This window comes from Heptranchias perlo, chromosome 2, assembly GCF_035084215.1.
Source record: "Heptranchias perlo isolate sHepPer1 chromosome 2, sHepPer1.hap1, whole genome shotgun sequence".
In the NCBI taxonomy this organism is placed as follows: domain Eukaryota; kingdom Metazoa; phylum Chordata; class Chondrichthyes; order Hexanchiformes; family Hexanchidae; genus Heptranchias; species Heptranchias perlo.
The window spans coordinates 23,397,660-23,686,017 of record NC_090326.1 but is presented as its reverse complement, the minus strand read 5'-3'; the positions used below and the strand labels follow the sequence as shown (position 1 = coordinate 23,686,017).

Sequence of the window (288,358 nt, the reverse complement as noted above, 5' to 3'; positions counted from 1 at the left end):
AAGCGTAGACTGAGTAAGTGGTGGGGACTGTGTTTACATTTGTCTGGCTGTCAGAGCTCAGAAAGATTTAATATGCGCACATCAAAATAAATGGATCTGTGACAAAAGAGGAATGCCAGGATTGGCAGCTTGAGGCTGGGAACGCGGCCTTCTGTGATATGGCATGGTTGGGCACAGAAGGCGGCTGTGTGATTCCAAATCATTCTTGCCCAATAGAACAGAGTGTGCATGTCTAATCCATTAAAAAGCAAGTCGATGGGAATCTGCCTTTATTTCCCATCTTCCTTTTCTAATATTCATAATCTCTGACATACCTTTGTGATCTTATCTTCTCTCTGAAAATGTTACTTGTTTCTCCGAAAAAAAATAACCCTTGGTCTGCTCTCTGAACCAGCTTAGATACAAAATTTAGGACACAGATTTAAGATGATTGGCAAAAAGAACCAGAGTGGAGATGAGGAGAATTTTTTTTATGCAGCGAGTTGTTATAATCTGCTTGAAATGGGTGGTGGAAGCAGATTCAATAGTAACTTTCAAAAGGGAATTGGACATATACCTAAAAAGGAAAAATTTGCAGGGCTATGGGGAAAGAGCAGGGGAGTGATACTAATTGGACAGCCCTTTCAAAGAGCCAGCACAGGCACGAAGGACCGAATGGCCTCCTTCTGTACTGTGTGATTCTACGATTCAATTCTATGAAAGCAACATTTCCCTAGATTTGAGTGGAAGTGATGTTAAGAAAGAAAGCTGTTGTTATGGAATTTCTTTCTTTCTCTTTCTCTCCTCCTCTCTTGCTATTTTACTGTATTAACTCACATTGTCAAGACACTGTCTTATGACTGTATGCAGATGTTGATAGGATTTCCCTTACATGTAGAAACAATATGGGACTAAACAATCAGAGGCCCAGTCCGAGGCAGTCTCCATATAGGAACCTCAGGCCCTTAGGGCAGTTCTGTTCTGAGTTTTCATAATTTCATGTCCAAAAAAATAAATCTGAGGAAAACTTTTTAATCTAAACAAAGCATAAAACAGGCCATAACACCCAACAAATATCAATACAGTGGAACCTCGATTTTCTGCACTCTCATTATCCGCATTCTCGATTATTCACAATAATTTTCATGGATATTGGGAGACCAGCGAGAGTCGGAGCTGCCAGCATTTCCTTCAGATCACGGTCACTCTGGCAGCAAGATCAAGCTGCAGGCTCGGAGCTTCCCCGCCCCATCCCACCCCCACCCCAACCTCGGGCACGCACCCAAGATTCCAGCTGCTGACCCTAAAAAGAAAGATTTTGATTTATATAGAGCCTTTCGCAACCTCCGGACGTCCCAAAGCACTTTACAACCAATGAAGTATTCTTGAAGTGCAGACACTGTTGTAATGTAGGAAACCCAGCAGCCAATTTGCGCACAGCAAGATCTCACAAACAGCAATGTGATAGTGATCAGATAACCTGTTTTAGTAATGTTGATTGAGGGATAAATATTGGCCAGGATACCAGGGAGGACCCCCCTGCACTTCTTCGAATAGTGCCATGGGATCTTTGACGTCCACTCGAGAGGGCAGACGGGGCCTCAATTTAACGTCTCATCTGAAAGACGGCACCTCCGACAGTGCAGCACCCCCTTAGTACCACACTGAAGCGTTGGCCTAGATTACATGCTCAAGTTTCTGGAATGGGACTTGAACTCAGAGGCGAGAGTGCTACCCACTGAGCCACGGCTGACACCTGTCCTGAGGCCCTCTGCTGACTCCATCTCTGGGATCTTTGTAAGACAAGTAGGTGCAGTGGGCACTGGTGGATCCACTAAATTCCCACTAAATTCCCAAAAGCATATCTTTAATTCCGAGCACTCCAGAATAGTTTCTTGGGAGGAAAAAAGAGCAATAGCAACATCTGTCGTCCCCCTTGATAGTGGTAGTGAAAGCCTTGTAGCTTAATTTAAAGGGACACTGCCTCCACAAAATAAGGTGATCGGCGAACCCTTGTTTGAAGTATGCTTGCACGCGATGCGGCTGTGGTGAAAGTAGCTCACAGCTCTTCGAACTCACCGGAAGAATCGGCCGATGTTTTTTGTGAGAATGATGCCCCTCTAAAGCTCTGATGTTTCTTTGTTCTTGTTTTTGTTCTGATTTTTTTAAAAAAGTTGTATTCTTGAGTTTACATTCACACATATCTTATGAAACCATCGCACATTTTGGGTGTGGATTTTCGTCTTTCCCTCCACCCCTCCCCCCCCTCCATGAGCATCAGGCATCGTACAGACGGAGCGTATTAAGGAAAATATCACGCCTTGACAAAACTCACCAGATTTTCCTCCCAATTAATCTAAGTGGTTCCTCATTACCAGATCTTCCTTTCTGCGCTCTGCCCAGATGATGCTTACTGCCCAGGCGGTAAAAGTGAAAATCCACCCCTTCGATTATATGGGGCTCACTGGAGGAGACAGTGACACATTAAGGTTTTGTGGCACGGTTGTATGTTTAAGGGTTGAGGGAACTTGCTTGTTCTCCGTCTCTGGGCTTTGGTTCATTCAGAAAATACGGAGAGCTGTCTGTCCTCCTGGTGGTCACGTTGACTTGGGACATTGTCCTTGCCTGTCTTCTGTACGTTCTGGAAATCCCTCCCTAAACTTCTTCGCCTCTCTACCTCTCTTTCCTCCTTTAAGACGCTCCTTAATACCTACCTCTTTGCCCAAACTTTTGATCACCTGTCCTAATATCTCCTTATGTGGCTCGGTGTCAAATTTTGTTTAGTAACGCTCCTGTGAAGTGCCTTGGGACGTTTTGCTACATTAAAGGCGCTATAAAAATGCAAGTTGTAGTAGTAATGGTCTGTGGGTAAGCCGCTGTTACTGACCTGCACTCTCGTCCTTGGAGGTGCTTTGGCCGCTTTGAATGGGAGTTGACGTTGCTCTGAGTGAGCTGCCAACAAGGCAATCCAGACTGCTCTAGGGGGACGTCACTCTGTCGGGCTGGAATGTGCTGAAATTGTTGGTTCTCTCTAGAATAAACTGCAATGTCCCAAACTGCGTGATAGATGGATCATAGTGAACTGATGAGCAGCAATTCAACTGGACAAAATCGCAAGGGTAAATGGTTTTAGAAGGTCAGCAGAACTGAGGGATTGAATTGGTGCCTTATAATTACTGCTATTGGCGGCCGTGCCTTCAGCTACCTAGGCCCTAAGCTCTGGAATTCCCTCCCTAAACCTCTCCACCTCTCTATCTCTCTCTCCTCCTTTAAGACGCTCCTTAAAACTTATCTTTTTGACCAAGCTTTTGGTCACCTGTTCTAATATCCCCTTATGTGGCTCGGTGTCAAATTTTGTCTGATAATTGCTCCTGTGAAGCACCTTGGGATGTTTTACTACATTAAAGGCGCTATATAAATGCAAGTTGTTGTTGAATGGAGTATAGTAGTGTGTTATGGAATGGTCTTTTGCTTACATGGTGAGCTGGTGCTCTAACCTGGGCTGTCCAAGTAACTTCCCACAGAGGGAGGAAAAACCAGAGGGGCAAACGCTCTGTTTAATCCTGTGCTGTTCCGAGTGGCTGCCTTGGGAGCTGTATAACTAGAGGCTGGGACCAGTTTGCAAATCTACACATCCTCTACATCAGGGAAAAGCAGTGTAGTCAGAAAGTGAGAACAGGCTGCCACTCTACCTGCCCTCTCAGTCACGGAAAAGTCAGGAACTATTTTCAGTGAGGCTAGTATATTTGAAAGGTCATTCTAGATTATTATACGCAAACCACAATAGTCCAGTGTCATAACCACTACACAGAGAGCAGATGGGAGCAACAACAGGTCTAGTTTGCAGATTAAATATGCTAAATAATAGTACAATGGGGCAGGTTTAAGAATACCTGTGAACAGATATCCTTGAGAAGAGGGAAAGAGGTGAAAAGTGCCATATGATCTGCAAGTGTCAGATTGGTTGGGCTGCAAAAAGGTGTCAGAAAGACAAAGAGTGAATAGAATAATTGAATGGAACTTGCTCCTTAAAACCCACCTCGTTGACTAACCTTTTGGTCACCTGTCCTAGTGTCTCCTTCTTTGGCTCGGTGTCAATTTTTTCTGATTACGCTCCTGTAAAGCACCTTGGGCCATTTTACTATGTTGTTGTTGGATTACTACAAGTGTCAGTTGTGGCTCAGTGGGAAGCACTTTTGCCTCTGAGTTAGAAGGTTGTGGGCCCACTCCAGAGACTTGAGCACAAAATCGAGGCTGACACTCCCAGTGCAGTACTGAGGGAGTGCTGCAACGTCGGAGGTGCTGTCCTTTGGATGAGACATTAAACCGAGGCCCAGTCTGCCCTCTCAGGTGGATGTAAAAGATCCTGTGGCGCTATCCTGAAGAAAAGCAAGTGAGTTCGCACTGGTGTCCTGGCTAATATTTATCACTCAACCAACATCACTTGCTGTGCACAAATTGGCTACCGTGTTTCCTACATCACAACAGTGATTTACACTTCTAAAGGTAATTCATTGGCTGTTAGGAATTTGGGATGTCCTGACGTCATGAGAGGTGTTTTATTTCTTTCAAGTTTTTTCTTTCTTATTAATCTAATATCATAACCGCTGCACTGACTAAGACAGAGAGCAGAGGGGAGGACGGCAGGTCTAGTTTGCAGGTTAAATATGCGAAATACTGGGACAGTGAGGCAATTAATGGGTTTAATAACCTGCAAACGGATATTTTGAGAAGAGGGAAAGATGATATGCACGGGAGACAAAGAGTGAATAGATTAACTTCAAATCAGAGAGCAGCAAAGTGGAATGTGAATGGGAGAGGGACTGGCAGGAAATGGGGAAGGTTGCTAAGGTCCACGGCGGTTTAAGTCAATGTTCAGACCAGAGGGCTGCAGAGTGCCCAGGAGGAAGATGGAATCCTGTTCCTGGAGAACACTAAACACAAAACGGAATTTGCTCAGAATGCAGAAAAACGGGGCAGAAACCAAAGCAGATTAGTCACATCCAAGGGAACACAGTACAGTGAAAATAAAATGCCACATTGCCCAGGGATTTTTACTTAGCAGCTGTGTTAAATAACTATTAGCTTTCGGTTTGATGTTTCAGACAGTGCAACTCCCAACAGACAATAAAGTTAAGGAATCTGTTCTTAATGCCATTAATGTAATGAGTAACAGTTGATGTGGGATTAAAATGGGACAGTATGTTGTGATGTAATGGGAAATAGGAATGAGGCCTGTCTACATTCGCAAATGATGCGCTCAGCTCCTTTCTGCATCATGTAAATTAAAATAAACGTTTAAATTATAAAATTGTGATGCGACACTTTCATTGTACAGCAGACAAAAATAGCGGAGCCAAAAATCAGCAGACCTTCTGGCCCAATCCCAATGTAACTCTGGCAGCAGTGTGGTGGAAGGGCCCCAAATTAGACCAGGCCCAGATATCTCGTCTTTAAGTCAACCCTTTCTCTGCTGCTCTTTGTTTTTGTATCCTCAATTAGATACACAGAAATAAGAGATATAACCCTCCTTAACCACTCAGAATATAAATAAACAAGCAACAAAAAAATTTCTGATGCAAAGTTTCACTCGCATTCTCACAGCATGACCACTGTTCTCTATTTATCTCTCAACCAACATCACTAAAAACAGATGATCCGGTCATTATTAGCTCATTGCTGCTTGTGGGACCTCGCTGAGCACAAATTGTCTGCCGCGTTTCCTACATTACAACAGTGACTACACTTCAAAAGTTCTTCATTGGCTGTAAAGCGCTTTGGGACATCCTGAGGTCGTAAAAGGCGCTGTATAAATGCAAGTCTTTCTTTTTTTCTTTATACTTCTTCCGATGCTAACTCATTATTAGGGGGCCTGCTTCCTGTGGAGAGGTGGGAAGTGGGGGAGTTGGGAGTGATGGAGCCCATTTGATAAGACTGCTTGATTTTTGCTTTTACTGGAGGCAAGATGTTCTGTTCCTTGAGACTGACCACGTCCCATCAAGCACTGCAGTCAAGGAAAAGTGAAACTCTATAGGCAACAGCTGAAAGGCTTCAGAATTGTACTGGAACTAGAACCTGCAAAGAAAGGGGAGTGAAGTGGTGACCTTTTTATTTAAATTCATTCTTGGGATATGGGTGTTGCTGGCAAGGCCGGCATTTATTGCCCATCCCTCGTTGCCCTCGAGAAGGTGGGGGTGGGCCTTCTTCTCGAACCTTGCAGTCCGTGTGGTGAAGGTTCTCCCACAGTGCTGTTAGGTAGGGAGTTCTAGGATTTTTACCCAGCGACGATGAAGGAATGGCCGATATATGTCCAGGTCGGGATGGTGTGTGACTTGGAGCAGAACTTGATTGAATAACTTGATTGAATTTTTTGAGCAGGTAACAAGGAGGGTCAAGGAGGGTCGATGAGGGTAATGCATTTGATGTAGTCTACATGGGTTTTAGCAAGGCTATTGACAAGGTCCCACAAGGCAGACTGGTCAAAAAAGTAAATTCCATGGGATCCAAGGGAAAGTGGCTAGTTGGATCCAAAATTGGCTCAGTGGCAGGAAGCAAAGGGTAATTGTTGACAGGTGTTTTTGCGACTGGAAGGCTGTTTCCAGTGGGATCCCGCAAGCTCAGTACTAGGTCCCTTGCTTTTTGTGGTATATATTAATGATTTGGACTTGAATGTGGGGGGCTTGATCAAGAAGTTTGCAGATGATACAAAAATTGGCCTTGTGGTTGATAGTGAGGAGGAAAGCTGTAGACTGCAGGAAGATATCAATGGACTGGTCAGGTGGGCAGAAAAGTGGCAAATGCAATTCAATCCGGAGAAGTGTGAGGTAATGCATTTGGGGAGGGCAAACAAGGCAAGTGAGTACACAGTAAATGGGAGGATGCTGAGAGGTGTAGAGGAACAAAGAGACCTTGGAGTGGATGTCCATAGATCCCTGAAGGTAACAGGACATGTAGATACGGTGGTTAAAAAGGCATATGGGATACTTTATTTTATTAGCCAAGGCATAAAATATAAGAGCAGGGAGGTTATGCTAGAATTGTATAAAACACTGGTTAGCCCACAGCTTGAGTACTGTGTACAGTTCTGGTCACCACATTACAGGAAAGATGTGATTGCACTAGAGAGGGTACAGAGGAGATTTACGAGGATGTTGTCAGGGCTGGAGAATTTTAGCTATGAGAAAAGATTGGATAGGCTGGGGTTGTTTTCTTTGGAACAAAGGAGGCTGAGGGGAGATTTAATTGAGATATATAAAATTATGACGGGACTAGATAGAGTGGCTAGGGAGGACCTATTTCCCTTAGCAGAGAGATCAATAACCAAGGAGCATAGATTAAAAGTCATGGGTAGAAGGACTAGAGGGGAGCTGAGGAGAAATTTTTTCACCCAGAGGGTGGTGGGGGTCTGGAACTCACTGCCTGAAAGGGTGGTAGAGGCAGAAACCCTCAACTCATTTAAAAAATACTTGGATGTGCACCTGAAGTGCCGTCACCTACAGGGGTATGGACCAAGTGTTGGAAAGTGGGATTAATCTGGATAGCTTTTTTTTGGCCGGCATGGACACGATGGGTCGAATGGCCTCCTTCTATGCTGTAACTTTCTATGATTCTATGAACTTGGAGGTGATGGAGGTGGCAGGTTTGGGAGGTGCTGTCTATCGGTGTCTAAGCCGCTATGCAATCAGACCAGCTTAACTTCAACTATGAACCAAGTAGAAACTGTTTGGATCTGTTTGACTTCATTTAGAAAAATAAAGCGGCTTTCGTGGCGAGTGGTGTAACTTGGGCTGACTGCTAAGCTGCAATTGAGTCAGTGAACACTGCTAAGGGTTTCCAGCTTTCCTTGGATTTTACAGGGTTGGCAGGGATGCTAATTCTTGCGGTACCATTTCATATTTCTAGAAAAGTGCTTGCCAGCTTTATGCATTGAGGCAACAAGTGTATCTTTGTTCTCACACATGTCGACTTCCCTCTTGCCAAAACAATCAATGTCTGTTTGGCCGTGATTGACAGAAGAGACTGATGTTGCCAAGGCACAGAAATGCCAAAGTGTAACTGAGCCTATTGGGCTGTTCTGAAGCTCAACATTTCATTTGTGGACTGCGACACATTCACCTTTCCTGTCTCTCTACCATAACTACTCACCGTACGTTCAAGAAGACATAAGCAGCCTGTATCTCCTCGTAATCTCACACCTAGCATTGGACATTTAGCAAAAACGGCTGATACTGTGGGGACTTGTGAGTGTAAGGTGTTTACTTTGGCCGAGCATTGCCCACCAGCCTCGTAGAAGCAGGATTAATGGTTCTGTACGATCTCTTATATTAAAATAAAGACTTTTATATAATCTTGACGCGTTCCAGAAGAGATCGTATTTCTCCCTCGTGATTGTCAGGCAAAAGCAAACCAAATATTAAGATATAAATACTGGTAAAAGCTTCCACTAGCCAAGAGTCATTTTCAAACTCGTGATAGTTCAGTCTAGGTTAATTGTGATGGTGCTGGTGACATTTTATGCTATTGCATAATATCAATAAATGAATAGGCTCTTGTGGATCTCTGTTTAAATTATTTCCCTATTTTAATTAACCTAGTCTGCATAAATATTCATTATTCAATCATCATTTTTTAAGGATCAAAAGTGATAGATTAAAAAAATTAAATTAACCCTTTGAGTACTAAAAACAACAATTTCAGTGATTGCCCCACCCTAGTTGCCCTGAGACGTTGGGGGTCGATCTTCCCCTTGAACCACTCCAGTCCCTGTGGTGACATTGCTCCCCCCCGTCCTCCTCCCCTGTGCTGTTAGGTAGGTAATATTAAGATTTTGACCCAGCGATGAAGGAACGGCGATATATCTTCAAGTCAGGGTGGTGTGTCACTTGGAGCAGAACTTTGGTTTCAAAGCCTCCATAGCAGCAGTGGGAAGATTCCTGAGTGATTCTCCTGCTGCGGTTCTAGCCTATGTAATTGAGGTCTCCACTGTAGATGGCACCAGGGTTGCCGCATGCCGACTGGGAGTGCAGTCAATGACGCTAACTGTACTACCTTCCAATGCCAAGAATATGGAGGCCCGCCGTTTCACACGTGACTGGACTCTGAGGCCCCGATTTTAACGCCTCCCCCCTCCCCCATCCAGCAGGAATGGTGCGTGGGAGGGGTTTAAAGTTTTCCTCCCGGATTCAACCCGCTGCCATCCTGTGCCGTTTAAATCAGGCCGTCGGCGAGTCTCCCGCAAAAGGCAGGAGGGAGGCCTAGTTAACATTAAAAAGTCGCGGCCCGGTGAACGCCTTTGGCACCGCGACGTGGAGCGAACTGAACGTCTGGGGGAGTCTCGCGCTGTCGGCTGCCCGGCAGCACATCCAGGGTGGGAGGCACCGACTGGCCAAGGTAAGTATCAAAGATCGGCTCCTTTCAGAACTCCTTGTGGGCTAGGAGGAGCAGGAATGCTCCCAACAGGCACTTCAAGGAGTCCTTGGGTCTCTCCAGGCATGGCTGGAAACAGATTTTAATTGCTCCATCATTGGCGGCCATACCTTCAGCCTTCTAGGCCCCAAACTCTGGAATTCCCTCCCTAAACCTCTCTGCCTCTCTACCTCTCTCTCCTCCTTTAAGATGCTCCTTAAAACCTACCTCTTTGACCAAGCTTTTGGTCACCTGTCCTAATATCTCCGTATGTGGCTCGATATCAAATTTTGTTTGATTACGCTCCTGTGAAGCGCCTTGGGACATTTTACTACGTTAAAGGCGCTATATAAATGCAAGAAGTTGTTGTTGTGGTACAGGAGCAAACCTGAAGAGCTGTAGAACATTTTTCTTTTAGAATATGTGTTAAAAGGTAAGACTCTGAGCAAGTAATTCAAAGGGACTCAAGAGTATAGCGGAGGATGTGTTACCATCTGATAATAGCCTCCTATGAAAGGAGAAAGTTGGCAGACGCTATAAGCAGGTGTGTTTCCTTGCCCTTGAAATATAATGCATTGTGTAACTGAAATCCTTTTCCTCACATACAGTTCTATTTGTAGGATCTTTTCTTTGTTACACTCTATTCTTTAACTATAAAAACATGTGCTTTTTCCATAAACGACCCAATGGCTTTCCATTCCTCAGGAGGATTGAATTTATTTTCTCACTGTTCCCACTGTGACGCACTTTGTCAAGATGTATAAAGGGCTCTTGATCTAATGCCATGGTTAGGAAATATGTTTATACAAACAAAGGAACAGACTGCTTCGACACTTCACAACATACGCTGCTCTTGTTTTAAAGAGGAAGCACTTAGTTTGAAAGCTGAATTAGGCGTGTTGCAGAAATGCATTAAAAACCAAGCTGAGGAACGCACCCTTATTCCATCTCCCAGCCTTGTCATGCAATCTAAGGAAATTATTAAACTCTGCGAGTGCTGGAGGTGTGGCGGGGGTGGGGGTGGGGGGGCGGGCAGCAGAGTCTAGCTGCCTTGTGGTGAAGGGGAATGGGACCCAAATGCCAATGGTCCCTTTCAAACCATTAGGCCCCAATCCCCAAAAACCTTCCTGCCAATCAGTGTTCTCCCCAATCCATCCGCAGCCTCGTTTGCGTCTCAGTTAACCCCACCAGAATTTCCCCGTTGTCAGCAAGTTCCTGCCTTCATGTCCCTGCTTTAAAGCACTGAAGTGTAAATTTTCTGCTTCTTAAAATGAATGGTTGGAGAAATGGTGTGTGGGGCGGGCACAATTCCTGACATGCACGCCCAGCATGCACTAGGAGCGAATTGGCAAATTTAGTGCACGGTTAGTGAGTTTGACAACTTATTGGGCTAGAGATTGGTCCTCATTGTGCTCATTTTCCGGGCGGAAAACGAGAGCAAAAAGGACCAATTTGGGGGCACATTCTGCGTCTGTGTTATCGGCGGCACCATATTGGTAACCGTTGCTTTGCAGGCGTCCCGGGCGTCCGTTTAAAACAGGCCTTAGATCCCTGACATATGTAAATGAGGGGCCTAACGGCTGTTTTAGAGCCCGTCGCAGAAATTGGTTTCAATTTGAGCGGAACAGGAGCTGGGCCTGCTCCGCATGGGATTCTTAAGCACTCGGTGTGGCCTGAGGTAAGCTGTGCCCTCTCCCACCCCGAGCATTTCATATGATCTGAGCTTTTCATTTCTGTACATCCATTAGCCTGTTCTTCCCCATAACATTTGCCACAGAATCATTCAGGATCCGTTAGCCTATCGACATCCGCAGACAAATTGTTTCCGTACAAATGTGATATCCTCTGGGGAAGAAGAAAAAGAAAATCGGACTTTGTTTTCCTGCACTTAAATTCTGAATTTAGTAGTTCGGGGGCATGAATAGCTTGTATCTTGAACTGCGCTGACCCAAAGGAATAATGCAAACAACTAAAAGAATGCAACGTGACATGGTCAAGGAATTCCTATTCAGCTAAAATGAGCTTATTGCCTCCCAGTGTGTACAGTTCAGCTTCCTCTCACTCACATTAGCCCAGCAATTACTCACTGGGATCACAATATGAGCTCCTTCCTGTTTGTTTCTTAAAATACAGAAAATAACAAGCTGTTTTCCAGGGTCAAGTAACCTGTTTGGAATGCTGAGACAGACCTTAAATACTCAAAATGAGTTGTTAACTGATTGGTAACATCGATGTTACCATACAGCGTGTCTGTATAATTTGAATCTGTGGTTGGCGGGTTTAAATGCCCACAGTGGACGGGGTGCACCGTGTTGGCTGTCTCAAAGGAGGCTTTCGCTTGGAAACATACAGACCAGCTTGTTGCTACATCATTGTCGCTGTTACGACCCCACTGGGCCTCAGATTGCAGTAATTTTATGTTACGTCTTATCTTTCCATTGTACAATAACTTCCATTTATATAGCACCTTTAACGTAGTAAAACGTCCCAAACTGTTGGACTATAACCTGGTGTTGTAAGATTCCTTACATTTGTCCCAAGAGTTATCAGACAAAATTTGACACTGAGCCACATAAGGAGATATTAGGACAGGTGATCAAAAGCTTGGTCAAAGAGGTAGGTTTTAAGGAGTGTCTTAAAAGGAGGAGAGAGAGACGGAGAGGTTTAGGGAGGGAATTCCAGAACTTAGGGCATACAGTCGGCTGTTACTACATTAACTGTAACATTTGCCATCTTACAATATATAAAATGCTAGGCTCTCAAATATTGTTGGGCTCAGGCTGGAGCATAGCTTGAATTAAATACATGGGATACATGACGAGGAAGGGTGGGATTTGATTTATATCCCATGAGTGGGGCAGCAGCCTAGAGTTTTATAGTTTCTAGTCCATTTGCACTGCTTCCTTGGTGAAAGGATTGTTGACCTTTCCGGAAGCAGACCGTGCCCACTGCGATCTGCTGCAACACTCAAGGAGCTCGACGGCTGAATGGTGCTTTCTCCCACCCCAAGCATTTTGGCCCCTTTAAGTCTGTTTGCTTCCTGCAGAGTAATGTGGCCCTGGGGACTAACAGTGATTCCAGTGTGACGTCACTGAGGGTACCCTGGTACTGCACACGCACTTCAAATACACAGAACATGTTAGACTCAGGGCGAAGATCTGACGGGATTAAACAAATCATGTAATAGACTGCTTAGAATGTGGAACTCACTACCACAAAGAGTGGTTGAGGTGAATATCATAGATAAGGGGCAGCTGGATAAGTACATGAGGGAGAAATGAACAGAAGGATGTACTGATAGAGTTAGACGAAGTAGGGTGGGAGTAGGTTCGTGTTGAGCATCAACGAGTTGGGCCGAGTGGCCAGTTTCCGTGCTGTAAATTCTATGTAATTTTATGTAAAAATGACGATTTGGGTTAACACCTCCATTGAATTAGAAGACAAAAGGAACTTGATGCAAACACGTTAAGCATTTGGATGACAACGTCACACCATGTTAATTCATAAACTTATAGTTTCACCGCCTCTGTGTGTACTTTAATGAACAGCAACCAACCAGTCATGCAGGCTGTGAGAATGGCGACACAATAAAGTACTTTGGTGAAGTCAGAGGCCAAATGTACAGTATCATGCTTAGTTTTATTTTAATTTTTTTTTTTAGAAGTGCCTCTTTACGGCCTGTTTTTCTCCTTCCCCTCTTGGAGGTGCCGACACTCACTGGCATAAAACGATCGCAGCGGTGTGGAGCTATGCTCCAGATAACCCTCCCCGCCTCACCTATTGCTCGTATTCGAGCTGGGGTCCTGCCGTGATCCAGTTAACCCATCTCAGACCAGGGACTCCTCCCGAGAAGCGAGGCTCAACCATGCACCATGGGGTGTGTCCGACCATTGAGATATTGGGGATTGTACTCTGACTAGGGTTTTCCTCCTCTGTCCTCGCCAGCCCGCCACTCTCCCTCCCATCAAAGTGAATGGGCAGGCTGGCGAGTGGCACAGCAGGAAACACCCGCCTCAATGTTTATAAAAATACAAAATTAGAAGACTCGGGCTAAATCCTCCTCTGGATTTTGTTTTCCAGTAAGGTTCGGCTTAAAATTATTTTCGCCCCAATTGTCAATGGCTCTTATCTACTTTTAACGTGAGAAAGAAAAAGACTTGCATTTATATTACGCCTTTCACGTCCTGAGGACGCCCCAAAGCACTTCACAGCCAATTGAGTACTTTTGAAGTGTAGTCATTGTTGTAACATAGGAAACGTGGCAGCCAATTTGCACACAGCAAGCTCCCACAAACAGCAATGTGATAATGACCAGATATTCTGTTTTAGTGATGTTGGTTGAGGGATAAATATTGGCCAGGACACCAGGGAGAACTCCCCAGCTCTTTTTCGAAATAACGCCGTGGGATCTTTTACATCGACCTGAGTGGGCAGAAGAGGCCTTGATTTAACGTCTCATCTGAAAGGGTGATACTCTCATCTGCTGGCGGTCCCTAGAAGAGTAGCCTGGATTGATGTAATTCTGATTGACCCCCTTCATGTCAAACACCATGTCCTCTACTTAATGCCCAGTACCAAATCTGGCATGAGAAATTCAGTAGTGTGGGGAATTGTGGGCAGGAATCCTATTCTATTAAAGTTCACTAACTCCAGATAAACGTGGCGGGGCTGAAATTGGTCTGTGCCAGTAATGAATTGGAGCCTGTTTCACACCGTACGCAATTTCCACAGTGGAAAAGAAAATGGGACATGATATAAGACAGGCTGCCAATTCACTACGAGCTCATATCATGATACTGACGCAGACCAATTTCCCCTCCGATATGATCAGATTGACAGTCTCCTGCTTTCATGTATTGTTGCTACAGTGGTGCCTTTTTCCTTTTTTCATTCTGGTTCCCCGGATCCACTTCAAGATATAACACAAGTTGTCTTTAGCTCCAGTATTGAAGTCCACGCTGGATTAAATCAGCTTTTTGTTCTTTTCTAAACAAGTAGCTTCAATGGGGGTGCTGATGGTTACTTCAAAGCTCGCTCTTGCTTCTGCAACCAATCTTAACATCAATAAACTACAAATCCAAGGAATGCTGATATAATCATATAGTAGAAGTCCCAGGCCTGTAATCTTCTTGAATAAACCACCTACGCACATTACAGAGTCCAGCGATTGCCAGTCTGCCTGTAGTAAATCCATTACAATCATGTTGAGAGATGAATTGCTGAGGTCTTATTGACTGCGGTACTGAGGGAGTGCTACACTGTTGAAGGTGCCATCTTTCGGATGAGATGTTAAACCGAGGTCCCGTCTACCCTCTCAGTATTGGAAGAAGAGCAGGGAGAGTTTTCCTGGTGTCCTGACCAATATTTTTCCCTCAACCAACATCAGTAAAACAGATGATCTGGCCATTTATCACATTGCTGTTTGTGGGACCTTGCTGTGCGCAAATTGGCTGCCACGTTTCCTACATTACAACAGTGACTACTTCAAAATTACTTCAATGGCTGTAAAGGACTTTGGGGGCCTCCTGAGGTGGTGAAAGATGCTATATAAATGCAAGTCTTTCTTTGCATGATCAGTTGGATGAGTCGAAGAACAGAGCAAGCCAATCTTCTTCCCACTTTCCAACTAAGGGCCATCAGCTTTTGCTTTCTTACCCTGCTGCTATCATTCAGCTCCTTCATCACATCAGCCATCTGGGATTTCGAATGATGATCAAATAAATCTTAAGTCACAAAACAAAATTGTGGATTATCTTTTTCAATTTTACGTGCAAAGTTACTGTTGACAGCTGGAGTGAAGAACGTCATGGCAACCATAGTTACTGTTCTTTGTGGATGTTGTTTTAAGATTTTTAGTTAAAAAAGAGATGGAGCCAAAGATAAATGATTTCACATTTCAACATCCCCTTACATTGCAAGTGTAAGTGTTTTATCTGCATAACATTCTATTTAACTCACCTCAGACCTGCTTAGCTTTTTGTTTTATAAGAGTATTTTTTTATTGATGCATACCAAACATTTTTCAGGAAATTAAACCCCTCACCCCTGCTCACAAATGAAGAAAGACCACATGAATAAGATACATGAAGACTACCCCTTATCCAGTGGGTATCACTGCCTTAAGGAGAGAGAGGCGAAAAATTGGAACCCCACATTTAACCGTGTAATAGGTCTGAATGATTGTCACAGTTGGAAACATTTTGCTAAAAGCGATGTTTTGCTATCCTTGTTTAGTTCTTCACAGTGCTAATGTCACCTGTGAGCATGTATTGTACTGGAGGCAAGGCCATGCAGTAGTTTGTGGGACTTGCAGTACGATTATTTGGACTGCTAACTGTAAGAGGAAGGTGTGCCCAGGTAGAGGATGTTGATGAGGTGCAGCGAATGGGAAAGTTACTGGGACAATTGGAAGATGGGATTGGGAAAACTGTGGCAGATGGAGTTCAATGTGGGAAATTGTAAGGTCTTCCACTTTGGGCTTAAGAAAGATAGATCAGAGTATTTACTAAATGGCAAGACGATAGGAACTGTGAAGGGGCAGAGAGATTTGGGGTCCAAGTACAGAAATCACTAAAAGCTAGTGGACAGGTACAAAAAATAATTTAAAAGGCTAATGGAATGTTTGCCTTTATCTCCAGAGGGCTGGAAGTTATGTTACAGCTGTACAGAGCTCTGGTTAGACCCCAACTGTTGTACTGCATTCAGTTCTGGGAACCGCACCTCAGGAAGGATATATTGGCCCAGAATGATACCGGGGCTAAAAGGTTTAAATTATGAGGACAGGTTGCATAGACTAGGTTTGTATTCCCTTGAGTATAGAAGATTAATGGGTGAATCTAATTGAGGTGTTTAAGATGATTAAAGGATTTAATACGGTAGATAGAGAGAAACTATTTCCTCTGGTGGGGGAGTCCAGAAAAATGGGGCATAACCTTAAAATTAGAGCTAGGCCGTTCAGGAGTGATGTCAGGAAGCACTTCTTCGCTACTCAAGAAAGGAGGGAGAGAGGAAAACAAGGACCTACAGGTCAGTTAGTCTGACATCAGTCGTCGGGAAAATGCTGGAATCCATCATTAAGGAAGTGATATCAGGACACTTAGAAAATCATAATATGATTAGGCAGAGTCAACATGATTTTATAAAAGGGAAATCGTGTTTGACAAATTTATTAGAGTTTTTTGAGGATGTAACTAGCAGGGTAGATAAAGGGGAACCGGTGGATGTGGTATATTTGGATTTTCAAAAGGCATTCGATAAGGTGCCACATAAAAGGTTGTTATGCAAGATAAGGGCTCATGGGGTTGGGGGTAATATATTTGCATGGATAGAGGATTGGTTAACGGATAGAAAACAGAATAGGGATAAACGGGTCATTTTCAGGTTGGCAGGCTGTAATTAGTGGGGTGCTGCAAGGATCAGGGCTTGGGTCTCAGCTGTTTACAATCTATATTAATGACTTAGATGAAGAGACCGAGTGTAATGTATCCAAGTTTGCTGACGATACAAAGCTAGGTGGGAAAGTAAGCTGAGAGGAGGACACAAAGGGGGTGATTTTAAACCCCAAGAATGGGTGGTTGGGGACGGATGGGAGTTGAAAATAGTTGTCTTTTGGGTCGCGACCGCAACCCGGCATTATTTCCAGGTTTAACATTGGCACGTAAAAGTACAGGCTTCCCATTGGGAATGCAAAGTCCGAAAATTTTACGGTTGTGACCCAAAAAAATCCAACTATTTTCAACTCCCACCCGCCCCCAACCCACCCGTTCTTGGGGTTCAAAATCACCCCCAAAGAGTCTGCAAAGGGATATAGACAGGTTAAGTGAGTGGGCAAGGAGGTGCCAGATGGAAGTATAATGTGGGGAAATGTGAGATTATTCACTTTGGTAGGAAGAATAGAAAAACAGAATATTTTTTAAATGGTGAGAAAGTATTGAAAGTTAGCATTCAGAGAGACTTGGGTGTCCTCATACGAGAAACACAAAAAGTTAACATGCAGGTACAGCAAGCAATTAGGAAGGCAAATGGCATGTTGGTCTTTATTGCAAGAGGGTTGGAGTACAAGAGCAAGGAAGCCTTGCTACAATTGTACAGGGCTTTAGTGAGACTACAACTGGAGTACTGTGTACAGTTTTGGTCTCCTTATCCAAGGAAGGATATACTTGCCTTAGAGGCAATGCAATGAAGGTTCACTAGATTGATTCCTGGGATCAGAGGATTGTCCTATGAGGAGAGATTGAGTGGAATGGGCCTATACTCTCTGGGGTTTAGAAGAATGAGAGGTGATCTCATTGAAACATAAGATTCTGAGGGGGCTTGACAGGGTAGATGCTGAGAGATTGTTTCCCCTGGCTGGAGAGTCCAGAACTAGGGGCATAGTCTCAGGATAAGCGGTCGGCCATTTAAGACTGAGATGAGGAGGAATTTCTTCACTTAGAGGGTTGTGAATCTTTGGAATTCTCTACCCCAGAGGGCCTGTGGATGCTCAGTCATTGAATATATTCAAGGCTGAGATAAATAGATATTTGGATTCGAGGGGAATCAAGGGATTATGGGGATAGGGCGGGAAAGTGGAGTTGAGGTTGAAGATCAGCCATGATCTTATTGATTGGCGGAGCAGGCTTGAGGGGCCGTATGGCCTACTCCTCCTCCTATTTCTTATGTTATTCACACAAAAGGTAGTGGAAATCTGGAACTCTCTCCTCAAAATGCTGTTGAGGCGGTGGGGGGGGGGGGGGGGGGGGGTCAGTTGAAAATTTCCAAACTAAGATTGATAGATTTTGTGTTTTATATATGACACATACTGTTTTTTTTGGGAGGGGGAGGGGGTATACAGCGAGAGAGGTCAGCAATTGACACCATTGCTTTTGCTTTGGAAAAGAATATTCCTGGTGGAATGTACTTGATTCCTTTGGTTTGATTTGGAATGTAATCCATTTTTTTTCTAGTATGTGCTTGGTCAACACTTAATCAAACAGAAAGAGGAAACGTGAGTTTATAGTGAATCAGTCAAAAACCTTGCAGCAAGGACTTTGAGTAGGCGGTTAGAACAGGCATGAAGAATACTGTATTAATAGATGCATTCTACGTATAGGTTCTGTCTGCTCTTGCACTCCCCTGTACCATACGTTATAATTGAAATTTGCTACTCAGATCCCCCGTGGCATTGCTGAGGGGCACTAGCCAGAAGTGAAGGAAGAGGATCACGGGGTGGGGTGGGGGAACTCCAGGAAACAAACTGAACGGTGTAGAGCTTCTGCTAGTTGGCGCTGGTTTTATCAGCGCAATCCGGCCGAACTAACGCAAATGATCGAGGAAAACGCCCAGCGTAATTTGAGTTTGCGCTGGTTCAAAAATCATTGCACTGAAGCCGGCCCCGCTCACAAAATTAACCACGCTCTCTGGTCGAAATAACAAGGATGATGAGTTTCTGCCGATCTCGCCCGTTCAAGGAGGCTCTACAAATTGCATTCATTTTCTTAGGCGCATAGGCACTAATAGGCATGTTTTAACATATTATATATTTAAATTACTAAGAAACTGACTAGTGCACACCAATGAAACTAGTAAATGGTTCAGTATAGTTTTTTTAAGTCATTTTCAGTGATTTAAAATCAGGTTACTCCCAGGTGGACACTCTTTCTTAAATGCTTATTTTTTGTGATAAATCCATTTTCAGCTGCACCAGGTTACAGCTCATAAATACATCAAGGAATACTTTTTATTGCAAAAGAAAAAAAATAAACGATTACACTGCCGGATTGTGCTGGTTCATGGAAGATTTAACGTTTGTGATTGTGCAAATGCATTTTAGCAGAAAATCAAACTGTGACCTAACCGGTGCAATTTGTGCCCAATTACCGATTGTGCCCACACCGGAAACTCTACCCAGACATGTTTCTTGACATAGGCGGGAATGGCTGCAGGGGCAGCACTGTGCCTGATACTGGAGGCGGAGGCACACACTCACTCACGCAGAGAGACACACACACACTCATGCAGAGAGAGAGAGAGAGACACACACACGCAGACGCAGAGAGAGACACACGCAGACGCAGACAGAGACACACGCAGACAGAGACACACGCAGACATCACTTGGATGTGGTTATCCAATTTCTCTATTCAGCCATCCAGATAATTTCATTGACGCCAACCAAAACACCAAATGCTCCTTACCTGAAATACCTGTTCATGCTCTGGGTTTTTAATAGTAAAAAAAAACAGAGATACATCACATAGCACATATTTTAATTTGTATCTTTCTTTCTGTTCTCAATATATATGCAACACTACTTAGTGTGACTAAAAGACACTGATTAAATAAATATGTTTTAAAAAACTATGTTCTGCTTAAATAAACATATTAAATTCAGGACTTTTATTCAGAATCTCCCTCCAAACTTGGATAGTAGTATGATCCTTTCAGAACCCATGTCCTCCTATCCATCCAAATGCTTCTATTCAGCTGAGATTAATATGGGGGAGGGGGATGAGGAACAGAAAAAAAGTGAAAATGCTGTTTGAGGAGGGAGGATTATGACATTTGTATATATTTTTTAAACCTTATTATAACCTTAATTGGTACTCCATGCTTTTTGGCATACGTGCTTCTGTTGACTATATCGATGCAGTAGTTCTTGCCTGTCTTTCGATCACACAGACTCATAACTTACTCGGTGCGCATTGCAACATGCTAGAATTGTATGGTGTTCCAAATTCAATCTGACACGTATAAGAGAATTCTAAGACTTGGTGCACATCTGGGGAGAACATGTCAATAATATTGCATAACTTTTCAATGCATGTTGAAGGTGCAGCAGGGGTACCTTTGAAGTGATGTAAAATCCAGCTTGTAACTCAATGGTATAAATCTTTCCCACATCCCTACATTCAAGAAAGGAGGCTTGATTCAAGGAATTAGAGGCCAGTTAATCTAAATGCTAGCAGGGAAAAAGCTTCTGTGTATTTAATTTGATCCCATTACTATTCATCTAAAGAATGTAGAGCCATAAGGAGTAGTTAGCACAGATTAGAAGCAATTGATCATGTCTGACAAATTGGCTGGAATTCTTTGAGGGGGTAAACTAAATGAGAGAGCAAGGGCCATCCGGTGGATATCATTCACTTAGACTTTCAGCAGGCATTTCATAGAAGTCTGCATTGAAAGGAGATTAATGTTTTATGGAGTTAATCGTAAATTTGCTAGCTGCATTTCAAATTGGTTTTGGGAGTAGGAAGCAGAAGTTGATGATAAATGGAAAAGGTTCAGTCTTGGGAACAGTAATTAAATATTACATAGAATTTACAGCACAGAAACAGGCCATTTGGTCCAACTGGTCTATGCCTATGTTTATGCTCCACATGAGCCTCCTCCCTCCCTACTTCATCTAACCCCATCAGGATATCCTTCTATTCCTTTCTCCCTCATATACTTATCTAGCTTCCCCTTAAATGCATCTATGCTATTCACTTCAACTGCTCCTTGTGGTAGTGAGTTCCACATTCTAACCACCCTCTGGGTAAAGATGTTTCTCCTGAATTCCTTATTGGATTTATTAGTGACTATCTTATATTTTTGTGACCACTAGTTTTGGATTCACCCACAAGTGGAAAGATCCTCTCTACGTCTACCATATCAAACCTCTTCATAATTCCGAAGACCTCTATTAGGCTTACTATGAGCAGAGCTCTGCAGGAGTCTGACTGCAACCTCGCTAGTCAAGCTGTTCACCAGCAATATAGAGAAGGGTACTTTTCACAATATATTTCAAAGTGGCGCATCACACTTATAGAAACATAGAAAGGTTACAGTACAGAAAGTGGCCATTTGGCCCATCACGTCCATGCCGGCTCTTTGCAAGAGCAATCCAGCTAGTCCCACTCCACTGCCCTATCCCTGGAGCCCTGCAATTTTTTTTCTTTCAGTATGCTTATACAGTCATCCTTTTGAGGGCCATGATTAAATCTGCCTCCACCACCCCCTCAGGCAGTGAATTCCAGATCCTAACCACTCGCTGTGTAAAAAAGTTTTCCCTCATATCACCTTTGGTTCTCTTGTCAATCACTTTTAATCTATGCCCTCTGGTTCTTGACCCTTCCGCCAATGGGAACAGTTTCTCTCTATCTACTCTTTAAAGACCCTTCATGATTTTGAATACGTCTATCAAATCTCCTCTCAACCTTCTCTGTTCCAAGGAGAACAACCCCAGCTTCTCAAATCTATCCACGTAACTAAAGTCCCTCATCCCTGGAATCATTCTAGTAAATCTCTTCTGCACACTCTCTGAGGCCTTCACTTCTTTTCTAAAGTGCGGTGCCCAGAACTGGACACAATACTCCAGTTCTGGCCGAACCAGTGTTTTTTAAAGGTTCATCATAACTTCCTTACTTTTCTACTCTATGCCTCTATTATAAAGCCCAGGATCCCATATGCTTTTTTAACCTCTTTCTCAACCTGCCCTGCCATCTTCAACAATTTTTGTACATATACCCCCAGATCTCTCTGTTCCTGTACCCCTTTTTAGAATTGTGCCCTTTAGTTTATATTGCCTCTCCTCATTCTTCCGACCGAAATGCATTTTTCTGCGTTAAATTTCATCTGCCACGTGTCCGCCATGCCACCAGCCTGTCTATATCCTCTTGAAGTCTATCATTATCCTCCTCACTGTTCACTATCCTTCCAAGTTTTGCACCATCTGCAAATTTTGAAATTGTGCCCTGTACACCCAAGTCCAAGTCATTAATATATATCAAGAAAAGCAGTGTTCCTAGTACCGACCCCTGGGGAACACCACTGTACACCTCCCTCCAGTCTGAGAAACAATCGTTCACCACTACTCTCTGTTTCCTGTTACTTAGCCAATTTTGTATCCATGCTGCTACTGCCCCTTTGATTCCATGGGCTTCAATCTTGATGAAAGGGCTATTATGCAGCACTTTTTCAAGCGCCTTTTGAAAATCTGTATACACCACATCAACAGCATTGCCCTCATCTACCCTCTCTGTTACCTCATCAAAAAACTCTATCGAGTTAGTTAAACACGATTTGCCTTTAACAAATCCATGCTGGCTTTCCCTAATCAATCCACACTTGTCCAAGTGACTGCTAATTCTGTCCCAGATTACGGTTTCTAAAAGTTTCCCTACCACAGAAGTTAAATTGACTGGCCTATAGTTGCTGGGTTTATCCTTACACCTTTTTTTGAACAAGGGTGTAACATTCACAATTCTCCAGTCCTCTGGATCTAAGGATGTTTGGAATATGGTCAGTACCTCTGCAATTTCCACCCTTACTTCCCTCAGCAACCTAGGATGCATCCCATCCGGACAGGGTGACTTACCTACTTTAAGTACAGCCAGCCTTTCTAGTACCTCCTTTATCAATTTTTGGCCCATCCAGTATCTCATCTACATCTTCCTTTACTGAGACTCTGGCAGCATCTTCTTCCTTGGTAAAGACAGATGCAAAGTACTCATTTAGTACCTCGGCCATGCTCTCTACCTCCATGAGCCAATCTCCTTTTTGATGCCTGATCTTCTCCACCCCTCCTCTTATTACCTGTTTACTGTTTACATGCTCATAGAAGACTTGTGGATTCCCTTTTATGTTGTCCGCCAGTTTATTCTCACACTCTCTCTTTGTCCCTCTTATTTCCTTTTTCACTTTCCCTCTGAACTTTTTATATTCAGCCTGGTTCTCACTTGTATTATCAACCTAACATCTGTCATACACCCCCTTTTTCTGCTTCATCTTACTCTCTATCTCTTTTGTCATCCAGGGAACTCTGGCTTTAGTTGCCCTACCGTTCTCCCTCGTGGGAATGTATCTAGACTGTACTTGAACCATCTCCTCCTTAAAGGCTGCCCATTGTTCAATTACAGTTTTGCCTGCCAGTCTTTGATTCCAATTTACCCTGGCCAGATCTGTTCTCATCCCACTGAAATTGGCCCTCCTCCAATTGAGTATTTTTACTTTAGAGTAGTCCATGATCTTTTCCATAGCTATTTTAAACTGTATGATGCTATGATCACTGTTCCCTAAACATTCCCTCACTGACACTTTCTCCATTTGGCCCACCTCATTCCCCAGAACCAAATTGAGCAATGCCTCCTTCCTCGTTGGGCTGGAAACATACTGATCAAGAAAGTTCTCCTGAACACGCTTCAAAATTCCTCCTCCTCTTTGCTTCTTATATTATTACTATCCCAGTCTATATTAGGATAGTTAAAGTCCCCCGTTATCACTACTCTATGGCTTTTGCACCTCTCTGTAATTTCCCTGCAAATTTGTTCCTCTATATCCTTCCTACTAGTTGGTGGTCTATAGAATATACCCAGTAGTGTAATGGCACCTCTATTGTTCCTTAACACTAACCAAATAGATTCTGTTCGTGACCCCTCCAGGACATCCTCTCTCTCCAGCACTGCAATATTCTCCTTAATCAATACTGCCACCCCCACCCCCCCCCCCACTTTCTTCCCTTCCCTATCTTTCCTGAACACCTTGTATCCAGGAATATTTAGTACCCAATCCTGTCCTTTTTTGAAACTGGCCTCTGTTATCGCCATAACATAATATTCCAATGTGGCTAATTGTGTCTGCAGCTCACCAACCTTGTTTACCACACTTCGTGCGTTTACACACATGCACTGTAAACCTATTTTAGACTTTCTTGTACTCTCTCTTTGTCTGATCCCACCTAATACTGTGGCTGGAGTCATACCTAGCACAAAGGAAGATGGTAGTGGTTGTTGGAGGCCAATCATCTCAGCCTCAGGACATTGTTGCAGGAGTTCCTCAGGGCAGTGTCCTAGGCCCAACCATCTTCAGCTGCTTCATCAATGACCTGCCCTCCATCATAAGGTCAGAAATGGGGATGTTCGCTGATGATTGCACAGCGTTCAGTTCCATTCGCAACCCCTCAGATAATGAAGCAGTCCGAGCCCACATGCAGCAAGACCTGGACAACATCCAGGCTTGGGCTCATAAGTGGCAAGTAACATTTGCGCCAGACAAGTGCCAGGCAATGACCATCTCCAACAAGAGAGAGAGTCTAACCACCTCCCCTTGACATTCAACGGCATTACCATCACCGAATCCCCCACCATCAACATCCTGGGGGTCACCATTGACCAGAAACTTAACTGGACCAGCCATATAAATACTGTGGCTACAAGAGCAGGGCAGAGGCTGGGTATTCTGTGGCGAGTGACTCACCTCCTGACTCCACAAAGCCTTTCCACCATCTACAAGGCTCATGTCAGGAGTGTGATGGAATACTCTCCACTTGCCTGGATGAGTGCAGCTCCAACAACACTCGAAGCTCGACACCATCCAGGACAAAGCAGCCCGCTTGATTGGCACCCCATCCACCACCCTAAACATTCACTCCCTTCACCACCGGCGCACAGGGGCTGCAGTGTGTACCATCCACAGGATGCACTGCAGCAACTCGCCAAGGCTTCTTCGACAACACCTCCCAAACCCGTGACCTCTACCACCTAGAAGGACAAGAGCAGCAGGTACATGGGAACACCACCACCTGCACCTTCCCCTCCAAGTCACACACCATCCCAACTTGGAAATATATCGCCGTTCCTTCAAGGTCGCTGGGTCAAAATCCTGGAACTCCCTTCCTAACAGCACTGTGGGAGAATCTTCACCACACGGACTGCAGCGGTTCAAGGCGGCGGCTCACCATCACCTTCTCAAGGGCAATAAATGCCGGCCTCGCCAGCGATGCCCACATCCCATGAACGAATAATAAAAAAACATCTTTCTCTCGCAATCCTTTGTGCACCTTGTTTCTCCTTTCCAATGCTACATCCTGGTGCCCGTCCCCCTGCCAAATTAATTTAAACCCCCCCACAGCACTAGCGAACCTCCCCGTGAGGACATTGATCCCAGCTCCATTGAAGTGCAACCCGTCCGGCCTGTGCAGGTCCCACCTCCCAGGGCACTAGCACAGGGGAGATAGCATTTAAAAAGGAATCTGGGCAAAGTAAAGGGATCGACTAAGAATTGACAGATTGCTACAGTTTTAGGTTCTTTTGCACTATTTTCTCATCTAGCAGTTCTCCTGCAGAGTGTAATCTGCATTTTTTTTTACTCTCTGCCCAAGCAGATTGCATGGATCTTGAGATTACCCAATTATCCCATTTATGGCACTGCTACTGGATTAATACTATTCTTCTACACTGACATTGGATGGGTGGGAAATAAAGAACACTAGTCATTTGACAGGCTGAAACGACTAATTAAATTTAGGTGCAAATTCGTGTACGGTTATACAAACCTAGCTGTCAATTCATCCCATTACCTCAGGCTGAGCCCAATTCTTTGATCTGTGACAGGTTGGCGTGAGACCACCCAAACACAGTTGCCCCTTCCAGTAGACCCTGAAGATATCTTGTAGCCTGACTGTTTCGAACTGAAGTGTCAAATTGAGTAAGTTGAACGGAATGACAACTTAAGCAGTAAGGCGTCACAAATTGCTTCTGGGGAATAATGCGTGTGAAGTGACCCTTTTAACATGTTGACCTGCATATAACTTGCCTCTATCTTGCAGAAAATAGCTAGTCATGACTAATCTTACCCCTTTGTAACCTGTTTTGACACCCTTACATGCTGATTCTAGCCATACAAAATACAAGTTAAAAAATTCAACTCAAACAGTTCGTTTTTGTCACAGATGTACTAAAATTTCAAAGAAGAGCTGACCATCAAAAGTGATTTTTAAACAAAAGTAACTATAACAACAAAATTAAATTAATATAGCCTGATCAGGGAAAATCAAACAAACTATTCCATGTGGTGCTCATGAAAGGCATCCAATGAGACAGTACATGTTGGTGTTCAAAGGTCATACTTAAACCATCAACTATAGCAAACTATTATTCAAAACATAGGTAATCGTGCCTAGTGATCTCACACTGGAGTTGTAGACTGCACTTTTCAGATAGGTCCATTGGATTGTTTGATTGGACTAAGCCCAATGGATTGCATCAAATGCAAAGGGGAAGGACCACAAAATGCTCAGGAAGGTGTGGCCAACCCCAGGAAGGATTAAATTAAATTAAAATGGCAGGATGGAGGGAAATCAAAACAGAGACACCATATGGTGCCCACCAGTCTTGGAAAGCATCCAATGAATTAACATGCCAGACCTATGGATGGCACAATGTCCTCTTTTGAGACAGGCCACTGGGAATGTGGGAACAGATGAGCCCAATCAGGGTCAGAATCAAATGTCTCACCTTAAAGGGACAATACCACTATTCAGGGAGGGTCTGACCCACCCTGAATATTTTTTAAACAGTTAGGTCAAAGGCAGTTCGAGCAAAAATTCGGTGCACAGAAGGAAGGGCATTCAATGAACCAGCAAGTTGGTGCTCAAAGATCTACCAGGTGCAAACTATAGCTTGAAATGCAACATGAAAAGATCATAGTTGGAGATAGGCTGATTGGAATAAGGAGGAAGGCACACTATGGGTGTGATTACTCAACATTCCCTCAGAGCATCGAGTTAATGTGAAGCTGGTATTGACCAGATTCATCAGGTTCTGGAGTGCCCCTCAAGGGTATTTAATTAGAAAACTTGTTCAATTCCATAGGAGCCCACTTATTTTAATAGATTATAAGTCAATAACATTCCACCACTGATTGGAAATGGGAATCAGCTGTGTTGCAGGTATGTTTGAAGGAGGATTTCTCAAATCAGCCCAACATAAGTCAGCAACTGAAGCTGCCCCATAAAAATGTTTTACAAGTTATTGAACCTTACAGGGGCATTGAAGGACCATTTCAAGGATGGCAAGGAAATCCTTTGACTCCCTCAGAGCTTGAAAATTTTATCCAGCAAGAAATCAGCAAACCATACTTTGCAACCAAAGTCTTTCGGATGTTCCACAAGTATAACTTGTAAAACCCAAAAGCTCTGGGAAAAGGATCCGGGGATTTTTCATTAATTTTACTGGAACAGAAAGAGTCCCTAACATAAGGAGAGAACATACTTGCATTTACACAGTGTCTTTCATCTCTTCAGGATGTCCCAAAGTGCTTCACAGTCAATGAAGGATCTAGGAATTGAATTCACACATGGTGCCTGGCAATTATTTAATCTAATGCATATTTAGCATCCAGCAGTTTAGGGAGAGGTTGATATAATTAATGGTCTTCCACAGATTCTATTATAAAGAAAGACTTGCATTTATATAGAGCCTTCATGATGTCCCAAAGCACTTTGTAGCCAATGAAGTACTTTTGAAGTGTAGTCACTGTTGTAATGTAAGAAGTGCGGCAGCCAATTTACACACAGCAAGGTCCCACAAACAGCAGTGTGATAATGACCAGATAATCTGTTTTAGTGAAGGGTGCAGCATTCCCTCAGTACTGGCACTGGAGCGTCAGCCTAGATTGTGCTCAAAATTGGGACTCGAACCCACAACCTTCTGACTCAGAGGCGAGATCACTGAGCCATGGCTGACTCATATAGTGTCTTTCATCTCTACAGGATGTCCCCAAAGCACTTTACAGCCAATGAAGGATTTAGGAATTGAATTCACACATGGAGCCTGGCAATTATTTGATCTAATGCATATTTAGCATCCAGCAGAGTGGGGAGAGGTTGATTCAGTTAATGGTCTTCCACAGATTCTATTACATCTACAATGCAGTGGCTCAATTGGGCTACTTTGTAGAGAGTGTGTGTCCATTTTAACCCTGCATTGTATGTGAAGCAGGACTGTATGCTTTCAAATGTATCTAAAATACTGCACTCGAAAGTTTAAGCAATACATCTGGACTTGCCCTTTTAGGTCAGATAAAGATGACTGTTTCAGAAATCTGCAGTGTATTATCTATTTCCTGTCTATGCACATAATTGTACAGTAATTCATCCTTCTTCCAAAATATTTCAGACACATTTCTGATAAAATGATTCCCCTGTGCATAATGCAACAGGTTTCCCAGAATCAACACATTTCCAACATTGATAAGATAAGATAGGTTTTACACAGAAATTGAGAGATTTTGCAATATTGCTTTATTCTGATCCACATTTCCCCTCCCTTTCCATATTTCCTATGGGAGATATTTGATCCCCATGAGTTTCATTCAGCAGGAAGTGTTGGATAGTTTGGAACATTGTCTCCTCGAGCCTGTAGTACTTTCCATGGGTGGATTTTCTGCTAATGGCATAATGTAGCCCTGAAACGCTATTAGTGGGTTCCAGATGTACTGTTAGCAACAGTTTTCTGGGATTAGCTCATTTGCATACAACAACAACTTGCATTTATATAGCACGTTTAATGCAGCAAAACGTTCCAAGGTGCTTCACAGGAGTGATTATCAAACAAAATTTGCCATCGAACCACATAAGGAGATATTGGGACTGGTGACCAAAAGCTTGGTCAAAGAGATAGGTTTTAAGGAGCGTCTTAAAGAGGGAGAGAGAGATAGAGATGCGGAGAGATTTAGGGAGGTAATTCCAGAGTTTAGGGCCTAGGCAGCTGAAAGCATGGCCGCCAATGGTGCAACGACAGAAATGGAGGATGCACAAGAGGCCAGGGGGTTGTTGCTTCCGGTGAAGATTTGGACAGGTGTAGGGAGCACACGAATGGTGGGAGTAGAAAGCTGCATGTAAGTGAAATTTAAAGGGAAGGTGTCAATTAAAAGAGAGGGTCCAAATAGGGGGACAAAAATTCTGCAGGCCAGAAGGAGGTCATTTGGCCCATCGAGTCCGTGCCGGCTCTATGTAAGAGCGATTCAGCTAGTCCCACTCACTCGCCCTATCTCCGTAGCCCTGCAAACTTTTTCCTTTCAAGTACTTATCAGTTCCTTTTTGAAGGTCATGATTGAAACTGCCTCTACCATCCCCTCAGGCAGTGCATTCCAGATCTTAACCACTCGCTGTGTAAAAAGTTTTTCCTCATGTCACCTTTGGGTCTTTTGCCAATCACCTTAAATCTATGCCCTTTGGTTCTTGACCCGTCCACCAATGGGAACAGTTTTTTTTAAATTCATTCATGGGGTGTGGGCGTCGCTGGTGAGGCCAGCATTTATTGCCCATCCCTAATTGCCCATTGACCCTTGTCTAGACCCTTCATAATTTTGAATACCTCCATCAAATCTCCTCTCAACCCTCTCTGTTCCAAGGAGAACAACCTCAGTTTCTCCAGTCTATCCACGTAACTAAAGTCCCTCATCCCTGGAATCATTCTAGTAAATCTCTTCTGCACCTTCTCTAAGGCCTTCATATCTTTCCTAAAGTGCGGTGCCCAGAACTGGACACAATACTCCAGCTGTGGCCGAACCAGTGTTTTATAAAGTTCATCATGACTTCCTTATTTTTGTACTCTATGCCTCGATTTATAAAGCCCAGGATCCCGTATGCTTTTTTAAACCACTTTCTCAACCTGCCCTGTCACCTTCAACGATTTGTGTATATATACACCCAGATTTCTCTGTTCCTGTACCCCTTTTAGAATTGTGCACTTTAGTTTATATTGCCTCTCCTCATTCTTCCGACCGAAATGCATCACCTCACATTTTTCTGCGTTAAATTTCATCTGCCACATGTCCACCCAAGCCACCAGCCTGTCTCTATCCTCTTGAAGTCTATCACTATCCTTCTCACTGTTCACTACCCTTCCAATTTTTGTGTCATCTACAAATTTTGAAATTGTGCCCTGTACACCTAAGTCCAAGTCATTAATATATATCAAGAAAATCAGTGGTCCTAGTACCCCCCCCTGGGAAAAACAACCGTTCACTACTACTCTCTGTTTCCTGTTACTTAGCCAATTCTGTATCCTACTGCCCCTTTTATTCCATGGGCTTCAATCTTGATGACAAGCCTATTATGCAGCACTTTATCAAATGCCTTTTGAAAGTCCATATACACCACATCAACCGCATTGCCCTCATCTACCCTCTCTGTTACCTCATCAAAAAACTCTATCGAGTTAGTTAAACATGATTTGCCTTTGACCAATCCATGCTGGCTTTCCCTAATCAATTCACACTCGACCAAATGATTGCTAATTCTGTCCCGGATTATCATTTCTAAAAGTTTCTCCACCACCGAGGTTAAGCTGACTGGCCTATAGTTGCTGGGTTTATCCTTACACCCTTTTTTGAACAAGGGTGTAACATCTGCAATTCTCCAGTCCTCTGGCACCACCCCCGTATCTAAGGATGTTTGGAAGATTATGGCCAGTACCTCCGCAATTTCCACCCTTACTTCCCTCAGCAACCTAGGATGCATCCCATCCGGACCTGGTGACTTATCTACTTTAAGTACAGCTAGCCTTTTTAGTACCTCCACCCTATCACTTATTTGTCCATCCAGTATCTCAACTGCATCTTCCTTTACTGAGACTCTGGCAGCAACTTCTTCCTTGGTAAAAACAGATGCAAAGTACTCATTTAGTATCTCGGCTATGCTCTCTTCCTCCATGAGTAGATCTCCTTTTTTGGTCCCTAATCGGCCCCACCCCTCCTCTTACTACCCATTTACTCTTTACATGCCTGTAGAAGACTTTTGAATTCCCTTTTATATTGGCCGCCAGTCTATTCTCATACTCTCTCTTTGCCCCTCTTATTTCCTTTTTCACTTCCCCTCTGAACTTTCTATATTCAGCCTGGTTCTCACTGTGTTATCAACCTGACATCTGTCATACGTCCCCTTTTTCTGCTTCATCTTACTCTCTATCTCTTTTGTCATCCAGGGAGCTCTGGCTTTAGTTGCCCTACCTTTCTCCCTTGTGGGAATGTACCTAGACTCTACCCAAACTATCTCCTCTTTAAAGGCTGCCCATTGTTCAATTACAGTTTTGCCTGCAAATCTTTAATTCCAATTTACCCAGGCCAGATCTGTTCTCATTCCACTGAAATTGGCCCTTCTCCAATTGAGTATTTTTACTTGAGAGTGGTCAGAGTCCTTTTCCATAGCTATTCTAAACCTTATGATACTATGATCGCTGTTCACTAAATGCTCCCTCACTGACACCTGCTCCACTTGACCCACCTCATTCCCCAGAACCAAGTCCAGCAATGCCTCCTTCCTCATTGGGCCGGAAACGTACTGGTCAAGAAAGTTCTCCTGAACACATTTCAAAAATTCCTCCTGCTCTTTGCCCCTTATATTATTATCCCAGTCTATATTAGTGTAGTTGAAGTCCCCCATTATCACTACTCGATGCCTTTTGCACCTCTCTATAATTTCCCTGCAAATTTGCTCCGATATATCCTTCCCAATTGTTGGTGGCCTACTGAATACACCCAGTAATGTAATGGCACCTCAATTGTTTCTTAACTTTAAACAAATAGATTCTGTCCCCTCCAGGACATCCTCTCTCCCCATCACTGCAATATTCTTCTTAATCAATAACGCCACTATCCCCCCTCCTTTTTCTCCTTCCCTATCTTTCCAGAACACCGTATCCAGGAATATTTAGTACCCAATCCTGACCTTTCTCAAGCTAGGTCTCCGTTATCATCACATGTGCACTGTAAACATATCTTAGACTTTCTTGTACTCTCTCTTAGTCTGATCCCACCTAATACCGTACTATGTCTTATTCTAGTTCTATCTTTCTCTCCCAATCCTTTGTGCACCTCGTTTCTCCTTTCCATTCCTACATCCTGGTGCCCATCCCCCCGCCAAATTAGTCTAAACCCCACCCCTCCACCTCACAGCACTAGTGAACTTCCCGGTGAGGACATTGGTCCCAGCTCCGTTGAGGTGCAACCCGTCCGGCGTGTAGAGGTCCCACCTTCCTCAGAACTGGTCCCAATGCCTCAGGAATCTAAAGCCCTCCCTCCTGCACCATCTCTCCAGCCACGCATTCATCTGCTCTATTCTCCTATTTCGAAACTCGCGAGCGTGTGGCACCGGGAGTAATCTGGAGATTACTATCTTTGAGGTCCTGCCTCTAAATCTCTTTCCTTTTTTTATTATTCGTTCATGGGATGTGGGCGTCGCTGGTGAGGCTGGCATTTATTGCCCATCCCTAATTGCCCTTGAGAAGGTGGTGGTGAGCCGCCTTCTTGAACCGCTGCAGTCTGTGTGGTGACGGTTCTCCCACAGTGCTGTTAGGAAGGGAGTTCCAGGATTTTGACCCAGCGACGATGAAGGAATGGCGATATATTTCCAAGTCAGGATGGTGTGTGACTTGGAGGGGAACGTGCAGGTGGTGTTGGTCCCATGTGCCTGCTGCTCTTGTCCTTCTAGGAGGTAGAGGTCGCGGGTTTGGGAGGTGCTGTCGAATAAGCCTTGGCGAGTTGCTGCAGTGCATCCTGTGGATGGTACACACTGCAGCCACTGTGCGCCGGTGGTGAAGGGAGTGAATGTTTAGGGTGGTGGATGGGGTGCCAATCAAGCGGGCTGCTTTGTCCTGGATGGTGTCGAGCTTTTTGAGTATTGTTGGAGCTGCACTCATCCAAGCAAGTGGAGAGTATTCCATCACACTCCTGACTTGTGCCTTGTAGATGGTGGAAAGGCTTTGTGGAGTCAGAAGGTGAGTCACTCGCCACAGAATACCCAGCCTCTGACCTGCTCTTGTAGCCACAGTATTTATATGGCTGGTCCAGTTAAGTTTCCGGTCAATGGTGACCCCCAGGATGTTGATGGTAGGGGATTTGGCGATGGTAATGTCGTTGAATGTCAAGTGGAGGTGGTTAGAATCTCTCATGTTGGAGATGGTCATTGCCTGGCACTTGTCTGGTGCGAATGTTACTTGCCACTTATGAGCCCAAGCCTGGATGTTGTCCAGGTCTTGCTGCATGCGGGCTCGGACTGCTTCATTATTTGAGGGGTTGTGAATGGAATCATCGCTGTGCAATCATCAGCGAACATCCCCATTTCTGACCTCATGATGGAGGGAAGGTCATTGGTGAAGCAGCTGAAGATGGTTGGGCCTAGGACACTGCCCTGAGGAACTCCTGCAGCAATGCCCTGAGGCTGAGATGATTGGCCTCCAACAACCACTACCATCTTCCTTTGTGCTAGGTATGACTCCAGCCACTGGAGAATTTTCCCCCTGATTCCCATTGACTTCAATTTTACTAGGGCTCTTTGGTGCCACGTTCGGTCAAATGCTGCCTTGATGTCAAGGGCAGTCACTCTCACCTCACCTCTGGAATTCAGCTCTTTTGTCCACGTTTGGACCAAGGCTGTAATGAGGTCTGGAGCCGAGTGGTCCTGGCGGAACCCAAACTGAGCATCGGTGAGCAGGTTATTGATGAGTAAGTGCCGCTTGATAGCACTGTCGACGACACCTTCCATCACTTTGCTGATGATTGAGAGTAGACTGATGGGGCGGTAATTGGCCGGATTGGATTTGTCCTGCTTTTTGTGGACAGGACATACCTGGGCAATTTTCCACATTGTCGGGTAGATGCCAGTGTTGTAGCTGTACTGGAACAGCTTGGCTAGAGGCGCAGCTAGTTCTGAAGCACAATAGCTGGGATGTTTTCAGGACCCATAGCCTTTGCTGTATCCAGTGCACTCAGCCGTTTCTTGATATCACATGGAATGAATCGAATTGGCTGAAGACTGGCTTCTGTGGTGGTGGGGATATCAGGAGGAGGCCGAGATGGATCATCCACTCGGCACTTCTGGCTGAAGATGGTTGCAAACACTTCAGCCTTGTCTTTTGCACTCACGTGCTGGACTCCGCCATCATTGAGGATGGGGATGTTTACAGTGCCTCCTCCTCCCGTTAGTTGTTTAATTGTCCACCATCATTCACGACTGGATGTGACAGAACTGCAGAGCTTTGATTTGATCCGTTGGTTGTGGAATCACTTAGCTCTGTCTATAGCATGTTGCTTCTGCTGTTTAGCATGCATGTAGTCCTGAGTTGTAGCTTCACCAGTTTGGCACCTCATTTTTATGTATGCCTGGTGCTGCTCCTGGCATGCTCTTCTACACTCCTCATTGAACCAGGGTTGATCCCCGGCTTGTTGGTAATGGTAGAGTGAGGAATATGCCGGGCCATGAGGTTACAGATTGTGCTGGAATACAATTTTGCTGCTGCTGATGGCTCACAGCACCTCGTGGGTGCCCAGTTTTGAGCTGCTATATCTGTTCTGAATCTATCCCATTTAGCACGGTGGTAGTGCCACACAACACGTTGGATGGTGTCCTCAGTGCGAAGACGGGACTTTGACTCCACGAGGACTGTGCGGTGGTCACTCCTACCAATACTGTCATGGACAGATGCATTTGCGACAGTTAGATTGGTGAGGACGAGGTCAAGTAAGTTTTTCCCTCGTGTTGGTTCGTTCACCACCTGCCGCAGGCCCAATCTGGCAGCTCTGTCCTACAGAACTCGTCCAGCTCGGTCAGTAGTGGTGTTAGCGAGCCAGTCTTGGTGATGGACATTGAAGTCCCCCACCCAGAGTACATTCTGTGCCCTTGCTACCCTCAGTGCTTCCTCCAAGTGGTGCTCAACATGGAGGAGGACTGATTCATCAGCTGAGGGAGGGCGGTAGGTGGTAATCAACAGGAGGTTTCCTTGCCCATGTTTGACCTGATGCCATGAGATTTCATGGAGTCCAGAGTCAGTGTTGAGGACTCCCAGGGCCACTCCCTCCTGACTGTATATCACTGTACCGCCATCTCCGATGGGTCTGTCCTGCCGGTGGGACAAGACACAACCAGGGATGGTGATGGAAGAGTCTGGGACGTTGGCTGAAAGGTATGATTCTGTGAGTATGGTTATGTCAGGCTGTTGCTTGACTAGTCTGTGGGACAGCTCTCCCAATTTTGGCACAAGTCCCCAGATGTTAGTGAGGAGGACTTTGCAGGGTCGACTGGGCTTGGTTTGCCTTTGTCATGTCCGGTGCCTTGTGGTCTGATGCCGGGTGGTCCGTCTGGTTTTATTCTTATTATGACTTTTTTTAGCGAGATTTTACAACTGAGTGACTTTCTGGGCCATTTCAGAGGGCAATTAAGAATCAACCACATTGCTGTGGGTCTGGAGTCACATATAGGCCAGACCGGGTAAGGACGGCAGGTTTCCTCCCCTAAAAGGACATTAGTGAACCAGATGGGTTTTTACGACAATCCGGTAGTTTCATGGCCACTATTACTGATACTAGTATTTTAATTCCAGATTTTTATTTAATTAATTGAATTTAATTAATTGAATTTAAATCCCCCAGCTGCTGTGGCGGGATTTGAACTCATAACTCCAGATTATTAGTCCGGGCCTCTGGATTACTAGTCCAGTAACATAATCACTATCCTACCGTCCCCTTAAAATCTGCCTGTCGGACCTCATCCCTCTTTCTACCTATGTCGTTGGTACAGAAATGGACCACGACCTCTGGCTGTTCATCCTCCCCCTCCAGAATGTTCTGCAGCTGCTCAGTGACATCCTTGACCTGGCACCAAGGAGGCAACATACCATCCTGAAATCACCTCTGCGGCCGCAGAAACATCTGTCTGTTCCCCAACTATAGAATCCCCTGTCACTATTGCTCTCCTGACCTTTCTCTCCCCCCCCACCCCCCCCCCGTATAGCTGAGCCACCCATAGTGCTGTGGACTCGGGTCTGGCTGCACTCCGCAGAGGAACCCTCTCCCTCACCAGTATTCAGAACTGGTTAGAGAGTGAGATGCCCTCAGGGGACTCCTGCACTACCTGCCTGCTCCTCCTTGTCTGTCTGGCAGTCACCCAGTCCCTCTCTGCCTGCACTCTCAATCTGTGGGTTGACCACCTCCTGAAACGTGCTATCCACGTTGCTCTCAGCCTCACTGATGCACTGCAGTGATGCCAGCTGCTGCTCAAGCTCCGAAATCCAGAGCTCGAGCTCCTCCAGTTGATGACACTTCCTGCAACTATGGTTGTCCGGAACATGGGAAGGGTCCTGGAGTTCCCACATGGCACAGGATGTGTGTTCCACGGGACTGAACCCTGCCATGCCTCGGTTTATTAGATTATTAACTAAACTTAACAAAAATAAACTAAAGACTTAAAAAAAGCACACACCAGAAAAAGAAGTACTCACCAGCTACCAACCAATCAGCTCCTTCCTTTGTGCAGACATCACTTTTGACTTCCTTACTTTGCTCCCTTCGCCCTTTATTCTCTCCGACGCTCTGTTCCAAACTCCAACGAGATCCACTCTCCTTACCTCAGGGGCTCCATATGAGGCCTATACCCAGGGCCTCGCCCTTTATTCTCTCCGACGCTCCACCCCGAACTCCAACCAGGTCCACTCTCCTTACCTCAGGCGCTCCGATTGACTAGCTACAGGATGCACTGCAACAACTCACCGAGGCTTCTATCAGAGAACCCCCCAAACACGCTACCTCCACCATCTGGAAGGACAAGAGCAGCAGGTGCCTGGGAACACCATCACCTCCAAGATCCCCTCCAAGTCACACACCATCGTGAGTTGGACATATAATGCCCGTTCCTTCATCGTCGCTGGGTCAAAATCCTGGAACTCTCTACCTAGCAGCAGTGGGAGCATCTTCACCACATGGACTACCGCGGTACAAGAAGAAGGTGGCCCATCACCACTTTCTCAAGGACAACTAGGGATGGGCAATAAATGCTGGTATTGCCAATGACGTCCATGTCCTGAAGAATGACAAAAAATTAAGGTGATTCTGAAGGAGCATCCAGGAATCTAGTTAGTCACATATCCTAATGGTGCTATCAGGTCAGTTGGCCCATAGAAGAAGAGTCTCTGCATACATTGATCATCTGTCAAAGTGAGGTACGTTAATCTCTGTCTGCGGGTACTGGCGAGAGGGCACCTCTCGTGAAGCATGACCTGTTTGGCAACCCTTCGTTGGTCCACCTCTTCTTCCAATTACTTCAGGTAGGAGGATTCCCACAAGTACCAGTAATTGAACTGAGGGCTAAAAAACAAATAATTTCCAACAATTAACAAAAAGGCTCATGAAAAGCTAAGTGCTCGAAGGAAAGAAAGCAAAATTTAAAAAATAATATTGGTTCAGAAATTGCTGAAATGTATTCCCTAATGTTACTGTGTTAGCTGTGGATCAGTGGGTAGCACTCTTGCCTCTGAGTCAGAAGGTTGTCAGTTCAAGTCCCACTCCAGAGATTTGAGTACAAAATCTAGGCTACCGTTCCAGTACTGGTGGAGTGCTGCATTATCAGAGGTTCTGTCATTTTGGATGAGATGTTAAACCGAGGCCCTGTCTGCCCTCTTAGGTGGATGTAAAAGATCCCATGGCATTATTTCAAAGAAAAGTAGGGGAGTTCTCCCTGATGTCCTGGCCAATATTTATGCCTCAACCAACATCCACTAAAACACAGATTATCTGGTCATTATCTCGTTGCTGTCTGTGGGACCTTGCTGTGCACAAATTGGCTGCCGGGTTTCCTACATTACAACAGTGACCACATTTCAAAAGTACTTCATTGGCTGTAAAGCTCTTTGGGACGTCCTGAGGTTGTGAAAGGCAATGTATAAATTCAAGTCTTTCTTTTTTTTCATGTCAGTACTATATACTCATCAGTGTTTAGCAACCCTGAACGAATGGATATGGTTTATGACTGCCGAGCAACTGTGACCACTGGCTTAATTTACACCCGACTTCCTGCGTGTAAGAACATTGGAAAATGCAGGACATCCCCCCCCCCCCCCAACAATTAATATTTAAGTGAAGCGCCCGCCTGTTTGAGGTATGCTGAACCCACTATTCTTGAACATGATAGCCACTGCACAAAGTGGGTGCATTCCGGTGCAACCAGAAGTCCTGCCCATTTCCCACCACTTGATTTACACTGACAAAATGGTGCAGCCAAGGGTGGTAAATCCAAGCCAGGAACGAAGAGTCTCTGAACAGTCAAATGCTCGGATAGGTATTGGGAGTAAATTTTCCAGGGCACTTTGCTACCACACAGAGCGTGGATTGGAAAATTGGAGGGTGGGAGGGGGAAGTATTTGCTGATTTGCACTGGTTGGATGGAACATAGGAACAGGAGTAGGCCATTTAGCCCCTCGAGCCTGTTCCGCCATTCAATGAGATCATGGCTGATCTGTGACCTAACTCCATATACTCGCTTTAACCAAAAGGTATTAAGGGATTTGGGGCTAACAAAAATCTATCACTCTCAGATTTAAAATTAACAATTGAGCTAGCATCAACTGCCGTCTGCGGAAGAGTTTTCCAAACTTCTACCACCCTTTGCGTGTAGAAGCGTTTCCCAACTTCACTCCTGAAAGGCCCTGCCGGCAGCACAGGGCAGTGGAAAATCTCACCCATAACATTACCGTTACTCCACTTTTATATCTTGGCTCACGACACTTGGGTAGGAGTCAAGCAATTTGAGGTCAATTTAAATTAAAGTGCACAATGTATTTTTTTTTAAGATGATGAGGTGGGGAGGAATGAAACATTAATCACGCTGAAATAAAAAGAAAAAAATCCAGGGAACACTCAGTATATCAGGCAGCATCTGTGGAGAAAAATATAAAAAGGTCAGCTTAATGTTTCAGGTCTATGACCCTTCATCAGAACAGGGCACTCATTGATCTGGATAGGAATGAGTTTTATCATTAACTGTGTTCCTCCAATTCTGGTCTCTTGCACATCCCCAATTTCCTTCGCCCCACCATTGGCGGCCGTGCCTTCAGCTGCCTAGGCCCTAATCGCTGGAATTCCCTCCCTAAACCTCTTTGCATCTCTGCTTCACTCTCCTCCTTTAAGACGCTCATTAAAACCTCCCTCTTTGACCAAGCTTTTGGTCTCATGTCCTAATATCTCCTTATGTGGCTCGGTGTCAAATTCTGTCTGATTACACACCTGTGAAGCGCCTTGGGACGTTTTACTACATTAAAGGCGCTCTATAAATGCTCGTTGTTGTTGTAAATCAGGGAGGGATAGAGTGAGGACAGTTGATGTACAGTGATCTGGTGGAATGGCATACAGCTGAAATGGTAATGGTGGGGACATTGGGCATAAATGAAAGCAACAGTCAAATTCAGAGGAAGCTTTGCCACAGATCTGAAAACTGATTCTACCTTTCAAAAGAAATAGCTTAACAGAGGCCTCATTTTGAAAAACACAAACGATGATTACAATATAAACATCAGCAGTTTTATTACTGCCTCAGCTGAACTATATGAAAAGGGCTGCGAAGCAGAGTATTGAATTAGTAACGTAGTGTCTGTAGTAATTATAATGCTAGTGGAGTGAAGTCCTGCTAAATACATGATATGTCACCAAGGCATTTCATTCTTACATCAAAACTTCTACATCACTGGAGTGAAAGGAATTATACATTGAAGGGCATGTGCGCCCAGGCCAGGGGCATTCTGGGCGTGTGGGCCCAGGCCAGGGGCATTCTGGGCATGTGGGCCCAGGCCAGGGGCATTCTGGGCATGTGGGCCCAGGCCAGGGGCATTCTGGGCATGTGGGCTCAGGCCAGGGGCACTCTGGGCGTGTACGCCCAGGCCAGGGGCACCCAACCTTTTTCTGGGGTCGGCTGAGTCCTTGTGAACCGACTAGTGAATGAGCCTCCATCTGATGAAACTGCTTTGGAATCAGACAGAATCATAGACGTCATAGCAACAGAGGGAGGCCATTTGTTCCATCAGCAGCTCTGCCTGTGCTAGCTCTTCAATTAGATCTAACTAATCCTATTAATCACGATGAAACGCTGCCCAAGAATTTTCTCAATCTTTTTGGTGTTAAAACGGGATCTAGTAATGCTGTCCCTTTTCTAGCCGATTTGGGAGGATCTGCAACATAGCCCTGCACATGGTCGGGTGCATCTTCTGGTGTGGCCACCTCGTTTGTGCCCTTACAATATTGGGTGCAAGGGAGGTCCAGTGTCACTAAGGGGATCAGGAGGGGGTTGTGGGGGAAAAGGGCAATTAAAGTTTAAAAGGCTGGCTTCGGCAAGGCAATCAATTGCGCGACAAACGGTTGCCTCAGTGGAACTGGAAGGACCAGGAATTGAAAAGCACTTTAAAACTATTGCTCCTGGTCCCAAGGCCTCAGGTCAGATAGTCAGATAGCTGGAACCTCTTTGGTGTTTAGTGATCAGTATCATACCAAAGCATTGGGAGAATCCTGCTATAGAATTTTAATACTTTTCCCTTGACTAGACTAGTTTTTTTTTTCAGAAACAGCTCCACTGTTTTACAATATTGCAGTTGAGAGGAATGAGAACAGTTGACCTATTTTGGTCTTGTTGACCATCCTTCATTATGCAGAATGTTAGTCCAAAGGCTATAAAAAGTGGCTCTACTTGTTAGATAAAAATACAGCTGTATATTAGGGCTTACACTGGCATACTTAGACATGCACAGCATTGGAAGGGGGTGGGGCTGATGTGGCAGTCTCTGTCCTTCATCTCTGGAGTTGTGGGTTGAAATCCTGCATTGGAGAGGGGTGGGGTTTGGAAACAAAGGTCTCCTTTCACAAGCAGCTGTTGGCGTCCTCCACTGAAGTGAGGTCTGGCAAGATCAGCCAATGAATCTCCTATGGATTGTTAGTCATTGCAAGTTCAACTGAGGCAACGAAAACTCAAGTCACTTTTGTCCTTTTAATTATCGTAGGTGAAAGAAAACATTCATTCGCTTTCTTTGGGTTGGATAATAAGCAACATTGACCCAGATGTGAAAGGCAGAGCAGTGAATGTTGCTTTACCGAACTATACCAAGTAAACCGTTCATTGATTTTGACATGTCCACACAGCAACAATGAGAGAACCCTTTACCACCCTCCTTGCCTTGCACCATCATCCTTTGTCATTTAATCACTCCTGCCCTCCACACTATCACAGATCTTCCCCATTTGTTCTTTCCTCCCCCGCCCCCACTCTTCCCTGTTAACGTTTAACACCTTCCAGTTCTGATGAAAGGTCATTGACCTGAAACGTTAACTCGGTTTCTTTCTCCACAGATGCTGAGCATTTCCAGCATTTTCTGTTTTTATTTCTGATTTGCAGCATCTGCGAACAGTGAGAGGGCTTTAAGTTTCGACAAAGTTGCAGGTTTCCCTAGGGTACAAGGGGCAATGGACAGCCCTTGGCTTCTACCTCTTTACCCCCTGCACTTTCTCAATAGGAAAGGGTTTCATTCATTAAATATACAGGTGGTCTGCGATTAGTAGCACAGAATCATTCATGTCAACGTAAAATTTGCTGTCAGTTGTCACATGGTTAATAACACATGTCTGCATGGCCAGAGAAGAGTTATACAAATGCCCATAGGAGCACATGCATCACCATAGAGCACACTACTGACTTGTTCAAGAATAATTCCACTTTCTGAGCTGATCCCATATCCTCTCCATCACCAAGATCACCTACTTCCACCTCCGTATCATCGCAGGTCTCCGCCCCTGCCTCAGCTCATCTGCTGCTGAAACCCTCATCCATGCCTTTGTTTCCTCCATACTCAACTATTCCAATGCTCTCCTGGCCGGCCTCCCACTTTGCATCCCCTGTAACCTTGAGTTCATCCAAAACTCTGCTGCCCATATCCTAACTCGCACCAAGTCCCATTCACCCATCACCCCTGTATTCGCTGACCTACATTAGCTCCAGGTCCAGCAATGCCTCAATTTTAAAATTCTCATCCTGGTTTTCAAATCCCTCCATGGCCTCGCCCCTCCCCATCTCTGTAACCTCCTCCAGCTCTACAACCCTCCGAGATCTCTGCGCTCCTCCAACTCTGGCCTCTTGCGCATTTTCATCACTCCACTATTGGCGGCCGTGCCTTCAGCTGACTAGGCCAAAAGTTCTCAAATTCCCTCCCTAAATCTCTCCGTCTCTCCACCTCTCTCTCCTCCATTAAGATGCTCCTTAAAACCTACCTTTTTGACCAGGTTTTTGGTCACCGGACCTAATATCTCCTTATGTGGCTAGGTGTCAAAATTTTGTTTGATAATCGCTCCTGTGAAGCGTCCTGGGATATTTTACTATATTAAAGGGGCTATATAAATACAAGTTGTTGTTGTCTGAATTGTCCTGGAGGAGGTTTGCAATATAAACTTAATAATGGTATTGCTGCTGTGTTCTTGTGCCGTGCAGAAAGGCCTTCCAATGGATATCCCTGGGCAAGGCCAGAATGGGACCACACCATTTAGAGCAACATCAGCAGCTGGAGGAGGAAGCAGAAGAGAAGCCACGAGCAGGGTGGAGATAGATTGAGCAGCAGCTCATCGGAAACAGCTTATCCAGTCACTAAATGAAGAGAAACGCTTCTATTATGGTCTCAGAGTGCACCCTCCACCTTGCCCTCTCCCACAACCACCAATAGAAAGACTTGCATTTAAACAGCGCCTTTCTTGACCTCAGTACGTTCCAAATCGCTTCACAGCCAATTAAGTACTTTTGAACTGTAGTCACTGTAAGAAACACGGCAGCCAATCTGCGCACAGCAAGCTCCCACAAACAGCAATGTGATAATGACCAGATAACTTGTTTTTAGTGATGTTGGTTGAGGGATAAATATTGGCCAGGACACCAGGAGAACTCCCCTGCTCTTCTTCGAGTTGGTGCCATGGGATCTTTTATGCCCACCTGAGAGGGCAGACGGGGGCCTCGGTTTAACATCTCATCTGAAAGACGGCACCTCCGACAATTCCATACAATCCTGCTTTGGATCCCCATCACAGCCCTGACACTGAAAGACTCCCAGGGCACTTCTTCCATTACCCCAACTATGGACGGTTCCCATTATGACCGCAAGACTACTTATTAAAGCAGACTTTTAATGTTCAGTATCTTTCTTCTGAACACCATGCTCCTGTGTGCTGTCCTTCAGTCTATTCTCATGCCATGTCTAGGTTCTAACTGAGGGCCAGGGATGCCAGAGAGGCTTGGCTACACTCTGAGAATGTGACACCCTTGGGATTGCTATGGTCCAGGTTTCAAGGATTGTTGAGTCCCAGAAGAAGACTCCTCCTGTAGGCTCAGAAGATAATTCCTCCTCCACTGCTTGTGCCTGAGCAGCCTGGTCTTATCTCCTTCCACCTACATGGGCAGGCATTGGAAGTGACTGACTGCAGTGTGACAGGCAGATGTTTTAGCTGCACACTTTTCCCGTTCTGGTTGTGCCCATCATTGAATTACTACTCAATAAGGCAGACATTTTCCTGATTTGACACATGATGAGGCTTTGATGCCCATCAGACATCCCTCCAATCTCTGCAGTCTCAATACCTTCCAGATTCTTCTTCCCAAATAAATAACTTTCTCATATTTAATATGTTGCGGAAGGTCATATGTTGTACAATATATCCCATTCTGTTCTCTCGTGTTATGTGTCAGTTTTACTTTTAAAAATAGGAGCAGTGAAGACTGGGACAGGGTGATGTGGGCCAGGGGAATTCCTTCCTGCAGTACATTCTCTTGCCAATCGTGGCCTCTATAATATAATTTACATTAGCCTTTAATTTTCATTTTGACTGCCTTACTTGGTGTATCCTCACTGACCTTCCTCTGTGTTAGTACAGTGAGTTTTCCATTTATCTTTAACTACTCCAACTTCCCTTCGTGTCCATTTATGTCGCGTGCTGATACTTAACAGTCACACTTCCATCTTACTGTTGTTCTCTTCAAATTGCACACACCTTCTTCTAGACCTTCTGCCAGTTCCTCTACATATTTGACAGCGTTAATCCTTTCAGGGACAATTTACCTCACTTGTGCCTCCTTGATGTACTGGGGGCTGCCCTGAACCACCAAGTAAGCTGATGACAACGATCCATCACAGAGGCTGCCAGTATTTGTCCGGCCACTAGGTTAAGCCTTCCTCAATTCACATTAAACATTACGCCCAAATATTGTCACTCGACGGCTATACTAACGTACCAGCAGTAAGGTTCCTCGAGCTGCCTGAGAAGTGTTAAGGGATCATTATTGCAGGTGGATCATTTTCACATTAGTGCTAATGAAGTCGCTTTCTTCAGAACACTCTGTCATCTCGCGATTCGAAACTTCAATGGACGATGAGCATTCCTCCCTATTTCTTAAATAAGAGGAAAATATAGCCCCTTGCTTTGCTGAAAAGGTGTCACGAGAGCCAGATTAGATTTGAATCTTCATCACTTTAACTACAGCCTTCGGCAAAAGTAACGCAAAGAGCTTTTTGTTTTATTTTCCCAGTCACTCCTGCAGCCAATTTGCGCACAGTAAGGCCCCATGAACAGCAAAGTGATAATGACCAGATAATCTGTATTAGTGATAAATATTGGTCAGGACACTGTGGAGAATTCCTCTGTTACTTTTGGAAAGACGGGACTTCAGCTTGGGTCAGTTCCAGTGGCACCCGAGGCCCAGCACTACTTCACCCCAGAGACACCCGAGGCCCAGCACTACTTCACCCCAGAGACACCCGAGGCCCAGCACTACTTCACCCCAGAGACACCCGAGGCCCAGCACTACTTCACCCCAGAGACACCCGAGGCTCAGCACTACTTCACCCCAGAGACACCCGAGGCTCAGCACTACTTCACCCCAGAGACACCCGAGGCTCAGCATTACTTCACCCCAGAGACACCCGAGGCTCAGCACTACTTCACCCCAGAGACACCCGAGGCTCAGCACTACTTCACCCCAGAGACACCCGAGGCCCAGCACTACTTCACCCCAGAGACACCCGAGGCCCAGCACTACTTCACCCCAGAGACACCCGAGGCCCAGCACTACTTCACCCCAGAGACACCCGAGGCTCAGCACTACTTCACCCCAGAGACACCCGAGGCCCAGCACTACTTCACCCCAGAGACACCCGAGGCCCAGCACTACTTCACCCCAGAGACACCCGAGGCTCAGCACTACTTCACCCCAGAGACACCCGAGGCCCAGCACTACTTCACCCCAGAGGCCATTCTTCATATTCGAGCCTAGGCAGCAAGTATCAGCCGGCTACACTACTGCTGGGAGGCCACTATTAACTTATAACTGGTGTTTGAATGACACTATTAGCAGGAGTTGGCTGTGGCTCAGTTGGTAACGCTCTCTCACCTCCAAGTCAGAAGGTGTGGGCTTAAGCCCTAGTTTTGAGGCTTGAGCACATAAACCAGGCTGGCACTTTAGTGTAATACTGAGGCAGCTGTATTTTGGATGCGATGTTAAACCGAGGCTCAGTCTGCCCTCTCAGGTGGATGTAAAAGATCCCATGGCACTATTTCGAAAAAAAGCAGGGAGTCCCCAGTGTCCTGGCTGATATTTATCCTTCAACCAACACCTAAAACAGATGATCTCATCATTTATTTTATTGCTCTATGTGGGACCTTGCTGTGTGCAAAATTGGCTGCTGTGTTTCCTACATTACAACAGTGACTACACTTTAAAAGTACTTCATTGGCTGTAATGCGTTTTGGGACCTTGTGACATAGTGAAAGACACTATATAAATGTATGTCTTTTGTTAAATGCAGTTTCATGAACATCTGGGTGACTACATGCAAGATGTTCGCCTGCTGACAGGGGGGAGAAAACGAATCACAAATGTTTTCTGTCTTCATACAAGTTATGCTGTGATGATGCTGACATTTCTCAACTTTGACCTCCACGCACTGTCAAAATCTGTAACAGATGTTCTGTTGCAACAGAACATATTTGCTTAGCATTTCTGAGAATGCATTGTATTTCGTGATCATATAAAAAGTGACTGGCTATTGGGAAATTGTACAGGGGCTGGGTCGATCATGTAAGGTGTCGAGGATTTACATATATAAAGGCAGAGGGCACTTTCGCACCAAGCGGCAGGGCCTACTGGTTAAACTTGAATGAATCAGGGATCTTAAGGATTCCTAGTTGCACAGTGAGATATACAGACAAACAAATACCCTACACATGGTTAGCGAATACAATCCGAAGCTAATATTGATAGGATGTGTTACAGTTTGGGCTTTCTCCAACACCTCCTTCCTTGTGCCGATGGCTTGGAATGGTTTCCATAAATAGACTAAGTTTCTTCTAAACTGAAATCTGGGTCTTTATTCTCTGCTGGAGCAAGGTGGCATAGCCCAGATCTAGCAGTTAACCCCCATTGTGATACCGCCAGTAACTTTAAGGGGGGAGGGGGTTCTCCTGGTCTCCTGCCGTAACTTCGGTGGGAAATCGGCGAAAACCCCGGAGAAACGATGGAATCTCCTGTCATTCGGATAATGGAAAATATCACACTGCTAGACCACGTCATACAGAACACATCAAGTAAAATAATTCAGAGAAAGAAAAAAAAACAAGACTAGGCTGTATAGAGAATAATCAATAGCTGATATACAAACTAGGTAGAGTTTTAATAAGTCGATAGTTCGTCTACCTTCTCACAGCAAACTGGTGGAAAGACCACTGTGTCTGGTGGTACATACAGAAGTGTCACTTCAGCAACCCTCTCCACCTTTCTATCTGCATCAACACACAGAATAGAAACGGAAGAAAATGAGACATTTTCTATGTTCTAAGGATGCTTTTCTTTGTTTGGAAATGGACCACCCATCAAGCTTAATTACATTAAATATCAAATCTTGCCCCATGACAACGTCTCCAAGTCTAAACAACAATTTACAATGGATCCGCATTTGCTCATCAAATAAGAGAACACAACGCCCCATGTACATCCTTCAAGTTCACTTACAGACGCTGGAATATCCAACATTGCATTAACAGAATTGACATACTAGTTGGAAACAATCTCCCTGGGAGCATTTCCAATTCAAGGACTAGGGAAAAGCTCAAATCTAGTCTCAAACCATCACAGCAATGAGCATGAAACAGATACACCCCTTACTAGGTTAGAGTACTTTCACTATAACCATAGAGATCTTTAATCAGTTTCAAACCAGAGCACCAGTGGGGCCTATTGGCTTAATACTGGTACTGCTCCAACATCTTACACTTTGTTTATGTCAATAAATAATAAGGCTCCTAGCAACTAATTTCCCAGAAGGGGAAACAAAAGAGATAAGTCTGGAAATTATTTGAAAAATCTCATTCAAATGCCCTTAATCTCTGGACCTCATTGGTTAGTCACCAGAAACGCCCATTGATGTTTACCAGCAGAAGTTCCCTTGCCTGGGATGAGTGCTTCTTTGTGGAGAGCCTGGGAACTGTATTACAGGGAAACAGCATGTTAAAAGTTGTAACGGCAGGAGAAGGGAATCAGTTCCTGTAGGGGAGCAGCAGGTCACTTGAAGAGCCATTGCTGAATCTCATGCTCACCATGTCCTTGAACCACAAGCTGAAAGATATACATTTAGCAGATGAATCGTGACAGTTGTGAAGATGGCAAAGGTCATTTTTAACCTAACCTGCCTGGCGGGAAAATGATGGGATGGGATGGGATTGGCTGCCCTTTCTACATCCCGCCCGAATTATCAGATGATTTGAATTAAGTGACTTTGAATCATTCTTCCCTCCCCCTCTGCTATAACCATTTATACCTACTCTGGACCCGTCTTTTGTTTCTTTACTTGTCCCATTACCACCCCATTTTGCCTTGCACCATCATCCCCTTTGTCATTTAATCACTCCTGCCCTCCACCCTATCACAGACCTCTCCCTTTGCTCTATCTTGCACCCCCATTTCCCCCGGCTCTACACTTGCTTAAAAGCTGTTCATCTCTAACATCTTCCAGTTCTGATGTAAGGTCACAATTCAACCTCCAGCTTCTTTCAAAGACTTGTAGAGAAAGCAAAAGCCCCGATTTTAACTCAGGGCAAAAGTCAGGCAGGCAGGGGGCTAAGACGGGTGGCAAACCCTCCTTGACCACAACATCGTGAGGGCCGGGCGATTTTAACTCCCGGGCCTCAACTGCATGCCCCCGGTCAGTTGCCCGCCCGAAACCAACGGGAATGGAATGTTAGGGGGCAGGAGGCCGCTGGTGGGGACTGAAGGAATGGTCCCGGGCACTCGGGTAAATCACAGGAGGGGGTTTCTGGAGGGTCTCGCGATCGGGAATGGGGAGAGAGGATCGGGGGAACAGTTGGGGGTTGCCGAGGCAGTGGAAGCCTAAACTTTCCTGTGGGGCCCGTGCCCCTCCTGGCCCTACAAGGAAAGTAAAAAAAAAGTGAAAGCAACTTACCTCTTTGGCTTCTATCTGGCCCCGACTCTTCATTCTGCTAGATTCACCTCGCGGGGAAGCCACAATTGCTCCCCCACTCAGGCCATTGGTTAAAATAGGAGTCGGACCCCGATGATGTCATCAGACCTGCATACTTAAAGAAAGACCCATCCTGTTTTCAGTGGTTGTCCTTGTTACCTGCTCAGAAGGTAAGGTTAAAATTGAAGACTGCGAGAGGTAAGTCTCCCGGGCGATTTTGAATGTCGGCCCACCCACTTTCTGCCTGGCGGAGAGGGTTAAAATCACTCGTAAAGAAATTCTCAAATCCTGACAGGGTGAAGAGATGCACCATTCAACTCATATTGATGTACAAGTTACATGATGGGAAATTCTGCTGACTGCACATGCTCAGAATGCAGAGATATGGGATAAAGCTCACTGTTAACTGTTGTGAGGTAAAAATATCCAGTTGAAGCCCAGGCTTTTGCAGCAGGCTGAGGTCTTGAAGTAAAAGCTTTAATGAACGTGTTAAAAGACACAAAATGCAATTCAATTGCTAAATGTAATCATGTTATTGTAGGGTATGTAATTATTATTATTTTGTTTAAAACCTTATTATACATTATAAATTTCAGTTACTGAGAAAAAATGTTCTGTGGGTATGTGAGGCCAATCCTTGTATAGACCCTATGAGAATGATAGCACAAATCCTTCCCTCCATCTCCCAAACCAATAGGGGATGACCACTGAGCTGGAGTAATCTCATTTAACAGATTGCCAACCAATATGAACCCAATTTCCCATCCTCATTAGAGAATATATTGTTTAATTATAATATAATCTACATTTGCTACTGTGGCTCCAGCCTACAAATCGCCCTGATTATGGCAGAATTGTGCCAAGTGCTGTTTTCCTTGTGCTTCCCTGTATGTTTGCTGTCAGAATTGAGCCAACTTTGGAATTGTTCATAGAAGTGTCCCAGTTTGTGTCCAAACTATAGTTTACTCGTAATGTCCAGAGAGAAGCATGGCTGATATTCAACCCATTACATCACTGGTGGAAGAATCCATTGAGAACAGGGAGAGCCACACCATTGTGTCACTACAATTGAAACTATTATGTATTCATAATTTCCAAAGCAGATTCATTGAACAATCTGCCATTGGTAATATAGCCCAGTGATTAACTTTCAATTCTCTTAAACACTTCTAAAATATTATTACTGCATATTTAACAATAAATCTTGTCAGACAAGCGTCAAAAGAGAGGCAGTGTGTAAAGTTTAAGCATTGAGAAATAAACAACAATAACTTGCATTTATATAGTGCCTTTAACGTAGTAAAACTACATAGTAAAACATAGTAGAAGGAGACATTAGGACAGTTGACCAAACGTTTGGTCAAAGAGGTGGGTTTTAAGGAGGGTCTTAAAGGAGGAGAGATAGGCGGAGAGGTTTGGGGAGTGAATTCCAGAGCTTAGGGCATATGCAGCTGAAGCCAGGGCTGCCAGTGGTGGGGCGAAAGAAGTCAATGATGGACAAGAGGCCAGAGTTGGAAACAATAAAGTCCTGCAATATACTGGTATATTTGTGGCAGAGACAGAGATTATATGTGACAGTGTGTGCACTCAGGACTGTTTATGTGTGAGGGTATATGAGCGTGGGAGCATACGAGCGAGTGTGCCTATTGTCTCATCAAGTGAAACAAAAGTGCCCCCTTTTTAGAGGGGCACAACTAATAAAGAACTTAAGCAAAAACAAATGAAACTTGAACTTAAATATTAATATTATTTGCACTATCCACTACTCCCTCCGGTCCCTGCGGTGCCCACCAGTTGTGGATGTGCCTTAAGCATACCGGCAGACACCGTGTGTTCCTTCTCCAGGGCCACCTGGTCGCGGACAAGACCGCGGAAGAGAGGCAGGGAGCCGGAGCGACCGCCCCCGCAGGTCACGTCCAACCTGGACCTGTGGATGGCCACCTTAGCCGGGCCCAGAAGCAGACCTGCGAGGAGGTCCTCCGACTTGCCCGCACCCCCTGTATCGGGTGGCCAAGGATCAGGGGCATGGGACTGAAGTGGAGCCAGAAGTTGAGAAGCAGCCCTTTCAAATAGTAGAACAGGGGCTGCGACCTCTCACACTCCGTGTAAATGTGAAACACGGACTCATCCAGGCCGCAAAAGTTACAGGCGGCATGGAAGTCCGTGAAGTGATTTAAAACCCTATTGGACGGTACTGCTTCATGCAACACTCTCCACCCCAGATACCCAATGGTGCAGGGGAGGACTCCCGCATAGAGAGCCCTCCATTGGGGTCCCCAGCCTCTGCCGGAGGGCAAGATGGTACGTCAAGGCGTGTCCAGATGGAAGATGAGGAGGTGGAGAATGTGCAAGAGCAGCCATTACAGGAAATCCCACAGTGTAGAGTGAGGGGGCACGGAGGGGATTTCCGAGAGATGGCTCAAGTTGTGAGGCACAGGCTCCCGAGGGAGGTTTCGGGGCCTCGCGCCGATGAGAAATTCCATCCAAAGCTCGGATGGGATTGCTCCACACGCTCAAGCCTCCTCGACATCAGGGCCAAGTGTGACTTTTAGCGCTTGGATGGCTTTGAAGGTGGGCCAGACGTAGCGCCAGGACATCCGTGCTGCCAAAGTCTCAGAAGACATCCAGCCCGCTCCTCTGCCATCCAGTACGTCCCCGACTCTGGTTACCTTGGCAGCCAGGGCCCTCCTCTCTGCCAGCCATGTGTTGCCGAGGCTGACCACACAGAGGTGCAGGTTCCTGAGCAGCGGCTCCCTTGGGAAGGCCACACCAAACCCTGACGGGGGACAGCTCCGCTGGAAGCAACCATATTCCATATCCTGATTAGATCCCGGCAAAAGTCAGGCAGCTCCCACAAGGACGCATGGCCGCCCAGCAACTTATCGGACAGGAGCTGCGTGTCGTAATTGAGGCCGTGCAGCTGGCGGAAGAAATCTAGGAGGATCCTCAACGTACAGGTAACGCTGCAGGGTCTGAAGATAGAAAGTCGTAACCTGGGTGCAAACGCACACCAGCGCCTGACCGCCCTCCCTAAGCAGGAGACTAAGAACCACAGAGACCCATTGCTTCCTATTGTCCCAGAAGAAGTCGATGAGCTTCCTCTGAATCTTGGCAACAAACTCAGGGGGAGGGATCAAAGTGAACAATCAGTAACATAACATAGCAGCTACCAGCTGATTTATGACCAGCACTCGGCCCCTGTAGGACAGCACTTGGAGCAGTCCTGCCCTAGGCGAGCGGTGACTTTGGCTGCCAGCTCTTGCCAATTCGCTGGCCAGGCTTCCTCGGTGGGGGCTAAGGTAGACTCCCAGATACAGGAGGTGGGTGGTGCTCCAGGCAAAGGGGCTCCTCCGATAGGGAGTCCACCTGCCACTGAACCACCTGGAGTCTGTGATTGGCAACAGAAGGTAGATCTTAAGAACCTGTGCGGTCAAGAGAGAGCTCGGGTGCACTGGTCACCGGGCCTTGCAGGAATTTCTTCCTGTTAATTTGTATAGTGGCTGCGTATGTGAGAGAGTGCTGAGAATGCCAGTTTAAGAGCGTATAAGTCTTCATCGCTAGCTTGGGCAGGCTGCGCTAATGGGTGGGTGTCCCTTTAAGTGAAGCTTCCACGACGAAACAGTATTGAGAAAGTTTAGATTAAAGAAGAGGTCTGTTAGTCATCGATTGATGAGGAAATTTTCCTCCCGGAGCAGCCAGAGGTCATCACTCAGTGCAGCTTTCTGAAAAACAGGGAACATGCCACATAGTAAGAATCTGCCAATGATTCAAAACATTTCTCAACAATCTTTCCTAACATCTTTTTTCTTGTTAATGGTTGGTCTTGAACCAAATAGCTATACATAGAGTTCTTCCTGCATTTATCCCTCCCAGAAGGTTAATTATACTGAAGGTATTTTCGAGTAGACATGCTGGAAGAAGCTTTTAAGGATGCAATGTCAGCAGTTTTTTTTGAGTTTACATGGTAATCCCTTCTGTTTAGCGGCACTGCTTTGGGTTATTGATGATGCTTGGCGATACATTGCTTCCTTTCACCTTTACAACATCCACATTTTCGGAGCGTGTGATATATTTGTCCAGCACCCTCTCAGAACACCTCTGGTAGGACGTATTCCTGGAAGTTCCATCACGTGACGTCCTGCACCCACCACCCCCAAACCATCCCCCCCCCACCACACCCACCATTGGTCGTCCGACATTTCTATCCTCACAGTCACATCTTATTGGAAAGCGAACAGACTCCATGGCCCCGATTTGTGCAGGGAGAGAGCGGGGGAGCAGGGGACCGCAGTAATGGGAGGGGAACCCAGGGATGGGGAGTTCCTGCCAATATTAACGACAGGACCTCATTATCAATTTTTTTATTCCCTTTCCCGTTCAGCAGCTGGCCAGATTTACAGACCTTTGGGGACGGTCCCCAGCAATCAGGAGAGATCGGAGCTTGGTGGTGTTGGGGGGGGAGGGTGGTCAGAGCCCGGCAGGAGGCTCGAGATTGGGGATTGGATGTGGGGACTGGGGGTCGGCCGATCGCGGGGCAGGCTGGAGTTAGGGATTTGGGGGGGGGGGGAAGGGCTACGCCGATCGCTGCAGCGAGGAGAGGCTGCTACCGTCAGAAGGTTCGCTTGAGGGGCCGGGGGAAGCACCCCTGCTCCTCTTGGCTCATGAGGAGTGCTCTAAAAAGCACTTACCTGTTTGATCCGGCAGTTCCCCTCTCCATTTAGCTGCCGAGTTTCCTGAGCCCTGAGAAACCCAGCCGGCCTCTCCTGCCTGTCGTAGAGGGGGTTAATATTGAGGTCTTCGTTACTCGATTGGAAGATTCTTGACTGTTAGTCAAACAGCCTTTTTTTTCCATCTCTAATATTTTTATAACTAATAAACAAAAGTGTTCATAGAAAATGACAAAAACCATAATATTTGTTTAATGCCCTTTTGATTTCTCTCCCTGGTTGCTGGCATGCACTGAAAGGCCTAGTGTTTCATTTTGTTTATTGATAGTACTGAATACTACGTATGCAAGCCAACAAAAATTACAGTGCCTAGGAAGTTATTGCCCTGCTTAGTGAAGATTTCTACGCACATGTCTGTTTTGCTGCTTAGTTAAAATGGTGCCGTCCCTCTCGTCCATTCTGCACCCCCTTAACCGTAAAGAACTGACTTAGGTACAGTAGACAAGGGCAGCAATCCACATTATGGGATGTACCAGCCCCATCCACCATTTTAAGTATATGCACAGCAGTCTAAATATGCTTTTTTAAAAAAACATTTCTGTTCTTGTAACATTCATGTTCTGATGTCAAACGGTGCTCTAGATATGTAATTTATGACCCTGTTAAGGAAAGAAACTTATATATCATTTCTATAGCACCTTTCACGACCTCAGGACGTCCCAAAGCGCTTTACAGCCAACGAGGTACTTTTGAAGTGTAGTCACTGTTGTAATGTAGGAAATCCAGCCAATTTGTGCACAGCAAGCTCCCACAAATATGACCAGATCATGTTTTTACTGATGTTGGTTGAGGGACAAATATTGGCCAGGACACTCGGGAGAACTCCCCTGCTCTTCTTCCAAATAGTGCCATGGGATTTTTTACGTCCACCTGAGAGAGCAGATGGGGCCTTGGTTTAACATTTCATCAAAAAGACAGCACCTCCAACAGTGCAGCACTCCCTTAGTACTGTACTGGGAGTGTCAGCTGGATTACGTGCTGAAGTCTCTGGATTGGAGCTTGAACTCACAACCTCTGACTCAGAGGCAAGATTGCTACCACTGAGCCACACATGAAAACAGAACACATTTTGCTCAGCATCTTGTCATGATGATGGTGCCCCCTTTAATCAAAATAACTACGGACAGAAATAGGTACCACTGTGACTGATCTATAGGGCAGTAATATTAACAAGGGTTTCAGACTATGGTATAGAATACTAGGATCTTACAGCACAGAAGGAGGCCATTCGGCCCTTCCTGCCTGTGCCGGCTCTTTTAAAGAGCTGTCCAATTCAGTCCCACACCCCAGCTTTATCCCCATAACCCTGCAAATTGGTCCTCTTCAAGTATATGTCCAATTGTATTTGAAATTTCCTATGGAATCTGATTCCACCACCCTTTCATGTAGTGCGCTCCAGATCTTAACAACCCTCTGCGTGAATTTTTTTTTCCTCATTTCCCCTCTAGTTCTTTTGCCAATTATTTTAAATCTATGACCTCTGGTTACTGGCCCACTTGCCAGAGGAAACAATTTCTCCCTACTTGCTCTATCAAAACCCCTCATTACTTTGAATTCCTCTATTAGGTTTCCCCTTAACCTTCTCTGCTCTATGGAGAATAATCCCAGCTTCACCAACCTTCTCTGCTCTATGGAGAATAATCCCAGCTTCACCAATCTCTCTGTGTTGACACCATTTAAATGTCAGAAACAAAAAGGAGGTTTGGGTGGTTTGTGGATGCTAACTAAAGCCGTAGAAAATTACAGACTTTTACTCAATCTCTGCAATCTATAATTTTTATTCTTGCATACTGTGGTGTCAGTAATATGAAAACAGTGACCATAATCGCTGAAGCAGAGTTGAAATTCATATTGCAGCCTATGAGAGGATGTTGGAGGGTCATTAATGCAGAGTAAACCTGTCATGTACGTACAAATATATGAACAATAACGGACAGGAAAAGACCCTCTGGTCCATCCAGTCTGTCCAACACATTTGTGATACCTTATGTATCATTATATATACACTTACTACCACACTCAAAACCATGTGATCTCCTGGGATAGCTAAAAAAGCAGATAAAGACCCAGGCCAATTTGGGGGGGGGAGGGGCGGAATCTGTGAAATTCCTCTCTGACCCCCCCGCCCAACTTAGGCGGGAGAGTCCGGGAGACCTCACTAGCCTTGATTAATGTAATATGGTACCTACCCTTTGTACAAAGGTGATCTTCGCCCCAGCCAGAAACAGGTCGAGCTCTCGCTTGAAGGAACTCAGCGAATTAGCATCCACCGCACGAGCCAGCAGCCTGTTCCAGAGGTTCACTATCCTCTGGGAAAAGAACCAGCTCCAGACATCTAACCTAGATCTGACCTTACGTGGCTTGAGGTTGTGACCCCTGTGATTAACAGGGGAGCATAATGAGGGAACCATTTTGGAGTTAGGAAGCTTAAATATAGAGCAATGGAGACTAGAGTATATATTAAGAGTGCATTATGTGAAATAATAGATGGCCAGGGTAGGTCATTACAATATATGCAGTCCCTGGTTGGCTTGTTGCATTACTGTGCATGTGTAGCACCAATTTAGAATTACATACATAATAAAGATAGATGAGGTAATGGTAAACCAAAAAAAACTCAAGAAAAGGACATGTAATATTCTAATGTCTTAAATATGTTGCTATTCTTGACTCACCTGCTGTCATAATCCTTACCTGGCTGTCTCACACCACTGAATTCATTTGTTTACCTAAAAATAAAATATTGAGCAAAATCATGCACGTAGCTCACAGACACATTGGCATTTTTCTATTAGCGTTCTCTGCAAGTGAACGAGTCAGTTATTCATTTTTCCCCAAAAGCCTTGGTCCCACCTTTTATTGCGGGGGGGGGGGGCGGGGGACTTTCCTCGGGGTTTCCCATCGAACTTCCAGCAAAGTTACAGCGGCGGAGACTCCAGGGCAATCCTGGAGGGTTGGCAACCCTACTCTGTACTCCAGTATAGTATTGAGAGAGTGCTGCATTGTCAAGGGAGTCGTCCTTCATATGAAACATTAAGCTGAGAGGAAATTCACCAATTGTGTCTCTCATCGGACGTGGAATTACACACTCGTTTATGTCAAAATATTGATGATTATTGGGACGATTAGCTTTGGAATGAAGTGCTGGGCTTGGGATGATAGAGGCTTGATATAAGGTTAAAGGGTCGTATATTGGTGTAAGGTCTCCGTCGTTTCTATGTGTTTTATCATGTGTCATTTGTATCAGGTAGTGAGCGGCCTAACCATGAGAGACCGCTCCAGAAACAGTCTGCAACTGTATTTGAGGGAAGCTTTGTGGCTCCAGCAGGAGCAGGAGTACTCCTTCCGGCTCCATGAAAATACTACGACTCACTGCTGACCACCCTCCCCTCCCTTTTACTACTGATGTCCGGCTCGGCTCGTTACCATGGAGACGCCATTCCAGTACCCACCCATCCCCAGCGTGGTGAGCTGCCGAGCGCCCGATGAGTTATACTGATAAGGTCTGAACCCAAAAATTGTCCAGGCCTCCCGACGCTGGCTCCAGGCCTCCCAACACTGGCTTTGCAGCCGTTCCACCGGCTTCACGTCTGTTTTGGCCGGAGGTGAAAAATCACCCCCGCGTCCTCTGTAAAAGAAAAGAAATACATAGAAAAAGGATTTGTTTTTACAATAGCACTTTATTATGTGTCAATGTGCTTCTCATTGAGTCAATACTTTCAAGTACAATAACTTGTTATGTAGGCAAACTGGGCAGCCATTTTACAGACACTGCGATCCCACAAACAGCAATGAGATGAGTAACCAGTTAATTTGTTTTTGGTGGCATTAGTTGAGTGAGGAATGCAATCCAGGATAGGTCACTGCTTTTTACACATCCCTCTGAACCAGCGCAACAGGCAGACAGGACTTCAGCTTACTATTTCATATGAAGGACGACTCCCTTGACAACACAGCACCACTATCAACACTGTACTGGAGTGCATAATAGGGTTGCCAACCCTCCAGGACTTTCTTGGAGACTCCAAGAATTACAGATTAATCTCCTGGACACTGCTGTGAGCAACCCGGGAGAAAAATCATAAGGGCATGAAAAAAATTGTGCATTTTTTCTATCATTTTCTTCAAACCCTTTCTTTTATTAGTTATAAAAACATTGGAGAAAGAGGAAAAAAGGCTGTTTGACCGGGTGGGGCGGTTGGAGGCAGGCGATCATCTGATGAAATCTCCAGGAATACGTTCGACCAGCGTTGGCAATCTGAGTGCAGAACTAAACCATGTGCTTGAGTCCTGGAGTGGAGCTTGAACCTACACCCTTTAATTCCCAGAGGTGAGTGAGCCAAGCTAACCTACATTACTAATAGTGCGCAGTGTAAATCTAACTACCAGACCTCAAACCAAACTTTAGTGCAAGTACAGCAACCTAAATGTGACCGAAGTAAACCAGAATATACTAAATATAAATAATAAAATTGATGGCAAGGCCTTGGAGAGGGTGCAGAGGAGATTTACCAGAATGATAGCTGGGACGAGGGACTTCAGTTATGTGGAGAGACTGGATAAGCTGGGGTTGTTCTCCTTCGAGCAGAGAAAGTTAAGGGGAGATTTAATTGAGGTGTTCAAAATTATGAGGGGTTTTGGTAGAGTAAATAAGGAGAAACTGTTTCCAATGGCAGAAGGGTTGGTAACCAGAGGACACAGATTTAAGATAATTCGCAAAAGAAATAGGGGGGAGGTGAGGAGAATTTTTTTTTTACACAACGAGTTGTTATGATCTGGAATGCACTGAAAGGGTGGTGGAAGCAGATTCAATAGTAACTTTCAAAAGGGAATTGGATAAATACTTGAAAAGGAAACATTTGCAGGGCTATGGGGAAAGAGCAGGGGTGTGGTGGGTGATATAGTGGCCTTGGAAAAGGTCCCCGAGGAGAGCTACAAGAATGATTCCGAGCTTAAAGAACCTCAGCTACTCGGATAGGCTCAAGGACCATGGTCCATTTACTTTAGAGCAGCGTAGACATAGAGGTGACATGATAGAGGTCTATAAAATAATTAAAGGGCTGGATAGTGTCCCTATTGAGAGATTTTTCCAGTTTAACAGATTAGGGAGGACAGGGGACACGAGTTTTAACTAAGAAGGAATAGGACTAGACTGGATGTTAGGGAGTTCTTCCTTTCCCAGGAAGTAGTGAGTCTCTGGGATGTGTTGCCTGGCGTGGTGGGTGCTGACTCTCTGTATTGCCTTCAGGAGGGAGCTGTACCGGTTCCTGACTGGGGCAGATATTATATTGTATAGAAGGTAAGTGTCTTTGTAGATAACCCTTGGTCCATGTGATCTCCTGGACTGGTTTCGATTGCCTGAGGGGGTCAGAGAAGAATTTTACAGATTATTTTTTTCATTATTGGCCCTGGGTTTTTTCTGTTTTTTGCCTCTCCCAGGAGATTACATGGCTGCGGGGGTGGGTGTGAGGGGGAGAGGTCGGGGGAGGGAAGAAGTGTTTAGCCATGATGGTCTGGCCATCATAGTGCAGGGCAGGCTTGATGGACCAGCTGGTCTTTTCATGCCCTTCAATTTTGTATGTTTGTATGTTCGTAATTGGATGAAACTTTCAAAGAGCTGGCACAGGCACAGTGGGCTGAGTGGCTTCCTTCTGTGCTGCATGATTCTTTAAAAAAACACTACTTTGAGTGAGTGAGATTCTAATTCTTGTGAATCAAATAACAGCTGAGGTTTTGAGGAAATTCCTTGCTGATGAGTAGAAACCTGGCCGGTCACACAGGCTATAAAGTAGAAACTGTAGTCTGGAGTAGCTATAACTTCACACAGCTAGACCTATAAAATGGCAATGAAACAGTTTACACAGAAACCCAGTGGTGACATATTTTCTATCAAACGCTGTTTCTGTCAGCTCGCAGAGTTATTTGCTCACACCTGGGTCTCATTGTCACATCTTTTTTTTAAAAAAAACTTTCAAGTTTGAACAGGGGATCTGTTTGCACCTTACAGCATAGTCGCTGTGTGTTCAGTAACTGGAGTTTTCTAAATAACTCTAGTAATGCATTTAAGGGGAAGCTCAGTAAGTACATGAGGGAGAAAGGAATAGAAGGTTATGCTGTTAGGGTGAGATGAAGTAGAGAGGGAGAAAGCTCGTGTGGAGCATAAACACTGGCACGGAACATTGGGCCGAATGGCCTGTTTCTGTGCTATAAAATCGATGTAATTCTATGTAAGTGAATGACTCATTTATCAATTGAGTGAACCCCATTAAATCGTACACAAGTGATGCATGAGGAATGTGTTATAATACTGGGCCGGCCTGTTAGATTAAGTAACATACCCGATGTATAATTCAACCATTTTTGGCTATAAATAGATTAGCTTCCTATTCTGGTCTTTCAGAAAGTGCTTACTTAACAGCACACTGCTAGATTTTTGATTTCTGTAATCTAAATTCGGAGAATGAAGAGCGATCCTCTCTCTTTGAGATTTTTGGAGGCGTAATAAGTTGGAAGAGTTTGATGCAAGGCAGGGATTGCTTGCACTGGAGGCAGACTTACCCACACCTGCCTTTATTGATGGGGCTGTGTGTACAGATCCAGCCACACTTGCTGGCAATGTCTAAGGACAACTACATCTGCTTCACCAGGAAGGCGGTGATTGAGATGTGCCATCTGCTGGAAATCGTCCTGCCATTAACACAGGCAGCAGGGCTGGCATTGCCAGTGGCAGTAAGGGTGACCGCAGCATTCGATATTTATGCCTCCGGCTCATTACGAGCTACCTTGGTGGGCATATCCAACATCAGTCAATACGGAGTGCACAGATGCATTAAGTAGGCCACTGATGTATTCCTCACCGGGGTCAGCCTTACACACTGGCGGCAAGTTGAAAATCTACCCCAATGTCTTTCAAAATTGGGGAGAGATATTCCGAATTGAGATTTATTAGTCTATTTACCTCACAAAGCAGTCTTTCATTTCCTCCGTTACCAACATGACAATCTTAGTGGTATGTTATTGAGTACCTTAAAAACTAAGCGATTGTAACTGCTTCAGATCTCAATGGGGCTATTGCTGTGGCATGAGAGCCAACCAAGGATGAAGATATTGATGCACATGTGGACTACCTCTGACTATAGGCCACACCCAGAAAAAAAAAATCGTCTTGAATATAGGCCACCCCCCTCTTTCTCGTCTTGAATGGTTTTTTGCTTCATAGAAGTGCAGCCCATATGCAAATTAATATTGGTACATCATACAATCTGATTGCAATAATACGTGCCTAACACATGAGGGCAACTAGACTAAAACTACAGATCAGATGGTGCAGGTCCATCACTGGAAGCAGATGAGTGCCGTATATAAGGCACAATCTCTGACAAAATTGTGCCCTTTTAATACATATGTACTAAAAACAAAGGTTATTCATTCTACCGTGGCACTGCATCTGGTCAAAAGTTTAAAAAAAACAGTAGAGATAATTTTTGCCTTCACTGCTTGGGCAGTAATCTGGTGGAACGAATCACCAGCCTGTTCCAGAACTTGCCTCCTACTGAACTCTCCTGCTACAGAACCTGATTTACATTTACATTTCTACTGAAATCAATGGAAATGAAAATTGAGTGGATCTACTATGGGAGGACATCTGCTCCGTAGGCTTACCGCCAAGTGGTGAAGGCGAAAATTACCCTCCGTGTCTCTCTCTCTTGCTCTGCTTATCTCCCATTCTCTAATTCTTTCACTCCTCGGAGCTGCTATCGCTGCGCCTTCATAACCTCACCAGAAGTGTGACAGAAACCCTGTTTACACACTTCGCCAGTTTTCCGCTACACTTGCGAAGTTAAGGCGGCGGATCGGGAGCAGCTCGGAGGAAATTCCCGGCCTTTGTCTTTGTTTGTCTTCCAATCCTTCTGTCTCCATTTCCCTCTCTCTGTATGCTTCTCACTTCTTTTCATGATGCCTCTAGGCTATTTGTTTATTACTGTTTTTCTCATTCTTTGTCTCTATCTGTTAAAAATAAACCGATATGGTCTTGTTGTGATCTGATTCTGTTTACAGCTGGTGTGACAACAATTCTGAGCGTTGCTGTGAAGGTTTTCTTGGTAAATAAAAAAAAGACTTGCATTTATATAGTGCTTTTCATGCCCCAAAGTGCTTCATAGCCAGTGAATTACTTTTTGAAATGTAGTCACTGTTGTTTTGTAAGCTTGATGTGGAGATGCCGGTGATGAACTGGGCTGGACAAATGTAAGGAATCTTACAACACCGGGTTATAGTCCAACAATTTTATTTTAAAATCACAAGCTTTCGGAGATCATCCCCTTCGTCAGGCCGACGGGTCACAGCGAAGAATCGCATAGACCTCCTCAGAAGACAAACACGGGACGCAACCAACAGAGTACCCTTCGTCGTCCAGTACTTCCCCGGAGCGGAGAAACTACGCCATGTTCTCCGCAGCCTTCAACATGTCATCGATGACGACGAACATCTCGCTAAGGCCATCCCCACGCCTCCACTACTCGCCTTCAAACAGCCACCCAACCTCAAACAGACCATCGTTCGCAGCAAATTACCCAACTTTCAGGAGAACAGCGTCCACGACACCACACAACCCTGCCACGGCAACTTTTGCAAGACATGCCAGATCATCGACACGGACACCACCCACCAGGTACATGGTTCATACTCCTGTGACTCGGCCAACGTTGTCTACCTCATACGTTGCAGGAAAGGATGCCCCGGAGCAAGGTACATTGGCGAGACCATGCAGACACTGAGACAACGGATGAATGGACACCGCGCAACAATCGCCAGACAGGAGGGTTCCCTCCCAGTCGGGGAACACTTCAGCAGTCAAGGACATTCAGCCACCGATCTTCGGGTAAGCGTTCTCCAAGGCGGCCTTCGAGACACACGACATCGCAAAATCGTCGAGCAGAAATTGATAGCCAAGTTCCGCACCCATGAGGACGGCCTCAACCGGGATCTTGGGTTCATGTCACGCTACACGTAACCCCACCAGCAAGGGGAAAAAAAAGTTATCTGTTTTTAATATTCTCTCTCTCTCTCTCTCTCTGCCATTTGGGTCTCTTTCTCTCTGTCTGTGTAATTTGACACAATGTGTATTCAGTATACTGGGACCTACTGTTTTCCGTGGCTAACCTGTCTGAACACCAACGATACCTTTGATTGGTGTGATGGTGTCCCAGCCTAATATACGATATGCGATTTGAGAACCTTTCACTCATTCACCTGACGAAGGGGATAATCTCCGAAAGCTTGTGATTTTAAAATAAAATTGTTGGACTATAACCTGGTGTTTTCATAGAATCATAGAAGTTACAACATGGAAACAGGCCCTTCGGCCCAACATGTCCATGTCGCCCAGTTTATACCACTAAGCTAGTCCCAATTGCCTGCACTTGGCCCATATCCCTCGATACCCATCTTCCCCATGTAACTGTCCAAATGCTTTTTAAAAGACAAAATTGTACCCGCCTCTACTACTGCCTCTGGCAGCTCGTTCCAGACACTCACCACCCTTTGAGTGAAAAAATTGCCCCTCTGGATCCTTTTGTATCTCTCCCCTCTCACCTTAAATCTGTGCCCCCTCGTTATAGACTCCCCTACCTTTGGGAAAAGATTTTGACTATCGACCTTATCTATGCCCCTCATTATTTTATAGACTTCTATAAGATCACCCCTTAACCTCCTACTCTCCAGGGAATAAAGTCCCAGTCTGTCTAACCTCTCCCTGTAAGTCAAACCATCAAGTCCCGGTAGCATCCTAGTAAATCTTTTCTGCACTCTTTCTAGTTTAATAATATCCTTTCTATAATAGGGTGACCAGAACTGTACACAGTACTCCAAGTGTGGCCTCACCAATGCCCTGTACAACTTCAACAAGACATCCCAACTCCTGCATTCAATGTTCTGACCAATGAAACCAAGCATGCTGAATGCCTTCTTCACCACCCTATCCACCTGTGACTCCACTTTCAAGGAGCTATGAATCTGTACTCCTAGATCTCTTTGTTCTATAACTCTCCCCAACGCCCTACCATTAACGGAGTAGGTCCTGGCCCGATTCGATCTACCAAAATGCATCACCTCACATTTATCTAAATTAAACTCCATCTGCCATTCATCGGCCCACTGGCCCAATTTATCAAGATCCCGTTGCAATCCTAGATAACCTTCTTCACTGTCCACAATGCCACCAATCTTGGTGTCATCTGCAAACTTACTAACCATGCCTCCTAAATTCTCATCCAAATCATTAATATAAATAACAAATAACAGCGGACCCAGCACCGATCCCTGGTGTTTTGTAAGCTAACATAGCAGCACAGCATGATCCCATAAAAGACAATGAGGTGGTGGTGGTGTTTCTTGAGGGATGGACATTGGCTAGGACACTGGAAGTACCCCTGCTCTTCTTTGAAGAAGTACAAAGTGTCATGGGATCTTTGTCATCCACCTGAACAGGCAGACGGAGCCTCAGTCTAATGTCTCATCCAAAAGACAACACCTCCAACATTCTCTCACTGCTGTATTCAAGTGTCTTAGAATGTGACATGAACCCGCAACCTTCTGACTCGGAGACGAGAGTGATAAATGCACCTACCCACACATGTTGCCTTATCTTACTCTCATTCTATGAATTTTCCAGTCATGCTGGAGAGTTTGTTACCAATTGAACCACTGAAGGAAGCTCATATTTTAATTTTTTTTGTAAGAATGAAACAACCTGAGTTACAGGCTGAAGATCTGTGCTCGCTCGTGTTATCGAGTAAGCCAGAATAAGAGGTGTTACCATTCTAGTGTTACCCATTAATTTCAACGTGCTGGGGGATAACAACTTTACAACTCAAGGATTTTAATATATTATAGATGTTATGCTGGGAGTTTAATTAGTTTTAGAGATAATTGTACAAAGTGACATTTGTTGAAAAACTCCCTCAGGAATATGGTTGAAACCAGTTCTAATTCACAGCTTGATCATTGTTTATCTCCTGTCCATAGCCCAATTAGCTTGCTCAGTGATGCTCAACACATTTGATTTCATACAAAATGAAATATGGAATTCTTCTATAATGGGCCATTCAATTACCCCCACTTATTTCTTACTTATCTAGTTTCCTCATTCCCCCCTCACTTTTCCATTTCTCTTTTTGTTTCTCCTTTTCATCTTCCACCCCCCCCACCCCACCCCCTCCACTGTTTATTAGGCAACTGAAAATGAATCTCCAGGTACTTTGGATTGGCAAGAGGTTAGAAATATGGCCCAAAATGTCTGCATCTCTCCACACAGGAAGGATGCTCAAGCTGCCAAAATTCTGACACAACTACTGAACGGTGCACTCTGGAGGCCCCGTAGCCTGGAACCTTGGCTACCCAGATGCTTATGCTTAGACACTGGGATGCATAGGCTACCCTATGCTTGGGAATGGAAACAGTCATCTCCTCTACAAAACCAACTTTTCATAGCCCCTCTAAAAGAGATCATTTAGGGAAGAGTTTCATGCTCCAGAGGCACTGGCAGTACAGCCCCTGGAAGAAGGCCTGTGTTGACGACTCCCCCCAGCCTTTACACATTATCCCAATCTGACACAATGGAGGGAGGGTAACCCACCCTCCAGGATTGTCCTGGAGTCTCCAGGTATAAAAGATTTATCCCCTGGACACTGCTGTGAGCAACACCCGGGAGAAAAATCACAGGGAGCATTCAAATAAATTGTGTGGGTTTTTTTTTTCATTTTCTTTGAACACTTTCGTTTATTAGTTAGAAAAATATTGGAGATGGGGGGAATATAAGGCTGTTTGACTGACAGTCAAGGATCATCCAATCAGCTAATGAAGAGTCTATTCGCTTTCCAGTTGCCGTGAAAAGGCGAGTCGTCGTGAGGATGGACGTGCTGGATGACCAAGGGCGGGAGTGTGGGGGGGGGGGGGTGGGGTGCGGGGCGGTTGGAGGAGGGGGGAGATCATGTGACGAAACCTCCAGGAATACATCCAACCAGCGTTGGCAATCCTAAATGGAGGATCTCCCAAGTGTGCGTCACAACTGGGTTATTGGTTTGCCATGAGAATGGGAACCACCAGACTAGGCCAACTCCTCAGAGGAGCCCAGTTTCAGTTCATCTAACGGCTTGTCGACAAACATCTTGTCAACCAGAAAGCCCTGTAACCGACAGCCATTACCGCTACTCTAGGCCTCTTGGTACCTGCAGCAGCAGTTGCATTTTTGCCCCGCCTCTGGCTGCAGGCCTCTGCCAAGGGCCAGGCCTGTGCTGGGGGAATGACAACCTATAAAAAAAATACATGCGGGTTCAGGTCATAACCTGCCCCCAGACAGAAGTGGGGGGGAAGGGGAAATTGGCCCCCAGGGTGTTATTTAATTATGGGAGGCAAAATTAAAAATGCTACTGCAGCCCTCAAAGGGTTAAATGCACGGCACATGGTTAATGGTCGTCTTCAGCCCTCATCCGAACCTTTTGCTTGTTCTTTCTTGTTAAAAAAAAAACAGGTTTGAACATGTCCATTAGTGCAACAGAATTTTTTTTTTCAAAAAACAGTTGAATTACTTCACAAGAGTTGTTGATCCTGGTTTCCATCACAATTATCTCCAAGAGCTGATGACTCAACTTCTTGCTATGTGAGAATAACTTCACTGATGACTGTTGCTTTTAAACTGGTGAGGTGATGCACATTTTATTTTTATTATGTCATTTGGAATACGGGTTGCTAAAACAAAAAAAACAGTAAATCAGTTTAATGATGCTTTCCCCAACAGATTGCAGTTGAATGGATTCTAAGATCAGAGACCTGACGCAAAGGACTTATTAGAATAGAAAAGGGGCAACAGAATTCAATGGCCTGCCTACATATGCACTCCTATTCAACACAAACAGGACAATAAATTTTGCATGTGATTTATGTGACCTTTGTGACTCTTTGAACTGAGGAAAAGTTCTGCAGTTATGTACAATTGCCTCATACAGAGGTATACATTGATAGAAAATTACTACTAATGTTACACAACAGAAAATGAGCATACTTAGGAGAGATGGAAAGGACATTCTGTACTCCTAGGATCAGAGGCTGTGTAATAAGCACTTAATTGGCGAGTGAACAGGCTTTTAGTCGTGAGTGAGTGAGTAATACCAACTTTGGTCTTATTCAGTAACTTAAAGTATTGTGGCTTCTTGGAGCTGGTAACCTGCCTATATTTCAGGCTGCAATGAAATCAGAGATAAGTCAAAGCTATTGCTGAAGGTTGCTTCTCTCACTGCAGTGGTGGTTACCTTTGAAGTGGTACACACAAGGTATGTAGGTGGGCTGTCAAAGGATGGACGTACTTCAATTAAACCACAAAGTTTAAGCAGAAGGAAACTCTGGGAGGAAGCACTATGAGTGGTAAGTACTTGCTATTAGATATATCCCAGGTAGGGAAATTTTCTTTAAAATTGCACATAAACACAGATCAGGGACCTTCTCAGTACAACAATAGAATAGATTCACTTTGATGATATTAGCCAAGTGGTTCCCCCAATGCCCACCTGCATCCTTCTGGTTAGTTTCAGACAAGTCACTCATCTCTCATCGAATCATACAGCACTGAAGGAGGCCATTCAGCCCATCGTGCCTATGCCAGCTCTTCAAAAGAACTATCCAATTAGCTTTTTCCCCAGATCCCTGCAAAGTTTGCCTTTTCAAGTATTTATCCAATTCCCTTTTGAAAGTTATTATTGAATCTGCTTCCACCACCCTTTCAATGCATTCCAGATCATAACAACTCGCTGAGTAAAAAGAATTCTCCTCATCCTCCTCCTCTGGTTCTTTTGCCAATTACCTTAAATCTGAGTCCTCTGGTTACTGACCCTCCTGCTAGTGGAAACAGCTTCTCCTTATTTACTCTCTTTTAAAATGTTGTCTGTTCTATTTGCTATATTCGCTACAAAATATTATATAAAGCTGTATAATCCAATTTTCAACAATGGATACAATTGCACTGCCTTAAAGGGCGGTGAAAGCAGATTCAATAATAACTTTCAAAAGGGAATTGGATAAATACTTAAAAAGGAAAAGTTTGCAGGGCTACGGAGAAAGAGCAGGGGAGTGGGACTAATTGGTAGCTCCTTCAGAGAGCCAGCAAAGGTACGATGGGCCAATTGGCCTTCTTCTGTGCTGCATGATTCTATGATTCTATAATGCCCTAATACCTAATGCCCTATGTCATATCTTATGAAATGCCCTAAAACTCCCCCCACCCCGAGATTTTAGGGGGAAGGTTGAGATTTTAAAGTGCCTTTTATAGCTAAAACCAGTGATATATTTTTTATGTTACCTCTGTAGCTCCCGTGCAATTTACTTCCAATATATTGTTTTCCTGAAATCTTCGTCTGGAGAGCCAGCGGACTGAAACTGAGTACGACAAAATTATGGTCAGATGCACATTGAGGTTTCGACGGGACAGGGAAATACATTGACGCACCATTTTTCAATATGACCACATCTATTGTTTATATTCTCCTTTGGCGATTCTAAATTAAGCTGGCTAGTAACAAAAGAAGTTTTGACTGAACTGTTTATTCCCAGCTCCTCATTCTATAAATCAGTGCTGTCTGGATAGCTGTATAATCCAATTTTCAATAATGGAAACAGTACAGCAAAATGGTCTAAATCAGTTACAATCTCACATGCACCACAGAGACTCCATATAGGGAACTTCAGTTATAAAAACTGGCAACATTGGAAGGACAAAAGTATTCCTATTTTTAATAATCATTTTTACAATGTTTTTATAATTTCTGGGGGGTAATGAAAGTATGTATGAGAGTTTCACCAGCAGATGGGCTGATACGGGGCAGAGGAGGGCGATGTTACAGAGAAGAAAGTAGACTGTCTTTGTGGTGGAGAGGATGTGGGGTCGGAAGCATGGCTCATGGTCGAATAGGACGACAAGATTGCGAACAGCCTGAGACAATGGCCGACGAGGGGAAAGGAATCGGTGGCGAGGGTACGGGGACTGTGGCGGTGGGGGAGGTGGGCGCGGTTGCTTCGGTCTTCCCAATGATTAACTAGTGGAAATTGCAGCTCATCCACGACTGTATATCGAACAAGCTGTCTGACAACACAGAGGCAGTGGAAGGGTCGAGAGGAGTTGATAGAGAGGTGGAGTTGGGTGTTGTCATGTGGAAACTGACCCCATGTCCATGGATGATGTCGCCAAGCGGCAGCATGTAGGTGATGAAGAGGAGGATTCTGGGGGTAACAGTCCCAACTTGGGAATGAGAAGCCATTGCTGGAGTTGTTCTGGCTACAATCGGATTATAATTATTTTACAAATTTCTAATGGTAAAACCATTATACTGGAAGCGAAGGTTCCCCAGCTACACTGTCAAGGGTGGGGATCCAGCAGTAGACCTCCCTGCCCCATTCCCCTTCATTTTCTGCTGCTCTACCGTCCGATTTCAGATGCAATAACAGAGCTAAATCCAGCCCAAAGAGTTTCACATTTACCTAGCATTTTCTAAAGTACACTGTTACAGATCTCAATTTACTTTTTCTTTTTTTAGTTTTCTTCCTTTCTCTCTTTAAGGCAGTAACCCCTGCCAGATTCCTGGCTCTACAAATGCTGGGAACCCTCACTCTTCATGTTTGAGAGTGAGTGCCGACCATGAGACCCACACAACTAGGCCCGATACTGTCCTCAATCTACATCCATACACACTTTCCATACACACTTTCATACAGGCCTGAAATCCCCCCCCCTCCCCACAATATTGACATCAATTGTTGTACCTCTAACACCACCCCAGCTGAGGTCAGCTCACCCAGCACAGGCCAAGGATCAAACCCAGTAGACTTTCCTTGTCTGTATGACTATTTTAGTTTTACCCTTTTTAATTTTTCTCACTATATCTGGCACCCCTTCTTTGATGAGATCAAAAATTGGAACAAATGGCCAAAGTTAAAGAATGCTGCCAGATAATGATTTGACCGTTCTAATTCATATACAAGCCATTGTAAACTTTCACTGACACTGTGAAAGACAAACAGTTTCTTAATGGGTCCTTTCAAGCCTCAAAAACAAAAAAAAGCTAATATAATATTGACTATCACAAACACATTATACTTCTTTCTTTTCAGTTCGGTCCCAATTTTCCTCACTTCACACACAGATAGTTCCTTCCGAATCCAATGTCCTATCTGGGCAGGGCAAAGTTAGGCTACTGCTAACAGGGAACGGAAGTGAATTATCCTCCTTTTGGCTCAGTGGTAGTACTCTTCATTCTAGTCAGAAGGTCATGGGACTTGAGTACGTAATGTAGGCTGACATTTCAGATCAGTACAGAGATGCTGCACTGTTGGAGGTGCCATCTTTTGGATGAGACGTTAAATCGAGGCTCCGTCTGCCCTCTTGGGTGGATGTAAAAGATCCCATGGCACGATTTTGAAGAAGAGCAGGGGAGATCACCCCAGTGTCCTGGCCAATATTTATCCCTCAACCAACATCACTAAAACAGATTATCTGGTCATTCACGTCATTACTGTTTGTGGGACCTTGCTGATCGCAAATTGGCTGCCGTGTTTCCCTATATTATAACAGTGACTGCACTTCAAAAAGTACTTCGTTGGCTGAGAAGCACTTTGGGATGTCCTGAGATTGTGAAAAGCGCTGTATAAATGCAAGTTCTTTCTTTCTTTCCAATCCAGCTCTTCTTCGCCTCAAGAAAGATTGGGATTGGAGAGACCCCTAATGAGACTGAGCATAGGAAGGAGAAGCTTTGGGAGAACACAAATAGGGTGCAGAGGCAGCATTTTCGAATGGACAGATCAAGCAGACATTTGGAATGCAGTTTTTAGTCAAAAAAGGTGGGCATCTTTGTATTCAATGAAACCTTTTGGTGATTTCCTGATACACAGCTCATATTTGAACAGAGACCCACATCTAGCAGGATGTGCTAGTTCCCATGTTATGGGAGACCTATTAAGAGAGTGATGATACTTATGTGAGAGTGCGTAGCAACAGCTGGAGGGAGATAAGGCAGAAACAGGAGATTCAGCAGGTTGAACATCGGTAATGCATGAGATGTTTTTTTATATATCAGAAACACATGCTTGTTGCTGTAATTGGGAAACCACAACAGCTGCTGTTGTTCCTATTCTTCTAAAGTATTATTTTACTGTGTCAAAATAAAGTTTAAATTCTATGGTGAAAAAGGAATTAGAATTACCAAAGTCAATAGCCAAAATTTGGCTTTGCATCACCTGTACTGATGTTTTCAAGCCATTTCTTTGCTTCAGATGCAAGCCATTTGAAACTATTACCAACACAGTGAAAGACAAAGGAGAAACAGTTCCTCACTGAATCCTCCCAAGCCTCAAAAACAAGAAAAAGGTATACAATATTGACTAACACATGTGCTGTTAAAAACTGTGCAAGCTCACTTTCTGTTATGAGAATAACACATTAGGTGATTCTTGGCATCAACTTGTTCTGCATGGTATCAAAACAACTTGAGCAGATTCCATATGGCTTACTCAGAGTGACTGTTTAGTCTAGTTTAAGGATATTGGTATTTTGGAATAGTTGTCTTCTGTTCTCTACCCGCCCCCTCCACCACCACCAAAAAAAGCAGTCTGAACAACCCACCTTATTTAGTTTTATGACCAGACACATCTTTTTTCCCCCCTTTGTTTCTGCTGGAGTTCAATAAACATGTTCTCACAAGACAGTGTTGGTCATTACATTAGCCTCTAACCACAGGAGGCTCATTGGGAATCCAAATGTGGCTAATTGAATTTTGGACCAGTGAATAGCAAATGAGAAGTAGATACCATCGTGGGGCATGTGATCTCAATACTCATTCACATGGTGTATGCACGTGTACTTAAGCCTTTTAGTGCTTTCGTTGGTAAAATGGCAAGACAAAAAGCAGAGTGTGCGAGTCTTTTTTGGTCACTGTGCTTTACTTTCTTGGTTACTGAATTACATGGAATGTATAGCATAGAAACAGGCCATCTGACTGGACTGTGCCAGTGTTTATGCTCCACACGAGCCTCCTCCCTCCCTACTTCATCTCACCCTATCAGAGTATCCTTCTATTCCTTTCTCCCTCATGTACTTATTTAGCTTCCCCTTAAATGCATTTGCTATTCGCCTCAACTACTCCATACGGCAATCTGGGTAAAGAAGTTTCTCCTGAATTCCTTATTGGATTTACTCATGACTATCTTATATTTATATCTTATATTTGTGGTAGATGCTCATGAAATAAATATACACATACATTTACCTGGGTGAGTTGTATGCAAGGCCTTTTCTACTAAAATTAGTGCATGTGGTTAAAATGGTATCGCCGTAGCCACACCTGTGGCAAGTCAGCAATTTCTATTGGACAACACTGTCATAAGAGATAGGTGTGGTGTTCGTCTTGGATGTTATCAAGTATGACCTCACGTTAATTGTTTGTATTTAAGAACAGACAGAAGTCTTGATGGTTTTTTCTCCTCCTGAATTTTGCCTTTTTAAAAAAAACCAAGTCTCTGTTGCCTCTACCTTCTCTGTGTGCATTGAATGCTCCAGACCAAAATATATCAAAAACATTTTTCTGCCCAATTTTCTACCTTCCTCTCCTGAAGGCATAGACTGAATCATTGGGCGGGCTAGCTTTCAGAGTCTGGTACGATTTGATACATACATGCCATTTTTAAATGGAGATTTTGTTCACTTTGTTCATCTATCACAATCTGCCTTCAAGAACTGTGGCCAGCTTACAGAGTTATCATGGCTATCTCCTAGTATATGCCTTACAGTTTTAAATGTTACAATATCAAAAACATGGAAACTGCATAAAGAAAGCAAACCTTGATCCTTTTTCAGTCATCTCACCGCATAAGGTTTTTACAGCCAATTGAGGAAGATTGGCAATAGTTCCCATCATCTTTTAAAGAACTCTTGAAAGCAATGTCCATCACTAAGAGCGGCTTGGTAGTATCAACACTGACCAAGCTGGCCAAATCCACGAGGACGTGGCTTCCAAACGGGGCCTGCATCAGGTGGTGAGTGAGCCAGCATAAATTAACCTACTTTACCTCGTCCTCACCAACCTACCTGTCACAGATACGACGGCCATGGTAGGGTTGTTAGGAGTGACCACGCACAGTCCTTGTGAACTCAAAGTCTTTGCTTCACAGTGAAGATATGCACCATCATGTAGTGAGGCACTTCCACCATGCTAACTGGGCTAGACTAAGGACAGACATCAGCAGCATCAGCAGCATATTTGTACACCACCACAATCTGTAACCGAGCATATCCTCACTCCCCCATTACTATCACTATTAAGCCAGGAAACCAACACTGGTTCAATGGGGAGTGCAGAAGCGGGTACCAGGAGCATTACCAAGAATATCACACAGGACTACCTTCATGCGAAACACCAAAAGCAGCATGCTATAGATAGAGCTAAGCAGTCTCATAACCAACGGATCAGAATAAAGTTCTGTAGCCCTACCATGTCCATTCGAGAACAATGTTGGACAATCAGACAACTAACAGGAGGAGGTGGCTCCACGAATATTCCATCTTCAACCACGGTAGAGTCTAGCACGTGAAAACTTAAGTATTTACAAGCATCTTCAGCAAAAAGTGCCAAATGGATGATCCTGTCCAACACCCTCTCAAGATCTCCACCATTGTAGTTTCCAGCACCAGCCAACTTGGTTCACTCCATGTGACATTAAGCAGCTGAGTACGCTGGACATAGCAAATGCTGTGGACCCCGACAATATCCCAACTGCAGTGCTGAAGACCTGTGCACCAGAACTAGATGCTCGCCCCCCAGCCTAGCTGTTCCAGGGCAGCTATGACCCTGGCTTCTACCTGACAATGTGGAAAGTTTCTGAACTATGTCCTATCTACAAAAAAAAACAGGATAAATTTAACTCAGGCAATTACCACCATGCTAGTCTTTTCCTAATCTTTGTAAAGTAATCGGAGTCAACAATGCTAACTGCATTTACTCCACAATAGCCTGCTCATCAATGCTTCGTTCAGACTCCGCCAGAACAACTGAGCTACAGACTTTATCACAGCCTTGATCGAAACAGGGACACAAGAGCCGAATGCCAGTAGAGAAGCGAGAGTAGCTGACCTCGACATCAAGGCAGCAGATCAAATTTGGTGTCAAGGAACCCTAGCAAAACTGATGTCAATGGTTATCAAGGGGAAAACCCTCCAGTGGCTGGAGTCATACCTGACACATAGGTCGATGGTTGTGGTGGTCAGAGGCCAATCACTATATCTCCAGGACATTGCTACAATGTCCTAAATATAACCATCTTCAGCCGCTTCATTGATGACCTTCCCTTGATCATAAGGTTAGGAGTGGGGCTGTTCACCAATGATTAAACAGTGTTCTGTTCCATTCACAACTCCACCGATCATGAAGCAGTCTACGTCAGCCTACAACAGGACCTGGACAACAGCCAGGCCCGAGCTGATAAGTGCCAGGTAATGGCCACCTCCAACCACCTCCCTCTGACCTTCAACCCCACCACTATTGCTGAGTTACCCAGCATCAACATCATCAGGGTCACCATTGACCAGAAGATTAACTGGACCGACCATATCAACACCATAGCTACAAGACCAAGGCAGAGGCTGGGTACTCTTGCGATAAGTGTTTCACCTCCACTGCATCATCTACAAGGCTCAAGTCAGGATAGGATACTCACCTGGATAGGTGCAGCCACAGCAACATTCAGAAAGCTTGACACCATCCAGGATGAAGCAGTGTGACTGATTGGTACCCCCCCTACCACTGGACTGGTAGTAATTCCCACTAGGTGGATCCACCTTGCCTCTACCACCAGTGCACTGTGGCTGTGGTATGTACTATCTACAGAATGCCCTTGAGGAACTCACTAACCTTGCTTTGGCAGTACCTCCGAGCCCGGTGATCTCTACCACCAAGAGCCACAGCAACAAAATCATGGGAACAACACCTCCAACTTCCCCTCTAAGTCACACATCATCTTGACTTGGACATGTATCACCAATCCTTCATCATTGCTGGGTCAAAATTGTGGAATTCCCTTCCTAACATCACCGTCACCAGAAAGACAGCAGCAGTTCAAGAAGGGCAACCAGAGATTGGCAATGAATGCAGCCTTGCCAGCATGGCCAAAATCCTGTGAAAAAATAAAATAGTATGTGAACTCCCTTCAATTTCACTGACTAAGCCCTCTTGGGTGGATGTCTAAGCTTGTGCTTGCAAAGATGAGATGTCCATGGGCTTCTCGAAGAGGGGCTGGATGGTCAAAAGCTGAGGGGCCACCTCCCTTTTGTTGTTCCTCCAGTACACCTAGGAAGGCAATAGAAGAGAGGTTAGCAGTGATGAGCAGCACAATGGCCATTAGACTTTCCAAACAAGTTATAAGCTTAAGCTCTTGCAATATATTGTGATGACAGATTGCATTTCAGCAACAGAGACCAAAGAGACATGATACCAGGAGTTTCCTGAGCAACCTGCACTCCGCTCCTACATCTCCATTTGCTAGCCCAACAACTCTAGGGCTTCCTCTTCTTATGCAGCGAGAGCCTGGAGGTTCAGGTACCTCCCTCAGTTGCACTTCTTTGCCTCTGATTGTGTGCTGTTATCTGCTTTAATAAAGAGAGTATGTGAAGCCCTTTTGCTTGCCATCACATGGACTGCAATCCAAGCTTCAGAAAGCATTCTTCAATGAGGAAAAGTGCAGGATAAGAGCAAATACATGTTTGAGCCTTTCAATGCTTCCACACATGTTAGACTGTGGGTGAAGGAACACTTTCAGTGGAACTGAAGGGTCTCATGCTCCCTTGTGGACATTTCAAGTAAGTAGTACATGGAGTTGAACACAGGGAGGGCAAGGTAGGTTGAAATGTGAAACATGCTTTTAACATTGCATTGGTTCAAGTTGCGACTGCCTTCTCTTACCTTGGCTGACCTGGTCAGGTCATTAAACTTCTCCCGGCATTGAGTAGCCATGCATGGGTTCCTGGAGGTGGCATTCATTGCTATGGCCACCTCCTTCACTGAGTCCCGATTATGTCTTTCATGGGAGTCCTTCCCTTATTTCCAGACAGCTAGTTCTTTTTTTGCTTGATTTTAGCTAGTAGTGCCTCAACTGAAAATTTGGGGTCTTGGTGCCCTTTGGAACAACCAGCCTGACACGCTGCAGTCATTTAAATAATTCCACAAGAAAATGACCACCTCAGCCTTTTAAGCTGCAGTGCCGGGTGTCCTTATGCTCTAGAGGCGAGCTCCCGATTGAGGGTGCAGATAGCGTCGGGAAGCTGCCCACAATATTAAAATAAGGTTGACCTAGACAAAATTGCAGTCGCTGTACACTTCCGGTGGTAACCGATATGTCCAAGGCCCCAGCAGTATATTCCACCTACATTTAATTTTCTCTCAGTAGGATGTCGTTACTGATTAAATTTATAACTTTTTTACTAAATATATTATTATATTTCTCAATCATTTTAATCAATTCAGAAACTGGGGGTTCAGCCTAATTCAGTACATTTGTTCCTCATGGACATTCAGGCACAATGTGATAGCCCTATCCTTATTGCCCTTCCAGGTTGGAGCATGAAACTTGATTGACATTGTAGATGAATGGATTTACTCTCCTGGTAAGAAACACAGATGTTTAAAGATTACTAACGAAAGAAAGAAAGACTTGCATTTATATAGTGCCTTTCCTGACCTCAGGACATGCCAAAGCGCTTTACAGCCAATGATGTACTTTCGAAGTGTAATCACTGTTGTAATGTAGGGAAACACAGCAGCCAATTTGTGCACAGTAAGGTCCCACAAACAGCAATGAAATAAACGACCAGTTTGTCTGTTTTAGTGATGTTGGTTGAGAGATAAATATTGGTCGGGATATCGGGGAGAACTCCCCTGCTTTTCTTCAAAATAATGCCGTGGGATTTTTTACGTCCACTTGAGAGGGCGGACGAGGCCTTGGTTTAACATCTCATCCGAAAGACGGCACCTCCAACAATGCAGTACTCAGATCATGTAAAACAAGTCTAGACTGAAAGCTGCATCATGTGAATTGGTTCCCTTAGTTTACAATCATGTCTCTTCATTCTCCTCCTAATTTGGTATAAAGAACTTAACATTCAACAATTCCCTTCATGAATTTAAAGAGCTAGGTTATTTTTCTTTTTCTTCTCCCCTCGAGTGAGATTCAATTCCCCGAGTCTCTCTTTTTACCTTAATAGCGTAAATCCAGCTGACCTCATTTAGAGACTTATGTTCTTTGACACCTATAAAGACCAAAAATAGACCAACATTTTATAGATCATCAGGTATCAATTTCCTGAACTTATCTCTCCTTATGAATACTTTCTGCCTTCATTATTGTGCCATAAAATCAACATCTGGTCAACTAACACTCCCAAATCATTTGTTCCCTGTACATTTAACCAATAAAGGACATCTATCTATATAATTAAAAACATTGCGTATAGCGAGCTGCACATTAAATCTGTATGGTGGCACATTATGTCAACTAGTGTTGAAATCAATGAAAATAAAAATGGGGAGAGATGTAAAACGGACTCCCGATTCGCTATCACCCCTTTTGCACAATCGCACAAAATCAGAGTCTACTCCAGAGTGTCTGACCTTGGTCACGCTGCCACTTAAGTACTGATCAGAGGCTGGGCACTTCCCAACAGGGAGAGGCCCTCCCTGTAGCACATCCTTTTAAAGGCCAGTTTCGGAGAAACATTGGCAGGGGCCTCAGAGCTGATCTCCCAGAAATGGCGCATGGCATGGATGAGCCAAGAGGAGGAAGGAGGGAAAGATTTAAGTTTTGGAGAAAATGTTAAACTGAGCATATGTAACTTTTTCCACACACACTCAATCAGTATAAAAGGAATTAAAACAGAAAGTGCAGGAACTGTGCAGCTGGTTGACGTTTAGTGAGTCCGATGGGTTCATTAATCTTTCTCTTGCCGACTGAGTGGCTACACAATTCCAGCATTTTCTATTTTCAGATTCCCAGCATTCTTCTCATCACTTCAACATAAGCAACAGGGTGACACAATCATTCCAGCGTATTCCAGGATATCTCGTCAAGACCTGTTTTGGAGAAATATTGGCAGAAGCCTGGGAGCAGATTTCCCAGCAATGGACATTTTACCTGTCCACTATTTTAGCAAAAAAGTTGGTGCAAGTGGATGCTGCCTTTCTCAGTAAAATGAACAGGAGCAATTTCAACACTCTCCCATGCCTTATTTTGGGGTACAAACACCTAAATGTTACAAATATTGTAATAGTGCCTTAAATTTTTACCCTTTATTGACCAATACTATTAATTTTGAGCATCTCCATCAGATCACCTCATAGCCTTCTCTGTTCTAATGAAATGAGCTAATTTTTCCTCATATCTAAAGCCTCTCATCCCTGGTATCATCTCAATGAATATCTTCTGTACATTTTCTGTGGCCTTGACATCCTTCCTAAAGTATTGCACCCAGTATTCTAACTGTGGCCTAACCAATGATTTGTATAGGTTTAGGATTACCTCTCGGCATTTGTACTCTGTTCTTCTAAAAAAACCCGAGGGATTCCATATTGTTTTTCTTACAGTTTGAACGACATATCTCCCACTTTTTAAGACATGTGTATCTAAACCCCCAATTCTCTCTACTCCTTTTAAAAATTTAGTGAATATTTAGTCGCCTTATTCTTTTTCCCCAAAATGTATCACCTCACATTACTCCATATCAAATTTCATCTGCCATCTATCTGTCTATTCTACTAACCTATGTCCTCTTGAAATCACATACAGTCCTCCTCACAGTTAAGCACACTGTTTGTGTTGTCTGCAAATTTCGATATTGTGCCAGATACCCAAGTCCAGATCATACACTATACAAAAAAGAGATAGTCGGAGTGAGAGACACTGAGAGAAGGTCAATAGTCCCAATACTGACCCTTGGGGGGCACCTCTGTTTACATCTCCCTGGTCCAAAATACATCTATTAATCATTACTCTCTGCTTTTCTATCTTTAACCAACTCCCTATCCATATAGCCACTTTTCACACCAGGTACCTTTATCTTATCAAACAAGCTTCCTATATCTACCTTATCAGACACCCATTTAAACAACATCAAATGACTGTTATTTCCTCAAAGAATTTGGCAAATATGACTTGTCTTTTACAAATCCCTGCTGGCTGTCCTTCATTAACTCAATTCTTTCTAAGTGAGTATTAATTTAATCTCATATTATGGCCTCTTGAGCTTACCCACTACTGATGTTAGGCTGACTGGTTTATAGTTACTTGGTTTATCCCTTTCTCTTCCCTCCCTATACATGATGTGGAGATGCCGGTGATGGACTGGGGTTGACAATTGTAAACAATTTTACAACACCAAGTTATAGTCCAACAATTTTATTTGAAATTCACAAGCTTTTGGAGGCTTCCTCCTTCCTCAGGTGAATGTGGAAGTGAAATCCTCGAACCCTTCGCGTTTATAAATCACAGAACAATACCTGGTGATTACAGATAGTCTTTCCAACTGCCCGTTGCCAAGGCAATCACAGTGTGCAGACAGAGAGGTGTTACCTACAAGGCCACCGAATATACAAACAACCAAAAAAAACCAGAGAGAGAGAGGCAGAAACATAGAAACATCCAGAAGGAAGAGAAAGACAGCAAATGACCCGTTATATTAAAAACAGATAACATTTGTTCACTGGTGGGGTTACGTGTAGCGTGACATGAACCCAAGATCCCGGTTGAGGCCGTCCTCATGGGTGCGGAACTTGGCTATCAATTTCTGCTCGACGATTTTGCGTTGTCGTGTGTCTCGAAGGCCGCCTTGGAGTATGCTTACCCGAAGGTCGGTGGCTGAATGTCCTTGACTGCTGAAGTGTTCCCCGACGGGCTACAGCGAAAAATCGCATAGACCTCCTCAGAAGACTAACACGGGACGCAACCAACAGAGTACCCTTCGTCGTCCAGTACTTCCCCGGAGCGGAGGAACTACGCCATGTTCTCCGCAGCCTTCAATGTGTCATCAATGACGACGAACACCTCGCTATGGCCATCCCCACACCTCCACTACCCGCCTTTAAACAGCCACCCAACCTCAAACAGACCATCGTTCGCAGCAAATTACCCAGCTTTCAGGAGAACAGCGTCCACGACACCACACAACCCTGCCACGGTAACCTCTGTAAGACATGCCAGATCATCGACACAGATACCACCATCACATGAGAGGACACCACCCACCAGGTGCATGGTTCATACTCCTGTGACTCGGCCAACGTTGTCTACCTCATACGTTGCAGGAAAGGATGCCCCAGAGCATGGTACATTGGCAAGACCATGCAGACGCTGCGACAACGGATGAACGGACACTGCGCAACAATCACCAGACAGGAGGGTTCCCTCCCAGTCGGGGAACACTTCAGCAGTCAAGGACATTCAGCCACCGACCTTCGAGTAAGCATACTCCAAGGCGGCCTTCGAGACACACGACAACGCAAAATCGTCGAGCAGAAATTGATAGCCAAGTTCCGCACCCATGAGGACGGCCTCAACCGGGATCTTGGGTTCATGTCACGCTACACGTAACCCCACCAGTGAACAAATGTTATCTGTTTTTAATATAACGGGTCATTTGCTGTCTTTCTCTTCCTTCCGGATGTTTCTATGTTTCTGCCTCTCTCTCTCTGTTTTTTTTTGGTTGTTTGTATATTCGGTGGCCTTGTAGGTAACACCTCTCTGTCTGCACACTGTGATTGCCTTGGCAACGGGCAGTTGGAAAGACTATCTGTAATCACCAGGTATTGTTCTGTGATTTATAAATGCGAAGGGTTCGAGGATTTCATTTCCACATTCACCTGAGGAAGGAGGAAGCCTCCGAAAGCTTGTGAATTTCAAATAAAATTGTTGGACTATAACTTGGTGTTGTAAAATTGTTTACAACTACCTATACATCCCCTTGGATCCATGCAACACTCCGGATTGAAGCCAGCCCAGGAGACTTGCTATTAGAAGAATGGTTTGAGTGACTGCCCCTGCACTTTTTCCTCACTCACTATGGGGGTTAGCCGGTTGCCTAACCTTAGTTCCTGCCCTGATAAGACACTGAAAACTCAATACAAGGAAACTGTTGATGCACAGACATGTTCTGTGCAACCTCATTACTTGGTATATGTACTGCATAATGCAGAATTGATTTGAGAGTCTAAACTAAATTTAGGAAAATAGAGGAACAGTGGACTGCTGATGTTTTAACAGGCAATATTTTTGCTGTATAGAAAGAATTGGTTATGTAATTGGAGGTCTGGTAGCTTAGAGGCTTACCCTAATCTATCAGCCACAAACAAGTTTTGTCAATTCGCAGATTGCAGCTGAAAAAGAGAAAAAGACTTGTATGTATAAAGTGCCTTATCATGTTGCTGAAATACCCCAGGTTGCTTCACACAACTAATTACTTTTGCAGTGCAGACATCTTTAAACCTGTGGTTGTTTCCGGAGGGGACAAGGGGGAAAAAGAGGAGGCAATGACAACAAAAAAAAATTAGATTGCATAATCTGAAACGTGCTAATTCTACTCTGCGGACATTGGACCTCATCACCAATTTGGAGAAGTCCAGGATTTGATAAATGTGCTCCCCACAGATTGTGGCGCTAGATGGCCACAAATTGAAGTTGAAACTAAGCATAAATAAATGGCCATGACCATGACACAAAGTTTAACTGTAAATAATGACAATCGGAAATAAAACCTACCTTGAAAGAACTGCAATGCGTTTGTTTTTATTTTCCACCAATTGGGCACTTCCTTTACAACAGCCTTCTCCCGTTGGGAGGACACAGTGGTCAATGGCACAGACTTTTACAACTGCTGTCAAATCAACAGCAACTTGCTTTCATGTAGAAAAACATTCCAAGAGGTCTAATCAAAAAAATGGACACCAAGCCAAAGCAGGAGATATTAGGAGGGGGCGACCAAAAGCTTGGTCAGAGAGGTGGATTTTACAGGAGAGTCTTAAAGGAGCAGAGGGAGGAGAGGCGGAGGGGTTTAGGGAGGGAATCCCAGACCACGAAGTCTAGGTGGCTGTTGGCACAGCTGCTAATTGTAGCGTGAAGGAAAGTGGTGGTGGTGGTGGGGGGGGGGGGGCACAAGAGGCCAGAGTGTGAGGAACAGAGAATTCAGGATTCGCAGGGATGGAGGCGGTTACAGAGATAGGGAAGGGAATTAAACACAAGGATGAGAATTTTAGATTTGAGGCATTGGGGAGCCAGGAGCCAAATAGGTAAGGATAGGAGTGATGGGTGAGCTGGACTTGGTATGGAGCAGGTAGCAGAGTTTTGGATGAGCTCAATTTTACAAGGGATGGGAGATGGGAGGCTGGCCAGGGAAGCATTGGAATAGTTAAATCTGTCGATGACAAAGGCATGGATTAGGGCTTCAGCAGCAGAAGGGCTGGGTAGGGGTGGTGGTTGAAGTAGGTGGACTTTGTACCGGAGAGGATATGGAGTTGGAGGCTCAGCTCGGGGTAGAACAGAATGCTGAAATTTCTAACAGTCTGGTTCAGCCTGAGACAGTAGCCAGGGGATGTGATGGAATTGGTGGCAAGGAACTGAGTTTGTGGCGGGGGCCTGAAGATGATGGCTTTGGTCTTCCCAATGTTTAACTGTTGTTAAGTCATTTCTCGCATATCCCTCAAGGCATCAACTGTACAAATGGCAACCTGTAGCTTTCCCCCACTGGCTGACTGAACTCAATAGTTCCTCTCACAAACGCAAAGAAAATCAATTAGGCTTGGTGGCTCATCATGCCATTCAAAATCACTGGGGCTAAACAGTGACAATTGTATCAATCTTACCCACCATGTCTATTCTATCCAGTTTTTGCAATTCCAAAACAGTGAAACAATGCAGAGTTTGTATGGAAATGATAGGACCATCTTAACACTCAATTCTCTCTCATTTTTCCAAGTGGAGAACCTTGGAAGGCAAGCTTGTGGGGGTGGAAGAGAAAGTGAACTCTTACTAAGAGTCTCTGCCCGGTTCTTGATGCAACGTGTTTCTTCACCTCCGAGTTTTGTTTTCTTTCTAAATATAAATCAGGAAATAAGGGGGCTTGTAAAAAAGGTAATGCAATAATCATGAGCGATTTTAGCTTTCACATAGATTGGACAAATCAAATTGGCAAAAATAGCCCTGAGGAGGAGTTCATAGAGAGTATTAGGGACTGTTTCTTAGACCAATACATCGGGGAACCAACCAGGAAACAGGCCATTTTGGATCTGGTAATGGGTAACGAAACAGGATTAATTAATGATCTCAAAGTAAAGGATCTCTTGGGAAGCAGTGATCATAACATGATAGAATTTCATATCCAGTTTGAGAGCGAAGGTCTTGGGTCTGAAACTACTGTATTAAACTTAAATAAGGGCAATTATTAAGGAATGAGGGTGGAATTGGCTAAAGTGGACTGGGTAAACAGATTAGATGGTATGATGGTGGATAAGCAGTGGCAAACATTTAAAAAGATATTTTATGACTCGCAACAAAAATATATCCCTGTGAGGAGGAAAGACTCCACAAAAAGGGTGAACCAACCATGGCTAACTAAGGAAGTGAAGGATTGTATCAGGTTAAAAGAAAAAGCATACAACATGGCAAAGATTACTTGTAAGCCCGAAGATTGAAAAAACTTTAAAAACCAGCAAAGGATGACTAAAAGAATAATAAAGAGGGAGAAAATAAATTATGAGAGTAAACTAGCAAGAAATATAAAAACTGACAGTAAAAGCTTCTACAAGTATATAAAAAGGAAGAGGGTAGCTAAAGTAAACATTGGTCCCTTAGAGGATGAGACTGGGGAAATAATAGTGGAAAACAAGGAAATGGCAGAGCAATTGAACAGATATTTTGTATCTGTCTTCACAGTAGAAGACACTAATAACATATCAATAATAGTAGATAATCAAGGGGCATAGGGGAGGGAGGAACTAAAAACAATCACTATCACTAGAAAAAAAGTACTAGGTAAACTAATGGGTCTAAAGGCTGACAAGTCCCCGGGACCTGATGGCTTGCATCCGAGGGTCTTAAAGGAAGTGGCTACAGAGATAGTGGATGCATTGGTTGTAATCTTCCAGAATTCACTAGATTCTGGAAAGGTCCTAGAGGATTGGAAAACCGCAAACGTAACACCCCTATTCAAGAAGGGAGTGAGACAGAAAGCAGGTAACTATAGACCGGTTAGCCTAATATCTGTGATTGGGAAAATGCTAGAATCCATTATTAAGGAAGTAGTAGCAGAACATTTGGAGACTCATAATACAATCAAGGAGTCAACATGGTTTTATGAAGGGGAAATCGTGTCTGACAAATTTATTAGAGTTCTTTGAGGCAGGGTGGATAAAGGGGAACCAATGGATGCAGTATATTTAGATTTCCAAAAGGCATTCGATAAGGTGCCACATAAAAGATTACGGCACAAGAGCTCATGGTTTTGGGGGTAATATACCGGCATGGATAGAGGATTGGCTAACTAACAGAAAACAAAGAGTCGGGAAAAAAGAGTAATTTTCAAAAAGGCAATCTGTAACTAGTAGCGTGCCGCAGGGATCAGTGCTGGGGCCTCAACTATTTACAATATATATCAATGACTTGGATGAAGGAACAGAGTGTCTTGTGGCCAAATTTGCTGAGAACACAAAGGGCTCGATTTTACCACCCGCTTTCGGGTGCGTTCTCGGCGGGGGGGCCCCGAAAATCGGGAAATCGGGAAATCCAGGAGCGGGACCGGATCCCGCCACGATCCCGCCCACTTCCGGGTTCCCCGCTGACGCGCCGGCGTGCGTGCGCAGCCTCCGCTGGTGGGAATCCCGCAGGCAATTAAAGCCAGCGGGATGCCACTTGACAATATTTAGTTAGGTATTTCAGGTCATTAACTGACCTGATTAAGGGACTATGTGGGATTTTTGAACAACATGGGACTGTTTCCCACACTGGGGGAAACACTCCCAGCTTGAATGGACGTGTTGCAGCTGTCAGCCTGTGGCAGCTGCAAAGGTTCATTTGACAGGTGGGGGGGGAGACCCTCACCCATTGCAGGAGGCCACTCTGTCACTTGGGACAAAGTTTGGCCTCCACCACCCTCCTCCTGACGGTCAAAGTCACCAACCTGCACACTTACCCCGGGGTCCGGAGACATGTACCTACCTTGCGGACCCCCTCAGATGTACATCTTGCGGATGGGGGCCGCCGTAGCTGCAGTCATGACCCCCTCGGAGGGCGAACAGCATCACCAGCCTCACCAGCCTTGCCATCCACGCCGTCCACCTCTGACACGTGGAGCTGCACAACAGAGTGCTGTGACACATCCACCTGTACAGCAGGAGGGAGGGCTACCACAGAGAGAGATGCGTCACAGGGGGTACTACCCTCGCCACAGAGTCCATAGACCGAGGCTCAGCTTCCTGGACCTCTCTGAGCAGCAGTGCACACGGAGGCTCAGAGTCACTCGACATGTCGCCGTGGACATCTGCAGCCTCTTTCATGCCGAGCTGCTCCTGGCTGGCCTGTGCACCATCTTCCTACCTGTCGCTGTCAAAGTCACCACTGCCCTCCCGAACTTCTCCTCCGCAGCCTTCCAGGGTGCAACCGGGGACATCGCTGATGTCTCTCAGTCGTCTGCGCAGAAGAGCCCTGCAAATACACCTACACCCACTCTGCAGTGACACAATGGGTGGCATCAATGGTGGGTCCTCATAGTGATACCCAGGAGCAGGCATTATTGCACAAACCGGACAGGATTCGCGAAGACATGGCAGTAGTGGTGCCAATATAATGTGTGATGTGAGTTGTTCTTTAATTCAACAGAAGTCAGAACCATGACAAACCCTCAAGCACCCTTGTGCATCCCCTTCATGCTCACGACACATTTGCCTTACGCTGCCTACTGCACATATGTGATGCATGCCCTGTGGCTGCAGAACAGGTGGTGGCAGGTTGAGTGAGGCTGGCCGTGAGAGAGATGCACGGGAGGGTGAGTATGGGATAGAGCCATGAGATTGTATGAGGATTGGGTTGCGTGGTAGTGGCGGGGTGAGTACTGGCGAGGTGAGTAAGTGCAGGTAAGATGAGGATGGGGTTTGAGTGGGTATGAGGGGTGATGTGACAGAGTAGTGTTGGCAGTGCCGAAGGAGATGTGGGGTGGGGGCAGTGATGTGGCAGGCGGAGTGTAGGGGAAGGACTACGTGTACTCACTGTGGCTGACCTACTGAGGTCATTGGACCGCCTCCTGCACTGTGTGCAGGTGGGCGATATGTTGGTGGCGCAGGTGACCCCCTCTGCCTCCTCGAGCCAGGCCTTCCTGGTGGCGGAGGCAGGCCACTTCCTCCTGCCTGCCGGGGGGAAGATCTCTGTCCTCCCCCTCCTCTTCACCCCATGTATTGATACCTGGGGTGAGGCATCATTAAACTGGGAGCAGCCTTCCCCCTGGGCTGCTCCATGCAGTCATCTTTGCTATTTGTTGCAGCATCTGTCAGTGGAGGACTGCCCCTTTAAATAGAGCGCCTCCAGCTGACAGATCGTACTGCGCATGTGCAGCCCGCCCGACGCGCAGATCAGCAGCGGGGAACCCGGAGGAGCAGGTAAGTGCATCCAATTAGTGGTTTGCCTGCTACGATCGCGCGGGAAACCCACTAATTTCACCGGGCGCGTTACCCACGAATGGGCAAAAATTTGGCAGATGGCTTATAATGTGGGAAAATGTGAAGTCATTCACTTTGGGAAGAAAAATAAAAAAGCAAAATATTATTTGAATGGAGAAATACTACAAAATGCTGCGGTACAGAGGGATCTGGGTGCCCTTATTTAAGGAAGGACATACTTGCATTGGAGGCAATTCAGAGAAGGTTCACTAGGTTGATTCTGGGTATGGAAGGGTTGTCTTATGAGGAAGGATTGAACAGGTTGGGTTTATACTCATTGGAGTTTAGAAGAATGAGAGGAGATCTTATTGAAACATACAAGATTATGAGGGGACTCGATAGGGTAGATGGTGAGAGGATGTTACCCCTCATGGGGGAATCTAAAACTAGGGAGCATAGTCTCAGAATAAGAGGTCGCCCGTTTAAGACGGAAATGAGGAGGAATTTCTTCTCCCAGAGGGTGGTGAATCTTTGGAATTCTTTACCCCAAAAAGCTGTGGAGGCTGAGTCATTGAATACATTCAAGGCTGAGTTAGACAAATTTTTGATCAGTAAGGGAGTCAAAGGATATGGGGAAAGGGCGGGAAAGTGGAGTTGAGGTAAAAATCAGATCAGCCATGATCTCATTAAATGGCGGAGCAGGCTCGAGGGGCCGAATGGCCTACTCCTGCTCCTATCTCTTATGGTCTTATTCTAAATTTCCTCCTGTTTCTCCTTTTTGATCCCTGTACAAGTTTGCAGTCACTGGAAATGGTCGTTACAGCCAGGGATATCATAGAACAATTCTATTTTGGCTCTGCAAAAAAACATGGCTTGCCATGATGGATTTCAGCAGCATGGGGCACCATGAAGTGGCAGGATGCAGTTTCATTGCTGTGCTCTGTCCCAAACTTTTCTCTCCTGCTCACGGTCTGCCCTTTTCCTCCATACATTAATCTCCTAAGAAATAATGTGAGGAGTGATACCGAAATGCACCTTGTTGATTCCCCACACGTTGAGTTCCTTATCTTAGTCATTGCTGCTGTGGTGAGATGTCAATCAGAGGCCAGCTGCTACTCCACGGGGTGGAAAGAAAGAACTTGCATTTATACAGTGCCTTTCATGACTTCAGGATGTCCCAAAGTGCTTTACAACCAATTAAGTACTTTTGAAGTTTAGTCACTGTTGCAATGTAGGAAATACGGCAGCCGATTTGCAACCAGCAAGGTCCCACAAACAGCAATGAAATAATGACCAGATAATCTGTTTTATGTGTTGGTTGAGGGATAAATATCGGCCAGCACAACGGGGAGATCTGCCCTGCTCTTCTTCGAATACTGCTGTGGTATCGTTTACTTCCACCCGAGGGCAGACAGGACCTCGGTTTAACGTCTCATCCGAAAGGTGGCACCTTTAAAATTGCAGCGCTCCCTCAGTACTGCACTGGAGTGTCAGCCTGGATATTGTGCTCAAGCCTCCATAGTGAGGTTTGAACCCACAACCTTCTGACTCAGGCTAGAGTGCTACCAACTGAGCCACGGCTGACAAGGGAAGGGAAAAACTGGAGCGGGGGGCGGGGGGTGTGGGTGGAGAGCTGATGCACCAAGCCCTGGTCAACTGCTTGCTCTCTTGGGGCAAGGATGGTACACAGTGCCAGGAGGCTCTGAAAAGGAGACTTTTTTAAAGTCAAGTATTCTATTTTAGTACAGCATTTGCCAGGAAATGTTTGCATGTCCAGGTAAACTGTTGCAGTTGACTAGACTTCTGGTTTATAAACCAATTCAAAAATATTAACATGGATTTTATTTGCAAAAACAAATTCGTACGTCATCTTATTTTTACATGCCTAGTTTCAGCTGATATGAAGATGCAGCACAGCACTACAGAAACCATGGTAAATCCAGGGCAAGAAGTCCGGGCTCTTCAAGATAGGAAAGACAGCTGATCTTTCTAGGGCAATATTACATCTAAAAGGGAAATGTCTTTCGGATCTACTTTGAAACACCATGTATCTCAGACCAAATACCTCAGCCCCTCAATCACAATACGCTGTGCGACCATAAGGCTTAAGGGTCAAATAGATTTCTCACTTCACCACCGTCCTTCTATCTTGCAAACACTTTGGGAAAAAAAAGCATGACTGTCACAAAATTCTCTTTTTAAGGGGGTGGAACAGGAAAAATAAAAATGGAGATAGACTATAAAGGATAGACCTGGGGATCTCTATCAGCCATTCAAAAGAGCAATTGATGTGCTTGATACAGAGCAAGAACATATCAGTGAGTCACCTCCTTCTGGTATTTTGAACTCAGCATTACTGGAGCTTGAATCATCTTATTTTTCTCAACTATTTACAATCTATATCAATGACTTGGATGAAGGGACCGAATGTATGGTTGCTAAATTTGCTGATGACACAAAGGTAGGTAGGAAAGTAAGTTGTGAAGAGGACATAAGGGGCACTAAATTGGGCTGTGTAGCGCCTGTTGTTTTGGCGCTACACGGGCTCTCTGACATCCAAGATGGCATCTTGGATGCGCACGCATGTTTCCAGCGTGACGTGCGCCGGACACCATCTTGGTATAGGAGATAGCACAGGCGCAGATAACTAACGCTCATGTAAAGTAGGGAGAAAATGACTTCAATCAGTGTGCAATGCTAATTTAAAGTGATCGACACCATTTTGGGATTTAACGCTCAACTCAACGCACAGTCTTAACCCCGACCATCTGAACGTGTCTTAGAGTGCCTGGAGGACCCCCACCGGTGCTATTTAAAGGGACCATGCAGTATTTACAGGTTAGTGGCTGGATTATTGCTTCTGGCTGCCGAGACATTTACAACTGTTTTTGGAGATCTCCTAGACTTGAATACTAGGACACGGGACATAGCCTAACATTTAGAGCAGGAGTGAAGTTAGGAAATGCTTCCGCATGCAAAGGGTGGGAGACATTTGGAATGCTCTTCTGCAGACAGCAGTTGATGCTAGCTCACTTGTGAATGTTAAATCTGAGATTGATAGATTTCTGTGAACCAAGGGTATTAAGGGATATGGGGCTAAGGCGGATATATGGAGTTAGGTCACAGGACCACCATGATCTCATTGAATGGCGGAACAAGCTCAAGGTGCTAAATGCCACTGCCATTTGCTACCTCCTGATATGTGTCACCTTCTCCTGCAAGAAAGCGGGACGTGTGTCTGGGTGATGAGCCTGTCATGGTTGAATAGCTGCCAGTGTGTGTGGCCTGTGAGTTGTGGGTCGGCGGCTTGAAACAGTGGTAACGTGTAAGGGTGAGAGGAAGCATCTGGTTGGAAGAGTTGAGTACTGATGGAAAGAGTTTGTTGGTATGTGGGTGATGGGGGGTGTAGCGCATGGTGCAGTTGGTAGAAGTTGCCACGAGACAGTTGAACTCACTCATCTTTAGATCCAAAGAGGAGACATAAAATTGCCAGAAAAAGCGGCAAGCCTGAGGATTGGGAGCAGTTCAGAATTCAGCAAAGGAGGACAAAGAGATTGATTAAGAGGGGAAAAATAGAGTATGAGAGTAAACTAGCAGGGAACATAAAAACTGACTGTAAAAGCTTCTATAAATATATCAAGAGAAAAAGATTAGTGAAGACAAATGTAGGTCCCTTACAGTCAGAAATGGGGGAAATTATAATGGGGAAACAAAGAAATGGCAGAACAATTAAACACATACTTTGGCTCTGTCTTCACAAAGGAGGACACAAGTAACCTCCCAGAAATGTTAGGGAACCAAGGGTCTAGTGAGAGGGAGCAACTGAAGGAAACCAGTATTAGTAAAAGAATAGTGCGAGGGAAATTAATGGGGCTAAAGGCTGACAAATCTCCAGGACCTGATAATCTACATCCCAGAGTACTGAAGGAAGTGGCCCTGGAAATAGTGGATGCATTGGTGATCATCTTCCAAAATTCTATAGACTCTGGAACAGTTCCTACAGATTGGAGGGTGGCAAATGTAACCCCACTATTTAAAAAAGGAGGGAGAGAAAAAACAGGGAATTACAGACCGGTTAGCCTAACATCAGTAGTGGGGAAAATGCTAGAGTCTATTATAAAAGATGTGATAACAGAACACTTGGATGGCATTAATGGGATTGGACAAAGTCAGCATGGGTTTATGAAAGGGGAATCATGCTTAAAAAATCTACTGGAGTTTTTTGAGTTTGTAACTAGTAGAATAGATAGGGGAGAACCAGTGGATGTGGTGTATTTGGATTTTCAGAAGGCTTTTGATAAAGTCCCACACAAGAGGTTAGTGTGCAAAATTAAAGCACATGGGATTGGGGGGAATAAACTGGCATGGATTGAGAATTGGTTGACAGACAGGAAACAGAGTAGGAATAAACGGATCTTTTTCCAGGTGGCAGGCAGTGACTAGTGGGGTACCGCAGGGATCAGTGCTTGGGCCCCAGCTATTCACAATTTATATCAATGATTTGGATGAGGGAACTAAATGTAACATTTCCAAGTTTGCAGATGACACAAAGCTGGGTGGAATGTGAGCTGTGAGGAGGATGCAAAGAGGCTCCAATGTGATTTAGACAAGTTGGGTGAGTGGGCAAGAACATGGCAGATGCAGTATAATGCGGATAAATGTGAAGTTATCCACTTTGGTTGTAAAAACAGAAAGGCAGATTATTATCTGAATGGTGATAGATTGGGAAAAGGGGAGGTGCAACGAGACCTGGGTGTCCTTGTACACCAGTCGCTGAAAGCAAGCATTCAGGTGCAGCAAGCAGTTAGGAAGGCGAATGGTATGTTGGCCTTCATTGCAAGAGGATTTGAGTACAGGAGCAGGGATGTCTTACTGCAGTTATATGGGGCCTTGGTGAGACCACATCTGGAGTTTTGGTCTCCTTATCTGAGGATGTCCTTCCCATGGAGGGAGTGCAACGAAGGTTTACCAGATTGATTCCTGGGATGGCAGGACTGATGTATGAGGAGAGATTGGGTCGACTAGGCCTATATTCACTAGAGTTTAGAAGAACGAGAGGTGATCTCATCAAAACATATAAAATTCTAACAGGACTAGACAAACTAGATGCAGCGAGGATGTTCCCGATGGCTGGGGAGTCCAGAACCAGGGGTCACAGTCTCAGGATACGGGGTATGCCATTTAGAACCGAGATGAGGAGAAATTTCTTCACTCAGAGAATTCCACAGGTTCACCACCCTCCATCACAGAAGGCAGTGGAGGCCAAGTCATTAGATGTATTCAAGAAGGAGATATATTTCTTAATGCTAAAGGGATATGGGAAAAGGCGGGAACAGGGTACTGAGTTGGACGATCAGCTATGATCATTTTGAATGGCGGAGCAGGCCCGAAGGGCTGAATGGCCTGCTCTTGCTCCTATTTTCTATGTTTCTATCTTGACCACTCATGTCAAAGCATTGAACAACTTCCTGCACTGCATCCATGTTTGTGATGCTGTGCGCCTGGCATTGACTTCATCACCCGTTGCCTCCCACTGCCTGTTGGATATATGTCTGGAGGGCCACTTGCACCCCCCCCATCCCTGCGGATATAGGCTGTTCCTCCTTCTGTCCACCTCTTGCACCAAGGTCTCCAGTGCATCAGCAGAGAGCCTTGCTGCACGCACTCTTGCAGGCTTGGTACCAACTCAGATCAGCAGATTGGTGAGGCCTGGCGTGCAGATTGGAGGATGTGGGATTTAGTAGTGCGCAACCTTTAGTCAATGTTTTAACATAACTCATCAGTGCGTAATCATAGGGATGGGACCTGCATCTATGTTTTACGTGTGCGAGTCTGATCTCCGTTCAAATTCCATGCAGACAGTAGACTGCTATTTTCAGCAAATAACAGGTTCCAGCTACCTTTAAGAGATTTCTAAGAAACATCCTCCCTTTAAAAGATTGAGCTCCCCCTGGTGGTGGAAAGTGCAAATTGCATTGATTCCACATGCAAGGCCCAGAATGGAACGCTGATTGCAGGTGAGTCCTCGGGCCGGCCGAAACTTGCGTCCTGCATGTGCAGGGGTCATTGGGCGCGGGGTAATAGCACATCACGCTACCTGCATCCAAAAACAGCCCTTATCCAATTTTTTCCCCCCAAGAAGTCTGCAAAGGGATATAGATAGGTTAAGAGGGCAAAAATTTGGCAGATGGAGTATATTGTGGGAAAATATGAACTTGTCCACTTTGGCAGGAGGAATAGAAAAGCAGTATGTTATTTAAATGGAGAGAGATTGCAGAACTCTGAGGTGCAGAGGGATCTGGGTGTCCTAGTACATGAATCACAAAAAGTTAGTCTGCAGGTACAGCAAGTGATTAGGAAGGAAAATGGAATGTTGTCATTTATTGCAAGGGGAATGGAATATAAAAGTAGAGATGTTTTGCTACAGTTGTACAGGGCATTGGTGAGACCACATCTAGAATACTGTGTACAGTTTTGGTCTCCTTATTTAGGAAAGGACATAATTGCTTTAGAGGCAGTTTAGAGAAGGTTCACTCGACTGATTCCTGGGATGAGGGGGTTATCTTATGAGGAAAGGTTGGACAAGTTGGGCCTGTATACATTGGAGTTTAGAAGAATGAGAGGTGATCTTATTGAAACATAAGATCCTGAGGGGACTCGAAGGGATAGATGCTGAGAGGATAGAAAAAGGGCATCAGCTGTTTCTTTTTAAATTCACATTGAATAATTGCATATCTTAAATTTTAGCAAATGCAGACAATAAGAATTAAGTTTTGAATCAGTCTGATTAGCAAACCCATTTTACAAACTATACATCCTCTAGACAACATGAAGCCCTAAAGAAAAGCACTAGGGACCATGTTTTGATCAGAATTAATCCATTCCGCCTTTTGTTTCATGTCTGCTACACATAGCAGCACTATAGTTAAAATGCAGCTTGTAGAGAACAGAGCTGATGGATATCACTGATCCAACCGTCTTCAACGAGGGGAAAAAAAGAGCACTGTTAGGAGGAGAACAGTAATAGCAACATGCATTCATATAGCCTTTAACGTAAAGACCGTCCCAAAGCATTTCAGAAATAGGTGTAAGGAAAACAGATGCTGAGCCATGGAGTGAGGGGTTAGGGGGGGCTGACCCAAGCATTTAGCTGAAGAATGGATTTTCAAAAGATTTTTTAAAAAAAAGATGGGAGGCAGAGAGGCGCAGAAGTTTAGGGAGGGAAATCCCGAGTGTCGGACCCAGGTGCTTGAAGGGTCTGCGACCATTGGTGGGACAAGGGGAGGATGGGGATGCAGGAAAGGCCAGAGTCAGAGGAACAGAGGGCCAGATTTTGCTCTAGCAGTCTGCCGCTAGTTAGACTTGCCCCTGCACACATCAGCTCAAAACATTTTTGCCCACTAAGATGTTGAAAATGCGAGCTAGTAACAGCACAGCGAGGGATTCAGGGCATCCGGGACCTGAGTGAACAGGGCAAGCAACAATGTATCTCCTTAACTCATCAGATTGAAGGATTGAGAATTAAACAGTGAAGAGTGAAAAGGAAGCGTAAGTTAGAGTGGGTGAATTCAATGTCAAATCAGGTATAGAAAGAGAAACAAAGAAAGATTGGATTAAGAGAGAGAAAAAAAAAGAGACAGAAAGGAAGATTTTTAAAAAATAATTTATTTTTAAAAATTGACATTTTTAAAATCTCCAACAATTAATACCTGAAGGAATGAGACTTCACACTTGTAATAGTTAATTTTCAGTGTCAGAGATTGATTGGAAGTAATTAACACTTATCACATTGTTAAAAGGGTACTTAAGACTTGAAATGACAAGACTTAACTTTCTGTGGCGAATTTAGTTTGTATCTACTGCGCAAATACAAGAACTTCATACCATTTAATGCATTTCAATGGTGAGGCACAGACAGTGAGATGCCGTTTTCACAAAGTTAACAGCGGAGCAGTGCAACTCTGACAGCAACATTGTGGATACTGGCATTTAACCATGCATCTGCTCCTCGCCTGAAGTTGCAGTACCATTTATGCATAAATAACAGCGAGCGCCATTAGACTCACCATTCTTTTGACGGCAAATTCTGGCTCACGGTGTTTGCGGGGAGAGGGGAAATATAGGGCTGGAGGAGATTACAGAGATAGGGTGGGGAGAGGCCATGAAGGACAGAATGAGCCTAGAGCTTAGAGAACAGGATGACAAATGACTCAATATTATTAAAAGCAACCATTATAATAGGTTATTTTTCCAACTATTGTTTCATTTAAAAAAAAGCTCATTCAGCATTGGGAAATGTTTCATAAAGGAAAAAGTTAAGCCACAAGGTGCCTTATTGTGCCACCCAAGGCTTAATGAAAGACTTCTTGAATTTAACTCGAGTGTGTACTTCTGAATTGCTGCATTGAACAGTGAAATACTGAGGAAAAATACTAAGTTTCCCCCCTGGGCTTGTCATAAAAGAAAATGCAGTATTTAAAAAACACCCACGCAGAGTATTGTGTAGAAAAGGGTTTATTACGACGCATCTCTCTAGATTGGATTGAATTCCTGAAATACAATTGCTGGGTCAACAAAAAGGGAATTATGTTTCCAGCTACAGTGACACATTTTAAATAGGCTTGTGTTGTTATACAAACAAAAATTCTCAGATCAGCACTACCTTCCTCTCTTATACAGTGCCTATATCACGAGTCTACTGTAAACCACGATGGACGTTTTCTGTTCCTTTCAATGATTCTCTTGCCCTCGTCAGCCTCTGTAGCTTGTTCTCCCTCGTAAAGTACGACCGTCTTTACGGGGGGTGTGTTATGTGGCCCTCCTTCCTGTGCCTGAATCTGCGCTCTGACAAGGCCAGTCTCGTGCGTAACCTTTTGATAGCAGAAGGCGCACAGCACGTGCTTCAGTTTTAAGCGCCCACACTCTTGACAGACCTCTATGTTGTTCTGAAAGGAGAAGAATTTCCAATGTGAGAAAGTGAAACAAAACAGAGCAAAATTGCTCCACCCTGAAGTTTCAATTTTAAAAAAATTGCTGCAGTATTTAAATAAAGGTGTGCAACTACTGAGAAATCGTTTTGAACCGATAAAAACATGCAACTCCAACAAGAATGCTTTCTCCCCCCTACCCCAATTTACATTAATGGCAGAGGAACCCCATTGTAGAGTTCACTGCAATTAAAATCAGTCCATTGTGACCCCTCTTACATGTGACCCTCTTGAAGATCACCTCTGCGTACCTTCAGGCACCTCCTGTATTTAGTTCTCAAGCAGCATAAGCAGAGGTCGGACAGCAGCTGGCTCACTTGCTGTCTTGATCCAGATAACCACACAGTAACACATATGTTGCCTTATTTTTACAAACTGTACATACTCGTGCTCAAGTCGAACGCATTACCACACTCCTGCAATGATTTTTACAGCTAAAAGAAAAACCAGGATCAATCCCCACATATAACATCCTATTAAATAGTGGCAGCCTGTAGATAGGGAGATTTTATTTTAATGCAAGCTGGCTGTTGGTCGCGCTGCCAGCTGAGAGGGGAGAGCGGGAGTCCGCAAACTGCAAGAAGTGAGCAGTGAGAGTCCAACATAGACAGAACAGGAGTAGGACAGGAACAGATGAGTGCACTCCCCACAGTGAGCTACTGTACCATCCAACACAATCAAGATACAAGTTCTCCTTTCAACTTCTCAAACAGTGACTTAAATTTCTAGACTTGCAGGAGAGTTCTGGTCTTCATGCAGAGAGTTGTTATGATCTGGAATTCACTGCCTGAAAGGGTGTTGGAAGCAGATTCAATAAGTAACTTTCAAAAGGTAATTGAATGTATACTTGAAAAACAAAAATTTGCAAGGCTATGGGCAAAGAGCAGGGGAGTGGGACTAATTGGATAGCTCTTTCAAAGAGCCGGCACAGACACGATGGGCTCCTTCTGTGCTGTGTAATTCTAAGAGCACATACAGTGGAGTAAAACAAGTTGCTGCCAGCAGACATATATTAGGTACTTTGGAGCACTTTTTTTTGGGAGGCGGGTGAAAAGAAAGAAGGTGGACACTGTTGCAGGACTCAACTGAGTCTAAACCTCAACATATTGAGGTCAGGTAGACACAATTCTTGACCCCCTCCCTCCCCCCAAAAAATAGATTCGTTGCACTTGAGCTTACTCTACACAAGTACCTTAATTTTTTCTAGTTTCCTAACGTCCCTCCTCCTACAGCGGTTGATCTCAATGGTGCGCCGTTTCTTGGGTACTGCCATCCAGAAGATACTGTCTAGGAAGCCGGGGCTGTCACTCTGATCATCCTCAAAGGCTTCAGGCTCAGATTGAGGAAAGACTGCTGGAGCTTGTATCGCCAATGCGGGAGCTGAGAGCAGAGCAACGGGAGAAGTGAACAAACAGAGCAGTAAAAGCCATACGTTGATCACATTATTGCTATGGAGAGAGAAAAGAGCACGCAGAGAGAACGAGAGCAAAAGAAAAGGAAAAAGAACTTGCATTTATATAGCGCCTTTCACAAGCTCAGGACATCCCAAAGTGCTTCAGTCAATGAAGTACTTCTGAAGTGTAGTCACTGATGCAGAAGGCTACATGGGCCACTTTGATTCAGAAGCCAGGTTGCCAGTAGTTGGAGGCTGTAGTTTGGATATCCCTGAGGTAGATACACTCAGATAGATCAGAAATCAGTACCCTACAAAGATTCTTTGCACCATATCCTACTTCAGCTCATTCTTTCTCAACAACAACTTGCATTTATACTACGTTAAAGGCACTATATAAATGCAAGTTGTTGTTGCATCTAGCGTACAGTATACCTGAACTGAATGTGTCGGATGTAATAAGTGGAAGTGTGTTCTATTTCCAGCATTAACTATCTCATCTTGAAAAAGCATGATGCGAAAAAGAGATTAAACAAGAGCTGGGTATCTTTTTTTTATTGAAAAGGTACACCTGCTAGAGACAAAGCAAGAGTTTGGAGAAAAAAGAAACCGTAAAGGAACAGACTCAAAGACAACATAATGCAGTAAAGTGGGAAAGCAAGGAACAATTCAGTCTGCTGCAATGTAATCTCGATTGCAGCAGAGTCAGACTGCAACAAACATCAGGCATCAAAGACTGCAAGACCTGTTCAGTAAACTGAAATGCTGCAGTACCCGTTTCTGCCGCTAGAGAAAACCCTTACATTTATATAGTTCACCGAGGCCCTCTAGTGACAGTGATCAAGAACAGCAGTCCCCTGTAAAAGTACACGAGAAGCAGAATGCAATACTTAGATCCCTGTGCCCATCTCTCCCCTAAATTCAGGCACCAAAAAAACTCACCATCCTCAAAATAATTTTGGGGCCTTCAAAGCTTGAACTACAGAAACCACAGCAGAAAGTATTCAGTTATCCACAGTGTAGCACTCTCACCTCAGAATTAGAAAAGTTTGTCTTCATGCCCCACTTCAGAGACTTGAGCACATAATCTAGACTGACACTCCATTGCAGTATTGAGGGAGTGCTACACTGCTGGAGGTGCCGTTTGTCAGATGAAATGTTAAACCGAGGCCCATCTGCCTTCTCAGGTGGACCAAAAAGATCCCACAGCACTGCTCCAAACATTTATCCCTCAACTAACTTCACTAAAACAGATTATCTAGTCATTATCACATTGCTGTTTGTGGGAACTTGCTGTGCGCAAACTGGCTGCTGCGTTTCCTACATTACAACAGTACACTTCAAAAGTACTTCATTGGCTGTAAAGCCCTTTGGGACGTCCTGAGGTCGTGAAAGGCGCCAGAGAAATGCACGTCCTTTCTTTCTTTCTTTAAACACTGTCAGATTAATGCAGGTAATCTTTATTTCACTTTTCTTACTTCAGTTAATGTGGGTAGAGCATGAATTCTGTACTTCAAAACAGCAGAAATAATCGCTAATGCCCATCATTATGATAATCTTACAGCTCAAGTCTCCTGCTGAAGCCTGTAATTACCTTTTGTTTTTCTCTCCTAAGATCAAATGGATCAAAGGGGTCTGTGAATTTTACAAAGATATCAAGATCTTAAGCAGCAGGAAACCAAAGGAGCTGCAAAGTCTCAGCGGATGGGCATCGTGGCAAAGAGTCAAACATACAGGAAGCATGTTTCAGGGATTCAACAGGTCAGGAAAAATGGAGTCAATTAACACCACAGCCCTTCCTGTGTTCTGAAGCAGTACAATGTACAACTCCCTTAGGCCTTTATTCCCTGGCTTAAAACTGACAAGGCTTATCGTTATCGCTTTCCTGAATGCCAGGAGAACAATGACAGACCTTTACTAGCACTGCGCTAGCAATAGGCATTGACTGGTCCGGGTCCCGTTTTACCACAGGGGGGCCTTTGACCATTGGGTAAATTAAGGACAGGTACAGAGCAGGCACCTATTTTAAGCTAGTGAGTCAAGCGTGCATTTTAAGGACAACCATTCAGCACCTTGGCGATGTTACAGCGCAAGGAATAGAAGGGCAACAAGTCTTTTATTGGAAAACGCCAGACATTTGCAAATAGAATACTCTGTATAGGAAATCCAATATCAGAAAACGTTGCCACAAATGTGCTTGAAAATGCAAATCCCGTCCCCCTCTCCCCACATAAATATGCAGCCTGAATTTTATTTGAAATCATGCATCAACTGAAAAGAGCAATACACGTGGGAAGGGGAAAAGAGCTTCCTCTCTCAGTTAAAAAGCAGTCTGATCCGCCACGCACATTAGTGCCATTGGGGGGTGGGGGTGTGTGGACGAGAGAAGAAAATCAGAGTAAAACTCCTGATACTGAACGATATCTCAGTGAGAGCGTTCAGTACGAAATGCGAAACCCCACAAGGACATCCGGAACGATGGACTGTGGAGTCATTTAATGCAGCACTTAATTCACGTGAAGCACCATGGGGCGTTTTACTATGTTAAAGGTGCTATATAAATGTAACTTGTTGTTGTTAAGTGTCAGCCTTGGTTCAGTAGTAGTATTCTCACCTCACAGAGTCAGGGTTGTGGGTTTAAGCCCCAGTCCAGGACTTGAGAACTTAAGTGGGGCTGACATTTCAGTGCCAGTACTGAGGGAGTGCTACACTGTCGGAGGTGCCGTCTTCTGGATTGAAACATTAAACCGAGACCCATCTGCCTGTTCAGGTGGATGTAAAAGATCCCATGGCACTACTCAAAGAAGAGCAGGGGAGTTCTCCCAGTGTCATGGCCAACATTTAACCTTCCGGCAGCACTGCCAAAACGGATTAGCCAGTCATTTATCTCTCTGGTTTGTGTTACCTTGCTGTGCTTCAATAGTTATTCATTAGCTGTAAAGCACTTTGGGACACCCTGAGGACGTGAACAGCGCTATATAAATGCAAGTCTTTCTTTAATACATTCTTGTAGCATGCCACAAGCAAACCATTAGCAATGGAAGAGACTAGACAACGGTTGTAAAGCCTTAGTAACTAAAATGACATGATGTAAATCAGTGTTATCTGATCGGTACAAGGGGTTATTTAAAAAAAAGCTCCTCTGTAAACACAGTAATGGGAAATTGTGAATTCAATTCAAATATATACAAAATGCTATAAAATTGTTCTAGATCAGCAACCATAAAACAGGAATGACACATACAACAGATTTAACAGCAGCAATCTCCTCCACCAAAGAATTTTACATCCTGGTCATAAATCTGTATGAACACTTCTGAGAAGAGTCCACAATCCTCCGACTGTGCTGAAGCAACCATCACCACTTCTCACACCACCATCGCGCCCCCCCCCCCCCCACCCTGCCCCTGACACTATTAATTATTCCAATTGTCAATGTCTGTGCTTTACATCAGAACACAAATATCCACATGAAATGTACTAACTTCACTTTGAAGGCTACACAAGCTCCCCTAAAGCTGTTCAAACATGCCCATTTCACACACTGTTCAGTCAGCTGGCAAAATGAGGGTTTCAGAATGTCTCCGTGCAGTGAATATTAAGAGTAGTGGTACACGAGTGACAGACAGCAGCTCAGAGGGCCTAGTGCACACACTGTTTGGATGGTTTTCAAATGGGAGTCTGTCTTACTGCAGAGATCAGTGTTGATATACCACATGCCAGTTTACTGATGATTATGAGACAAGAACTGACAATTTTTCTTGGCCAGAGGCAGGGATGGAAGAAGAGGATTAGCACATATGACACGATGGCTAGTTCCCTTACAATCAAGAAATCAACCGCAGGCTCTCTAATTGTGGTTCAAATATCCTCTACCTTGACTGGATGCAGTGAAGCCTCATCAGAAACGATTGGATTTTATGAAACACAAAGACCATATACTCTATGGATAGAAAAGGTTAAGAAATACTCTGAAGAGGAAATCTCACCATCAGCTCTCAAACTAAATAAGAGTGATTAACTTTATTTTTCCTTTTTAAAAAAATATATTTATTCAAGTGGTTAGCACAGATCAATGGGGAAACCAGTTTGAAAGATTAACTGAGGCTGACAGTGTGGCAGAGCTGAAATAACATTAGTGGAGACACAATAGCAATCAACCTGGAGTGTTTCAGGGACTTCTTTCAACTAGGTACATCTATTCATCACCCTGGTTGTGGGGTCAAGTCCTACTCCAGAGATTTGAGCACTTAATCTTGGCTGACACTCCAGTGCAATACTGAGGGAATGCAAAGGCGCCATCTTTCGGATGAGACGTTAAACTGAGGCCCCGCCTGCCCTCTCAGATGGACGTAAAAGATCCTTTAGCACTATTCGAAGAAGAGTAGCAGAGTTCTTCCTGATGTCCTTGGCCAATTTTTATCCCTCAACCAACATCACTATAACAGATTATCTGGTCATGTATCCAATTGCTCGACCTCTACCACCTAGAACGGCAAGGGCAGCAGGCGCATTTCCCTCCAAGTCAAACACCATCCCGACTTGGAAATATATCGCCATTCCTTCATTGTCGCTGGGTCAAAATCCTGGAACTCCCTACCTAACAGCACTGTGGGAGAACCTTCACCACACGGACTGCAGAGGTTCAAGGCGGGGGCTCACCACCACCTTCTCAAGGGCAATTAGGGATGGGAAATAAATGCTGGCCTTGCCAGCAATGCCCACATCCCATGAACGAATAAAAAAAAAATTTGCTGTTTGTGGGACCTTGCTGTGCGCAAATTGGCTGCTGTGGTTCCTACTTACAACAGTGATTACAAAAGTACTTCATTGGCTGTAAAGCGCTTTGGGACGTCCCAAGGTCGTGAAAGGCGTGATATAAATGCAAGTTCTTTCTTTTTCCCTCACACTAGTCAGGAATCAGGTCGGCAGAACAAGCTGCTGCAGCACATTCTGCTTACTGCTTGGGTAAAATACAGGCCCTACTGGAGCAACAGGAACTCTTCTATTTCAACGTACTGTTCTAATTGGAAATGGTAACTTAGCAGATTGCTGGTGTTGGACTCAATGTTAGAAATTCTACCAACATTAATAAACACCGATCGGATGAGCCATACATTTTGAAGTATCCTCATTAGAACCCTTTCTGCACCATTTCAAAATACCGCATAAATATTTTGAGCACATTCTTTTATCAACGTGAATTTCCCCACACAGAAGCGAGTAACAGATTGGCCCTCATGGATTAAGCGCAAAGGGCAAATTCTGGCCTAGATGCATCGGCTTTGCATAAAGGGTAGCTTTAGCCTGCAATGGTAACTTACCAGCACCGTGTGCTCTGCTTCTTGCAGCTTCGTAACAGTGACCTCTTGTGTTCAAGCAGTTTATTTAATGACACTTTTTGGTGAACATATTAGCTTATCCAAGATAAAGGACACAACTCCTGACAAACAGACCATTTTACTATGTTTGGTATCCAGGTCGAATATAGAGTAAACCTCTCTACAATAATCAATAATGAAAGTACCTTCACAAAGAAGGGCTTCTCGAAGAGCACTTTAAAAGATGGAGAGGACATCGCCCACAAGAGATGGGGAAACTAGGAGGATTTTGAAGGAAGACACAAAGAAGTAAAGTGGTTTTGGGAGAGTTACAAAGTGCAGGAGTGTAGTGATTGAAAGAATGGCCTCCAACAGCCGAGCAAAGGAAATGAGGGACAAGCATTAATCCAGAGCCCAAGGTGCAGAGGGAGTGGGCCGAGACAACTCGGTCCATTGACAGAATGGCCTCTAATGGCCGATCAAAGGAAATGATGGACAAACATTAATCCAGAACATTATTTAGATACCACAATTTATATTACATCGAAAAAAAGGGCTCCTAATGTAATCATTTCAGTTTGCTAACAAGAGACAACATGGAGATAGGTCCAAGACGGGGGACAGCAGTGTCAGAGGTGAAGGGAAAGACCATCAGTGTCTGGGACAAAGGGAATGGCTATTAGTCTTAGCATTAATCCAGAGTCCAAGGAGCAGAGGGAGTGGGCTGAGAACTCGGTCCAACTAAATATCTTAATTTCAATCTCAAAGCAGTATTCCCTACCACAATGTGACATCTCCATTTCCCAGGCTGGCTCTCACTGAGCAAGAACGACGATTTAACGCTAAATTAAAGTCGCTTTGTACTGTAGCTTCACTTTCACTGGGAAGCATGTCGAGACTGCACAAACTAATTTCACTTGTGATTCTTACAACCAAAGGAAAGAGCCTTTCGTCTCAGTCAAATCAACTGGCTTCAAAGTGAAAGCAACTATCCAACCACTGCACCACTTGGTTGCCTATAACTTTACTTAGGTATCACAACTTATATTACATTGAAAAACAGGACTCCTAGTACAATCATTTCAGTTTGCCAACATGAGACAACATGGAGGTAGATCCAGGAAGGGGGGCAGCAGTGTCAGGGGTGAAGGGAATGACCAGGAGCGAAGGGAATGACCATCAGTGTCTGGGACAAAGAGAATGGCCATTAGTGTCAGGAGTAAAGGGGAATGACCAGGAGCGAAGGGGAATGATCATCAGTGTCAGGAGTGAAGGGGATGGCCAGTGTCAGGAGTCATAGGAATAGCCATCAGTGTCAGGAGCGAAGGGAAATGACCGGGAGCGAAGGAGAATGACCATCAGTGTCAGGAGTGAAGGGGAATGACCGGGATTGAAGTAGATGACCATCAGTGTCAGGAGCGAAGGGAAATGACCGGGAGCGAAGGAGAATGACCATCAGTGTCAGGAGCGAAGGGGAATGACCAGAATTGAAGGGGATGACTATCAGTGTCAGGAGTGAAGGGGAATGATCGGGAGCGAAGGGGTTGACCATCAGTATCAGGAGCGAAGGGGAATGATCGGGATTGAAGGGGATAACCATCAGTGTCAGGGGAGAAGGGGAATGACCAGGATTGAAGGGGATGACCATCAGTATCAGGGGAAAAGGGGAATGACCAGGATTGAAGGGGATGACCATCAGTATCAGGAGCGAAGGGGAATGATCGGGAGTGAAGGGGATGACCATCAGTATCAGGAGCGAAGGGGAATGATCGGGATTGAAGGGGTTGACCATCAGTATCAGGAGCGAAGGGGAATGATCGGGATTGAAGGGGATGACCATCAGTATCAGGGGAATGACCAGGATTGAAGGGGTTGACCATCAGTATCAGGAGCGAAGGGGAATGATCGGGATTGAAGGGGATGACCATCAGTATCAGGGGAGAAGGGGAATGACCAGGATTGAAGGGGATGAAATCAGTATCAGGAGCGAAGGGTAATGACCAGGATTGAAGGGGATGACCATCAGTGTCAGGAGCGAAGGGTAATGACCAGGAGTGAAGGGGATGACCATCAGTGTCAGGGGAGAAGGGGAATGACCGGGATTGAAGGGGATGACCATCGGTGTCAGGAGCGAAGGGGAATAACCAAGAGTGAAGGGGATGACCATCAGTGCAAGAAGCGAAGGGGAATGACCGGGATTGAAGGGGATGACCATCAGTGTCAGGGGAAAAGGGGAATGGCCAGGATTGAAGGGGATGACCATCAGTATCAGGAGCAAAGGGGAATGACCGGGAGTGAAGGGGATGACCATCAGTGTCAGGAGCGATGGGGAATGACCGGGAGTGAAGGGGATGACCATCAGTGTCAGGAGCGAAGGGGAATGACCGGGAGTGAAGGGGATGACCATCAGTGTCAGGAGCGAAGGGGAATGACCGGGAGTGAAGGGGATGACCATCAGTGTCAGAAGCGAAGGGAATGACCGGGAGTGAAGGGGATGACCATCAGTGTCAGGGGAGAAGGGGAATGACCGGGAGTGAAGGGGATGACCATCAGTATCAGGAGCGAAGGGGAATGACCAGGAGTGAAGGAAATCTGCCGTTGAGATGGCCTCCTTGAATTCTGCCTGGAGATTTTTCTGTGCTAATTACATTCCACAACAAATGCATAAGGGGGCTTCAATTCAACAAATGCTGTCAGTGTGCAACCAACCAGATTATATAAACGAACAGAGCGCAACATAAAGAATCTGTTAATTGCAATGTCTTCTGAATCGGCGTGCTGGCTGCAAAACTATACCATCGCTCCTTTCAAAACAGCAGTCTCCCTGACCACAGCGCTGGGCTCCTGCATACTGTACACACAGACATGTGTTTATACAAGTACTCTTGAGAACTGTTGTGTGGAACAACATGGATATGGCGACCCCTGCTGCCGTTATAGAGCATTGCAGCTTGATTCTGGGAACAGCTGGCCTGTTGTTCAGGTGGCAAGATGGGGCTCCTTAGCAATGTTGTGCTATGTGCAACAAATTGATCGTATTTGATAACTTCATGAGCTGAAAACAATCCTCCCCTCCCACAATTTGTGATCCCCACATCATTTCTCCCTACCATGTTTGTGATTGTGTCATTTTTTAAAACTTACTACCTTGCTACACAGTACTGAGCTCTATTTTAAAATGCTTCACAGTGAGAGATTGTTCACAAAGCACGACACCACAGTTGGTCAGGAGGCAGACTTGCTGTGGTTGTCCACATGCTGATTTTCTAATCTTGATCGTGCCAATGTGCCAAGTGGGAATTAAGAGCAAATCAAATTGGCAAAGGTAGTTTGGAGGATGAGTTCATGGAATACATTTGAAACAGTTTCCTAGAACAATACATCATGGAACCAACCAGGGAACAGGCTATTTTAGATCTTGTATTGTGTAATAAGACAGGGTTAATTAGTAATCTCATAGTAAAGGATCCTCTGGGGCAGAGTGATCATAATATGGTAGAATTTCACATTGAGTTTACAAGTGAAGTACTTAAGTCAGAAACTAGAGTCCTAAATTTAAACAAAACCAATTACATAGGTATGAGAGGTGAGTTGGCTAAGGTAGATTGGGAAATTAGATTAAAAAGGTTTGACAGTAGATAAGCAATGACGAACATTTAAAGAAGTAATTCATAATTCTCAATGAATATACATTCCATTGAAGAATAAAAACCCCATGGAGAAAGTGATCCATCTGTGATTAGCTAAAGAAGTTAAGGATAGTATTAAATTGAAAGAAGAAGAGGCTTATAATGTTGCCAAGAAGAGTAGTAAGCCTGAGGATTGAGAGTTTTAGAAACCAGCAAAGGATGACCAAAAAATTGATAGAGGGAGAAAATAGAATGAGAGTAAACTAGCAAGAAATATAAAAACAAATTGTAAGAGATTCTACAAGTAAGTAAAAAGGAAGAGTAGCAAAAGTAAACATGGGTCCCTTAGAGGCTGAGACAGGAGAAATTATAATGGGGAATCAGGAAATGGCAGAGACGTTCACCAAATATTTTGTATCTGTCGTCACAGAAGACACAAAAACATACCAGAAATAGTGGGGAACCAAGGGTTTAATTAGAGTGAGGAACTTAATGTAATTAATATTAGTAAAGAAAAAGTACTGGAAAAATTAATGGGACTAAAAGCCGACAAATTCCCTGGACCTGATAGCCTTCATCCGAGGGTTCTAAAAGAGGTGGCTGCAGAGATAGTGGATGCATTGGTTGTGATCTTCCAAAATTCCCTAGATTCTAGAACGGTCCCAGTGGATTGGAAGATAGCAAATGTAACACAGCCATTCAAGAAAGGAGGGAGAGAGAAAACAGGGAACTATAGACCAGTTAGCCTGTCTTCAGTTGTCAGGAAAATGCTGGAATCTATTATTAAGGACGTGGTAACAGGGCACTTAGAAAATCATAATATGATTAGACAGAGTCAACATAGTTTTATGGAAGGGAAACTGTGTTCGGCAAATCTATTCGAGTTTTTTGAGGATGTAACTAGCAGGGTAGATAAAGGGGAACCGGTGGATGTGGTATATTTGGATTTTCAAAAGGCATTCAATAAGGTGTCACACAAAAGGTTGTTGCACAAGATAACAGCTCATGGGGTTGGGGATAATATATTAGCATGGATAAAGGATTGGTTAACGGACAGAAAACAGAGAGTAGGAATAAACTGGCCATTTTCAGGTTGGCAGGCTATAACTAGTGGGGTGCCGCAAGGATCAGTGCTTAGACCTCGGCTATTTACAATCTAGACTACCGTGTACAGTTTTGGTCTCCTTACCTAAAAAAAGGATATACTTGCCTTAGAGGCAGTGCAACGAAGGTTCACTAGATTGATTCCTGGGATGAGAGGGTTGTCCTGTGAGGAAAGATGGAGTAGAGTGGGCCTATACTCTCTGGAGTTTAGAAGGAGAGGTGATCTCATTGAAACGTATAAAATTCTTAGAGGGCTCGACAGGGTAGACGCTGAGAGGATGTTTCCCCTGGCTGGAGATTCTTGCATAGTCTCAGGATAAGGGGTCAGCCATTTAGGACCGAGATGAGGGAGAATTTCTTCACTGAGGGTAATGAATATTTGGAATTCTCTACCCCAGAGGGCTGTGGATACTCAGTCATTAAACATATTCAAGACTGAGATCGATAGATTTTTGGAATCTAAGGGAATCAAGGGATGCGGGGATCAGGTGGGAAAGTGGAGTTGAGGTTGAAGATCAGCCATGATCTTACTGAATGGCGGAGCAGGTTCAAGGGGATCATATGGAGTACTCCCGGTCCTATTTCTTATGTTTCTTACCGCAGGGTGTCAGGAGGCAGACACGCATGGTTGTCCACATGCTGATTTTGTAATCTCGACCGTGCCACTGTGACCAGGTGCCAAGTGGGAGTCAAGAGCTTCCCCACAGACAGGGCAAAAACTTCAACAATCACCATGGTGTGTTCTCGCCCACCTTCCAGCAGCTTGTTTATAGTGTCCCTTGTGTAGCTAAGTGAGCAAACTGCTTACCTTCTCACCTGGGATAGTATATAACAGGGACCTAAACACTGGTCAAAATAAAAAAAACAAGTTTAAACACACAGATTGTACATTGTAACATTCGCCTATCAGTCAAATTCTGCTATGAATCAGTTTGAAAATAATCCTCTGTGTATCACCCACTGAACACCCTCTTCAAAATGACCATCTAAATCCCTCAATGAAATGCCCAGCAGATGCTGACTGACTTACTGCCTAGATCTCCAGACACAACTCAAGCCAACAGACACATAGTGAGGGAGGGGAGGCACTGGCCGAGGGAGGGGAGGCACCGGCCGGGTCCAGCCGAAGCTTCACGTACTCTGCCCCAAAAGTGTGCATCAGTCCCAATCTCAGAAAAGCACCCTTGATATACTAACACATACTAAGAACAAAGAATGACCATTCATTTCAAATAGGAATTTTCCAGCTAACAGATAGAGCAGACTTTCACCTTAACAGTCTTACTGTATCTGATTCAGTCTTACTGTATCTGATTCCAGAGGTGGAAGGCCACTTGAACCATCCAACCCCCTCCCAAAGAGTTTTATTTTAAGTGCTATTTCCCCTTAAAGGCTAAGCGATCGGATCCATTGGCAAAGTCTCCGTTCAAGTGCGACTAAATCATCCTAATTTGTTTGAAGGAGAGCAAGATTAAAATAAACAACCCTGAAGTTTTTGCTCATATAATGCACTGTTATTGCCAACTGATAGTGGCCTTTGATCTGACATATCTAACTTCCAGATGCTGGCCCCATCAGCAAAGTTAATCTAATTCAGATTGCAGACCACCCTCCTAATCCTGATCCTCAATTTTTTTTCAATTGAAAACCTCAGTGTTTCAGGTGCCAGCGTAGACTGGGAATAAAGCCAGCCATGCAGCCCGATACGAGGTATGTTCCATATTCGGAGACTCAAGTTATCCTGAGGCTTACAGTAATCACATCCGTGCAGAGCTAGAACAACTATGACCTGGATAAACCCTACAAGAAATGTACAACTTCATCCCTTCCTAATGCTGCACCAATATAGGTGAGGAGCAGAGTAAATAAAGGACATTTAGAGTTTAAACCACAGTTCATTCAAGAAGCAAGGAGGGAATTTATGCAAACAAAAGCAAAATACTGCAGATACTAGAAATCTGAATTAAAAACAGAAAATGCTGGAAACACTCAGACCTTTTATCGGGGAATTTATGATGTTCCAAGCAGTTTCAGAATAACCGCACAATGCAAGATGCAAAGCTACCAAAATCCACCCTTGGCCGTGGGGAGGAGTATCCATCTGCCTTTCATAGCTTGGGGCCAGGGCTCTGCAATATTTGCAGACAGGGATTAGTGTTTTCATATGGGATGTCCCAGCAATGTGGGTACCCATTTAGCAGCTGGGTGGGCTGGAGACCACCGAAGGTCAGTAACTTGCTGAACAGCATTACTTGTGTAGGAACCTTTTGGGGGTGAGCCGATTCGATGCCGGGATACCTAGGCAAGGAAGCTCAACTTATTGTTTTACATTTGCTATTACTGAAACATGGCTAAGGGAGGGGCAGGACTGGCAGCTCAATGTTCCAGGGTACAGATGCTATAGGAAAGATAGAGCAGGAGGTAAGAGAGGAGGGGGAGTTGCGTTCTTGATTAGGGAGAACATCACGGCAGTAGTGAGAGGGGATATATCCGAGGGTTCGCCCACTGAGTCCATATGGGTAGAACTGAAAAATAAGAAGGGAGAGATCACTTTGATAGGATTGTACTACAGACCCCCAAATAGTCAACGGGAAATTGAGGAGCAAATATGTAAGGAGATTACAGACAGCTGCAAGAAAAATAGGGTGGTAATAGTAGGGGACTTTAACTTTCCCAACATTGACTGGGACAGCCATAGCATTAGGGGCTTGGATGGAGAGAAATTTGTTGAGTGTATTCAGGAGGAATTTCTCATTCAGTATGTGGATGGCCCGACTAGAGAGGGGGCAAAACTTGACCTCCTCTTGGGAAATAAGGAAGGGCAGGTGACAGAAGTGTTAGTGAGGGATCACTTTGGGACCAGTGATCATAATTCCATTAGTTTTAAGATAGCTATGGAGAAGGATAGGTCTGGCCCAAAAGTTAAAATTCTAAATTGGGGAAAGGCCAATTTTGATGGTATTAGACAGGAACTTTCAGAAGTTGATTGGGAGAGTCTGTTGGCAGGCAAAGGGACGTCTGGTAAGTGGGAGGCTTTCAAAAGTGTGTTAACCAGGGTTCAGGGTAAGCACATTCCTTATAAAGTGAAGGGCAAGGCTGGTAGAAGTAGGGAACCTTGGATGACTCGGGAGATTGAGGCACTAGTCAAAAATAAGAAGGAGGCATATGACATGCATAGGCAGCTGGGATCAAGTGGATCCCTTGAAGAGTATAGAGATTGCCGGAGTAGAGTTAAGAGAGAAATCAGGAGGGCAAAAAGGGGATATGAGATTGCTTTGGCAGATCAGGCAAAGGTGAATCCAAAGAGCTTCTACAAATACATAAAGGGCAAAAGGGTAACTAGGGAGAGAGTAGGGCCTCTTAAGGATCAACAAGGTCATCTATGTGCGGAACCACAAGAGATGGGTGAGATCCTGAATGAATATTTCACATCGGTATTTACGGTTGAGAAAGGCATGGATGTTAGGGAACTTGGGGAAATAAATAGTGATGTCTTGAGGAGTGTACATATTACAGAGAGGGAGGTGCTGGAAGTCTTAACGCGCATCAAGGTAGATAAATCTCCGGGACCTGATGAAATGTATCCCAGGACGTTATGGGAGGTTAGGGAGGAAATTGCGGGTCCCCTAGCAGAGATATTTGAATCATCCACCGCTACAGGTGAGGTGCCTGAAGATTGGAGGGTAGCAAATGTTGTGCCTTTGTTTAAGAAGGGCGGCAGGGAAAAGCCTGGGAACTACAGACCAGTGAGCCTGACATCTGTAGTGGGTAAGTTGTTAGAGGGTATTCTGAGGGACAGAATCTACAGGCATTTGGAGAGGCAGGGACTAATTAGGAACAGTCAGCATGGTTTTGTGAGAGGAAAATCATGTCTCACGAATTTGATTGAGTTTTTTGAAGGGGTAACCAAGAAGATAGATGAGGGCTGTGCAGTAGACGTGGTCTACATGGACTTCAGCAAAGCATTTGACAAGGTACCGCATGGTAGGTTGTTACATAAGGTTAAATCTCATGGGATCCAAGGTGAGGTAGCCAATTGGATACAAAATTGGCTTGACGACAGAAGACAGAGGGTGGTTGTCGAGGGTTGTTTTTCAAACTGGATGCCTGTGTCCAGCGGTGTGCCTCAGGGATCGGTGCTGGGTCCGCTGTTATTTGTTATTTATATTAATGATTTGGATGAGAATTTAGGAGGCATGGTTTGTAAGTTTGCAGATGACACCAAGATTGGTGGCATTGTGGACAGTGAAGAAGGTTATCTAGGATTGCAACGGGATCTTGATAAATTGGGCCAGTGGGCCGATGAATGGCAGATGGAGTTTAATTTAGATAAATGTGAGGTGATGCATTTTGGTAGATCGAATCGGGCCAGGACCTACTCCGTTAATGGTAGGGCGTTGGGGAGAGTTATAGAACAAAGAGATCTAGGAGTACAGATTCATAGCTCCTTGAAAGTGGAGTCACAGGTGGATAGGGTGGTGAAGAAGGCATTCAGCATGCTTGGTTTCATTGGTCAGAACATTGAATGCAGGAGTTGGGATGTCTTGTTGAAGTTGTACAGGGCATTGGTGAGGCCACACTTTGAGTACTGTGTACAGTTCTGGTCACCCTATTATAGAAAGGATATTATTAAACTAGAAAGAGTGCAGAAAAGATTTACTAGGATGCTACCGGGACTTGATGGTTTGACTTACAGGGAGAGGTTAGACAGACTGGGACTTTATTCCCTGGAGAGTAGGAGGTTAAGGGGTGATCTTATAGAAGTCTATAAAATAATGAGGGGCATAGATAAGGTCGATAGTCAAAATCTTTTCCCAAAGGTAGGGGAGTCTATAACGAGGGGGCACAGATTTAAGGTGAGAGGGGAGAGATACAAAAGGATCCAGAGGGGCAATTTTTTCACTCAAAGGGTGGTGAGTGTCTGGAACGAGCTGCCAGAGGCAGTAGTAGAGGCGGGTACAATTTTGTCTTTTAAAAAGCATTTGGACAGTTACATGGGGAAGATGGGTATCGAGGGATATGGGCCAAGTGCAGGCAATTGGGACTAGCTTAGTGGTATAAACTGGGCGACATGGACATGTTGGGCCGAAGGGCCTGTTTCCATGTTGTAACTTCTATGATTCTATGATTCTATAACTAACGCTGCATTGTTACTGCTGATAATATAGAAATTATGAACTTTGATATCTTGCACCTAGTGTTTCTGTCATACTTCAACCACCGGCTTTAGACATCAACTTCAAAATGGCAAGAGTGTAGAAAAAAAAGTCTTGTCCTGCTGTTTTTTTAGGCCTTGGGCAGCCTGGTCTTTCCCCAAGAGTAAAAGCCCAAGATTTACAAGCAGCTGCCAGTCTACATAAATAATTCGCCTCTCATTGATCTCATGATGTACCAGGGACAGGCCAGGTTCAATCCATCATAGCAGCTATAGTCCAGACCTCAGACTAACCATGAGCAACAGGATGTCAACTAATATCTATGTTCAATTTTTCACTCTCCTCTACTAACTCGAATGTCTCCATCAGCACATCCTCAAAGAGGACACAACAAATTCTTCAAAGGATACCTCTATGAACTAACAAAAGAACATTTTGTGGACCTATTGCTAAAAACCATAAAAACATAATAAAACAAAACAAAAGTTGTCGCTAACATAATTGTAAAATCTCAGCCTGATTACACATGGTCTGAAAAGAATAGCAATAGTGTACCAAAAATAGCCTATAATGTCCAGAGCTTCATAACTTGCGTTCACAGAGCAGAGTTGGAGCATTAAGGAAAAGTCAAGGACTAGAAGGCACCGTTTAGCCCATCCCTCTCGTATTGCAACTCACCTAGCCTGCCACCCAACTGCATCTTAAACGCCCCCTAATGTTTTTGGTTCCACCACCATTCTGGTGTGAAGACCCATCTATGCAGCAAATAGTAGGGCATCCTGGTAAAACTCCAATCACGGTTACGTACCATTTACAGGTGAATGGCAGAGGCGAGTCAGAACAAAAATATATAAAATAATCACAGCAATGCAATTCATATCAGAAGCAACTGAACATAGCCTATAAACCATGGATGGATAAACGAACGAACGGACGGACGGACGGACGAATAGATAGACAGACGACCTTGGGGGGGGGGGATATCTATCTGTTTGTTTATTTGTCTGTCTGTCCGTCTGTCTCCCCCAAATCACACTCCTCTCTCCTCCCCGGCCTAGTCTCTGACATCCTCCTCTATCCCGCTGTTGCTTCCCTCAGGCTCTCACCTAAACGCGTCTGAAGCCCGAGCGCCTGCAGTAGAGCTCGTTCCAGTGCGGCCCACGAGTGCTTCAGCCGCTGCAGCAGCGCCATTGCGAGGAAAGGTCAGAGCTCGGCGCCACCAGCCAGGCAGCCCTACCGCGCATGCGCCCGCCGATAAGCCCGGCGGTTTGGACACGTGACCGCCAACCGCCGCCGCACGGCCCGGCCGGATGTTGCTGTAGCAGAAAAGCGCCGGCGTGGAGGGTGACTTCGCCGGATGTGACGTACACTCGCGAGCAGAACTACCGCTCCCAGTATTCCAGAGCGCGAGCGGCGGAAAAAAAAGATGGCGGACCGAGGATACAGCTTCTCGCTCACCACGTTCAGGTAAACAGGACCCGGTCACCCCCTCTCCCCCCCACCACCACCGGTCACCCGCCCGCCGGGTCAGAGCAGCCCCCGCGCCGGTGGCAGGAGCGGCCGCTCGCTGGCCCTCAGCTGGTTCGGGTTTGTGTGGCGTTCCTGGCGCTGCAAGTTGCAGAGTCACCGCTGTCTCCCCCCCCCCCCCCCTCCGGGTTACCCGGCGGCTCCGAGGAGGGAGAGAGAGACACACAGACTAGGCCCCCGGTTCACAGCACACTCCCTTTATGCTTTGCCTCTGCGGGCCCGTGTGTTTTTTTTCCCCCCGGATGGGTTGAATGAGGACCCGCCGCAAGGCCCACGAGCGAACCGTGGAGCGCGATTTTGGTTTCGCTTTCGGTGAGGAGGCGGTGCGGACACCTACACGGTAAACTTTGGTCAGGGTCGCCTGGGCAGCGTTGGTTTATCTTGAGACGGTAATGATGGACCTTCTTCCTCAACCCTCATGATGGCGATAGGAAGGGAGGTGCAGCATCTTGACCCGGTGACGGTGAAGTGGCTGGCGCTGTATGTCCCGAGTCGGCATGGTCTGTTAAAAGGGGAAAGGAAAGACGAAATTCTCATACCAAAGAGCAGCTGTGGATTGTATAACCTGTAATGAGCTCAAAAGAAAAACAGCAGATGGGTAAATGGCTGATCCCGTGTCTGCATCGTCTTACTTTTGCAAGTGAATTTAGTGATCTTTTGGATTTACCGTCTCTATCCCCATAACTATTACATAAAATGTATAGCACAGAAACAGGCCATTTGGACCAAAAGGTCCATGCCGGTGTTTATGCTCCACTCGAGCCACTCCCACCCTTCTAACCATATCAACATATCCTCCTATTCCTTTCCCTCGTGTTTATCTAGCTTCCCCTTAAATGCATCTATGTTAGTTGCCTCAACTACTCCTTGTGGTAGCAAGTTCCACATTCTAACCACTCTCTGGGTAAAGAAGTTACTCCTGAATTCCCTATTGGATTTATCTTTCTTGTATACCTTCATAAAATCATCTCACAGATGCCCCTTTTCCAGACTGAGAAGTTTTGAAACTAAGGATCAGCATCTTTGCTTTGCTCTTTAAGCTGCCTCCATCACTTAATTGTCTCCAGAATAACTCACTCACTCACATACATCTCTGCATGGTTTCTTCCCATCATGCTGCTGCACTCTCCTTCAACCCTACCTCCCAGTTTATCCTGTGTTCTTCAGACCTTGACCAGTTGCCATTAATGTCAGAATCTTCAGCCTTGCATTCTGCAATTCTATCTTGCTGCATCTCTACCTGTTCAATCAAGCATTCAGTCACCACCTCAGTGCCCATCCCTTCCCCCTCCTGTGAAGAGCCTTGAAGTTTTATGTTAAAGGAAGTAGCTAATGCTTTAGGTGCCCTCAGATGCTGTATTATGTCACTTTGGCTTGTGGGGGGTCTCAAAGCCATTGAATGAAAAGTACAGGAGTGTCTATCCCAACTGTTCGTTCATGTTGGTGCTGTGGCTTCTAATGGATAAAGCTTGGACACAGCTCTGGGATTGTACTGAGAGGGTGAAGGTGTTCTGGTTTTATCAATAATAATCAAACTTCAATCAGGTCAACTTTGTGCCATGTGTCCAAACAGTTTTCTCCCCTCAAATTTGAAGTGTATGGAATGGATGTTTATGGCAATGGTAACAATTACAATTATGTTTTAATTTTAAATATGCTGCTACAAATTTTTCTTCAAAAAATACTCCACCTTCCCCCATAACTCAAACTATTGTGTGAAAGCGAGAGACTCCATCCTGGAAGAGGCGAGGAGGAGATAGAATTGGCTGACTGGATCCTGCTCGCTATCCAGTGACCCCTATTGGGAGTGAACTTTAGGTGAGGACACAATCAGGCTTGGCCATGCTGCTTGCGGTCGAATAACCAGCCAGTTCTCACTCGATTCACATAAAAGAATGACTGTAAGGTGGTCTGGGGTGTTCATGCTGCCCATGGTACCATAACCCAGTGAGGGGTCAACACCTTTTGAGTGGAGGAAATTGCTGAAAGGAAACTATAGGATACAGACATTGTCCGTATGCAGATGATATTGACTTTACCAGTTATGTTTCTATATACTGATGAGTTATTCTGGCCATGATGAGGGATGTCTGCACTGAGGAACGCAACATGTTCCAGTGGGAGCATCAAATACTATCAAGTCATAGGGTGCAGCAAAGATAGACAAGTCCAACTACTGCATGGAAATACATTGCCATTCTTTCCACTCTGGAAATAACCATAGTAGTCTGAGAACTAGGAAATAATGATGCTGCAAATAATTTTTTAATGGTCCCCTTTTTACTATAGGCAGAATAAACTATAAGAAACCTTGGCTGCATGTGTATAGGTTGGGGCTGACAGACTTGTAAAGTTACAAAGCTGCTTTAATTTTAACATTTAAAGATCTGCAAGTACTGCAGTTAAATTCGCATCACTGAGAAACAGTTTGTGCTTTGCATTTAATGTAAGAATCGCAGAGTGACTGGAGACAAACTGGTGTTGGATGTGAGACTGTTTCTGATGTGGCCTTGTAAGATTCTAAAAATTACATGTTTAAAAAGGAAATCTAGGGAGGAAAATGAGCCACTCAAAAATTCTATTAATTTCAGGTTATATATTGTATGCGCTACCTCATTTCATATATACTGTTTTGTATTTTATCTTGCAGCCCTTCAGGCAAACTTGTCCAGATTGAGTATGCCTTGGCAGCAGTAGCTGCAGGAGCTCCATCAGTGGGAATCAAAGGTACGGACAGCAATACTAACACCGTGCACTTTTATCCACCTCAAGGCTGACAACTCTGGAAAAATAATTTTCTTTTCCTATTTTTTGTTTGAATGTCTTTCTTAAATGAGGAGGTAGCTATGATATTCATTCTCGTGATATGGCATTTATTGCCCATTCTTGATTGCCCTTGACAAGCAAGGTGTTGGTGAGGTGCCTTCTTAAACCGCTGCAGTCCCACAATGCTGTTAGGTAGAGAAATCCAGGATTTTAACCAATGACTATGATAAATCGGTGGTATATATCCAACTTGGGACAGTGTGTGACTTAGAGGTGATGGTGTGCCCATGCACCTGCTGCCCTTGTCCTTCTAGGTGGTGGAAGATGCTGCCAAAGAAACACTTGTTAAAACATATACCTCCCTTTTTTTTAGTTTGTATGTCTCCTCAATGAAGTCCTGTATGTAGCCAGTTACTGCAGTTGCATGTAGAGTGATTGAACGCTAGGGGTCCTTTTGCAGTGCACCTGCTCTACAGTTTAAAGTCAGTGATTCTGGTCTCTCTAGAGGCAGATCAGAGGCTCCTTTCGTGGCTCAGTTGGTAATGACACTGATTAGTGTGAAGCCGAGGCAGGTTTGATTCCCGACTTGTGTTGGGTTAGCTGATCTCAGTGATAGGGGTGCTATGGTTAATTTCAACACCCTGGCTAGGAAGGGGTCAAATCAGCTCAGTTCCTGATGACTATCCGCTGCAGACTCTTCCTGCAAAGTGCACACGCATGGACCTCTGGAGGTATGTACTGATGCTTACTGTTCAGGCTACTTGGGTGAAGTACTAGGGAGCCAGCAGTTCCTCAAAGCCATACCTAACACGCACCCAAACCTTCAGAAGAAAAGGGGAGCAAAATTAGAGCCAGGTGTAAGTACTGGCAAATTATTGAAATCTTTTTTTCCTTTCAATAATTTTAAAATTTACTTGTGGGAAAATGCTGTTTTTATAATGACAACCTGGCTGAAATCTGGAGCTCCATGTGTGAAACTGCATCAGTGAAACATTTCAAATCCTGAGTCCCCAGCTATCTGCTTGGCTTTGTGATAGCAGTCACAGAGTCAGCCAGATGTGGGTTCAAGCCCCATGCCAGGACAATTTTATATAATCTATACTGAAGGATGTAATGCTAAGGGAGTGCTGCATTGTTGGAGGTGTCGTCTTTCAAATGAGAAGTTGAGTTGGTGGTTAAAAGATCCTATGGCGCATTCATTCCTCAACCAAAATCTCTCAATAAAAACAGATTCACCAGTCCCATATCTCATTGCTATTCAGCATGCAGATTATCTGCTGGGATGCTGAAATTAACTGGCACCCATATCGCTATCCTGGTTGAGATCAGCTAAATAACATCAGAGACTGCACTTCAAAAGTTTATCTGAAGCATTTTGAGGTGTCCTGAGGACATTAAAGTTGCTATATAAATGCAAGTTCAATCGTTCTTTTGAAATATGCAGATGTACTTGAATGTTTAACAAAATTAGCACATCATAAATGAATATAGATGTATATGTATCTACTCCTGCTGTTATCTCTCTAAATATATATTTTTTTAAATTTCCAGCTTCCAATGGTGTTGTTTTGGCAACAGAGAAGAAACAGAAATCTATTCTTTACGATGAACAAAGTGTACACAAAGTGGAGCCAATCACAAAGCACATAGGAATGGTGTACAGTGGAATGGGCCCTGACTACAGGTAGGTGAGACAAATCCATGAGCATGATTGTTCTTATTGTCCTTTTGCAAATAGTGATCAAGGAATTTGGGATTCCTCAGCTTCAGACTTTGTTCCATTTCCCCTGCCCAGATTTTTGTCACCAGCAGTTGACTTTCAGCGATGTGCTTGAATCGGCAACCTGCCGCTGATACTTTATTTCAGTGTCACTGAGATGTGCTGCGCGTGCCACTGCTATCCTGTAGCCCAGTGATGCTCTTGATTTATTTGAGTGAGAGTAATTAGTTAATATCTACAGAATTTAACAAGTTTAACTACCGGATTGTACCTTGAGTCTAGAGAATTCCAGAGGTCTGTTGATGGAAGGTATAAACTTAAGGCTATTTATTACTCTACATGTGCATGTCTGGGGGAATAGCTAGTTCTTTTTCACTGGGCTATAAAGGAAGTGTTTTTTATATAAGCTATATACTTTTGAATGTGCAACTTAAAAGAAAAGAACTGTGACAAACTTCAGGGAACTGTCAAAGTAAGGATGATTTTGTGATTTGTCATGAAAGGACATTTTTTCAGCAAGTTACTTGTTGATTTAAAAACTGATTGTGTTATGTTAACAAGTTACAATAAAACAATCCACTCTGATCCCAACATCATAGTGATTTAAACGTAATCAGTGGCGATGTTGTGGTTCTTGTGTCAGCGTTCTTTGCACATTGGAATCATGCCAGTTGTATAATTTTTTTAAATCAAAAAGCTACCTGAAGCTAACACCACCAACAAAAATAAAATCCTTTGTGACTTAGACTATTATGTGACATGCATTTGGGTTTATGGAGGAAATAGTTATTAATAAAAAAAAGTAATTAAGCAGCAAGTGAATGACGGTTCATAAAACATTGAAGCCCTTCTGGGAATGAGAGCACGAAAGTAATGAGGATAGAAGTCAGTGCTGTGGTAGAAATTTTGCAAAGCTCATTGGACACTGGAGGAGGCATTCTTAGCGAAGATAGCAAACGTGATTCTGCTCTTTAAAGAAAGTATTGTACAGCTAACTGCTATTGGTTGTGTGTAGATCACATCCAAATGTTGGCCTTGTTTAATTTTAAGTCAATTTAGCAGATTCTCAGAAGGATGGGAGGAGGAAATGAACAGATGGCTCATGATCGGTCACTAAAATATGTCAGCCCCACTGATAATGTTATGGACTGCCAGCACTCCAAGGCCACTCTGAATCTATGTTGGTCCTGTGGCTACGATTGTTTTACTTTGTGAAATGGGTTAAAAGTATTTGTCCGAGAGGGTTGTTGGCACAGTCCTGGGAACCGGAGGCCTGCTAGCTTTACCTTTTGTAGATGAGGTAATGTGGATATTATATGCATGTTTTGTCAAAGGTATTTCTTAGCAGACTTGAGGTTTAGTGACATTTCCTACTTAGCCATTCTTATGACTGGTTTGAGACTGTCAATTTAGCCTTTCCACTTAAGTCATTTATGAAATGAATGGGGTTTCATTTATTTCATGTGGATTTATTAGTTTCATATCATTCTAGAGGGATAAAATTGAAAAGCAGTGAAGTTATATTGAACTTGCATAGAACCTTGGTTAGACCACACTTGAATACTGTGAACAGTTCTGGTCTCCATATTATAAAAGGGATATAGAGACACTCGAGAAGGTGTAAAAAAGATTTACTAGGGTGATACTGGAACTGAGAGGTTATACCTATCAGGAACGATTGAGCAGGCAGGGGCTCTTTACTCTAGAAAAAAGACTGAGGGGTGACCTGATAGAGGCCTTTAAGATTATGAAAGGGTTTGATAGGGTAGACGTAGAGGAGATGTTCCCACTAGCAGGGCTAGAGGTCATAAATATGAGCCACTAATAAATCCAAGAGGGAATTCAGGAGAAACTTCTTTACCCAGAGAGTGGTTGGAATGTGGAACTTGCTACCACAGGAGTAGTTGAGGCGAATAGAATAGATGCATTTAAGGGGAAGCTAGATAAACACATGAGGGAGAAAGGAATAGAAGGGTATGTTGTTGGGGTTAGTGGGAGGAGGCTCGAGTGGAGCATGGATTGTTGGGCCGAATGGCCTGTTTGTGCTATAGTTAATATGTAATATCAGTTAGAATTCAGGCACAAGTGGTTCTTTTACTTGAGCTGAATGTTAAAGGGGTCTCGGGCTGTGGTTATACTACACTGCCAATCTGTTATTGGGTGTTGCAAAGAGCAGTTTGCAACAGGCAGTTCAAGGCTGCAGATCCACCTTCCTTCCACCATTGGAGAGCTCCATTCCTAGTAAATGTTTTGAGAGAATTGGCCAGTGCATCCACGCTCTGAAAACATTCAACAAACCTCTTGGTGGTCTTGGGTATTTATAAACTAACAGCGTCCTATTTGCTAGATTGCATGTGGAGTTATGGTTTGATTAGACATGATTTATTATAAAGGCACTGACCATTTTGTTACACCATGGATTGCTCTACATAGACTCTTAAACTTCAAAAAAAAAATTAAAACAAGTTGAAGGGCTGCAGTATGGGACAAAACCGAAGTTGAAGTAAATGAACTAATGATTAGGGTTGCCAAGCTTGGGGATGTTAAAAGTTTGAAGAATGTTGGAAAAAGGAAAGACTGAGGGAAGTATGAAATTCCATAGTTTTGAGACACTAGAACAAATGAGTAGGACACTGCGATGAGGTGATCACAGTGAAGATGTAGGAAGGAGGAAGAGCAATGTCCATAGTTATAATAAAATATGATTGAGATTCAGCCATTGCATTGACTGGAGCTTTTGTACACTGAGGCTGTGCAGACTGGAGGATATTGATGAATGCAGAGTGGAATCATTAGGCAAAAGAGTGAATAGGGTTGGATGATAAGTGGAGGAGGTCATTGAGATGAAGAAGGAACAGGATGGGAGAGAAGACAGGACCTCCAAGTTAAAGGGCAAAAATAGTGAGGGAGCAAGGCATCAACTGCACCAGTTAATGATTTGAGTAGAAGCTAGATAAGTCATAGCTTTGATGGTAGGCCATATGATGATGCCTTGCACACAGTGCAACACTCAAAGGTAATGACTGATTTTCCAAGTTATTCAAGAGCAAACTTCCAGAGCCGCACAACGCAGTCAACAAGATCACCAGTGGAACGGCCATGCCGGGATCCGTACTGGTGATCGTAGATTAGGCCTCAACTTTCAGGTTGATGGATAACTTGAGAGTTAACAGCAGCTTCAAGTTTAACATGGAATAACAATGGATCTGTACAGGTTATTTTAATTTGCTGATTGAGTTTTATATTCCCCACAGGGTGCTGCTTCGCCGAGCCCGTAAGCTGGCACAGCAGTACTATCTTGTGTATCAAGAACCCATCCCCACTGCCCAACTAGTACAGAGAGTGGCATCTGTCATGCAGGAATATACACAGTCTGGGTAAGTCAATGATCTAGCTGCTTCATATACTCAACACAGGTCACCACAGATACAAGATCTGCACCAGGCTTACTAACTCCTTCAGGTCCGTTCCCTGATTAAGTGTAATTGGCGCTTGGTGTTCAGAGAAAGATATTGAAAATCACCAGCCGTCGTGGCACATGGTGATATACCTCTGATTAGATTAAGAGTGGCAGAGTAAAATGTAGCAATGAAGTGAAACCCTGCTGTTATTTCGTTAGCAGAAGCAGCAATGCCATAACCTCATTCCAAATATGAAGGGGTTTTTCCTAGGAGAAACATTCATGGTAAGGTACTTTGCAATAGAATTGCTGTGAAATAAGTCATTTACACTCTGCTGTGACTGAAGCTGCAGTTCTGTGGAGGATTAGATTACATCGCCCTTTTAAAGGAAGCTGTGAATACTTGAAGAGGGTGCAAAATAAAATGAGGGAAAATAGTGCACAGATATATAAATTACATTCCTTTTTTAAAAATTAGCCGTAAGTGGGAATTGAAAGTAAAATGTGGTATAATAGTTGCTAACTTCAGAAAAAAGTTGCAGGCAAGAAGGGACCACAACATTCCCCATCATCTGTTGTAGCCATCAGATATATGCAAAGCCTAAAATATGAACAGCACATTCATAACCTTGTAGTCTTCAAATACAGTAGTCTGTAATAGGTAACAGCAAATGTGATTAAAAATAAATATAAAACTTCAGAGCAGAACTACACTTCAAAAAGTAATTAATTAGATGTGGTGTGTTCTGGGATATTCTGAGATGTGATAGTGCTATATAAATGCTCCCTTTTAATATCTTCAGCTTATTGGGAAGAGTTTCACTTTTATAACATTTGTGCTTTATGAAGGCCTGCCGTTTTGATCTCCCAAAATGCCCTGGTTGTATTTGCTACAGGGTCACCAGTAAGGTGAGGATTAGTGCTCATTCTTTCTTCTTTTTTCAGTGGCGTTCGCCCATTTGGAGTGTCTCTGCTGATTGCTGGTTGGGATGAGAAGCGACCATATTTGTTCCAATCTGATCCATCTGTAAGTACTTCAGGAAGGCGGTTTTTAGCTCTAATTCTCATGCTATTGCTTTTTCCGGTTCTGTATTCTGGATATAAAATACACTCCATATCACTGCCAATCTTGATTTTAAAAACCTGCCCAAGTTACCTTATTTTAATAAATAAAAGGCTGCATGTTACAATAATACAAAGCCGAAACTGCTGTATAATTGGTAAGAAATGGAGCCTAAAGGTTGATATATATTGGTTCTTTGTGGATGGTGTAGGTTTCTGTGGCTCTACTGCATACTTTTTTCATTTTGGAGCTTGAGTAAATTCAGTAGGACCTTTATTCCAGAGTGAAATTGTAGTGCAAACCCCTCTATCATTCTGCTAGGAGAACTGGGTACACATTGGGTTTAGCATACTTTCACCGGAGTTCAGTTCCACCCCAGACCGATCTGATGAAAGCCTCCTTTCTGTGACTAGGACACCAAATTAAACAAGTTTGGGCAGTTTTAACCCAGTTCCTTGTAGGCATTCATTAGCTCACAACACTAAATTGGCACTTTCAAGGAGAAGCTACAAGGATGGCACTATGGGAAATAGAAAAAATCAACAATGTTGCAGTTGGAAATGAACACAATGACACTAGTGTGGTGTTTGTCATAGTGTAAACGTGTCCCTTGAGTGATGGTTAGTTTGTAATTTTCACTCATGATTGAAGAAATTAGAGTGCCAGTCTAGTGATTTGATGTCATGATATCTGTGGATGAACAGTTGGTAGCTGCAATAGTATAGTTGCTGCATACATCGGACCAATACTGAGTGACTACTGTATAGCTGCTCCAGCAGTCACCAGTCACTTGTCCAGTTGCCCTGCTGACCTTTTTAAAATGACCACTCCTGTGTAAAGTGGTCAATTGGTCGGATGCGTATGTGGAATGTGGCACTAACACTGAATATTTACTTGAATTTTATTTATTCTTCTGAAGTGTATCTTTCCCATTGTGTGGGAGTGCAAATTAAACTGCAAGGGCTTGTAATTAACATTAGTGAGAGTGTTTTCAGAACTGAAGAAATTGAATTGTTTGGCCAGGTTTTTAAAAAAATCTCCAAAAATGATTAAATTTTGTAGTAGGGTGTGTTTTGAGTTTCTTTTCTCCCTCCCCTCTCTCAATTTGTAAAGTTATATTTAAATTCCTCCCACACAATAGGCCAGAATTTGCTGGCAAAATAACTGAGTTTAATGTGCACGACATTATTAATGTGTAAATCATCCAGCAATTTGTGGTGAGATACCCCATGAGTTGCGAATCGCCACAAAGTGCTGGATGATTTGCACTGTTCCACCGTTAGTCTCGCAAAAATGTCAGCTCGCCCTCAACTTCCCAGTGAGCTTCAAGAAATTGCTGCACTTGTGCTGTAAATACGAATTAAACTCGCCACCGCAAGTTAGGGCTGGTACTTAACAGAGAAAGAACCCTTTTAATGACAAGATTTATGTTCATGCAATTCCACTCAACTTATCTGCCCTAGAAAGGGAATAATTAAAACTGTGGGGACTTGTTCCTTTTAGTTAAACTGTTCTTGATTTTTTTTTTAAGTTTTTAAAAAATTTTTTCTTACTTTTGCTTTTCTTTCTCTCTCAATCCAATCTTTCTTTCCCTCTCTATCTTTCTGTACCTGATTTGACTAATTCACCCTATTTTCTTCTCCGTCATTCCAGTTTCTTTCTCAATCCTTAAATCTCATTGGTTAAGGAGATAGACTGCTGGTCCCGTCCTTCACCAAGGTCCCAGGTGCCCCATTAACCTAGTTATTGGCTCACATTTCCAGCAATTTGCGGGGGCAAAAAAATTTTCGAGCTGAAGGTTGAGGGAAAATGTCTTAACTAACAGGGCATGCATCGAGATGCCCCACTCCAGCAAAATCTGGGTCGCTAACTTTCTTTGCCAGAATGGCTATGGCTAAATCATAGGCCGTAACCAATTCGTAGGCCATTGTCAATACACCAAGCAGCTAGCCATCACTGTGCACAGATGTTGACTGGTGCCCTTATTTGCTGTCCTTACCAGCAATGTTATTTGTCTGATCTGACTGCTCTAGCTGTAGCAACCACTATGACGATGCTTTTAAAATGGCTGGGAGTATCAATGTACTGATAAAACCTCTCATCAGTGTTCATCATTTTCACTCAGTGCTCTGGCTTTTTCCTTGGTTTTCTTAGTAGAATTTCTTATGCTTTTTTTGGGGGCAAGGGAGATTGGAGCAAGCATTTATTTAATGTAGACTTAATGCTAACTGGATAAAATATGTTATACATTTACTTTTTCTTTTTCCTGCTGATTGAAGTTTGGCAACAGAAACATACTTTCGAGTTTTTTTATTTTTCCTTTTTCCTTTTTCCAACAGGGTGCATATTTCGCATGGAAAGCAACAGCCATGGGGAAGAATTATGTGAATGGGAAAACCTTCCTTGAAAAGAGGTAGAATAGCAATTGCAGCTTAGATTTGCAATGTCTGAAAATGAGAGATTCGGGTAGGGGGGGGCGGTGGGTAGGAGAGGAGAGATTTCCTCTATGCCATGTGTAAGATGATCGTAAACACATTGTTCACATAGCGGACGGAGGAAATTTTCTCTCAGGATTGGTAGGTCACTTCAAGCTGAATATTTAGCATGTTATCCCTAACCCATTTGTCCTTTTCACAGTGTTTTGTACAGACTTTAAATTGAGCTTTTACTTGCATATTTCCAGCTGCTTTCAGGAAGGGGTAAATGTGCATGCCTCACTCCGTGTTCTCTGTTCCTGCCTAGCACTGTTAATTATAAGTAAAGTGTAGAAACTTGCCATTCGGTTGAGTTTCTGCTATCTGAGATGTGATGACAGTTAATGGAGTAATTATTTTAATGTCTTTCTGTGATAAATGTTCTAGAATATATTGAGTATTTCTGCATGGATGATATTTTAAAACCTTTTTATTCCTGTTTTAAGTTTTGGAAATAGTTAAGTGGAAGAAATTCTTCCAGCAGATAAACATTTCTTTGACTTTTTTTTGTGCCTATAGGTACAATGAAGATCTAGAACTTGAAGATGCCATTCATACAGCAATCTTAACACTAAAGGTCAGATGTCTTGTCTGTTACTCAAATATTAAAGAAGGGTTTATCTGGAGTTCATTTTTGTAGAGCAAGTGGTATGATACTGATTGGCCTGAAATTTTCCCCCCCTAAATAGGAGAGCTTTGAAGGCCAGATGACAGAAGATAACATAGAAGTTGGAATTTGCGATGAGGCAGGATTTCGCAGACTGACTCCAGCAGAAGTCAAAGACTATCTGGCTACCATAGTCTAACCTTTATTCAAATGAAGTTTGTTTTTTTTAAAATTTGAAAGAAATATTGGTCAACTACTGATTACAATGTAAAAACCTTTTTATTCCGCTCTTTAGTTTTGGCAATGGTTAAATGGTCAGTACAAAGTAAAATTATTGCACGAGTACAAGCATCTGATAAACCTTGTTTTAGAAATGAAAGCAAATTTGTGAAGATCTGTCATTTAATTTTTTACACGGTGTCAATGAATGTAACACTTTATACATTTTTATTATCTATTCCCAGCATTGCATAATTTTTCTGTCTTAGTGAGGCTGCTGCTTTTAATTGCATACCTTCTGGCACATGCATTATCTCTTACCACAGGTTAAGTAGCACCACTCCTAGGTTTTAACAGAAGGTTTTTCTAAAAATGTGAAAAGGAGGAGAAAAATCTCAATGATATATTTATAAGCTGCAGTTATCCACCTCTGCAGAAGAGATTGCTAATCAGTTTCTGACTGGAATTTATTCTACACTGTTCCTGTGGGGAGGGAGAATTCCGAGGAGCCTTGTTTAATATTTGTAATTTTGTAGTATTTCTCCGGTTTTGCATATAGTTTGTCATGCTTATATCTATCATGCAAAATCTTCAGCTTTTTAAGCATCTGGGTTATATCTCTTCTCCAGATTCTTTCCTTGAATGGAAGCAAGTTCAGTTTTGCAGGTCTTCCTTTGGAAAGGGTTTTAAGCCTCTTCTTTGTCACTGTTCTATAAATCCTCTCCAGTCTATTAATGTCCCGTTAGACTTGGGGTGCTCTAAACTATTCACAGTGCTCTTAAATATAACCGTACGCAAATTGTGGTAAAAGATCAAAATGATCTGTATTGATTTATTGCCTAGCTTCAGTATGCATTCTTGTACTTGAATAGTTTTGTTGGTAACCATTCCAAACAATGTGAGAGTTTGTCAATGGGCAGTAATCACCCAAATGATTTTCCCTGCATGCTAAAATATGGTTATTCACTATATGCACGTTTTATGTTCCAAATGCATTACCTTGGTTATCTAAATTATAATCCATATGCCATTCTTTAGTCCTACTCTTTGACCAGATCTGAGTTCAATTTCTTTGCAGTAGTCATCTTTATATTGCAACTCCATTTATATCTAGAGTTTTAGCCTTGGCTCACTGGTTGTACACTCGCCTCTGAGTCAGAATGTGGTTTGTTCAAGCCTCTCTCCATGGATGTGAGCACATAGTCCAGGCTGACATTCCAGTGCAGTAATGAGGGAGTGCTGCGCTGTCAGAGATGCCATCTTTTGGATGAGACTTTACGCGAAGCCGTCATCTGCCCTCTTGGTGGATGTAAATGAGCTTATGGCACTATCTGAAGAGCAGGGAGTTCTCCCTGGTGTCCTGGCCAATATATCCCTCAACCAACATCACTTTACAAAAGAAAATCTGGTCATATATCTCATTGCTATTTGTGGGACCTTGTTGTGTGCAAATTGGCTGCTGCATTTCCCTACGTTATAATAGTGACTACACTTCAAAAGTACTTCATTGGCTGTAAAGTGCTTTAGGACATCCTGAGGACGTGAAAGCCACTAATATGCAGATTTTTTCCTTAACATTAAGAGATTATCACTTTTGAGCAGGCATGTGGGATCTGAGATGGACGATGATTGTGGGGGGAGTCAGAATCTGTTTCTCTCTCTTTCTTAGGGTACGTTTCAACAACTCTAATCCCCCTATCTTTTTACTTTGTAAAGATAATGTATAAAAATAATTAAACCACCTAAATATTTCAAATTTTCTCTGTCCAGAAAGTTCCCTGTTTCCAATGTTCATGGATTTCTAAATCTCAAAAGCTGTATTATTGGATGTAGTTTGCTAGAAGTTAGTACCCTCCCAAAACTCTCCAGTGCCCATCTTCCAAATGACATCACAGCCGTGTATTATATCAAATGTTGTGGTATACTGGATATAGTAATGAGCTGAGAGGGAGTTTAGTGAATGGAAAAGAGCTTGCGATTAGTGGTTAAGGTCATTTGAAATTATTTAAATACTTCATGCTTTCCATTTTATATCCATTTTTAAAAAATATATAAATTGCTAGGCTCTGTGGCCACGTGATGAGGGAAGGCAGCAGTACAGACTGTCACACTTGGTGACATCGGAGAACAGATATTTAGCCCAAGCCTTGAGATATTACAGAAAAGCAAAAAGAAAAATACGAGCTTTCTTGATGGCTCAGTTGGTAGCAAACTTCCCAGTGTGACTGGGGAAAGGGGAATATCCAGGAACAAGGTCGTAATGTAGTATTTGTGGGTATGTGTGCATTTTGGCCAAAAAAAGTGTTTACAATCATTGCCAGAGCAACTGTAACCAGATCACAGTAAAATTGTAAACTTAAAAAGAAATATCTCCCTATTTTTCTTACACAGGAGAGAAAATTAGGAAAAATTCTGAGACAAACATGACTACAGTGAAAGTGTGTGAGCCATACAGAGCAGAGGTGGAGAGACGCAGAGAAACACTTAACAGGAAGAGAGAATTTTTTTAAAAGTGTTTTTGTCCAGGAGTAATGCCGCAGGAGATCAACCAGTTAATGAGTAGTGTAAACCGCAGAGAACACTGAGCAGCCCTGTTCAGAACCCCCCCCCCCAGCAGATCAGTGGTTTGTCATTACTTCAATTATTCTAAGGCATTTAGGACATCATTTAAGGTTCAACTTCTTGCTCCATCTGTATCTAATTTGCAATATAGCAAATTCCTATAGAGCTACCTGGCATCCCAGTCAATTCAACTAGCCTTTCAACTAAGAAGGTGGCCCATTAGAATGTTATGCTGTGCAGGTTTTGGGTGGCTTGGTTTCTGTGTCTTTTGGAAGCTGACTACAGGCTCTGATGACATCCCTCCAACATTCCCTGTGGTCTAGTAGCCACTGTGGTAATGCATAGTCCATTGTCTAATGATGTATGAAAAATAATTATTTGAACCTTTTTTACCTCTCAATCAACATCACTAGATTGTCATTTATCTCATTGGTGTTTGTGGGACTTTGCAATGTGCAAATTACAACAGTGACTATGCTGTTGGGTTGTCCTGAGGACATGAAAGGTGCTATATAAATGTAAGTTCTTTCTTATATAGTGTTGTCTTATCTCTTGCACGACTACTGACTTCATTTATAACTGACCACTCACAATTAGCAAGTCTTCTGGGTAATATAATTCGGCTGTCCTAAATCTATGTGGGATAAGATGTCCACTATCTGCGCGATGAGGGACAGATACTTCGTGCACTCTAAGATTTTTAGATAATTTTGTGGCTTAACTAATCCAAAGTATTAAGAAATAAGGCTGCTTTTCTATAGTGTCCTATTTACAGTAAAGACTTTAAACATTTCTCTGTGGGGAACTCCTGGCAAATATTGACACACTGGTAAGGAATCCCCTATATTTACTTAAAGGAAATTAAGCAATCCGAAGAAAATGATTTTTTAAGCATACAACAGAAATAATTTTCATAGGCACCAGGTATGGAAAGAATATAGAAATCTGCTGACAGCACACAAATCAAATGAAGTTGTGGACCTCAATCTCTGGTGCATGGATCTCTATTTGAAAGCTTATGATTTTACTCCACCTATTTATTTCTTAGAACTTGCACCTTTGGGTATGCAAAACGAAACAAATACTGGCATTAACACTGAAGTTTGCGGTTGCACCGACACGGGCTACCTACCACCAGGATCAACTGAGCAGAACAACACCAACCTGTTGTCAACTTAATCCGCCCCGTTGCTAAGCGAGTTACCCTAACTACCCCCTTCACTGTTGGCGAATTGATGACGTACCTAAATCCCTCCCTGCTTTTGAAGCAGTGCTAAAATGAAAACTTGCGTGTGATTGAGAGGGAAAAAAAAGCAATCAGAATTGACAAACTGAGCCTGGTTATGTTGCCCTCCCAATTAACCAAATTGCATCAATTCAGGTAAAACACAGTCGTTTACCTTCAGTAGCAGCTCGACGTTTCAACACCCCCCGCCCAGACAGATACAACAGACCTGTAACTTTGCAGTGAGCACTCGGAAGAGAAATCAAGCCGGAGCAATAAAAGTGAGAGTTAAAAGCAGAGTTCCCGAGGAAGGTAAAGAAGCGCATTTAAAAGGCGCAGCGAGGAGTGCAAGTCCCTGGAGCGCGCGGTGGCCGTTTCCATGGACACGCAGCGCTTGGAATGTACACGGAGAGCAGCGCGAGCCCAACTGCCACCGTCTCCAGAGAAACAGAGAGCAAGAGAAATATATACAATAGAGATAAATAAACTTATACAACGGTAAGAAATATACAATTGAGATAAATGTATACAACTGTAAGATAGATATACAATAGAGATAAATAAACTTACACCGGTAAGATATACGTTCGAGATAAATAAACTTCTACAATGATAAACATATACAATATAGAGATAAATAAACTTCTACAATGGTAAGAAATATCTACAATTGAGATAAATGTATACAACAGTAAGAAATGAGATAAATAAACTTATACAATTGTAAGGAATATATACAAGAGATAAACAATGGTAAGAAATATATACAATATAGAGAAATAAACATACAATGGTAAAAAATCTACAGAGAGAAATAAACTTATAGAACAGTAAGAAATGTATACATTATTGAAAGAAATAAACACAATGGTAAGAAATATTTACAATATAGGAAAATAAACAGAACAGCAAGAAATCTATACAATATAGAGAAATGATCTTGTAGAACGGTAAGAAATATATATGATAGAGAAAGAAGCTTATAAAATGGTAAGAAATATATGCAATATAGAGAGAAATAAAGAACAGTAAGAAATACACACAATATGGTAAATAGAGAAGTAAACATAAAAAATTAAATAGGCGCAATATAGAAAAAAATAAGAAATTTGAAAAATGTAGAGAAATAAATATAAAAGCAGTAAGAGGTATAAATTATGGTGAGAAACATAAAATGGTAAATATATAAACAGATATGATAAAATATAAATGTATTTCAAATATTGATACATATAAATGTTGTAAGATATATATAATCAATAAGAATATAAATATAGACATAAATACCTATACATGAGCATGGTGATATGTATGTAAACATAGAGATAAATCTATATTATCTAAACATCTTGTGTATTGCACGCACTTCCTGTCCAGAAACCTTATGTCCTGTGTTATAATTTTGAGTCATTCTTTTAATGAAAATATTTGAAATTGAAAAGCACGATACAAACGTATGTAAACCCTATCTAAATGTAAACATTTCCCTGCTTGTCACAAAGTACTTCCAGGCATCTCACCACTGGTGGCAATGTTTTCTGCTTTCTTCCTTCTTGCAACTATCCAGCTTCTGTTAGAGCTGTTCAACAACTCTCCAGCCTTTACTTAAAAAATTTCAGGTAACTTTCTCATTTGTATTCATAGATTTTAATATCAAAATTAATCTGGAGTCTCAGCATGCAGTTTGAAGTAATTTTTAAAAATTCCCTCCCTACCAAAATTGTTCTGTTTCATTTTTTTCCTACCCTGCTGGCTCAGTTGGTTCTGACTGTGTCTTGATGTCAGTGTGCATTTTATCACGTTCTTATTTATTTTTATAGATATATCCTTAACTCATTTTGGAGTGTCTAATTTAACTACAAAAGTAACTTTGACATCACGTGCCTGTGAAATTTTGGTGCTGGGTTGATTGGCTCCAAATATTGCTACCGAATAGACCTTTATCTCTTCTCCCTGCCTCCCCTTCATCCTCAGCCTGATATGTCTCCATCACCACAATGACTGCAGCAGTTCAAATTAATAAGCGATATTATCAGTGGAAAGTACTTCTTTATTCGATAAATGATAAATGTTTGGAATAATCTGCCAGGCAAGGTAGTGGGAGTAAAATCATTGTGGTTGATCAAATTGCAGTTGGATGCTGTGATGAGAGAGTTAGAGTACTAGACGGATGAGCTGAATGGCCTTTACTCATCCCTGACTTTTATGATGTTTTTATTTCATTTTATTTGGAAGCAGCTGTCTTGATATGGCAAGTGCCATTTTTTCATTCCATGCATGCTTGTTAGGAGCTGACCAAATCTCTCCATAATAAAATCTCTAACTCTTTCTGCAGCTCCCTGAAGCAATCTCCAAATCTATTCCTGATGCAATCCTAAAATCCAGCTTAGCCTGTCTGTGAATTTCCCTCTCCTTAATAGTTTTTTTTTCCTCTTGCCAATTTTTTCCAGTCCTCTCCTCTTCCAAAAGTACCGACTTCATCCTGAGGTACAATTTCACAGGTGCCATCTGCCCTCCAGTCCCCAAGTGGCCATTATTCATGTGTGAGCCTCGGCAGTGAGGATTTGGGAACCTATTTGACCATATGGCACATCACAGCCAAGCCAAAATTCCGTCCTCATCCTGGAAGTGTGAGACATCCACACTTCCAGCAAGGGCAATGGGATACTAATCAAGAACAGGAAATCTCCCTCTTTTCCTCTTTCTAACCCAGGGGCACTGAGGCCAATGGTGCTCCTACTATCAGCTAACTCAGCACAGACTGAGAATTGAACTTAGAAACTTGCTGCTCTGAATAGCTCAAATACTCACTACGTAAATGTGCTGAACCATTAGTGGAGCCTGAGGTAACCTTTATGCTTTCACCAGCATAGAAATTGTACCCCACTCAAGCTAGGATAATCCAAATTGAATGGTTCCCAAGTTTTACAGTGAGAAATTAGTTGACTCAATTTATGTGTGGAGGTGTTACATCAACCGTATGTTTGATTTCTGAGTGAAACAGATAAACATGGATGAAGAATAGATTGATTCGCATTGAGTATTTATACTAGCCTAGTGTGAATCTTCTGATTTGTGTAGCCTGAGGGAAAGATTAGGGGACAGTTTTCTTGGCTCCCCTCTCCAGGCAGGCTGCATCCATCCAGAGTGAGGTGCTCTGTGCCTATCCAGGCCAAAGTTTAACCAAATTTGGTGGGCCAGACCATTAGCGTGATCTGATCGCACCCCCATCGTCGACCCACCCCAGGTATAAAGAAGGGCAGGTCTGCCTGACTGCTTTGGGTCCTCTGGCTGCTATTGGACAAGAATGGCCAGAAGACTTCCAAAGCCCAAAATCAACGTGCAGCTCACGAAAAGGGGCACATACCTTCTTTCCTGTCTTTAGCTTGCTGCCTGATCAGATTGGAGGGTCTGAGTTGGAGAGTCCAGACATACGTCACATTACCAGCTTCTTGGGGCACCCCAAGGTCGCAAGCACAGGAAATTGAGGCTGGTTAGCCCAGAATGCTTCTCCCACTGTTGTGCAAGCAGTTCTGAGAATCAGGAGATCACCTGGAGATCAGGTGACGAAGGGAAACCAAGGGTGGGGAAGAGGGCAAACTGCAGGTGGGGGAGAGATTCAAAGGGGAAAATAGTAACTCACTGAATTTGCACCGACAACTAATAGTTCTGGTAACACTCAGATTCCCCTCATAATCAACAGTAATAAAATATCTCACTGATAGTCTAAGTCTATATGTAACTGGTAGTAATAGTGTAATGCCCCAATATCCTACCTATAACTCGTAGTAATCCTATAACCTGCTGATACTCACCCTGTAACTACAACCAGAATCCCCCTGCACTGCGTAAGGTGTGGTCAGACTCCCCAATCTGTGTCACTTTTAACAAGCCCCAATCTCTCTTCCTATCTCCTTGGACTCTGGTTTGGACGCACGTTGTGTGTGAAGGTGACAACTCTGAATTGGGAGCCTCAGTCAGAGTTGATCTGTACTTGGGCTTCACATGTCAAAACTGGCCGACACCACCGACCTGAACCAAACAGAGAGATCACACAAAGAAGAACGGGCTCTGTGTTTGAGGCACTTCTCACAGGGCACATCGTCTTAAACTCAGCTCAGCACCAACATTTCTAAACCATTCCCTAGGCTCGGACTTAATAAAGGGAAGTTTTCATTAGAATTATAGAAATTACAGCACAGGGGTAGGCCATTCAGCCCCTGGTGCCTGTGCTGGTGCTCTCTCCAGTAACCCCATTCTCCTCAGATCTTTTTATGTTCCTCTTCTTCAAATACTTATCCCATTCCCTTTTAAATGATATTCTAGTCTCTGCCTCAATAACCACCTGTGGCAAAGCATCCCATGGTATAATAGTCCTCAGTGCAAAAACCTTCCTTCTCCCTTCTCCCTTCCCCCTAGGTTCTTCCAGTGAGAATCCTCTGTCTCCATCCCCTTGTTCCCCATTTGCCCAACAGTGGAAACAGTTTTTCACTATAAACCCAGAATAAAGTTCCCCTTTGCTGGCTGTTCTTCCCTCAGCACTGCTCCCACTCATCATGTTGCAGCTGCTGCTCCGGGCTCTGCAGGAAATGCTGGGACCCATGCCCACCCCATTTCCCCTCCCACTCGAGCCTCAATCCACTGACCCACAGTCACCTGTCTCCCTCTCTCTCGGCCAGAGCCTCAATCACCCAAGCCCCCATCCCCAGTGTCCCTCCTGAGCCCCCAGCCCCATTTCAGAGTCGGGCCGAGCCGAGCCTCCTGTCTCTCCCTCGCATGCCCCCAGACTGCTGTCACTCTCCCACCGTCCCAATCCTCATGCCCCTAATCCCTGTTCACCCACTTTCCCTGGCTCCAGGCTGTTTCTCCACCAGCCGGTCCCGTTTCTGGTCACCCCGAATCAGGGACCGGTTCTCTGCAGCGGCGGGGAAGTGGTCACCGAGCCGGAGACGTCACCGAGCGCTGGAGGACCGCTGATGCGGCGAGAAGTTTAAAGGGCGAAGCTGTTTGCGGCAATGCCCGGGGAGATTCATGTCTCATCCCCGGAGACCTCCAGCAAATCCGGGAGGGTTGGTAAGCCTACCATAGCAGCGCAGGGCCTGTGCAGTTTGCTCCTGAAATCCGAGCGCAATGTAAAGGAAGCAGAGATCTGATGAAATGGGTTCCCGCCCCCTTATTCCTGATCTTTGCATCCGAAGAATAGGTTTTCCCAGAAACAAAGGTCGGGTAAATCAGCCCTAGAGTTTTTGTTCTGAAACTTGATGAAAATCATTGACTTGTCACCTCTATACTTTATATAGCAATTCTGTTACAAGTTTGTAACATGCCTACTTGTGGAACAAATGTCAATGGGGTATCAGAGGCTCCCAAATTGGCTATATGTATCCTCACTGGAATTTTATTTTTTTAAAGATTGGCTCCGGGTCATTTTTCTATTTTTAATTTATTTCAACTTTATTCAGCGCAGTGGAGGCAAATTTCACAGAAAATGCCCTAGAGATTGTTAGAGATTAACTTAAAAATGATACGGAACAAAAACAGCAAAGGAAATCTAGTTTTAAAAAAAGAAAAGCATCAGAATCCTAGTGAAATAGAGAGGGAGAAACCTGAGAATCTGACAGATAAGAGCAAATAATAACCACAGCCAAGGCAGGCAGCTTTTGCCATTGTATAATGTTTAAAAATCAACAAGTTAAATAAAGCAATATTAATTGAAATGAATTTAGATAATCACTGAGATGGGGACATTGTTGTACAGTATTAGTATTACTAGATGGATACAGAGAATAGTCTAAAGAAAGAAGTTAGTTATGTCGCGTCTAATCACGTCATCATGACATCCCGAATCCCTTCACAGCCAATTAATTACTTTTGAAGTGTAGGCACTTACTTAGGCAAATACGGCAGCCAATTTGAACACAGCAAGATTCCACAAATAACATAAATAAATAAACTGATTAGAAATATAAGCAAAAGCTAGCTTTAAAAATAATACCTTACGCCATGAGGATGGGGACTATATTATTTTCCAATCAGCTGCATGGTTATACCAGCGCAGATTGAGATGTGCAGGTAGGTGCTGGATATGTTTCTTGCTTGATTCCTTCAGCCCGCTATTTTTTGGCTGGAACTATTTTGTGAGCTGAAGTGCTCTCACACTTTGCAGGCCATAGTCTTATTAAGTCCCCAGAATACATGCAAAAATACTTTAAACCCACAACAAAAATGACTGGGAAAATATAAATGAAGGCATCTAATGAAAGGGAATGGAGGGCAGATTTTCCTGGCCCAACCCACACCCTACTGCTTCTGTTCAGGCACAGGAGCACTGGGAATTACACGGCTTGGGTTTGCTCCCAGAGCAGGTCCACCCCCTGGAAGGGCCTAGCACTAGCAGAAGGGGCAGGAAAGTGAAGGGCAACTGCGGGCCCCTTAGATCTAAAGATGTGTATCGATCGGGTCTCGGAGATTGTCCATTGTTGGAGATCCACAGCCAGAAGGTCCCAATTAGATATATAAATCAGGGGGCGGGGGGAAGATTTAAACATTTTCATCTCCAGTCTTCATTCTGCCCCATGACCCCTGTGGATCTTTTGGTTGGTGAGGTTTGGGGGCAGGTCACATGTGTCTGTTGCCGCTGCGCAGGCCTAGCTGCACCTCCTGAAAAGCCCCAGAAATTCTGGGGCAACGTAAAAGGGGCAAAGACCTGGCAAAGCAGGTATTGGACCCTTTTTCCTGACCTTTGCACTCGGGGAAAACTAATAACACTCTTGCACATTTTCTACGAAAAAAAATCATATTTTTAATACACTTTCAGACTGATGGTGTTCCAATGTAGGTTAGGCTTTCGCTCAAATATCCAATAGGGATCTCCTGTATACGAGAAGTGTGCTGTACTAATGTATCAATTCAAATAGAAATTATTTTATAGATATTAATTCATCAACCGTGTTGTCATAATGCAAAAAACGCCCCTCTGCACATATGGGCCACTAGATGGAGCCATTACTATTTTAAAATATATTGTAAAATTCTCATGTAAGTTTTGGACTTTATTGCCTCAATCCGATTCTAAGAAATGTTTCTCCCACTAAAACTCAATGAGCCAGTGCTTCAAAAATGAGTAAAGCCCAGGGATTGGCAGCTATCCCAAAGAACTGGCCAAGCCCTGACCCACTCCTTGCTTGAAAGACATGCCCCGAGCTCCAGTAAATGTATCTCATCTGGGGAAAAAGAAAACGAGAAGAAGCGGCAGCCTCAGATCCGCACCCGGGGAGACCCTGATTTTTAAAGTGATCCAACCCACATAAAACAATTTTCAACAATCACGATTATTTTAATGTTTTATTTATTTTACACAATCTTGCGAACCACACAGAGAAGGAGAATGAGAGACTGAAGGAGCGGAGGGCAAACATAAAGACAGAGGAGCGAATGGGAGGCGAGCAGGGAGACACCTTATTAATTTTTGTCCATTAGCAAAGTCATGGGAGATCAACTGGTGAAGCTAAATTTTTATATGGTACACGAAGAATGTGTGCTGGTCAGTAGGTGGTATATGACGAATTTACTACTTCTAATGAACCTATAACTTGCTCAAATCATGTTAATAAGTCAGTTATCACTCAACCGTCATGCATCTTTTTAGCATAAGTGGTTAGTTTTATAAATATTTCCTTTGTATGATGTCAAAAATTGCTCCGATTTCACAACATAATATTATAAAGCTGCCTTTGGTGTTAAAGTACCAAAATAAAATCAATGTTTTTAAAAAAAACACTATCTGCAGCCTAAATTGAATACATTATGTATCAGTGTGAATTACCTTTCGATAACTTATTACTCATTTGGAAGTGTGTTGCATTTGAAGTTATAAGGTTACCACCAGATAAAAAAGGATATTGCACACTGCCATTACTATTATCTGTTTATTTGACTGATAATGTTGAGCTGATCTTATCATGTTGACCTTTAGGTAATTTTTCAGTCATTTTCATTGATTAAATTTGGAATGCCAATTGAAATTTGAATAGAAAAACAATCAAAAGTGAATTAAGGGTTGTTTTGGATTAGTTTAGTTGTTTTCTGGATTTATTGAGAGCAGACGTTTCAGACTTTTACACTTTAACTGATAATATGCAATTTTCTCAAGGATGTACATAATTTACACAGGGTATGAGCTAATAGAAGTCTACCTTGTGGTTGAATCAAGTGCCACTGTCCATTGTTACCCTGGACCAATGCTCTTCCCACCAATTAGATTTTTTCAAACTAAAATCTGCTCAAAGCCAAAGGACAGATGTCTCACGAAACTGGCTTTGGTGCTTTGTGAGTGTACAACGATTTAGAGAAATTGTGCTATTGTACCAGCAGGCAACAGATTTTTTTCTAATGAATGCTGCAGCAGCACCACCTCGCTAGCTCTACATTTAAACTTTTAATTATTTGGAAAAGAGTTCGAAGTGCTTACACAGCCCAGAAAAGAGGTCCATCGGCAGAAAGAAAAAGTGAAGCCTTGTCACTGTAGATATTTTGGATTGATATGGAGGCCATGCAATTCTGTGGGGGTTCTACCAGTCTCCCTCTAGCTCCAGCGCTGGACTGAAGGAACCCACACAGCCATTCTTAGCCATTTATGCTGTTTCCCTGGGAAGAGGGGGTATTCTACAGTCTCTTGCTGTAATTCCAATGGGAGCCTTTTAGAACTCCAATGGAATTTCAGGGCTTGAATGTTGAAGTGCAGGGCTATTACATTCCTGAGATTGTAGTTATACTGGCACTTTTTTGCCAGAGCAAAGCAGTTTTTGGTGCACACTGAATCAAAAATGGCAACATAATTTCAGAGTCATGTTTTGATCTACCTCTGAAGCGCCCTAAAGCCAAGCAATGTGAGATTCCGCAAGGAGGTAGTATCTTTTTTAAAATTCGTTCATGGGATGTGGTCGTCGCTGGCGAGGCCAGCATTTATTGCCCATCCCCAATAGCCCTTGAGAAGGTGGTGGTGAGCTGCCTTCCTGAACCGCTACAGTCCATTTGGTGAAGGTTCTCCCATAGTGCTGTTAGGAAGGGAGTTCCAGGATTTTGACCCAGCGACGATGAAGGAACAGTGATATATTTCCAAGTCGGGATGGTGTGTGACTTGGAGGGGAACGTGCAGGTGGTGTTGTTCCCATGTGCCTGCTGCTCTTGTCCTTCTAGGAGGTGATGTCGAAGAAGTTCTCTTGGCGAGTTGCTGCAGTGCATCCTGTGGATGGTACACACTGCAGCCACTGTGTGCCGGTGGTGAAGGGAGTGAATGTTTAGGGTGGTGGATGGGGTGCCAATCAAGCGGGCTGCTTTGTCCTGGATGGTGGCGAGCTTCTTGTGTGTTGTTGGAGCTGCACTCATCCAGGCAAGTGGAGAGTATTCCATCACACTCCTGACTTGTGCCTTGTAGATGGTGGAAAGGCTTTGTGGAGTCAGGAGGTGAGTCACTCGCCACAGAATACCCAGCCTCTGACCTGCTCTTATAGCCACAGTATTTATATGGCTGGTCCAGTTAAGTTTCTGATCAATGGTGACCCCCAGGACGTTGATGGTGGGGGATTCGGCGATGGTGATGCCATTGAATGTCAAGTGGAGATGGTTAGACTCTCTCTTGTTGGAGATAGTCATTGCCTGGCACTTGTCTGGTGCGAATGTTACTCGCCACTTATGACCCCAAGCCTGGATGTTAACCAGGTCTTGCTGCATGCGGGCTCGGACCGCTTCATTATTTGAGGGGTTGTGAATGGAACTGAACACTGTGCAATCATCAGCGAACATCCCCATTTCTGACCTTATGATAGAGGGAAGGTAATTGATGAAGCAGCTGAAGATGGTTGGGCCTAGGACACTGCCCTGAGGAACTCCTGCAGCAATGTCCTGGGGCTGAGATGATTGGCCTCCAACAACCACTACCATCTTCCTTTGCGCTAGGTATGACTCCAGCCACTGGAGAGTTTTCCCCCTGATTCCCATTGACTTCAATTTTACTAGGGCGCCTTGGTGCCACACTCGGTCAAATGCTGCCTTGATGTCAAGGGCAGTCACTCTCACCTCAACTCTGGAATTCAGCTCTTTTGTCCATGTTTGGACCAAGGCTGTAATGAGATCCGGAGCCGAGTGGTCCTGGCGGAACTCAAACTGAGCATCGGTGAGCAGGTTATTGGTGAGTAAGTGCTGCTTGATAGCACTGTTAACGACACCTTCCATCACTTTGCTGATGATTGAGAGTAGACTGATGGGGCGGTAATTGGCCGGATTGGATTTGTCCTGCTTTTTGTGAACAGGATATACCTGGGCAATTTTCCACATTGCCGGGTAGATGCCAGTGTTGTAGTTGTACTGGAACAGCTTGGCTAGAGGCACGGCTAGTTCTGGAGCTCAAGTCTTCAGCACTACAGCTGGGATGTTGTCGGGGCCTGTAGCCTTTGCTGTATCCAGTGCACTCAGCCGTTTCTTGATATCACGTGGAGTGAATCGAATTGGCTGAAGACTGGCTTCTGTGGTGGTGGGAATATCGGGAGGTGGCATAGATAGATCATCCACTCGGCACTTCTGGCTGAAAATGGTTGCAAATGCTTCAGCTTTGTCTTTTGCACTCACGTGCTGGACTCTGCCATCATTGAGGATGGGGATGTTTACAGAGCCTCCTCCTCCTGTTAGTTGTTTGATTGTCCACCACCATTCACGACTGGATGTGGCAGGACTGCAGAGCTTTGATCTGATCCGTTGGTTGTGGAATCGATTAGCTCTGTCTATAGCATGTTGCTTCCGCTGTTTAGCATGCATGTAGTCCTGAGTTGTAGCTTCACCAGGTTGGCACCTCATTTTTAGGTACGCCTGGTGCTGCTCCTGGCATGCTCTTCTACACTCCTCATTGAACCAGGGTTGATCCCCTGGCTTGTTGGTAGTGGTGGAGTGAGGAATATGCCGGGCCATGAGGTTCCAGATTGTGCTGGAATACAATTCTGCTGCTGCTGATGGCCCACAGCGCCTCATGGATGCCCAGTTTTGAGCTGCTAGATCTGTTCTGAATCTATCCCATTTAGCACGGTGATAGTGCAACACAGCACATTGGATGGTATCCTCAGTGCGAAGATGGGACTTCGTCTCCACGAGGACTGTGCGGTGGTCACTTCTACCAATGCCGACATGGACAGATGCTTCTGCGACAGGTAGATTGGTGAGGACGAGGTCAAGTAAGTCTTTCCCTCATGTTGGTTCGCTCACCACCTGCCGCAGGCCCAGTCTAGCAGCTATGTCCTTCAGGACTCGGCCAGCTCGGTCAGTGGTGGTGGTACCGAGCCACTCTTGGTGATGGACATTGAAGTCCCCCACTCAGAGTACATTCTGTGCCCTTGCTACCCTCAGTGCCTCCTCCAAGTGGTGCTCAACATGAAGGAGGACTGATTCATCAGCAGGAGGTTTCCTTGCCCATGTTTGACCTGATGCCATGAGATTTCATAGGGTCCGGAGTCAATGTTGAGGACTCCCAGGGCCACTCCCTCCTGACTGTATATCACTGTACCCTGCCGGTGGGTCAGGACATACCCAGGGACGGTGATGGAAGAGTCTTGGATGTTGGCTGAAAGGTATGATTCTGTGAGTATGGCTATGTCAGGCTGTTGCTTGACTAGTCTGTGGGACAGCTCTCCCAATTTTGGCACAAGTCCCCAGATGTTAGTGAGGAGGACTTTGCAGGGTTGACTGGGCTTGGTTTGCCTTTGTCGTGTCCGGTGCCTAGTGGTCCGTCCGGTTTTATTCTTATTATGACTTTTTTTAAGCAAGATTTTACAACTGAGTAGCTTGCTAGGCCATTTCAAGAGGGCAATTAAGAATCAACCATATTGCTGTGGATCTGCAGTCACATATAGGCCAGAGCGGGTAAGGACAGCAGGTTTCCTTCCCTAAAGGGCATTAGTGAACCAGGTGGGTTTTTATGACAATCCGGTAGTTTCATGGCCACCATTACTGGTACTAGTATTTTAATACCAGATTTTATTTAATTAATTGAATTTAAATTTCCCCAGCTGCCATGGCGGGATTCAAACTCGTGACTCCTAATTATTAGTCCAAGCCTCTGGATTACTAGTCCAGTAACATAACCATTATGCTACCGTACCCATCATAGCACTTGGGCTTGAAACCATGTGGAACTAACATCATGGCAGTGTAAAGCTGGGTTTAAAAAGTGTTTGGGTGGTGTGCTGGATCCTGCAGGTACCTTATAAATGCGTTTTAATGCTATGAGAAAGTGGGTGCCTACATCCATACTCCCTTAACATTAAAAATTTGCTGCCAGGAAATGAGCTGTGTCATGTATGTAAACATGCCTGCGCAGAGCTCCCTCTGAGTAGAACATGGTTCATAATCAGGTGAGCCTACAATATAATTCTTGGCTACACTTCACATTCTACAGCTAATGATCTCTGTCACGGTTCAGGATTCTGTGGCTATTTTTCCATGAACAGGAGCCAGATATGAGCTCTCTTAAAATACATTTTCAGCAGAAGTTGCCTAAAAGTGGCTTGCTGCTCCATACAGCCTCATCCTGAATTGTCAAATTAGATGCAGTTGCGAGATGTTTTAAGTGCTGCTTTGAAGAGTTCTCAAATAATGGCCCATTCGTTAGCAATGTCTGGTCATTCAGGAGATATATAGCACCTTGGTCTTGGCAAATTTCTTTATCCTCTGAATTTTAAAAATCAACAGAGATACCTGAAAGTCAGTGAAGACAGCAGAAAGGTTGTGTGGAAGCAGCAACCTCTTTACTGGTTATTGGGACTGGTAATGGAAATATACACTATCATTTTTACATTAGGATAAGATTTCCTGAAGTGGGTTAGTGTGTTGTTTATTTTATTGTAACAGTATGTGAACAGAAACTGTAATGATTGTATCAAGAGAATCTCGTCATTCTCAGTGTTCTGTATGTTTTGCCTACCGTGGAGTAAAACACCTTACAAACTGAACCAAACAATGCCCCACATAGTGTTAACTCGGACCACCTTCAGAGAGATTAAAGGCATGGAGATCCAGTCCAGTCCACAAGGGAGTTTCATTGTTACACGCCCATGTCCTGCTGTCTCGCTAACAGATACAGGCAGTGGGAGTCAACTTGTGTAAAAAAGCAGGCAACCAGACCACTTAAGGGAGCGACTGACATCTCTGAACCTGACTACATACCTGCAGCAGACTTGAATTTATAACAGTGTCTGACCGATTGTGCAGAATAACTGCAACTTTACGGTAGCATAGTGGTTATGTTACTAGACTAGTAATCCAGAGACCTGGACTAAAATCCAGAGTCATGAGTTCAAATCCCGCCACGGTAGCTGGTGAATTTAAATTCAATTAATTAATTAAATTCAATTAATTAAATAAAAATCTGGAATTAAAATACTAGTATCAGTAATGATGGCCATGAAACTACCGGATTGTCGTAAAAACCCATCTGGTTCACTAATGTCCTTTAGGGAAGGAAACCTGCCATCCTTACCCGGTCTGGCCGATATGTGACTCCAGACCCACAGCAATGTGGTTGATTCTTAATTGCCCTCTGAAATGGCCTAGCAAGCCACTCAGTTGTAAAATCTCGCTACGAAAAGTCATAATAAGAATAAAACCGGACGGACCACCCGGCATCGGACCACTAGGCACCGGACACGACAACGGCAAAAGAACCAAGCCCAGTCGACCCTGCAAGGTCCTCCTTACTAACATCTGGGGACTTGTGCCAAAATTGGGAGAGCTGTCCCACAGACTAGTCAAGCAACAGCCTGACATAGCCATACTTACAGAATCATACCTTTCAGCCAACGTCCCAGACTCTTCCATCACCATCCCTGGGTATGTCCTGTCCCACCGGCAGGACAGACCCACCAGAGGTGGCGGTACAGTGATATACAGTCAGGAGGGAGTGGCCCTGGGAGTCCTCAACATTGACTCTGGACCCCATGAAATCTCATGGCATCAGGTCAAATATGGGCAAGGAAACCTCCTGCTGATTACCACCTACCGTCCTCCCTCAGCTGATGAATCAGTCCTCCTCCATGTTGAGCACCACTTGGAGGAAGCAGTGAGGGTAGCAAGGGCACAAAATGTACTCTGGGTGGGGGACTTCAATGTCCATCACCAAGAGTGGCTCGGTAGCACCACTACTGACCGAGCTGGCCGAGTCCTGAAGGACATAGCTGCTGGACTGGGCCTGCGGCAGGTGGTGAGCGAACCAACACGAGGGAAAAACTTACTTGACCTCGTCCTCACCAATCTACCTGTCGCAAATTCATCTGTCCATGACAGTATTGGTAGGAGTGACCACCGCACAGTCCTCGTGGAGATGAAGTCCCGTCTTCGCACTGAGGACACCATCCAACGTGTTGTGTGGCACTATCACCGTGCTAAATGGGATAGATTCAGAACAGATCTAGCAGCTCAAAACTGGGCATTCATGAGGCGCTGTGGGCCATCAGCAGCAGCAGAATTGTATTCCAGCACAATCTGTAACCTCATGGCCCGGCATATTCCTCACTCTACCATTACCAACAAGCCAGGGGATCAACCCTGGTTCAATGAGGAGTGTAGAAGAGCATGCCAGGAGCAGCACCAGGCGTACCTAAAAATGAGGTGCCAACCTGGTGAAGCTACAACTCAGGACTACATGCATGCTAAACAGCGGAAGCAACATGCTATACACAGAGCTAAGCGATTCCACAACCAACGGATCAGATCAAAGCTCTGCAGTCCTGCCACATCCAGTCGTGAATGGTGGTGGACAATTAAACAACTAACGGGAGGAGGAGGCTCTGCAAACATCCCCATCCTCAATGATGGCGGAGTCCAGCACGTGAGTGCAAAAGACAAGGCTGAAGCATTTGCAACCATCTTCAGCCAGAAGTGCGGAGTGGATGATCCATCTCGGCCTCCTCCCGATATCCCCACCATCACGGAAGCCAGTCTTCGGCCAATTCGATTCACTCCACGTGATATCAAGAAACGGCTGAGTGCACTGGATACAGCAAAGGCTATGGGCCCCGACAACATCCCAGCTGTAGTGCTGAAGACTTGTGCTCCAGAACTAGCTGCGCCTCTAGCCAAGCTGTTCCAGTACAGCTACAACACTGGCATCTACCCGACAATGTGGAAAATTGCCCAGGTATGTCCTGTCCACAAAAAGCAGGACAAATCCAATCCGGCCAATTACCGCCCCATCAGTCTACTCTCAATCATCAGCAAAGTGATGGAAGGTGTCGTCGACATTGCTATCAAGCGGCACTTACTCACCAATAACCTGCTCACCGATGCTCAGTTTGGGTTCCGCCTGGACCACTCGGCTCCAGACCTCATTACAGCCTTGGTCCAAACATGGACAAAAGAGCTGAATTCCAGAGGTGAGGTGAAAGTGACTGCCCTTGACATCAAGGCAGCATTTGACCGAGTGTGGCACCAAGGAGCCCTAGTAAAATTGAAGTCAATGGGAATCAGGGGGAAAACTCTCCAGTGGCTGGAGTCATACCTAGCACAAAGGAAGATGGTAGTGGTTGTTGGAGGCCAATCATCTCAGCCCCAGGACATTGCTGCAGGAGTTCCTCAGGGCAGTGTCCTAGGCCCAACCATCTTCAGCTGCTTCATCAATGACCTTCCCTCCATCATAAGGTCAGAAATGGGGATGCTCGCTGATGACTGCACAGTGTACAGTTCCATTCGCAGCCCCTCAAATAATGAAGCAGTCCGAGCCCGCATGCAGCAAGACCTGGACAACATCCAGGCTTGGGCTCATAAGTGGCAAGTAACATTCGCGCCAGACAAGTGCCAGGCAATGACCATCTCCAACAAGAGAGAGTCTAACCACCTCCCCTTGACATTCAACGGCATTACCATCGCCGAATCCCCCACCATCAACATCCTGGGGGTCACCATTGACCAGAAACTTAACTGGACCAGCCATATAAATACTGTGGCTACGAGAGCAGGTCAGAGGCTGGGTATTCTGCGGCGAGTGACTCACCTCCTGACTCCCCAAAGCCTTTCCACCATCTACAAGGCACAAGTCAGGAGTGTGATGGAATACTCTCCACTTGCCTGGATGAGTGCAGCTCCAACAACACTCAAGAAGCTCGACACCATCCAAGATAAAGCAGCCCGCTTGATTGGCACCCCATCCACCACCCTAAACATTCACTCCCTTCACCACCGGCGCACTGTGGCTGCAGTGTGCACCATCCACAGAATGCACTGCAGCAACTCACCAAGGCTTCTTCGACAGCACCTCCCAAACCCGCGACCTCTACCACCTAGAAGGACAAGAGCAGCAGGTACATGGGAACAACACCACCTGCACGTTCCCCTCCAAGTCACACACCATCCCGACTTGGAAATATATCGCCGTTCCTTCATTGTCGCTGGGTCAAAATCCTGGAACTCCCTTCCTAACAGCACTGTGGGAGAACCGTCACCACACGGACTGCAGCGGTTCAAGAAGGCGGCTCACCACCACCTTCTCAAGGGCAATTAGGGATGGGCAATAAATGCTGGCCTCGCCAGCGACGCCCACATCCCGTGAACGAATAAAAAAAAAACGCAAATATGGAGGTTTGGCTAAAATGATGAAAACTTTGTAATGCTGCTCCAGTCTTAAAGGAGTAAGAGCGATCCAGATTCCTTTGATGTTTTGGGGAGCAGACTCTGATATTCAGTTCGCCACCCCGGAAGAGCGTTAACAAACCAAGCAGATATGAATGGTTAACTGCAGTGTTAATTATTGATAGCAAGATATAAAATTCAAATTTCAATGCATGCCAAGCACAGTATTCGTACAAAAATTACTTAAGCAGCCAATGCTCTACGTAAAATTGTTGAAGATTAACTTATTTGGATTTTAAAAAGCAATTATCCCATGTACTTGTGTCTTGAAGCCTGAAATGATATTGGCAAAGAGCTTGATCCACATTGTCTTTTACATATCTTAACATTTTCACGAAGTTATGGTAAACTCTAGTGCAAATATCAGCAATAATCTTCGTAAAATAATTCTCTGTTACCAAAACCAAATCCTAGTAGAAATTGCAAAAAGGGTTTTTTCCATAAGCAACCACCAGCGTCTTGAAAATAAACTGGAAAAATTTACTGATAAACAAGGAAATAGAACAGCAGTGAGAAACATTTAAAATGGTGATCGATAGAGTCCAGGAGAAATACATCCCACTAAAAAGCAAAAACAAACTAGCCAGTAATGATACACCATGGATGAATAAAGGAATAAGGGCAAAATTGAAACTAAAGAAAAAGACATACACTAAGTACACAGACAACAAAGGAGAGGATGACAAAAGGGAATATGAAAAGGTTAGGAAAGAAGTTAAACAAACAATTAGGAAGGCAAAGAGAAACTACAATATTAAAAATATGGAAAGAAATGGTAAAGTATTATTGCAGACACATAAATAACAAAATAAAAACCCAGGATAGAGTTAGGGCCACTAAGGGATGCACACTTTAAACTCACAGGCAATGACAGCGAAATGGCAGAAATATTAAATAACTACTTTGCTTCAGTATTTACCAGAGTGACTAACATGGTGGGCATGATATTAAAAGAGGAGATCAAAAAAGATATAAAGACATAATAGATAGAAAGGGGGGAGATAATTGATAAACTAATCAAACATAGAGAAGATAAGACCCCTGTTTGCATCCGCGCATATTAAAAGAAGTTAGGGAAGAGATAGCAGGGGCACTATTACATATATATAAAAATTCATTAGAAAAGGGAATAGTGCCAGAGGACTGACGGACAGCTAATGTGATTCCTATATTTAAAAAAGGAGATAGAACCAGTGCAGGGAACTATAGACCAATCAGCTTAAACATCGGTGGTAGGAAAGATAATGGAATCTTTACTCAAAGATGTAATAGAAAAACATCTAGAAACCAAAAATATAATAAAGAATAGTCAGCATGGATTTCAAAAGGGAAGGTCATGCTTGACCAATCTTTTGAATTCTTGGAAGAAGTAACAGAAAGGTTGGAGAAGGGTAATGTAGTAGATGTAATATATTTGGATTTTCAAAAGGCCTTCGATAAGGTACCTCAAAGTAGATTCATGATTAAGGTCAGAGCATGTGGAGTCAGGAGACTGGTAGCAGAATGGATAGCAAGCTGGCTACAAAACAGAAAACAGAGAGTAGGGATTAAAGGTAGTTACTCAGACTGGCAAAAGGTGGGAAGTTGTTTTCCACAATGATCGGTGCTGGGACCACTGTTGTTCATCATTTACATAAACGATTTGGACTCGGGAATCAGACGTACAATTTTAAAATTTGCAGATGACACCAAATTGGGGGGTATAGTTAATACTGAGGAGGACTGCAACAAAATATAGGAAAACATTAATAAACTTGCAGAATGAGTGTGTCATTGGCAAATTAATTTCAATATAGATAAATGTGAGGTATTATATTTTGGTAGGAAAAGTAAGGGGGCCACATACTGCTTGGATAATAAGAGTCTAAATGGGGTAGAGGAACAGAGGGATCCTGAGGGATACAGATACACAAATCACTAGAAGCAACGATGGAGGTTAATAAGGCCATTTAAAAGAAAGCAAACCAAGCATTGGGGTTCGTTACTAGAGGGATAGAATTGAAAAGCAGAGAAGTTATGTTAAACTTGTATAGAACCTTGGTTAGACCACACTGTGAACAGTTCTGGTCTCCATATTATAAAAAGGATGTAGAGGCACTCGAGAAGGTACAAAAAAGATTTACTAGGATGGTACCAGAACTGAGAGGTTAGACGAATCAAGAAAGATTGAGCAGGCTGGGGCTCTTTTCTCCAGAAAAGAAAGGTAACCTGATAGAGGTCTTTAAGATTATGAAAGAGTTTGATAGGGTAGATGTAAAGAAGATGTTTCTACTTGCGGGGGTGATCAGACCTATGGGCCATCAATATAAGAGTCACTAATAAATCCAATCGGGAATACAGGAGAATCTTCTCTACCCAGAGAGTGGTTGGAATGTGGAACTCACTACCACAAGGAGTAGTTGAGGCGACCAGCATAGATGCATTAAAGGGGAAGCTAGATAAACACATGAAGGTGAAAGGAATAGAAGGATATGCTGATTGGGTTAGATGAAGTAGGGAGGGAGGAGGCTCGTGTGGAGCATAAACACGGGCATAGACCAGTTGGGCCGAATGGCCTGTTTCTGTGTTGTACATTCTATATAATTCTATGAAAGTACACTGAGTAAGTTTGAACTTTGAGTTCTTGTCACCTTAGCATTAATCAGTCAGGGAAATGGAAAGTGTCTCCTTATAAAGGATAAAAACAGTCTAATTAAAAAGCCGAGGCATTTTCAAAATAAACTCTGCAAACCTTACAAATAAACCTTCACCCCCCAAAAAAAACTCTGCCTTTGTTCTCTAGGGTTACTTGCAAGAGACAAAGAGATGTCTGCCTCTAGCCAATACAGTGACTGTGGTAAGTCTTTTTCTGTTGTTCCAAACATGTTAAATCGATGCACAGAATAAATTGTTTGATATGGCCTGCTTTTCTTTTCTGAATTGATCTATACTATATGATGGCTGAAAAATCTAATTTCAACAGGAAATGTCTTTATGCACTGGACTGTTTTTCTATTTTCTGCAATGGCATCTAGTGCCAGAAGATTGCAGATCGTTAAGTCTTGATATACTATGTGTCAAGTACCCATCCTTGGCCCCTTCCCAATTCTCATTCACATGCTGATACTCGGTGATAGCTTCCATGTCTATGCTGGTGTTACCCATTGCCAAATAATTTAAGAGTTTTCAATAGCTAAAAATGGAACAGGGTGTTTGTATTAAACATGGATGCTATATTTTTCTGAAAATGAACCACCCATTATTTTTTTTAAATGTGTTCTCAGGATGTGGTGCTTGCTGGCAAGGCTGGCATTTATTGCCCATCCCTAATTGCCCTGAGAAGGTGGTGGTGGTATTATATATGGTGGCGTATTATACTCAAAGATTTATAGTATTTTATCTTTTCTTATGGATATTGACTGCAAATTTCCTTGGCTACTGGGATGCACTGCCAGTGTAAATTGGCAGAGAATGCAATGAAAGGGGAGGAAAATCGGGTGGACCCAGAAACATCGGGCCTCCACTAGAAGAGGATCCATTGCAAATTTTTCTTGGCTATCTTACAAGAAAGTCCAATCACATGGAGAGCTGCACCTTTTGGGGCGGAGGCCACCAGTAGCACCCACATGCATTGTTCGCTGACATATCTTCCGCTATTCCTGCTCCACCGCATTTGCACTGAGAATTTTCAGGCCCATTTATTTTAAGTTTAAATACATGGTTCCCTGATTGCTTAGTGAGGTCTTTTCCACTGAATAGCTGAGCCACATAGACCAAAAAAAGCCCCAGGTTTGATACCCTGTCTTGAGTTGTCTGATCCCAGTTTGGTTGGCAGCATAATTGCTGTAGTTGGCTTTGCTGTCCTTGGATTAGGAACATAGGAATACAGGAACATAGGAACAGGAGTAGGCCATTCAGCCCCTCGTGCCTGCTCCGCCATTTGATAAGATCATGGCTGATCTGTGATCTAGCTCATACCCCTTAATACCTTTGGTTGCCAAAAAGCTATCTATCTCAGATTTAAATTTAGCAATTGAGCTAGTATCAATTGCCATTTACGGAAGAGAGTTCCAATCTTCTACCACCCTTTGTGTGTAGAAATGTTTTCTAATCTCGCTCCTGAAAGGTCTGGCTCTAATTTTTAGACTGTTTCCCCTACTCCTAGAATCCCCAACCAGCGGAAATAGTTTCTCTCTATCCACCCTATCTGTTCCCCTTAATATCTTATAAACTTCGATCAGATCACCCCTTAACCATCAAAACTCTAGAGAATACAACCCCAATTTGTGTAATCTCTCCTCGTAACTTAACCCTTGAAGTCCGGGTATCATTCTAGTAAACCTATGCGGCACTCCCTCCAAGGCCAGTATGTCCTCCCGAAGGTGCGGTGCCCAGAACTGCTCACAGTACTCCAGGTGCGGTCTAACCAGGGTTTTGTATAGCTGCAGCATAACTTCTGTCCCCTTGTACTCTAGTCCTCTAGATATAAAGGCCAGCATTCCATTAGTCTTATTGATTATTTTCTGTACCTGTTCATGACACTTCAATGATCTAAGTACCTGTACCCCGAGGTCCCTTTGGACATCCACTGTTTTTAACTTTTTATCATTTAGAAAGTACACTGTTCTATCCTTTTTTGATCCAAAGTGGATGACCTCACATTCGTCTGCATTGAATTCCATTTGCCACAGTTTTGCCTATTCACCTAATCTATCAATATCGCTTTGTAATTTTGTTTTCATCTACATTGCTTACAATGCCATCAATCTTTGTGTCATCGGCAAACTTAGATATGAGACTTTCTACGCCTTCATCTAAGTCGTTAATAAATATTGTGAATAATTGAGGCCCCAAGATAGATCCCTGCGGGACTCCACTAGTCACATCCTGCCAATGTGGGTACCTACCCATTATCCCTACTCTCTGTCGCCTTTCGCTCAGCCAACTTCCTAACCAAGTCCGTACTTTCCCCTCGATTCCATGGGCTTCTATCTTAGCTAACAGTCTCTTATGTGGGACCTTATCAAATGCCTTCTGGAAGTCCATATAAATAACATCCAATGACATTCCCCTGTCCACTACTTTAGTCACCACTTCAAAAAATTCATTCAGGTTTGGCAGGCACGATCTACCTTTCTCAAATCCATGCTGGCTCTCTCTGATTAACTGAAAATTCTCAAGGTGTTCAGTCACCCTATCCTTAATTATAGACTCCAGCATTTTCCCCACAACAGATGTTAGGCTAGCTGGTCTATAATTCCCCGGTTTCCCTCTCACTCCTTTCTTAAAAAGCGGAGTGACGTGCAATTTTCCAATCTAGAGGGACAGTTCCTGAATCTGGAGAACTTTGAAAGATTATAGTTAGGGCATCTGCAATGTGCTCATCTACTTCCTTTAAAACCCTGGGATGGAAACCATCTGGTCCTGGGGATTTGTCACTCTTTAGTGCTATTATTTCCTTCATTACTGTTGCTTTACTTATGTTAATTTTATCGAGTCCCTGTCCCCGATTCAATATTAGTTTTCTTGGGATTTCCGGCATGCTATCCTCTTTCTCTACTGTAGATACTGACGCAAAGTAATTGTTCAACATGTCCGCCATTTCCCCATTGTCAATGACAATATCCCCACTTTCAGTTTTTAAGGGGCCAACACTGCTCCTGACCACCCTCTTTTTCCTAATATAACTATAATAGTTCTTCGTATTGGTTTTGATATCCCTTGCAAGTTTCTTGTTGATCTTTGTATCTTTCCCATTCGCCAGGATCTGTGCCATTTTTTGCCTTTTTGTATGCCCTTTCCTTATGTCTTATACTGTCCCTTACCTCTTTAGTTGTCCATGGCTGTTTTTTTTGGCAAGTAGAGTTCTTGCCCCTCAGGGGTATAAACCGATTCTGTATCACGTTAAATGTTTCTTTAAACATTTCCCACTGATCATCAGTCATTTTACCCATTAACAGATTTGCCCAGTTTACTGTGGACAGTCTCTGTCTCATCCCATTGAAGTTGGCCTTACCCAAGTCTAGAATCTTAGCAGCTGATTTACTTATTTCCCTTTCAAACACTACTTTGAACTCGATCATGTTATGATCACTGTTGGATAGATGTTCGCGTACAGTTAAGCCGTTATCTAAATCTGATTCATTACTCATTACTAAATCTAGTATGGCTTGCCCCCTTATTGCCTTTAGGACATACTGCTGTAGAAAACTATCCCGGACACACTCAAGAAATTCACTACCTTTCTGACAGTTGCTAGTCTGCTTTTCCCAATCTGTGTGAAGGTTAAAGTCCCCCATTAAGACCACTATGCCTTTGTTACACGCTTGTCTAATCTCTGCATTTATACAAACTAGCACTTTAGAGCTGCTGCCAGGGGTCCTATACACAACTCCCACTATAGTCTTAGATCCTTTCCTATTTCTCAATTCAACCCATAAGGTCTCTGTTGGCTGCTTATCTCTCATTATATCCTCCTTTATCATTGAAATGATTTAATCTCTAATCATTAAGGCTACTCCTCCTCCTCTTCCATTTTCCCTATCTCTCCTGTAGACCTTATAACCTGGTATATTTAGTTCCCAATCCTGACCATCCTGCAGCCATGTCTCAATAATAGCTAACATGTCATACCCTCCAATTTGAATTTGAACCTGCAGTTCATTTAATTTATTCCTTATACTCCATGCATTTGTATATAGAACTCTTAGTTGGGCCACACACCCTAGCCTGGCCTTCAGCTTTGATGCCGGGTTAATCGCCTTACGCCTTCTAGTTTTCACTTTATCTGTAGTGTCTAAAGTACACTTTCTGCTGCTCTACGCTTTTCCCTTTCACTTGTTCTTGAACAACTGTTTGTACTATTTGTATTGTAAATTTCCCCTGGGTCTTCCCCTCTCTTGCTGCTCTCAACTTTACTCCCTTCTGACTCCCCGCTCAGGTTCCCATCCCCTTGCCACTCTAGTTTAAACCTTCCCCAACAGCACTAGTAAACACCCCCGCGAGGACATTGGTCCCGGTCCTGCTCAGGTGTAACCCGTCCCGCTTGTACAGGTCCCACCTTCCCCAGAACCGGTCCCAATGTCCCAGGAATCTAAATCCCTCCCTCCTACACCATCCCTGCAGCCACGCATTCATCCTGTCTATTCTCCTGTTCCTATACTCACTAGCATGGGGCACTGGTAGTAATCCTGAGATCACTACCTTTGAAGTCCTGCTTTTTAATTTATCTCCTAACTCCTTAAATTCACCTTGCAGGACCTCATCCCTTTTTTTACCTATGTCGTTGGTACCGATATTGTCCACGACTACTGGCTGTTCACCCTCCCCCTCCAGAATGTCCTGCAGCCGCTCCACGACATCCTTGACCCTAGCACCAGGGAGGCAACATACCATCCTGGAGTCATGTTTGCGGCCGCAAAAACGCCTATCTGTTCCCCTTACAATTGAATACCCTACCACTATAGCCCTGCCACTCTTCTTCCTCCCCTCCTGTGCAGCAGAGCCACCCTTGGTGCCAAGAACTTGGCTTTTGCTGGATTAGGGTGGGGAATCTGCCTGGGTGCCAGGTCCTGATCTTTATCCAGTAACCCCCTACTCCAAGAGCAGCTTTAGATGAAGACAAGATCAAATCTGGCTGTGATTTCCCCCCACCCCCCAGGGAGGTAGCCTGCTGACGCTCACTGTCAATGCTCACACATGAACAGTAGCCACATGGGCATGGTGCTGGAGGGTGACAGATGCCTTTGGAGTCAGTGTTTTTAGGTGTGGAAGGGAATGGAGAAAATTGTCATGAAAAAGAAAATGAAAGTCTAAAAATGTGCCTGCTTTCTTTGCTATGCCTCTTTCAACCTCCATTTTGAACTTGCTCGGGATCTATGCTACTTTAAATTACTTCCTGATTGACTGAAGCCAATTTGAAATGGCATTTTTTAGACCTATCATTAAATTAAGCATTGTAGTTTGAACCAAACTTGTTATTGGGGTGACTAGACCATAATATCACACCATTTTTGCGTGGCATCTGAAAGCTCAAATTGGCCCAAACATCCAAGAAGGTAATTTGTTGTCATAGAAAGCATGTAATTAGCCACCTTGGTAGTGGAGCTCACGGGGCCCTGTCCTGTCCATTCTCATGTAACAGGCGAGAGACAAACAATTGTAATGGGTATAAGGTCAGTTTCGAACCAGGTGTGTGTTATCCTTTCTAACTGTAGAAACAATATACAAGATTATAGATCGGATAGCAGTTCAATATTATTGTTAATCATTTACATCTTCTTTCTTGAACTTGATAATAACTTCCAACTGCCAGTATTAGAGAAAGAGATTGTGGGCTAGAAATTAGTCTGGGCCCGTTTATGGGCCATGACTTGGTGCTGCACAAGTTGTGTGCACCTGAACAGAGAGACCTGAGGTTGTTCTGAAATTAGGTCTTGGGCCTTCATCTTCAGAGTGAGCTGCCTGTGAAAGCCTGACGGATTGCAAGAGAAAAATGAATTTCGGATTGATGGCAGCAGCTCTCAGGTAAGTTCTGGGAGGGGGTTGGATCGGGCAACGGGGTTGGGGGGTGGTGTGGGGTAGCGGCGATCTCCAGGACTGTGGAGTTCGGGGGAGCACTCTTACTCCTCCTGGCTCCACATAATGTTTTTTTCAAAAATTAAGAACTTACCTTTAGTTGGCAGCCACCAGGTCTGCTGAACAATCCTGAGCGGGACAGGCCTGACATTTGCCCCGCTCATCCATAACAAATTTTGCTGAAAGAGCCCCATATTATGATTGGTAGCAGCATTCTCAAGCTATTTTTCTTGTTACCGTTTATTTATTTTCTGTTTACATTTAATTGGTCAGGAGTTTTGGGGGTGAATTTCCTTTCCATTTTCAGGGTATTTCTGGTGCATAATTGGGGCAAGTAAATTTTTGCAGCAGAAAAACCGGGCAGAAGCTTCTTCTGCCGGTTTTCCTCTCTTAAAACGCTTCTCCCAAGTTCTCTTGCATTTTTTGGCCCTTTCCACAATCCACCCTCTGAGTCCTGAGTGCCCTCATTTAAATATATGATCAGGAGGGCCAATGCAGCGCTGAATTTCCTGCTTTTACACTCTCAATGCACTCAGGAGAATTATAAAATGTAGCTGTTCCCAGGATCAGCTGAGACAGCGGAAGTGAGGAGTTCCTGTGTCTGAAGAGTCTGGACAGTTTCAATAGCAATTTCAGCAGCTGGGAAACACTTTTTGCAGCAATCTTGTCTACATACACCTAGACTGACTTCTAACTGCATCAGACCCCCGTCAGGTTTTCAGCCCCCCACCCCTGCCTACAGTGAGCCTTCTCAGGAGCAGGTATAGCATTCAATATTCAGTAAAATTCTGTGTTGTTTCTTCTATGCCTGGGTGCCATGCCCGGTGTCTTGTTTGGGTACTTGTTCCAGTGTCACCCATTGTAGACATTCTTGCAAAGTATGAGAAAAAGATTGACGAGACATGCAGTGAAATTATCTTAGAGTCAAGGGAGTCATTGCTCCTTCCTTCCCTGTTTATTCCCCAGTCCATTACTGAAGAGTTCACTAGAACGTTTTTTTAAGTATTCTCCACGCACTCCAGAAGAATCCACCCATTGTACACAGGATTTATGCTAATCACTACTCCAAATAAGCTGCCCCAGGAAACACTCCTGTAAATAACTCTCCTGACCACCAGTGAGCACAAATCTTTTTCCATTGGTGTAACAGTGGCACAAATTACTGTGAGGAAATTACCCTCTTCGTGCCAAATGTTCTGGCAGTGCCAATTTTTTGGCACATCCAAAATAATGGGACAATGGGCTTCCCAATGGGAATTCCCTTTAATTATGTTTTTGGAGGAAGAGGGGGAGCAATTCAGAGATGCGCAGCAGGTTAGATTGCACCAAAGCCAAACTGCACCCACCTGCCAGTACCATCCCACTCACATTTATAGGCAGAGATGGACCTACCTGGGAGTGACTATGCAGAACTTGCTGCACAAACTCTGGGTCAACAGACACCCAGTACCACCTGTTGCAAGGACAGTTGCAGCTAACATGCAGCATAGAGCTAGCATGGAAGGTAGTAACGGTTCCTTAACCTCCATCCAGACACGCTGCAATCCTTCCAGATGGGAAGGATGCCCTTTTATGGCAAGCAACCACCTCATTCTGTGCCACTTCCACTTCACTCGCCATCAAACAGGGGGTTGATGTGTTATGAGCTCCACCATTTGGCCAGAGCCTTAGTTTCCTGCCTCTTTATTTATTGTGTCAGTCACTGGATTTTGCCAGACATATTTGTTATCCAAGCAACCTTTGAGATATATGTTAAAAATATTAGTAGCCTATGTAACGGCTACCAACATTGTTGCCGCTATATGTGGCCACTTAACTTTAAGAGTGGTTGCATCTCTTTAAATTTACCCATCAATCCTTGTAAGTAGCACTTTAAGGGCGACTTATATGCAGTTTCCTGTTCCCCTATTACCCTCCCTCCTCCCAGCAAGTTTTCAATGCTAGGTTCAAAATCGGGCAAGACTTTGCCCGCACTATATAAATGAAGCTGACCCTGAGGAACTCTAGAGGTAATGGTGCGGGGGCGAAAAGAGAAGCCATTGCAGGAGATCCTCTGGCTATGACTGGGTAGGTAAAAATGGAACCAGGCGAGAGCAGTCCTACTCAGCTGGACAATGGAGGCGAGGGGTTGGAGGAGGATGGTGTGCTCAATCTTGTCAAAGTTCTTCCTGGCAGGAAAGCCACAGTGGTTTTCCCATTCAGGCAACTAGTTTAAAATAGCAGTCGGGCACCGATGATGTCATCAAAGCCCGATCTGCAAGTTTAAAGAAGAACCCCACCAGTTTCCCGTGGGTGTCCTTGCCGCCTGCTCAGAAGAACAGGTTAAAATTGAAGACTGTGGGAAGGGAGTGGGACATCTGCATCCATCTCTCATGCGGTTTTAACTGCCCACGTAACCAGTTTCCACCAGGTGGGCAAGGTTAAGCTTGTCTGTTTAGTGTGGTCTGGGTGTGGTCTGACTGTGGAAAATTCCTAATTTGCCCATCTGTTGACAAAAATCATTGCGCATTTCGTGCTGTATTTTAGATCTTATTTCACTAATCTGAAAAAGCCATATTACATATTCGTGATTTCATTACAGAGGGGCTCCAGCTGTGCTCGAACCTCTCAGCTATGTTCTTATCTTTTCTGGCTGTGTTCCATATCTCCCTAATTTATGCTCTGATTCCTCCAGTAATTTTCTATTTTGACCATCTGCCTTTTGTTTGAAATTGCCCGTGTTCCAATTTGCCTCTTGCAATGCTCCCCGAACTCTGTTTAAATATTCCTAGCAGTATTTCACTCTTACCCTGATTCTGTTGTAATCTATCCAGCTGTCTTCTAATCTCCCCCTATTTTGTTTACCATTTGTCTAGCTGTTTTCTAATGTAACCTGACTCTCTGCTAATGTACTTGCTATATTCTAGTTTCTTAGGCTGCCATGTGATGATTGTAGCCTGTATACAGATATCTCCTGTCTTTCCTCTTCCTTAGAATTGTTTCAACTTGCTCCCCGGTCTCTGTATTTCCCAATGATTTTTAAACATTTCTGAAAGAGATCTAAACTCCTATCCATCTTTATAAGGCTCCACTTGCAGATTTGTACTATTTTTATAGCATATCACTACTGAGGAGTAATTAAATAAATCTGCACTGCTGGTAAGGGGCCTCGTCCATTGGCAGCACATATCAGAAATTCATCTGTGCACTGCTAAGAATTTTTTAAGTGGACATTATAGATCCCATGGCACTATTCAAAGATAAGTTCTCCTGATGTCCTGGCCAATATAATCCCCTCAACCAACACCACCGGAAATAGATTAATTGGTCATTCATCTCAGCGCGCTTTTGTGATCTGGCTGTGCGTGAAAATTAACGCACGTCTGAATACCTGCTAAGTGCTGCTCGCTGACAAGGCTTCACATTGGTAGTGCATACTCATAAAATGACTCCGCTGGACTCCACATTGCAGTATTGCTCCTTACCTTCCAGGTGTTTTTGATTCTCCAGAGGATTCAAAAATGAAACTTGGAGCACATTGCACATAATACGGGTACGGTAGCATAGTGATTATGTTATTGGACTTGTAATCCAGAGGCCTGGACTAATAATCTGGAGTTACGAGTTCAAATCCTGCCATGGCAGCTGGGGAATTTAAATTCAATTAATTAAATAAAATCTGGAATTAAAATACTAGTATCAGTAATGGTGGCCATGAAATGACTGGATTGTTGTAAAAACTCATCTGGTTCACTAAGGAAACCTGCTGTCCTTACCTGGTCTGGCCTATATGTGACTCCAGATCCACAGCAATGTGGTTGATTCTGAAATGGCCCAGCAAGCCACTTAGTTGTAAAATCTTGCTAAAAAAAGTCATAATAAGAATAAAACTGGACGGACCACTAGGCACCGGACATGACAAAGGCAAACCAAGCCCAGTCGACCCTGCTAAGTCCTCCTCACTAACATCTGGGGACTTGTGCCAAAATTGGGAGAGCTGTCCCACAGACTAGTCAAGCAACAGCCTGACATAACCATACTCACAGAATCATACCTTTCAGCCAACGTCCCAGACTCTTCCATCACCGTCCCTGGGTATGTCCTGTCCCACCGGCAGGACAGACCGACCAGAGGTGGCGGTACAGTGATATACAGTCAGGAGGGAGTGGCCCTGGGAGTCCTCAACATTGACTCTGGACCCCATGAAATCTCATGGCATCAGGTCAAACATGGGCAAGGAAACCTCCTGCTGATTACCACCTACCTCCCTCCCTCAGCTGATGAATCAGTCCTCCTCCGTGTTGAACACCACTTGGAGAAAGCACTGAGGGCAGCAAGGGCACAGAACGTACTCTGGGTGGGGGACTTCAATGTCCATCAGCATGAGTGGCATGCTAGCACCACTACTGACCGAACTGGCCGAGTCCTGAAGGACACAGCTGCCAGACTGGGCCTGCGGCAGGTGGTGAGCGAACCAACACGAGGGAAAAACTTACTTGACCTCGTCCTCACCAATCTACCTTTCGCAAATGCATCTGTCCATGACAGTATTGGTAGGAGTGACCACCGCACAGTCCTCGTGGAGACGAAGTCCCGTCTTCGCACTGAGGACACCATCCAACGTGTTATGTGGCACTATCACCGTGCTAAATGGGATAGATTCAGAACAGATCTAGCAGCTCAAAACTGGGCATCCATGAGGCGCTGTGGGCCATCAGCAGCAGCAGAATTGTATTCCAGCACAATCTGTAACCTCATGGCCCGGCATATTCCTCACTCTACCATTACCAACAAGCCAGGGGATCAACCCTGGTTCAATGAGGAGTGTAGAAGAGCATGCCAGGAGCAGCACCAGGCGTACCTAAAAATGAGGTGCCAAGTTGGTGAAGTGACAACTCAGGACTACTTGCATGCTAAACAGCAGAAGCAACATGCTATAGACAGAGCTAAGCGATTCCACAACCAACGGATCAGATCAAAGCTCTGCAGTCCTGCCACATCCAGTCGTGAATGGTGGTGGACAATTAAACAACTAACAGGAGGAGGAGGCTTTGTAAACATCCCCATCCTCAATGATGTCGGAGTCCAGCACGTGAGTGCAAAAGACAAGGCTGAATCGTTTGCAACCATCTTCAGCCAGAACGATCCTTCTCGGCCTCCTCCCAATATCCCCACCATCACAGAAGCCAGTCTTCAGCCAATTCGATTCACTCCATGTGATATCAAGAAATGGCTGAGTGCACTGGATACAGCAAAGGCTTTGGGCCCCGACAATACCCCGGCTGTAGTGCTGAAAAATTGTGCTCCAGAACTAGCTGCGGATCTAGCCAAGCTGTTCCAGTACAGCTACAATACTGGCATCTACCCGACAATGTGGAAAATTGCCCAGGTGTGTCCTGTACACAAAAAGCAGGACAAATCCAATCCGGCCAATTACCACCCCATCAGTCTACTCTCAATCATCAGCAATGTGATGGAAGGTGTTGTCAACAGTGCTATCAAGCGGCACTTACTCACCAATAACCTGTTCACCAATGCTCAGTTTGGCTTCCGCCAGGACCACTCGGCTCCAGACCTCATTACAGCCTTGGTCCAAACATGGACAAAAGAGCTGAATTCCAGAGGTGAAGTGAGAGTGACTGCCCTTGACATCAAGGCAGCATTTGACCGAGTGTGGCACCAAGGAGCCCTAGTAAAATTGACGTCAATGGGAATCAGGAGCAACACTCCAGTGGCTGGAGTCATACCTAGCAGAAAGGAAGATGGTAATGGTTGTTGGAGGCCAATCATCTCAGCCCCAGGACATTGCTACAGGAGTTCCCCAGGGCAGTGTCCTAGGCCCAACCAGCTTCAGCTGCTTCATCAATGACCGTCCCTCCATCATGAGGTCAGAAATGGGGATGTTCGCTGATGATTGCACAGTGTTCAGTTCCATTCACAATCCCTCAGATAATGAAACAGTCCGTACCCACATGCAGCAAGACCTGGACAACATCCAGGCTTGGGCTGATAAGGGCAAGTAACATTTGCACCAGATAAGTGCCAGGCAATGACTATCTCCAACAAGAGAGTGTCTAACCACCTCCCCTTGACATTCAACGGCATTACCATCGCTGAATCCCCCACTATCAACATCCTGGGGGTCACCATTGACCAGAAACTTAACTGGACCAGCCATACAAATATTGAGGCTATAAGAGCAGGTCAGAGGCTGGGTATTCTGTGGCGAGTGACTCACCTCCTGACTCCCCAAAGCCTTTCCACCATTTACAAGGCACAGGTCAGGAGTGTGATGGAATACTCTCCACTTGCCTGGATGAGTGCAGCTCCAACAACACTCAAGAAGCTCAACAGCATCCAGGACAAAGCAGCCCGCTTGATTGGCACCCCATCCACCACCCTAAACATTCACTCCCTTCACCACCGGTGCACAGTGGCTGCAGTATGTACCATCCACAGGATGCACTGCAGCAACTCGCCAAGGCTTCTTTGACAGCACCTCCCAAACCCGTGACCTCTACCACCTAGAAGGACAAGGGCAGCAGGCACATGGGAACAACACCACCTGCACGTTCCCCTCCAAGTCACACACCATCCCGACTTGGAACTATATCGCCGTTCCTTCATCGTCGCTGGGTCAAAATCCTGGAACTCCCTTCCTAACAGCACAGTGGAAGAACCTTCACCATACAGACTGCAGCGGTTCAAGAAGGCGGCTCACCACCACCTTCTCAAGGGCAATTAGGGATGGGCAATAAATGCTGGCCTCACCAGCGACGCCCACATCCCATGAACGAATATAAAAAAAATAATTTTTCATCCTACAGTATGATTGAAATTGTTTCTCAGCTACTATATACCTTGAATCTGATTTAGAATTCATTATTGGAATTTTTTGTGTTAGATCTGCATTTAAAAAAAATTTCCATGAGAAAATGGGCAGACATGAACGTACAACAATTTATTGGTAGTCTCTGGAATTAGGAATCTTATAGTCTTTCATGCTTAAGTAGGTATAATGTACTGTAGTGCCAGCTTGGCTCAGTTGGTAGCACTGTCACATCTGATTCAGACAGTTGTATGTTCAAGTCTCACTGCAGAACTTGAGCATGTAATCTAGGCTAACATTCCAGCGCCGTACTGAAGGAGTACTGTACTGTCAGAGGTGTTATCCTATGGATGAGATGTTCAATCGAGGCCCTTCCTGCCTGTTCCAATGGCTCAGGTGGACATTAAAGATCCAAGGCATAATTCAGAAATGAGAAGGAAGTTCTCCTGATGTCCTGACCAATATTCTTCCCTCAGCCAACACCACTAGAAACAGATTAATTGGTTATTCATGTCATTGCTGTCTGTGAGATCTTGCTGTGTACAGAATAGCTGCTGTGTTTGCCTACATACTAGTTCAGAGTAATTCATTGTACATTAAATGCTTTGAAATCCTTATGAGAGGCATGATAAAATGCTGAGAATTTCCTCAGGGCTTCCCCTGTTCCACCACCGTAACTTCGGCAGATGTTTGACAGAAACGCTGTTTACACGTGTAAACGGGATTTCTGCTAATGTTATGGCGATGGAGCACAAGAAGCCCTGAAGAAATTCACCCCCAAAGTATTTCTTTGCTCTGTTTAGGTTAAATATAGCCCATTCCTAGTCAATGGATAGAAAATCTAGCATGCTGCTCACAATAAAATGGATGAAAGTCCTACTTTGTTTATTTAATAGTTAAAGTAAACCAAAGCTCTCACAGTCACATCTAATTTGTTCCTCTTCCCGGGAGATCAGGTAAATGGAAATTTGAGATTGGTATGCATAGTTTTATGTTAATATTTAGCAAGAGCTTAAAGTGATAACTTCAAAGAAAGTTCATAATTTACTTGGCATGAGCAAATTTTACAAGGCAAGCTGCAGTAGATTGATACTTCATCAGTGACTGTACCTTTTTCTGGGTGTTCCCATCATTGTCCAGTAGTTGGGATTATATGTAGTGATAGGTTCCAGAATATGAAATGCAGAATTTTAGAAGATTAGGATGGTACACTCAGATCTAACAGTGTACAATGCCATTTCAAGAGATGTTTTTGTCAAGAAACTCCAAAATGGTCAGTTTCATTTTATATAGAAACATATATGTATATTTTTCTGAGTGTTAATGCTAAGAAAATAATAAATTTGACTAAACTAGTGAGCAAAATGGTAACAGGCTGTTATTTTGCTGTTATTACTGCTAGACTTACTTTTGTTTTCTAGTGAGAAAAGTCTGTTCAAAATCATTTTAAACATTAACTTAATTTTAATGGTGCAAAGTCTGTCAAAGCAGATTAATCTGTAGGAGTTGCTGCAGAATTGGAAGGCAACAGCTCAGGATAGTTAATGAGGAAATGTCATTCTCACACCTTCTGAAGTGCTGAGAAATGTCAAAAATCAAAAAGTCCTGGGCTGTGAATGTGCTCAGATCATCCTAGAAAATATATTTTGCGCCTTCAGCACTTGCAGCCTCTTCAAAAGTGTCAAAATCCACCACTGCTGCTTCATTGCTTTTAAAATTGAATGTAACAGCCATCAATTTGCTAGTTTAATCAACATTATTTAATTTTACTTTGTTTTGTGCTTGTCTTTCCCCCAGATTATGCATCAGGCCAATTACTGCCTAATAGAGTGGACCTGTGAGGTCCTCCTGGGCTTCTACTATGCCTGTGATATGATTGATTGGCCATTCAGCTCACTGTTTGTGGGATCTTGCTATGGACAAAACAGATGCTGTGCTTTTGCCCAATTAACAACAGTCACAGTACTTCAAAGTTATTCACTGCATCCAAAATGCTTTGAGATGTGATGAGATGCTGGGGGAAAAATTCAATAGGGCTACTGTTGGGCGTAGGTAGCGTGATCAGCTATTAACCCGCATTCAATGGCCCCTGCACAGGCAGGACAAGAACTTCGTCCAGCCTCAGTACTCACCGTCAACTGCATTGAAATCCAGGCCTTGTGCTTCAATTCAATGCAATTCGCATTTTCCACCAGCAGGGGAGCCCCAATCTCTTAAAGGGAGCATGACTCATCAAATCTCAAAGGTAGCCAGTATCTGTTATTTCCAAAAAATAGTCTGCACGGAGTCTGAACGGAGATCAGACATTGCACACGTAAAACACAGATGCAGGTCCTGTCCCTATGTTTACGCACTGACGAATTATGTTAAAACATTGAACAAAGGTTGCGCACTACTAAATCCCACATCCTCCAATTTGCATGCCAGACTTCACCAATCTGCCGATCTGAGTTGGTACCAAGCCTGCGAGAGTGCGTGCACCAAGGTTCTCAGATGATGCATGAGAGGCCTTGGAGCAAGAGATAGACAGGAGGAGGGACATCCTATATCCGTGGGGGTGGGGTGGGCAAGAGGCCCTCTAGATATATGGCCAAAAGGCAGTGGGATGTAGCAGGGGACAAAGTCAATGCCAGGCGCACAGCACCACAAACATGGATACAGTGCAGGAAGAAGTTCAATGCTTTGACATGAGTAGTCAAGGTGAGTGAGGTCAACCCACAAGTGGCATCTCCTACCAACTGCACCACTAGCCGCATCCACTACTCCACGCACTACACCCCCCATCACCTACATAGCAACAAACTCTTTCCATCATTACTCAATTCTTCCAATCAGATGCTTCCTCTCACCTTTACACATTAGCACTGTTGCAAGCTGCCCACCCACATCTCACAGGCCACACACACTGGCAGCTATTCAATCATGACAGGCACATCACCCAGACACAGGTCCCACTTTCTTGCAGAAGAAGGTGGCGCATAACAGGTGGCACCAAGTGGCAGTGGCATTTAGACCCTCAAGCCTGTTCCGCCACTCAGTAAGATCATGATGGACCTGTGACCTAATTCCATATACCCACCTTAGCCCCATATCCCTTAATACCCTTGGTTCACAGAAATCTATCAATCTCAGATTTAGAATTCACAATTGAGCTAGCGTCAACTGCCGTTTGCAAGAGCAACCCAAACTTCTCCCACCCTTATGCGTGTAGAAGCATTTCCAAACCTCAGTCCTGCATGTCCTGGTTCTAAATGTTAGGCTATGTCCCCGCGTCCTAGTATTCAAGTATGGGAGACCTCCAAAAACAGTTACAAATGTATCGGCAGCCAGAAGCAATCATCCAGCTACTAACCTGTAAATCCTGCATGGTCCCTTTAAATAGCACTGGTGGGGTTCCTCCAGACACTCTAAGATATGTTCAGATGGTCGTGGTTAAGACTGTGCGTTGAGTTGAGCATTAAGTCCCAAAAGGTGTCTATCACGTTAAATCAAGTTGCACACTGATTGTATCCATTTTCTCCTTATTTTACTTGTTTCCGGCGTTCAGTATTTGCTCACACGCTAACTCCTATACCAAGATGGCGTCTGGCGCATATCACGCTGGCAACGTGCGTGTGCAGCCAAGACGCCATCTTGGATGTTCGAGAGGCCGCATAGCGCCGAAACAACGGACGCTACACGGCCCAATTAGCGCCCGCTATATCAATATAAGTTTTCTTTTGGGTCTGACCTGGAGTAAACTACTTAAAGTCCTAACAATCTAAAATGGGCTTCCACAATCAATTTCCTAGCTATGGGGTCGTTCTAGGCCCCAGCGATTTTTCTGGCATCAGCCGGAACACTGCCCACCTGAAATTACCAGGTAACTAATGCATTGTTCCAGATGACTGGCAAATTCATCCATTTAGCCAAGATTCCTGAGAGGAATCTTGGCCAGACAGCTAAAATTTTATACTGCTACTGGCAGATTTCTATATACATAAATGAAGCATAATTCATCACTCCCAAGGCGTGCTTGAACAGCAAAGACTTAGACTCTCAATGTGTATGCGTCTGATGCTGACCAAAATATCCTCCTGATGAATTCCAAATTTTTAAAAATTCATTCTTGGGATGTGGATGTCACTGGCAAGGCTGGTATTTATTGCCCATCCCTCGTTGCATACTGGGTAAGGATGGTAAAGGACATTAGTGAACCAGTTGTGTTTTTATCCAACAGCTTCATGATCACCTTTACTGCTACAGCTTTTTGTTTCCAGATTTTTAAAACTGAATTCAAATTCTGAAACTCTGCATTAGTCCAGGCCTCTGGATTACGAGTCCAGTAACATGACCACTACACTAAATAACCAGTACACATAAATCATTAGAATCATAGAATGGTTAGAGCACAGAAGGAGGCCATTCGGCCTGTCGAGTCCGTGCTGGCTCTCTGCAAGAGCAATCCAGCTAGTCCCATTCACCCGCCCTATCCCTGTAGCCCTGCAATTTTTTTCTCTTCAAGTGCTTATCCTATTCCCTTTCGAAAGTCACAATTGAATCTGCCTCCACCACCCCCTCAAGCAGTGCATTCCAGAACATAATCACTCGCTGTGTAAAAAAGTTTTTTCTCATGTCACCTTTGGTTCTTTTGTCAATCACCTTAAATCTATGTCCTCTGGTTCTTGACTCTTCTGCCAACAGGAACAGTTTGTCTCTATCTACTCTGTCTAGACCCTTCATGATTTTGAATACCTCTATCAAATCTCCTCTCAACTTTCTCTGCTCTAAGGCGAACAACCCCAACTTCTCCAGTCTATCCACGTAACTGAAGTCCCTCCTCCCTGGAAGTATTCTAGTAAATCTTTTCTGCACCCTCTCTAAGGCCTTCACATCCTTCCTAAAGTGCAGTGCCCAGAACTGGACACAATACTCCAGTTGTGGCCGAACCAGTGTTTTATAAAGGTTCACATTAACCTCCTTGCTTTTGTACTCTATGCCTCTATTTATAAAGCCCAGGATCCCATATGCTTTCTTAACTGCTTTCTTAACCTGCCCTGCCACCTTCAACGATTTGTATACATATACCCCCAGATCTCCCTGTTCTTGCACCCATTTTAGAATTGTGCCCTTTAGTTTATATTGCCTCTCCTCGTTCTTCCTACCGAAATGTATCACTTCACACTTTTCTGCGTTAAATTTCATCTGCCACGTGTCCGCCCATTCCACCAGCCTGTCTATGTCCTCTTGAAGCCTACCACTATCCTCCTCACTGTTCACTACACTTCCAAGTATTGTGTTATCTGCAAATTTTGAAATTGTGCCCTGTACACCCAAGTCTAAGTCATTAATATATATCAAAAAAAGCAACGGTCCTTGTACCGACCCCTGGGGAACATCACTGTATACTTCCCTCCAGTCTGAAAAACAATCGTTCACCACCACTCTCTGCTTCCTGTTACTTAGCCAATTTCATATCCATGCTGTCACTGACCCTTTCATTCCATGGGCTTCGGCTTTGATGACAACCGCATTGCCCTCATTGACCCTCTCTGTTACCTCATCAAAAAACTTAATCAAGTTGGTTAAACACGATTTGCCCTTAACAAATCCATGCTGGCTTTCCTTAATTAATCCACACTTGTCTAAGTGAACGTTAATATTGTCCTGGATTATCGTTTCCAAAAGTTTCCCCGCTACCAAGGTTAAAATGACTGACCTGTAGTTGCTGGGTTTATCCTTACACCCTTTTTTGAACAAGGGTGTAACATTTGCAGTTCTCTGGCAGCACCCCCGTATCTAAGGATAATTGGAAGATTATGGCCAAATACCTCCGCAATTTCCACCTTTTCTTCCCTCAGCAACCTAGAATGCATCCCATCCAGACCGGGTGACTTATCTACTTTAAGTACAGCTAGCCTTTCTGATACCGTCTCTTCATTAATTTTTTAACCCATCCAGTATCTCATTTACTGTGACTTTGACTGCATCCGTCTTTACCAAGGAAGAAGATGCTAAGTACTCATTTAGTACCTCAGCCTTGCCTTCTGCCTCCATGGGTAGATCTCCTTTTTTGGTCCCTAATTGGTCCCCCCCGTTCTCTTATTACCTGTTTACTGTTTACATGCCTATAGAATACTTTTGGATTCCCTTTTATGTTAGCTGGCAGTCTATTCACATACTATCTCTTTGTCCCTCTTATTTCCTTTTTCACTTCCCCTCTGAACTTTCTATATTCAGCCTGGTTCTCACTTGTATTATCAACCTGACATCTGTCATATGCACCCTTTTTCTGCTTCATCTTATTCTCGATCTCTTTTGTCATCCAGGGAGCTCTGGTTTTAGTTGCCCTATCTTCTCCCTCCTGGGAATGTATCTAGACTGTACCTGAACCATCTCCTCTTTAAAGGACGCCCATTGTTCAATTACAGTTTTGCCTGCCAATCTTTGATTCCAATTTACCCAGGCCAGATCCGTTCTCCTCCAATTGAGTATTTTTACTTTAGAGTGGTTCTTGTCCTTTTCCACAGCTAATCTAAATCTTATGATACTATGATCACTGTTCCCTAAATGTTCCCCCACTGACACTTACTCCACTTGGCCCACCTCATTTCCCAGAACCAGATCAAGCAATGCCTCCTTCCTCGTTGGGCCGGAAAAGTACTGGTCAAGAAAGTTCTCCTGAACACACCAAAAATTCCTCCCCCTCTTCGCCCCTTATGCTATTACTATTCCAGCCTATATTAGGATAGTTGGAAGTCCCCCATTATCATCACTCTAAGGCTCTTGCACATCTCTGTAATTTCCCTGCAAATTTGATCCTCTATATCCTTCCCACTAGTTGGTGGTCTGTAGAGTACACCCAGTAGTGTAATGGCATCTCTATTGTTTCTTAACTCTAACCAAATAGATTCTTTCCTTGACCCCTCCAGGACATCCTCTCTCTCCAGCACTGCAATATTCTCCTTAATCAATACTGCCATCCCCCACCTTTCTTTCCTTCCCTATCTTTCCTGAACACCTTGTATCCAGAAATATTTAGTACCCAAACCTGCCCTTTTTTGAGCTAGGTCTCCATTATCGCCACAACATCATAGTCCCATGTGGCTAGTTGTGCCTGCAGCTCACCAGCTTCGTGCGTTTACACACATGCATTGTAAACCTATTTTGGACCTTCTTGTATTCTCTCAGTCTGATCCCATCTAATACCATACTATTTCTCACTCTTGTGCTATCTGTCTCTCCCAATCCTTTGTATACCTTGTTTCACCTTTCCAATGCTACATCCTAGTGCCCAACCTCCTGTCAAATTAGTTTAAATCCTCCCCCACAGAACTAGCAAACCTCCCCACGAGAACATTGGTCCCAGCTCTGTTGAGGTGTAACCCGTCCAGCCTGGTCCCACTTCCCCCAGAACTGGTCCTATCCTGAATCCATTCTAAGTTCCACAGTTATTACAGCTGCACAATTGCACTATCTTTGGTTTTATCCACCTGGTCATTTCAGAGGAATACATGCAAGCCATGTGTTTAATCGTGTCTCTTGTGATTCCTTTATGGCAGCAGTACCAATAGAGGAAGCAGCATACATGCTAATGGTCAGCGTTTTAAACAAAGTCATCGTTTCAATCCATTTGTTAGCTTGTAACCATTTGGTAAGAAAAATCAGATTTTGTTCAATGGGATTGGATATTGTTGGTATCAACCAATCAGGTCAGTTGAAGGACAGGCAATGAAGTCTGACCATACTGAGGCAATGGAGTGATCAAGAGAGGTGGTGGAGAGGTAGAGCTGGTTGTAGTTAGTATATATGTGGGATCTGACATCATGTCTTTGGATGATGTTGCCACGGGGAAAATGTAGATGAAGAAGAGTAGGTGGTCAAGGGGGATTCAAGAGGTAACAGTGAAAGGGCAAGAAGAGAAGCAATTACTGAAGGATAGGTAAGAGTGGAGCCAAGCAAGGGCAGTTCCATTGAGTTGGACAATGGAGGTGAAGTGTTGGAGGAAGATGGTGTGGCCAACAGTGTAAAAAGTTGCAGAGAGGTCGAGAAGGATGAGGAGGGATAATGCAGCACTCAAATCTCTTTCTTGCTGGTAAAGTGTAGATACTATTGCATGAAGTGGGTGCAAGTTGAGTTGCCTTGTTTGGCACTGGGGTACCCTCCCCAGAGGACAGCAGTGCAGCATTCCTGAAGTGGCAACCAACACTGCACATTCATTACATAACTTGCAAACAGATGATAAATTACCAAGCTAATACTATCCAAAATTGCCATTTACCAGATAGATAGCCCAAATTTTCATGGCACAAAATGGTGCCTGTCAACCCATAGTTACTGCTGGCCCATGCCAAGCTTTCACACAACTTTACAGCTCTTTCGCTGCTTATCATGGATGTTCTTACTCCAGCAGGGCACGCGTTCAAGCTGCAACTTACAATTGAAAGACTTGGCACAGTCACATCTTCAAAGGTGTTCACACATAAAGGGGTCAATTTTCAGATGGCCAAGCGAGTGTAATCGTGATGGGGGAGGCCTCCTAAGATTGGGGATTCCTGGAGCGGTCCGGAGCCCGGCTCCAACCTACCCACTTGCGGGTTCCCCAATGACGCGAATCAGTGCGCGCGCAGCTCCCGCATGCGGGACTCCCACCGGCAATCAAAGCCGGCGGGATCCCACTTAAGATCATTATCTGGGTACTTGAAGTCGTATATAGACCTCATTAGTTGGAGATTTTAGGAGGATTCAGATTTTGGACTACCCAGAGCATGTTTCCCATGCTGGGGGAAACACTCCCTGTTTAAACAGACGTGTTGCAGCCAGTAGCCAGTGGCAGCTGCAAAGGTCCATTTAACAGGTGCGGGGTAAACCTCATTCATTGCAGCAGGGCACTCTGTCACCTCAGACAAAGTTTTGCCTGCCACACCGTTGTCTCCACGCTCCAAATTATTAAATCATACCCTAAACCCTGCTGTCCAAGCACATTTACTTACTTTGTGGACCCTTCACACTCACACCGTCAGGATTGGCGGGGGTGGGGGGGGGGTTCCATTGCTGCATTCATCACTCCATTGAAGGACGAGCAACATCACCAGCCTCGCCAGGCATGCCGTCCACCTCCGCCACGTGGAGCTACACAACACAGTGCTGCGCAACAGGCACCTGCACAAAGTAGTCGTGCAACTACACATACACCCACTGTAGGGTGACCCAATGGGTGGTATCAAGGGTGTTCATGGAGAACCTCATGAAAGGGTATTATTGCACAAGCCATTCAGGGAGTAGTGGTGACAATATAATGTGTAATGTGAGTTGATCAGAAATCAAATATAAGTAAAAACCATGACAAACCCGCAAACACCCTTGTGCATCCCCTTCATGCTCACGACACATTTGCCTTACGCTTCCTACTACACATACGTGATGCATGCCCTGTGGCTGCAGCACAGGTAGTGGCAGGTGGGGTGAGGCTGACCTGAAAGAGATGCATGAGAGGGTGAGTATGAGACAGAGCCATGAGATTGTATGAGGATTGGGTTGAGTGGTAGTGGTGGGATGAGTACTGGCGAGGTGAGTAAGTGCAGGTAAGATGAGGATGAGCTTTGAATGGGTGTGAGGAGTGATGTGATAGAGTAGTGTTGGCAGTGCAGAAGGAGATGTGGGGTGGGGGTGGTGATGTGGCAGACGGAGTGTAGGGGGATGAGTAAGTGTACTCACTTCGGCTGATCTACTTAGGCCATTGAAGCGCCTCCTGCACTGTATGCAGGTGCGTGATATGTTGGTGGTGCAGGTGACTTCCTCTGCCACCTCGAGCCAGGTGTACGTGGTGGCAGAGGCAGGCCACTTGCTCCCGTCCCCCGGGGAGAAGATCTCTGTCCTCCCCCTCCTCCTCACCCCATCCAGTAGGACCTGGAGTGAGGCATCATTAAATCTGGGAGCAGCCTTCCCCCTGGGCTGCTCCATGCTGTAATTTTGGCTCCTTTCTGTAGCATCAGTCAGTGGAGGACTGCCCCTTTAAATAGGGCTCCTCCAGCTGACAGCCTATGATGTGGGTGCGCAGTCCGCCCGCTGCACAGCTTTCCAGCGCGAAACCCGGAAGCCAAGGTAAGTGGTTTCAATTTACTTACGATCGTGTGGGGAACCCACCGATTTTATTGGGCGGGTTACCCCCGAGCCCAGTCGACCCCCCGCTGGCAACCCGCCTCCCTCCTAATATCGGGCCCAAAATCATTGTAACAGAATCTAACGATGATTTATCTTAACTTATTGACACAAGGAGGTCTGCTGGTTGAGCACATGTATGTCATTGTAAATCTTCTCCTTCAATTTATAACACCTGAAGACTACTTCTCTACTTGCATGACAAGAGCACTAAAAGGTTAATTTTTCAACTTTGAGAGTGCATATTGGAAATTCATAAAATCAACCTTTGAAAAATCGTGAGCAAGGCTATCTGCCAGAAGTGTGCAGTTGGAAAATTACCCCTCATAATAATGCAAGGGAACAGACCTGAAATGCAGGAGGGATCAGAAAATACAAATCTGACATTCCAGTGGAAGAGGTCACCTTGGACATCTGTGTATATGGTAGCATGAAGGGAATAGGGGAAAGTGAAACCATTGGTCTCTCCCAAGATCAGAGTAATACCTTCCAGTTTTTATGTCTGACTCATTCTCATACAGGGATACACACAATGTCACTAACATCACACAGTTACTGGGATAGATTTTCAATTTGCTGCCTGGGCATAGTGGTTCGACTGCCTGTTATAGAAACCGCCTGATTTTCATTTCCATTTGGAAATGGCAATCGGGGGGTTTCTATAATGGGCGGCTGATCTGCAACACCAGTTTTAGGTTAAGTTGAAAAACTATGCCAGTATTTTGTTTTGTGGACTTTGCTTGGAGGTGTGTCTTGGAGTCTGCACTCTAACATTTGTTCTTTTTCTGTCAATGTAAGCCTGGAAAACCAGTGTACCAGCACTGCCAGAGACCCAGAACAAGAAAGCACTTCATAGCACCCTCACAATACCCTGCGACTTATCCCACCTTTGTTTGGAAGGACAAGCACAGCTGCACACATCCCAAAGGATGCAATTACAGTGAGGAGGACTAAGAAGGCAGAGGAGGAGCAGGAGCTTGCTGTCCAGATGGCCACATGGCTGCCAATAATGACCCCTCTACTTTGGGAAATACAGCAATGCTGTGACATTGGGCAACTGTATCATGTGCTGTTTCTGTTCAGCTGGAAAGGAGATGAAAGCACTAGCCATGCTTACTAATGCATCAGTCAACTGTTTGATACATATGCGGCCAGCACATTGACTGATACTACAGTTGGTTCCTAACTTAATTTGGAGAAAAGAGGAGGCAGAAAAATTAGGGGAAGTGGTGACCTTGATTCTGGTTCGTATGGTTCCTATGGTGCAAGATGGCTATAGGTGTCCTTGTGGCAGATGGCACAGTTCTGAAATTGGCTCCCTGCTGACTGCATAGCTAGTTCTGCTCAGTTATTGCCAGGTAAGTATGCCAGAGCCTGCAGAAATTGTTCATGATATAATAGAGGGAGCAGGCAGACTGACTGTGGTGCGTGCTGATCTTCTGGCATACCTTCTTTCATTTTATCCCATTTCAACCATGAAATAATGTATTTGCGATGCTTCAAAATCAATTCTCATGAATTTTAACTTGACTTGCCAACCACCACAAGAATCTGTAGCTTGCATTTAGATGCTTTGTTGCCCCCACCCCCACCCCAACAGTGAAAGTTTATATTGTAGGGGGTCCTTTTCCTTGGCCCTTTTTTTGAAAATCTCTTCCTTTTCTGCTGAAGTTTTCAATTACATTTGGCATTCAAGTACATTAGCAGACAATCTGGCTACTTTAATTTCCACATAAACATTACCCACTACAACATTCCACCTGCCAAAAAAATTAAAATATTTTCATAAAAATGCCAATAAAATTTATAATAAAAACCAGAACTAAGAATGTACTGTAAAGCTTTGAGTTAAAGAAACCTTAAAAAGCCTGTACTGCTTTAAGAAATTATTGAGCAAAGAGCTTCTCTTAGGCCCATTCCAGATAAGTGAATGGAGCACAATCCCAATCGAAGCAGACAGTAAATGGTGCTATATTTAAATAACTGTAATATTTAAATGAAGTTCTTGCATATTTTGTGTAAGAGGACTTCAGGTCGGCCAGAAGACAGCACGTGGTGCAAAAGTGGCAAAGATCCAGTGATATGTATCTTCACCCAATTCTCCAGCCCCCATCTGCCCTTCCCACTTTCATGCCACTGGCCATAGCGACCAAGAATCGGTGCTGTAGTGTTTGCTCTGTTTATGTTGGCCAAGCTGCAATTAATGCTGGTGGGAAATTAGAGGCACAATTCCAAAGGTAAGCTATGCACCAGCCCTGAAAATATGTCAGCTCTGCTGCAAATAATTTTGTCCTGCTGTGCCAGGTAACTCATCTTGCCCATTGCGTTTTTGTATTTTAGCTATGTAGGGCGCACATTAAATCTTCAATACATGATTTAACAGGTTCATACCTCATTGTTTATCATCTGGGAATTGGTGAGAATCATGTTTTATTGGAGGAAATTAAGGGCAAAATGATCTGCAGAACTGGATTCATGCCTCTAGACTGAAGAATATTCAAGAGGGTCTTTTCATGCACAATACAATTTAACTCCTTAGTAGTACACCTTAAATTTGCACTGATTAAAATAAGAATGTGTAAAAAGACTTTTTCAGATGTACATCTACAAAATAACATAGCTAGTACAAGTCTTTAATCTACATATAGATTGGTTAAACCAAATTAGCAATAATACTGCGGGGGAGGAATTCCTGGAATGTGCACGTGATGGTTTTCTAGACCAATATGTTGAGGAACCAACTGGAGAACAGGCGATCCTAGACTGGGTATTGTGCAATGAGAAAGGATTAATTAACTATCTTGGTGAGTGGGGTCCCTCAGGGAAGAGCGACCATAACATGATAGAATTCCTCATTAAGATGGAGAGTGAAGTAGTTGAATCCAAAACTAGGGTCCTGAATCTAAATAAAGGAAATTACGAAAGTATGAGGTGCGAGTTGGCTATGATAGATTGGGAAACTTTATTAAAAGGGATGACGGTGGATAGGCAATGACTAATATTTAAAGAACGTGTGCAGGAATTACAACAATTATTCATTTCTGTCTGGCACAAAAATAAAACAGGAAAGGTGGCTCAACCGTGGCTTACAAAAGAAATTAGGGATAGTATTAGATCTAAAGAGGAGACATATAAAATTGCCAGAAAAAGCGGCAAGCCTAAGGATTGGGAACGGTTTAGAATTCAGCAAAGGAGGACAAAGAGATTGATTAGGAGGGGAAGAATGGAGTATGAGAGTAAACTAGCAGGGAACATAAAAACTGACTGTAAAAGCTTCTATAAATATGTCAAGAGAAAAAGATTAGTGAAGACAAATGTAGGTCCCTTACAGTCAGAAATGGGGGAAATTATAATGGGGAAACAAAGAAATGGCAGAACAATTAAACACATACTTTGGTTCTGTCTTCACAAAGGAGGACACAAATAACCTCCCAGAAATGTTAGGGAACCAAGGGTCTAGTGAGAGGGAGGAACTGAAGGAAACCAGTATTAGTAAAAGAATAGTGCTAGGGAAATTAATGGGGCTAAAGGCTGACAAATCTCCAGGGCCTGATAATCTACATCCCAGAGTACTGAAGGAAGTGGCCCTGGAAATAATGGATGCATTGGTGATCATCTTCCAAAATTCTATAGACTCTGGAACAGTTCCTACAGATTGGAGGGTGGCAAATGTAACCCCACTATTTAAAAAAGGAGGGAGAGAAAAAACAGGGAATTACAGACTGGTTAGCCTAACATCAGTAGTGGGGAAAATGCTAGAGTCTATTATGAAAGATGTGATAACAGAACACTTGGAAGGCATTAATGAGATTGGACAAAGTCAGCATTGGTTTATGAAAGGGAAATCATGCTTAAAAAATCTACTGGAGTTTTTTGAGGATGTAACTAGTAGAATAGATAGGGGAGAACCAGTGGATGTGATATATTTGGATTTTCAGAAGGCTTTTGATAAGGTCCCACACAAGAGGTTAGTGTGCAAAATTAAAGCACATGGGATTGGGGGGAATATACTGGCATGGATTGAGAATTGGTTGACAGACAGGAAACAGAGAGTAGGAATAAACGGGTCTTTTTCCGGATGGCAGGCAGTGACTAGTGGGGTACCGCAGGGATCAGTGCTTGGGCTCCAACTATTCACAATATATATCAATGATTTGGATGAGGGAACTAAATGTAACATTTCCAAGTTTGCAGACGTCACAAAGCTGGGTGGAATGTGAGCTGTGAGGAGGATGCAAAGAGGCTCCAATGTGATTTGGACAAGTTGGGTGAGTGGGCAAGAACATAGCAGATGCAGTATAATGTGGATAAATGTGAGGTTATCCACTTTGGTTGTAAAAACAGAAAGGCAGATTATTATCTGAATGGTGATAGATTGGGAAAAAGGGAGGTGCAACGAGACCTGGGTGTCCTTGTATACCAGTCGCTAAAAGCGAGCATTCATGTGCAGCAAGCAGTTAGGAAGGCGAGTGGTATGTTGGCCTTGTTTGCAAGAGGATTTGAGTACAGGAGCAGGGATGTCTTTCTGCCTTGGTGAGACCACATCTGGAGTATTGTGTGCAGTTTTGGTCTCTTTATCTGAGGAAGGATGTCCTTTCTATGGAGGGAGTGCAACAAAGGTTTACCAGACTGATTCCTGGGATGGCAGGACTGACGTATGAGGAGAGATTGGGTCGACTAGGCCTATATTCACTAGAGTTTAGAAGAATGAGAGGTGATCTCATCGAAACATATAAAATTCTAACAGGACTAGACAGACTAGATGCAGGGAGGATGTTCCTGATGGCTGGGGAGTCCAGAACCAGGGGTCACAGTCTCAGGATATGGGGTATGCCACTTAGAACCGAGATGAGGAGAAATTTCTTCACTCAGAGGTTGGTGAACCTGTGGAATTCTCTACCACAGAAGGTAGTGGAGGCCAAGTCATTAGATGTATTCAAGAAGGAGATAGATATATTTCTTAATGCTAAAGGGATCAAGGGATATGGGGAAAAACCGGGAACAGGGTAATGAGTCAGACGATCAGCCATGATCATTTTGAATGGCGGAGCAGGCCCGACGGGCCGAATGGCCTACTCTTGCTCCTATTTTCTATGTTTCTATGTAAGTCAAAAATAGGGCTTTCTGGCTAAGTCCTCTGCTAATTCATTTTGCATATAAATTGGATCTCCACTAGAGGCACTATAGCATAACATTTGACATTGCTGCTATTGCAGTCTGTACAGTGCTGCATTAAAAAACCTGCTGTCACTAGAATTTATGTGTCTCTCACATCATTACATTTCAATCAAGTCATCTTTTCTTCACATTGCCTGTATTTCCAAATTCTCAGATTGATTTGTTTCTGTTTGCAAAATACTGTATTAACACATTGATTTATATGCTGCAATAAGCAGCAGAGAAAGACATATGTAGTAGACTCAAGTTTTGACTAATACTGCTCCTTAATCATGCCTGTTCATGATTATTCTCCTTTATTGAGATTATGAATGAATTACACCAGTGTGACAAAACAAATGTCAGCAAACAGCAAATGCCTCAGTTACACTTTAACAAGAAAAGTGTTTGTGTGCTGATTTTCAAAACACCTATACTGCTTTTTGGTTGACTTTGGGACATTTACATCCCTGCAAAGATTATTAAAAATTGAAATGTGTGAAGCCACAAATGGCTTACCAACATCACAGACCGCAGATGAGGAACCAGCAAGTGCCTTAATTTGACTTTTCAGACTAAGTTATGACAAATCCCTTAGGACAGGAATTCTTTCTCAGAGTTATCAGATGATACAAGCATTTATAGAATAACATTATTAGTGAAAAGTGCCCTCTGTGGTCTCCTTACACATGTGGTCAAGGGACGTAGGGAAACTTTAAAAAAAATTGTTCGCAAGGTGCAACCTGCACATCTTGCTAACCTAAGACAAGGATCTCCCCTCTGCCATTTTTGCATTAATTGATACTGATGGTAACATTAGGAAGACTGCCCTGTGGCAGGCTTTGTGCCACTCAACAATCTGCATGTCGCTGGAATGCATCATACGATAAACAGAAAAAAGGTGACAAGTCTACTGGAAATAGCACACATGAGACTGTTTTTGTTCTGGGCAATAAGTTCAGATTCTTTACCTTTCTGTCGCCTCTTTCTTCAATCTAAGTTGTTACTAAACTACACAATTAGCTAGCTAGATCCGGAGCTAGATCGGCTATTATTTAAATAAATGTAAATTGGAGTGAAAATCAAAATATTTACCTCAATGGAAAGTACATTGTACGGTTCATGATAAATGATATCTAGAAGCAGCCTAGTGGCACAATGGGTTAGTGCACTGACACGTTTAGGTTGGATTAATCTCCTGGAGTTTTGGTTGATTAATTTCAAGGGACGGCATCATATTTCACAAGAGCTTTGCCTTCTTAGAAGTTTCACTTGTAGTTGTTTGTCTCCCTGAGGAGACTAACCGGGTTGGTTAGAGTCCACAATAAGGCAGCATTTTACATGATCTATGGATGGATTTAATTGACCAACTGCCCTTTTCCCATTCCATACTTATGTTCTTGCACTTGACACATCCAACTGTAGAGAAGTAGTATTCAAGTTCAATATCAACTTGCATTTATATAGCGCCTTTAACATAGTAAAATGTCCCAAGGCACTTCACAGGAGCGTTATTAGACAAAATTTGAGACCGGTGATATTAGGACAGGTGATCTAAAGGTTGGTCAAAGAGGTAGGTTTTAAGGAGAGTCTTAAAGGAGGATAGAGAAGTGGAGAGGCGGAGAGGTTAAGGGAGTGAAATCCAGAGCTTAGGGCCTAAATAGCTGAACATATGGCTGCCACTTGTGGGGCGAAGGAAATCGGGGGTTCACGAGGGCAGAATTGGAGTAGCGCCAAGATCTCTGAGGGTTGTAGAGCTGGGGGCTTTATAGAGATAGGGAGGGATTTGAACACAGGAATGAAAATGTTAAAATCGAGGCATTGCTGGACCGGGAGCCAATGTAGGCAAGCAAGCACAAGTTCATGAAATTTAAGTTCCTTTTGCAGTGAGTTCCCAATCCAGCTAGAAAGGACCAATTGATTTACATTGCTCATGCATCTTTCCACATGTAGATCAGTGTGACCTGGCAGTAGGGTGCTACCAATCCTGCTGGTCAGTGGATGTTAGTGTTACCTTAATCCATAGTGAGGGAGCCCTAATTTGTATGGAAGAGAAGTATGAGGAGAGTTAAGTAAAGATATTTTCATGGATATATTCCCTTTTCAGTGGCATGCAAGAGGTAAGGAAGCTAAAAGAAAAACATCTTGTATCTTCTGGTGAGGAAAACGGGTAAAGGAGTAATTGTGTTCAACCAGCAAGACTGGGCTAAAAGTTCTGAGGTTTTGTAAATATCGTTCAAGTTTTTGAAGAAAATTAATAAAACTTTTGAAATTGTTTTGGTTTTTATATCTTTTAGATATATGGCTAGGATTTTTTAAAACAGTTTATTTCTTTTTGTGATTTGTCTTTTATATTGCATATTTTCAGGATTATAAGAATAAAAATTCCAGATTGCAATTGAGTGTGGTTATTACAGATTTATATAAAAATGGAAAAAATTAATCAAGAGTCATCTTACTGAGATTTGAATTCTTGTCTTTAATGAAGCTTCAGCTGATACAAGGTAAAATGAAGAGTTTTCCACAGCAGATTTTGATGGTATTAATGTTTTACCGTATTTTAGTCAGATTGTTTGTGGCAAAACTAACAAAACATCACCAAAAGCAGAAGAATAATTATTAGGATAACATTTTAAGAAAGATATTTTTCAAGTTGCTTGAAATCTGTAGTGAGCCAGGTAGAGAAGAATCCTGACAACACTTTTCTACAATGTTCTAACGTTCTTTGCTTTTTGTAGACTGGTTTTACCACATTCCTCGGAAACCAAACAAAACGGAAAAGAGCCAAGTACAGCTTCCACCAACTTCCCAGATCCCAGGCTTGAGTGACCTTGCAGAGCCTCACAAGGAGATCTCCTTTGACAGTCATAGAATGTGGATTAGAGACACAGACTCAGACTATGTAAAATTAGCCAAGCAAGGAGGCAGGGCAGGTAAGAGGACAAGTCATCTTATCTGATGCTTGTTTACCCCACGTGTAAGATAACTACAGATAAGAATTGTACTAAATTTTATTTTTTGACACTAAAATTGGACCTTCATGATGATTCCTAGCTTCCCTTCACAGAATTTGGTGAAGAGCCTTTGTGTATCTCTTAAGAATGTGAATGATGGATAAATGAAAGGTTAAATTGACCTTGTGAAACAAAGAGGTCTTGACAGTAATCAAAATTGGTAGTTTCTAAATCTAGGAAGAAATGTATTCTCCAATTAATAGAAAGTAGACAGACAAAGAACTATTGAATTTTAAATATAAAAATACATCCTGGGAAATTGATATTATAAATAGGTTATCTTTTGTGCAAATGATATCTTTAATCTGAAGTTTAGTACAGTAGATTTCTGTATGTTAAAGAACCAGGACCTGATTCTAATGAGTTTAATTGCATGACAGCTTCATTGTTTGCATCAATAAATTGTACACATAATTTATGTGAAATTCAGTTAATTGATGAGAGGCAGTTTCTCTCAATTATTCAATTGTACGTTTGCACACGCTCTTACTGGAATTGTGCCCCAAGGTTATTAAGCAACAGTAGAAATAGCAGCAAGCAATTTATTTTAAGGATTTGAGATGTGCAGAAGTTTAGTTGAGGCAAATAAGATACCTTTGGATGTTTTAGTTGACCTAAATTCAAACTGAAGTTGTGGTGACACCACGATTCAGTACATTGGTGCTCCAACATGTGCAATATCATGGAGTGATATGGTGTTGAATGTCATATGGCGAGTTCCTGATCTCAGTTGGGTAATTAGATTGAAGTGCAACATCTATAAATTGCACAAGGGAAGTTTTGTGCTTCTGCATTGTGTCTTGGGTCTCATGCATCATAAAGTTTGCCTTATAGGGGCCTTCATACTGTAACATTGCAGTCATTTTCTCTGATCTTAGGCATGGGATGCTTCTATACTGCTCCCATGATGCATAACAATTCAGTGTCTTTGGCCTGTGGGCTGAAAAAACAATAAACATAGCAAATATCTTTTGGATTTCTAACTATGTGTGCATTTACACGGGAATACTACAAGAAGAAGAAGAAGAAGAAGAAGAAGAAGAAGCATCATTTATATAGCGCCTTTAATGTAGTAAAACGTCTCAAGGCACTTTACATGAGCGATTGTCAAACAAAATTTGACACTGAGCCAAATAAGGAGATAGTAGGACAGGTGACCAAAAGCTTGGTCAAAGAAGTAGGTTTTAAGGAACTTCTTAAAGGAGAAACGACAGGTAGAGAGGCTGAGAGGTTTAGAGTGGAAATTCCAGACTTAGAGCCTAGGCAGCTGAAGGCACGACCGCCAACGACGGAGGGATTAAAATCGTGGATGCACAAGAGGCAAGAATTGGAGGAATGCAGAGATCTCAGAGGGTTGTAGGGCTGGAGGAGGTTACAGAGATAGGGAGGGGTGAGGCCATGGAGGGATTTGAAAACAAGGATGAGAATTTTAAAATCTAGGCATTGCCAGACTGGGAGCCAGTGTAGGTCAGTGAGCACAGGGGTGATGGGTGAACAAGACTTGGTGCGAGTTAGAATGCGGGCAGCAGAGGTTTGGATGAGCTCAAGTTTATGGAGGGTGGAAGATGGGAGGCCGGCCAGGAGAGTATTGAAATAGTTAAGTCTAGAGGTAACAAAGGCATGGATGAGGGTTTCAGCAACAAATGAGCTAAGGTCTTACTTTAATGCATGTGCTTTGCTGGCTGTCTAGGGTGCTTATTTGAGCAGTAGTCTGATCTGAGGAGTCTCAGTGGCAGCCTGAATTGCCTGCTAGTATTTTCATCCTCATATACAGGATAAGTCCATCTATTTTGAACAGACAACACCAGCTGGTGAATTCTAACAAAAACACAAAGACAGACCTAAAGTCTAAACTCTACAAAGAAGCAGTGGAGGTTTGACATTATTACAGGTTGGACTATAAGAGTGACTGTAATGACTCAGCATTTAGCAAGGAGAAAGAAATAGCACAGTGCCAGACCACCTACGCGGGAGTGTGATACACCCACATGAATGTTTCTCAACCAGCAGGTGGCAGAATTGAACTGCTATAGTTGGCCCAATTTTTAATTCCCACAAAGAATATGAAAGAAAAGAGCATGAAATGCAGAGGTTTGAGGCATGATAATGCATCACTTTTTCTATCCCTTAAACAGGGATGTTTTATGCTGTTCCTTCTCATTCCACTAATTATCCACAAAGCAAGGTGTGGGGGAAGGGTCATATTTACAGCCCCAAAATAGTCTTAGTGACAATGGCGTGCGATCCTGATTTCTATGTGAAAGACAGTGCTATAGTCACTTCAGACAGTGAAGTTGAAATCTGTCAGATGGAAGGGGAAAATCTGGCAAACCAGTCCTTTCAGTCTGCTGCAGATGATCTGTTTATTGAATTGGAGAAATTCAATTCCCAAGGTTGGCATCTGGATAATTTTATATATATGTTAGGGTAGATTTTCCATGTCCTTGCCCAGTATAATTTGTAAATGTACAGCCAGCATGCCCATGATTTTCCGAACTGTGCTGTAGACGATGCAGAAAATCATCCCTATTATGTCTGTGATGTTTATAAGGCTGTGTTGTAATTCCAGAATTATGGGTGGGAGAGAGGTGTTTAAATTTAGCTGAATCGTGGGACTAATGAAGGTGCATGATGAAGCTGAAACTAAAGTAATATCAATGGAAATAATTTATGTAGATTGATACAGAAAATAAGAATCTTTGGTTCTTCAATACAAGAATATGTTCTTTTAACCCTTTAAGTTCTCAGGTATTATTTCTGGATGAAAATAGCTCTCTCCCACACATACACAGGCACAAAACACAGATATAGTGAGATGTTATTTATCTGAACAGTTTGGGAATCACTCTCATTCAGACAAGTGAGCCATTTAGATAAGTAATCTTGTATTAAATCAAGTGTTATACTGTATTAAGTGATATCAGCATGGAACCTGATATCCAGTATCATGAAGTCAATATACAACATGGGATATTGGGAGGTCCAGTCAGTTCAAGTAACCAGTCAGTTCAGATGAGTAGTGTTTGGATGAATAGCTTTCTACTGTATACATACATACATATGGAATAACCATTGAACTGGAACATATTGCAACAAAACTAGGGGTTCTGATGAAATAGAGAAAGAGAGAATACAGAACAAGTAAAAGTCATTCAGCCCCCATTGTTTTTGTTCGGCTGGGTGTCTGAAATGCATGGAAACCCATCACCATGCTTAAGAGTCTCTAAATCCGGCTACTGAGAATTCACCACCCACCTGTAGGCCTACTGTTTGCCCAATATGGAGTGCACACACTCTCTCCGTAGGGATACATTCCACTTACCCAAGTCCAGAGAACTTAGGCAAAGGTTGACAAGCCAAGGCTTGGTGCCCCCCAAGTGTGTGTAGGGGCACTGCTGCAGTTTAACCAGATAAAACTGAACAGCTTACCGGAATTGCTTCCTGCTGCCTTTTGCAGTTAGGAGCTCCTTATCCACTGGGGCTTGTCTTGCAAGGTTTTCTGGAGCCAAATAGAATCCCCCCCCCCCCCCCCCACAGTGACAGGTCTGCTTCTTCAGGTTCCATTACTGAGTCACACTAGTTGGTCAATTATTAATAGTGCCTTTGTACTGTGGACCTGCATGGTTCAAGTGTGAGACGTCTGCCACAGAGGTTTGATTTGCTTCCAAGCTTGTATCGCCAGGCTTGCCATCTTGAAGCCACCCATTGTAGCGCCCCACAAAGAGCATAATCACTTCCAGGAGGGGGAGGAGATGGGCCTGCACCTGTAGTAGGCGTAAGCCTATTGAAAGAAAAAAAGAAAGCCTTGCATTTATATAGCGCCTTTCACGACCTCAGGACATCGCAAAGCACTTTACAGACTATGAAGTTTTTTTTTAAGTGTAGTCACTGTTGTAATGTAGGCAACCATGCTAACGAATGAATATTTGAAGGAACTTTCACTGGGAGCCCCACTGGGGGTGTGGTGGCAGGCCAAATACTGGCAAGTAAAGATAACTTTATTTCCATACCCCTCAGGATGTTTTGTTGCAGTCAGGGCCTTCTGGCCGCTGATCTCTATTAGCAGTCAGAAGGCCCTGATCTTGGAAGCCCAAATGTAGCTGCAGGCCTTATAGGCTTGCAGCTGCACTCAATTACCTGCCTCTTTTGCTGGTACTAGGTCCTGACAAGGAGCAGACTAGTCCCAGAGGTGCCCACATGCCTGGAAAAGAAAATTTAGTTGGGGTGGAATGAGGTTAATCTTTCCTACTGTCCTTTCCAGACTTAAGATATTTTGGCCTAGAAATTGGATGCACTGTGCCCATTTTACAGGCGTAAAACAAGTGTTAAAGCGTCCAATATGGTGGGCGGCATGCGCATGAACATTGAGTTAGTAGTGAGCCGCTCAGCATATTAGTATAGGCATCAAAAGAGATGTCCAGGGCCCGTGCCCGAAACAGTCCTTTGCATATGCAAATAAGGAGCACACCGCCTGTTTAATGCCTCTTTTACTAAATTGGTTTGTCCTGAACCCAGCTGGTGCCAGGCCGGCTGCATTCAGGAAAACCAGGTCTTTATGCAGCCTAATCTGAAGACGTGAAAGGCCGCCACCAAAAATGTAAGTATAAAAAAAAATCTGAATGTGGAGCTGGAATGCTTCTCCCAGCTCCACGTTAAAACCACAGGCCTCTCGCCGCCCCCCCTCTCCTGGTCACCCCCCACCCCCTTCCGGGTCACCTCTGCCCTCTCCTAAGAACCACCTCACTGGCAGCAGGCAGTGGTCCCAAACTCAAATATTTTTCACTGGTGAGCTGCCTAGGGACCTCCATCAGGCGTCCGCAGCTCACTGGGAGTGTTCGATTTCTATGCCTTTGTATTTCTACGCAGACCCAATTTTAAACAACCTATCCCACAAACACTTTTGGCAACGTTAGCAAACAAATGTGTTAAGCTTTTGGCCACCAAAGGAAATTTCTAGGCTTATAACAATTTTTTTTCCTGAAATTGAGTGAAGTATTAGCTCCTTAAAAATACCTTTGCAAATGTAGTATGCAATCCAATCTGTGGAGTTAATGCCATATATATCTCAATTATTAGAATTATATGATGCATCCTGATTTTTCTCTTTGCTTATGCAGAGGCTATCAAGCTAACTGGACTGATATACTACGTAGGGTAAATTTTACAAATTTGCACTTCTGGCTCTGAGTTTTACCTGTCATGAATTTGAGCATGAAGGTGAGCCTTAATGGATGGAAAATCATGCAGGGCCTTCTGACCTCATCACCCAAATTTTTGATATGCACTGCTGGCAGGCCAATTTGTACATTTACCCATATATATGCACTGCATGCAGTCAGAATTGCAAAGTTCAGTTAAAATTTACAAAGTATTTGTGGTTAAGTTTTACCATTGATTCATACAGAAGTAAGAATGGGTAACTGGGGGAGCATAGGCTGAAGATTAGAAGAACAAAGTGGGAATTTATAAGAAACCTTTTCACACAAGAAGGTTATTTGGATATGGAATGCTTTACAAGTAGTAAGAGGCTACGGAGGTGAAATTGGTCTTCGGCAGTAACACAAAACATGCGATAACGAATCTGTGGCCCGTTTTACACTTCGCCAATTTTCTTTTCCATTTACCCCCTATTGCATCATTCAAAAGGCAATTGGATAAGTATTTAAAAAAGAATATAAGAAGTTATGGGGAATTGAACAGGGAAGTGGGATTACAGTAGATAACTCCAGTTTAACAGCTAATACTGGCACAAATGGTGTGCTGTAATTTTGATGAAGTAAAAATATTGCACCACAGCCTATATTTAGAGATATTACAGCACAGCTTCCTCTATTCTCCACGTGTAAAGTTAAAGAAAATTTAACTTACTACTGAAGTGAAGACATTTTTCTTTAACTTTAGTCACAGAGGAAATTATACCCGAACATCATACAATACAACTTCAACCTGAAATTACAAAGAGTGTAAGTACAACATATTTCATAACCAGGACAAATGAATTAGAGTCAATATGAGGTATGCCTTATTTCCTGTGATTCTTGGAACTGGACAAATAGTCAAGCAAAGAAAGTCGCCCTCACTCATGGTAATTTGGTTAATCAAAAATGATTATTTATGATGTTATAATTCATACAAGCATTCATCACCCAAAATCATCCACACATATGACTTTCCTCTATAAAATCCCGTTATATACCTAGTAATTCACAATGTTATTATGTAATGACTTAACAATTCATACTCACATTAGGCAAATCATGTAATGTATACAACATTTAAACCAAGGATTTTACTCTTCAAAGCAGCTCAGAAGTGATCGGCTTCTTGTGTCTCAAGGTCCTCTCCTTCTTACATGATGTTCGACTGCAGTGTGTGTTCGCTGTGACTGCCATGTGGTGAAGAGGCTGTTCTTCTCTCAAAGTCTTCCTTTTATATTGTTTTATCAAGAGGACGTAGGATTGGGAAGTGTCATTCTTTTTGTCCAATTGCTCCCTGTTGCTATGCCTCAATCATTAACATACCTCAATGATTGATAGTTTAGGCTTTGATTATGTGACTGGAGGCACTTTGATGTCGAAAAGACCATTTGCTCGAACCATGGAATGTAAAAGGCCCCTTTACTATCTTTGTTTATGGCCTTTCATGTAGAGATAGCCCCTTTCATTTCTATGCACAAACATTCTTAATGGTCCTTATGTCTCCAATTTTGATTGCTTTACTGGTTTCAAATCCATTCTTTATATCATTTGACCAAATGCTGGATGCAATACAGTTTGATGTTTTACAAATCCCAGTTCTTTGAACAGATTACCAGATAGGAATGAGAGGCCCATGCTTTTTTTCACACCTATCATTGCTTTCCCGATCTGAAGCCTTTGATGTATGCCTGTGTTGCCTTTTCTTACATTACCCCCTGCTGTGTTGAAAAGTTTGTGTTTCCAGAAGCCGATGGGGGTTATATTGGATAATTGCCGAAACTGGGCGCGGGGGTCGTGGTGTGCGATTAACCCGCGCCCGGTCATTGAGATGCAAGCAGCATGTGATGTTCCTGCTGCCTGGTGATTAACCTGATTGTTGCGTCCAGCCAGCGCAACCTGCACTGTTGAGTGGCTGCTCACCAGCAGGGGGCTCAGATATCGCGAGTGGCTAGCACCACTCAAAGGCAGCCTGCACCTCTTAAAGGGGAGGTGCACTGTGGCTGCAGGAAGTGGTGGAAGTCAATGGTGCAGTGAAACTGTGCTGCAATATAATGCAGCATGGTGATGATGGGACCTCTGGAATTTTTTAATGAGCAACAACTTGGCTGCTCAACGTTTGCGGGACTCTGATATTTGCAAAATATCAGATACAGGTCTGCACGGAGTCTGAATAGAGATTAGACATTGCACACGTGAAACACAGATGCAGGTTCTGTCCCTATGTTTACAAACTGTTGAGTTATTTTAAAACATTGAATAAAGGTTGCGCACTACTAAATCTCACATCCTCCAATCTGCATGCCAGACCTCACCAATCTGCCGATCTGAGTTTGTACCGGGCCTGCGAGAGAGCGTGCACCAAGGTTCTTTGATGATACACTAGAGGCCTTGGTGCAAGAGGTGGGCAGAAGGAGGGGCATCCTATATTCGCAAGGGGGACAAGAGGCCCCCCAGACATATGCTCCCGAGGTAGTGGGAGGCAGCGGGGGACGAAGTCAATGCCAGGCGCATAGCACCACGAACATGGATGCAGTACAGGAAGAAGTTCAGTGCTTTGACTCGAGTGGTCAAGGTGAGTGAGGTCAACTGTCAGGTGGCATCTCCTACCAACTGCATCACTAGCCACATCCACTGCTCCACACACTACACCTCCATCACCCACATACCAACAAACCCAGTTCTCAACTCTACCAAACAGATGCTTCTTCTCACCCTCACACATTAACATTGTTGCAAGCCGCACACCCACACCTCACAGGTCACACACACTGGCAGCTATTTAACTATGACAGCCACATCACCCAAACATCTTGCAGCGTGACTTGTGCCGGACGCCATGTTGGTAAAGGCATTCGCATACACACAGATAACGAGTGCCGGCAGCATGTAAAGTAGGGTGAATATGCAGTAGATCAGTGTGCAAAGCTCATTTAAAGGGACAGATGCGATTTTGGAACTCAACGCTCCAACGTACTGTCTTAACCTCGCACAGCTGAACAGGTCTTAAATAGCATGGAGGACCCCCCACCAGCGCTATTTAAAGGGATTACGCAGGAGTTACAGGTTATTTGCTGGATTACCCAAACATCTTGCAATATTCACCGACACACGTCCCGCTTTCTTGCAGGAGAAAGTGGCACATAACAGGAGGAAACCGGCCGTCCTTACCTGGTCTGGCCTATATGTGACTCCAGACCCACAGCAATGTGGTTGATTCTTAATCGCCCTCTGAAATGGTCTAGCAAGTCACTCAGTTCTACAATCTCGCATCAAAAAGTCATAACAAGAATAAAATCAGATGGACCACCCAGCATCAGACCACGAGACACCAGACACGACAAAGGCAAACCAAGCCCAATTGACCATGCAAAGTCCTCCTCACTAACATCTGGGGATTTATGCCAAAATTGGGAGAGGTGTCCCACGGACTAGTCAAGCAACAGCCTAACAAATATTTTGTTTCAGTCTTTACGGTAGAGGACACTAAGAATATCCCAACACTGGACAAACAGGGGGGGAGGAGCTAAATACGATTAAAATCACTAAGGAATTGGTACTCAGTAAATTAATGGGACTCAAGGCGGATAAATCCCCTGGACCTGATGGCTTACATCCTAGGGTCTTGAGGGAAGTGGCAGTAGGGATTGTGGATGCTTTGGTAATAATTTTCCAAAATTCTCTGGACTCGGCAAAGGTCCCGGCAGATTGGAAAACTGCCAATGTAACACCCTTATTTAAAAAGGGTAGTAGGCAGAAGGCTGGAAATTATAGACCAGTTAGCTTAACATCTGTGGTGGGTAAAATTTTGGAGTCTATTATCAAGGAGACAGTAGCGGAACATTTGGATAAACATAATTTAATAGGACAAAGTCAGCATGGCTTTACGAAGGGGAAGTCATGTCTGACAAATTTGCTTGAGTTCTTTGAGGATATAACGTACAGGGTGGATAAAGGGGAACCAGTGGACGTAGTGTATTTGGACTTCCAGAAGGCATTCGACAAGGTGCCACATAAAAGATTATTGCTCAAGATAAAGAATCACTGGATTGGGGGTAATATTCTGGCATGGGTGGAGGATTGGTTATCTAACAGGAAGCAGAGAGTTGGGATAAATGGTACATTCTCAGACTGGCAACCAGTAGCCAGTGGTGTTCCGCAGGGGTCGGTGCTGGGTCCCCAACTCTTTACAATCTATATTAACGATTTGGAGGAGGGGACCGAGTGTAACATATCAAAGTTTGCAGATGATACAAAGATGGGAGGGAAAGTAGAGAGTGAGGAGGACATAAAAAACCTACAAGGGGATATAGACAGGCTGGGTGAGTGGGCGGAGATTTGGCAGATGCAATACAATATTGGAAAATGTGAGGTTATGCACTTTGGCAGGAAAAATCGGAGAGCAAGTTATTATCTTAATGGCGAGAAACTGGAAAGTACTGCAGTACAAAGGGATCTGGGGGTCCTAGTGCAAGAAAATCAAAAAGTTAGTTTGCAGGTGCAGCAGGTGATCAAGAAGGCCAACGGAATGTTGGCTTTTATTGCTAGGGGGATAGAATATAAAAACAGGGAGGTATTGCTGCAGTTATATAAGGTATTGGTGAGACCGCACCTGGAATACTGCATACAGTTTTGGTGTCCATACTTAAGAAAAGAAATACTTGCTCTCGAGGCAGTACAAAGAAGGTTCACTCGGTTAATCCCGGGGATGAGGGGGTGGACATATGAGGAGAGGTTGAGTAGATTGGGACTCTACTCATTGGCGTTCAGAAGAATGAGAGGCGATCTTATTGAAACATATAAGATTGTGAAGGGGCTTGATCGGGTGGATGCGGTAAGGATGTTCCCAAGGATGGGTGAATCTCGAACTAGGGGGCATAATCTTAGAATAAGGGGCTGCTCTTTCAAAACTGAGATGAGGAGAAACTTCTTCACTCAGAGGGTACTAGGTCTGTGGAATTTGCTGCCCCAGGAAGCTGTGGAAGCTACATCATTAAATAAATTTAAAACAGAAATAGACAGTTTCCTAGAAGTAAAGGGAATTAGAGGTTACGGGGAGCGGGCAGGAAATTGGACATGAATTTAGATTTGAGGTTAGGATCAGATCAGCCATGATCTTATTGAATGGCGGAGCAGGCTCGAGGGGCCGATTGGCCTACTCCTGCTCCTATTTCTTATGTTCTTATGTTCTAACATAGCCACACCTTTCACCCAACGTCCCAGACTCTTCCATCACCATCCCTGACCCACCAGGGGTGGCGGTACAGTGATATACAGTCAGAGGGGAGTGGCCGTGGCAGTCCTCAACATTGACTCCGGACCCCATGAAATCTCATGGCATCAGGTCAAACATGGGCAAGAAACCTCCTGCTGATTACCGCCTACAACCCTCCATCAGCTGATGAATCAGTCCTCCTCCATGTTGAGCACCACTTGGAGGAAGCACTGAGGGAAGCAAGGGCACAGAATGTACTCTGGGTGGGGGACTTCAATGTTCATCACCAAGAGTGGCTCGGGAGCACCATTACTGACCAAGCTTGCTGAGTCCTGAAGGACATAGCTGCCAGACTGGGCCTGCGGCAGGTGAGCAAACCAACACGAGGGAAAAACCTACTTGACCTCATCCTCACCAATCTACCTGTCGCAGATGCATCTGTCCATGACAGTATTGGTAGGAGTGACCACCGCACAGTCCTTGTGGAGGCGAAGTCCCGTCTTCACACTGAGGACACCATCCAACGTGTTGTGTGGCACTACCACCGTGCTAAATGGGATAGATTCGGAACAGATCTGGCAGCTCAAAACTGGACATCCATGAGGTGCTGTGGGCCATCAGCAGCAGCAGATTTGTATTCCAGCGCAATTTGTAAACTCATGGCCCAGCATATTCCTCACTCCACCATTACCAACAAGCCAAGGGATCATCCCTGGTTCAATGAGGAGTGTAAAAGAGCATGCCAGGAGCAGCACCAGGCATACCGAAAAATGAAATGTCAAGCTGGTGAAGCTACAACACAGGACTACATGCATGCTAAACAGCAGAAGCAACATGCTATAGACAGAGCTCAGTGATTACACAACCAACGGATCAGATCAAAGCTCTGCAGTCCTGCCACATCCAGACATGAATGGTGGTGGACAATTAAACAACTAATGGGAGGAGGAGGCTCTGTAAACATCCCCATCCTCAATGATGGCAGAGTCTAGCACATGAGTGCAAAAGATAAGGCTGAAGCGTTTGCAACCATCTTCAGCCAGAAGTGCCAAATAAATGATCCATCTTGGCCTCCTCCCAATATCCCCACCATCAGCCAATTCAATTCACTCCACGTGATATCAAGAAATGGCTGAGTGCACTGCATACAACAAAGGCTATAGGCCCCGACAATACCCCGGCTGTAGTGCTGAAGATTTGTGCTCCAGAACTAGCTGCGCCACTAGCCAAGCTGTTCCATTACAGCTACAATGCTGGAATCTACCCGACAACGTGAAAAATTGCCCAGGTATGTCCTGTCCACAAAAAGCAGGGCAAATCCAATCTGGCCAATTACTGCCCCATCAGTCTACTCTCAATCATCAGCAAAGTGATGGAAGGTGTCGTCGACAGTGCTATCAAGCGGCACCTACTCACCAATAACCTGCTCACTGATGCTCAGTTTGGGTTCCGCCAGGACCGCTCTGCTCCAGACCTCATTATAGCCTTCGTCCAAACATGGACAAAAGAGCTGAATTCCAGAGGTGAGGTGAGAGTGACTGCCCTTGACATCAAGGCAGCATTTGACCGAGTGTGGCACCAAGGAGCCCTAGTAAAATTGACGTCAATGGGAATCAGGAGCAACACTCCAGTGGCTGGAGTCATACCTAGCACAAAGGAAGATGGTAATGGTTGTTGGAGGCCAATCATCTCAGCCCCAGGACATTGCTGCAGGAGTTCCTCAGGGCAGTGTCCTTGGCCCAACCATCTTCAGCCTTTTCATCAAAGACCTTCCCTCCATCATAAGGTTAGAAATGGGGATGTTCGCTGACGATTGCACAGTGTTCAGTTCCATTCGCAACCCCTCAGATAATGAAGCAGTCTGAGCCTGCATGCAGCAAGACCTGGACAACATCCAGGCTTGGACTGATAAGTGGCAAGTAACATTCGCGCCAGACAAGTGCCAGGCAATGACAATCTCCAACAAGAGAGAGTCTAACCAGCTCACCTTAACATTCAATGGCATTACCATCGCTGAATCCCCCACCATCAACATCCTGGGGGTCACCACTGACCAGAAACTTAACTGGACCAGCCACATAAATACTGTGGCTATAGGAGCAGGCCAGAGGCTGGGTATTCTGTGCCAAGTGACTCACCTCCTGACTCCCGAAAGCCTTTCCATCATCTACAAGGCACAAGTCAGAAGTGTAATGGAATACTCTCCACTTGCCTGGATGAGTGCAGCTCCAACAACACTCAAGAAGCTCGCCACCATCCAGGACAAAGCAGCCCGCTTGATTGGCACCCCATCCACCACCCTAAACATTCACTCCCTTCACCACCAGCGTACCGTGGCTGCAGTGTGTACCATCCACATGATGCACTGCAGCAACTCGTCAAGGCTTCTTTGACAGCACCTCCCAAACCCACATACCATCCAAGTCACATACCACCCCGACTTGGAAATATATCGCCGTTCCTTCATCGTCGCTGGGTCAAAATCCTGGAACTCCATACTTAACAGCACTGTGGGAGAACCTTCATCACACGGACTGCAGCGGTTCAAGGTGGTGGCTCACCATCACCTTTTCAAGGGCAATTAGGGATGGGCAATAAATGCTGGCCTTGCCAGCGACGCCCCCATCCCATGAATGAATTAAAAGAAAAGGTAGCAAGTGGCAGTGGTTCCATGGAACATGAACCTGCTGTCCTTTCTCAGGATGACAGCATGGTCCCACTCTTGCCACTCCGCCAGTGCCCTTGTTGTTGTATGTCAACTAGCTAGCCCACTTTCTGTAGAGTACTGAAACTTTATTATCAGAAGATAGGAACAGGAGTAGGCCATTTAGCCCCTCGAGCCAGCTCCTCCATTCAATGAAATCATGGTTGATCTGTGACCTAACTCCATATACCCACCTTTGCCCCATATCCCTTAACACCTTGGTTAACAAAAATCTATCAATCTCAGATTTAAAGTTAAGAATTGAGCTGGCATCGACTCCCGTTTGCGGAACAGCATTCCAAACTTCTACCACCCTTTGCGTGTGGAAGCGTTTCCTAGCTTCACCCCTGCAAGTCCTGGCTCTAACTTTTAGGTTATGTCCCTTCATCCTAACATTCAAGTATAGGAGATCTCCAAAAACAGGTACAAATGCATCAGCAGTCAGAAGCAATAATCCAGCAAATAATCTGTAACTCCTGCATAATTCCTTTAAATAGCACTGGTGGGGGTCCTCCATGCTGTTTAAGACCTGTTCAGCTGTATGAGGTTAAGACAGTATGTTGACAGGAGTGTTGAGTTCCAAAATCGCATTTGTCCCTTTAAATCAGCGTTGCACACTGATCTACCACATATTCTCCCTACTTTACGTGCTGCTGGTGCTCGTTATCTGCGTGTGTGCGAACGCCTTTACTAATATGGCGTCCGGCACAAGTCACGCTAGAAGTGTCTGCGTACATTCTAGACGCCATTTTGGGTCCTTAGGAGTCCACGTAGTGCCCTTACAACGGGCGCTTCGCGGCCCAATTTAGAGCCCTATGTGTTTTAAAAGCCTGACAACGCTTTAAGCTCAATATTATCTATCTAGCTTATTTATTTAATAATCTAGTTATCTATCCGCAGTACATTGTCTTCGATCCTGAAACTCATACTTCTCCTATGCCATCAGGGTCATTGAGGGAAAAACAAGATTTGCGAGAACACAGTTTACTACATTACTGTGTTTGCAGGTTTCCAGATGTCTTTGTTTAAAACAGATTTTGAATCCCACATCAGAAAAGTTGCAGGACAATTGTGGAGGAAATGGTAAAACATGTGGAGTAGTCGAGTGGGAAATAGTACAAATTGGAGGCAGTTGCAGTGGATATATTTCTTGCAGTCAGTTTTTCCCCTCATTGGTATCTTCATTTTACTCAGCAGCATGTTTTTTGTGCCAGTGTTCTACTTCTATCTTCCTGCCTAAGAATGAAGGAGGCTAACATCTTCTCGTAAATTGGTATGCACTCCTTTTACCAGTGCTGTTTAAAATAAGAGTTTGAATTAAAGTGCTGGTGTGTGGAAGGGGGATGAGTGCCTGCTGTCCAGTGACCCCCTCCCCGCTGAAAGTGTGCATGTGTGGATGTTGAGTGATGTCCCCTGCAGTCAAGTAACGTGCTAGCTCTCACTGTTGGGGCTCACACATCAACAATGGACATTTGGCTAAGTCAGTGGAGGGTGAACAGTGCTCATGAAACCACACCCCAGGAGAGGAATGGAAAAAATTGGCAAGGACAAAAGCTCAAGATTACTTATTTGGTAACAAAACATTAGGGGACAGATTTTCATGTTTCTGCTCATGGCCATATTGGATTGCGAATAGAGGAACATCAGGCAGGGAAAAAACCTACCCAATTTTCTTTTCATTAATTAAATGGATGAAAAATTGGGCATGCTCCCTTATAGGTGTGTGGTCCTCCCCAGCTGAGTTTCCTGTAATCACTTTACCCAGAATAAGCCCAGATTTCAGTTCCTAGTCAAAAAAGATCTCCAGTCTTAAGAGAAGTGTGCTCATTTTTTAAATAGATTTTTGACCTTTAAATGAACTAAAAGTCTTTTGTATCCTCACAAATAACTAGATTTGCTGAAGCATCATAGCCCTCCTCCTAGGAAGTCATCTCCAGTTCTGTGCTCACAACCAGAATGGTTCACGCATGCACCACCATCTTCCAAGAACAAGGAGTAAGTATACATGCATTTCAACTTGTACAATCTTTGATATTGAATTGTGGACATGGTGGCAGTTCAGAAACATTTTTGGCCTATTTTGGGTGGGAAAAAGTTAAAGTCTTATATGTTACATTAAGTATTAGTTCTTTATTGAGTGAATATTAATTGCTTTATTTCAGACAGTTGTGTGAAAAGGTCCAATATTTAATAAATGCACCTTCAGGTGTATGACAACATAGTGGATGAGTCATTCTAGGCTGCTCTTGCACAACTCACCATACATGGGTATGGTAGCATAGTGGTTATGTTACTGGACTAGTAATTCAGAGGCCCGAACTAATAATCTGGAAGAATGAGTTTAAATCCTGCCACGGCAGCTAGGGAATTTAAATTCAATTCATTAAATTCAATTAATTAAATAAAATCTGGAATTAAAATACTAGTATCAGTAATGGTGGCCATGAAACGACTGGATTGTCGTAAAAACCCATCTGGTTCACTAATGCCCTTAAGGAAAGGAAACAATTTTACAACACCAAGTTATAGTCCAATGATTTTATTTGAAATTTACAAGCTTTCGGAGGCTTCCTCCTTCCTCAGGTAAATGTAAGGAACTCCTCGAAGCCTACGCATTTATAAATCACAGAACAATACATGGTGATTACAGATAGTCTTTGCAACTGCCCGTTGCCAAGGCAATCACCATGTTCAGACAGAGAGGTGTTACCTACAGAGCCCCCGAATATACAGTCAACAAAAAAAAACAAACAGGAAAAAAACAGAGAGAGAGAGGCAGAAACATCCGGAAGGCAGAGAAAGCCAGCAAATGACCCGTTATATTAAAAACAGATAGCTTTTGTTCGCTGGTGGGCTTACGTGTAGCGTGACATGAACCCAAGATCCCGGTTGAGGCCGTCCTCATGGGTGCAGAACTTGGCTATCAATTTCTGCTCGACGATTTTGCGTTGTCGTGTGTCTCGAAGGCCGCCTTGGAGTACGCTTACCCGAAGGTCGGTGGCTGAATGTCCCTGACTGCTGAAGTGTTCCCCGACTGGGAGGGAACCCTCCTGTCTGGCGATTGTTGCGCGGTGACCGTTCATCCGTTGTCGCAGCGTCTGCATGGTCTCGCCAATGTACCATGCTCTGGGGCATCCTTTCCTGCAACGTATGAGGTAGACAACGTTGGCCGAGTCACAGGAGTATGAACCATGCACCTGGTGGGTGGTGTCCTCTCGTGTGATGGTGGTATCTGTGTCGATGATCTGGCATGTCTTGCAGAGGTTGCCGTGGCAGGGTTGTGTGGTGTCGTGGACGCTGTTCTCCTGAAAGCTGGGTAATTTGCTGCGAACGATAGTCTGTTTGAGGTTGGGTGGCTGTTTAAAGGCGAGTAGTGGAGGTGTGGGGATGGCCATAGCGAGTTGTTTGTCATCATTGATGACATGTTGAAGGCTGTTGGTTGCGTCCCGTGTTAATCTTCTGAGGAGGTCTATGCGATTTTTCGCTGTGGCCCGTCGGAACTGTCGATCGATGAGTCAAGCGTCATATCCCGTTCTTACTAGGGCGTCTTTCAGCGTCTGTAGGTGTCCATCGCGTTCCTCCTCGTCTGAGCAGACCCTGTGTATTCGCAGGGCCTGTCCATAGGGGATGGCCTCTTTGACGTGGTTAGGGTGGAAGCTGGAAAAGTGAAGCATCGTGAGGTTGTCCGTGGGCTTGCGGTAGAGTGAGGTGCTGAGGTGCCTGTCTTTGATGGAGATTCGTGTGTCCAAGAAAGAAACTGATTCTGAGGAGTAGTCCATGGTGAGCTTGATGGTGGGATGGAACTTGTTGATGTTATCGTGTAGTCTCTTTAGTGATTCTTCGCCGTGGGTCCATAGAAAGAAAATGTCGTTGATTTTTCTGGTGTATAGCGTTGGTTGGAGGTCCTGTGCAGTGAAGAAGTCCTGCTCGAACTTGTGCATGAAAATGTTGGCGTATTGGGGTGCAAATTTGGTCCCCATGGCTGTTCCGTGTGTTTGGGTAAAGAACTGGTTATCGAAGGTGAAGACATTGTGACCTCGTCCTCACCAATCTACCTGTCGCAAATGCATCTGTCCATGACAGTATTGGTAGGAGTGACCACCGCACAGTCCTCGTGGAGATGAAATCCCGTCTTCGCACTGAGGACACCATCCAACGTGTTGTGTGGCACTACCACCGTGCTAAATGGGATAGATTCAGAACAGATCTAGCAACTCAAAACTGGGCATCCATGAGGCGCTGTGGGCCATCAGCAGCAGCAGAATTGTATTCCAGCACAATCTGTAACCTCATGGCCCGGCATATTCCTCACTCTACCATTACCAACAAGCCAGGGGATCAACCCTGGTTCAATGAGGAGTGTAGAAGAGCATGCCAGGAGCAGCACCAGGCATACCTAAAAATGAGGTGCCAACCTGGTGAAGCTACAACTCAGGACTACATGCATGCTAAACAGCAGAAGCAACATGCTATGGACAGAGCTAAGCGATTCCACAACCAACGGATCAGATCAAAGCTCTGCAGTCCTGCCACATCCAGTCGTGAATGGTGGTGGACAATTAAACAACTAATGGGAGGAGGAGGCTCTGCAAACATCCCCATTCTCAATGATGGCGGAGTCCAGCACGTGAGTGCAAAAGACAAGGCTGAAGCGTTTGCAACCATCTTCAGCCAGAAGTGCCGAGTGGAAGATCCATCTCAGCCTCCTCCCGATATCCCCACCATCACGGAAGCCAGTCTTCGGCCAATTCGATTCACTCCACGTGATATCAAGAAACGGCTGAGTGCACTGGATACAGCAAAGGCTATGGGCCCTGACAACATCCCAGCTGTAGTGCTGAAGACTTGTGCTCCAGAACTAGCTGCGCCTCTAGCCAAGCTGTTCCAGTACAGCTACAACACTGGCATCCACCCGACAATGTGGAAAATTGCCCAGGTATGTCCTGTCCACAAAAAGCAGGACAAATCCAATCCGGCCAATTACCGCCCCATCAGTCTACTCTCAATCATCAGCAAAGTGATGGAAGGTGTCGTCGACAGTGCTATCAAGCGGCACTTACTCACCAATAACCTGCTCACCGATGGTCATTTTGGGTTCCGCCAGGACCACTCGGCTCCAGACCTCATTACAGCCTTGGTCCAAACATGGACAAAAGAGCTGAATTTCAGAGGTGAGGTGAGAGTGACTGCCCTTGACATCAAGGCAGCATTTGACCGAGTGTGGCACCAAGGAGCCCGAGTAAAATTGAAGTCAATGGGAATCAGGGGAATACTCTCCAGTGGCTGGAGTCATACCTAGCACAAAGGAAGATGGTAGTGGTTGTTGGAGGCCAATCATCTCAGCCCCAGGGCATTGCTGCAGGAGTTCCTCAGGGCAGTGTCCTAGGCCCAACCATCTTCAGCTGCTTCATCAATGACCTTCCCTCCATCATAAGGTCAGAAATGGGGATGTTCGCTGATGACTGCACAGTATTCAGTTCCATTCGCAACCCCTCAGATAATGAAGCAGTCCGAGCCTGCATGCAGCAAGACCTGGACAACATCCAGGCTTGGGCTGATAAGTGGCAAGTAACATTCGCGCCAGATAAGTGCCAGGCAATGACCATCTCCAACAAGAGAGAGTCTAACCACCTCCCCTTGACATTCAACGGCATTACCATCGCCGAATCCCCCACCATCAACATCCTGGGGGTCACCATTGACCAGAAACTTAACTGGACCAGCCATATAAATACTGTGGCTACGAGAGCAGGTCAGAGGCTGGGTATTCTGCGGTGAGTGACTCACCCCCTGACTCCCCAAAGCCTTTCCACCATCTACAAGGCACAAGTCAGGAGTGTGATGGAATATTCTCCACTTGCCTGGATGAGTGCAGCTCCAACAACACTCAAGAAGCTCGACACCATCCAAGATAAAGCAGCCCGCTTGATTGGCACCCCATCCACCACCCTAAACATTCACTCCCTTCACCACCGGCGCACTGTGGCTGCAGTGTGCACCATCCACAGGATGCACTGCAGCAACTCGCCAAGGCTTTTTCGACAGCACCTCCCAAACCCGCGACCTCTACCATCTAGAAGGACAAGGACAGCAGGCGCATGGGAACAACACCACCTGCACGTTCCCCTCCAAGTCACACACCATCCCGACTTGGAAATATATCGCCGTTCCTTCATTGTCGCTGCGTCAAAATCCTGGAACTCCCTTCCTAACAGCACTGTGGGAGAACCGTCACCACACGGACTGCAGCGGTTCAAGAAGGTGGCTCACCACCACTTTCTCGAGGGCAATTAGGGATGGGCAATAAATGCCGGCCTTGCCAGCAACGCCCACATCCCGTGAACGAATAATAAAAAAAAAAATTACCACCTACCTCCCTCCCTCGGCTGATGAATCAGTCCTCCTCCATGTTGAACACCACTTGGAGGAAGCACTGAGGGTAGCAAGGGCACAGAATGTAGTCTGGGTGGGGGACTTCAAGAGTGGCTCGGTAGCACCACTACTGACCGAACTGGCCAAGTCCTGAAGGACATATCTGCCAGACTGGGCCTGCGGCAGGTGGTGAGCGAACCAACACGAGGGAAAAACTTACTTGACCTCGTCCTCACCAATCCACCTGTCGCAAATGCATCTGTCCATGACAGTATTGGTAGGAGTGACCACCGCACAGTCCTCGTGGAGACGAAGTCCCGTCTTCGCACTGAGGACACCATCCAACGTGTTGTGTGGCACGAGCACCGTGCTAAATGGGATAGATTCAGAACAGATCTAGCAGCTCAAAACTGGGCATCCATGAGGCGCTGTGGGCCATCAGCAGCAGCAGAATTGTATTCCAGCACAATCTATAACCTCATGGCCCGGCATATTCCTCACTCTACCATTACCAACAAGCCAGGGGATCAACCTGGTTCAATGAGGAGTGTAGAAGAGCATGCCAGGAGCAGCACCAGGCGTACCTAAAAATGAGGTGCCAACCTGGTGAATCTACAACTCAGGACTACATGCATGCTCAACAGTGGAAGCAACATGCTACAGACAGAGCTAAGCGATTCCACAACCAACGGATCAGATCAAGGCTCTCAGTCCTGCCACATCCAGTCGTGAATGGTGGTGGACAATTAAACAATTAACGGGAGGAGGAGGCTCTGCAAACATCCCCATCCTCAATGATGGTGGAGTCCAGCACGTGAGTGCAAAAGAAAAGGCTGAATCGTTTGCAACCATCTTCAGCCAGAAGTGCCGAGTGGATGATCCATCTCGGCCTGCTCCCGATATCCCCACTATCACAGAAGCCAGTCTTCAGCCAATTCGATTCACTCCACATGATATCAAGAAACGGCTGAGTGCACTGGATATAGCAAAGGCTATGGGCCCCAACAACATCCCGGCTGTAGTGCTGAAGACTTGTGCTCCAGAACTAGCTGCGCCTCTAGCCAAGCTGTTCCTGTACAGCTACAACACTGGCATCTATCCGACAATGTGGAAAATTGCCCACGTATGTCCTGTCCACAAAAAGCAGGACAAATCCAATCCGGCCAATTACCGCCCCATCAGCCTACTCTCAATCATCAGCAAAGTGATGGACGGTGTTGTTGACAGTGCTATCAAGCGGCACTTACTCACCAATAACCTGCTCAGTTTGGCTTCCGCCAGGACCACTCGGCTCCAGACCTCATTACAGCTTTGATTGAAACATGGACAAAAGAGCTGAATTCCAGAGGTGAGGTGAGAGTGACTGCCCTCGACATCAAGGTCGCATTTGACCGAGTGTGGCACCAAAAGCCCGAGTAAAATTGAAGTCAATGGGAATCAGGGGAATACTCTCCAGTGGCTGGAGTCATACCTAGCACAAAGGAAGATGGTAGTGGTTGATGGAGGGCAATCATCTCAGCCCCAGGGCATTGCTGCAGGAGTTCCTCAGAGCAGTGTCCTAGGCCCAACCATCTTCAGCTGCTTCATCAATGACCTGCCCTCCATCATAAAGTCAGAAATGGGGATGTTCGCTGATGATTGCACAGTGTTCAGTTCCATTCCCAACCCCTGAAATAATGAAGCAGTCTGAGCCTGCATGCAGCAAGACCTGGACAACATCCAGGCTTGGGGTCATAAGTGGCAAGTAACATTCGTGCCAGACAAGTGCCAGGCAATGACCATCTCCAACAAGAAAGAGTCTATCGCCGAATCCCCCACCATCAACATCCTGGGGGTTACTATTGACCAGAAACTTAACTGGACCAGCCATATAAATACTGTGGCTACAAGAGCAGGTCAGAGGCTGGGTATTCTGCGGCGAGTGACTCACCTCCTGACTCCCCAAAGCCTTTCCACCATCTACAAGGCACAAGTCAGGAGTGTGATGGAATACTCTCCACTTGCCTGGATGAGTGCAGCTCCAACAACACTCAAGAAACTCGACACCATCCAGGACATAGCTGCCTGCTTGATTGGCACCCCATCCACCACCCTGAACATTCACTCCCTTCACCACCGGCGCACAGTGGCTGCAGTGTGTACCATCCACAGGATGCACTGCAGCAACTCACCAAGGCTTCTTCGACAGCACCTCCCAAACCTGCGACCTCTCCCACCTTGAAGGACACGAGCAGCAGGTACATGGGAACAACACCACCTGCACATTCCCCTCCAAGTCACACACCATCCCGACTTGGAAATATATCGCCATTCCTTCATCGTCGCTGGGTCAAAATCCTGGAACTCCCTTCCTAACAGCACTGTGGGAGAACCTTCACCACACGGACTGCAGTGGTTCAAGAAGGCAGTTCACCACCACCTTCTCAAGGGCAATTAGGGATGGGTAATGAATGCCAGCCTGGCCAGCGATGCCCACATCCCAAGAACGAATAAAAAAAACTCATTGAGGCCAATCACAGAATGTCATCAGCAATCCAGCAAGGTTACCCATTTGACTTTTTTAGATGGAGAACGGGGTTCAACGTCAAAGAGGGAAAATTTAAAGAAGGAGAAAAACAATAAATAAAAAATGAGGAATGGGAGAGAACAATAAACAGCTATAAAGGAACGAGCTACATGTTGAAAATGTTAAATTTAAACCAGGAAATGCTGGAAATGATCAGCGGGTGTATCAGCATCTTAAAGAAAAAGACTATTTTAACGTTTCTGGTAGAGACCCTAATGTAGGTTTTCTACTCAGTGATGCTGGATTAATGAATGTGAAGTGGATGTAACAGATTGGAAAAATAGGCAAAGATCTGTTACTCCGGCCTTTCACCCATTTAGTGTCCCAACCAATTTTGTACCGATGTCAGAAGTGACCAGCAGTTTACAGTTAATTCCATTAAAATCAGCCCTCAATCACATTATTATGCAAATTTTCCGGTGTTTACAGCAGCATACTGTTCAGGGCCAACATCCTCGCTGCCACCTCATTCTGCACCATCTCCACTTCCCCAGCCATCAAACGTGGGTTGAAGTATTGCAAGCTCCATCAGTAGGCCACAAATTCGGTTTCCTGTCTCCACATTTATTGAGCCAGCTACTGGGTTTTCTGTTACCCAAACAACCTGTAAGGCTGAAATATGCATTAAAATATCATCAGCCAATGTAATTGCTGCCAACATTTTTATTTCAATATTCAGTCACTTACCTTTAAGTGGCTTCAACCCCTTGAATTAAGCCATCGCCACTTTTCATTTAAATGCTGCTTATGTACAATTTCCTCCGCGCCCCCGGTCAGGCTCAATATGGGCTTGGAGCTCACCCACACTGTGTAAATGAAGCTGACTCTACAAAATCCAGTGGGGTCAAATGTGTTGAGTAAGCCTGTTGGGAGGGCTTGTTGAAAAATCTAGCCTCCTTTTGTCACTACAGACCCCTTATTAGAATACCTTGTCAGGAAACCTATAGAATGTTACACTACAGAAGAAAGCCATTTTTCCCATTGTGTCTGTGTCAGCTCTCTGAAAGAGCCATCCACCTAGTCCAATTGCCTCGCCCTTCCGCCATACCATTTAAAAGTTTTATTTTTTCAAATATTTATCTCATTCCTTCTTAAAAGCTATCATAGATTCTATTTCCACAACTTTTTTTTAGTGGGGTAATCCACATCCTAATAAACCTTTGCATAAAAACATTCTCCTAATCTCACTTTTCATTCTCTTAGTGATGATCTTAAATTTATGCCCTGTTGTTACCAACTCATTGACCAATAGAAATAGTTTTTCCTTAGTTACCTTCAAAACACTTCATAGTTTTGAATGCCTCTGTCAGATCTCCTCTTAACCTTCTAAGGGGAATTTTAACTGGGAAACGGACAGGCGGGGGGCATGAGTGAACGCCAAATGCATCCGACATCGGCAGCGTGAGGCCTAGATGATTTTAACTGGCAGGCCTCATCTGCATGACATTGGTCAGCTGCCCACCGGCTGGTAAGTGGGAGTGGAAGTTCAGGTGACAGGAGGCTGTTGGACGCACCAAAGTAAATCTAATCAGCAAGAAGGTAAGTCGCGGGGAGGGTGTTTTTGAAGGGTCTCACAGGAGGGAAGGGGAGGGAATCTGGGGCAGGGGAGGCCTAAACTTTCCTTGTGAAAAGGAAAGTAAAAAAACTTACCTTATATAGCATCTTCTGATACCAGATCTGCAGTGGCTTCTCCACGCAGGTGAGAGTTAAAATTGCAGTCAGGACCCAATGACATCATCGGACCCTAATCTGCCATATTTTTAAAAAGTACCTTGCGGTTACAGGCTGGTGCCTTTGCCACCTGCTCAGAAGAGCAGTTTAAAGTCAGTTTAAAGGCGTGAAGCAGCGGGAAATCGGTGAGTAAAATACCCAGGGCTTTTTAACTGCCCACCCGCCTGATTACCGCCAGACAGGTAGGGTTAAAATTGTCCCTTCTGTGTCCTAGTGAAAAGAGTTTGAGTCTCTCTAGTCTAGCTTCATAACTGAAGCCTCTCATTCCTGACATCATCTTAGTGAATCCGTCTGCATCCTCTCCACAGCCTTGTCATTTTTCCTAAAGTAAGGGCCCAAAATCAATTATTTGTATAGGTTCAGCATTACCTCTTTGTTTTTGTACTCCATACCCCCTATTTATAACGCCTAGGATCCCAAATACTTTCATTAAAGCTTTATCAACTTGTCCTCCTACTTTTAAAGATGGTCCTTAATGCTAGTGCACAAAATTACTATTACTTAATGCACATTTAGAACGCGTGCTAGTTTTAAAGCATAGAACAAATGAAACCGATTGGTGTCATTGCTGAGGTGGTATTTTTAAAGGAGGCAGATGTTTGTCAATTTGTACAACAATGGGTATTAAAATTTTATGAAATGATCTACCCCCTGGAATAATAGTCAAAAATGTTGATGTGCCTTTCATAGAGAACCCAAATTTTTTTTTTTTAATTCGTTCACGGGATGTGGGCGTCGCTGGCAAGGCCGGCATTTATTGCCCATCCCTAATTGCCCTCGAGAAGGTGGTGGTGAGCCGCCTTCTTGAACCGCTGCAGTCCGTGTGTGTATATGTATATAAAACAATGCTTTGTTTTATATACATTAAGCATTCATTTTTAAAGCAGTCATGTTAACAAGTTGAATATCACTTTACTTACAGAGTCCCTAAATGGTATTTGCCAGAGTACATGGTTCATGAGGAGTTCATTCCGAGTCCTGGACGATTACTTCATGACCCCAATAAGACTGCATTGCAAAAGGACGCAGAAGACAATGAGAAAGAAAATAAAGTAAAAGTAAAGGTAACCTACTATTTAGCAGGCTTCCAAATAATTTTAACATATACTTTCCTACTGCTCATATCATTAACAATTGGGAAAGTGGTAAATGTCTGAAGACTTCCAAATTCTGATGATCTAGGAGCATAGGCTTTTGAGTAGTTTACATATCTTAGTAACCATGGGTAGTGAGGCTGAATGTGCTGTTTCCATTATTGAACAGCTGGGATCTTAACACGCTAATCTGGTCTGACATTGATAATTTATTGCTGGTACGGGTCTGATCAAAGAAACTTAACTGCCTGACACACACAAGTTCAAAAAAATCTTGAAGTGATATGCATTAAGGGGGTGATTTTAAATCCCAAGAACGGGTGGGTTGGGGGCGGGTGGGAATTGAAAATATTTGTTTTCTTGGGTTGCAATTGCAAAATTTTCGCACTTTGCATTCCCAGTGGGAAGCCTGTACTTTTACGCGCCGACATTAAACCCGTAAATAAAGCCGGGTTGCGGTCGCGACCCAAAAAACAACTATTTTCAACTCCCACCCAGCCCCAACCCACCTGTTCTTGGGGGTTAAAATCACCCCCTAAGTGTCTGATTGAAAGATTGATCTGCCTCTCTTAAAGATACCTTCTATGATGTGTTTTCTTTTCAATATTCATGCCCTGATTTGTTTTTCAAAGCTAGAAACAGCACACTGGGGTAATTTTAATCTAACCCACCTGGCAGGAAACCGATGGGATCAGATCAGCCGTCAGTTTTACACCCCACCCCATTTTACTTTCCATGAAGTCAATGGAAAGTAAAATCAGGCTGGGTGTAAAACAGGCGGCCGATCCGATCCCGTCAGTTTCCCCCGGCCGGGTTAGGTTAAAATTACCTCCGTGTAATATTTCACTTCTAAATAACTTTGCTCAGAGGTGAAACACTTTTATCACACTTATAATTTTTTTATCAAAGTGATATTTTTCAATCAACTATTCACTGGTTAAAACACTTGCATCATTGGCATTATTAACCTGCAGAACTTGTGTCAGTGCATTCCATCCTTGTTTCCCAGAGGTTTATAAGGCTGAAACCTCTGGGCAAACTGACGATGACCACAAGGTCAACTCTCTGAAATAATGGTATAAATGCCTTATTTCATGGTGAAATTGACAAACTCATTTCAAACCAGATTTAGTCAAAGGAACACCTTTTGGTTGATTATATTCTACATCCAAGTGTTCCTTGTTTGTATTGTGCTCTCATCCTTGTTCAAAAAATGAAGGCTAGATCTACACTAGTGAGGCCTATAAAAGCCTGGCTGAATAAAAGTCTGTTTTGAGAGAAAACTCCAGGGATGGTTTCTTTGATGAATTATATAAACATCTTGCTGTGTAGGTCGGAATCAGAGAATCATAGTATCTTACAGCACAGAAGGAGGACATTCGGTCCACCGTGCCTGTGCCACTCCAATTAGTCCCACTCCTCTCCACTCTTTCCCCATAGCCCTGTAATTTTCTTCCCTTCAAGTATTTATCCAATTTCCTTTTTAAAGTTACCATTGAATCTGCTTCCACCACCCTTTCTGGCAGTGCATTCCAGATCATAATAACTCGCTGTGTAAAAAAATTTCTCCTCATCTCATCTTTGGCTCTTTTGTGAATTACCTTAAATCTGTGTCCTTTGCTTACCCACCCTCCTGCCAGTAGAAACAGTTTCTCGTTATTTACTCTAGCAAAACCCTTCATGATTTTGAATGCCTCTATTAAATCTCCCCTTAACCCCCTCTGCTCTAAGGAGAACAAATCCAGCTTCTCTAGTCTCTTCACATAACTGAAGTCCCTCATCCCTGGTACCATCCTTTGCATCCTCTCCAATGCATCGACATCCTTCCTAAAGGAAGATATATGTGCCTGGCTCATACATGCTTAAATAGAAATCGCAAAGAGGCCTTAGTTCCTTGGCCAGATTTAGTTTAAAGGAAAAAGAAAGAGTAGGAAAAAGTATCTTGAGTGCAAACACACCATGTAGGATTTTGAAGTAGAGATGTAATATACTTCTTGAAGATTCTTACCCCCACCCCACTGCTTGTGTGTACACACGCAAGCCCGCACATACACATAAAGTTTCTCCACTTTATCTGAATAAAAACTAAAACTGAGCTATGGTGGAGATATTTCTTGCCTCTATCATGTAACTTCACTGCAGGATTTATATTTTAATTGAGCCCTATCCATCTCACAATGGTGGAGATAAATGGATATTCTACAGTTTCATTTCATTACCTTGCGAGTAAGGAAGAAATTATGCAGAATTTTTGATCAGGTAATTAAATAAGAGGTAGAATCCACAGTATGTTAAATATACCTGATCTTTGGAAAGGGTGAGCTTGATGGACTAAACAGCTTTTCCCTGTTCCATAATTTCTTATGTCATTACCAAAGCACTTCCAAATCTGTTACATAAGATCACAAGAAATAAATTTTAATAATTAAAATGAATTATATCCGACTCTCTTGGCAAAATCAAATTGCACTTGATCACTCAGAGCTAGTGAAAGCTTATATCTGTTTGTTGAATAAATCTGTCTATTTGCTACCTGGCATGAGCACCTATGTAATGCAGTGCCCACGGCTTATAATGGATGCATTCGTGAGACCGCGATTTACCCATTATATGCGATGGCCGGTATAAAGTGATAGTGCTATATATTCAGATACGGATATATTCAGATACGGATCAGATCAAAGCTCTGCAGTCCTGCCACATCCAGTCGTGAATGGTGGTGGACAGTTAAACAACTAACGGGAGGAGGAGGCTCTGTAAACATCCCCATCCTCAATGATGGCAGAGTCCAGCACATGAGTGCAAAAGACAAGGCTGAAGTGTTTGCAACCATCTTGAGCCAGAGGTGCCGAGTAGATGATCCATCTTGGCCTCCTCCCGATATCCCCACCATCACAGAAGCCAGCCTTGAGCTAATTTGATTCACTCCACGTGATATTGAGAAACGGCTATGGGCCCCGACAACATCCCGGCCGTAGTGCTGAAGACTTGTGCTCTAGAACTAGCCGTATCTCTAGCCAAACTGTTCCAGTACAGCTACAACACTGGCATCTACCCGATAATATGGATAATTGCACAGGTATGTCCTGTCCACAAAAAGCAGGACAAATCCAATCTGGCCAATTACCGCCCCATCAGTCTACTCTCAATCATCAGCAAAGTGATGGAAGGTGTCGTTGACAGTGCCTTCAACCTGCACTTACTCACCAATAACCTGCTCACCGATGCTCAGTTTGGGTTCTGCCAGGACCACTTGGCTCCAGACCTCATTACAGCCTTGGTCCAAACATGGACAAAAGAGCTGAATTCCAGAGGTGAGGTGAGAGTTACTGCCCTTGACATCAAGGCAGCATTGGACCGAGTGTGGCACCAAGGAACCCTAGTAAAATTGAAGTCAATGGGAATCAGGGGAAAAACTCTCCAGTGGCTGGAGTCATAACTAGCACAAAGGAAGATGGTAGTGGTTGTTGGAGGCCAATCATCTCAGCCCCAGGACATTGCTGCATGAGTTCCTCAGGGCAGTGTCCTTGGCCCAACCATCTTCAGCTTTTTTTTTATTCGTTCATGGGGTGTGGGCATTGCTGGCAAGGCCAGTATTTATTGCCCATCCCTAATTGCCCTTGAGAAGGTGGAGGTGAGCTGCCACCTTGAACCGCTGCAGTCCCTGTGGTGAAGGTTCTCCCACAGTGCTGTTAGGAAGGGAGTTCCAGGATTTTGACCCAGCGACGATGAAGGAACGGTGATATATTTCCAAGTTGGGATGGTGTGTGACTTGGAGGGGAACATGCAGGTGGTGTTGTTCCCATGTGCCTGCTGCCATTGTCCTTCTAGGTGGTAGGGATCGCGGGTTTGGGAGGTGCTGTCGAAGAAGCCTTGGCGAGTTGCTGCAGTGCATCCTGTGGATGGTGCACACTGCAGCCACAGTGCGCCAGTGGTGAAGGGAGTGAATGTTTAGGGTGGTGGATGGGGTGCCAATCAAGCGGGCTGCTTTGTCCTGGATGGCGTTGAGCTTCTTGAGTGTTGCTGGAGCTGCACTCATCCAGGCAAGTGGAGAGTTATCCATCACACTCCTGACTTGTGCCTTGTAGATGGTGGAAAGGCTTTGGGGAGTCAGGAGGTGAGTCACTCACCGCAGAATACCCAGCCTCTGACCTGCTCTTGTAGCCACAGTATTTATGTGGCTGATCCAGTTAAGTTTCTGGTCAATGGTGACCCCCAAGATGTTGATGGTGGGGGATTCGGCAATGGTAATGCCGTTGAATGTCAAGGGGCGATTTTTAGACTCTCTCTTGTTGGAGATGGTCATTGCCTGCCACTTGTCTGGCGCGAATGTTGCCACACATCAGCCGAGGCCTGGATGTTGTCCAGGTCTTGCTGCATGCGGGCTCGGACTGCTTCATTATCGGAGGGGTTGCGAATGGAACTGAACACTGTGCAATCATCAACGAACATCCCCATTTCTGACCTTATGATGGAGGGCAGGTCATTGATGAAGCAGCTGAAGATGGTTGGGCCTAAGACACTGCCCTGAGGAACTCCTGCAGCAATGTCCTGGGGCTGAGATGATTGGCCTCCAACAACCACCACCATCTTCCTTTGTGCTAGGTATGACTCCAGCCACTGGAGAGTTTTTCCCCTGATTCCCATTGACTTCAATTTTACTCGGGTTCCTTGGTGCCACACTCGGTCAAATGCTGCCTTGATGTCAAGGGCAGTCACTCTCACCTCACCTCTGGAATTCAGCTCTTTTGTCCATGTTTGGACCAAGGCTGTAATGAGGTCTGGAGTCGAGTGGTCCTGGCAGAACCCAAACTGAGCATCATTGAGCAGGTTATTGGTAAGGTTGAAGGCACTGTTGACGACACCTTCCATCACTTTGCTGATGGGGTGGTGATTGGCCAGATTGGATTTGTCCTGCTTTTCGTGGACAGGACATACCTGGGCAATTTTCCACATTGTCGGGTAAATGCCAGTATTGTAGGTGTACTGGAACAGTTTGGCTAGCGGCGCAGCTAGTTCTGAAGCACAAGTCTTCAGCACTACAGCCGGGATGTTGTCGGGGCCCATAGGCTTTGCTGTATCCAATACCCTCAGCTGTTTCAAAATATCACGGGGAGTGAATCGAATTGGCTTCTGTGATGGTGGGGATATCGGGAGGAGGCCGAGATGGATCATCCGCCTGGCACTTCTGGCTGAAGTGGGTTGCAAATGCTTCAGCCTTGTCTTTTGCGCTCACGTGCTGGACTCCGCCATCATTGAGGATGGGGATGTTTACAGAGCCACCTCCTCCCGTTAGTTGTTTAACTGTCCACCACCATTCACGACTGGATGTGGCCGGACTGCAGTGCTTTGATCTGATCCGTTGGTTGTAGAATCACTTAGCTCTGTCTATAGCATGTTTAGCATGCATGTAGTCTGAGTTGTCGCTTCACCAGGTTGGCACCTCATTTTTAGGTACGCCTGGTGCTGCTCCTGGCATGCCCTTCTACACTCCTCATTGAACCAGGGTTGATCCCCTGGCTTGTTGGTAATGGTAGAGTGAGGAATATGCCGGGCCATGAGGTTACAGATTTTGCTGGAATACAATTCTGCTGCTGCTGATGGCCCACAGCGCCTCATGGATGCCCAGTTTTGAGCTGCTAGATCTGTTCTGAATCTATCCCATTTAGCACGGTGGTAGTGCCACACAACACATTGGATGGTGTCCACAGTGTGAAGACGGGACTTCATCTCCACGAGGACTGTGCGGTGGTCACTCCTACCAATACTGTCATGGGCAGATGCATCTGCAACAGGTAGATTGGTGAGGACGAGGTCAAGTAACTTTTTCCCTCATGTTGGTTCACTCACCACCTACCGCAGGCCCAGTCTGCTTCATCAATGACCTTCCCTCCATCATAAGGTCGAAATTGGGATGTTTGCTGATTTGCAACCCCTAAGATAATGAAGCAGTCCGTGCCCGCATGCAGCAAGACCTGGACACCATCCAGGCTTGGGCTGATATGTGGCAAGTAACATTCGCGCCAGACAAGAGCCAGGCAATGACCATCTCCAACAAGAGAGAATCTAACCACCTCCCCTTGACATTCAACGGCATTACCATCGCCGAATCCCCCACAATCAACATCCTGGGGGTCACCATTGACCAGAAACTTAACTGGACCAGCAACATAAATACTGTGGCTAGAAAAGCCGGTCAGAGGCTGGGTTTTCCGCGGCGAGTGACTCACCTCCTGACTCCCCAAAGCCTTTCCACCATCTACAAGGCACAAGTCAGGAATGTGATGGATAACTCTCCACTTGCCTGGATGAGTGCAGCTCCAACAACAATCAAGAAGCTCGACACCATCCAGGACAAAGCAGCCCGCTTGATTGGCACCCCATCCACCACCCTAAACATTCACTCCCTCCACCACTGGTGCACAGTGGCTGCAGTGTGTACCATCAACAGGATGCACTGCAATAACTCGCTAAGGCTTCTTCAACAGCATCTCCCAAACCCACAACCTCTACCCCACCTAGAAGAACAAGGGCCGCAGGCACATGGGAACAACATCACCTGCACGTTCCCCTTCAAGTCACACACCATCCTGGCTTGGAAATATATCGCCATTCCTTCATCGTCGCTGGGTCAAAATCCTGGAACTCCCTACCTAACAGCACTGTGGGAGAACCTTCTCCACACGGACTGCAGCGGTTCAAGAAGGCGGCTCACCACCGACTTCTCAAGGGCAATTAGGGATGGGCAATAAATGCTGGCCTTGCCAGCGACGCCTACATCCCATGAACGAATAAGAAAAAAATTCCAAAGCTAAATACTGCGGATACTGGAAAACTGAAATAAAAACAGAAAATGCTGGTCAGGCAGCATCTGTGGAGAGCGCTATCTATATTTGGTCATCGCTCATCAGGATCCGCATCTCCCTGAATTGCTACCTGAATGAACATCCTTGCTGCCGGACCCTAGACCTAAACAAGGGCCCAGAAATTACTCACCCACAGACACCATCCCTGAATGGCGTCCTATCTCTCCGCTGACGAATCGATTGTGCAAGTTCACAAATGTGCACATGCGGAGTAAAACCCCAAAATTGCGAACTTGCTCCCATTGGTTCACCGGCGGTTTGACAGTTCCGAATTAAAGGGACATGGTATGATAAAATCATAGAAATCATTAATCATTCATAAACTTACCCATCTGCCCAGCTGGAACAAAGATACTTATACCACCAAAAGGTATGCTGGAAAATTCCGGCCCTAAGCGCAGTTTCTGTTAATGACTGCAAAACAACAAAAAGTTTAATTTTAAAAATGTGGAATGCCAAATTACTCTTATTTTAATATTTTTTGATCATTAAAAAAAAAATTTTTAATTAAAAATTTAATTTTTTTTAAATTTGAACTTCTGTAAGTTTCATTAAATTAAATCATTTGCTTGGCTTTTTATAAGATATGTTAATTTTTTATTTAAACTAACATACAGAAGTTTACTTTAAATGAATGATTTTTACTTGCCTGCTTGTGGGCGTGACTTCTCTTCTTGACAGATTCTGTGGGCATGGCTTCCATTCCCACAGTCTCTGTCGATACGAAGAAAGCTGTGCTGAAATCACAGCGTTGGACTGAAAAAAAAATTGAAGAGGGAGCAAGTGGACATCAGAGACCACGAGGTAAGTATTTTCGTAGTCTTTGTCCTCAGGATGTGAGGACAGCCTTGCCACGTCGGTCGGAGCAAGTTGTGCCATTTCAGCCCTCTCCAGCTTTCACCCTCCTCCTCTGGAGTTGTCGTTCTCCAGCACCCAAGGACTTGTCTCTGTAATGTCCCAAACTAAATCAGTCACTATTTTCGGCAACTTTGAAATTGACGTTAATGCAAATGGCTAATGGTTATCGCTTTTTAGCCAATATAAGTGAGTGCCCGTTTTAAATGTGAATGTTTTAAGTGGTGGGGACTGTATATAATTCTGGGCAGTCATTGGAAATATTCTGGAAAATAACCTGATGAAAGACTAAAACTGTGATTTTGCAAGATTACAGTTTAATTGCTGTGTAGTAAATGAATGACCTTTTTCTGGAGGTCAACATCTCTCTGATATTTGAGGGCCCTTTGGAATAATTTGCACATTACCTTAATTATCTGCCATTAAACGGGAGGTAGTACAAGGTCGCTTGGATTCCCTTTAAGTTCTGATCAGGAGATTTTAATCATAGGAAAAAAGGAGGAACAGAAAATCACCTGATGCTTATCTTCATTCTTTACTATCAGAGGAAAGGAAAGATCCCACAAGACAGGAAAAAACATTAACATTCAGCTGGGTGAGACTGTTAAACTTCTAATTGCATTATCCAACTGTCAGAAGCATCCTTTAAATTTAATCCTGTGCAGAATCTACCACAGATCACACATGACTTCAAAATACTAAAAGGAGGACACATATATATATATATATATAAAATACAAAATATTAAAAATTTATTACAAGAAATTAAAAAAGGTTAAAATTACTGTACATTTCAATAACAATTTAAATTGTAAAATACACATTCAAGAGTTTTAGCAATGGATAAGCGCCTGTTGGATTACATAAGCAGCTAAAATATACTTCAACATCATGCATTATTGCGTATTGAAGGCCACTTCTTTAACACGAAAGGCAGCAGTTTGGCAATTGGAGCTTGACTGCAGGCGATAATTGTTTAATTGTGGCATGCGGCTAAATTAACTAGAATCAGAAGGGAGCTTACAAACACTTGACAAACAAAATACTACAGATGCTGGAAATGTGAAAGAAAAACAGAAACACATAATAGGTCCTTCAACATAGGTGGAAAGAATAGATAAATTGGTGTTTTGAGTGCAGACCTTTCTTCAGAACTGAGCTTCCATGCCTGCTGGTGAGTGCTCAGTCCTCTGTGACTTTAGCTGACAGTAATCTCTGACAATAGTCAGTCGTCTTTTTATATGTTCACTGTACTGATATGATCCACAGACTAATGCCAGCTCATGATTACCACAGACAGTTATAAAAAAAAAGCACTGTCATATGATGACCTTTGAAACAATAACATTGGTCATTTTAGCCCAAGACAAAAAAAAGGATAAAGCTAATAAACCTTAGTTTACGTATCTGCCACTGGAATAAGGGAACTGAATTCTTTGTCACTAAAATTGAGATCATCCATTTAACTGCCTCTGCTGCCTCCCTCCCTTCCATTGCCCACCAAGCCAAGGTTCCCACCACCCATAGCCCTGCACTCACATCTTTCTCTAGTTTCTCTCCTACCCCCCCTTATGTGCTCTCCAAGTTCATCTTGTCCTTGCGACCCACCTCCTGTTTTCTTGATCCTTTTCCCACTAAGCTGATGATCACCCAACTTTCCTTCCCTCCCACACTAGCTGATATTGTAAACAGTTCCCTCTCTCCCTCTCCTCATTACTGTCCACCTCCCTTTCAAATCTGCATGTCATCACTCCCCTTCTCAAAAAACCCACCCTTGACCCCTCTGTCTTTGCAAACTACTGCCCGATCTCCAACTTCCCTTTCCTCTCCAAAATCCTTAAACGTGTTGTCATCTCCAAAATCCTTGTCCATCTTTCCCACAACTCCATGTTTGAATCTCTCCAATCAGATTTCCGCCCCTGCCACATCACTGAAATGGCCCAAATCAAAGTCACAAATGACATCCTATGTGACTGTGACCGTGGTGCATTATCCCTCCTCATCTTTCTCGATCTCTCTGCAGCTTTTGATACGGTTGACAGCACCATCCTCCTCCAACACCTCTCCTCCGTCATTCAGCTGGGTGGGACTGCCCTTGCCTGGTTCCACTCTTACCTATCCAGTTGTAGCTAGAGAATCACCTGCCATGGTTTCCCTTCTCACCTCCGCACCGTTACCTCTGGAGTCCCTCAAGGATCTATCCTTGGCCGCCTCATATTTCTCATCTACATGCTGCCCCTCAGCGACATCATCTGAAGACATGGCGTCAGGTACCACAAGTGCGCTGACGACACCCAGCTCTACCTTATCACCACCTCTCTCGACCCCTCCACTGTCTCTGTGTTGTCAGACTGATTACCTGACATCCAGTCCTGGATGTGCTGCAATTTCCTCCAATTAAACATTGGGAAGACCAAAACCATTGTCTTTGGCCCCTGCCACAAACTCTGTTCCCTCACCACTGGTTCCATCCCCGTCCCTGGCCACTATATCAGGCTGAACCAGACTGTTTGCAACTTCAGTGTCCTATTTGACCCTCAGCTGAGCTTCCGGCCCCATATCCTCTCCATCACAAAGACCACTTACTTCCCCCTCCATAACTTCGCTCGTCTCTGGCGCTGCCTCAGCTTATCTACTGCTGAAACCCTCATCCATACTTTTGTTACCTCCAGATTTGACTATTCCAATGCTTTCCTGGCTGACCTTCCATCCTCCACCTTACATAAACTTGAGCTCATCCAAAACTCTGCTGCCTGTTTTCTAACCTGCACCAATTACTGCTCACTCATCACCCCTGTGCTCGCTGACCTACATTGGCTCCCGATCCATTATGCCTCAATTTAAAAATTCTCATCCTCATGTACAAATCCTTCCATGGCCTTACCCCTTTCTATCTCTGTATCTTCCTCCAGCCCTACAACATTCCGAGAGCTCGAAGTTCCTCCAACTCTGGACTCTTGTGCATCCCCCACTCCCTTGGTCCCATTATTGGCCACCGTGCCTTAAGCTATCTAGACCCTAAGTTCTGGAATTCCCTCCCTAAGTTCTCTCTTGTCCTTTAAGATCCTCTTTAAAACATATATCTTTTTTTACCAAGCTTTTAGTCACCTGTCCTATTATTACCTTCTTTGGCTCGGTGTCAATTTTTGTCTTATTATGCTCATGTAAAGTGCCTTGGAATGTTTTCCTATGTTAAAGGCGTTATATAAATGCAGTTTGTTGTTAGCAGTTTAAATGCCGGGAGCTGGCTCATCGATGCCAGTTACCTGGAATCTAAATTAAAAATGTGCCAGTATAAAAGTGACTCTAGTTAGACAAGGCTGTTGTACCTTCCCCTGTGGCTGATAATTAAATTCTTTATGAAGTGATTCCAATCCCCATCCCCCCCCGCACCCACTGTTATCACCTAATAGACCCTCTTTTTAATATTCGAGCATTAGGAGAAAATTAAAAGAGTAATTCTATAATCCTGTACACCTAGTCGGGAAGTCACATTTACAGGGACTGTGAATCTCCAATGAGAAAGAGTCCAACCACCTCCCATGACATTCAATGGCATCACTATCTCTGAATCCTCCACCATCAACATCCTGGGGATCACCATTGACCAGAAACACAACTGGACCAGCCACATAAATGCCATGGCTGGGTATTTTGCGGCAAGTGACTCACTCCTGGCTCCCTAAAGCCTCTCTACCACCTACAAGGCACAAGTCAGGAGTGTGATGGAATACCCTCCACTTGCCTGATTGGGTGCAGTTACAACAACACTCAAGAAGCTCGACACCATCCAGGACAAAGCAGTTCACTTGATCGTCAGCCTAATCACCACCTCAAACATCCACCCCCTCCACCACCGACATACCGTGGCTGCGCTGTGTACTATCCACAGTGTGTACTATCCACTGCCGCAACTCGCCAAGGCTTCTTCGACAGCACCTAGAGGAACAAGGGTTGCAGATGCATGGGAATACCATCACCTCCAAGTTCCCCTCCAAGTTATACATCATCCTAACTTGGACATATATTGTCGTTCCTTCATCGTCACTGGGTCAAAATCCTGGAACTCCCTACATAACAGCAGTGTGGGAGAACCTTCACCACATGGATTGCATCGGTTCAAGAAGAAGGTCCACCACCACCACCTTCTCAAGGGCAATAGGGATGGGTAATAAATTCTGGCCTTCCCAGCGATACCCACATTCCGGAATAAATTTGAAAAAAATTAGAAATAGGGCTACAATATTGTAGCTCCAATTCTCCAACCTGCAATTCCTGTGAACATGGCTTCCTGCTGGGAATGCAGGATCAAGGAATTACTGCTTAACAGCCTTGACTACAAACTCCAATCATCCTCACTTGTAAGGAATGAAAAAAGCCATTGACCAAGTGAGCTATTCCAAAGGCCATATCTACTCTGCCATGTCATGGACCTCATTCTATTGATTTAATCACCTAAGTGAATGTTCTGTAAAAATTCCCTTTCATCTACCAAAGGTGTACGGTGTAATCGAGATTATCTATTTCTCCATACATCACTATTATTCAACATTGGCCAGTTGCTTTCCACAAAAGACAATTTCATGATCTCAGTAGCAATGGGACTATTATATTCCATATAGTTTTTGATTATCTGTATGTACCTAACAAGATAATTTTTAATCCCATCTTTAGGCATTCTAAAAGGCATGGCACAGGAGACTTGTTGATAAAATTAAAGGGAATGTTCCAGCATGGATAGGAAATGTGTTAAAAGATAGAAAATAAATAGGAATAGTTAACGCATATTTCTCAGGTTGGGCCCACTGCTCTTCTCAATATATATGAATGATCTGGACTTGGGTGTAGAGGGCACAAAATCAAAATTTGCAGATGAAACAAAAACAGGGGCAATGGATAATTGTGAAGAAAACTAATTGACTTCAGGGGGACAGAGATGGATTAGTAGATTGGACAAACAGATGACAGATGTGGAGAAATGAGAGATGATACTAATTGAGAGAAAGAATAAACAGAGGAAATATACACTAAATGGTAACACTTTAAAAGGAGTGGAAGAACAGAGAGGTTTAGGGGCTCAAATACACACATATTTAAAGTTGATAAAGCTGTGAAAAACACATGGAATCCTAGGGTGAGTTATCTATTTTACTGGTTCAGTCTTTAATCAAAAAAGCTCCAAGGTGTTTTGTTCCAAAGTATAATACCTTTATTAAGAAGTTATAATAAGTAGCAAAGATGTTAAAATATAAGAGTACAATTAAACATATCAAAGTTTATCACCACACAAGGTTCTAAGGTGCACCTCTCGAAGGTCCTTGAGATCAGGTGAGCAATCCAGCCTCGCTCTGAGAACGTTCTAATAAAAATGATTTAATCCTCACATATACGTTTTTAGACACATCGGGGGTAATTTTAACCCCCAAGACGGTGGGCTGGGGGCTGGTGGTAGGTTAAAATAACAGCTTTTCGGAGTGGGACCACATCTCGGCTCCAACTCGCCCACTTCCGGGTTTAACCCAGGCAGGTTTGTCTGCATTTGCACAGCAGACACCAGGAAACCCCGCCCCTTCTTAAAGCCAGCGGGCCGATACTTAAAGGGGCAATGTACCTCATTGAAATACTTAAGGCACTTAATATTTTGTGTATTGGGAAATTAAAATGAATGAACAAACCTTACCTGTTTGGGTTTCCCATCGCCTCCCATTCACATCAGGCGAAAGCAAGCGGGAAGGGCCAGATCCATGAGGTGAGTGCCTTTGTTGCACTGCTTGTGTACCCGGAGGAGCAGGAGTGCTTTACCCAGGCCCAACAAGCTCACCTGCCTGACAGGAACCCAGCAATCAGCACCCCCCCCCCCCCCCACCAATCATGGATCCCCACCTACTTCCAACTGTTCACCTTACCTCCAGCGACCTCCGATCTCCAAGTCCCAACCCATCTGATGTCCTTCCCAGCCCGTGATTCCTCCCTCCATACCTCCTTCCGATCTCCAACTCCGGCCTGCTACTACAGGGCTCCCTGCCCGACAGCTAGCCAACCTGTCAATCAGGTTGGCTGCCAGGCGCGAAACCCGGAAGTAAAATTTGTTGACCTCACCTGCCAACTTACCTTCTGAGTTTCGCACCCGAAAATCCCCCCCCACACTGCTCCCTTCCCGGCTCAAAGTGAAAATTTTGCCTCTTAGCTTTACACGGAGCCTCCCATCAATCATCCTCCTTGTCTCATGAATCTGGCATCTGCGTTACTTTCTTAAATTCCAGATGATGTACAACATCTGACGTCATGGGCTCGATTTTTGGATGTCCGAGCAGGGGGTTTGCGGCGGGGAGGCTCCGAAAATCAGGGATTCCCGGGGCGGGTCCAGAGCCCGGCTCCAACCCACCCACTTCCGGGTTCCCCAGTGACGCGCTTAGATACGCGCGCAGCCCCTGCATGCGGGACTCCCGCCGGCAATTAATGCCAACGGAATCCCACTTAAGGCAATTAATGTGATAGTTCAGGTCATTAGCAGACCTGATTTGTAGGATATTTTAGGAGGGGTGGGATTTTCAACTAAACTGAGAGTGTTTCCCCTACTGGAAACACTCCCAGTTGAAATGGACGTGTTGCAGCCACCAGCCTGTGGCAGCTGAAAAGGTCCATTTGACAGGTGGGGGGGGAGACCCTCACTCATTGCAGGAGGCCACTCTGTCACTTTGGACAAAGTTTGGCCTGCACCACCCTCCTCCTGACAAGAAAATTCACAAACTTGCAACTTCAACCCTGGTGTGCAGACACATTTACCTACCTTGCGGACCCCCTCAAACGTACATCTTCCGGATGCGGGCCGCCGTAGCTGCAGTCATGACCTCGGAGGATGAACAGCATCACCAGCCTCGCCAGCCACGCCGTCCACCTCTGACATGTGGAGCTCCACAACACAGTGCTGTGACACATCCACCTGCACAGCAGGAGGGAGGGTAACCTCAGAGAGAGATGCGTCGCAGAAGGCACTACCCTCGCCACAGGGTCTACAGACCGAGGCTCAGCTTCCTGGACCTCTCTGAGGATCAGTGCACACGGAGGCTCAGAGTCACTCAACATGTCGTCGTACACATCTGCAGCCTCCTTGATGCCGAGCTGCTCCTGGCTGGCCCGAGCACCATCTTCTTACCTGCCGCTGTCAAAGTCACCACTGCCCTCAACAACTTCTCCGGATCCTTTCAGTGTGCCACCGGGGACATCGCTGGCGTCTCTTAGTCGTCTGCACAAAAGAGCCCTGCAAATACACCTACACCCATTCTGCAGTGACACAATGGATGGCATCAGTAGTGGGTCTTCATGGTGATCCTCAGGAAAGGGCATTATTGCACAAACCAGACAAGATTTTCAAAGACGTGGCAGTAGTGGTGATAACAATTTTTTATGATTTTTTGCAAAACAAAGGAAAATAAATCAAAAACATGACATTTTGTCTTACACCTTTGTGCATTTCCTTTGTGCTCACAAAACCTTCGCCTTACTTTACGGGAACCCTTACGTGGTGCTACCCATGTGGCTTCAGCAGAGGTAGTGGCAAGTTGCTCTTATTCATGCCCTGACCGATGAGATGCTTAGTGCGGACGTCCTCTGGATTTCGCTGCCCATGAGGATCCCTCCAAAGACTGCTCCACCTGCACTTGTCCAGGGGCAGACTCAGCCACCTGGAGGGGGGGCAGCATTGCGGGTACTGGTTGAGAGGGGGGCAATGGGTGAGACGTGTGAGCGCTTTGAGTGGCGTCCCCACTTCCATGTCCCCTTTCACCATCATCCCTCTCCTGGCCCAGGCCCACATCACTCCTTCCACCCTGCTGGACAACAGTTTGGAGGACTTGTGTGAAGCCTTGGAAGGCCAGTTGTAAGGTATCTGTAAGCCAGTTTAAGGCGGCAGAATGTTGCTCACCTTGAATCCGAACGGCTGTTGTCAGGGCCTGAATGGACTCATTGTTGAGCCGTGCTTGACGCTCGATGGAGGCTAGCCTTTACTCCATCGCAGACATTCCCGCACCTACCCGTGACACTGTGAGGAGTGATGGAAGAGCATTGTGGTGGCAGTGCAGAAGGGGTTGTGTGGTGATGGAGGTGATGTGGAAGATGGAGTGTGGGAGAATGCGTAAGTATACTCACTTTGGCTGACCTGGTTAGGTCATTAAATCTCTTCCTGCACTGCACCCAGGTTCTGGACACATTGCCACTGCTGGTGACCTCCTCGGCCACCTCCAGCCAGGCCTTCTTGGTGGTGGAGGGAGGACACTTCCTCCCATCCGATGGGAAAAAAATGTCCCTCCTCCTCCTCACCCCATCGAGCAGCACCTGGAGTGAGGAGTCAGAGAACCTTGGAGCAGCCTTGCCTCTGGTCTGCTCCACGATCCTAAATTGGTTCTTTGCTGCAGGAGGAGCATTGGAGGGCTGCCCCTTTAAATAGGGCTCCTCCTGCTGACAGCCTGTGATGCGAGTGCGCGGTGCGCCCGCTTAGTAAACACTTTGTCTCTTTGCTTCTTGTCTGTTACCCACACGCCCAGTCGACCCCCTGCTGCCAACCCGCCTCCCTAATATCGAGCCCCATGCCTCCTATATGATCAGTTGTTTCCAATTATCAAGAACACTATGTTTGTCCAAAGCATCCAACGCTCCCAGCAAAGTATGAATAACTTCCTTTATCCATCTTATGCACATGAGATAAGAATGACAGGATGCTTATTACTCAAGGAGGCCTATCTGCACGAGGTAACCCAAAAGTTTGTGGATGAACAGAAAGCCTTTGTTGACAGGAAAAGCTGATATAGTGCTTTTCCCTAACAAGGTTAGCAATATTATATAGAAAACTTGTATATAATGCTTTTCTTACACTAGGTTTTATAAATAGAATACAAAAAGCAAGAGACAATTGTGGAATGCAGTACCAGAAACGACGGTGGAAGCAGAATTCATAATGACTTTTCAAAGAGAATTGTATAGATATTTGAAAAAGAAAAGTGCAAAATGGTATGGGGAAAGGGCAGGGGAATGGATCTAACTGGATAGCTTTTTCAGAGTGCTGGCCCACGCACAGTGGGCCCAATGGCCTCATTCTGTGCTATGATTTGATGATTTCTACTGGATATTGATAACTTTATCTTTTTATCCTAGAGTTCTAGGTTTATAGTTCAAATTAAATAAACTGTTTACATCTACATTATGGATTCTCTCTCAGCATTGCCTGTAAATCTTTTATCCAGTAAAAATAAGTTCAGCTCTATGAGTCTCTCTTCATTCCTTCGAGCTACAGAGCTTCGTGCATTAGGAGTGCATATCAGGAATTCACCCATTAAAATGGTAGCACAGAATGAGGCCTTTTGGCCCACTGTGCATCAATAATGGAAGATTGTGGGACTACAAATTAGACACACACCCCAATTTCCAATATGCACGCCTAACTTGCAAAGTTCTGCAGCAGGAATGGTAACAATGATCTATACAACATTAGGATAACTTGTTTCAACTTTAAATGCCCTTCAAATGCATTGTAATACTTGATTAGCCTTGTTGATAAGCTGATTGGACATTTTCAGTGAATTGTCAATAATCATCTTCAAATAATGTTTCTTTGTCACCGTTGTTAATAGATGTACACTGCAAGCTGCCTACTTTATTCTAACAAAAAATGTGCCAATTTTGTATACTATAGCTGAAGTTGCCAGAAATTACAGACAAGAAGCAAAGAGACAAAGGGTTTACTAAGAAAACAGCGCAAGGGGACTACTTGGAAAATAAGTTTCCAGCCATGTAAGTTATAATTTATCAGAACCAGAAGGATTTATTTTCCATCAGTACCTAATATTTTCTGTTTTTAATTGATGTCAATATGTTGGTTAGAAAATGCATCAGTTTCAGTATTACATTTGACATTTCCTGAAGTAACTTGTTTTAATATTAGCTCCGATTTATAGGGCCTTGCTGGCAACGGGCGCTGGTCAGAAAATTAAGCACATGGCCGAGTTCATGGGGTGCCCATATCATGTGCAAAAGTGAGGAGCATCTTCCATGCAGCTTGCACCTGTACTTTTATTGGAGATGGCCTTCAGCCCAAAATAGGACTTTCCTCCTTTAATACTCCTCCTGCAGCAGCATCTACAACTCTTCAGCATCAAAGAGAGCAGTGTTGCCCACATATCTCCACTGTGTCGTTGGGAACAATTAGCCCACTCATCCAAAACTTTGCTGCCCGTATCCTAACTTGCACCAAGTCCCGTTCACCAAACACCCCTGTGCTCGCTGACCTACATTGGCTCTCTGCCCAGCAATGCCTCGATTTTAAATTTCTCATCCTTGTTTTCAAATTCCTCCATGGCCTCGCCCCCTCCCTATCTCTAAATGCAAGTTGTTGTTGTTGCCACCATCACAGATTCCCCTTTTGTGAGACCTGCAGCTCTTTAAAACTATTACCTTCCCAGATGTTGCACTTCTCAGCCAAGTATGCTACAGGCCAAGTTCTCTGGGCAAACTTTTCATAGGTCAGTAGCCTATTCAAATTAGAGTAAGGGACTTACATTGTAAAACTCAGTGTGTCTCACCCCTGAGCTGCCAGTGCAAGTAAACCTGTTCCATTGGCTCGCAAAATCTGAGCTATAATGCTCACAACTAAAGAATGGTGCAGATTTCATAGAAGACTTAAAAATAACACTACTACTACTTTATCTGTAAGAGAAAACAGGTCTGTCATCTAATGTATTCATATGATTGCGTCTTTGAACTGCTTGTGGTTCAGTTAAGTGACTGCTAGTCATAAAACACTCAGCCAGTAAGATAATCTACAGGGCTACCATCTGTGATAGGAAAGGAGTCTACATGCATGGACAGTACTTCGAAATAGAATCTGTGAAGCTTCATTGCCTTCTGTGTTGAGCCTCAGTGCAGACCTGAGCTTGGCCAGGTGCTTCAACACTGCCCCAGTAATTATTCGGCAGTACATATACAGAGATACCACATTTATTAGTGCTACATTGCTGTGTTTTAAAAATATCCTTTCTTTGAATATCGTTTTTAAACGTAGCACTGGAGGATGTGATGGTGCATCAACACATTGTATGACAGAGTGTTAGGACTTAGGTTTGCACTCAATATTCCCTGCATGTTGAGTTATAAATCTCGACTGTGTTATCATGGGCAGATGGTAAGTGGATCTCAGGTCAGGCGTTTCCCAAAGGGCCAGAGGGTAAACCAAGAGGGAGCCAATCTGGACTGTTCCAATGTATCTCTTAAACTCAGTTACAGTTGCATTGGCAGAACTGTGGGAACAGCTTACTTGCTTGCTGTCTCTGCTACTGGAAGGGACATGAAGCATACAGACCTAATAAAAGGATGGGAAGAAAATTGAAAAAAACCTTGTTCAGTCCTCCTTTCCTAAACCTGACCAGACCTAATAAAATTGCTCCTTCCAGTTAAATTGTAACATGACATCTTGGCTCAAACCCCTTGATTATCAGTTAGAGTTTCTTTCTAATTTTTTTATACTGTTATTAAGAACAAATAACCGAATCTAAAATCAAAGAAAACTTAAATTGCCCAACAGACCTAGTGGCTAATACCCAGGTATTTTTTGGTGTGTGTGTGTGTGTGTGCGCATGTGTGTGTGTGCACCTTTATATCCTATCCCTTTTTAGGCAGACCAGCCACAAGCCTAGAAAAAGATGTGAGTACTTGGGGATTGACATGGTCACCTCAACATTCTGCACCACCTACTTAACTTGAAGCAGTGACCAGCTCTCACACATACATCCTGGAGGCATTGAGTGAGTTTAAGAGGGAACACAATGTGTGAAGAAGGGCTTGTGCTGGTGTGGGAAGAAGTGCTGGCTGTTTCTGTACGGAGGTGCAGCATGTGCATGGTCACTTTGTGATTCTGACATTATGGTCCACTGATGAAGCAGAGAATCTTTATGACCAGGAACTGGTGAACGACTCAAAATGATGCAAGCTGGTGCGGATGGAGCTGCGAATCCCACCATCCAGTTGGGTAATGTCATGCAGCAAGCGCTATCTACAGTATCAGAGGCCTCATGGAAGACTTCAGACATGCAGGCAATGAGTAGAGTTGGAGCATCACTGAGGATGTTGAAGCCCTTGGAAATACCCTTGGGACAGCCATCAGGAAGGAATTCAGAGATGCAACAGTATCTACATGCACAGATCAGTGGCCACTGTTAGGATTTGGCCTCCGGTAGTTTTATGAATGCAGAAACACGGTGCACATGAGTCCCAAAGGGGGCGGCGCACCCAGAGAGTCCGGGTACGTGGAGGCCCAGCCGATCTTAACGACAGGGCCTCAGTAACATAAAAGTTCCTGGAGTCCCACCCGACACCCGCCAAATCCATTATTTGGCCGACGAGTGGGAGCAGGAATTTGGCGGCAGAGAGCCGCAGCTGGGGACCCATGGATCGGTCCCCAGCAGTCAGTGGGAAGATGGGTATGGAGGAGATCGAGGGGAGGCCCAAGATCTCCTTCCAGAGCCTGGGGAGAGCACTTCTGCCCTCCTGGCCCACAAGGAGTTCTGACAGAAACTTATCTTGGCTTCTCCTGGCCAGTTGGCTGTTCAGGCTGGTTCTGCTGTCAGGCTGCACACAGTGCAGGACTTCCCCTGACTTATACTTAAGATTACATCACAGCCCGATGATGTCATTGGGCTGCGACTCTTGAATGTAAAGTAAGCCCCCGCATGCCCATAGCGGGAGCCTCGGCCAACTTGAAATTCGGTGAAGATAAGATGGCGCCGGTATGGAGTGACCTGAGGTCAGAAAGTTAGCTCAGCCTAATTTTCACCCCTCCCATGCACCATTTTTGCAGGGTGAGGAAGGTTAACATCAAGGCCACGGGAGCAGGTGGTAGCCTTGAAGTCCCTTGGCAGCTCCTGTGAAGGAACAACCACATAATGCTTTCAGAACTCCACAACTGAAATGGAGCACGCCATTCCTGACTCACAGACAGGATCATTTTGGCCTGCAGTGTGTAGAAGTCGGCAGCCAGTGGAATCACAAGCAAATCCCGAGGAATCGTTTCAAGGGAAAATGCTACTAAGCTGGATGGGCACTAGCTGGTGTGCTGCAGGGAGTTTTCGAACCTCCTCATCCTCTTCCTGGGATCTGTTTTGCCTTACTCCTTCTTTGGCAAGCACACGTGTGTCTCTTTCAATAACAATATTGCATTGCATGCAACATCCTGTGGTCATTCTGTCCACTCGCTCTAACTACAAGGCACCACCCAAGTGGTCCAAACATGAGAAATATTGGGCCCGATTTTACCAGGGGTGCGGGTTCTGGGCGGGTGGGCCAGCGGGCGCGTTTTCAACGCGCCCGGTGAAATTTGTGGGTTGCCCGCGCGATCGTAGCAGGCAACACACTAATTGGATCCACTTACCTGCTCCTCCGGGTTCCCCGATGCTGATCTGCGCGTCGGGCGGGCTGCGCATGCGCAGTAAGATCTGTCAGCATGGAGGCGCTCTATTTAAAGAGGCAGTCCTCCACTGACAGATGCTGCCAAAAACAGCAAAAATTACAGCATGGAGCAGCCCAGGGGGAAGGCTGCTCCCAGTTTAATGATGCCTCACCCCAGGTATCATTAGATGGGGTGAGGAGGAGGGGGAGGACAGAGATCTTCCACCCGGCGGGCGGGAGGAAGCGGCCTGCCTCTGCCACCAAGAAGGCCTGGCTCGAGGTGGCAGAGGAGGTCACCAGCGCCACCAACATATCGCCCACCTGCATAGAGTGCAGGAGGCACTCCAATGACCTCAGTAGGTCAGCCACAATGAGAACACTTACTCATTCCCCTACACTCCGTCTGCCACAACACTGCCCCCACCCCACATCTCCTTCAGCACTGCCAACACTACTCTGTCACATCACCCCTCATACCCACTCAAACCTCATCCTCATCTTACCTGCACCTACTCACCTCGCGAGTACTCACCCTGCCACTACCACGCAACCCAATCCTCATACAATCTCATGGCTCTATCCCATACTCACCCTCTCGTGCATCTCTCTCACGGCCAGCCTCACTCAACCTGCCACCACCTGTGCTGCAGCCACAGGGCATGCATCACATATGTGCAGTAGGCAGCGTAAGACAAACGTGTCGTGAGCATGAAGGGGATGCACAAGGGTGTTTGAGGGTTTGTCATGGTTCTTACATCTATTGACTTAAAGAACAACTCACATCACACATTATATTGGCACCAATACTGCCATGTCTTCGCGAATCCTGTCCGGTTTGTGGAATAATGCCTGCTCCTTGGTATCCCTATGAGGACCCACCACTGATGCCACCCAGTGTGTCACTGCAGAGTGGGTGTAGGTGTATTTGCAGGGCTCTTCTGCGCAGACGACTGAGAGACATCGGGGATGTCCCCGGTTGCAGCCTGGAAGGCTGTGGAGCAGAAGTTCGGGAGGGCAGTGGTGACTTTGACAGCGACAGGTAGGAAGATGGTGCACGGGCCAGCCAGGAGCAGCTCGGCATGAAAGAGGCTGCAGATGTCCACGGCTACATGTCGACTGACTCTGAGCCTCCGTGTGCACTGCTGCTCAGAGAGGTCCAGGAGGCTGAGCCTCGGTCTGTGGACCCTGTGGCGAGGGTAGTGCCCTCTGCGACGTATCTCTCTCTGCGGTAGCCCTCCCTCCTGCTGTACAGGTGGATGTGTCACAGCACTCTGTTATGGAGCTCCACGTGTCAGAGGTGGACGGCGTGGATGGCGAGGCTGGTGATGCTGTTCGTCCTCCGAGGAGGTCATGACTGCAGCTACGGCGGCCCCCATCTGCAAGATGTACATCTGAGGGGGTCCGCAAGGTAGGTACATGTCTCCGGACCCCGGGGTAAGTGTGCAGGTTGGTGACTTCGACCATCAGGAGGAGGGTGGTGGAGGCCAAACTTTGTCCCAGGTGACAGAGCGGCCTCCTGCAATGGCTGAGGGTCTCCCCCCCCAACCTGTCAAATGGACCTTTGCAGCTGCCACAGGCTGACGGCTGCAACACGTCCATTTCAACTAGGACTGTTTCCCCCAGTGTGTGAAACAGTCCCATGTTTATCCAAAATCACACACAGTCCCTTAATCAGGTCAGTTAATGACCTGAACAACCAAAGTAAATACACTCAAGTGGCATCCCGCTGGCTTTAATTGCCTGCGGGATTCCCACCAGCGGGGGCTGCGCACGCACCCCCGCAAGTCAGCGCGGAACCCGGAAGTGGGCAGGATCGAGGCGCGATCCGGTCCCGCTCCTCCATTTCGGGATTTTCGAGCCCCCCCCCGCCGAGAACGCACCCGAGAGCGGGTGCTAAAATCGGCCCCATTATTTCAGGAGACCAGTAGTATTCTCTGTTATATTTCTGTATTGCAGGCACAATATCCTGGCATGTCAGGATGCGCCCATCCATGGTCTCCGGAGCTGACCCTGCCAAAGTTTACAAGGTCGGGGTGGGGGGGATCATTTTATTTAAATATAATGTGCTGACACCTGGGCTACTAGTGGGGCATCTTGAGATCTTGAGTGGCCACCTGCCCCAGTGGGCTACAAAATGTGGAGTGGTGCCTGGTCATCGGGAAGTGCTGGGTCCTTCTGAAAGAAGACACGAATGCCCTCTTTGTAAGGGGGCCAAAATGTACTTTCAAAATTTTTTTCTTTGGGCGTGCGGGGGTGCGTGCGCAGCCCCCGCTGGTGGGAATCCCGCAGGCAATTAAAGCCAGCGGGATTCTTTGGGGGTCCAACACACAACCCAGGGGGGCTACACTTTTGCTACTCAATGAGTCGGTATGCCTGCTTCCACTCGGTGTACCAGTTTGCTGATGCGCCAGCAGGACGTGGACATGGAACTCTCAGCCTAGGAGTCCTCGCCCATAGCCATGCTTCCTCCTATGCTGTTCCCTTGTCTGGGGTAGGATTTCACCCCCTACATGGCCCTGTGAAAACTGTCAAGGAAGGTTGGAAAAATGGCATATCCACTACCTGGCCTAATTTGCACCTTTGCACTGGAAGAGCCACGGATTTCCAGACCTATTTATTCGTAGCAGAAAGTTTAGGAGCGTGGGCAAAATTACATCACTGCTTACTATAATGCTTACAAATGGAGTAAGTCTGCTATTCTGAGCTCCCAACATAGAGCCATGCTTGCAGGGGTACAGTGTTGTAATTCTATCTCCAACCCATGCTCCCAGTTCAAGGAATTAGTGAACATAGCATGTGTGGTAGCACTAACATACAGGGAACAAATTAGATGCCTGGTTTGTTATTGCATTTTAGAACTCCAATAGCACTATTTTGAAGAAGAGCAGTTTGTTTTCCTGATGGTCAAGTCAATAATCCCCCCATAACTAACAAATCAAAAACAGATTAATTGCTGGTTCATTCCAATGGTATTTGTAGGACTTTATTATATGCAAAATAACTGCTACATTTATCTACACAACAGTGACTGCAATTTAAGAGAAATGCACATGAAGCGTTTTGGGATGTTTCTGGGCGACACAATATGGCACTATATAAATACAAGTTTTTCTTTTCAGTACATATATGATCCCTAATCTGTTAGTTACTGATTTAAGCAGTGTTGTACGTGCATCAACTATATCCCAGGCACTTCCCCACTGGAATAGAGGAATAATTTGAATCTCCCAGGCCACTTTGGCATAGCAACTAGATTGTGAATGGGAGAGGCTCTTTGTGTGGGTTATAAAGAGTATCAGTGATCCTGCTCTCCCAGCAGGAAGCTGCACTCACTGGGAAGGTGGTGGAGAATCGGAGTACTATGTATTGCTTAGAGAAAGCTAAAAAAGGAGAATACATAGAATCATACAGCACAGAAAGAGGCCATTCGACCCATCATTCCTATGCCAGCTCTTTGAAAGAACTATCCAATTGGTCCCACTCCCCCACTCTTTTGTCACAGCACTGCAAATGTTTCCTTTTCAAGTATATATTGGCGCAGATCAACTCCACATATCACTTTCTCACCATCTCCCTCAATCCCTTCTCTCTCTAGAAACACAGCAAATTGTCTCGGCCCCATTTATAATGTCTGCCCCAAATGAAACTCTATTACCTTTAAGAGAAAGAGCACTGCCTGACTGCTAATTTCCTAACCTTTAACTTGTGGCCCTGGAACTTTCCATTACAGTCAACAATTTGCATGGATCAATTTTACTAACTTCCTTCCTAATCTTGAAATCTTCAGTTAGATCACCTCAAATTCTCCTCTCCAAAGTCATATTTGCTGCTGGGCTCTGTAACCTCTGAAGAGCAATAATACGTTTACAGCCATTAGGTGGCCAGAACTGCACACAACACTCAAAATGGGGTCTGACCATCCCTTTAAACAACAACAATACAACCTCTTTTCTTCTGTACTCTCCCTCAGCAGCCTTGCACCTTACTTGCTGTTTTAGAGCACTTATGCACTGTGCTCACTGTTTTACAGATCTATTCCTGACCATCATCACTGTTCTAATTAACACACATTCCCTCTTTTGGTTCCTTGTCCCCGTATTAATTATTTTACATTTATCCACATTGAACTGCAACTGCTGCCTGTTGGCCCAGTTGTTTAGATTGAAATCCTTCTTAATGTGACAAATGTAACTGAATGCATGTAATGTACACACACATGCACAAACATATACATCCCTAAAGTATTCAAAACAAGGCTTGCTAATAACTGAACAGAACAAGGACATCTTAAATTGGAAAACAATTTAAATTATCTTGCCAAACGCAAAAGGCACTACATGAGTGATATGATTTAATAATGCTTTATTTTCATTTATTTCATGGTTCTGCACATCTTCGGGCTGAAATTCTAGGGTTCCTGCTCCACTGACAGAAATATGGTGAGGCATGACATGGTTACCGACTGGTTAAAACATTGATCCTGTCCCAAATTGTGAGGATGGGGTCATTTTAATAATCAGTCTGTTCAGTTTTGGACACCAAACCTCAGGAAAAAAATCAGCCTTGGAAGAGGTACAGCGCAGATTCACCAGAATGCTACTGGGGCTTAAAGGGTTAAATAATGAGGCCCTGTTGCATAAACTTGGTTCGTATTTCCTTGAGTTTAGAAGATTGAGGAGTGATCTACATAAGAACATAAGAAATAGGAGCAGGAGTAGGCCAATCGGCCCTTCGAGCCTGCCCCGCCATTTAATAAGATCATGGCTGATCTGATCCTAACCTCAAATTTAAATTCATGTCCAATTTCCTAATTAAGGTTTTTAAAATGATAAAGGGATTCGATAGAGTAGGTACAGGGAATCTATTTTTTCTGGTAGGGGAATCCAGAACAAGGGGGCGTAATCTTAAAATTAGAGCTAGACCTTTTAGGAGTGAAACCAGGAAGCATATTTCACAGAGAGGGTAGCACAAATCTGGAACTCCCTCCCCCAGAAGACTGTGAATGCTGGGTCAATTGAAATTTTCAAGACTGAAATCGATAGATTTTTGTTGGGTAAGGGTATGAGGGGATAAGGAGCAAAAGTGGGAAAATGGAATTGGAAAGATCAGGCATGATCTAATTGCATGGCAGAACAGGCTCGGGAAGGCTGGATGGCCTATTCGTGATCCAATGGAGTAGGAGGCTCATGCCTGCAGAAGTACAACAGAGACGCCCAGTGTGGCCACCGGAAAGTCGGAGCAGGACCTGCCACTCACATGGGAGACAACAAGGACCCTTATTGGGCCAAAGACAACTTAAAAAATGTTTAATTTTTCTAAAGGGAAACAAAGCACAATTTGCACTTCAATTGCAGTTAATCGATTTTCTCTGGGATCGATTCCCATAGCTCTCACAGCAGAACCCAAACCCACTCTCAGCAGGTGTGGCTTCCACGGGGCCTAAAGAGGGCATTTTACCCTGAACTCCCAGGGTAGCCCCCAGACACACCCTCATAGCTGGCTGTGGACTTTGGGGGGTGCAGGAACAAGACTCGCCCCTCACCACCGCCCCCCCCCGCCCCAGCTAAGATCGGAATTTAAGACAGAATGTTACTGGAATGGAAACCTGTAAAATGTAGGTTCCACCATAAGCTCCTGCATCGTCCGCAGGCGATCCACTCAAGTTGTGCCCTCTCCTAACCCAGGAACTTTAACCCATTGCAAACTAAAATTACATAATCCACTTGTCAAGATTATTGTATTGAATGCTGAGATGTTTAAATCCAAACAGTAATGTCTTTTAGAGGCAATTTTATAAAATGACGCTCCTGTTGTGGAGCCTCACCCGATGGGTGCACATATCAGTAATTCTCAAACTCACCTTTCTCCCCTTCCCCCCCCCCCCCCACCCAGTGATTTGCCATCCATTAGTTTAAATGAACAGTAAGTTTTGGGGAACACATGCTTGAATTCCCGATGACTGCAGCTAGCATGCGAAACTCCATGTGAGAAGCATAGGAACATAGGAACAGGAGTAGGCCATTCAGCCCCTCGTGCCTGCTCCGCCATTTGATAAGATCATGACTAATCTGTGATCTAACTCCATATACCCGCCTTTGGCCCATATCCCTTAATACCTTTGATTGCCAAAAAGCTATCTATCTCAGATTTAAATTTAGCAATTGAGCTAGTATCAATTGCTGTTTGCGGAAGAGAGTTCCAAACTTCTACCACCCTTTGTGTGTAGAAATGTTTTCTAATCTCGCTCCTGAAAGGTCTGGCTCTAATTTTTAGACTGTGCCCCCTACTCCTAGAATCCCCAACCAGCGGAAATAGTTTCTCTCTATCCACCCTATCCGTTCCCCTTAATATCTTACAAACTTCGATCAGATCATCCCTTAACCTTCGAAACTCCAGAGAATACAACCCCAATTTGTGTAATCTCTCCTTGTAACTTAACCCTTGAAGTCCGGGTATCATTCTAGTAAACCTACGCTGCACTTCCTCCAAAGCCAATATGTCCTTCCGAAGGTGCTGTGCCCAGAACTGCTCACAGTACTCCAGGTGCGGTCTAACCAGGGTTTTGTATAGCTGCAGCATAACTTCTGCCCCCTTGTACTCTAGTCCTCCAGATATAAAGGCCAGCATTCCATTAGCCTTATTGATTATTTTCTGCACCTGTTCATGACACTTCAATGATCTATGTACCTGTACCCCTAAGTCCCTTTGGACATCCACTGTTTTTAACTTTTTACCATTTAGAAAGTACCCTGTTCTATCCTTTTTTGATCCAAAGTGGACGACCTCACATTTGTCTGCATTGAATTCCATTTGCCACAGTTTTGCCCATTCACTTAATCTATCAATATCGCTTTGTAATTTTATGTTTTCATCTACACTGCTTACAATGCCACCAATCTTTGTGTCATCGGCAAACTTAGATATGAGACTTTCTATGCCTTCATCTAAGTCGTTAATAAATATTGTGAATAATTGAGGCCCCAAGACAGATCCCTGCGGGACTCCACTAGTCACATCCTGCCAATGTGAGTACCTACCCATTATCCCTACTCTCTGTCGCCTTTCGCTCAGCCAACTTCCTAACCAAGTCCGTATTTTTCCCACGATTCCATGGGCTTCGATCTTAGCTAACAGTCTCTTATGTGGGACCTTATCAAATGCCTTCTGGAAGTCCATATAAATAACATCCATTGACATTCCTCTGTCCACTACTTTAGTCACCTCTTCAAAAATTCAATCAGGTTCGTCAGGCACGACCTGCCTTTCACAAATCCATGCTGGCTCTCTCTGATTAACTGAAAATTCTCGAGGTGTTCAGTCACCCTATCCTTAATTATAGACTCCAGCATTTTCCCCACAACAGATGTTAGGCTAGCTGGTCTATAATTCCCTGGTTTCCTTCTCCTTTCTTAAAATGCGGAGTGACATGTGCAATTTTCCAATCTAGAGGGAGAGTTCCTGAATCTAGAGAACTTTGAAAGATTATAGTTAGGGCATCTGCAATGTGCTCATCTACTTCCTTTAAAACTCTGGGATGGAAACCATCTGGTCCTGGAGATTTGTCACTCTTTAGTGCTATTATTTTCTTCATTACTGTTGCTTTACTTATATTAATTTTATCGAGTCCCTGTCCCCGATTCAATATTAGTTTTCTTGGGATTTCCGGCATGCTATCCTCTTTTTTTACTGTAAATACTGACGCAAAGTAATTGTTCAACATGTCCGCCATTTCCCCATTGTCAATGACAATATCCCCACTTTCAGTTTTTAAGGGGCCAACACTGCTCCTGACCACCCTCTTTTTCCTAATGTAAATATAAAAGTTCTTCGTATTGGTTTTGATATCCCTTGCAAGTTTCTTTTCATACTCTCTTTTTGTAGCTCTTACTATCTGTTTTGTGACCCTTTGTTGATCTTTGTATCATTCCCATTCGCCAGGATCTGTGCCATTTTTTGCCTTTTTGTATGCCCTTTCCTTTTGTCTTATATTGTCCCTTACCTCTTTAGCTGTCCATGGCTGTTTTTTTGGCCCTGAGGGGTATAAACTGATTCTGTATCTCGTTAAATGTTTCTTTAAACATTTCCCACTGATCATCAGTCATTTTACCCATTAACAGATTTGCCCAGTTTACTGTGGACAGTCTCTGTCTCATCCCATTGAAGTCCGCCTTACCCAAATCTAGAATCTTAGCAGCTGATTCACTTTTTTCCCTTTCAAACATTACATTGAACTCGATCATGTTATGACCGCTATTGGATAGATGTTCATGCACAGTTAAGCTGTTAACTAAATCTGGTTCATTACTCATTACTAAATCTAGTATGGCTTGCCCCCTTGTTGCCTCTAGGACATACTGCTGTAGAAAACTATCCCGGACACACTCAAGAAATTCACTACCTTTCTGACAGTTGCTAGTCTGCTTTCCCTAATCTATGTGAAGGTTAAAGTCCCCCATTAAGACCACTATGCCTTTGTTACATGCTTGTCTAATCTCTGCATTTATACAATCTAGCACTTCAGAGCTGCTGCCAGGGGTCCTATATACAATGCCCACTATAGTCTTAGATCCTTTCCTATTTCTCAATTCAACCCATAAGGTCTCTGTTGGCTGCTTACCTCTCGTTATATCCTCCTTTATCATTGAAGTGATTTCACCTCTAATCACTAAGGCTACTCCTCCCCGTCTTCCATTTTCCCTATCTCTCCAGTATACCTTATAACCCGGTATATTTAGTTCCCAATCCTGACCATCCTGCAGCCATGTCTCAGTAATAGCTATCATGTCATATCCTCCAATTTGAATTTGAACCTGTAGTTCATTTAATTTATTCCTTATACTCCGTGCATTTGTATATAGAACTCTTAATTGGGCCACACATCCTAGCCTGACCTTCAGCTTTGATGCTGGATTAATCGCCTTACACCTTCTAGCACAATTTCGTAAATCTTTGTGAATACAATAGAATCAACAAATAGGAAATGGCTTTAAAATGTGAATATTCTGGAGCACAATAATAATTATTAACCCTTTCATTTAGGCCTTTACCAAAAAAGAGTGAACCAATAAACTTCACCAAATTAATTACTAACGGGTATGCCGTGGACTGGTTCCAGCAGCAAAAGGAGTGCAAGAAGAAGACAGAACTAAATGTAAAGACTAAAGAACCTGAAGGTAATGATTTTCAGGCTGTAAGTATTTCTATGATGCTGTGGTAAGAAATGATTTCACACTCAATCATCACATAGGGGAGGCAGTGAGTGAAGGCCAAGTGCTTTCCTATTCTAGACCGCTCGCAGATTTCCTAGCGTCGGATAATAAAATGATATTGGTCGGGGCTTGGAAGCAGACGAGGAATAATGGGCAAAGAAGGGAAAAATAAATATATCTATCCTAAAATTGGCATTTGACCGAGAAATGAATTATGGAGTTCAGGCAGTCCTTCACAAGAATGGAGAAAAAAAATCAAACAGGAAGTCAAACAGTGACACTACTGGATTTCATGGAGGCCAGTTCAAGAGTAGCAGAGACAGGGGCTGAGGAACAGTTACATGCTTATTGTCATAATTTCAGGATGAGGATGGCCTACTCCATCCATCCTCTATAAAATTACAAAATTGTTTCTGGACTGTTATTCCCCCACCACAATTGTGACCATAACACTCATAAGAATTGATAGGGTACAAACCAGATCTCCACGTTTATGCCAGGAGCACATGATCTGCTGCAGAAGCACTTCCACATTCAGCATCAGTTGAAAAAGAATACAATGGCATAGCTTCATATACTTAGTCAATCTGTGGAACTCACTCTCTAGAACGTTGCCCCTTGTATAAGAACATCTGTAATGAGAAAAGGCCATTTGGCCCAGGAAGCCTATTCTTTTCGCAGAGAATCTGCTCTATGATAGACTCTACCCAAACCATTTAATTTTCTGAGGAAAGGTTTGGCAAAGAGTGGAAATTGTTTTTCTTGACTGGGAGAAAATGAACTGGAAATCTGAAGCATGGCTTTTAAAGTTCAAGGCTGGGGTTAGAGGCCATTTGCAATACTTCATGGCCACTGAAAAAAGATGCTTTGGTCTGGGAGACCTTCAGCTGAGAGTACCACCTACATTTTCAAATTGATATACTGGTAACTGAGATTGGCAGTATTTCCTTATATATGCCATCAAGCGAGTTCCCAAGTTCACAAAAGGTTCACAAAAGGGATAGATACTTCATAGTTCCCAAAAGATCAGGAGGTAACCGCCCCATCTGAAATCTCAGAGCACTGAACAAATTCCTCATAACAGAAAGGCTCAAGGTGGTAACAGTATCTCAAGCCATTTAGGCAATGTATCCAAAGGTTTGCTGGCTGCAGATGACATTCAAAGATGCTTACTTACCCTTGCCATTTGGCCTTGTCATTGCAGGTACAGGCAGCTAGTAATAGACTGATTCTCTTTGGTCTCTCCTCAGCCTCTAGGATGATCACAAAGTGCCTATCTGTTGCAGCTCATCTCACATGGTTACAATTGAATATCTATTTGTACATAGATTACTAGCTTATGAAAGTTCTGTTTAGACTGTTTGGGCAATTGTCCAACAGCTATTCATCAAAACTTAGGAGCTCAGCTTCATTGACAAACTACAAGAAATCTCATCTAGAGTCAAATCAGGATATGATGCTTTTAGGCGACTTTTCCAAACTACTGTGGGAAAAGTCTCCCTGTCACCAGACCAGCTTATCGTCTTTCAGAGACTGACATCTTCTCTTTGTGAGAGTTTAAGAGTCTAAGCAGAACATTGCCTATGTGTTCTCAGTCTCTTGGTTGCAGCCAACTTTATTGTTCCAATTGCCCAACTGTTTAGAAAACCCCTACTGTGGAACCTGCTCTATCAGTGGTCTCCTCACAGGTTAATGTTAATGCAGTGTGGAGCTGGACAAGGGGATGGATAAGGCCTGAATTGGATCTGAGGTAGTGGTTCCAAGAGTGCAATGTTCTCCAGCCACCACTTCCTTGGCTGATGCTGATAATGGATGCTTCCTGTATTGATGAGGCACCCATGTGCAAAATAACTGGACTCAAGGATGATGAATGGAGGACAAATCCACCTATCAACAAACTCAAAGCTGACAGTAACATTGGTTGAGATATTTACAAACTCTGTTGTTGGCAAGTCAGTGTGTCTCTGAACAGACAAGTCAATGCTTGTTCAATACATCAATAAGCAAAATGGAACTCGTTCTCAGTCTGTCAAGAAACAATGCAGCTTGCTCATTGGTGCCTGAATCATGATGTGATATTCCCAGCACAACATTTAACTAGGGGGTAGAGAATATGACAGCAGACATCCTCAGCTATCTAGCAGTTCAACTTCATGAGTAGAAGAACCACATCAGACTAGGCCATGAAATCTTCCAGATCTGAGGTGACCTGATGATCCAGGTATCTCCTTTGCCAGACAACTATCAACAGCCTTGTTTCTGCCCAAGCAGGAAGCTGGATGATGTTTCCTTCCCTCAAAATGGATAGCAAACCTCACAAAATAGATAGTGGAGCACGTTCTTCACTACTACCACATCTCTGATGAGAAACTCAAATAGGTTGGCTATAGTCTCTTCGCCACCTAGTTTGTGTCCAAAAATGGAGTGTTATTGGTTAGAAAATGGAGTGAGATTTGGTGCCAGTTTCTGGGGCTGCCAATTTTGTGGGGGCGAGAAGGGAATTTGCTGGCACAGACTGCTGCCATCTCGTGCAGGTGGGCACTTCATTATCCTATGTAAAGGGAACGGCGTAGCACCATTTTTCAGCCTGTGGGTGTGCTGAATCCCCAGCACACCCATGGAGATCACCAGTGGACCTGAAGGCAGGAAGGCCCTTAAAAAGCAAACAGATTTTAAAGGTAGGTTTTCAGACCTTTTAAAGGTCCTTTTTGTATTTTATTTTGTTTATTTTTCCAGCTGACACTTAGGCGTTCAAGATCATTGTGCCAGTTATCATTATTTATTTGCCCCAAGCTCTCTTTATCAGCACCAATAGGTTGGCTCGTAGGGATCCTCCAAGCTGACATGTTCAAAGGAAGAGGGGGACAGCAGAGGGATGCCAGGAACATCATGCAATCCAAGAGGCACTCTGTGCCCTCCTGCTGGTACCCGCATCCCTGTATTGGGATAGAGGTAACATAGCTCGCTTTGGCAGATGTGGATATCCCTTTTTTCAAAGGCAATCGTACAAGCAAATTTCTGGTAACATCACTATGAGATGTGAATGCCTGACCAACCATTCTCTGTAAGGTGCTTTAGCAACACCTCAATCACAGCACGTCATGCTTTACCTGGCATTGTATGAAAGAAGGCATACTAGGGTGGTCAGGATATGGCAGTGCCACACCAACTAAGATACCACCAACTATTTCTTCAGGCCCTGACAAACCTGCCTAGAAATGACCGAGGGAACCTATTTTCTCAGGTTCTGGGTTAACAGAGGGGCAGAGGCTGAGCTGTACCTTCTGCTGTAAGGACACCTACTGCTACCATGCAGTAAAGAGCCTACACATGTGCAGAGGCAGGAATGATCAGTTCTGGCTTGAAACTTGGTTACACTTTCTTGCAGGTATGCTGCAGTGCTGACCTATGGGATGATGCTGTGGAATGACATGGGGCAGCCATCCTCACAAGCATCACATGCAGCACCACCTTGACTTCAGCAACCATGTATAGTTGCTGGGCTGCACTGTCACCTGTCTGCAGTATCATAGGTGCACCAAGTGCTCCCCCTGTCTCTCCTTCCTAGCACTCTCATCTCTGAGTCAGAAGTGAGAGTGTTAGTTCAAGCCCTACCCCAGGACTCTAGGCTGACACTTCAGTACAGTACAGAAGGAGACATTAAACTGAGGTCCCATCTGTCTGTTCAGGTGGGTATTCAAGATTCTGTAGCACAATTCAAAGAAGAGATGGGAGCTCTCTCGGTATCTTGGCCAACATTCTACCTTGGGCCAACATCACAAAAAATCTTGTTGTTGTACCAATTAATTTATGAATTAAAAAAAACCTCAGTTGCAAAATACCGTGCTTATACATGTTGCACATGTATATGATGGGGGAAGCGAACATAATTGGAGATACTATAAACTAATGAAAATTCTATCTGCAGACCTGGTTCCTCTCAGCGAGTTCCAGGAGAAGTTAGAAAAAAAAGAGCTTCTTAGAAATACAAAGTCACGGGGAAGAAAAGCTATTTCCAGTAAAGTGGGCCAAAACGTAACCTTCAGAGACCCTGCGAGTGAATCCAAGGCTAAAACATCATTTATTCTGAACAAGTAAGTCAGTCTTATACCACCCTAAAACATTCTCATTGATCTTTTAGAACAACTATTCTTGTTATTCTGTAATGCTGAGCACCGTCCCTACAGTACTGTCTTTGGGAGCTAGTATGTTACTATAAGGGCATGTTGGCAGATTTTTGTGAATTCTATATTAATGAAAGAGACATAAACAGTGCACATTATTAAGGATTATAGTATTTTAGCAAAATAAATAGTGAGGGGTTTCTGTATACCAGGACATGTCACCCTGCACTTTAAGGATGATACACCACACCCGTTCTTAGTTCTAAAATGGTCTTGATATCAGCATTGATGTTTGGACCCGATAATCTCTTTGGTTCTTCACTAGGAAACTCTTTTGATAAATTTTATGTAAATATACTTGGTCAATGAACACTCCATTACTCCTGTTGTTAACAGCAAATTAATAGATAGCCAATCTTTGACAGTGGCAAGGAAGCCTGTGATTGATTGTAATGGCTCCAGTAATTTTAACCAATTTATACCTTAGACATCAAATTGTGAAGCCTACTGCAGCCAACTTGTCTGGTATCAGAGCTGATGACGTTTCTTTGAGAAATATCTTGTCTGACATTGGTGTTGAACCCCTTACATGCTGTTTCTGGCAATACAAAATACAAGTTAAAAATTAAATACAGGCAAAAGTCCATTTTTGGTTGCACTCACATACCATTTCACTACACATACAATTTCTCTGCAATTTAAACTTGACCACCACCCTGTCTCCAGATCATCAATAACCATCTTCTTCAGTCTTCCTTTGTCCCTAGGCTATCTGAAATTAAGGGATTAAGCCTAGAAATAACTGTTACTGATAGTAGTGGATAAACGCTTAATATGTTCGTATGTCATCCATTATTTTAGAAGAAGCATTAACTAATTTAAAATAATACCTGCGTTAAAATTTAATTGAAAATTAAAACCTGTGTTAAAATACTAGACAGAGGAATGCCATACGACCAGCCCAACAACGCTCCGAAAACACTCCGTTCCTCCAACTCTGGCCGCTTGTCCTTCAGCTGTCTAATCCCTAAGCTCTGGAATTCCCTCTCTAAACCTCTCCGCTTCTCTGCCTCTCTCTCCTCCTTTAAGATCCTCCTTAAAGCCTAGCTCTTTGATCAAATTTTGGTCACCTGTCCTAGTGTCTCCTTCTTTGGCTTGGTGTCAGTTTTTGTCTGATTATGCTCCTATGAAACACCTTGGGACATTTTACTAGGTTAAAGGTGCTTTATAAATGCAAGTAGTTGTTATTGTTGACCGCATTAAGCATTTGTCCACTAATATTTCCAGCAGTAATTTCCGACATATAAGTTTGGCCTTTTGAAAGCATTCCTTCAATAATTAGCTCCTTAGACATGATGATGGCAGCAATTAAGGATGTGGCTAGAGAGATTTTTGTCTGTTCATCTGCCTTATTGCCTGTTCTACCTCCTCCAGTCTAACTTCTCTCTCCATCTGTTTTGCCAACTTGGTCTTCTCTTCAGTTGGTCCTGTTTTTGTTCTCATCTTGATGTGAGTCATAGCCTGAATGTCATCAGTTGGTATCCCCCTGTTTAAGAATTCCTGAAGTCATTGCTATCAGATATGTGAGATAACTTCTTCCTCACATTATTATTTTCTATCATTCTCCTTCACTGGTTTCAACAGCAACTTTACTTTCAAGATGGGTGCACTAATCATCCTATAATGCCTGTGATTTACAAGTCTGCAAATTGCTTTCTTGCATTGAGAATGCTACATTTTGTGTGCTCGGTAAGTGCTTTGTGGTGGTATTTCAGCACAGTAACTATGTTTACATGCTTATATCTCTGTGATGTTGCTTGCTAACAGACAGCTTGTGCTATATGTTTATGGTGCAGTATGTTATACAGTATGTTCTTAAGAAGAACATTAGAAATAGGAGCAGGAGTAGGCCTTCCGGCCCCTTGAGCCTGCTCCGCCATTCAATAAGATCAAGGCTGATCTTCTATCTCAACGCCATTTTCCTGCACTATCCCCATATCCGTTGATGCCTTTAGTATCTAGAAATCTATTGATCTCTGTTTTGAATGTACTCAATGACTGAGCCTCCACAGCCCTCTGGGGTAGAGAATTCCAAAGATTCACCACCCTCTGAGTGAAGAAATTTCTCCTCATCTCAGTCCTAAATGGCCTACCCCTGATTCTGAGACTGTGACCCCTGGTTCTAGACTCCCCAGCCAGGGGAAACATCTTCCCTGCATCTACCCTGTCAAGCCCAGTAAGAATTTTGTATGTTTCAATGAGATCACCTCTCATTCTTCTAAACTCCAGAGAATACAGGCCTACTCGACCCAATCTCTCCTCATACGACAATCCCCCATCCCAGGAATCAGTCTGGTGACCCTTCGTTGCACTCCCTCTATGGCAAGTATATCCTTTCTTAGGGAAGGAGACCAAAATTGTACACAATACTCCAGGTGCAGTTTTACCAAGGCCCTATATAATTGCAGTAAGACATCTTTACTCCTGTACTCAAATCCTCTTGTAATAAAGGCCAACATACCATTTGCCTTCCTAATTGCTTCCTGCACCTGCATGTTAGCTTTCAGTGACTCATGTACAAGGGCACCCAGGTTCCTTTGAACATCATCATTTCCCAATCTCTCACCATTTAAAAAATACTCTGCATTTCTGTTTTTCCTACCGAAGTGGATAACTTCACATTTTTCCACATTATATTCCATCTGCCATGTTCTTGCCCACTCACTTAGCCTGTCTATATCCCCTTGAAGCCTCTTTGCATCCTCCTCACAACTCACATTCCCACCTAGTTTTGTGTCATCAGCAAACTTGGAAATATCACATTTGGTCCCCTCATCCAAATCATTGATATAGATTGTGAATAGCTGGGGCCCAAGCACCGATCCCTGCAGTACCCCACTAGTCACAGTCTGCCAACATGAAAAAGACCCGTTTATTCCTACTCTCTGTTTTCTCTCTGTTAACCAATTCTCAATCCATGCTAGTATATTACCCCCAATTCCATGTACTCTAACTTTGTTCACCAACCTCCTGTGTGGGACCTTATCAAAAGCCTTCTGAAAATCCAAATACGCCATATCCACTGGTTCCCCCTTATCTATTCTACTAGTTACATCCTCAAAGAACTCCAATAGGTTTGTCAAACATGATTTCCCTTTCATAAATCCATGTTGACTCTGCCAAATCCTATTATTATTTTTTAAGTGTCCTGTTATCACATCATTTATAATAGATTTTAGCATTTTCCCTACTACTGATGTCAGGCTAACAGGTCTGTAGTTCCCTGTTTTCTCTCTCCCTCCTTTCTTAAAGAGTGGGTTACATTTGCTACCCTCCAATCTGCAGGAACCATTCCAGAATCTATAGAATTTTGGAAGATGACAACCAATGCATCCACTATCTCTACAGCCACCTCTTTCAAAACCATGGGCTGTAGATCATCAGGTCCTTGTGATTTATCGACTTTCAGTCCCATTAATTTCTCTAGTACTATTTTTTTTACTAATACTAATTTCTTTCAGTTCCTCATTCTCGCCAGACCCTTGGTTCTCTAGTATTTCTGGGAGGTTTTTTGTGTCTTCTTCCGTGAAGACAGACACAAAGTATTTGTTTAATTTCTATGCCATTTCTTTACTCCCCATTATAAATTGTCCCGTCTCTGTCTGTAAGGGACCCACATTTGCCATCACCAGTCTTTTCCTTTTTACAAACCTATAGAAGCTTTTACAGTCTGTTTTTATGTTTCTCGCTAGTTTATTCTCATATTCTATCTTCCCTTTCTTTATCAATTTATTTGTCCTCCTTTTCTGAATTCTAAAATGCTCCCAATCCTCAAGCTTACATCTTTTTCTGGCAACTTTATATGCCTCGTCCTTTGATTTAATACTATCTTTAATTTCTCTTGTTAGCCACGGTTGGACCACTTTTCCTGTTGAGTTTTTATGCCTTAAAGGAATATATATTTGTTGCAAATTATGTATTAATTCTTTAAATGCTAGCCATTACCTGTCTACCGTCATATCTTTTAATGTAGTTCTCCAATCAACCCACAGCCAACTTGCACCTCATACTTTCGTAGTTTCCTTTGTTTAGATTTAAAACCCTAGTTTCGGATTGAACTACATCACTTTCAAACTTAATGAAGAATTCTATTATATTGAGCTCTGAATAGTCCAGGTTCATTAATGAAGAGAAGTGCATAATAACAGTGTCTCTTATAAGTGTCATGATTATGTCAGCAAGAAGGCTAACATATATTTATTGACAGAGTGTTAATATATGACCTGATGCATGATATCTACATTGATATTGTTTTTTCTATTAATAGATCATAACATTCTGATTGTACAATGTGTTCTAAAAGACCAAACATGAATTGGATCCTTACTAGAGTTACAAGTAAAAGCTTCTACATCAGTCTGGACACCCTTTCCAAATGTTCCAAGCTGAAGAGCTATAGCAACCTCTTTTTTCAGCTGTTATTGTTCTCTGGTTGCTCTTTTGGCTCAGTGGTTCAACCACCATACAGTTTTCTCCCAGGCCTTCCTCCTGACGTGTGAGTTTGGGGGATTGATACTAGTTCTAAGTATTCGGAAGCTTCTGATTACAGTCTCCTTCATGACTTTTTTATCCTCTACTCTGCGATTGTGGTCTTCCTGTTCCATTTTTTGATCGAACAGTACCAGTGGCAGCAGTATTACGGTGCGATAACATAAGAATAAAGGATCCATTGCCTTTTTTGGGTGCTTAACTGTGATTATTGTAATTATAAGATGATTTTGTGTTTCAATTTATTGTCACAAGTTAGTGCAAATAAAGTGGATCACAATGTGCAGTCTTAATGGGTGGTGTGCACTTATCAAAGGAAAACTGTCCAAAGTGCTTTTATGCCCAACACTCTCTATATTTCCAGCATAGTTTGGATTTTGAAGTAAATAAACTGTCTTCCAATTTTGATTGATGGATTGATTATGCTAGAATGGATCTCTGAGGGTGAGTTTCTCTAATTTTGATTGATGGATTGATTATGCTAGAATGGATCTCTGAGGGTGAGTTTCTCTGACTTTTCTCCCAACTACAATATTCTGTAATGCCTCTTTATTTTTTGAATGATAATGTTTTCAAAGTGTTTTGATAGTAATTCTGTCCATATCACTAAAACTGATAGGGTTTCACCTCAGATTGTTCTGTCTCTGCCCAGTTGACCCAACCTAAAAGGGTTTGGGGGGGTGGGGGGCTACAGGAAAACAGGCTTTAAGCTAATTAATAAAAGAGAATGCTGCAAGATTGAGCTTAAAATGTGACAATCTAAGGCACTTACTTTCAATTGGACGTTTCTATAGAGCTAACCATTTTTTCCTATTTACTCTCACAAAATCAGTTGTTATTTTAATCAGTGCTTCTGGACAAAAGTAAAGTTTGGAATCCCAATAAGAATTATTAATTACAAAGTTCATTTTATTGTTATGATTCAGGCCGTCTACTGATAATGTTTTCTTGTACCCATGGCAAAAGTCCACTTCATTGGAAATCCTCGCTTTCTATGAGTCATAATGTGACCTACATACAAAGTATATCAAGTGTAGCATGTCCAGGATGAAAAATAAACCCCTTTTCATGTCTATATATACTGTGATTCCTGTGCTTCCAAAATCAGCAGAAAATAAAACACTGTGAGACTATACACCTAGGGCTAAGAACTACTGGTGAGTTTATTAAGAAGTAATATTAAACAGAAGCAGAAGAACTCAGCAGATTGAGTACAGTGGGAGAATACTTGATTTCTCACCAGCACTTTAAAACCATTTTAAAACAATAAGAGTCCCAAAGTTGCAGTAATTCTCATAAACTTGATAAGTTGGACTGTGTCCTTGATGAAGAGCTTTCATAGACCTCACAGAGTCCTTTGTGAGCCTTCACCTGCAAAGCATTACAGCAAGAAAGCTGGTGAAGAATCATTGCTATCAGTCCACATTAAATCCCTCTCTTCACTTAGAAAACCAAACTGGGACGAAGAAAAATTAAATGGATATCTTCAAAACTGTGAATCAAAGTGAGGTACAAGGTTACAAACAGGTTTCCTGATTAGGTTTTTACACCTGTAGAACAATGGGTGAAGGAGTCCCCCAGTGAAATGGCCAATACTGTTAATGGCTCATTGCCTGCAGAAACAGGGTGGCAGAAAACTTCCTCTTGCTAGTGACGTCTAGTAGCAGATTTCCTCACCGCCAGCCCCCCCCCCCCACCCCCTCCCCCTGGCCCTCACATTTCAATGTCACACTCTTATCATTGAATCATAGGCCCTGAAATTCCTCGGACTTTCTGCCGCTGCACCCACTGCACATCTAGCAAAATTACGGCACTAGCACTTCTAGCCTAGTGGCAGAAAGGCCGAGGAAATTCAGGGCCATAGAATCAATTTGGGCCATCAAGTGTTTTTTTCCGCATGAGCCACTTACTCTATTCCCATTCTCCTGCTTTCTCCCCATACCCTTTAATATTCATCTTTTCAAGAAAATATCTAATTTCCTTTTTAAAGAATTTATGAACCCTGCTTCAACAGCAATGGCTTGTGGCAGGGAATCCCACATTCTAACCACCCTCTCTGTAAAGAATTCTTTTCTAACCTCCCCTTTAAATCTTTTTGTGATTGTCTTAAATTTGTGCCATCTTCCTATCATCTTGCTGACTAGCGGAAGCATCTATCTCTAACTTTGTATATCAAGCTATAGAGGCCTCCCTAAGGAATCACTGAGAATCTACTTTGAAAATCCCATTGCCTTGGCCTACTTAAAATTCTATATATAAAAAGATAAAATATCAAGGTTTTTATGATTCAAAAACATGAGCAGATCTCAAAGATGATTTTAATTGGATCTGTTAAGACCCTAAGTAACTCTAGTTCATCTGCAATTTACAGGAGTTGATTTCTTTTGACAATAGGTTCATATATTTGTTTTAAAATTTGGACCTACAAAAGTCTGAATGTCAAATATTTAAAGGTAAATTTTCCACTTTTGCACTCCTAGCACAGGACATTGCATGCCAGGAGCACATATTGCAATATTGGGCGTGGAAGATATTGTGTGCATTCAGCAGCCTACCTGATTTTCTATCTACTAACTTGAATTAATAGGAGATGGGCTGCTCTGTACACTGGGCATGCTCTACTCCACACTCAATATTCTCATACGTGCTCATGGTATGAGATGTTGAGCACTAGGAGCACAAAAACAGAAAATTACCCCTAGCATATCTATCCATGCCCAGTGGATTGCAAGCCTGCACAATAATTGGGAAAACTTCTGATTTCCTTCTCCTCTCATATATTTTATGCCCTGTTAGACCTTATGGGCTAGAAATTCAGCCGCCTAGCGCCCGTTGTTTTGGCGCTACGTGGCCTTCTGAAGTGCCAAGATGATGTCTTGGCTGCGCAGGCACGTTTCCAGCGTGATGTGCGCGGACGCCAACTTGGTATAGGTATTAGCACATGCTTATAGACCGAACGCCGGCAGCATGTAAAGTAAGGAGAAAATGGATACAATCAGTGTGCAACACTGATTTAAAGTGATAGACACAATTTTGGGACTTAACGCTCAACTTAATGCACAGTCTTAACCACAACCATCTGAACATGTCTTAGAGTGCCTGGAGGACTATTTAAAGGGACCATGCAGGTTTTGTTAGGTTAGTGGCTGGATCATTGCTTCTGGCTGCTGATGCATTTGTAACTATATTTGGAGGTCTCCTATATTTGAATACTAGGACGCGGGGACATAGCCTAACATTTAGAGCCAGGACATGCAGGAGTGAATTTAGGAAACGCTTCTACACGCAAAGGGTGGGAGAAATTTGGAACGCTCTTCTGCAAACGGCAGTTGATGCTCGCTCAATTGTGAATTTTAAATCTGAGATTGATAGATTTCTGTGAATCAAGGGTATTAAGGGATATGGGGCTAAGGCGGGTATATGGAGTTAGGTCACAGGTCCACCATGATCTCATTGAATAGCGGAACAGGCTCGAGAGTCTAAATGCCACTGCCACTTGCTGCCTCCTGATATGCACCACCTTCTCCTGCGAGAAAGTTGGACGTGTGTCTGGGTGATGTGATGGTTGAATAGCTGCCAGTGTGTGTGGCCTGTGAATTGTGGGTGGGAGGCTTGCAACAGTGGCAATGTTTAAGGTTGAGAGGAAGTATCTGATTGGAAGAATTGAGTGCTGATTGAAAGAGTTTGTTGGTATGTGGGTGATGGGGGTGTAGTGCATGGAGCAGTGGATGCGGGCTAGTGGCAGGAGATGCCACTTAAAAAGTTGACCTCACTCACCTTGACCACTCATGTCAAAGCATTGAACTTCTTCCTGCACTGCATCCATGTTCATGATGCTTGTGCGCCTGGCATTGACTTCGTCCTCGCTGCCTCCTACTACCTTTTGGCCATGTGACTGGAGGGCCCCCCAACCGCTGTGGATATAGGATGTCCCTCCTTCTTCCACCTCTTGCACCAAGGCCTCTAGTGAATCAGCAGCGAACCTTGGTGCATGCACTCTCACATTCATGGTACAAACTCAGTTCGGCAGATTGGTGAGGTCTGGCATGCAGATTGGAGGATGTGGGTTTTAGTAGTGCGTAACTTTTATTCAATGTGTTAACATAACTCATCAGTTTGTAAAAAGGGACGTAACCTGTATCTGTGCTTTACTTGTGCAATGTCTGATCTCCATGTAGACAGCAGACTGTTATTTTCAGCAAATAACAGGTACTGGCTACCTTTAAGAGATTTTAAGAGACAGCCTTCCTTTGAGAGATTGGGGCTGCCCCTGCTGGTGGGAAGTGCGAATTGCATTGAATCCTCGTGTCAACGCTGATTTCCAACGCTGCTGGAAGGTAAGTATTCAGGCCGGACGAAAGCAGGGGCCATTGGGTGCGGGTTAATGCGGATCGCGCTACCCAATAATATTCCCTATCCAATTTCCCCCCCCCATATTCCTTCTACTTTTCACATAACCTTGGGGACAAATTACTTGTTCTTTCTAAAAAACATATTGTCTGCATATGGAGCAATTTTATATTCTGTGTCTCCAGTTTGGACGTCTTGAATATTCAAATCTTGACTTACTTTATTCTACCCACGGTTCTCACGCTAAATCAAATGACAAATGAGAAGAAGAATAGTCCTGTCTTGTGCTTCAAGCTAAATCAAAAGGCTGTTTCATAACTCTCTCTAAATATTTTGTGTTTACAGCAGGCTAATTATATATCAAAGTTACGCATTCCAAAACCATAACATCTACGAGTATGTACCAAAATTTGCCAATTTAAACTATCAAGACATCTAAGACACATGCTGATGGAGCATTTGTTATTTTATATACATCAAATTTAATAACCATGAAATATTATCTAAGGGACTTTCTCCCTTTAATGAGAATTGAATGAACTTTAAGATTGTTTGATCTCTGGAATATTGCATCTGAGCTAAAACGCATCTTACATAGGAAACTAGGAGCAACAGTAGGCCATTCAACCCATCAAACCCATTCTGCTATTCAATTAGATCATGGCTGATCTGTACCTCAAATCCATTTACCCTCCTTTGCTCCACATCCCTTGATACCCTTACCTAATAAAAAAAAATGTTGATCTCAGTCTTGAAAATTTCAATTCATCCAGCATCCACGGCCTTTTAGAGGAGGAAATTCCAGAATTCCTCTACCCTTTGTGTGAAAAGGTGATTTCTGATTTCACTCCTAAATGGACTAATTCCAATTTTAAGATTGTGTCTCCTTGTTCTGGATTTCCCCACCAGAAGAAATAATCCCTCTGTACCTACCCTATCAAAACATTTTATCATTTTAAACACCTCAATTAGATCAGCCCTCAACCTTCTAAACTCAAGGGAATACAAGCCAAGTTTATGCAACCTGTCCTCACAATTTAACGGTTTAAAGCCTGGTATCATTCTGGTGAATCTGCACTGCGCCACCTCCAAGGCCAATATATCCTTCCTGAGGTTCAGTGCCCAAAACGGAACTCCAGATGGAGTCTGACCAAGGCTTTGTACAACTGAAGCATAATTTCCTCCCCTTTACATTCCGGCCCTCTTGGAAAATTAGCCTTTTTGATTACTTCTTGTGTCTGTACACTAGCTTTTAGTGATTTGTGTACATGGACACCCAAATCTCTTTGCTCCTCCACAGTTACTAATCTCTCGCCATTTAGAAATATTCTGATTTGTCCTTCTTGGATCCAAAGTGGATGACCACACACTACCCCACATTGAATTCCATCTGCCGTAGTTTTGCTCACTCACTTAATCTGTCTATGTCCCTTTGTAACTTCCTGCTACCATCTACACAACTTACTGTGCCTCCTAAGTTTGTGTCATCTGCAAACTTGAACATATAACCCTGTATTCCTTCATCCACGTCATTGATATATATTTGGTGAAAAGCTGAGACTCCATTATAGATCCCTGGGGAACCACTTGTCACATCCAGCCAATCATGGTACATTCCCATTATCCACACTTTTTGTTTCCTACCTCTCAACCAATTACCAACCCATGTCACAAAGTTACCTCCAATTCCATACGCTTTTATTTTTGCTAATAATATCTTGTGCGCAAACTTGTCAAATGCTTTCGGGAGGACAATATAGACAACGTCAATAGATACTGCCCTGTTCACTATGTTACTGACCTCCTCAAAAAATTCAACTCGATTAGTCAGTCATGATCTACCCTTCCATACTGACTCGCTTGTTCAGACTTGTTCACATTATCAGTCATTCTGTCCCTAATGATAGATTCCAGTAACTTCTCCATAACGGATGTTAAACTGACAGGTCTGTAGTTTCCTAGTTTCTCCCTCCCTCCTTTCTTAAATAATGGAGTGACATTTTTAACTTTCTAATGCAAAGGCACAATCCCCGAATCTAGAGAGATTGGTAAATTATGACTAATGCATCTGCAATTTTCCCACCCAGGTTTGAAATCATCAGGTCCTGCAGATTTGACTATCTTAAGTCCCATTATTTTCTTCATTACCATTTTCTTACTTATATTAGATCCAATAATTTCCTCCCCCTGGCTTATTTTTGGGTTCCCTTTTTATGCTGGTATTTTATCCTCTTCTTCTATTGTGAAAACTGATACAAAGTATTCATTTAAATACTGGATAATAAGGAAATGGCAGACTTTCCTTATTATCCATTATAGCATCGCCTGCATCTGTCTTTAATGGGCCCACATTCCCCCTTACCACTCGCTTTCTCTAAATATATTTGTAAGAACTTTTACTATTAGCTTTGATATTCCTTGCAAGTTTTTATCATACTCCCTTTTTGCACCTCTTATTACTTTCTTTGTATCCCTTTGTTGTTTTTTATAGCTTTTCCAGTCCATTGGATTTATGCTTTTCCTTGAATTTGTGTAAGACATTTCTTTTCCCTTGACATTTTTTCTTACCTCATTTGTTGATCATGGTTGCTTAACTGCACAAGTGGAGCTTGCCATAACCCATCTACAAATTAAGTTACATTCATCTTTAAATAAAAAAATGAGAACAAAAGAAGATATCCAATCCCTAAATTTTGTTTTTGATTTGCAATTTTAAAGGCGAAATTAAGCCATAGGTCAATGCCTGTGTAAAAATAAATGTAAGGAATCTTACAACACCAGGTTATAGTCCAACAAATTTATTTTAAAATCACAAGCTTTCGGAGATTATCTCCTTCGTCAGATGAATGAATGAAAAGGTTCTCAAATGTGTAAAAATAGTGCACACTTGAATGTCGTCTGAGCATATTAAGCATTTGTATGTGAACTTTGCCAATTAGAATTTCTACCTTCTCACATCTTAATAGCATCTTTTTGCTATTTAATATTTACCTCTCCTTTTGGGACACCAACTAGGACTTATGGAGCTGATTTTCAATTACCTACTACTCCATTTTTCAATGTGAACGAGATGGTAATGGGATGAAAATCAGAGGGAATAAAATTTCTGCCAAAGTTTCTGTTGCAATTTTCAAGCAGGCCTCGATTTAGGCAGCCAGTGCTCCCACCTGAAACATGCAGAAGCCTAATAAATATAATTAAATAAATGATTAGGGCCTAGACTCTATTTTCATGTGAGTCAGCATTGCCACCACTGTTTCCTAAACCTGTCTGCAGATCATGGGCAGTACAAGGCACAGTTCCAGCAGTATTTAAAGGGGCACTCACCAGCTATAATTTAAATAGCTATAAATGCTTGACAGAAATCTTTTTTGTATTTCTTGTGTTTCTCAGTCATTTTTGGTGCAGAATCACTATGTTTTTGCTTGTAATGGCTGGACAACCTTTAGGAAAATAAAGGAGGTACTGGCAATATTCTTCTTGTGAAAATGGGAATCCTTTTGGCCATTCAATTCTGGCTAAAGGAAGATGAGCAGCAGCAACAGGTGGAAGGACCATGTGGAGCTGCAGCTGGAAGGAAACCACAAAGGAGGAAGGGAGCAGGCAGACATTGTTATCCTCCCAATAGCATAGATAGGCCCAGAGAAATATTTCTGCACTTCTCAGAAGAGACTGCACTTCTCTAGAAAGGCTGTCACAGATCTGTGTCACCGTCTGGAACAAGACGAGCAACCCACTGCCACAGCCAGCCTGTTGCAGCCAAGATTACTACAGCCCTCTACTGCTTTGTCTCTGGCTCCTTCCGGTCTTCACTTCAAGGACAACTGGAAACAGCAGGGTAGAGCTCTGGGGTTTGTGCTGATTGCATTCTTCTTCCAATCCCAGTGTATCATTGACTTCACGAACATCGTAATACAGGCTCCTGCAGACGAGCCTGCCACCGCTTTGAATTGCAAGGGCTCCATTTCATTAATGTACAACTGGTGTGTGATCACTAGCAATGTATCATGCAGATCTGAGCCTGAATTCGTGGCAGCTGCCATGATACTTTTATATTGTGCCAATTCATCCATCTCACCATTCTTTGCACAGCAACTGAGTGGCTGGCTGCCTGGGGACAAGAGTTATACCCTGCATACTTGGCTCATGACTCCTCTCAGAAACTCATGCTCACTGGCTCAACTCCATTGCAGCTCAAGCCATAGGTTGACTAGAACCCTCGTTGAGTAGGCCAATGGAGTGCTCATGCAATGATTCCGTTGAATGGACAGGTCTAGTGGCTTCCTTCAATACAGTTCAGAGAGTGTGCCCTGTATCATAGTGGCTGGCTGCATTCTGCATAATTTTACTTTACAATGGGGACAGCACATGTAGGAGGATAATGAAGACAACACAGATGACATTGAGAATGGTGAAGAAACAGGATGGCATTACCACCAACCTGCAGCCAGAGCTCTTTGGCAACAGCTCACTGAACTGTGCTTCAGTCGAACAATCTTTGCTCTCCTGTGTTAACACTCACGTCCAACATTTCTCCCAGTCCTTCCACCCTCCAATAAATTTATTCCACCCAAAGACCAATGTTGATGCACTTGTCACCTATAGAAACACTCTGCACACACAGATTTCAAAAAGGTTTATAATTTTACTGGCTTATACAAATGCCTACAAACTAATTATCACCCAGGTATGAGCCCATAGATCTTTTTTAAAGTGATCTCTTATCTACCCTACCACTTCTATGAGGTACTCCTCCAGCAGTTTCAGTATTGGAGTTGGAAAGATGCTGTGGCTCAGATGAGGGCTCTTCAGATGCTTATGGCCAATGATCTCTAGGGCCCAGGTGCAGACTGCAGCATCTTGAAGGTTTCCAGGGTAGGTTGGCCCAGCTGGCTTTCTGGCACCTGGGCGGGCATTGTTTGAGGGAGTGATGATGGTGCGGACGTGCTGTCATCCTGAGAGAAGGCAATATGTTCCATATCCATTGCACGACTGCCCCTGCCATGGGGCTGCGGCTCAGCATTCTCACTGATCTAAGGGATAGGTGACTACAGGACATACGAAATTGACGGGCAGGAAAAGACCAGCTGGTCCATCAGATGGGATTGGTTGAAGCCTGCAATCTGCACAAACCCCGGATGCTGAATGAAGCTCCCCAACTCTACTGTAACAGTGACATAACATAACATATAATAGAAAATATAACACAACATAACATAACTCTTATTACAAGAAAGCAGAGGATAAGAAGCTTCTTCATTCTATAGCCCATAATCCCAATTTTCTGAGGTTACGTTCAAGGTAAGGGATGTCCTGCATGGCAGAAGTGGGGGAGGAAATTGAACCCAGTACCTTGTGCACCTGATTTGTGTTGCATTTGATTTTCAGACTTGGGCAAGAAATGAAGCCACACCACTGATGTGCAAGGACCCCATTGACATTGTATAATTATGTTAATCTAGTCCTTTACCAAATCTCCCAACTTTGGGCAAGGCTTGCTCATATAACATGGGTGCATGGGGCAGTAGGGGGACCCAACCTGCTCAAATCGGCTTCCTAAAGCGAGATGCATGGTTATTATTGATAATTAAAAAAAAGTTCTTTTTTATATTTTCAGTTACATTTGCTCCATGCATCAGTTGGCTTTCCTGGGTATCATAGAATGATACAGCACAGAACGAGGCCATTTGGCCCATCATGTCTGTGCCGGCTCTTTGAAAGAGCTATCCAATTAGTCCCACTCTCCCTGCCCTTTCCCCATAATCATGCAAATGTTTCCCCTTCAAGTATTTATCAAATTTCCTTTTGAAAGTTAGTATTGAAATCTGCTTCCACCACGCTTTCAGGCAGTGCATTCCAGATGATAACACCTCGCTGTGTAAAAAAAATTCTCCTCATCTCTCCTCTGGTTCTTTTGCCAGTTACCTTAAATCTGTGTCCTCTGGTTACTGACCCTCCTGCCAATGGAAACAGTTTCTTCTTATTTACTCTATCAAAACCGACCATGATTTTAAACACCTTTATTAAATCTCCCCTTAATCTTCTCTGCTCTAAGGAGAACAATCCCAGCTTCTCCAGTCTCTCCACAAAGCTGAAATCCTTCATCACTGGTACCATTCTAATTCTCGTAAATCTCGTCTGCACCCTCTCTAAGGCCTTGACATCCTTCCTAAAGTGTAGTGCCCAGAATTAGACATAATACTCCAGCTGGGACCTAACCAGTGATTTCTAAAGGTTTAGCATAACTTCTTTACTTTTGTACTCTATGGGATTGATATTAACCCACAATGGCGGGAGAGGTTTGGGTAAAAAAGAAAAATTACGAAACGCGACCCCGACCTACTAAGTATGTGCCTGCCGCCATTTTTGCAGTGGCGGGTTGCGTAGCGTGTCTGTGTCCTTGCTTGGAGAGGCGGGACATTTCATTATAATATTTAATCAGGCTCGCATTGTGCAGTTGGAAGCCTGATTTAAATTTAACGCTGGCCAGTCGGGTTTCCCAGGGCTCAAGAAACCCGGCAGCTAAATGGAGACGGGAAGTGCCGGATCCAGAAGGTAAGTGCTTTTTATAGCACTCCTTGTGGGCCAGGAGGAGCAGGAGTGCTTCCCCCGACCCCTCAAGCTAACCTTCTGCTGATCGCGGCCTCTCCTCGCTGCCGCGATCTGCCGACCTCCCCCCTTCAAACGCCGATCCCAAGCCTCCTGCCCTGCAATCTGACAGCCCCCCCAAACCCCAATCTTTCCTTCTCTCCCTCCATACAGATTGCCAGCCTCCGACCCCCCCCCTCCCCAGCAAGCCCCGATTTCTCCCCATTGCTGGGGACTGTCCCCAATGGTCCCTGGCTCTGGCCCCCTACTGCCGGCTTTCCTGCCCGGTAGCCTGTTAATCCGGCCAGCTGCCGGGCGGGAAAGGGAATAAAAAAATGAAAATGAGGTCCTGCTGTTAAATTCGGCAGGACCTCCACGTCCCCAGGATTTCTGCCTTTCTGCCCTGCAACCGCGATCCCTCTCTGTAAATACCGGGGTCTATGCCTCTGTTTATAAAGCCAACGATCCCGTGTGCTTTATCAACAGCCTTTTCAGCTTGTCCTGCTACCTTCAGAGATTTGTGTACGTACACCCCCAAGTCTCTCTGTTCCTGCTCCCCTTTTAAAATTGTACCATTTAGTTTATAGTGCCTCTCCTCATTCTTTCTACCAAAATGAATCACTTCATACTTCTCTGTGTTAAATTGCATCTGCCATGTGTCTGCCCATTTCACCAGTCTGTCTATGTCCTCCTGAAGTCTGTTACTATCCTCCACATTGTTTACTACATTTCCGAGTTTCGTGTCATCTGCAAACTTTGAAATTATACCCTATATACCCAAGTCCAGGCCATTAAGGTCCAGCAAAAGGAGCAGTGGTCCTAATACCAAGCATTGGGGGACACCACTGTATACATCTCTCCAATATGAAAAACAACCGTTCACCACTACTCTGCTTTCTGTCTCTTAGACAATTTTTTACCCATGCAGCCACTGCCCCTTTAATCCCAAGGGCTTCAAAGGTATTCTACAATTTTTGTACATTTTTTTGGGCTGGGTGTGGTTTCCTTCATTATTTATGTATGTTGCTGGTATTTAAATTGCAGCATAAAAAATGGTGAGTTTTGTTAGCGCTTTTGGATTTCTGACTGTGCTGTATGATTTCGATGAGGAAGAAAAGTTAATGAGTGGCCAACAATTCCAGGTGCAATGACATCGGAGGCACTTTATCTGTACCTGCGACTACCTCAGCACCTGCGTACACGTCAGGGAAGAATTGTCTTCACTGCCTCCACTTCATAAGACAGGCTGTCACAGAGTTTCACCATCTATCGTACAATGCTGTGAAGGCAACATCTGGAACAGAGAAGCTTTTCCTGTAGAAATGAAGATTACTACAGCATGAGGTTTTCATTCAACCGGATCTTCCAAGCCACCCCAGGGACACCTGCCACATCAGGCAGACTACAGTACATACAAGTATCAAGCAAGTAATAAACACTGTGGTCGTGAATTTGCATGGGCCGCGATCCCAGTAGTTACGCCGGGATCGTGCCTGCTATTACCCTCCAATACTAACCCTACCAGAATATGCGGGGTCCCTGGGAGAGTGCTTAATTAGCATGGTGTCAGCAGGTGTCCACACCACTCGTGGCATGGCTCAGGTGCCCTCCAGCCCACACAGATTGGGAACTCCGGTGCCTAATGCCATCTGAGTGTGTCCAGTCTGGGGGGGAGGGGTGATTGGTCCAATAAAATTTCTTTAAAGAAATATAATTTTGCTTCCTAAATTGGGCCCACTTGCAGCTTTCAGGATTCCAGAATGCCTCATCTCACTGAGTATGCCAGCTTCCAAACTTACCTAGGGGCCCACTGAGTCCAGGGAAGTGGGAACTCCCAGTACAGGGAGTCCCTGCCTTCAGCCCCACCCCCTCTGATGTAGGGGACCATATTTGGGTAGACAGAGGGTTCACCACAGACAACCCCCCCCCACCTCCCCCAACGACCCTGAAACTTCCAGCGAAGGCTGGGACCCAATATATCAGGGTTCCCGTCTATTTCCTGGCCTTCCGCTGAACTGAGTTATGGCAGGAGTTTGCCAGAAGGCCTGCACATTTTCAGAGCCTATGTTTACAAAAGAGAATACTTTGTGGTGCCATTATCCATGGGATCTGGGGGTAGGTTTTGTCACCTACCAGTCATCCATTGACATGATTTTCTTCCCTGAATCTGTCCATCGAGGGAGTGGAAGCTCTTCCTGGTTAGACAGTTGAGGGGTTGTTCTGTGGGAGCTTGAAAAGCAACATGGGCACTACTGATTGCACCCCTGGACCTTGGGGAAGCCAGCGGCCTCATAAAACTAGATGGCCCCATCTCACTGCTGCCTTGCTGTAATGCCGAAGGTGATGAATTTCCCAGATCTCCAGTATGTCAGTCACCAGATGATTGCATGCCCATACTGCAACCTGGCTGGTATTATAGAGACCCCTCGTGACTGCCTGATGTGACTCTGTGCCAAGTTGAGTGGGGTTGTCACCTTCATAGCCAGAGAGAGAGAGAGAGAGCAATGCAGGCAGATGACCATTGCTGAAGGTTCTGAAGCAGTAGATGGCAGAGCTTCCCTATTGCTTCTTTGGTGAAGTACACTCTTATACGTATCTGCTCAGTAACCTCCTCATATGACCTGTGTTGCCTGCATATTCCATGGGGGGAGGTGATATGGTGGAGTGCATCATCCTTAAATGCTACCTGACTCTCCTTTCCCCCATCCTGTGCTGCTCCTCCTTTTCCTTGATAATGACAATAGGGAATGCTATGCCCGTGACAGACCTTGCAGGCCAGTTTAGGGGTGCCAGCAAGCTGCCGGTAAATGGCAATAAAAAAAAATTGCAACTTCTTCCTGGGGCCTGTTCAAGGTAAAGCTCCAAGAGCAATTGCACAAGAAAGATTTTTGGGACCCCTTTACTGGCCCTTCAAAGTCTAATAGGAGCCTTTTGTGTCCAGTGTTCAAATAACGCAAACGCCAGTAAACACATCAGAGTACGAATTTCCCTCATTTGCATTGTTATTTAAGTATGCTCACCTGCACATGGACAGGCACGTTCTTTACTACAGACCTAGGTATTAGGAAATGGAGGAGGGGAGTTGCAAAGAGGTAGGAACACAGTGGAGCACTTTGCCACCTCCACGCCCCACGTTTGCTCCAGATCTGGCAAAAAAATTGCAGGGAGCAGGCAGAAAGTCTAGACTGCCTTGTCTTGCCTACATAAGAACATTGTTGCTGTTTCGAGGAGAGGAAGAGGCCATTGGGATTGCAGCCTGGAGGAAAAAACATTCACTGAATTCTCAGTGCAGCTCTGTGAGGGGAGTGCAGGGCAGGTCGGTAACAAGCTTAGGACCCCCGTTCCAAAGCCTTGAAGACTTTCAATTTTAATCAGCACCGGAGGCGAGGCAGTGAAGCAGCAACATGTCCAGTGAGAATGTAGGGATTGCTACATAATAAGATCTACTGTATCGTAACCAGATTCCAGAGACTGCTTGCTCCCATCCAACTAGCTACACTGATACAAGTGCTTGTAAAATACATGAAGAAATGTTTCTGCTGAAATGGCAATTTTCATTCCTTAACCAGAATGACTAAATGGAATGCAGCAAGTAATTTGCATAATAGCAAACATTTTATTAAACCCCAAACAATTTCTGGCATTCATCAAAGTAAAGAACTGTGCAAAAAACATTTCAATATTTCATTAAAAAAATCAAAAAATTCACCTGAAAATCAGCCTGCATGAAGTTTGAAAATCCATATACTACACATACAGGAGACTTGAACATTAGCTAGTTCCCCGCTACTGCAAACAGAGTAGGCTGAATAGTAAACAAGTCGGTTTCTTTCTAGCTGAACCTGAAAGAATAAAGATGACCGATTAGGACGTTCTTAGCTATCCAGCAGCTACAGTAGTTGCATCAACAATCCAATTTCCTTGATGCTTCTTTCCAATATAGTCAGCAACAAATCAAAATAACAAATGAAATATAATTTATAAAAGTAATTGCCATGGGCTAGTATAGGTATGTACCATACAGCAGTTCCACTTAGGTTGAAACTTGAGGTACTCTCCATTTTTTTGAGAAAACAAGGTGAAGGATCAAGGGTCACAGTGCAGGGTAACCCCCAGGTTGAGGAATCCACCGGAATGGCTGTGCAATCTCAGGGTCATAATGATTCAGCCATTACACTGGAATAGGACTGGAGGTTGCCATGATCATTTGAATGGCGGAGCAGGCCCAAAGGGCCCAATGGCCTACTCTTGCTCCTATTTTCTCTGTTTCTATGTTTCTATGAACATGGAGTACATGATCTGAAGGAAGTTGAAGAATGTAGAATGAAAACATCAGCACAAGGATGGATTCTATTTATTTGTTCTTGTGACATGGATCATGCTGGCAAAGCCACATTTTTATTGCCCATCCCTAGTTGCCTTGAGACGGTAGGTGTGAGCCTTCTCCTTGAACCGCTGCAGTCCCTGTGGTGAAGGTACTCCACAATGGTGCAAGGGAAGGATTTCCAACAAGACTGAAGGAATGGCAATACAAGTACAAGTCAGGAAGGTGTGGAGTGGAACTTGAGACTGATGGTGTTCCCATAATCTTTGGTATTAAACCGCACATTTATAGAAATGCACAATTGAGATTGTCCATTTCCTCTTGAAGGAGAGAAGGAAAATAAAAAAAGAAAAGCTTAATTTTATTACTTGAACTGTTGCTGTATTGGCCAGTTCTAAAGGGTCATCATCATCAGCTTCCCTCTTGGTCAGAGGCAGAGAACAAAACAAGGTAAATACATATAAGAAACAGAGAAAGGTAAATGATCACTAGGCAGCATTGGAACAGTGTAGAAATCAGTGCTTTCTGAAAACAAGCTAATTGATCTCAAGCATAAATCTGTCAATCAAATATAGTGAAAATAATGGTCTGAATTTATGTGAACCTGTGTAATGTAGACAATCTTTATAACTGCAACTTACTTATTAATTGGAATGCAATTTTTTACTGTATCAACTCATTTTAGACATGGAAAGAAATGTGTTTTTAAGTCTCTACAAAAATACAGATCAGTGTCACAAGGGACCTGAATTTTCGTGGGCCCAGTGGTGCACTCCTGATGTAAGAAAACCAAGAGTATGGTGGAGTGTGCAAAATATTGTCCAGATGCTGGCCCAGGATGCCAATTTGTGCAAGGACCTGGTTGGATCAGAGCTTCTGTCTGTTCCAGATATGGTCTCTGGTATCTGAGAGGGCGGGGTTGGAAGAGGAAATTCCTACAGCAGTAATTTCCTTGGCTTCGGCCTCAGCCTCGCTACCATTGAGTGCCCTGAATGCTAGGATGAACCCAGCATACAGATATGCTCAGCAACCCAGCTGGGGGGTTCAGAGACAAAACCTGGCTTTTATCCAATAAAAACTTCAGTTGTGTTTTTGAAATAGGCTCCCTTATAAATTGAGCTTAAAGAAATAAATAAACATTCTGGCAGTGTCAGCTGCTGCACTGGCGGCTGACCAGCATCGCTTTTCTTGCCCCCTCCCCCCTTCTCTGTTGGACATCTAAGATGTGCCTATAGTGGTCCAGGCGCCTGCCACTTGTATGCTAATGAGATTACCTCCCCCTGTCTTCAGATACTGCTGCGGGATCAGGAGTGGAGGTCACTGACACCTGCTGTACCGCACTTCCGCGAGTACAGCAAGCCTGCATAAATCACAAGATGAGGAAGGCCTTTTCAATACTGTTTACTATCATATGCCTTTATGTGGTCTCCTTATTGTTACCTTCTTTGAATGCTGAAGATCCCAAGCTTCTTCAGTCTCTCCACATAACTTATTTATCTGACACAAGGGCCCTGATATTAGAGTGGAGGCGGGATGGCATCACAGGCTGTCAGCTGGAGGAGCTCTATTTAAAGGGGCAGTCCTCCAATACATGTACAAGTCAAGAAGGTGTGGAGTGGAACTTGGGACTGATGGTGTTCACACACAACACAATGGAGCAGCACTGGGGCAAGGTTCAACGATGCCTCACTCCAGGTGCTACTGGATGGGGTGAGGAGGAGGAGGGATGTGTTTTACCTGGTAGACTGGAGGAAGTGGTCTGCCTCTGCCGCCAAGAAGGCCTGGCTCGAAGTGGCAGAGGAGGTCACCAGCAGCAGCAACATATCCCGCACCTGGGTCCAGTGCAGGAAGAGCTTCAATGACCTAACTAGGTCAGCAAAAGTGAGTACACTTACTGATTCTCCTACATTCCGTCTTCCACATCACCGCCCCCACCCCCCAACTCATTCTGCACTGCCAACACTACTCTATCACATCACTCCTCACACCCACTTAAGGCTCATCCTCAACTTACCTGCACTTCCTCAGCACTTCTTCACTTCCCCATTAGTCACCCCACCACTACCACTCAACCCAATCCTCATACAATGTCATGGCTCTGTCTCATACTCACCCTCTGATGCATCTCTCACGGTCAGCCGCACCCAAACCAATGCATTCATCGGTTGGCCACATCACCATCACTCACTCACGCATCTGTACTTTCTCCCCTTCTAAGCGAAGAGTGCTCAGAATGCATGGGAGAGGGCGAGGACCAGAGGGGGGCCGCAACAAATCGTCGTCCTCACAGACGGGGAGCAGGAGGCGCTGGAACTCAGCCGAACCCTCGAGTGCCTGTCTGTGGGGGACACCGAGACTGGCACCCAACAAACGTCTTTAATATTCATCACACATAATATGAATTGATGTTAACATGCCTTGCCATCTTCAGTACCTCAGTATGCTCATCACAACATGACACATCTGTGATGATGCTTAATATTGCCTTCTGTTCTCTTACAGGGTCTTCAGTGGCCACTGTGATGGCAGAGGGTGATTCCTCAGAGGACCTGCCGGCCTCTGAGGGTGCACCGTCACATCTTAGCGAGCCATCCACCAGCGCAGATACTCACACCTCGGTGGGTCCTAGTCCTTAGTTGGGTTGGCACATGGTGAGTTACCACACACAAGTAAGCACGAGCAGACATTGGTGGCAGGGGCAGCTGCGGAGAGTCCGTGTCGGTAGGAGCACTCCTCTCCCCTGACAACGGCCATTCGGACTCACACTGAACAACATTCTGCCACCTTAAACAGGCAGTCAGATACACTAGCACTGGCCTTACAAGGCTTCACACATGTCCTCCAAACTGTTGTCCAGCAGAGTGGTAGGAGCGATGTGGGCCTGGCCCAGGGGAGGGATGATGGTGAAAGGGGACATGGAAGTGGGGATGCCACTCAAAGTGCTCCCCTGTCTCACCCGTTGCCCCCCTCTCAAGCAGTACTCGCAATGCTGCCTCCTCTCCTGGTGGCCGCGTCTGCCCCTGCACAGGTGCAGGTGGAGCAGTCGTTGTAGGGCCCTCACGGGCTCCAAAACCCAGAGGGCGTAGGCCCAAAGCATTTCAGCAGTCAGGGCATGAACAAGAGCAACCTGCCACTCCCTCTGCTGCAGGCACAGGGGATGCAGCATGTAGAAGTAGTCGGAAGAGAAAGGCGAAGGTTTTGTAAGCATGAAGGGGATGCACAAGGATGTTTGACGGTTGGTCATGTTTTTCATTTATATTTGCTTTTTGTTCAACTCACATTAAATATTATGATTGTTACCATTACTGCCACATCTTGACCATTCTTGACTGGCTTTGTAATAGGGCCCTTTCATGAGGTTCACCATGAACGGTGACTCTTGATGCCACCCTTTGGGTCACTTTACAGTGGGTGTATGTGTAGTTGCAGGACAGTTTTGTTCAGGGAGCGGGGGGGAGGAGCTGGTTTTGGCGCTACTCTTTCCAGGTGGTGAGGACTGGACTCTTCACACTTTCTGATGTTAGGAGAACCGTTCACATATCAGTGACTCCCTGGCCTCACGAGCAGCCAGGTGAGCTGCTGCTCTGTCCATGGGTTCATCCTCATCCTCCTCCTCCTCCTCATCCTCCTCCTCCTCCTCATTGTAGATGGCAGATGTGGATGGGGCCTCCTCAAGCGGTGCCCCTCTCTGTTGTTGCCCTCTGTGCTCTTGTGCAGGTTCCTGTGGCGCAGCACTGTGTTGTGGAGCTCCAAGTGGTGGAGGTGGACGCTGTGCCTGGCGAGGCTGGTGATGTTGCTTGACCTCGGATGCAGTGGTGAATGCAGCCATGGCGCCCCCCCAACCTGACGGTGTGAATTTGAGGGGGTCCGCAAAGTAGTTAAATATGTGAACAGAAGAATTTTGAGTGGAAAGTAAGAATTTGCAGTGAAAACACAAAGATCTTGCAGCCAAAACTTTGTCTGAAAGAATGAGTGCCCTGCTGCAATAAGTGACCTTTTCTCCCCATCTGTCAAACAAGCATCTGAATGTCTCACTGGCTGCTGGCTGAAACATGTCTGTTGCAACATGGAGTGTTTCCCACAGCACGGGAAACACACTGAGGATGCTTCAAAAATCACACCCCTGCCTCAAAGTGGAGAAAATTAAGTCGTTCAACTACTCAAACTATCTCAACAACTGTCTTAACTGTCATCCCGCTGGCTGTAATTGCCAAGTGGGACTTCTGCATTCAGGAGGCGCGGGCGCACTCAGATATGTCAGTGGGGAACCCGGATGTCTGTGGGTTGGAGCCGGGTTCCGAACTCGAACGGGATTTCCCCACTTTTCGGAGCCCCCCCACCTCCCAACGCACCTGCAATTTCCCGGGAAAATTGAGCCCAAGAAATGAGGCATGTGAGTCTTTTCTGCACTGCTTCCAACACTTGAATGTCTCCCTTGTGTCTTACTGACTAGAACTGGACACAGTATCCAGGGTGCAGTTTGAGCATAATTCTGTACAGATTAAGCAAGACTTCTTTTGACTTGTACTTTACTGTTCTGGCTATGTGATTCAGATTCTGTTTGTTTTGTTGTTTGTGATTCAGTAATGTTTGGACATACCCCTAGATCTCTTTCAACTTCATTGTGATGCCATGCACAGTGCATTTATGTCACTACTTTTTCTTCTTTTGTGCAATACTTTACATTTGTCTGTATTATATTGAATTAACCACTGTTCTGCTCACTGACATATTTTAAATAACTCATTTTGTAGTTCTGGCTGCCACTTACATTCTGCTGCTTTCTTTGGTTTGGTATTGTTTGCAAATTTGACCAGTTTGCTTTGAGCTTCTGAATCCAAGTTGTTAACGTAAATTGGAAATACTATGGGCCCCAATACCAATTCTTGGGCACTCCATTTACTACCCCCCTCCCATCCTGACTTCAATCCCCGAACAAATACTTGATGCTTCCAACTATTCTGCCTTTTCTTAACCATTCCCATGTTTTACCTCGAATCGCTATCTCTTTAAGTTTAAGCAACAATATTTCTTGTAACATCATGTACTACCATTTTTGTTCCCGAGAATCTGTAGCAGTCAAATAGAATCAATGCAGCATACTGAAATTGAAGCAGTCAACTGGAAGTATCATAGCAGCTCCTCAAGGACAGTGTATCAAATAATATGGTGGGCACGGTTACCTGAACAGGTTGGCCCTATAGCCACCCTGTTGATTGCACAAATAAGGAGCTAGAGGTCACCAAACAGACCTCCATTTATTTGTCTGGTACCCTATCGGGTGGGATTGATCAGATGATCTAAAGCATCAGTATGGCTGATATGCCACTTTTCTCTGCTACTGATCACTTAGATGTTTCTTCGAGAGAATCAGATTAAAAATATTATTAAGTTAATTGTGTACATGTAAGGGACGGTTTTCCTGCCTCCTCCACACCTGGACACCAGTCAGATGGAGTACATCTGAAATGCATTTCATGTGATCTGACCTAAATCTGCCTGTAGTTTTGGGTTCAGGTCATTAGCCTAGGCTTAACATACCCAATTGTAAACAATTTTACAACACCAAGTTATAGTCCAGCAATTTTATTTTAAATTCACAAGCTTTCGGAGATTTTCTCCTTCCTCAGGAAGGAGAAAATCTCCGAAAGCTTGTGAATTTAAAATAAAATTGCTGGACTATAACTTGGTGTTGTAAAATTGTTTACAATTGTCAACCCCAGTCCATCACCGGCATCTCCACATCATAACATACCCAAGGCACAGGTCTGCCCTGTGGCATGGCCTTGTGCTTGGAAAAGAGTGTGGAAATGCGGCGGGTAATGGCTGCCAGCTTCAGGGCCTTCTGGCTGCTATCCAAAAGCAGAAGCCAGAATGCTTCCAACACTCATCCCTGTCTTGCTGCCCTTGAAAGAAAAAGGGACTTACCTTTTTTTGGTCCTCTGATTTTAGCTGTCTGTCCCTCTCTGATTCTCCAACTGCAGGGGGTGCAGAGGTACGTAAAGCCCATTTTTTCTCAGTGCTCTCAAAATTGGCACCCGTCCAGCGACATGGGGTTGGTCGTGCCCTTTCCATCTCATTACCATGTCTGCCCATTGCGTGCGTACTCCACCCAACAATCTCTCGGTAACATGTAGGGAGCGAAGACCTGGCGTCACAGGTCCTCGCCCACTTTTCCTTTCCTTTACATCTGGAAACTGAACATTCCTCAGGTGCATTGGACAGGAAAATCAGCCCAATATAACATTATAAAAATATAATTTAGTAGTCTTTTTGAAATCTACCATTTTAAAATTTGCTTTTAATATGCAAAATGAGCATATATTTTATTTGAAGACTTGTAAAATAAACTATTGGTTTCTATTGATTGCCAGTTTTCCCTCAATGCTGTAGGCAGTTTCCATTTTAAAAATTATTGGAAAATGTTTAGTCAATAGGTGCTGTTCAATTAAACATGTGTTAATATTACAGAGCAGCGGTAATTACCAGAACTAATATTTTCCCATCAGTGGTAACATACCTGACTTAGTGGTAAATATGTGTTAACGTAATTTTATTCAGGACAGTCCATGAAAAGATGACAAATGGGATTTTACAAAAATGTAAATAAAAGGGGCCACAATGATCCAACTTCTTTTTAACCAATCACTGATTTTATATCCTACTGATGTTTCCATGGTATGTGCTGTATAGAATGATGTAATACGCTCTCTTTTTCCATTTACAATCTTAGATTCAGAGACATGCCAGCTTGAAATGACGTCCGTAGCCGCAGACAAGATGTGAAAACTCGCACATCATGAAGATATTAATCATCACAGGACTAAATAAATCATCCCAATTAAAAGTGGACAGCTGCAAGAAAACAGTGACTAGTTATCAGCTCTACGAATGAAATGCAATTATCTATATAATCATTAATATTTATCCCTTGCATTACAACAACTTAATTTCAATTGCTTTACCACAAAAAGAGACAACTTAATTCTTATTGAGAAGGCCTTTGTTAATTCGGCTATGTATGCAATTAAGCACCATTGAACTGTAATATGTAAAAGATTGATTTGAGTACTAAATATCATCGACTATTTATACAGTGTAGAAGAACCACTATTATGAGGACTGGAGTGTCCATCACAATTCAGTTGATTAGAAATATTAGTATTCCATTGTATTTCAATGAAAAGTCATAAGTTAAAGACCAGAAATCCCTGTCCTTTAAAATCAATGAAAGTTTGTAGGTAATACTCCTTTTATATTAAAAGACAAATTTAAAACATGATTGTGTATACAGTAATCGCTCAATAATTTACACATCTGTGGTATTTTGAAACTCTGATGCTCCTTTTTCGCCAAACTATTTTGACCTTTGCAAACCACTGGATCATATTTTACACTACAACAATAACTGTTCTAGAGACCAAAATAACACTCAGGTTTAGTTTAAAGGGGAAAATAAAACAATGAAAACATAAAAGCCAACCATCTTCAAGATACACTTTTCCTCCAGATAATGAGAAAATATTACATAATACCTCATCCCACACATCACACCGTACCATATTAAAACTAACTGCCAGCAACTGGACAAAAACACCTACACTGGACTGTCTCTAACAATCTCTACACTGCTCACTTACCATATTGATGTAAAATGACTGCATAGCAAGTGACTCAGATCACACAGCTCCAACATCCCTGCACAGCTAAACATTAAAATACCAGGGAAGCTTCCACAATCCTTCTTCCTATATAACTTTCCTTTTTAAAATAACCTATTTCATAAATTGAAGACCACTCAGGTCTTACTGTGCTATATTTATACAATTTGTGAACCACACTCAATCTAACACACTTGAAATTTTGCTGCCATGTGTTACCTAGTTGATTTCACTGATATAGATGTTATAATATAGAAACCTATATGAATGTGCTTATTACTCTGAATAAGAATAATTATTAATAGAGAAACATAAAACACTCTCTGTCATATGCCACTTGTTATAATAGACTCCTAACAGTATAGAAATGTTTACCATTCTGTATTTAAAACAGTTGCAAAATAAAGGGCTAGTTGTCTTGTTTCTGTCATCCTTTACCCCCATTTTATTTACTGATGAGATAAAATGTTGTTCCCTATCGGACGCATTATTAGGTTTTATACAAAATGTACTTGTGAATTGCAATACAACAACAGCAACATCAACCTGCATTTACATAGCACCTTTAACGTAGTAAAACGTCCCAAGGCGCTTCACAGGAACGTTATCAAACAAAATTTGACACTGAGCCACAGTAGGAGATATTAGGACAGAGGTAGGTTTTAAGGAGCATCTTAAAGGAGGAGAGAGAGGTAGAGAGGTGGAGAGGTTTAGGGAAGGAATTCTAGAGCTTACGGCCTAGGCAGCTGAAGGCACGGCCGCCAATGGTAGAGCGATTAAAATCAGGGATGCGCAAGAGGCCAGAATTGGAGGAATGCAGAGATCTCGGAGGGTTGTAGGGCTGGAGAAGGCTACAGAGATAGGGAGGGGCGAGGCCATGGAGGGATTTGAAAACAAGGATGAGAATTTTAAAATCGAGGTGTTCCCGGACCGGGAGCCAATGTAGGTCAGCGAGCAAAGGGATGATGGGAGAACGGGACTTGGTGCGAGTTAGGATACAGGCAGCAGAGTTTTGGATGAGCTCAAATTTATGAAGGGTTGAAAATGAGAGGCCGGCCAGGAATAGTCAAGTCTAGAGGTAACAAAGGCATGGATGAAGGTTTCAGCAGCAGATGAGTTGAGGCAGGGGCGGAGACGGGCGATATTACGGAGTGGAAGTAGATGGTCTGGGTGATGGAGCGGATATTTAGTCGGAAGCTCATCTCAGGGTCAAATAGGACACTAAGATTATGAATGGTCTGGTTCAGCCTCAGTCAGTGGACAGGGTGAGAGATGGAGTCAGTGGCTAGGGAATGGAGTTTGTGGTGGGGACCAAAGACAATGGCTTCGGTCTTCCTAATATTTAGTTGGAGGAAATTTTTGCTCATCCAATACTGGATGTCGGACAAGCAGTGTACAAATCAGAGAAGTGGATGGGTCAAGGGAGGTAGTGCTGAGGTAGAACTGGGTGTCGTCAGCATACATGTGGAACCTGACGTTGCGTTTTCGGATGATGTCACCAAGGGGCAGCATGTAGATGAGAACTAGGAGAGGGCCAAGGATAGATCATTGGGGAACTCCAGAGGTAACAGTGCGGGAGCAGAAAGAGAAGCCATTGCAGATGATTCTCTGGCTACGACTGGGTAGATAAGAATGGAACCAGGTGAGCGCAGTCCCACACAGCTGGACGATGGAGAAGAGGCGTTGGAGGAGGATGGTGTGGTCAACCGTGTCAAAAGCTGCAGACAGGTCGAGAAGGATGAGGAGGGATCGTTTACCATCATCACAGTCACATAGGATGTCATTTGTGACTTTGATAAGGGCCGTTTCAGTACAGTGGCAGGGGCAGAAACCTGATTGGAGGTACTCAAACATGGAATTGCAGGAAAGATGGTCACGGATTTGGGAGTCGACAACATGTTCGAGGACTTTGGAGACGAAAGGGAGGTTGGAGTTGGGGCGGTAGTTTGCAAGAACAGAGGTGTCTAGGGTGGGTTTTTTGAGGAGGGGGGTGATGAAGGTAAATTTGAAGGGGAGGGGGACAGTACCTGAGGAGAGGGAACCGTTAACAATGTTCGCTAACACGGGGGTCAGGAAGGGTAGGTGGGTGGTTAGCTGGATCGAGGGAGAGGGAGGTGGATCTCATGGTCAAAATGAGCTTGGTGAGGGCATGAGGGGAGATAGGAGAGAAACTAGAGAAAGAGGCGAGTTCAGGGCTAGGGCAGGGGGAAACTGTGGGGGAGGTTTGGCCTGGTGGGCTAGGGGAAGGGAGGGAAGCGGCAGTTTAAATACCTGCATTTAAACACTCTTCAAGAACAGGTAGTGACCTCTTTTACTCTTTAGAAAGCTTTCTGTAATATTTAGTCTATTCTTTCATCACCAAGAACTTAGTGGGGCCCAAATACAATTGGATCCACCACCTGAAAAGAATTCTTACCTCCCTTTATTAGTTTGTCTTATAAGAACATAAGAAATAGGAGTCATGTGGCACCTCGAGCCTGCTCTGCCATTCAATCAGATCATGGCTGATCTCCGATCTCAACTCCACTTTTCCACCCGATCCCCATATCCCCTGATTCTCCTGGAGTCCAAAAATCTATTTATCTCAGCCTTGAAATATACTCAATGGGCCCGATATTAGTAGGGAGGCGGGTTGGCAGTGGGAGGTCAACTGGGCGCGTGGGTAACGTGCCTAGTGAAATCGGGGTGCTCCGCACGTAATCGCAGCCTAATTGAAGGTACTTACGTATGCTTCCGGGTTTCCCGTTCCAGACCTGCACAGCGGGCGCAGCAGGAGGAGCCCTATTTAAAGGGGCAGTCCTCCAATGCTCCTCCTGCAGCAAAGAACCAATTTAGGATCATGGAGCAGGCGAGAGGCAAGGCTGCTCCAAGGTTCTCTGACTCCTCACTCCAGGTGCTGCTCAATGGGGTGAGGAGGAGGAGGGAATTTTTTTTTTCATCTGATGGGAGGAGGTGGCCTCCCTCCACCACCAAGAAGGCCTGGCTGGAGGTGGCCGAGGAGGTCAGCAGCAGCGGCAATGTGTGCCGAACCTGGGTCCAGTGCAGGAAGCGCTTTAATGACCTAACCAGGTTAGCCAAAGTGAGTATACTTATGCATTCTCCCACACTCCGTCTTCCACATCACCTCCACCACCACACAACCCCTTCTGCACTGCCACCACAACACCCTCGCATCACTCCTCACATCCACTCAACTATCATCCTCACCTTGCCTGCACGTACTCACCGCCCCAGTTCCCATTCGAACACTACAACACAACCCAATCCTCATACAATCTCATGGCTATGTCTCATACGCACCCTCCCATGCATCTCCCTCACAGTCACCCCCACCCACACCAATGCATGCAGTGGGTCACTATGCAACCATCACTCAATCACGCCTCTCTGTGTTTTACCTTGTTAGGAGAAGCGATGCCAGAATGTCCGGGAGAGGGCAAGGACCGGAGGGGGCCCACCACACCGTCCTAACGGACACGGAGCAGCAGGCATTGGAAGTAAGCCGGACACTGGAGTGCCTGTCCATGGCAGATGCTGAGGCTGGGAGCGCACAAACGGCTGGTGACAGAAATCTGACACTCAGCACTCATGATAGTGAATGATCTTAGCATCACTTGGCATCTGCAGCACCTCAACATCTGTCCACATGCTTAATATTGCTTTCTGTTCTCTTGCAGGGCCAACTACGACCGCCGTGACTGCGGAGGGCGATTCCTCAGAGGACCTGCCAGCCTCTGAGGGGGCATCGTCACATCTGAGCCAGCCATCCACCAGCGCAGATACACACACCTCGGTGGGTCCCCGTCCTCACTTAGTTGGGCTTGCACATGGTGAGTCACCAAGCACATGTGAGCACGAGTAGACCCTGGTGGCAGGGGCAGCTGTGGAGAGTCCGCGTCGGTGGGAGCACTCTTCTCCAGGCTCTGCTCAGCTGGACACAGATGCTGAACCCTGGGGACCAGCCAGGAAAAGGAGAATGATCGAGGGCCAGCAGCACATTGCCGAGGTACTGGAACAGTTGCCACACGCACTCTCCACAATCGCACAGAGGATGGAGGAGTCCAACTCCTGCATGAGTGGAATACTGTCACAGGGATGTGAAGGCACCTCTGAGAGAGTGTCGCGGGTAGGTGCGGGAATGTCTGCGATGGAGGAAAGGCTAGCTTCCATCGAGCTTCAAGAACGGCTCAACAATGAGTCCATTCATGCCCTTACAACGGCCGTTTGGATTCAAGGTGAGCAACATTCTGCCGCCTTAAACAGGCTGACAGATACTTTACAACTGGCCTTCCAAGGCTTCACACAAATCCTCCAAACTGTCGTCCAGCAGGGTGGAAGGAGTGATGTGGGCCTGGGCCAGGAGAGGGATGATGGTGAAAGGGGACATGAAATGGGCACGCCACTCAAAGCCCTCCCACGTCTCACCCGTTGCCCCCTTCTCAACCAGTACCCGCAATGCTGCCTCCTCTCCAGGTGGCCGAGTCTGCCCCTGCACAGATGCAGGGGGAGCAGTCTTTGGAGGGACCCACACGGGCACCCAAACCCAGAAGGCATCCGCGCAAAGCAACTCATCGGTCAGGGCATGGACAAGAGCAACCTGCCACTATCTCTGCTGAAGCCACAGGGGTAGCACCACGTAGTGGTTCCCGTAAACATAAGGTGAAGGTTTTGTGAGCACAAAGGGGATGCACAAGGGTGTAAGACAAAATGTCATGTTTTTGATTTACTTTTGTTTGTTTTACAAAGCACATTAAAATTTGTTATCACCACTACTGCCACGCCTTTGTAAATCTTGTCTGGTTTGTGCAATAATTCCCTTTCCTGAGGATCACCATGAAGACCCACACCTGATGCCATCCATTGTGTCACTGCAGAGTTGGTGCAGGTGTATTTGCAGGGCTCTTTTGTGCAAACGACTGAGTGACGTCGACGATGTCCCCGGTGGCACCCTGGAAGGATCCGGAGGAGAAGTTGTTGAGGGCAGTGGTGACTTTGACAGCGACAGGTAAGCAGACGGTGCTCGGGCCAGCCGGGAGCAGCTCGGCATCAAGGTGGCTGCAGATGTCCACGACTACATGTCGAGTGACTCTGAGTCTCCATGTGCACTGCTGCTCAGAGAGGTCCAGGAAGCTGTGGCGAGGGTAGTGCCTTCTGCGATGCATCTCTCTCTGTGGTTTCCCTCCCTCCTGCTGTGCGGGTGGATGTGTCACAGCACTGTGTTGTGGAGCTCCACGTGTCAGAGGTGGACGGACTGGTGATGCTGTTCGTCCTACGAGGAGGCCATGACTGCAGCTATGACGGCCCCCATCTGGAAGATGTACGTTTGAGGGGGTCTGTAAGGTAGGTAAATGTGTCTGCACACCGGGGTTGAGGTTGCAAGTAGCTGAAGTTTAGTGTTAGGAGGAGGGTGGTGCAGGTCAAACTTTGTCCAAAGTGACAGAGTGGCCTCCAGCAATGAGTGAGGGTCTCCCCCCACAATCTGTCAAATGGACCTTTGCAGCTGGCACAGGCTGGTGGCTGCAATACGTCCATTTCAACTGGGAGTGTTTCCCCCAGTACGAGAAACACGCTCAGTTTGGATGAAAATCCCATCCCTCCTAAAATATCCTCCCAATCAGGTCTGCAAACGACCTGAAGTATCAAATTAATTACCTTAAGTGGGATCCCGATGGCTTTAATTGCCGGTGGGGGTCCCGCATGCGGTGGCTGTGTGGTCATCTAAGCGCGTCATTGGGGAACCTGGAAGTGGGCGGGTTGAAGCCAGGCTCCGGACCCACCCCGGGATTCCCGCATTTTTGGAGCCCCCCCGACACGAACGCACACGCTTGGCCATCGTAAAATTGACCCCAATGTCTCAGCATCCACAGCCCTCTGGGGTAGAGAATTTCAAAGATTCACAACCCTCTGAAATAATACATTTTTCCTCATCGTATAAAGAGAGAAATCAAAATGAAGGTACAAGTTTTCCATCAACTGGTATTTGTCTTTCAAGTAATGACAAGCCCATATCAATTGTATTTCCATAAATATGTTTCCATTACTCTGAAATATTTCAGCAGTTCTTTACTACATATTAAGCTGAGAAGCATTCCCATACCAAGCAATGTTACAGATCACTGAAAGTGCTGGACAAGCAACAATGTCCTCGCTAACTTAAAATCAATTTTAAAAGAATTATTTTCACAATGTGAAGACATATAAATCATGTGTAATTTCAACATTGACATTTCTTATGCTCTATCCAGGTAGTGCTCTAATATAAATTCTGTTCTACACTCGTAGCCTACGTGTTTCTCTGTAGAGGAGCTAATGTTTTCACTAACTATAAAGAACTAATTTGTATGGAAATCCTGCTTGGGATTCGAGGATTTTTTTGTTAACCAGTAAATTTGGTCCGTTCTTAGTAACACCTTTTATCCTGTTCTGTATCTATAATGTAAAGAACATAAGAAATAGGAGCAGGAGTAGGCCATACGACCCCTCAAGCCTGCTCCGCCATTCAATCAGATCATGGCTGATCTTCGACCTCAACTCCACTTTCCTGCCCGATCCCCATATCCCTTGATTTCCCTAGAGTCCAAAAATCTATCCATCTCAGCCTTAAATATATTCAACGACTCAGCATCCACAGCCCTCTGGGGTAGAGAATTCCAAAGATTCACAACCCTCTGCGTGAAAAAATTCCTCCTCATCTCAGTCTTGAATGGCTGACCCCTTATCCTGCGACCATGCCCCCTAGTTCTAGACTCTCTAGCCGGGGAAACAATCTCTCAGCACCTACCCTAACAAGCCCCCTCATAATCTTTTCTGTTTCAATGTGATCACCTCTCATTCTTCTAAACTCCAGAGACTATTGGCCCATTCTACTCAACCTCTCTTCATAGGAAACCCTCTCATCCCAGGAATTAATCTAGTGAACCTTTGTTGCTCCGCCTCCAAGGCAAGTATATCCTTCCTTAGATAAGGAGACCAAAACTGTACACAGTGCTCCACTAAAGCCCTGTACAATTGTAGTAAGACTTCCTTACTCTTGTATTCCAACCCTCTTGCAATAAAGGTCAACATGCCATTTGCTTTCCTAATTGCTTGCTGTACCTGCTTACTAACTATTTGTGTTTCTTGTACGAGGACACCCAAGTCTCTCTGAACACCAACATTTAATAGTTTCTCACCATTTAAAATATATTCTGTTTTTCTATTAATTAATAACTTCACATTTCCCCACATTATACTCTATCTGCCACTTTCTTGCTCACTCACTTAACCCGTCTATATCCCTTTGCATTATCCCCAACCCCATGAGCCCTTAACTGGTGTACCAACCTTTTATGTGGCACCTTGTTGAATGCCTTTTGAAAATCCAAATATACTACATCCACTGGTTCCCCTTTATCTACCCTGCTAGTTACATCCTCAAGAAAATTTAATAAATTTGTCAAACATGATTTCCCTTTCATAAAACATATTGGTAAACCATGTTCATAAACCTACTGAGATTGATTAATTTTTACTCGTAAAGGTGTGACATAATTTTGTTTCTCGATTTTGTTTTGACGATATATAATTGGAAGTGGGAAATGGCCAGTGTGGGTGACTTAGTGTGGTTTTTCTAAGCAGAACCATTCAGTGTTTCATACAGTGCATTGCTCTTGTATGTCACTAGTCAGTATTACTATTATACCAGTGAGAAAGCCTCCATGTACCACAATATTAATTGTTAATAGCGATCCTATTCCATGTATTACTGTATACATAATTATAGTAAATAAAGGACATTCATTTAGTTTAAAATAGCTCAAATATATTCTGCTATTCATTATACCATCTGTGTCCATCATAAAACATGAAATGGGTCCGTCACAAGACGTGGAATTGGATGTGTACAACTTTGGCCTAGAAAATCGTGAGGGGCATGATTTTGACAGTTACAGATCATGCCCACCGTGTACTTAGTAACTAACCCTACCAAAGTTTGCAGGATCGGTGAAAAATGGTCTCCAAGAGCAGGCCTTTGCCAGTTTGGGGTGCATCTACAGCAACCTCTGTTGAGAACCCTGAAAACCCTGCCGTAAGATCGCCGGCCAAGGAGGCTGCAATAAAGTGTCAATAATAAATTCCCCCTGCCTGATCATCAGGGATCCAGCCCCAGTCCTGGCCTGGACCCCCAGGTGAGCCACATTGGCCATGTGTTCTTGGTGAGGTCAGGCCTACCTGCGCCGATGATACGCTGAGTGCTGACCGAAGGCTGAGTAGCGGCAACTCCTGATTTAGGGAGTCTCTGCCCCCCCCCACCCCCCCCAACCCCTTACATCAATGACCTTGTTGGTAGGCAGAGGTTCTACCACCACAAGGTCCTGCAGGAAACTCACACTTAAGGCTAATTTATGGCCATTCTGGAGGACTCCTGCTGCATCTATGGTGGTGGTCCGACTGAACAGTTGTGCAATTTTGGGGCCTTTTTACTCTTTGTTTAAATTTTAAATTTATATTTATGCATTGCTAACTATCTCAAGGTGCATTTACAGTACAACTATAGCATTGGTGTGAAGGAGTTTAGCTTCTCGCTGATGCTGCAATTACAAGTAAATGCAGCCAGAATCTGGAGTCAGGAACCAACGTTACACTGGAGAGAAGTGAAGTAAGACTCCTTGGAGGAGGAGTCTCATTCCACTTCGCTTTGGAGTCAGCTTGGGTCTTCGCACCTGATTTGCTAAGACTGCTTTGCACCAACACTAAACATGTGGTAATAAATGGGCCATAATATACTATTTTCACCTTGGTTAATCTGGAATGTCTAACACTGAATCAGTGGTCTGTACATTTTCCATCCATGTTATCTAAAATCTCATTAAGTTATAGGAAACTTGATTAAAAGATTTGAGCCAAACAGAAATTTACCTCTGGTAAGATGAGGTAGAGTTCTTTCCACAACTTTCCTTTGACGGTAGCAGCAAAAATAGTTGTTGCCTCTATTTTCATACGGAGCTCAGGGTGGAACTTCCGCGAGGGTTCACCCGATCCTCCTGTTTACTCTGTTTCTCCGGGCTTTCCGCCGATATTCCGCCAAAGTTACGGTGGGAGATCGGAAAACATCTGTGGAAATTCCATCCCCTTATCTTGGTTTGGGTTTGGGTCAGTATGACATGATCCTTCAACCCGAAACAAAGGTGATAGGCAACGTTTTCAAAATTATTAATATTTGATAATATTTGTCCACCGTGAACTAATTACACCAGTAGAAATTATGAATTCAACAAGATATCGATGGCGTTCATTGATTGCAACCCATCGATAATCTGTGGATGAAAAAGATCCACACGTGTCTTTGCCCATTTTGCTTTTTCTGCATTTCTGTGGGCAATTGTGACATTTGTAGCAGATGATACTTAAAGGGTAATCCCACTTCCAGTGGAAAGGCTGCTCTTGAAGGGTGTGTGGTTTGGAGATAGGACTATCATAGCCCCAGTTCTCCAACCCAAGCTCCCTGTGAATGTAGCAGTCCTCCTGGGATTGTGTGATTGTGGAATTACCCCGAAAAATCACAAATTTGGTGAGACAAGCTCCATCCATGTATTTGAATAGCTCCCTATGTATAGAAAACATGCACCTAGAATCAAGCCATCAGCGCTATTTGTCACCAATTTCAAAATCCAGCCAGCCAGCCAGCAGTGCTAAATCACTGCCCTTCAAGAGGAGACAAATCTTGACTCTGCAGACAATCTGTTTGCTGTGTCAGGATATGGCTGCAAGGAGCAAGGTGTGCACAACTGCCCCCTTCACTGATGACACGGGTGGAGCTTATGTTGTGGGAGAAACAATAAAGAACTTGCATTCATAGAGCACCTTTCATGTCCTCAGCACATTCCAAGCACTTCACAGCCAATGAATTATTTTTGAAGTGTAGTCACTGTTGTTATGTAGGCAATTGTGACAGGCAATTTGTGCACAGCAAGGTTCCCACAAACAGTAATGAGATAAGTGACCCATTCATCCATTTTGGTGATGTTGGTTGAGGGCTAAATGTTGGCCAGGACACCGGGAGAACTCTCCTGTTCTTCAAATAGTGCCATGGGATCTTTTACGTCCGCCCGTACAGGCAGATAACAGCTCGGTTGAACGTCTCATCCAAAAGACAGCGGGGGTAAGTAAGAAAATAAAATAAAAATGTTCTTTTTTATTATTATATTACAACCACTCTGTAATCTGGAGAGAATGCACAGTGGTTAGCAGTTAAATGAAGACATTATCTCATTGGCAAGTGTGATGATTGCTCTTACTCCCACACACTGAACAGAGGGAGTGCCTGAACTTTCAGAAACATAGCATGGATCTGTTGAACTTACAGCTGGGGATTTGGAGATGGCTGCATCAGAAGCAATGCGAGATGAGGGACAAATTAGAAATGAATACCATGGTTAACAAACGATTAGGGAGGCAGCGAACAAAGCAAAGGAAGGAATTTATTGCTATCCTATGGGAACAGATTAAGCAGAGCCCCGTCTTGCTGGTATGGTTCACAATGCTGTAAGGATTCAAGTTTTAACTTTCAGTTTATATCTCTGGTTGTGTTTTGCCCTATGGATACTCTTCTTCCATTTCCACCACCATCTCTAGGGTTGTATTTGCACAGTGTGATATTAGTAACGAATACATTAACACACTCACCTGAAATTCCTTTACAGTTTTAGCAAAGCATTAATCTGTTAATTTTAGATGCCATCATCACTAATTTCGCACAGCAGAATTTGAACCCACATCTTTTTTGTTACAGATCATGGATGTAGGAGAGATTTCCTAGTGTGCTCGTTGTAGCAAAATTGTAACTGGGGAGTGTGATTCTGATTTTGTTACAAATAGTGAACAAATGGAACCGCCCCCAGATCCTCCACCAATGGTTCCAATTTTGCCATTTAGGTTTGCATCTTCTGCTGCCCAGTAGTGAGATGGGAGCCTATCTTGTATTGAGGGTGCCAAAGTTTGTTCTGCAGTTTCACATTTCCTGACAAAAAGAAACTGTTTTTAACAAAAAACTGTTTTTAAAAATGGAAGCACCACATGAGAGGCTGATATGGTTAAACTGAATAATAATGCCTGCCATTTCACCATTCACAAACTACCTACAAATATAACTTTTTTGCATGGAGTTATACACTTAATAATGATGGATTTTCCTATTCTGAAAAACGACCATATTTGGTTTTGTCTGTTTGTAATATTTACATAGCAGTCAGAAATAAAAATGACTCATGATTTCAGGAACTCATGTCAATGTGACTGTAAAAAGCTTGGGTTGGATAATAATTAACATCCAGATTAACACTTTTCATATTCACTTCCTGTATTGGACTGCTGGTTTTTCTCAGTAATATTGAAGACTTCCTTCTAGCACACAAACTACGAAGATCTCATCTTACTCAATTGGCTATTGACACCGATTACAAACTGCGAGCAGGTGGAATTCCCTGACCCTTGTTTTGTGTGTGCAGTCATAGTACTCTTGTGCTTGGGCTTGCCACTGGAACCAGGAGCCTTGGCTTCAGACCATAGGCTCTGATACCTTTTAAAGAAAGAATGGGGTGGGGGTGGGGGGAGCGGTAGTAAAAGCAAACCATGAACAGGACACTTACAGCACTGTGGGTGATAGGAAGCAGCAACAACTTGTAAATAATTGTGAATTTTGCTGACTAACTAATGCTAGAGTCCAAAAGGTGATAGAAAACCCAAGAGCACCAGTCACCTTCTCTAAAACTGGCAGTGGAGGCATGGCATTCCAAAATCTTCTTTCAAATCTTCATAGAATTCCACCCCAAAAATAGGCCAGCATGATTTCCCTCCCATTATCTCACTGTAACCCTGGGCTGCCCGCCAGAAGCCCATCTCAACACATGCAGATCAAGGCAGGGTGTAGTTAGTTGCCCCAAAAATTTCCCTGATGTTCTGTCCTTGGAAACACCAACACTATAAAGGTGGCAGTGTTGGGTTCCATACATCGCAGATGTCACCTTTCTCTTGACAGTGACATTGCAGCTGTATCAATACAGCCCCCTCCAATGCCAGCACTGGAAGGAGCTTCTTGCCTGAGCCTGGGTAGAGTTGACAATACACCAGAATCAGGTCCTGCGAGGATATCAACATCACTGAGACTAGAGCCACCTCTATACTAGAGAGCTCCATTGGTTCAGTCCCAGCCACAAACCTTACAACGTCCTGACATTGAGGTGCCACCATTTGGGACCAGACAAGCTTGATGGACCAGGTGACCTTTTCCTGTCCTTTTTGTATGTTTGTATCTTGTGATTTCTAACAGTATCATTCATCTCTTTTACACTGTGTGGTCCTGGGTGCTGTGGAGGTGAGTCTCGCTTCCAGCATTATTTCAGCATCTGCATGGGCACTCGTACCTTCACTTACCTTGGCCACATGGTGAGGTCACTAAAGCGAATTGCTGTTTGTAGGGTGTTTGAGAGGAAAGGGCAGAACTCCTGAGCCACCTCCCTCCAAAATGCCTGAATATACTTTTTCTGGGGCTTCCTTTCCTGGATGACAAAGAGCCCTCATCTCTGCTAATTTTAACTCCACCAAAGCTTTGAAAAATCTTGGGACTTTGGCCATTGCAGACCTTTTCTATCTTGCTCCTCTTTCTGCCATTGCAATTCTTACTTGAGCTCTAGCTCCAGCACGCTTTCACCCCCCTTCTAATCCAACTGCTGTTATTCTGGCCCTTAAAGCTGCAGCAGCCTTTAAACAAATGAGCCCAGGAACATCCTAGCAAAACCTCTACAAATTTGTGTATTGGAGCGGGGAGAACGGACCTGAGTGTATAAAGTGGTGAGAGCGGACCTGAGAGTATAAAGTGGGGAGAGTGGATCTGAGAGTATAAAGTGGGGAGAGTGGATCTGAGAGTATAAAGTGGGGAGAGTGGATCTGAGAGTATAAAGTGGGGAACGTTGACCTGAGTGTATAAAGTGGGGAGAGTGGATCTGAGAGTATAAAGTGGGGAGAGTGGACCTGAGAGTATAAAGTGGGGAGAGTGGATCTGAGAGTATAAAGTGGAGAGAGTGGATCTGAGTGTATAAAGTGGGGAGAGTGGATCTGAGTGTATAAAGTGGGGAGAGTGGATCTGAGTGTATAAAACGGGTAATGTTGACCTGAGTGTATAAAGCAGTGTGGGTGGACCTGAGTGTATAAAGCAGGGAGAGTGGATCTGAGAGTATAAAGTGGGGAGAGTGGATCTGAGAGTATAAAGTGGGGAGAATGGATCTGAGAGTATAAAGTGGGGAGAGTGGATCTGAGATTATAAAGTGGGGAGAGTGGATCTGAGATTATAAAGTGGGGAGAATGGATCTGAGAGTATAAAGTGGGGAGAGTGGATCTGAGAATATAAAGTGGGGAGAGTGGATCTGAGAGTATAAAGTGGGGAGAGAGGATCTGAGTGTATAAAGTGTGGAGAATGGATCTGAGAGTATAAAGTGGGGAGAGTGGATCTGAGTGTATAAAGTGGGGAGAGTGGATCTGAGAGTATAAAGTGGGGAGAATGGATCTGAGAGTATAAAGTGGGGAGAGTGGATCTGAGAGTATAAAGTGGGGAGAGTGGATCTGAGAGTATAAAGTGGGGAGAGTGGATCAGAGAGTATAAAGTGGGGAGAGAGGAACTGAGAGTATAAAGTGGGGAGAGTGGATCTGAGATTATAAAGTGGGGAGAGAGGACCTGAGAGTATAAAGTGGTGTGAGAAAGTAATCCAGTATCTTGTGAATACAAGAGAGGTCAGAGGCTGGGTATTCTATGGCGAGTGACTCACCTCCTGACTCCCCAAAGCCTTTTCACCATCTACAAGGCACAAGTCAGGAGTGTGATGGAATACTCTCCACTTGCCTGGATGAGTGCAGCTCCAACAACACTCAAGAAACTCAACACCATCCAGGACAAGGCAGCCCGCTTGATTGGCACCCCATCCACCACCCTAAACATTCACTCCCTTCACCACCAGCGCACCGTGGCTGCAGTGTGTACCATCTACAGGATGCACTGCAGCAGCTCACCAAGGCTTCTTCGACAGCACCTCCCAAACCCACGACCTCTACCACCTAGAAGGACAAGGGCAGCAGGTACATGGGAACAACACCACCTGCACGTTCCCCTCCAAGTCACACACCATCCCGACTTGGAAATATATCGCCGTTCCTTCATCGTCGCTGGGTCAAAATCCTGGAACTCCCTTCCTAACAGCACTGTGGGAGAACCTTCACCACACGGACTGCAGCGATTCAAGAAGGCGGCTCACCACCACCTTCTCGAGGGCAGTTAGGGATGGGCAATAAATGTCGGCCTCGCCAGCGACGCCCACATCCCATGAACGAATAATTAAAAAAAAATTATCCAGCATGCTTTGAGAAATGGTCCAACTGAGGACGGCAAAGGCTCACGGGTGTGCTTATTACTTAAAGCTGCAGAAACGGCTTTTGTAAAACTGCAAACTTGCTGTCCCCAAGGTTACCAGTTTCAAGCTTCACGGTCTGCTGTGAATATGGTATGTTCTGAACACGGTATGTTGTGAATATTCATTGTCCAGGGAATGAGATCATATCTCCAGTGCACATCCAGATAAAGAGTTAAAAACAACTGGCACTAAATTGGGCCGTGTAACGCCATCTTGGTATAGGAGTTAGCGCAGGCGCAGATAACGAACGCTGGAATCATGTAAAGTTGGGAGAAAATGGCTTCAATCAGTGTGCAACGCTGATCAAAAGTGATGGACACCATTTTGGGACTAAACGCTCAACTCAACACACAGTGTTAACCCCGACCTCTGAACGTGTCTAAGAGTGCCTGGAGGACCCCAACCAGTGCTATTTAAAGGGGCCATGCAGGATTTACAGGTTAGTGGCTGGATTATTGCCTCTTGCTGCCAAGACATTTGTAACTGTTTTTGGCGGTCTCCTAGACTTGAATACTAGGACACGGGGACATGGCCTAACATTTAGAGCCAGGACGTGCAGTTGTGAAGTGAGGAAATGCTTCTACACGCAAAGGGTGGGAGACGTTTGGAACGCTCTTCTGCAGACACCAGTTGATGCTCGCTCACTTGTGAATGTTAAATCTGAGATTGATACATTTCTGTGAACCAAGGGTATTAAGTGATATGGGGCTAAGGTGGGTATATGGAGTTAGGTCACAGGTCCACCATGATCTCACTGAGTGGTGGAACAAGCTCGAGGGGCTAAATGCCACTGCCACTTGCTGCCTCTTGATATGGTTGAGTAGTTGCCAGTGTGTGTGGCCTGTGAGTTGTGGGTGGGCGGCTTGAAATAGTGGTAACGTGTAAGGGTGAGAGGAAGCATCTGGTTGTAAGAGTTGAGTATTGATGGAAAGAGTTTGTTGGTATGTGGGTGATGGGGAGTGTAGTGCGCGGAGCAGTTGGTGGGAGACACCACTTGACAGTTGACCTCACTCACCTTGACCACTCATGTCAAAGTATTGAACTTCTTCCTGCACTGCATCCATGTTCATGATGCTGTGCGCCTGGCATTGACTTCGTCCCCCACTGCCTCCCACTGCCCTTTGGGCATATGTCTGGAGGGACTCTTGCACCCCCCCCCCCCAACCCCCCACTGCGGATATAGGATGTTTCTCCTTCTGTCCGCCTCTTGCACCCAATGTCTCTAGTGCATCAGCAGAGAACCCTGGTGCATGCACTCTCGCAGGCCTGGCACCAACTCAGATCGAAAGATTGGTGAGGTCTGGCGTGCAGATTGGAGGATGTGGGATTTCGTAGTGCGCAACCTTTATTCAATGTTTTAACATAATTCATCAGTGTGTAATCATAGGGATGGGATCAGCATCTGTGTTTTACGTGTGCGATGTCTGATCTCTGTGCACACTCCATGCAGACAGTGGACTGTTATTTTCAGCAAATAACAAATACCAGCTACCTTTAAGAGATTTCTAAGAAACTTCTCCCTTTAAGAGATTGTGCTCCCTCTGGTGCTGAAAAGTGCAAATTGCATTGATTCCACGTGCAAGGCCTGGAAAGGAATGCCGATTGCAGGTAAGTGCTGCCTGCCTGGGGATCAAACTTGTGTCTTGCCTGCCCAGGATCCATCGGGCGTGGGGGAACATCTTTAACCAATTTTCCCCCCAACATCCCTAGTCTGGTGAATGAAAACATCTCTATACTAAGAATGATGGTGTTGCGGATGCTCGCCATCGGAGTAAAGGGGGAGTGGGGATTGGGACACAAACCCAATATAAGAACACCCATAGACCCCAGTTAGTTAGAATTCTCGAAAATTCCGTGACGTGGGTGCTGATAAGAGGAAGACCAATCACCTTCACTTTGGCACAGCTATTAAGGTTGTATGTTTAGGTAAACCTATGTATGTCTTATACCATTGCTATATTGTTTTAAACCGATGTATTACTTTAAACCTATGTATGTCTTATACCATTGCTAGTAAATTGTAGTTGCATTTAAAACTATCTCTTTCGAGTTCAGTGGCCCGGACTATTTATTTAAGTTATAAGAGTGGAGGAGTAAGATTTAATCAGCTCTTACTGTTCATGAACACTCACATAAATTGATGCCCAACATGGGGCTTTAAGAGATAGGATTTTAGGATTTAGATGATCTAACCTTACTATCACAGTGGAGAGGGCTTAAAGCTCTCGGGACTTAAGCGGCTGGGGATTCAGACATGAAACTGTGAGGTTAATGGTGAAATTAATGGTGAGAAAAAAAATTTTAAAATACAAAACCGAAGCATAGAACAGACAAATGAGTTATTTGGAGAACTGGTGAAAGATAAAAAAACTCAAGGCCAATGATTGGAAAGCCTTTCTCTATCTTTTTGAAGAGAGAGAGAATGGGCGACGAACTTAAAAAAATTAAAACAAGACAATAAGGAATTAAAAATAAACCTTGAACAAAAAGCAAAATTCACAGACTATTGTCAAGGGTCAATTTTTAATTCAGAACAGAAGGTAGTCTCGTTACAGACCAAAAATGAGGATAACAAAATTAAAAACACCCAGCTAGATGGGAGGGTTCAACAACTAGAACAGAGTAATAATGAACTTCAGGCTGCAAGTAAGGTAATGAGAAAACAGGACCAGAAAGGGGTGGGAGGCCCAGAGCACAGAGTCTGTCAGATGGAAATTAATCACCTTAAACAACAGGTCATTTACGCCGTCTACAGTACTGGCAAGGGCCCAGGGGAAGTAGATTGGGATGAACTAGAAGAATGGGCCTCCTGATATAAAGGGGAAAAAAAGACGGAGGAACGGGAGGGGAGAACATGGACGTTTTGAATATGTACAGAATGGGGTTAAGTAGCAAATATCAGAAATTGAAAATTGGATTTAATGAAAAACGGATCCAGACCCTAGACGACCACGTACCGTACTTTCAAACTCAGGCTTCTAGTTAAAGGAAATAATATGACCCTAAATCAGGCAGCCATAGAGACCCGACAAAAGGTCTTTCCCATATGAGATTTTAAATTAGTACAAAATTGTATTAAGTTGGAAACATTGGAAATTGAAAATTGGTTTAAGTGAAAAAGGATGAATTAGGCTATGATGGAATATAGGAAACATGTAGAAAGTTACATGTCACAGAATGTGTTCTTTTGTTTTCAGTGTACTGTTTCTTGAAAAGTCTGACTTGATTGTGAGGGCTTTCTTTTCACGCTTGTTTTGTGTAATGTTATTAAATTTTGGTTAGCTATGAAAGCGAACTTCTCCTTCAGTTCTATTCAATATTTTTACAGTCTTTTGGAAAGGTGCCTCAAGAAAGAATGAATCGAAAGACAATGTAATTTATTGGATTTTAGTAAGTACATGCTATTTTGATTAATTTTATCTGTTCTGTCTTGTGTTTAATTTTAATATTGCTGAATTAAATTGGAGAATTGAGCTTAACTAGCCTATTAAATTGTGAAAACCAGACTTTTATTGTGGCCACAGTGAAATTCTGGTTATTGTAAATTTATGTGAGAATCTTTTATTCTGGACATGAGATTATCACATATGAAAATTGGCATTTGGAATTTTCTAAAAGCTTAACATATTGAGTATTGGTAAGCTTGAATTAATGTGTTTGGAATTGTGTTGAGAATCAAAGAGAATTTGTGTGTAAGGAGTTAGTGTGTGTAGCTGTAATCAAAGAACGATATCTTGTTATCTAAGAAGATTAATTCAGTACAGTGCATCAATTTTAAAAATTTTGAGATAATTATCTTGGTTGTACTGAGTGTGACAGCTATTAGCAAACTGACAGCACCCCTTTCATCTTGTGATTGGCTGTGGTCAAGACAGAATGAACCAATGAAAGGAGCGGGGAGAGTGGACCTGAGGGGCCAATGAAAGGAGTGGAGAGAGTGGACGTGAAGGGCCAATGAAAGGAGTGGAGAGAGTGGACCTGAGGGGCCAATGAAAGGAGTGGAGAGAGTGGACCTGAGGGGCCAATGAAAGGAGTGGAGAGAGTGGACGTGAAGGGCCAATGAAAGGAGTGGAGAGAGTGGACCTGAGGGGCCAATGAAAGGAGTGGAGAGAGTGGACCTGAGGGGCCAATGAAAGGAGTGGAGAGAGTGGACCTGAGGGGCCAATGAAAGGAGTGGAGAGAGTGGACCTGAGGGGCCAATGAAAGGAGTGGAGAGAGTGGACCTGAGGGGCCAATGAATGGAGTGGAGAGAGTGGACGTGAGGGACCAATGAAAGGAGCAGAGAGAGTGGACCTAAGGGGCCAATGAAAGGAGTGGAGAGAGTGGACGTGAGGGGCCAATGAAAGGAGTGGAGAGAGTGGACCTGAGGGGCCAATGAAAGGAGTGGAGAGAGTGGACCTGAGGAGCCAATGAAAGGAGCGGAGAGAGTGGACCTGAGGGGCCAATGAATGGAGTGGAGAGAGTGGACGTGAGGGGCCAATGAAAGGAGCGCAGAGAGTGGACCTGAGGGACCAATGAAAGGAGCAGAGAGAGTGGAGCTTGGGGGCCAATGAAAGGAGTGGAGAGAGTGGACGTGAGGGGCCAATGAAAGGAGCGGAGAGAGTGGACCTGAGGGGCCAATGAAAGGAGCAGAGAGAGTGGACCTGAGGGGCCAATGAAAGGAGTGGAGAGAGTGGACGTGAGGGGCCAATGAAAGGAGTGGAGAGAGTGGACCTTCGGGGCCAATGAAAGGAGTGGAGAGAGTGGACCTGAGGGGCCAATGAAAGGAGTGGAGAGAGTGGACGTGAGGGGCCAATGAAAGGAGTGGAGAGAGTGGACCTGAGGGGCCAATGAAAGGAGTGGAGAGAGTGGACCTTAGGGGCCAATGAAAGGAGCAGAGAGAGTGGACCTGAGGGACCAATAAAAGGAGCGGAGAGAGTGGACGTGAGGGGCCAATGAAAGGAGCAGAGAGAGTGGACCTGAGGTTGATTGGGAAATTAGATTAAAAGATATGATGGTAGATGGTGAACATTTAAAGAAATATTTTATAATTCTCACTGAACATACATTCCATTGAGGAATAAAAACTACACGGGAAAAGTGATCCATCTGTGGCTAACTAAAGAAGTTATAAATAGTATTAAATTAAAAGAAGAGGCCTATAATGTTGCAAAGAAGATTAGTAAGCCTGAAGATTGGGGGAGTTTTAGAAACCAGCAAAGGATGACCAAAAAATTGATAAAGAGGGAGAAAATAGAATGAGAGTAAACCAGCAAGAAATATAAAAACAGATTGTAAGAGCTTCTACAAGATATAAAAAGGAGAGTAGTGAAAGTAAACATGGGTCCCTTAGAGGCTGAGACAGGAGAAATTATAATCGGAATAAGGAAATGGCAGAGATGTTTACCAAATATTTTGTATCTGTCTTCACAGTAGAAAACACAAAAAACATACCAGAAATAGTGGGGAATCAAGAGTCTAACAAGAGTGAGGAACTTAAAGTAATTAATTTTAGTAAAGAAAAAGTACTGGAGAAGTTAATGGGACTAAAAGCTGACAAATCCCCTGGTCCTGATGGCCTACATCCTAGGGTTCTAAAAGAGGTGGCTGCAGAGATAGTGGATGCATTGGTTGTGATCTTCCACCATTCCCTAGATTTTGGTGTTCTTGTACACAATACATAGAAAGTTAACATGCAAGTTATCAGTTACTTGAAGGTAAATCAATGTCAGAGCAGAGGGAGGCATTCAAGGGGAAGATTCAAGGGGTGCATTGTAAACATGTTCCCACATAGAAAAAGGGTGAGGCTGCCAAATCTAGAGCTCCCTGGCTGTCAAGGAGCATACAGGATAAGATAAGGCAGAAAAGGAAAGCTTACATCGGATAACGTTGTTTTTTTGGATCCCAACCACAACATTTTGGGACTTTGCATCCCCAATGCAAAGCCTGTACTTTTCCGCGCCGACGTTAAACCCAGAAATAAAGCCGGGTTGCGGTCAAAAACAACTATTTTCAACTCCCACCCGCCCCCAACCCACTCGTTCTTGGGGTTTAAAATCACCCCTCAGGGACTCAAGGGACACGGGGATAGGGTGGGAAAGTAGAGTTGAGATTGAAGATCAGCTCTGATCTTATTGAATGGCGGAGCAGGTCCGAGGGGCCGTATGGTCTACTCCTGCTCATATTTCCTATGTTCTTATGAACCAGAAAAAAATGCAAAGATTAATTAAAGGATCTCTATCTCGTATGTCTATGACAAAAATTGGGAAATGTCATGCAGTTGGACTATCCAAGAGTTAATAAATTTTGGACACCTTTTAAATAAATGCTAAATGCTTGAACAACAATTGGAATTTAATCTGCAACATTTGCAGATCAAAATGCAAAGTACTCTTTTAAAACAAAACTGAGATGAACAAACTGAAATGCTAACTTCCCTGACACAAATGTTTTTTTAAATTTACATGAAAGCTGCGTTGATGCTCACTGCATGAGTTGTACATTTTTCTGCAGACACCTTCCAACAAGACACTGACATCTGCTTTATAATTCACCAAGCAACAACCTATGCATTTATTTAAAATAATTGTTATAATTTAACTGGATATTTCCCCACAGTGACAGAATGAAATCATGAAATCATGAATTGATAAATTAACCCCTTGGGCTCTCAAGAAGAGCCACAACAGATTTTCTGTGCTTCTTTTTAAACAGGGGACCATGGTTTTCGGGACCGCATGAGTGTTGGTGTAGTAAACGATCCAGTGGTGTTAAGTATTTAAGACCTTATCAGAGTCATCGGCGGATGTCAAATGTTACAGCACGATGATGTTTTGGACTATGCCCTATCAAAAATGCAAAATTACAAAGAGAAGGAAAAGCAATTATCAGCCTTGATCAAATCTTTTCTATACTTAACTAAGAATAAATCAAGTTGCTTTACCTCTTCTGAAAACGTTATGATTTGTTTTGCATTAACCCATTTATTTTCTGAGTCAGAGTGCTTAAAGGGCAGGGGGGGGGGGGTGGTTGGAGGAGAGATATCCAAAAGTAATTACAAGCACTTCTGTCTCTACTGTAAAACCACCAAGCCTGGACATAATTTGTTTGTGAAATTGAAGTTGATAAGATAAATTGATATGAGTTGCTGTTCAAATATGCGAGAAGGGAAAATTTACCTGAAGTTAAAGGGACAATCAAATTTATCTAAAATATAATAAAAAGAGTCCAGTCGAAGTGATTCCTGTCCAGTTGCTGTGTATCAAGAAAGAATGTTTGAATATTGACAAGTCCTGTCAGTCCAACAATACTGCTCTCTAGAATTGAGATAGTTTTGAAATGATAAAATGGACTCAAGCACAATATAGCGGGATATTTTGGGAAATAAAAAGTGGTCCAAGAAGAGCTGAAGTGAAATAAACAAAAATAATTGTGAGTAAAAAAAGTATTGAGATCAAACTGTAAATAGGGGATTATCACGGGGATAGGACGGGGGAGTGGGACTAGCTGGATTGCTCTTGCATAGAGCCGGCGCGGACTTGATGGGCTGAATGGCCTCCTTCCGTGCTGTAACCTTTCTATGATTCTATAATTCAGTAAATATTGGACACTAAAGTTCCTCCAGGGCTCATGAATGAGATGGAATGGTTAATTGATTGCTTTCTCCTGGAAATGTTTGTGTTCTTGCCTATACTGAAATTGAGAAAACTGCATTTGATATCCTGGCCACTACCTGAGACA

General features: G+C 44.2%; 3 protein-coding genes and 1 long non-coding RNA gene across 7 annotated transcripts; 3 read left to right on the top strand and 1 right to left on the bottom strand.

Annotated features, from left to right (window-relative positions):
* Nucleotides 1–56,924: 56,924 nt before the first annotated feature.
* On the top strand, nucleotides 56,925–80,982 carry LOC137333127 (uncharacterized). Of its 2 annotated transcripts, none has more exons than XR_010965800.1 (4): nucleotides 56,925–57,494; nucleotides 69,887–70,045; nucleotides 70,478–70,571; nucleotides 80,703–80,982. It is a non-coding gene; the product is annotated as an uncharacterized lncRNA (long non-coding RNA). The 2 variants fall into 2 exon arrangements; XR_010965799.1 differs by lacking the exon at nucleotides 80,703–80,982 and adding an exon at nucleotides 75,803–76,007.
* A 13,391-nt stretch (nucleotides 80,983–94,373) lies between these two features.
* mrpl32 (mitochondrial ribosomal protein L32) lies at nucleotides 94,374–112,728 on the bottom strand. The gene is made up of 3 exons (XM_068001136.1): nucleotides 112,572–112,728; nucleotides 96,055–96,242; nucleotides 94,374–94,820 (listed from the first exon to the last, which is right to left on the bottom strand). Exons 1-3 carry the CDS (start codon nucleotides 112,654–112,656, stop codon nucleotides 94,563–94,565), a joined length of 531 nt encoding a protein of 176 aa, XP_067857237.1. The 5' UTR covers nucleotides 112,657–112,728; the 3' UTR covers nucleotides 94,374–94,562.
* Nucleotides 112,729–112,822: 94 nt separating this feature from the next.
* Nucleotides 112,823–126,997, top strand: LOC137335769 (proteasome subunit alpha type-2). Its single transcript, XM_068001125.1, has 8 exons — nucleotides 112,823–112,932; nucleotides 115,643–115,719; nucleotides 117,310–117,442; nucleotides 120,733–120,855; nucleotides 121,824–121,905; nucleotides 124,281–124,354; nucleotides 124,935–124,992; nucleotides 125,105–126,997. Exons 1-8 carry the CDS (start codon nucleotides 112,892–112,894, stop codon nucleotides 125,219–125,221), a joined length of 705 nt encoding a protein of 234 aa, XP_067857226.1. The 5' UTR covers nucleotides 112,823–112,891; the 3' UTR covers nucleotides 125,222–126,997.
* A 2,034-nt stretch (nucleotides 126,998–129,031) lies between these two features.
* On the top strand, nucleotides 129,032–266,631 carry LOC137333112 (uncharacterized protein C7orf57 homolog). Of its 3 annotated transcripts, none has more exons than XM_067997270.1 (9): nucleotides 129,032–129,526; nucleotides 148,476–148,529; nucleotides 179,093–179,287; nucleotides 194,375–194,477; nucleotides 204,074–204,215; nucleotides 221,655–221,752; nucleotides 234,437–234,570; nucleotides 238,535–238,700; nucleotides 265,274–266,631. In XM_067997270.1, the coding sequence occupies exons 2-9, from the start codon at nucleotides 148,499–148,501 to the stop codon at nucleotides 265,293–265,295; spliced, it is 891 nt and encodes a 296-aa protein (XP_067853371.1). In that variant the 5' UTR covers nucleotides 129,032–129,526; nucleotides 148,476–148,498; the 3' UTR covers nucleotides 265,296–266,631. The 3 variants fall into 3 exon arrangements, with proteins under 3 accessions (XP_067853371.1, XP_067853362.1, XP_067853380.1); XM_067997261.1 differs by lacking the exon at nucleotides 129,032–129,526 and adding an exon at nucleotides 134,028–134,101; XM_067997279.1 differs by lacking the exons at nucleotides 129,032–129,526; nucleotides 238,535–238,700 and adding an exon at nucleotides 134,028–134,101.
* Nucleotides 266,632–288,358: the final 21,727 nt, after the last annotated feature.

Excerpts from the sequence above, each read along its gene's own strand:
- mrpl32 (XM_068001136.1), bottom strand. The coding sequence starts at position 112,656 with ATGGCGCTGCTGCAGCGGCTGAAGCACTCGTGGGCCGCACTGGAACGA. Across the intron at positions 96,243-112,571 it reads CGGGCTTCAGACGCGTTTAG|CTCCCGCATTGGCGATACAA; the intron begins GTGAGAGCCTGA and ends CTCTGCTCTCAG. Across the intron at positions 94,821-96,054 it reads GGAAACTAGAAAAAATTAAG|AACAACATAGAGGTCTGTCA; the intron begins GTACTTGTGTAG and ends TTCTCCTTTCAG.
- LOC137335769 (XM_068001125.1), top strand. The coding sequence starts at position 112,892 with ATGGCGGACCGAGGATACAGCTTCTCGCTCACCACGTTCAG. Across the intron at positions 112,933-115,642 it reads TTCTCGCTCACCACGTTCAG|CCCTTCAGGCAAACTTGTCC; the intron begins GTAAACAGGACC and ends TTTATCTTGCAG. Across the intron at positions 115,720-117,309 it reads TCCATCAGTGGGAATCAAAG|CTTCCAATGGTGTTGTTTTG; the intron begins GTACGGACAGCA and ends TTAAATTTCCAG.
- LOC137333112 (XM_067997261.1), top strand. The coding sequence starts at position 134,044 with ATGCCCGGGGAGATTCATGTCTCATCCCCGGAGACCTCCAGCAAATCC. Across the intron at positions 134,102-148,475 it reads CAGCAAATCCGGGAGGGTTG|GGTTACTTGCAAGAGACAAA; the intron begins GTAAGCCTACCA and ends TTTGTTCTCTAG. Across the intron at positions 221,753-234,436 it reads GAAAATAAGTTTCCAGCCAT|GCCTTTACCAAAAAAGAGTG; the intron begins GTAAGTTATAAT and ends CCTTTCATTTAG.